The sequence below is a fragment of the Balaenoptera ricei genome, chromosome 10 (assembly GCF_028023285.1).
Source record: "Balaenoptera ricei isolate mBalRic1 chromosome 10, mBalRic1.hap2, whole genome shotgun sequence".
NCBI lineage: Eukaryota > Metazoa > Chordata > Mammalia > Artiodactyla > Balaenopteridae > Balaenoptera > Balaenoptera ricei.
The window spans coordinates 45,330,569-45,554,338 of record NC_082648.1 but is presented as its reverse complement, the minus strand read 5'-3'; the positions used below and the strand labels follow the sequence as shown (position 1 = coordinate 45,554,338).

General features: G+C 44.7%; 2 protein-coding genes, 1 long non-coding RNA gene and 1 pseudogene across 3 annotated transcripts; 2 read left to right on the top strand and 2 right to left on the bottom strand.

The window, feature by feature from the left end:
* Positions 1-33,327: 33,327 nt before the first annotated feature.
* LOC132372550 (sorting nexin-6-like) lies at positions 33,328-34,557 on the bottom strand (annotated as a pseudogene).
* Positions 34,558-93,216: 58,659 nt separating this feature from the next.
* LOC132373249 (uncharacterized) lies at positions 93,217-201,347 on the bottom strand. The gene is made up of 3 exons (XR_009505381.1): positions 201,261-201,347; positions 97,286-97,356; positions 93,217-93,338 (listed from the first exon to the last, which is right to left on the bottom strand). It is a non-coding gene; the product is annotated as an uncharacterized LOC132373249 (long non-coding RNA).
* Positions 201,348-201,653: 306 nt separating this feature from the next.
* On the top strand, positions 201,654-216,700 carry CALCOCO1 (calcium binding and coiled-coil domain 1). Its single transcript, XM_059935995.1, has 15 exons — positions 201,654-201,728; positions 203,942-204,121; positions 204,443-204,545; positions 205,293-205,483; positions 207,058-207,216; positions 207,624-207,772; positions 209,454-209,544; positions 211,456-211,611; positions 211,814-212,068; positions 212,529-212,654; positions 213,164-213,259; positions 213,628-213,736; positions 213,970-214,172; positions 214,564-214,670; positions 215,633-216,700. Exons 2-15 carry the CDS (start codon positions 203,966-203,968, stop codon positions 215,808-215,810), a joined length of 2,079 nt encoding a protein of 692 aa, XP_059791978.1. The 5' UTR covers positions 201,654-201,728; positions 203,942-203,965; the 3' UTR covers positions 215,811-216,700.
* A 6,012-nt stretch (positions 216,701-222,712) lies between these two features.
* LOC132373245 (nucleolar protein 56-like) lies at positions 222,713-223,332 on the top strand. The gene has a single exon (XM_059936040.1). It carries the CDS (start codon positions 222,744-222,746, stop codon positions 223,269-223,271), a length of 528 nt encoding a protein of 175 aa, XP_059792023.1. The 5' UTR covers positions 222,713-222,743; the 3' UTR covers positions 223,272-223,332.
* The last annotated feature ends 438 nt before the right edge of the window (positions 223,333-223,770 follow it).

The window sequence follows — 223,770 nt, the reverse complement described above, 5'->3', positions numbered from 1 at the left end:
TCACTTTCATTCGTTTCCTCCATCTTTTAAAGTTTAAATTTGCAGCTCCTAGAAATGAGACAGATCAATCTCTTCTCTTGTCTTCCCTTCTCTTCCTTTCCCTTTCCTTCTCTTCCCTTCCCTTCCCTTGCCTTCCCTTCCTTCCTTTCTCTCTCTCCCTCTCCCTCTCTCTCTCTCTCTCTCTCTCTCCCCCTCTCTCTTTCTGTGTGTCTCTTTAGGATTTCCAGTTACTTTAAAAGAAGATAATGGAAAATAACATTTTTCTCAGAAGGGGTTGTGGACCTCAATACAGCATTCTTCTGGATCAAAATGGACTGTTTATCTTACATATCATTTTATATAAGAATGACTAAATATAAAAGACATAGCTGAAGCACTGGACATTTCATCTCTAACTAGGTGAAATACTGCCCTCAATTCCACCATGATGCTGAGACCTGGAGTTTAGTGGGTCCTAAGAGGCAGATGGTAGAGGATGTAAGTATATTTCATTATGAGGAAGGAGAAAAATTATACCCTAAATGGATTACAGCCTAGTTCTCCCCATGACCAGATACCCTCAGAAGTCACAGCAGAAGATACATTCTAATCATTCTAATTTGAAAATAATCGAGCTGGACACCAGAAATAAAAGGACCTTCAAAAGATGCCTTACCAAAAGAAAGAAAATTTAATTTTCTTATCTCCAAAAAAGAGGGAAATGAAAACCTAAGACTCAACTAAAGGGCGAGAACCCCTCTTTGCTAAAATAGCCAATCTTGCTTGGGATCTATGGAGCAAAAATGCAGGAAGGAGCTTGAATGTCTGGGTACTTGGGACAAGATTCCTGCTGGTGGCAATTAATTCCACCTTCCTAAAAAGATATAATTTGGTGAAGTATTAGTTACTGGAGGGAAACTATCCCTATGATATCCTTAGGGAGGGGGCTGCTAGATTTTCTCTCCCTCACTGTCTCTTCCCTCTCACTCAAATTTATCCTTCTCTAGGGAGTATTTAGAAGAATTTTTTCTCTTAGTTGTGGTGTTGTTTTATACATACATGCAGCAAAGTCGATGAAATCTAAAGAACTAGAAAGGAAGATGGGGACATCCATTTTCTCTCTTCCCAAAGATTGCTGCACTCACTTGCATAGTCAGAGAAAATTTAACTCAGATAAGAAGAAATATCTTTCAAGGTATAGAGACGACCTCAGACTTCTTGCACTTGATGGCCTTCAGCATTTTGGGGGAGCATGACTGTTGAGTCCTGGTGTTTGAACACTACTGGATAGTACACAGGCTGGGGGAACATGTATTGTGATGGATGTGCATTGTGCTAGCATGGAGACATTTATAGGTTGGTCATGACAGGGGTGCTGGTGAGGGCAGGCTGATGATGGTGAAAGAAAAGGAAATACAGTGAGGATTTGAGCTTGGGGAAGACCCCTCGAATCCTCCAACTCCAGCTCTCTGCAGTGGGGGCCTTCTCTCCTTCAGCTGAGCCACTATAAGCAAAATGGGAAAAAAAGACCATCCTCACGTTTTTGCAGAGATGCTATTCCTAAGGCATTAAGGAAACCTTGTGCAATTCCTCTCCTACTCTGAGGCCTTAGGAAAACCCTTTTCTGCTAGAATCTGCATGTGTGATTTGAAGCACTTGTAACTCTCTTTTCAGTGCTTGGTTTATTAATGAATATCTCTCCAAAGAAGTAATGCAGATTTATTTCTCTCATCTATTATAGACCTATCATCTCTAGACAAATAAATATATAATATATGCTTTGTTCGGTGTTAAGGGAACTTTAGATAAATATTAACATAAGATATGTGCCCTCAGATACCCATCTCCATCTAATTAGGTAATCTTTGTAAAAAATTTAAAAATATTTCCCTTGAATATGAAACATAGTCATGTTTAAATTAAAAAAATTTAAAGCCTTTAATTGTCTTTATGCGATTGCTGAGATGTGTGTGTGGGGTTTGGTGGACCTATGGTTTTGTGGGTAAAGATATATGTTTACACAGACACACAGGTTTGTTAATCCAACTCCACCAGTGTTTTCTCTGATGCAGAAAGCTATTAAGCAGACATGGTATTCAGACATATGTAAGGCAGAAATTCTTTTTTGTTAACGATTTTGTTAACAATCTTATATTTAAGAGAGAATAAAGACACCATGTCTGAGGATATCCAGGAACAACTTTGCAGTATATAATTCTCAGACCCATTTCCCCCCCAGCCATAATTAGTAGAATTATGCGCCTGCCAGAAACCAAATTGCTATCTCGCCAAATCTGGCAGAATCCTGGCGTTGGCACTGTTCTTTCAGCGCAATTTTTTTCTCTGCACAGATTTTTAGGAGATTCGGGTCACTTCCGGAGCCTGGATGGCGGGTCCCTTCAGCCAAAGCAGTCAACGCCGCCTGGCTCCGCCGGGAACACGGCGCCAGCATCTAATTCCTTTCTCTTTTCTTTCTGGATTGATCCCAGGACTTCGAGAGTTCTTTCGTTAATTACAACAGGCTGATTTTTAGGGTTTGTTTGTTGTTTTGTGTTTTTTTTTTTGGTTGTGGTTTGTTTGTTTGTTTTTCCATGTAGTAATTATTTAGTATTGGATTTCACTAACTCCGACTAAACTGAAGCTTGGCGAGAGCCGCTTCCACACAGGACAACCAATGGCCGACACGGGAGGACCGCGGGACGAGGGCCCGCGCTGGGAAGCGCCTGCTCCGCTCCCGCGGCGCCAGAGCAGAACCGGCGAGCCAGGCACAATCACACCCGTAATCCTGACTGATGCACTTGCGTGCGCTCTATGGGCACTGAGAGCTGAGCACACAGGTGGGTACTTTTCTTTGTGGGGCAGAGCAGACTCTAATGAGATCCCGGAGAGCCCTGGGCATGTGGGGAGGCGCGAGCCGGCGCGGGTGCCCGGGCATTCAAGGACGTGCCGCTGCGAACCGATCTGGAGGTTTTGGAAGTTAGTACCCTGTGCCTCCAGGGGTTCCGGTGCTTATCTACAGGGACACATCCTAACTGCGGAATTTTTGTTGCTAACCACCACTGCCAAGACCAAGAATCAGCCAGCTTTCCCTTCCTTCTCTGCCTGTTTGCTTGTTCCTGTGGAAAGGGTACCTCCCAAATGGGGAAAGAAACCCTCCCCCTATTTTCTGTTCCTTATGCCCAGTCTTGGGATAGAGAAGTGGGTTGTGTGTGTGTGTGTGTGTGTGTTTAATCATACACTGACAAAGATTTCTCCAAAAAAAGTTGAGAGGATCCCTGGTTCCAAAAAAAAAAAAAAAGTGCGGAGAAGTGGATGGGTAGATGGGTGGGTTGAAGGGCTGCAGGCCAGAGGCAGGGAAGCCGTGAGAACAAACTTCCGCAAACCTGGCTAAATCTTAGTTGGCGTAAGTGTAAAGGAGGAAAGCAAATTATTCAGATGTTAGGGATCTCAGTATTAAATTCTGGGTGGCTATGTTTTTGTTGCCATTTGCTCATATAGTACACATGAAGTGGCATAGTCATGTTTCATGTAGAGACTCATGATGACAATATCCCCATACAGCTGGGTATGCTTCAGTTGTACTTCTAAACATGGTGCATTGTAGGTCTACAAATTTCCTATATTAAGTTTTTCCTTTAGAATACTTCGTACTTTAAATAGCAGGGACAGGCTCATAAACAGTGGTGAATTTCTCTTTTCAAACATTGCAAGAAAATCAGGCTCACTACCTTTTAAAGCTTAGCCCCACTCTTGAAAAAAAAAGTTTCCCAAATGTGATTTGTCCTAGGAAGAAGAAAGCCCAATTCCATCCCTTCTCCCGTCAAGATGACTGGCTCACTTAGTCTCGGGGTTCTGGCCCTCTGGGTGCAAACAGAACAGTGCCTCTTGCAAGGTCCAGAGACATCCCTCCTGTCTCCATGTTGGCCTCTCAAGGCTCACTCCTTAGGATCTGAACCCGGCAGGGATCTTTCAGATGCTCTGCCCAGCTCGGAATATGGATCTGAATGTGCCAGTTGAAGTCAAGTGGAGTGATGCCCCAAATTCACTCTGCAAGTGCATATTCAGCCTAAGAATTAGGTGGAAGGGGCTGGTCCTACCCCAGCTTTGATCATCCTGGAAAAAATACCTGGAGGGCCAGGAAATATGTTTTCCATTGACATAAGGAGAAAACCCATGTTTTCTTTCACTCTAGCTCACCCTCTCTCTCTCTCCATATATATGCATTTTGCTAACTATATCTAGTTCTATGCCTTTTATTGCCACAGAAGCAATATCCTTTGAGGAACTGATGCCCCGGAAAGACAGACTCTGTCCTTTTAAACCAGGAAAAATGCACAGAGGACCCATTCCAACATCTTGGAGCACACTGCACCGGTCTCTATTAGATTTTCCTTTTTTTTTCCTCTGTCTTTTTCCTCGCCAGGGGTGATGAACCTCCACAAGCAATCAGAATTCTCCTCTTCCTGCATCACACAAATAATCAAAAGTTGAGAGGAAGAGTTGTGGGAATGTTTTCACAATCTCGCTGTGATGGTGTTTTCTAGTACTGTCCCCCCACTCCCACTGACAACCTTCAGGCTGTGACCCGCCCCAAACAGTGAACCTGGAGAATGAGGTCCACACTATTTGAACAGGAAACCTATCTGTAACAACTTCAAAATCTGCCTTGGTTAGAAGGTAGCTTCAGTTTCAAGAATCTAAAGCCGCGGGGGAGAGTCCCCCATCTCAAGGCCTAAAAGGCCCCTTTTTCTGCCCTCGGGGACAGAGCCAACTCGGAAGTACACGCTAATAGGAGGGGATTCTCAGCGGAAAATCCAGTGGGGTCATAATCTTGCTCCCGATCTTTATTTTAGACTTCAGTCCAATTATTTAATTTTCTTCTCTCCCAGGGCCTTTCAAATTGCTCGGGAATATTGCCTTGCGATCTGCCCTCGAAAACTGATGACCTCCTCCGGCCGAAATCAGGTGGAGGAAATGGCAGAAGCTGAGCGGGGAGCTCTGGGCTGAGAACTCGCCCTCCCCTTCCCGCCCCGCAGCCGCGTGCTTTGGCCCGCGCTTTCGGGGCCGCGACTTCGAGGGGTGCGGGCTGTGGTGCTTTGGGTTTTCTTTCCGTCCCACCCCTCCGGTGATCTGGGGTCCAGCGGTCCCGACGCCGCCTCCATGGAACCTTCCGAGGCTTTGGGCGGCTGGGGTAGAGCACGTCCCTCTCCGAAGGCGCCCCAGACGGTTTGCACAGCTCCAGACAGACGTCAGGTTCTTTTCTCAACCTGAACCAAACGAAATCTTCACGAGTCACAAGCTCATTTCCCAGACCAGGTGGCGTCTGCCCGTTCACATCTTTGCTTTTTTGAAGGGAATAGATTTAAAGGAAAAAAACAAAACAAAACAAAACAAAACACCTCGAATGGGGAGAAACGTATTTTCAAACATTCCTAGCGGACCTTCCCAGAAGCGGGGTCCCGCTGCAACGTCTCCACTTTAGGGGACCGAGTCACTTTCCCGCATTCGCCCTTCCAGGACCGATCGCTCCCCAAAGCCGTTTTTCCAGAAGTTCGGCCCCCCTGTCCAGGCAGCGTCGGAACTTTGGCCGCCTACGGCGGGTACCGGTCTCCCGCCCCCGTGGGACGCAGCACCAGAGTCACCAGATCTTCAAAGCCTTTGGACCCAGCTTTCGCGTGGATGGGCAAGAAGGAGCGGAGGGAGTGAACTGAGGGATTACTGACTCCCGACGCCTCCAAAGACCGCACTTCGCAGCTTTGGAACCCCCAGAGCTGCACACGCTGACGTCCTGCTCCTTTATGCCATTGCGGGCATGGGGGAGTAAATTCAACCCCTAAGTGTCTACACTAACGGATTCTGTCCTCCTTAAGTCTCTTTCATTTTACTTAGCAAGGCTCGGCTGCTCTTTGCTTTGGGATTTGACAGACCTCCCCGCTCCCCCAGTGTGTTTTTCCAGCGTGCGTTCCAGATCATCTCAAGAAACCCAGCAGGGAAGGGTGCTTAAATGTAAAACTCCAGGGCAACTAGGGGGACAGGAAAACACTCACTTCACACATACATGAATAAGGTAGTGAGTGTCGCTGCAGAATGGTACGTCTGGGGGAGAATGGAGATGCCCTTTTATTTTTAATAGCGGGCTAGAGGCTCGAAATATAGGTAACAGAGGGGATCAGGTTGCTGGAAACTTTACCTTCGGTGACGGGTCCTAAAAGCTGCTCCCACCAGGGGTGAGACTTTGAGAGAAGCGAGTGGGTTTTGTTTTGTTTTGTTTTGTTTGTTTTTAATTGTAAATATTCAAACTCTTCTTAAGATGACCTCGTCCCTGTCAGATGTGTCTTCTGATCCTACCAGAATGAAACAATTAAAAATAATTAAATCCAGTTTCGAATTAATTGAGTGTAAAATATGATTTTGTCTAGGGTTGAAAGACCAGACAATTCTTCTGCTTTCACTGAATTTTTTCTGGCCTCTGTGTCCAGTGGTAAGTTTTACTAGATTCTTTTCAATAACAAAACATTTTTTAGAGTTGTGTCCACTTCCAGGCTCCCCAAGACCCAGGGGTTTCAGGCACATCTTCATTACACAAGAGGCCAGAAGTTCCATGGGAGAAGAAACCAGTCTCTTGAGAGTGGAAGGTCTAGGTAGGCAAGCTACAGGATCCTGTCTATCTTCATGGCCACGTGATGGCGGTCACCTCTGTTCTTTCACAGGAGTCCTCTCTTTTCCTCCTCATCTTTTCTCTCCCCCATTCATCAACACACACCATCTGGAGAAAAGTCTCTTTGGGCAGTGATGAGCTTCCTTTTGAAGAAAGAAGTATTCTCACAAAGGTGCTCTCTATAGTAGTTGAACCATTGGTTCTTCTTGAGAATTTTCCAGGTTGGTCTCTATAGCAACTATTTTCCCAAAATCTGGTAGCTCTTCACAGCTGGACTACATTCCCCAGCTTCCTTTGCAGTTTGATGTGGCCATGTGACTAAGTTTTAGTCAATGGAATGTATATGCCATTTCCTGGCCAAAGCTTTTAACAAGTGGATGTGTCCCCATCCCCTCTCCCAATGCTTTCTGTCCCCTTCCTCCATTTGATGCTGACCTTGAGGCCCTAAGGAATAGTGGAGACTCACATGGGAAGAGCCTGGATCACTGAATCACATGTGGAGGAGAACTGCCCACTGACAGGAATCATTTGCCTAAGACTTTACCCAAGGGAGAAATAACCTTCTTTTGTGTTTGTTCCACTGTACATTTTGGATTTTATTCTTGACTAACATGCTCTTTACAGACAAAATACAACTTGATTTTTGTCTTCCATCATCCCTTATAAGTGTCAACAGATGGTAGGTAATCTTTCTTGGGATTAAAACACTAAGAGGCTCTAAGACTCTTCTGCCTCTTCTTATGTAACAGTCCAAAAACAGCTTCAAGTCATATACACAATTTCAGATCTGTAGTTAGATTGTCCAGTCCAGTGTATCTTCAAGACCCTGAGTTTGATTTAATGTGAAATCTTCTCCTCTCCCGAATTCAGGATTGCTTCAGCCTAGATGCCTATAGAGGGAAGGAGGGGGTGATTTTGGCTTATTTCTTAACCTTGGGTTTTTTTCCCACCCCCATCCCCACCCCCCATCTTCAGCTGCTGTTTCAGATCAACTAGTGGTTCAAGAGGTGGAGAGAGTAGGGGATTGGTTTGAACAATGTTTAGTGATTTTGAGTTGTGGAGATAAACTAACTAGATCAGGGCTACTGTAGTGGAAACTACATAGCACCAAATGAAGCAGAACTTTGGCGATTAGTTACTTAATTTGACATATAGACAAGAGAGTGTAGATCTAGACAATTTAGGATTTTTAAGTAGATTTTCTGAATTATTGGTTTGATATATTTCCAGATCTGAGTAAAGAATCACCATTCATTCACTAGGTTGTGTAGAAATGGCCCAAACTGGTCCCCTGCAAAAGTGGCTGGTATGAAAGCATTTCTCCAAAGGTAATGAGGATACATTGCCTTGAACTGGTTCACCCAAATTACCCCCATCATCTTCCCTAGATTGTAGACTAGACTCACTCTCAGGAAATGAGTTCCTATTTTTTTGGCCCTTTCCAATACTAGGAACTGGGCCCACTCTGTCCTGAAGTTCTGTTATGCGTTCCACTTCTCTTATGGAAATCAAAGCAGCTAAGTCAGATAGTTAGAAAGCCTGCCAGACTCTCTGGCATTTTTGAGACACTGGCATCCCCCTTTATAACCAGTGCCAAGACATTCAGGCCAAACTTGGGGTCACCAGGTGGGGAGAAAGCCTGTCCGACCACAGCATGCCAAATGCAGAAGTGTTAATGATGCAGTTAACTTTGTCTGTGGATACTGCTCGACTATAAGATTTTAGGCCTGTGTACATGCTGATAAAGGAAAAACTTCAATCCTTCATCGGGTTATTTCCAAATATCTAGATATATGGTAGTGAGTGGATCAGTTAGCCAGATGACATCTTCCTGCTTACAAACAGTTGCTTGGCATTACACAGACCTAATTAAGTGTGCATGTTATTGAGTGGCATTCTCTGAGCAAAGAGCTATAGCACAGGATGTGGGTAGAAAAAAAGCATTGAAATCTAAGTGAGACTCATCTAAACTTGGAAACCTGCTTACCATTGTGAGCCAGGAGGGATTTCAGATGTCCACAGATAACAAACAAATCAGTCTGGAAATTAGCCTGGTTTTTGGAAAGAATGGTAGATTGGGTTAAATATTGAATTATCCCTCATGGATGACCACTTGATCCACTTTCTCTAGATTGTGTCCAATCTTCTAATTCGCTTTTTCAAGTATACAGTTGGTTATATTCGTCATCATGCACTTTCTGGGAACAGTCGAAGTGGAAAGGGACTTAACATTCAAAAGAAGAGGTAGTGGGTCTCTTTAATGAAACATATTATTCTGACAGTGAGGGCTGTTAGACAATGGAGTGGGAATAGAAGAGTGTGATATACAGTTCCCTTGTGTAGCACTTTGAATACTAGATCTTTTCTAATTTACCTGAGCAGAAATGGATGAGTACTAGACTAGAGAGAGGGGCATGTCCAAGATGACCTCTCAAGACCCCTTTTTTTCCTTCTTTTTTGCTTTTGGCTTCTATACTTTTCTGACAACAGCTGTACCTGTAAAATGTGTCAGATTCAGTAGCAGGGTCAGGGGCTGCTGTCACTTGGCAGACTTCAACAACATGACCCTGGCAAAGACTTTGGAATAAAAACATCAGGAAAATAAACACTCAATGCTCCATCGCCAGAGGACCGGCTGGGAGCTGTCAGGTTGAAATACTAGTCTATTTGGGAAGGGAAAGAACAGGAGCAAGGCCTCCAACACTCCTCTCCTCCTAGAAAATACCCCTCAAGCAGCAGAACTGATGCCAAACACATCAAATTAATTAAGAAAAGAGATAGGAGAGGTATTAAGGCTGAGCTTCTACCCTAGCCAGTCTGTCAGTCAACACCCCTATCAGGAACAAGGCACTTCCCGCAATGGGAGAGGAGACACCACAAAACAAGAGGTGAGGCTGCTCCCGTCACACAGGGAGCCTTATTCCTTCTGTGCGGGGGGATGGAACATAGGCTTAGGACCCAGAAAAAAAGATGAGAAGACTGAGAGACAGGAGAAGTGATGGACATCAGTGCAGGGGGAGGAGGAGCGGGAGCTGCAGCTGGAGAAATCGGACAAGAGAGTAATCCCCAAGGAGGGTCGATCCCTCAGAGTTGGGGAGGAGAAATGAAAAGGGGCTGAGGGCAGAAGTGGGAAAAGACTTGTGTCCCAGATTGGGCCATGGCTTGTGCAGTTTAGAGACTGGAGAGGACAAGGTATGTGTTGGTGTGGGCAGTACAGGAGCCTAGTTGAGCAGAAATTCTGCAACACGAAGTCACGGGAGAAGAGGCTGGACACTGTTGAATTATAAATCTGGCAGGATAAGATGAATCAAACATGAATTTCTGGGTAAAGGTGTTTGTGACAATAATGCTGACAAGGGGAGAAGCTTTTGTTCTGGCTACCTTTTAGAAGTAAAATCCAAGCATATGAGGGGGATGCAGTCATCTCTTGTCAGAAACAAGGCCAACAGAAAAAGCAGATTGCTTCACCAGGTCCAGCGTGAAGTAGCAATAATATCTTCCAGCTATAGCAGGAGTATCCAGGGAAGAGCCAAGAAATGTGTGGTAGCGTGTGACTCTTTATATGTCTCCATGTGTGTGTTTAAGGTTGCAGGTACATGTCTCTGTATGTTCTGGTTGTGTTTCTTCTTGAACACTTTAGAAAAGTATACAAAAGATGCACCAACAAATAGACTAGTGCATTAAATTATTAGGTAGATAGATGATAAAGTTTGAGAAATATATATCCATGGAGGAAAATGTAATACTAACCCCTCAGTATACACGCACACACACTGAATAACATTCATATATATATTAGAAATGCACATATACGAAGATACACCATTTCAGGTCTGTATAGAGACATAAGTGCTATTAATTGCTATCCATTTCTCAGACTAAGAGAAAAACAGACTTTAAATGGTGTTTAAATCATCCTATCTATTACGTTGTCTATAAGAAAGAATACACCTAACCAACTACTTCAAGCACCATAGTGCCTGTTTAAAGAACTACAAAAAATTAGTCCGATATGTAACCTGCATTAGTATGTATGCTGTAGAGGAAAGTGCACTGAATCCTGTAGGAATCAAAAGATATGAATTATTAATCCACATCTATCACTTAATACAGAGTATGCTTTTTTTTTTTTAAGAAAGATAAATTAAAAAAAAAAATTTTATTTATTTATTCGGTTGTGCTGGGTCTTCATTGCAGCATGCAGGCTCCTTAGTTGAGGCATGCGAACTCTTAGTTGCAGCATGCATGCGGGATCTAGTTCCCTGACCAGGGATCTAACCCCGGCCCCCTGCATTGGGAGCGTGGAGTCTTAACTACTGCATCACCAGGGAAATCCCCAGAGTATCCTTTGGTAAGCCACTTTCTCTCTGACCCTGTTTCTTCATCCATTAAGTGTGAAAGTTGCTTATAAAATCTAAGCTTCCTTCTAACTATAGTCTTAGAATATATTTATATATTTTAGCTATAGTCTTAGAATATATATATATATATATATATATCACACAATGTTATCCAGGTGCCCAGAAAATTTGGTGGAAAAGAAAATTAGAAGATGACCATAGTTGTCCACAAAATGCCCAAATAATTTTTCAGTTCTGTTTTCTAATGACAAAATTCCAAACTTTTTTGATATTGTGAGGACTGAGGGGTTAATGACAGAAATTTTCACCTTTCAAGAGCTGAGCTGGTGTCGTATGGACAATGAACCTGAGAATGAATAGGTCTATAGTCACTTGTTCTACACAAATGTTGGAGATTATGGTGGTAGATTACACAATGGAATGCTTTAGTTAAGTCAGTGAAAAAATCAGTTACGTTGGCCATTTGGCATTGGGTAGTCAAAACAATTTTTTTTTAAACATTTTAAGCAGATTGTTTTTCTGGGTTATGGATGTGTGCCCATTTCCTCCAGAATTAGTGCTCGGACCCTCTTCTCTCTAGATCTCTCTCTACCCTCATCCCAATACCCAACACAGAGACTTTGCTCTGGTCTCCCAGAGCAGCCACGTTCTGAAAACCTATTAGTATGCCGTAATGTTCCACATATGTATGCATGTTGAACATACAAACCGTCGAATAATAGCATGCTCTTTTTTGAGGGCTCCTAGTAGAGCACTGGCACTTGCCATAATATTCCATTGCAAAAAAAGAAAAAAAAAAAAAGTCTGCAGCTGGTAAACTTCATCCTGAATGTCAACAGGGGGCTGATCCCATAACACAACAGTCTGAGATAACCTGCATCACAAAGCTAAGACTGGCTGTGATTACTTAGCATTTATATAGCACTTTATCTGGGCTCTGTATGTCAGCATCATTAATGGGAGATAACTCACCAGGAGTTACAGCTGAGAAAAAAATTCATGACAAAAAAGGAAGAAAGAAGGGAAAGCTTAAAGGATTTGAGTGATTCCATAGGGGCTTGCGGTTACTCAGAAATGGGGAGAGGGCAAAGATGTTATTTAAAGAGGACAAGGAAAGCTCTTTTGTCTCTCCCCTGTGAACAGGAGTGACTGAAGGTGCAGGAGAGAATGAGTTCAGACAAGGAAGAAAAACCATGCCAGTGAGACTTGCTAAGCCTGAGTTTGACTAAAAGAATTTATAGTTTGTCTTCTATAGCACCTTAGATCCCAGGGAAATTATCATCTAGCAAAGACTGTGATTAATGGTTGGAGGGTGGTTCTGTCTGGAAGCAAGGGGATGGACAAGATACTTTTTTAAATTGGCTTCCAAGCCCAGAAGTCTATTGTCTATTTTAAAAACTAGAATATTAAAAAATTCATCAAAGTTTCATTGTGGCTTATTTGTTTGTTCTACAAATTTTTTTAAATTGAAGTATAGTTGATTTACAATATTGTGTTAGTTTCTGGTATATAGCAAAGTGATTCAGTTTTTTGTTTTTTGTTTTTTAATAAATGTATTTATTTATTTATTTTTGGCTGCGTTGGGCCTTCGTTGCTGCATGCGGGTGTTCTCTAGTTACAGTGAGCAGGGGCTACTCTTCATTGCGGTGCGCGGGCTTCTCATTGCAGTGGCTTCTCTTGTTGCGGAGCACAGGCTCTAGGCACACAGGCTTCAGTAGTTGTGACACGCAGGCTCAGTAGTTGTGGCGCACGGGCTTAGTTGCTCCGTGGCATGTGGGATCTTCCCAGACCAGGGCTCGAACCCGTGTCCCCTGCATTGACAGGAGGATTCTTAGCCCCTGCACCACCAGGGAAGTCCTGATTCAGTTTTATATATATATATATACATATATATATATATATATGTATATATGTATATATATATACACATATATACATATATATATTCTTTTTCATATTCTTTTCCATTATGGTTTATTATAAGATACTGAATAGAGTTCCCTATGCTATACAGTAGGACCTTGTTGTTTATCCATTTTATACATAGTAATATGTATCTGCTAATCCCAAACTCCTAATTTATCCCTCCCCCACCGCCTTTCCCCTTTGGTAACCATAAGTTTGTTTTCTATGTCTGTGAGTCTGTTTCTGTTTTGTAAATAAGTTTATTTGTGCAATATTTTAGATTCCACATATAAGTGATATAATATGGTATTTGTCTTTCTCTTTCTGACTTACTTCACTTGGTATGATAATCTCTAGGTCCATCCATGTTGCTGCAAACGACATTATTTCAATCTTTTTTGCGGCTGAGTACTATTCAGTTGTGTATACGTACCACATCTTCTTTATCCATTCATTTGTCAATGGACATTTAGGTTACTCCCATGTCTTGGCTGTTGTAAATAGTGCTGCTATGAACATTGGAGTGAATGTATCTTTTTGAATTAGGTTTTCTCCAGATATATGCCCAGGAGTGGGATTGCTGGATCATATGGCAACTCTATTTTTAGATTTTTAAGGAACTTCTATACTGTTCTCCATAGTGGCTGCACCAATTTACATTCCCACAAACAGTGTAGGAGGGTTCCCTTTGCTCCACACCCTCTCCAGCATTTGTTATTTGTAGACTTTTTAGTGATGGCCATCCTGACCAGTGTGAGGTGGTACCTTATTGTAGTTTTGATTTGCATTTCTCTAATATCAATAATTAGCAATGTTGAGCATCTTTTCATGTGCCTATTGGCCATCTGTATGTCTTCTTTGGAGAAATGACTTCTGCCCATTTTTTGATTGGGTTGTTTGGTTTTTTTGATATTGAGTTGTATGAATTGTTTATATATTTTGGAAATTAAGCCCTGTTGGTTGCATCGTTTGCAAATATTTTCCCCCAGTCCGTAGGTTGTCTTTTTGTTTTGTTGATGGTTTCCTTTGCTGTGAAAAAGCTTATAAGTTTGATTAGGTCCCATTTGTTTATTCTTGCTTTTATTTCTATTGCCTTGGGAGACTAACCTAAGAAAACATTGTTATGACACCTAGAGGGGTGGGATAGGGAGGGTGGGACGGAGGGAGATGCAAAAGGGAAGAGATATGGGGATATATGTATATATATAGCTGATTCACTTTGTTATAAAGCAGAAAATAACACACCATTGTATGTCAGAGAATGTTTTGCCTATATTCTCTTCTAGGAATTTTCTTGTGTCATGTCTTATACTTAAGTCTTTAAGCCATTTTGAGTTTATTTTTGTGTATGGTGTGAGGATGTGTTTTAACTTCATTGATTTACATGCGGCTGAGCAGCTTTCCCAATACCACTTACGGAAGCATTGTGGCATTTTTATTAAGTACAAATTAACTCTGTTATAATGCATAAGAATGTAATCATTCAATTAGCTGGAAGTATGGAAATGATCACTGGAGTATTAGCAGATTGAAAATTGCAAGGCTGTCTAGCTGTGGTTCAATGCTAAGAGCGTGGGTTTAAAGACAAAAGACCAGTTTTAAACTTGGTTCCACCACTTGTTACCTGTGTAAACTTCGGGAAATGATTTAATCTCCTTGAGACTTAATTTTCTCATTTATTAAACAGAAATTTTGTAGAACATATTAATAAAATGGGCTTTTGTTTCCAGCATTATAGCAAGTAAAAATGCTTTACTATAAAACACTTAGAAATACGGGATAAAATATAAAATATTTTTAAATGTATAGCTGAGCTTCTTATAAAGAAAGAAAGGTCTCCTAAGGGACCAAAAATAAGAAGAGAACTGAAAACTTGAACTGTAAATGAGAGAGCTGATCCTGGAGGTTCCCTACGGCATATTTAGGAATGGTTGCTGATCTTGGTAACCAAAAGGATTGGGGTTTTTTGTTTTGTTTTGTTCTGTTTTAAAGTGAAACACTAATCAGAATGTTAATTTTTAAATATTATAAATACAGGAATACAAACTTTAGATTTATTTGGGTTTATTTATTTCTTCCAATTTGATATGTTTAACTAGATTAAGTAATTTGTATTCCATTTCTCCAGTCAATACCCACTATTTTTTTAAGGTTTTAATGATCATATCAGATTAGGAATCAAAATTTGGCCCAAAGAAAAAGGAAGAGTAGGAAAAATACCTGCTGCCTGGTAAAGGGAAAGGACAAAGAAGTTTATCTACCTTGGTCTGGGCTCTGGGCAGGAAAATAATTCCAACATATCAAAACACATTCTCCTCAGATATTTTTTTTTTTTTTTTTTTTTTTGCCTCCCTTCATGCCAGTTTGGGGTTCAAATTTTTTATCATGTGCATGGTGTAGGAATTCTTTAGCTGAGAAATTAATATTAAAAGTGATGCCAGGCTTGGGACGTCCCTGGTGGCACAGTGGTTAAGGATCCTCCTGCCAGTGCAGGGGAAAATGGGTTTGATCCCTGGTCCAGGAAGATCCCACATGCTGCGGAGCAACTAAGCCAGTGTGCTGCAACTACTGAGCCTGCGCTCTAGAGCCCGCGAGCCACAACTACTGAACCCGCGCGCCGCACCTACTGATGCCCACACACCTAGAGCCCGTGCTCTGCAACAAGAGAAGCCACCGCAATGAGAAGCCCGCGCTCCGCAACGAAGAGTAGCCCCCGCTCCCCGCAACTAGAGAAAGCCCACGCACAGCAATGAAGACCCAATGCAGCCAAAAATTAATAAATAAAAAATAAAATAAATAAACTCATATTAAAAAAATGTGATCCCAGGCTTGATTGCTTGGCAGGAGCAAACATATAAAACCTCAACCAGGCTATACAGTATTCCTACAGATAAAGTCTTGCTTAAGATAAACTCATAAATCAAAATTGCGAAGGCACAAAGAAACCACCAGAAAGAACAAATGTCAGCAGACACGTCAAATAGATTTGGACTCCTAAGAACTTAAGATAATACATCATCAGATCCAGATAATAAAATAAGTATGTTTATATGATTAATGATACAAAGGAATAATTTTTAATAAGAAAAAAATATTATCAAAAAGACCAGACAAATTTGAAAAAGAATCTAGTAGAAATTTTAGATATGAAAAACATACCATATTTTATCAGTTCTAAGATGAGCTTTGTTCACATCTTAACATTTCTGAAATCAGGATATTTCCTACAATTACTGTGGACTAGGCAGCTCTTTTGATGTAGTTGTCACTGCCTGTTCATATGCATCAAAATTTGCAGAAGATATAACAGTGACTTTGAACAAATTCTGGAGGCTATATATATGGAGCACTCTTGTGAAATGCTCTTGATGTCACAGAGGATGCCATTATATGGACATGCATGGAATTTAAAAGACATTCAGAAGATATGGACTCTGAATGTAAAGAAGTTTCAGGAGTGCCCTAACACATTTATTTTCCTTATATTTACTTTTCTTTTTTTTTTCCACACCACATGGCTTGTGGGATCTTAGTCCCCTGACCAGGAATCAAATCCAGGCCCTAGTCAGTGAAAGTTCGGAGTCCTAACCACTGGACCACCAGAGAATTCCCTATTTTCTTTTCTAATGAGCACACAAGAGTAATAAATAAATTATAAAATCTATGTCCAAAGTCTGAACTGGCTCTTTAAGCAGCAAAAAATTCTAAGTGTAAAGAAACTATTTGTTGGGACTTGCCTGGTGGTGCAGTGGTTAAGAATCTGCCTGCCAATGCAGAGGACACGGGTTCGAGCTCTGGTCTGGGAAGCAACTAAGCAACTAATGCCTCGGAGCAACTAAGCCTGTGTGCCACAACTACTGAGCCTGCGCTCTAGAGCCCATGAGCTACAACTACTGAAGCCTGCGTACCACAACTACTGAAGCCTGCGTGCCACAACTACTGAAGCCCGCGTGCCACAATTACAGAAGCCCGCGCACCTAGAGTCTGTGCTCTGCAACAAGAGAAGCCACCGCAATGAGAAGCCTGTGCACTGCAAGGAAGAGTAGCCCCTGCTCACTGCAACTAGAGAAAGCTCACACGCAGCAACAAAGACCCAACACAGCCAAAAATCAATTAATTAATTAAAAAAAAGAAACAATTTGTCTTAGTTTAATTGCAGTAATGGCTTTTTTTAAAGTATTTATTTATTTATTTATTTATTTATGGCTGTGCTGGGTCTTCGTTTCTGTGCGAGGGCTTTCTCTAGTTGCGGCAAGCGGGGGCCACTCTTCATCGCGGTGCGCGGGCCTCTCATTATCGCGGCCTCTCTTGTTGCGGAGCACAGGCTCCAGACGCGCAGGCTCAGTAATTGTGGCTCACGAACCTAGTTGCTCCGCGGCATGTGGGATCTTCCCAGACCAGGGCTCGAACCCGTGTCCCCTGCATTGGCAGGCAGATTCTCAACCACTGCGCCACCAGGGAAGCCCAGTAATGGCTTTCTTTTTTTTTTGGTCTTCGTCCAAATTTTTTTTTTTAAATTAATTAATTTATTTATTTTTTATTTTATAGCTGTGTTGGGTCTTCGTTTCTGTGCGAGGGCTTTCTCTAGTTGTGGCAAGCGGGGGCCACTCTTCATCACGGTGCACGGGCCTCTCACTATCGCGGCCTCTCTTGTTGCGGAGCACAGGGTCCAGATGCGCAGGCTCAGTAATTGTGGCTCACGGGCCCAGTTGCTCCGCGGCATGTGGGATCTTCCCAGACCAACGCTCGAACCTGTGTCCCCTGCATTGGCAGGCAGACTCTCAACCACTGCGCCACCAGGGAAGCCCAGTAATGGCTTTTTTAATGTCAGTAAAATAATGGTGCTTCTTACCTTTGATATCATCTTAGGTTATGTGAAGTACAATAGTCATTGTATGAGTCAGGATTCAGGACTGAAAAGAAATCTCTCTAGGTATTTTAAACAGGAAGAAATCAGGGAACTAAATGCTTACAAATCATTGAATGGGCTAGAGGAGTGGAAGCCTGAGTCAACTCATTGTCTTTATCACACCTGCCTTTCACATTGACGAAAATAAAAGCAGCAGGAAAAGTACCAGGAGGGTGGACTCTACTTTGTTTCTGCCTTCTAAATCTCTCATGAATACATCTCTTGGCAGAACCTAATTTGTATCCAGAACCTGGGAAATGTAGGTAGGTGTTTGTTTTGCTTTCTAGATCCTCTTATATGAAAAGATAAGATAATGAAAATGGATGGTCAGAACAAATAGACCATATCTATGAGGGTAGCTAAATATAAAAATAAATAGAAGTGTATCATTTAATTAGTAACTATTGAAATTACTAGTTACAAATTAAGGCCACAATGAGATACTATTATATACCCACCATATTGGCTCAAATTATTCTCATAATACCAAGTATTGGTGAGGTTGCTAAGCAGTGGGGATACTCATACAGTGCTGATAGGAGTATAATTTAGTACATCTTGAAGAACAGTTTGGCATTATCTGATAAGATTGAAGGTATGTATACCTTAGGACTCAGCAATTCTAAGTATATAACCTTCCAAAAAATGCACATCTATATGTACCAGTATACATGAACCATAATGTCCATAGCAACATTGCTCATAATAGCACCAAACTGAAAACAACAAAATGTTCATAGCAGTAGAATGGTTAAACATTTGGTATATTAGACAGTGGAATATTGTATAAACACACACAAAAATGAGTGAGCCATGGATAAACACAATAATATAGGTGGATATTTAATATATAATACTGGTCTAGAGATAAGGACACAAAAATTCATGTACAGTATTTATTTTATAAAGTTTCAAAACATGAAACTAACCTATATTGTTTAGGAATGCAAACTTAGGTAGTAGAACTTTTTTTTTTTTTTTAAATACAAGAAAGGGATTACCATGAAAATCAGGATTGTGGTTACCTCTAGTGGAGAGGAAAACAGTTGTGATTGGGAAGGGGCACATGTAGGGCACCTGGGGTCTGGCAACATTCTATTTCTTGATCTGTAACTACAGTACTTAATTCAACAATACTTTTTAATGCACTTTTATGTATGTGTGTTACACTTCATTTTTTTTTTAAGTTTAAAAAGAAAATAAATGGATGAATAAAAAGAAACCTAGGCATAAGGAAAGAGAATTATAGAGGTAGAGGAGAGATCTGAGGAAATTGTTCAGAAGATAATACAAGGAGATAAAGAGTTAGAAAGTATTAGAGACTAAAAGATGGGTTGGAGAATGAGAAGGTCCAACTTATATTAGTTCTGGAGGAGAGAATAAAGAGAATTGGAGGAGGCAACATTCAAAGATTATGGCTGAGAATTTACCAGAATTAATAGAAGACATGAATCCTCAGGTTCAGATTACACAAATCTTCAGCAGGATCGATTAAACTAAATCCGTACTCATATACGTTGCTGTGAATTGAACAATTCCAAGTACAATGAGAAAAGATTAAAAAGCGAACAGAGAGAAAAACACATTACCTTCAAAGTAACAACAATTATATTCACAGCAGACTTTCTGAAAGCAACAACAGAGACTAGATAACAGTGAATAATATATTCAAAGTACTGAGTTTTAAAATTTTTTCATCATGAATTCTTTACTCAGCTATATTATCATTCAAGAGTAAGGAGGGGGGCTTCCCTGGTGGCGCAGTGGTTGAGAGTCTGCCTGCCGATGCAGGGGACACGGGTTCGAGCCCTGGTCTGGGAGGATCCCACATGCCGCGGAGCGGCTGGGCCCGTGAGCCACAGCTACTGAGCCTGCGCATCTGGAGCCTGTGCTCCACAACAAGAGAGGCCACGATGGTGAGAGGCCCGCGCACCGCGATGAAGAGTGGCCCCCGCTTGCTGCAACTGGAGAAAGCTCTCACGCAGAAATGAAGACCCAACACAGCCAAAAATAAATATAAATAAATAAATAATTAAAAAAAAAAAAAAAAAAGAGTTCCTAAAGCACTCTCTACCCAGAAGGAATTCATTTAAAAAAAAAAAAAAAAAAAAGAGTAAGGAGGAAATAGATAAATTTCCAGACAAACACAACAGGTTTCTTAACACAAACAGACCTCCCACTAAAGACATTTTCTTTAGGGAATTTCCTAAAGAAAATTTCAACCCAGAAGGATGAAGTGAGATAAAAATAAGAATAGTGAGAATAGTTTTGATGAGTAAAGAAACTGGAAAACATGTGGGTATTAAGCATTGACTAGGGAAACAATAGTAACAGTGACTAATTTGGGGATATAAAAATAAGGTGGTATTATAATACTGGACAACAATAACATATAAAATGAGTGAGATACAATCAGAATTAAAGTATTCCAATGTTCTTGCATTATTCGGGATGATAATAGGGATATTGTTTAAGCCAGTAAGATTATTTTTTAAAAATTAGAGTAATCATGAAAAGAATAGAAATAGAACATACAACTTGCAAATTAGTAAAGAAAAAAGGAATTAAAAAAAAAACTTTCATCAATTTAATAGAAAGCAGGAAGAGAGATGCATGGAAAAAATATAAGCACAAAATAATATGGTACATATAAAACAAAAATTATCAGTAAACTCATTAAATATAAATGGACTAAACTTGCCAGTTAACAGATTGAAATTGTCAGACTGGATTTTAAAATTTAGTTATGTGCTGTTATATGTCATAATGACATAGAATGCTTGAAACTAAAAGAATAGAAAAAATACCAAATAAGCTGGTACTACTATATTAAGATGAGACAAGATAAACTTTAAGATACATAGAAAAGTGGTTATCGTGGGCTGGAGAGAGAGGATAATAGGAAGTTATTGGTTAATAGGTACAAAGTTTCAGTTTGTGATGGATGATGAAAAAGTTCTGGAGATGGATAGTGGTAATGACTGCACAACAATGTGAATGTACTTAATGCCACTGAACTTTTCACTTAAAAATGGTTAAAATGGTAAATCTTATGGTATTTATATTTTACCACAATTAAAAAATTAGACCTTAAGATTTTAAAAATGGAATCACTACATAATCATAAAGGCAACAGTTTACCAGGAAGATATAGCAACTATTTACTTTTGTGTGGTCACTTCAAGTACATAAAACAAAGCTATAAGAAGAAATTTATAAATTCACCATAATAGTTGGAGATTTAAAAAATTATAACTCTCTAGTAATTGGCATATTGGTAGACAAAAACTAGTAAAGACATAGGAGATTTGAATAACACAATTAGCAAGCATTCTCTAATGAATATACGTAGAATGTTTTATGCAACTATTAGAGAATACACATTTGTTTTAAGAATATACAGAACATTTCAAAAACTGACCAAACACTGGGCCACAAAACAAATCTCAACAAATAAAAAGAATCAGGGTTACACAAGACCACATTTCTCTGCACACAAGCAATTAATTTAGATAGCGATAACAAAAAGATTAAATTCCCAGATAGTTGGAAATTTAAGAAAAAATTTTAAAGCATAACTAATAATGGAAATTAGATAATATTTAGATTGAACAATAAAGAAAATACACAATCAGAATATGTGAGATATAGCTAAAGTAGCATTAGAAAGGGCTTTATAGCCTTAATACATTACAAAAGAGGAAAGAGAAAAAAAAGCTAAGTTCCAACTCAAGAAATTACCAAAAAAAAAAAAAAAGTCACAGAACCTCCCCCCAATCAAAGCAGATGGAAAGAAATAATAATTGTAAAAGTAAAAATTAGAAAACAAGGATACAATAGGGATAATCAACAAAACTACAAATTGGTAAATACTCACTCACCAAAGGGCACCGTGAGGTCTCAATAATCAGGTAGACAAAATCACCTGGGTCTGTAAATGTCAGTCACTCTCTATTGAACCACTCAGGGCTTGCCAAGAGAGCTCATTAACACAGTAGCTATGAGGACAAGGTTGGAAATTATGCAACAAATTTTTCTCTCACCAAGGTAGATCTGGCTACTGTACACCTCCTGAGGATAATCTGCCAATAGCACAGACCAATAATGAGCCATATGATACTGTACCTGAGGGAACCAGCTAAGGCAGGCTGATTATAGTGGATCCCTTCCATCATGCAAGAGGCAGTGTTTTGTCCTCATTGGAATAGATACTTTTTCTGGCTTTGGATTTGCCTTCTCTGCCCACAATGCTTCTGTCAGCCCCATCATCCGAACTTACTAGTGTGTTCTTCACCATTATGATAGCCCACACTGTATCTCTCCCATCCAGAAGAAGTGAGGCAGTGGGCTCATGCTCACAAGATTCAACAGTCTTAACATGTATTCCCATCATCCATAGACAGCAGACTTTATGGAATGGTAGAAGGGCCCAATGAAGACTCTACTACAGAGCCAGATGGGAGAAAACACTTTGTGATTTTGGGGTGCTGTCTAATATGACTGACTGGGAGAGCCATATTTGGAGATATTTCTCCCATAGCCAGAATATATGGGTCTAGGTACCAAGGAATGTATGTAGGGCTGACCTCTCTCACTGTTACACGTAATGACCTACTTAAACATTCTTCTTGCCTCTCATTCCTCTGACTTTGGATTCTGCTGATTTAGAGGTATTAATTCCTAGGAGACTTTTATGGCCTTCTGGCCATTTTATATTCATGCCACGGAACTAACAGGCAAAGGAGCTCCTCTAACAGCTGGGGTGAAACAGAGTGGTTGCCTTGCAATGAGAGCAGGGAAGAGTGTGCTTAAAACCCAGGGGATCCTCTGGGGTGCCTCACAGTACCGCCATGACCAGGGTAGAGCTAATGGAGGATTAGAACACCTCCAATGCAGGCAGAATCACTACAAGCTAGCTTTTTCAGGAATAAAGGTTTGGACCTCTCCACTAGGAACCCGAAGCAGCTAGGTGCTGATCGAAGGCAAAAGAACATGGAATGGGTAGTTGATTAAGAAAGTTATAAATAGCAACTACAGCTCTGTTCTGAAGCTTTGGTGCATATATGGGTGGTGCTGGCAGCTATGATGGTGGGAGCAGCAGCTTCCTGGCCTCTTGATCACAACCACGGCGGTATGTTCTTCAACTAACAAGTTTAGTGGTACCTTCTGACTCCTGTTCTTTCAGCCCTTCCAACAATTTTGTAAGCATCGAATTTCTTTAAATCGTTGTAGTAAATTCCTTTCTGCTTAGAATATCTACAGTTATTTCTGTTCTTGCATTAAGCCCTGACTAAATCAGATAATGATTAAGATAGTGTGGTATTTGCATAGGGATGGTCAGATTGGCCAATTTAAAAGAATAGAGAACTCAGAAACAGACCTGTGCTGTTTAAATCTGGTACCTGGTATTTCAAACCAGTAGAGAAAAGGCTGGACTATGTACTAAATGCTGCTGGGGACAATGGGCACCCTTAGGGGGGAAATTAAATCCTTTTCTCTCACCAAACAAAAAAATTAATTCCAACCGGATTAAAGATGTAAATGTGAAATGCAAAAGTGCAACACCTTTAGAGGAAAATATGTGGGAATTTAAAGTAAGAAACAGTATTATCCTAATGACTTTTAAATTACATCTCTAGCTTATACCTGTCCCCTAAACACCACACTCATATATCCAACTTTCAATTCAAAATTTCCACTTGGGTGTTTAATAAGCATCTCAAAATTAACATCTTCAAAACCAAGTATTCATCTCCCCCCAGCAAACCTTCTCCTGCAACAATCCCCCATTTAAGAAAATAGCACTATCACTCATCCATTTCCTCAGGCAAAAAACTTGGAGTTATTCTTGATTTCTCTCTCTTATAATCCTTACCAAATCCACTGGAAAATCTTGTTAGGTCTAACTTCAAAAAATATTCTGAATCTGACCACTTCTCACCATTTTCTCTGCTACTATCACTATCTAAGTCATCACCACCTCTCATTTAGACTATAGCAATAAACTCTTACCCAGTCTTCTCGCTTCTACTTTTACCTCTTGGATATTATGATAGTAGCCATAATGATCTTTTAAAAAATAAATCACTCCCTTGCTCAACATTCTCCAGTCGTTTCCCATCACAGAATAAAATTCTCAGCTACTTCTCTGAAGTAATCACATACCACTCTTCCCCACACTTATGACACTTAGCCACCCTTGCCATGTCCTCAATAAAAGTTGGTTGACTAAATTGAATAACACGTTTGTAATAGCAAAGATTTGGACGCATCCTCAAGGTATCCCAAAGGAGAATGGCTAATAAACTGTGGCAATTCTTTACACTGGAATACTCTACAGCAGTTAAAATGAATAAATTAGTCTCGTGTGGCCACACGGATAAACATCAAAAACAATATTGAAAAAAAAAACAAACAATATTGAACAACAAAAGCTAGTTGAAGGATAAATATGGTATGAAAATTAAGGAACATATAAAACAACACTGTATATAGCTTATGTTACATACATATGTAGTAAAAGTATTAAAAAACTTCCATGGTGGGAATTCCCTGGTGGCCTAGTAGTTAGGATTCCGGACTTTCACTGCTGTGGCCTGGGTTCAATCCCTGGTCAGGGAACTGAGATCCTGCAGGCTGCACAGTGTGGTATAAATAAATAAATAAATAAATAAATAAATAAATAAATAAATAAATAAATAACAAAATCTGCTTAAACTAATTAATTCATTAATTAAAAAGAAAAAACTTCCATGGTAACGATAAGCATCAAATTCAGGACGGAGGATACCTCTGAGAAAGGGGAAGACGAATATGATAGGGGAAGTGTCCCCATGGGGTTTCCTTATATTTGTGTTAATAATTTATTTCTAAGCTGAAAGGTTGGCACATAAGTGCTAATTTTCTTATATATATTTTTTGTATGCCTGAACTATTTAATAATAAAACTAAATGAGATAATAGGGACTACTGTGTAATAATAGTTGATATTTATAGAGAGCCTGGTTTGAGTTAGGCACTGTTCTAAGTGCTTTATATGTGACAGCTCATTTAAGTTCTCACAACAAGTCTTTGAAGTAACTAATATTATTATCTCCATTCTAAGGATGAGAAAATGGAAACACAGAAAAGTTAAGTAATGTATCAAGATTAGATGGTGGAGCTGATCTGGGAGAAGAAAAGCAGTTTGGCTCTGATTTTTAACCATTACACCAAATTGCCTCCTAGTCCTATTAAACACACAGTAGGTTCTTAATACTCAGTTGAAACCTATGAGATTGTTTTTGTAGGCCAAAATGGTCAAATACGTCAGCAATTGCATATGGTTCAACCAATAAATGGCAAAGAAATACAAATACAATTAAAATGATCATATGAAAAGGCTCTATGATGACTCTGCCATTGCTTTTAAACATATGAAAGACTTCTGCATGCACATCCTAAGATGCTGTTACCACTGAAGCACGAATGCTTGGAAATCCCTTCCCAACCTTTAACATTGAAATCAAGTGAAGAAAGCAAGGCTTTTTAGGAAAGAGTGGTCATGATCAATGTAGGGTGGTGTGCGGCCACCGTGGGGTTGCAGGGGGGAATGGCTGAGTTGCCCTCTCAGCACCTTAAGTCTCTCTTCCTTTTTGCCTTTCTCAGTTTGTCCAAGAGGCTGCTTCACATCAGCCAGGACGTCGCCATAGGTTTGGCTCAGAAGCCCTTGTTTGCAGGCCTCTGAGTGAGCTCCTGAGAAACCCAGACAGGGCGGCAGCCTTTCTCGTTAGAGCACGCAAGGGCATGAGATCAAAAATCCTTCTCCCCCAGCTCCTGGCTGCACCCTGACTCCCAGGAGTTTGGAAATAGAAAGAAGGAGACAGGAGACGGGTACGCGTTACCCCAGGTTCAGTCTGTCTGGTCTTCGTAGTTACAGTCCTAATTTTTCATCTGAAATTTCCGAGACTCGTCTTTTGCATCTGTTCAGTGGCGTTGTCTCCTTCTCAGTCTCCGTTTCTAGTGAATCAAAATGTAACTCCCTCTTTTTTTTTTATAAATTTATTTATTTTATTTTATTTATTTTATTTTTGGCTGCATTGGGTCCTTGTTGCTGCACGCGGGCTTTTTCTCTGGTTGTGGCGGGGGTGGGCTACTCTCCGTTGCGGTGCACAGGCTTCTCATCGTGGTGGCTTCTCGTTGCGGGGCACGGGCTCTAGGTGTGCGGGCTTTGGTAGTTGTGGCACATGGGCTCAGTAGTTGTGGCTCATGGGCTCAAGAGTGCAGGCTCAATAGTTGCGGTGCATGGGCTTAGTTGCTCCATGGCATGTGGGATCTTCCCGGACCAGGGATCGAACCTGTGTCCCCTGCATTGGCAGGTGGATTCTTAACCACTGCGCCACCAGGGAAGCCTTAACTCCCTCTTATGTATAGTTAACAAAATAACCTGCATGAAACACTGCTTTCCTCATGTCCTTCCTCAAGAACAATCATTTACTGTATTCAATTCAAAATCCTTAGTGCAGATTTCTGCAACTCCTCATCACCTTTACAGGTGCCCCTCTCAACCATGTCAACCAGAACAAAACCCACATCAGTGGTTGGATCTAGCCTGGATCCTGTGTGGAAACCCAAGAATGGATAGGGTTGTATCTGCAAAGTGTAGTGAAATTATGTTGCACACTGTTGCATACATGCTTATTCTATGGGCATGAATTTCTATGTATGCACATGGAGGGGATCCATGCACGAGTGCACAAACATAGTTGATATATGTGCCTGAAGGTGGTGTGAGCATTTTCTAGAACCCTATGCTCGAAGTTTCACTCCATAAATCTCTTTTACTGGCAGTACTCTGAAAGCCAAGGGCTGTGTAATAATTTACACTGCATTGTCCTTCCTCTCTCACTCCCCTTCACTTGCCTAGGATGAAAACCTAAAGATTGATGGTGATGTCTCTTTGGAGGAGCCAGGAGTGTCGTTCATCTCCTCTCTGTCAGTCTACCCCTCTAGAGCATTTCTTCTCACTCCACTCCTTCTGCGCTGCTCTAGAGGACAGTCTTTCTGTCTCCTCTTCTTCCCCACACCTTGTCCACTAACCCCTGAAATGTTTTTCTTGCTGGGGCAGCCACCCTGGGTTAAGTATAAGGAGAAGGACTTTTCAGATGATCCAATCACGAGACCCCGCTCCCGCCAAATAACAGTCCTCCGTGGGATCCGAATAGTTCCAGAGTTTTCCTCCTTCCTCCACTCAAAGCTATTTTAGTCTAACTTTCAAAGGTTCCAGGGAAGATGATTCCACATTTCTGTTGGTCCTAAGAAGAGTATTTCTAACTCTCAAAGCTTTACCTTTTATCCTCTCCACTGTGGTTTTATTTATTTATTTATCTTTGGTTGCGTTGGGTGTTTGTTGCTGCGCGCGGGCTTTCTCTAGTTGCGGCAAGCGGGGGCTGCTCTTCACTGCAGTGCGTGGGCTTCTCATTGCGGTGACTTCTCCTGTTGCTGAGCACGGGCTCTAGGCACGCAGGCTCAGAAGTTGTGGCACATGGGCTTAGTTGCTCCATGGCATGTGGGATCTTCGCGGACCAGGGCTCGAACCCGTGTCCCCTGCATTGGCAGGCGGATTCTCAACCACTGCGCCACCAGGGAAGTCCCTCTACTGTGGTTTTGACCATATTCTCTTGAGATTGTTTTATTTTCACTAGACAGAAAGTTCCAGGTGAAGGATAAGGGGTAAGTATGGCAGAAGTGACAGAGAGAGCTGAATGGAGAGGTACATACTTGTTTTCAGTTTGTGCCTTGCAGCCTGCAAGTGATATATTTAGGCTCATCGAGAGCTGGAGAATCATTTTGTCTGTCCCTTGACACTTCCCCTCTCCTCTCCGGTTGAATTTTCATCTCTCTAGTGTTCGACAACCCCCAAGCAACTGCTCTCTGCTACCAAACAAAGTGACATAGACTCCGTTGCTTCAATAAGCCAATGAAACTGCAAACCGTCGTAGACAGGAAACCCTTCCTGCGGTTAGACCAGCCCTCTCTGCAGCAGCTTCATCTCTAGTTCTGTGTCGATAGACCACCTTTGGCATCTGCCTTCTATGTAAAGAAAAAATACTTCTTTTGATGGTTTCCCATTCCAAGTTTTCACACCTCTTCAAAAATCAATTCCACCACAACCTTACTTTTTTAAGAGAAAATATAGAATGTCTTTATGTCCTCAGAGTAAAGAAAGATTTCTTAAAACAAGATATGGAGTAAATCATAATGGAAGAGATGGATAAATTTGACTACGATAAAAACGTGTTTTCTTTAGAGGCCTCCACGTAAAAAGTGACAAGCCAAGCCATAAACTGGGAGATATTTTCTATTAAATGACTTGTAAAGGATTTGTGCACAAAATATATATAAAGAACTGATAAAAATCATTAAGAAAAAGACAAACAGAACAATAAAAAATGGGCAAAAGACATGAATAGGTCATTCACTTAAGTGGAAAAGATGTTCAAACTCTATAGTGATCAATAAAATGCAAATTAAAATTATCCATAGATTGGCAAAATTTTAAAAGCGTGACAATACCAAATGTTGGTGAAGATATGGAGCAAAATTCTGATATACTGCTAGTGAGAGTATAATTCGCACAGCCATTTTGGAAACAACTTAGCTTTATCTTCTAAAGTTGAAGATATTCACACCCCATCAGATAGAAATTCTATTCATTGTGTGTGTGTGTGGTCAAAAACAAAGCATAAAATTTACCATCTTAACCTTAAGTGTGCAGTACAGTAGTGTTAACTCTATGCACACAACACATCTCTAAAACTTTTTCATCTTGCAGAACTGAAACTCTATACCTACTGAACAATTCTTCTTTTCCCCCTCTCCCAGTCCCTGGAAACTACCATCCTACTTTCTGTTTCTAAGAGTTTGACTATTTTAGATATCTCATAAAAGTGGAATCACGCAGTATTTGTTTCTTTGTTACTGAATTATTTTACTTAACATGATATCCTTGAAGTTCATCCATTTTGTAGCATAAGACAAGATTTCCTTTTTTTTTTTTTTCCAGAGAAGGAAGGATTTATTACTTGCAGCAAGTAAGGAGAACATTTGCTTTCCCAAAGCAGTGTCTCTCTTTTTTTTAAGATTGAATAATATTCCATTGTATGTGTATTCTACATTTTCTTTATCCATTCATCTGTTGATGAACATCTAGATTGTTTCTATATCTTGACTGTTATGAATAGTGCTGCAATGAACATGGGTGCGCAAATATCTCTATGAGGTCTTGTTTTCACCTCTTTTGGATAAAAATACCCAGAAGTGGGATTGCTAGATCATGATAGTTCTATTTTTAATTTTTTTGAGGAACCTCCATATTATTTTCCATAGTGGCTGTACATTCCCACCAACCAGGCACAAGAGTTCCAATTTCTCCACATCCTCACCAACACTTGTTATTTTCTGTTGTAGTTGTTGTTGTTATTGTTTTTATTTTTTAATTTTATTTGTTTACTTAGGCTGTGCCGGGTCTCAGTTTTGGCACACGGGATCTTTGTTGCGGCATGTGGGATCTAGTTCCCTGACCAGAGATCGAACCCAGGCCCCCTGCCTTGGGAGCACAGAGTGTTACCCACTGGACCACCAGGGAAGTCCTGTTGTTATTGTTTTGATAGTGGCCTTCCTAATAGGTGTCAAGTGATAGTTCATTGTGGTTTTTATTTATATTTCCCTAATGATTATGATGCTTAGCATCTTTCCATATGATTTTTGGCCATATGTAAATCTTCTTTGAAGAAATATCTATTAAAGCTCTTTGTTATATGTATAACATATCTGAGAATAATAAACATGCATTCACTCATTCAACAAATATTTATCAAACACCTACTATGTGCCAGTCACTGTTCCAAGTGCTTGAGACATAGGAGTGAACAAAACAGAAAGGAAAAAAAAAGGGATTTTGGAATTAGAAGGTGAAAACAGCAAACATTTAAAATAAATCTTTCAGCCAGGAAAAACATAAGTAAACCTGTTTCCAGTTCTGCCATGTATGACTCACAATAGGCCAGGAAAGAGCACCCAAATCTGCTATCCCAGAAAGAGGCAGGATTTATAACTAACTTCCAATTATTTATCCTGGGCAAGAGGTACAGTGGTGTGGATAATCTAAGAAAAGGATTTATACACTCAAGTAGATCAACATTACAGGAAGGACGTAGAGGTAGAGTTCATCCAAAATAGTAGTTAATCTAAAACATCAATTAGTCCAAATAACAGAAAAAGAGCAAATATCATTTGCATTTGTCTTTGGGGTGTATTACCCTGCAGTTATAGCATATCCACTCAATGCACTTCCTCTTGCACATTTTAAGAAGTAGTGTTGTTAACTTTACACCAGCTGCCTGGGACTGCCCAATAGAAAAATGCTGCTGGCTCAGTCATTCACTCAACAAATGTTTATTGGCCTCTACTAGATGTCAGTTATTGCTCTGGGCACAGCAGATACAAGACAAATAAAATTTGATTCCTGTCCTGAATGAGTTTAGTTTATAAAGAGGTGGTAGAGGAAAAGAGATTTCTCAAAAAACCTTAAAACAACATTATAAATGTTAAAATGGAAATATAAACAAAATGCTATGGGCACACAGAGGAGGGAACATCCAGCTCTTCAGAGGGGAATGCAGCCCTCTCAGAAGTCATGTTATTTAAGCTGCATTGAAGGACAAGTAGAAATTTTCCAGGAGAAAGTCATTTCAGGCAGAAGGACCAACATATGAAGAAGTGTGGCTTCACAGCATGGGACAATAGGAAGGTCAATGCGGCAGCAGCCTGGGGTAAGTAATGGGGAGTTTGATTGATGGACAGTTAGTACCACACCCAAGTGCTTGGCCTCTGTCCCTTAGGCAAAGCAGAGTCAAAGTTTTAGCAGAGGAGTGACCCAATTGGATTCATATTTCAGAAAGATAATTCTGGTGGTGGCAGTGGTGGTGGGGTAGAAGTTGGGCTGGAGAATGTAAGATGCCTGGTGGAAAAAAGATATGGTGGTTGTTGCCGTAGTTAAGGGTAATGATGATCAGAGTCTGAACCAAAACAGGGTAGAGAGGAGACAGAGGAGGAATGTATTCAACAGATATTTCTGGGGCTTCCTTGGTGGTGCAGTGGTTGAGAATCTGCCTGCCGATGCGGGGGACATGGGTTCGGGCCCTGGTCCGGGAAGATCCCACATGCCGCAGAGCAACTAGGCCCGTGAGCCACAACTACTGAGCCTGTGCGTCTGGAGCCTGTGCTCTGTGACAAGAGAGGCCGTGATAGTGAGAGGCCCGTGCACCGCGATGAAGAGTGACCCCCGCTTGCCACAACTAGAGAAAGCCCTCGCGCAGAAACGAAGACCCAACACAGCCGAAACTAAATTAATTAATTAATTAATTAATTTTAAAAAAAAGATATTTCTGAAATGCATTTCAACTGGTCACAGGCCTGGATGATCAACTTGATATGGAAGAGAGGGACTTAAGGATAATTGCAAACTTTTTAGCTTGAGAGACTGAGTAGACTGTGACTCCATAAACTGAGAAAGAAAAAGCCAGAGAAGGAAGCTTTGGAAAGATGATGGGTTGAAGAGTGAAAGGGGATTGAGGTTTTAGGGGAAAGAGATTCAAGGAAAGTTTTATTTGGGGTGAGGAAAATGAGAACATGGGTCAAGGACAGGTGAAGGAGGAAGGAGATGGGGTGAGAACAGAAGTGAAGTTGATCTAAAAGTAGTAAGGCCATATCATATATTCCTGTAATTAATATAAGAGAGTTGGAAAGGCTATGTGGTTATAATAAAGTTTAGAGGCCAAAGGGAGGGAAGTTGTGGGTGTTCGCATTAGATGGTTTTAATTGGGGGTGGGGGAGTAGGAGGGAAGCTCATCTCTTGCGGGTGAATAGGAGATGTGAGATGTGAGAATACACTATTACATGTACTCTCCCATCTGTATATTTTAATGAGATCACGATACTAAGCCCACGGCTACCATCTGCTGCTTAAGCGGTTGCTGTTCTCATAGATGTTCTTGTTATCAGTCTTCAGTTCTCTTAGAAGTTCTTTCTTCCAAGCACTACTCACAAAGTTGGTTGACATGCTACTCACAAAGTTGGTTGATATCAGAGCAACTTCATTTAGCAAATCCGTGTCATTCCTTCACGTTTTTATGGTTAAATATAAAATTGGAACCACTGAGAACTGACTTCTACACAAGCTTCTTTTTTTTTCTTCTTTCTTTTTTTTTTTTAACTTAAGCTTCTTGACAGGGCTCTTCCACTTTGGGCAATCTGATAAATGTTTAACAAGCTGCTTAAACATTTGAATTCTATGGGAATTCCCGAAGTGTAAATTCCTGAAGAAATACCTAGTTCTGTTCACTATTTATTGAGAACTTATATCCCAGGCACTGTACTAGATGCTAGGGATTGAAAACAAGAAAGACACAGCCTTTGCCCCTGGGCAACTGACAGCCACGTGGAGCAGCTCTGCTCTAGCGTGTAGAAGGCAATATGCTTGTTTTTTTTCACTGTTATCACTGTTTATTTGACAATAGGTGGTTTAGTCTACAAGTTTAAGGAAAGCGTACTAATGCATTTGCTTTTCTACAGAAATCATACTTACAAAGATTACATAAAGTCTGTCCCAAAACGTCTAAGAAATGTTCATTAATTTAAAATGTCTGGGGACTTCCCTGGTGGCGCAGTGGTTAAAAATCCGCCTGCCAATGCAGGGGACACGGGTTCGAGCCCTGCTCTGGGAAGATCCCACATGCTGCGGATCAACTAAGCTCACAGGCCACAACTACTGAGTCTGCGCTCTAGATCCTGCGAGCCACAACTACTGAGCCCGCATGCTGCAACTACTGAAGCCCGAGGGCCTAGAGCCCGTGCTTAACAACAAAGAGAAGCCACCACAATGAGAAGCCTGCGCACTGCAACAAGGAGTAGCCCTAGCTCGCTGCAACTAGAGAAAACCTGCTTGCAGCAATGAAGACCCAACGCAGTCAGAAAATAAATCAAAAATCAAAAAAAAAAAGTCTGATTAAGATGCTTTACCAGGATACAAGAGTGAACTAAGGTGGTGTACAGTGTTTTTTAAAACAAAATTCAAAAAAATGTAACTGCAATCCTTATCTTGTTTGAACAACATATTTTGAAAGGGTTAAACGTCAAAAATTACTTAAAGATAAATAAGATTGGCCGCCATAAGGAATACTATTTATAAAATAAACACAGTTATAGAGGCTACTTTAAAAAAGACAGAACTTTGGGCTTCTAAAGAGGAGGAGGGCACAATGATCGGCAACTGTCTGGGGCGCAGGCACAGGAGCGCAGGTCCGCAGCACCTGTGGGCGACAACACTCCATTGTTTCTCAGAAAAAGAGAGAGTAGATGCACTTCATCATCATTTTCTTTTTTTTTCCGGTGAGCAGTAAGTGCCTAACATCATTAAGAAAAAAAGTCAAATCTGAAGGAAGGCAACCCTTTATAACTGGAAGGTGGAGTGTGGCTTATGTGTCTCCATTTAACCCTGCCAGGCAGTTCTGCAGCCACTGCACGTGACCCTTTGCATGCTTCACTTCTAACTCTGCCAGTTCCACTAAATTTTTTCTGAATGCAGCAACTCTTCTTGTCTTAAAATCTGTAAGTTCTTGTTTTGCAGATTCAGATATTTTTTCAGATTTCTGACAACATAATTGTTGGGACATTTCAGCCTGCAGAACATCTTTATTTTTCGCTCTTGCTTTATCCAGTGCTTTATCAGCATTTTCATAATCCACTAGTGACCTAGATCTTTGATAGAAGAGATCCTTAGCAGCTTGAGATTGTCTTAAGTAATATTTTAAAGATCAGAAAGTTTGAAGTCCTCATCAGCTGACATTCATGCTTCTATTGAATATTTTTCTTGTTTTATCAAATAGTTCTGAAACTTTAAGAAAAACTTGCATATATCTGTAGAATCCTGAGTTTCTAAAGCATATAATGAAGTACCAGTTCTATTGTAATTGTCTGCGGCATTTTTGTGGAATCTTGTCATCCTATCAGATTTAGGAGATGCGTCCTTAACTCGATTATGTTCTAAAAGGAATGTTCTTTCATGCTCAAAGAAATCATCTACATCATTTACCTCAGAAACAATTACTCCATCTGCTGATTTAACCATATTTTTTTAAAGCAATCTTCAAGTTTCTCTTTTTTATTTTTTTCCTCACACACTCAAATCTTGATTATATTCCAAGAAGACGTGGAAATTTAAATCTTTCCTCAAGATAGGATGTGCTGACACACGACACAGGAACACTTCTTGCGTTGCAATGGTCTTCTTGAATATTTCCAAATTCTCAGCTTCCAGCTCCTGTTTCATCTTTGCGAATTCTTCCTTTGTCATAGACCCTTCTCCTTCTCCAAGTTTCTGTAGTTTTTCCCTTGAAGCATCAAAATCAGGTTTTGGTGGTGCTGGAGGGATAATATAACCTGCATAGTCTTCATTTTCAGTGAAGGAATCATGAAGCCAGATAAATTCCTAATGTTGTCGAACAACAGAAAACTCATTTTGTTCAAAATTTGGCAATTAACTCTTTATGTGAACAGTGAATTTTACATTATCACTCTCACTAAGAGCATCAGAAACATCCATCCACTTGTAGAACAGCATCACTTTGAAAATCTACATTTATTGCTTGACGTCCGCAGTCCCCCTCTGAGAATAAGTTGGGACCATTGTCCAGGCCTTCCGTCATGGCTGTTCCAAGGTGAGGAGGGGCAATATGTTTTAAGTGAGATGTAGGGAAATTGGTGCTCTGTTTTTACTTTTAATGCAGCATTACTTCTGCGTATAAATTATTAATATACAGTCAGCTTTTCTAAATTTTCATAAAATTTGACATAAGTTTACATTTGTAAAATCAGCATCAAGACAATAAACATATTTGTCCCCCTCAGAAGTTTCTTTTTTTTTTTTAATTGGGGTATAGTTGCTTTACAATGTTGCCCCTTTGCCATCTACCCTGCCCAGGCAACCACTGACCTAACTTCTGTCACTGTAGAATAGCTTGCATTTTCTAGAGTTTACAGAAATAGAATCATATAATATGTTCTCATTATTACCTGGCAACAGTCATCTTTTGACAGACTAGACTAATGGAAGGAAATGTGGATAATTTCTTAAAGAGGATATATATCTATTTTAAATCATAAGGGGAAATACTTTAAAACTAAATTAATACTCAAGATCATGTGAACTGATTGATCAAGTTCTTCTGGAATTTGTGTGGGAAACTTAAACGCACATAGATTTGACCATTGACAAAATCAGAATACTCCTTTGAGTGTGATGTAGTAGAAAATGGATTGGTTTGGGAGCCAGAATTATATGCACATTTAGGCTCTGTCATCCCTGGAAGAGTGGCTTTGAATGAATTATTTAACCTCTCTGAGTTTCAGTTGTTTAACCCATAAAATGGGAATAATAAGGACCTCTTTATTGGGTGACTGGGAGGATTCAACTAGACTTGGACATGGAAGGTGTCTCACATTCAGATATTAGCTTCTCTTCCCTTAACAGTGATTCTTGTTTCTATGAGAATATTACTTCAGAATCATAAAGTTATCTAAAAATTACTCAACATAAAGATAGCCACTTACTATCCTTTATGAGAACATATCTAGTATGTGGAGCTGTGTTAATCTATGTAATCTTTTTTACAGCAGCTGGTTAACCTTCCTAATTCTGCTTTGTCCTAAATGACATGAAAAAGAATTTGGTATTAGTGTTCCCTGACTTCTCATTGATTAAGGATGGGAGAAGATAGCCAAGAGACCAGGGAGACCATCAGAAATTGATCAAAGAAAGGACCATGGGTAAACTCCAAAGTGGATAACCCATACAGAGAAAAGAGTGAGGCCATGATGGCAGTTAAAATGAACCAAGTGCTTACTACATGCTAGGCTTTGTGCTAAGGCTTTACCTGAATTGTTGCATTTAACCCTCATAACAAACCTTTGCGTTAAGAACTATTATTGGGCCCATTCTACAGATGAGTAAATCAAGGCTTAGAGAAGTTAAGTAACTAATTCAAGTTCAAACAGATGGAAGTGACAAAGATGGATTCAGACCTAGATCTCTGCCTTCAGAGCTCAAAATACTTTTAGAGAAGCACAGAAGAATCCCAGGCTCGAGAGGTTTTCTGCTCTTAGAAAGGGAAGAAAGGAAACTACTACCAAAATTCTGTCCTGAATTTTAGGAAAGCAACCATCCACAAAGAGTGACTGAGTGGGATTCAATCACTTCTTGATGATCTTTTCTGGACCGTCTGACCATGTGTCACCTATTTTAGGCCTTCCTCACCCCCCAGCGTCACCTGCAACACAGGCCCTTGATTTCCCTCACTGTTGGAAAAATTCTCCTATTGTTGAATCTCAGTCATCCCACTGAAGTGGAGGCCCTCCAGTTCTGGCTAACACCCACTTCCCTCCAGGGCTATTTGTCGAGGAGGGGGTGAGTATGGACTTAATGACATGCTTTCCTTAACAATTTTCCAAACCTATCATCTAGGATAGGGTTTATTAGCATTCACCAACAACACCCCAGCAAAGTAGTTTTATAGGATGAGCCCACTACCTGTTTAGGAATCTGGAAGGCTAAGGAATTTGTACCAAGACTTGGAATTCAGGGATTTTTAACCCCAGTCCCTCCTGTACCACATGGCCTTCAGTAAGCTGTATGGTTTCTTTGGTTGTCCATCCTCTCCTTGTCTTCCCTCCATGTCCACCACCATCATCTCTGCTGGCAGAGTGAAGGCTTGAGTTTTGCCTTACTTCCCACGGAACTAATTAAAGTCTATAAAGTACTTTGAGAATATTCAGCGTGGGGTTCTTGCCAAGACAGAATTACAGGTGGGAATGGCAAGGAATGGGAATAGGCTAAAACTAGGATAGTTGAGTTGCTCTAAGGAAGGCTCAGATAAGCCTCTTTCCACTATGAATCTTAAGGCTCTTTCTCTATGCTTGCTCAGCCATCGCAGGGAAGAGTTCACTTCTTTTCCCCTTTCCCAGGCTCAGATATAAGGCAAAGTGGGACCTGAGTTCTGTTGTTCCGTCTGCCCTTTCCCCTCAAAATCACACACACAACCCTTCAGACAATACTTGTCTTATGAAAAGGAAATGGTTGGATTACATATTAGTCTGGAACAAAGTTCTCAGATGCAGGATGTTGATTGTTGTATCTTCTGTGCTTTCAACTGTGGTTGGTTAATCACAGCTCTTGAACTTCTGCTCTAGCACAGCCTTGACATGGGCACCTCTGGTGGGGGGGGACTCTTCTGAAGAGTCAGGTCCTGTCCAGGAGGAGTTTACCTATAAAGGCAAAACACACACAATAAAAGCAACCTGAGAACAATTACAAAGCAACACATTAATACAGGCAAAATAAAATAGCACAACGGATGTTGTGGATTCTGCTTTGCTTGATAGGTTTAGGAATATCCCTATTTGAAAGCAGGAACCTTTTGGCCTTAATACTCATCACTCATGCTACAAAAGCCTCAGTCTTTGGGGTCTTTTAAATATGTCCTGCTTTTAAGCAGGTCAGCTGTACTTTGGGTATTTCTCCCTTTCTTCTCTCACCATCTCATGAAACACTTTCTGGCTCCATTTCCCCCACTCCCATATCCTGAATAACAAAGGCTTTCTACTGTCCAAATCAACCTGTCCCCTTGGAACATATCATGGAACCAGCCAATAAGCTGCCAGGTGAAGGGAAACAGGGTTGTTAAATATTCTTTAGTACAAGTCTCAAATGTGCGAATGCTGATGTTGTGGAGTAAGGAGGATGACGGTTGGAAGAGACATCTACCCCCCATAAATTCTCAGAGATTAAGCTCCACGTCCTTTGAACCAAAGGCTTCCAAGACCTTTTACCTTTTTAGGAAGGGGTCTCTGTCATCTCAATTGTCCACATTACTGGTAGCAAACTATGACACTGATAGCCAAAAGAGGAGATTTCTGATGCAGTTGGGAAGGTGTTCTCTGAGGGGTCTGATCCAGCAAGAAGGGTTTCTCTAGGAGGAGTGGCTATCAGCAGTGTTTCATTCTGCTCTCACCAAATGATAGAGTAAGGAGATGGCCAAGCCCAAGGATGCAGGGTAACAGGAACAAGCTGGGTCAAGACAAAACATTTGCTGCAAATGATTCCAAAACGTTCACAAACAGAGATAATGGCAAAATGAACAGACAATAAGTGGGAAAAGATCAACTCTCACCAAAATTATATTCTCATTGGAAGAAGAAATAAGAGGAACGGGAACTCTAGTTTTGGGAAGGGAAGGAGATCATGGAGATGACCCCTAGCACCAACATCACCCTGCAGCTGTGGTTTCAGGCCAGGGGGTTATGTTTTCAGACTTGCAAGGTTGATGACTACAGTCCTGGAAGAGAAGGTTCTCTTCAGTGTGTGGGTTCAGCCAAGTCTAACAGGCCCAATTTTCTCAACCAGTTCTACTCTACACTGCAGGTTTTCTCTTCTTCCCTACCACCTTCAGTGTGCACCTATGTTCCTGATCTCCTTTTTTCTTCAAACCACATATAAGGCTTTTTGGAATCCACTGGATGCACTCAAGGAAAGTGGATGAACTATATCTTAATACAGAGCAAGCTCCTCTGACACAGATCAAATAATACATTTTATGAACTTGAAATGGCAGAAGGGCCAATCATAATTATTTGATGCCTGCCCCAAAATCTTCTATGGTTTTGGCCAGGTATCAAATATTCAATAATATCAAGGAATAATATCAAAGAATACCTGGCCCGGCCCAGAGGACCTTACAGTTTAAGTGGAGAAACAAAACACAAAGACACATGAGAACAATCACAAAGCTCACATAAATCTAGGCGAAATTACACAGCACGTTTTGAAAGAGGAGGGATTGAAGCTAGATTTAGTTCTGTTCTTCTATTTATTTATTTGTCTATTTATTTGTCTGTTTGTTTATTTATTTATTTATTTATTTATTTATTTTGGTTATGCTGGGTCTTAGTTGTGGCACACGGGATCTTCGTTGTGGCATGCGGACTCAGTCGCAGCATGTGGACTCTTAGTTGCGGCATGTGGACTCTTAGTTGTGGCATGTGGACTCTTAGTTGTGGCATGCATGTGGGATCTAGTTCCCCAACCAGGGATTGAACGCGGGCCCCCTGCATTGGCAGCACGGAGTCTTACCCACTGGGCCACCAGGAAAGTTCCAGTTCTGTTCTTCTTAACAACCATTTCTGAGCATTCACTGTCAGCCTGGCACAATGCTAGGAGGTACTTTATATCCTTCTTTTCTTCTAATCCTCACAAACCTTCGTGGTAGGAATTGTTACCACCGTTTCAGAGACAAGATTAAGTAACTTGCCCTACTAAGCAAGAGAATGGGTTGTAACCCAGACCTATGTGACTCAAAACTTGTGCCTTTAACTATCACCTCATATTGTATCCTTCTGCAGAAGAACTTTCTACCTGGAAAGAAGTTTAAACTCTTTCTTTGCTTTAGAGGAGGTTGTACAACTTAGAGGCAGTATTGTGAAAATAGAGGAATGAATTACATGAACTTCTATCTTTGCCTGATTGGCTCACTCAGCTCTAATCCTTGGGCCAAGGGGGAAAAAAAACAAAAGCAAAACACTACAAGCCCAAGAGATGCTAAGGTTGCACATCTAAGAGCCTTGGGCTGAAAGGCATTTTGAGAGGTCATTCTCCTGCTTCCCCATAGAAGGCCCTTTAGATTCCATGGAATTCACTTTGGGAAAGTGGATGAACAATATCTTAATACAGAGCTAGCTCCCTTGCCATAGAAGATCACATAAAGCATTTCATGAACTTCTAGATTGATTAGTCCTCAGTGTAGCTTTTGTTGTTTCACTGGACTCAGTGAAATTAATAGAAAGGGATATTCTGGGGATCTCTCTTTTGACTTTCTGGCATGGCAGTTTTTCCATACCTCTAGCCTCAATTCTTGCTGCTACGAGATAAGCATGAGAGCTTTACTGGGGCTTGGAAATACGCCACATACACTCTGTGCAACATAAAGCTATGTACAATGGTCAGTATCCTCTAAGAACTTATGCCGTCATATATAGGTAATTACAATAAAAGCAGGATTCAATATGGGAGGAGTATGAAAAGAGCCTATAGTTCTTAGTACCAAGAGCCCCTTCAGTCAATGATATTTACCCAAATGCTAATGGAGCCACAGTCTATTTGAGAAAGTCTTGAGCAAGAAGGCAGGACCCTTGGGTCCTATGCTCAGTTTGTGCTACCAGCCCACCCTCTCCCAGCGCTCATGGAACATTTATTGGGCACTGACGCTGTACAAGCACTGGGTATACAGAGATGACTGTGATGTGACCCTGCCAGCAAAGCTCTCACATACACCGTGGATCCGTGTCCCATCCAACATCAGCATGGAGTTTAATTTGGGAGTGTTGGGGAGAGCACAGGGATTAATGCTAAGAGTGCTGAGTCAACAGTTTCTCCACCCCCACCCCCCACCCCTGCTTCCTCAGAAAGTGGGAAAGTTGTAGGAAACCACATGAGTTTCACTAATCCCCCATCAATAGCACCCACTGCATTACTGGCCTCATTATTTCTTTTTTATTTTAACATCTTTATTGGAGTATAATTGCTTTACAATTGTGTGTTAGTTTCTGCTGCGTAACAAAGTGAATCAGCTATACATATACATATATCCCCATATCCCCTCCCTCTTGTGTCTCCCTCTCCCCATCCCTCTCCCACCCCTCTAGGTGGTCACAGTGCCCCGAGCTGACCCCCTGGTGCCGTGCGGCTGCTTCCATTCATTGATCACAGACTTGCTTAGTTACGGTGACAGACTCCTCCTGGTTGGTGGGGGTGGGAGGACTGGGGCAAGAAATAAGTGTGAGAAGGTACGGGGGGACTGTGAATGCAGGCCACCCAGCCCCACCCTCACGGTCCAGGACAGGAGCTAAGGTGAGAAAGAAATCTCTGATCAGTGATATTGACCCTCTCGCTACTGCCTTCCCCACAAATAATAAAACCTCTAGGAATAAAGGGGAAAAATCAACTTCCTTTGATAGCTATTTTCTTAGTATAACTTCCTTCTTTAGGCTTTTTTTTTTTTTTTTAATTATTAGCACCTTTAATTATTATTTATTTATTATTATTATTATTTTTTGGCTGTGTTGGGTCTTCGTTTCTGTGCGAGGGCTTCCTCTAGTTGCGGCAAGCGGGGGCCACTCTTCATTGCGGTGCGCGGGCCTCTCACTATCGTGGCCTCTCTTGTTGCGGAGCACAGGCTCCAGACGCGCAGGCTCAGTAGTTGTGGCTCACGGGCCTAGTTGCTCCACAGCATGTGGGATCTTCCCAGACGAGGGCTCGAACCCATGTCCCCTCCATTAGCAGGCAGATTCTCAACCACTGCGCCACCAGGGAAGCCCAGGCTTTTAAAATATCTGGTAATTAGAGAGAAACAGCAATATCGTGTCAGTATTAAACCACAAATATAATTCTTGGTACACAGTAAGTACCGAATATTTGTTGAATACATGAAAGGTTACAGAGAGACAAAATAATAGGGACAAAGGCATACAGAGAAAGCAATCTGATGGTGTATCTACGTTGGGCTACCTGAATCAAAGCACTGTTTCCTTTCCACTAAAATCACCAATCACATGACAGAGTTGACAACACCAGAAGGCACTTTTAGCATTATACGCATGTATCTAGCGACCAAATGAGAGGAATAAAGAAGGGAGGAGGAAGAGAGCTTTTTTTCTGTGTGAGTAGTTACGTGCAGCAGTCGCAAAAAGGCTGAGGTGGAAAAGCAGAAAATAGGCAAGGCAAGGTCAGAAAGACTGAACCAGCTACGTGTCAGAAGAAAAGGTGTGGAACAGAATGGGCATTTCAGGCTGTAGACAGGGAAGGTTTGGGGCTGATCCAGAGAGCCACATCTTCAAGTAACATGATTTAGTTCTTTTGTGGCCTTGAACTGACCTCACCTTGCCACTCCTGCCATACCTATCCCAGGTACTCAATAAATACTCTTGGTTTAATCTCAGGAAACTCTTGATCAATTGTGCTAATAAAAATGAAGTAGACAATGAAAAATTTTTTTATTTGGTTTTGCCTAAGGAGTTATACCTTAGCAATTACAATTTATATAAGCACTCATTTGAAAGAGTTTGCAATGCCGATTTGGGAATGACTGGGGTAGGGCAGCCACGATGCATGTTGACAGGCAAGAAACAGTCAAGTTAGGTGTTTTTTTTTTTTAATCTATTTTTGGCTGCATTGGGTCTTTGTTACTGCATGCAGGCTTTCTCTAGTTGCGGAGAGCGGGGGCTACTCTTCATTGCGGTGCACGGGCTTCTCACTGCGGTGGCTTCTCTTGTTGCAGAGCACAGGCCCTAGGTGCGAGGTTTCAGTAGTTGTGGCTCGCGGGCTCAGTAGTTGTGGCTCACGAGCTCTAGAGCACAGGCTCAGTAGTTGTGGCACATGGGCTTAGTTGCTCCGTGGCATGTGGGATCTTCCTGGACCAGGGCTCAAACCCTTGTCCCCTGCATTAGCAGGCGGATTCTTAACCACTGAGCCCCAGGGAAGTCCCAAGTTAGGTTTTTAAATTTCCTGAAGATAATTGACATGCCAGTGTTTAAGGGTTGACTATTTGTACCCACATTCTGAACTATATAATTTATGGAAATTTCTTTAATGTCCCCATCTTTCATTTGTCATAGTCATCATCAGATATAGATATATCTCAGGGTTGTTTCTCTCTTCTTTTATATAAACTAGCTATGCCTTATTCTAGTAGAGTATTAAACAGCCTATAAAGCTCCCTAAATTAATCACCCAATAGTTTAAGCATAATAAACATGTGAACTGTCTCAGTTAATTGGCCCAAGAAATTGTGTTCATCACCAGAATCATATTTTTCTTCTTCCTCACACTTCCCCTGTCACCCTGAGTTAATGTCAGAAGCAAGAAAAAGTTATTCTTGACAAATGCTGGCTTCATATCCAGAATTAGAGCAAGACCTTAAGTAGGAATTTAAGAAATAATTCACTGACTTGAAGGATCATCAGAAGATGTGTAGGTCAGTGACTCCTGAGATGACCACCTTGCGTTCAGGGGGCCGAGGGAAAATCCAGGGGCAGGAGGAGATCCCCTTCTTAAAGGTGGAGTCCAGTCCCATGGAGGAGATGGGACAGCACTCATGACACAGGGACCAAGGCAAAGAGAGACAAGGACAGACCAGGAGGCACTTTATTGAGCTGCAGAGGTAAATGCTGGAAAGACGTGAAGAAACAAAATAGAGAAAAATTAAGTCAGGAAGTAAAGGATTAACATGAAGGGATAGCTTTTCTGGTAAGTGGCCTGAAGTGACCTCTAAAAATGGTTTGCTATTCACTAGATGCAGAGAACCCCACAAAATCGTGCAAATCAAGAGGTTCAAACCTTCGTGTTCACTTTAAGAACACTCCTGAAATTTCCCAGGCTATTAAGGGTATGCTTATCCAAAAAGCCACCAAGTTATCTGAAGGATGTCACTTTACAGAGCAATGTATGCCATTCCGTCGTTACAGTGGTGGAGTTGGTAGGTGGGCCCAGGCCAAAGAGTGGGGCTGGATGCAGGGTTGGTGGCCCAAAATGAGTGCTGAATTTTTACTGCACATGCTCAGAAATGCAGAGAGTAGTGCTGACCTTAAGGGCTTAGATGTAGATTCTCTGGTCATTGAGCACATCCAGGTGAACAAAGCCCCCAGGATGCGGCGCAGGACTTACAGAGCTCATGGTCGGATCAACCCATACATGAGCTCTCCCTGCCACAATGAGATGATCCCTACTGAAAAAGCACAGATTGTTCCTAAACCAGAAGAGGAGGTTTCACAGAAGAAAAAGATATCCCAGAAGAAACTGAAGAAACAAAAACTTACGGACTGGGAATAAATGCTGCAAAAAAATAAATACAAATAAAAGTTTTTAAAAAATGAAGGGATATATACAAGACACCATGTGTGCATCTCCATGTGTGTTTTGCAAGAAGCAGCAGGAAAGGGTGGTGGAAAAGGAGTGGACCTAGATCTGTGGAGAGAAGCAAGGAGAGGGCCTCAAGTCTGGGGAAGAAGGCCAGAGGGTGAAAGACAGGGAGGCGTGATGAAAACCAGGTCACCAGCCTTCTGTCCTCCTGGTCTATTCAGAGCCACAGCCCCCCATTGTGGGCAAGCCAGTAGCTTCTTGTAAGGCCTCTTGACCCATGAAATACATCTTCAGGGTCCAGAGAGTGAAAAGAGTGATCTTACTTACATACGGCTCTGAGCCTCTACTGAGGAACACTCAGAGTTAAGTCCACTCTAACATGAAAAGATGGGGACTGGGAGAGAACCATCTTCAACAGCATAATGGGCTTCAAATCTCTGAAGAGTTATTATTCGCAGGGCTACTGGCAGCAGTTCTTCATTCTTTCTAGGGAAATAAAAACCACAAGGAAATAGAATGAAACTACAGAAGCAAGGATTGAGTTAGACAGAGGAAACATTTCCTGACTGAAACAACCCCCCTCTTTGGTATTCTTTAGGGCAGGCTTTGTGATACCCACGCATCAGGATGACTTAGATGCCAATTAGTTGACCTTGTTGGAAAATAGTGCTAAATGCAATGTTTCATTGTAGAACTCAAATATTTCCTCATGTGTAAGATGGGCAAAATAATACTATTTCACAGAGATGGCATGTGAGAAAATGCATAGAGGCCCCTAGTAGGTGGTGTGTTTTTGTTGTGTGTGTGTGTGTGTGTACGAGAGAGAGAAATCATTTCCTCAGTAAATACTGACACATTTTTTTTGCTCCCCCTCAGTTTTCTTAAATATAAAATGAGTATGGACTGCATCCTTCAGAGGGCTTAGTGTGAATATCAAAGGGATTCAATAGATGGGAAATATTTAGATACTGTAAACTACCACACACAAAGATATATGTTATTGTTAGAATCTCTGTGAAAGTATTTTACCAGCTGCCAATATATGGAGACCCCTTTTATCACAGGTCAGTTTCTTTGCATCACAAACAAAGGCTATATCCATAACTCTTGCCCTTGGCTGAGAATAACACCCCTACACTGCTGGAAAAAAATCCAAAAAACTCTAAAAACTCAAACTTCCCTGACTTCAGGTCAGTCCTAGCACATGAGAAGAAAGATAATAAGCAAGATCATAAGTTGGTCAGGCCTGAGTTCAAATCCCAATATCACTATTACTTAATATCTTTGAACCTTGGTTTTCTTGTTCACAAAATGGAGATAAGTACTATCATTTGGATTGTTTTAAGGTTTTAATGAAATCAAATATATAAAAGGCCTGGCCTATTGAGGATGGCCTTTGAGTATTAGTTCTCTTCCCATGAGACGCATTGCATCCTATTACTGGTCAGGGTTCTGCTTGGAGATGGTAGCGTGAACACATTGATGTCTAACAATTTAAGATTTGGAGCAATGTGTAAAGGGAAGGGAGAACGACAGAGAACATCTAAAACAGGACTGCTGCGCCTTGAACAGAATGGCCATCGTTTCCCTAATCTCTTCCTCCCTTTCCGTGTCCTTCTCCAATAGATATCCCTCATTTTTACCTGTAGGCTGATGTGCCACTTTAAATGGTTTCCAGCCTCAAATTAGTCTCCGGGTCCTGCTTTGTCCAGGAGAATGGGGCAAGGCGACCAGCAATTAAGAGAAGATACTTTCACCCAATTGGGTGAAAAATTGGGCTTGCCCAATTTTGAAAATTGGTCCAATATATGTACATGATAGTTTTCAAAGACCTTCTGCTCCTGACGAAATGGAGCATGTTTCCACATCCCACACCTTGCTAGGGAAGAAGGAAGGAGCGTTCAGGGAAAGCTGAGGTCTACAGGTGTGTTTGTGCACCTCCACAGGCACACTCATTAGAACATGTGTCTGAATGGATATGTATTAGTGGAGGGGAAGGTGGCGTACTCTGTGTCTTGGGAGGCTTGCTATTTAGGCGAATGTATGATTAGTGAGTGTACACGTTGGATTACTACTGAAGTGCAGTGTATGTATACAGGTGCTAATGTCTATCTAGCATGGCATAGGTGCTAAGGACAGGTGTGTGTATTGTATATGTCGGTGTTTGTGCCTGAGAAATATGATGGCAAAAAGCCACATGCAGATAGAACTCAATTACCAAATTAAAGTGGAAAGACAAAGTCATATACATATGGCTTTGAACTGAATTTCTCAGGCAAAAACTTACTTTTCTATTCTCAGTGTCTCTCAGTCCAGTCTTCAGACTAAACCACTAAAATATAAGCATCATGAGGGCAGGAATTTTGACTGTCTTGTTAACTGATGTATCCTCAGCACCTAAAACAAAGAGTATGTGGCACATAGTAGATGTGAGATAAATATCAAGATAAATATTGGAAGAAATATCTTATAAATGAAGAAGTGATTTATTTAAACCACCCTGGGCCCATTCTGGCTTGGCCAATTAATGGGGGAGTTGGGTTGTTGGCAAAGAAAGACTAGGGACCAGCTGGACACTGATACTCGAGGAAGAGGAAGCATATGAAGAATGAAGCCAGAAGAATTCATCCAGGAAGGCTCCTTGGATGGATGGAGATGTGGAACAGAGAACTGTCAACATTCTATGCAAGAAGTTATCCATTAAGTATTTGTTCTCTAACATTTTATGAATATCTAGTGTGTGGAAGATTCAGTGTTTGGTGGTGTGGTTATAAAGATGAGCAAGCTGTGGTCTTGAGGTATGCATTTTGGTGAAGACCAATGTGAAAACAGACAACCATTATAAAATGGGCATGGGCCTCAGTAAAGGTTTGTAAAAAGTGCTCTCGGAGTAGGTAGGATGGGAGAGGAGCTAGGTTTTGAAGCCTGAGTTCTTCCTCACTTGCCAAGCACAGAAGGGGACAGGGTTTTCCAAGCAGAGTAGGGCGAAGTCCATTATGTTTTGTAGGAGCGGGAAGGGGTAGGGCTTATTGTGCACAGTGGCAATGACACAGAGGATGCACAAGGAATCCAGGCTTTTAGATGCAAAGATTTCCTAGAGATGTTGTCTTAAAGTAGATCATCCATAAAGCAAAAACCTAATGGCACGTGTACTATATCCTGACTGCACATGTAGCATTGATTTCATACTTGTAGTCAAACAGCAAAAAGAGGGCAAGGTGTGGATAAAGGTATTAAGAAGATACATGGAGATTCTTATTAGACAATATCAAATGAACAGAGTTGTAAGATGCAAAAGAAAGGAAAAGGGAAAATAGCTACTGAAGAGACATTTTTCATAAATCCACTTAAGGGAACATGGCACACATATAGAAAAATGGCTCAAAAACACAAAGCAACGTATAAATAGTGCAAATAAATACAGTATAGACTGAGTCCCCTGGTGCTATGTAAACACAGAATAAACAAGAAGCCAATATTGGGCGAGGAGAACTAGGGAATGCTTCCTGGAGGATGGAGATTTAATTATCAGCAATGCTGGGATAAGTGTATGTTAAATAGAGTTACTTGGTAATGCATCAAGCCACATTCAAAAAATAAGCAGAGTGAGAAAATTCTCAGAGCCCCCCGGCTCACTCCCATCCTGGGTTGTTTTTTTTTGGCCTGCCCCAATGAGCACATTGCTCATTTGCCACTTTGAACAATCTGTTTTCATTTCCTGTGCTGGCAGATACCCCTTCAGACACCCCATTCAGTTTCTCACAGACAGTTATGACTTTCAGATTTCCTGTGGCTCCAGGAGTATGGGGTCAGGTAGCCCTAGACCACGAGGAGGCAATTATCCAGGTAATTTAGGAGCCAGACTACTTTATTTGAATATCAAGTTCATCCTACCAATTTTCTGCTCCCCAAAGCCCTGGCAGCTGACTATCCCAAGACCAACGCATGCAACACCAAATCTTGGAGAACTTAACCCATTCTGGCTTGGCCAATTAATGGGGGAGTTGGGTTGTCCAGTAAAATGCAGCTGTACTGACATCGTTCAGGGTCCTTGGGCCTCAACCACCTTTTCTATCTGCCATGTGGTTTGATATACATGGTAATCTTTAAGAGCCTGTGTTAATTTCCTGTAGATGGAAGGGTACAGACTAGCTTCAGGTTTTGTTAGGTTTGAAAGTCACTGTATGTCACTTATATAAAAAAGGAATGTGAGTCTGAAAGGACTCCTCACCACGGGGATCTCTAAACTGGAAGACTGGGAATTCCCTGGCGGTCCAGTGGTTAGAACTCTTGTGCTTTCACTGCCCAGGTTCAATCCCTGGCTGGGGAATTAAGATCCCACAAGCCGCGCAGCGCGGCCAAAAAAAAAATGTGTTGAATAATGGAATGAATAAATTCTGTCATCACTTATACAAAAATAAATAAATAAACTGGAAGACTGTTAGCCTAGAGTCCCGTCAATACAGACTGCCTGCCCTAGAGGTAGGTTTGAGAAGTATTTAAGAGTGAAAAGGAGGGGCTTCCCTGGTGGCGCAGTGGTTGAGAATCTGCCTGCCAATGCAGGGGACACGGGTTCGAGCCCTGGTCTGGGAAGATCCCACATGCCGCGGAGCAACTAAGCCCGTGAGCCACAATTGCTGAGCCTGCGCGTCTGGAGCCTGTGCTCCGCAACAAGAGAGGCCACGATAGTGAGAGGCCCGCGCACCGTGATGAAGAGTGGCCCCCGCTTGCCACAACTAGAGAAAAGCCCTCGCACAGAAACGAAGACCCAACACAGCCATAAATTAAATAAATAAATTAATTAAAAAAAAAAAAAGAGTGAAAAGGAGAAGATTTGGTAATTTAAACAATGGTGGAGAGGGAGAGGAAGGAGTCAAGAATGATGACCAGGTTCCCGGCATAGGCAACTGGATGCCCCCAACTGAAGTGGGGTCTACAAAAGAAAGAGCAGGTTTAGGGCTTTCCTGGTGGCGCGGTGGTTGAGAATCTGCCTGCCAATGCAGGGGACACGGGTTCGAGCCCGGGTCTGGGAAGATCCCACATGCCGTGGAGCAACTAGGCCCATGAGCCACAACTACTGAGCCTGTGCGTCTGGAGCCTGTGCTCCGCAACAAGAGAGGCCGCGATAGTGAGAGGCCCGCGCACCGCGATGAAGAGTTGCCCCCGCTCACCACAACTAGAGAAAGCCCTCACACAGAAACGAAGACCCAACACAGCCAAAAATAAATAAATAAATAAATAAATAAATAAAATTAAAAAAAAAAAAAAAAAAGAAAGAGCAGGTTTAGAGGAAGTAGGTGAGTTCTACTTTTGGGCACGTTAAATCTGAGCTACATGGGAGTGGACAGCGGCTGGATACATCAGTCTGCTCTAGACTTGCTTGCTCTGTGTAAGTATTCGGGTTTATTTCATGCTCACGTGGCCTGTACCTCCTGCCGTATTTCATGTCCTCCAATGATGCTTGATGCCTAATGTTTCTTTAGTATCCACCTGCAGAGAACCTCATATGGGGTCCACACACAATTGAGTCTAATACTTGTTGTTGATTAATGAGCTGGGGAAAAAAGATATTTGAATGCCCTTCAAGAGAAACTTCCTCCCTCACAACTTGCTTGTTTGGGGGAGGGTGTTTCTTTGGACCCAGTATAGCCCAGTTTAGACAAACAGCTTTGCTGCTTCAGTCTGCTCTTTTTCTTTCTTGAAATGGTCCTGTTGTGTCTATTCATTAGGTTTTTAAGTTGTTAAACTATATTAAACTGAAGTTAGGGTAGATGATTTCATACGTCTGTCATCCTGACTGCATTCCTTTCTATTATTTTATTCTATTACTTTATACCATAAGAAGGATTGAGAGCTAAACTCAACTTGTCCCAACCCCGTTGCAAATGTACACACATCAAATAATGATAAGAGGACACAGGGAGAGGACTCGACGTGGGAGACCAGACACTTTTTTCTTCTTTTTTTTTTAACATCTTTATTGGAGTATAATTGCTTTACAACGGTGTGTTAGTTTCTGCTGTATAACAAAGTGAATCAGCTATACATATACATATATTCCCACTTCCCCGCCATCTTGCATCTCCCTCCCACCCTCCCTATCCCACCCCTCTAGGTGGTCACAAAGCACCGAGCTGATCTCCCTGTGCCATGAGGCTGCTTCCCACTAGCTATTGATTTTACATTTGGTAGTGTATATATGTCCATGCCACTCTCTCACTTTGTCCCAGCTTACCCTTCTCCCTCTCCATGTCCTCAAGTCCATTCTCTAGTAGGTCTGGTCTTTATTCCCGTCCTGCCCCTAGGTTCTTCATAACCATTTTTTTTTTTTTTTAGATTCCATATATATGTGTTAGTATACGCTATTTGTTTTTCTCTTTCTGACTTACTTCACTCTGTATGACAGACTCTAGGTCCATCCACCTCACTATAAATAACTCAATTTAATTTCTTTTTATGGCTGAGTAATATTCCATTGTATAAATGTGCCACATCTTCTTTATCCATTCATCTGTCGATGGACGCTTAGGTTGCTTCCATGTCCTGGCTATTGTAAATAGAGCTGCAATGAACATTGTGGTACGTGACTCTTTTTGAATTATGGTTTTCTCAGGGTATATGCCCAGTAGTGGGATTGCTGGGTCCTATGGTAGTTCTATTTTTAGTTTTTTAAGGGACCTCCATACTGTTCTCCATAGTGGCTGTATCAATTTACATTCCCACCAACAGTGCAAGAGGGTTCCCTTTTCTCCACACCCTCTCCAGCATTGTAGATTTTTTGATGATGGCCATTCTGACTGGTGTGAGGTGATACCTCATTGTACTTTTGATTTGCATTTCTCTAATGATTAGTGATGTTGAGCATCCTTTCATGTGTTGGTTGGCAATCTGTATATCTTCTTTGGAGAAATGTCTATTTAGGTCTTCTGCCCATTTTTGGATTGGGTTGTTTGTTTTTTTGATATTGAGCTGCATGAGCTGCTTGTATATTTTGGAGATTAATCCTTTGTCAGTTGCTTCATTTGCAAATATTTTCTCCCATTCTGAGGGTTGCCTTTTCGTCTTGTTTATGGTTTCCTTTGCTGTGCAAAAGCTTTTAAGTTTCATTAGGTCCCATTTGTTTATTTTTGTTTTTAGTTCCATTTCTCTAGGAGGTGGGTCAAAAAGGATCTTGCTGTGGTTTATGTCATAGAGTGTTCTGCCTATGTTTTCCTCTAAGAGTTTTATAGTGTCTGAGACCAGAGACTTTTGAACCATCTATTTGTGATAGAGACACCTTATGCTCCCCCATACGAAGAAGCAGTAGTGTTGACTCTTTTTTCCCCATTTTCTCAATGCTATGAAGAGTACTCCATCCCCAGGCCTCCAGTTTATGGAAACTGGGAGCTTATTTTTAAATTCCCCCTAATCTTTACCTTATACAGTCAAGCCATTACCAAACCCTTCACATTCTTCCACCTTATTATCTCTCAGATTCTACTCTTCTCTCTTCTGAGTTCTTGGCTCTAGAAATCAGAGCCTGAAGCAGAAGTTTATGTGATAATACTTTATTGAGGGGTACAATCCCAGGGAAGCAAGAGTGAAGGATGAGGAAAGCAAAGCAGGAAAAAGGAGCAAATCAAAAAGATTGTGTTACATAGCTTGCCATGGCTTCTTGAAAAGTTGTTGCTTCACATGGGAGGACGTCTTCAAATGGGCCAAGTGAAGCAACTGTATCCCCAGTCTCTCTAGGGGAAAGAAGGAAAACATTTAACTGCTAACTCCCATTATTCAATTTTTGTCCCTTGAGGTGTTAACTGCCTCAGGTATGTGTGTATACATGTTTATATATGTGTGTGTGTGTGTGTGTGTGTGTGTGTGTGTGTGTGTGTGTGTATGCTGTGTACAATCTTCTTAAGCATCAATAGCAACAGGGAAGCCCCAGGGTGAGGGACAAAAGATGCACAGCATAGGTGTAAGGTGAGGCCAATCTCTTTGTGCCCACAAGTTACATGAGGGCCCTTGTTCAGCTGTAACTGAGCTCCTCGACCTCCCAGCAACAACAGACACCCCAGCCAGAGGCTGAATCTGGCATACCTCCTTTATCATTTTTATAGTCCTAAACCTGGTCTAGAACCAAACTGGTTATGTCTGAATTATCTCAACAGACTCCTAACCCTCCTTCATGCTTTCATATGTCTAGTCTTTCCCTTCTTTATTTTTTAAAATTTGTGTTGAAATATAGTTGATTTACAATATTGTGTTAGTTTCAGGTGTACAGCAAAGTGATTCAGTTATACATATATACATTCTTTTTTAGATTCTTTCCCATTATAAGCTATCACAAGATACTTAGCACAGTTCCCTGTGCTATACAGAAGGTCCTTGTTGGTTATCTATTTTATACATAGTAGTGTGTATATTTTAATCCCAAACTCCTAATTTATCCCTCCCCCCCATCCCCTTTGGTAACCATAAGTTTGTTTTCTATGTCTGTGAGTCTATTTCTGTTTTTTTTTTTTTTTTTTAATTTTTTTTTTTTATTTCTGTTTTGTAGATAAGTTCATTTGTACTTTTATATCTCTGTCATCAGAGGGCAGGGCTCTGCTCTTCGGCACTGGGAGCACAAGAATACTAGAATGCTTACAGGGCAGTGTTCAGATGTGATTTTGTACAAAACAATGGCGTAGCCACACATAGGATAAGAACCCACTCCTAGATTCTCCTCCCTAAGACAAAATGAAGTCAGGGATGGCCCAGGGAAGAGATGAGGGGCTGACTTATGACAATTGTGATCTTTATATGCAAAGATAAAATTTGGAGGGTAGGATACGATGAAAATTTTTAAGTCAAGAAGGATATGATTGTAGGTGAATATAATATTTACCAAATCCTGAAATAATGGGTCAAGGGAGGCACATTTTGAAACATAAAAGAATAAACACCTGGGGATCTTGCTAAAATGTGGGTCCGATTCAGTAGGTTTGGTGCAGGACTGACATTCGGCATTTCTTACAAGCTCCAGGTAATGCCAGTACTGCTGATCATGAAGCACCCCCTGAGTAGCATCTATATAGACTGTGCAAGAGACTCCTGCAAATAAATAAGAAAAACATAACAACTCTAGTAGAATAATGTGAGGAAACTCAAATATGAAAACATGCTCTCCAGTATTCGGAAGTTGCATGTATTGATGGTTCATTCCTTCTTGTTGCTGAGAAGTATCTCATTGTGTACATACCACAACTTGTTATCCATTCACCAGGTGATGGACATTTGAGTTGTTCCCAGTTTTTAGCTATTATGAATAAAGCTGCTGTGAACATTTGTGCACAAGTCCTTGTGAGAACATACATGGACTGTTAGGGATGAGTCTGGGCTAGTTTAGCCTTAATACTAAGGCATCATCCTTCTGGAGTTTCTACTCATTACTCCAGGTGTTCAGTGATGTCTCTACTCTGGGTGGACAGAATCTGAATGTTTCCCAGCCCTGTGTAAACTCTAGAATTGTTCAACTTACACTTATCTGCTGTTGTTCTTTGTTCAGCATCATGGAGTTTTACCCTACCCAGGCACAAATTAGTATTCATCCAAAAATCCTAGGAGATTGTAGGCAGACTTCTGGAGCTCTTTCTCTGCATAGCTCCCTCCTCTAAAGTATTCTGACCCACCAGTTCTAGCTGCCTCAGCTTCCCTGAACTCCAATTTCTATCTCAACTTAGCATGACCACCACACTCTGCTTGATGCCCACTCTCTCTGTTGCTGCTGTTTCAAACTTGCCTCCAGATTGGAATCCAGGGTGATTATAGGGTTCACCTTGTTTGTTTCCCTCTCTCAGGGATCACAATCCTTCATTGCTTCTTGTCTCAGTATTTGAAAATAGCTTTTCATATGTATTTTCTAGTTGTTTACAGTGGGGGATTAAGTTCCAAGTCAGCTAGTTCTTTGTGGCCAGAAGCAGGCCTCTTACAAGGCTTATTTTTTTTTTCTCTTCATTTTTCATGTTCTGCAGTTTCACTGACACTTGTTAAGTGTGGATTTCTTTATTTAACTTGCTTAGAACTCATTGGGCTTCTTAGTGACTAATCAGTTTTAGAAAATTCTGTAATTAACTTTTCAAATATTTCCTCTGCCCTGTTCTTTCTCTCCTTTTGTTTTGGAACTTTAATTAACATATGATAGGTCTTCTCACTCTATCTTCCACATCTCTCAACCCTCTTCCATATTTTCATATTTTTGTCTCTCTGTGCTGCATTCTAGATTTCTTCTGACTTATCTTCTTTTTTTTTAAATAAAGATTTTTCTTTTGATGGGGACCATGTTTTTTAAGTCTTTATTGAATTTGTTACAATATTGCTTCTGTTCTATGTTTTGGTTTTTTGGCCGCAAGGCATGTGGGATCTTAGCTCCCTGACCAGGGATCAAACCTGCACCCCCTGCATTGGAAGGCAAAGTCTTAACCACTGGACCTCCAGGGAACTCCCTGACTTATCTTCTAGTGTGCCAATTCTCTCTTCAACTGGATCCAATCTGCTGTTAGATTCATTCTACCTGGTCGTTTCAGATCCACTAGATTACTTTTCATATTTTCCCTGTAACTATTTTCAAGCTGGTTTTATAATATATTGCTGAGAGTTTCAATGTCTGAATTTGTCATGAATCTGTTTCTGTCTATTGTTTTTGCTGATTCTCATTCAAGGTGCCTTCCCTCCCTGTATGTTTGCTTATTCATTGCCTTTGAAGAATTACTTGTGGGCATTTTTGAAGGTTAGGATTAAGGTGCCTTCACTGAGGGAGGATTTGCATTTACCTTTGCCAGGTGCCTAGGGAAATACTTGCCTGGCATCATTTTAAACTAAATTCAAGGTCTGAGGTTTTCCTTGGTTACCAGAGTAATGTAAATTTGGCTACAAATCAGGCTGGCTGGGAATTTTCCCCTCTGCTCTGCTCAGCACCAGGGACACTTTCATGCAGTCCTTCAGGAGTGAGAAGAAAAATTAGGTTTACTTCTGTTTCACCCTTACCTTGAGGCTGTAACCCTTTGATTCTTCACTGTAATGTGAAAAGGGTCTCCTGTTAGACTCCCCACTTTAGCCAACCCTGAGTTTTAACTTCTGAGACCAGCCATCAAAACCAGAGTTCAAGTTTGCCTTAATCAGCAAATACCTTCTGGTCAAAACTGGCCTCTTTTTTCCACTTACTGCTTTGAATTTTCACTTTCCATTAGATTTGGCCTGATATTTCCTTACTATCTTGTCAGCTCTTTGATGCTTTTAAGATGTTTTCAGTATTTTATCCAGCATTTTTAGTTGTTTTCAGCAGGAAAGTTGATTCAAATAACCTAGACTGTCATGTTCCCAGAAATTGAAGTGGTTTTTGTTTTGCTTTAACAAATTCCATCAAATAGCCTCTATAAGCAATTCAAACTAGCATCGATTCTGTTTTTTGTTTTGGGGTTTTTTGTTTGTTTGTTGTTTTGTCAGCTAATGTGTCTTCCCAAAAAAGAACCTAATTTTTCAAAATCAAGTAATTGAAAACATATTCTACAATATGACACTTTGCAAGGATTCAAATATAAACCAAATTCTTTTCTGAGAACTTATTTTGAGAAGATAAAACTTCACCTTATATTTAGGCAAATATGGTATATAGTCTTTTACAATACCCAGCATAGAATCAGTATTTAATAAATATTCATCTCCCCCACTCCTTTAGCTCTTCAGGGATCCCCTTTAAAAAAAATCCTTTAAAAAAAATCTAAGTGCTCCAGTTGTTTAAACTAATGTGGATCTGTCCCTGCTTAGGGTAAGTGATGTGGTCAGCATGACATTTTCTAAGTCTCTTCTAGTCCACAGTGGTAATCACATAAATTACACACACACACACACACAGCCACATAACCTTATAAATTACTGGGTTTTATGGCCTTTTATTTTACAGGGATTGTTATGAAGCATAACAACCAATATATCATAGAAGAAGCTTGAGTTCCATTTAGAAAATGAAGATTTTTTTTTTAGTTCCAGATGGAAATAATCTTCTTTTTTACTCACATAGGACTTGGGAGTTTCTAAGGAAGAAATGAGTAAGAACTTAATGTAGTGTCTTTTTTAATGACTCTAGGGAGGGTGGACCCACCTTCCCACAGTAGAATAAACATATTCCTAGGATACAGGGTCACTGTGCAAAGGATGTAAGGCTTAGGCCATAGCCACTTCCCTACCCTCTAAAACATATCACAGCAATTTTTGTAAGATTGCAAGAGGATAAGAAGGCACAGGTGCCCTCTCTCATCCTTGCTACAAATTTTCAATCATTACCAACAGCACTACCTACATATTAAAATGGCTTTCCCCCCCTACTAGTTAGGTTGTTTTTTTTTTTCTTAAACAGAAATTTGTTTCTTGGTTCTGGAGGCTAGAAGTCCAAGATCAAGGTGTTGGCAGGTTTGGCTTCTTGTGAGGCCTCTCTCCTTGGCTTGTAGGTGGCCATCTTCTCCCTGGTCTTCACATGGTTCTTTCTCTGTGAGTTCCAATTATGTCTTTTAATTCATTCTTCTATTCTGTGGTTTTCCTGCTTGTAGAGTTCTGTCCATAATTTTGGAGGAGACCAAAAAAGAAAGGAAAACACAAATTCATAATATTTCAAGTTTAAAGCATTCTTAGAGGTGGCCTAATATAACACTTCCTTGTCCGAATAATTAACTGAAAGTCCAGAGAGGTTATGAGTCGCCCAAGGTTAAGACCCACACTAGAACTCTGGGGTTCTTGACTTCTGTGCTATTATACAACCCTCTACACTCTGATGCTGATCCCCTGTATGCTCCTCAGGGCTTTTCTCATCTGGAATTCGTATTTGAAGACAATGAGGTGAAGGCAGACCTTGAGGCCAGCTGAACGAAGTTCTTTACATTGCTGCTAGGGGAATTGGAAGGATTGGGAACACAAAGGAAATGCAGAGTTAGGAAAGGCAGTCGAGAGGGAGAGAGAGAGAAAACAGAACAGGGCCTGGAGGTAACAGAAGGTCAGGACTGATGAGAGAGGTAAAGGCATCCCAGGTAGCGAAAACTACATTTGAAGTCTCAGTCCAAAGAAAGGCCATTGGAATGGAGGCACAATAATAATAGTGACAAAAATATGGACAACTAGCTCAGGTCAACACTGCTCAGATAACGAGGCAAATTTCAAATAACACTAACTTTCCTCTTCTGGTACAAGGAAGATAGACATGAGACCAAACTAACATTTGAGAAGCTTTATGAAAGAACTGAGCACTTTTAGCTGGAAAGTTATGAGACATGGATCTCTCTCTTTTGTGTGTGTGTGTGTGTGTGTGTGTGTGTGTGTGTCCATGTCTCATGGCTTGCGGGATCTTAGTTCCCCCACCAGGGATAGAATTCAGGCCCCTGGCAGTGGAAGCTCAGAGTCCTAACCACTAGACTGCCAGGGAACACCCTGCCTGGATCTCCCTTTTCACAATGAGAAGTAATGGGTTGGAATCGCCAAAGGAAATTAAGATTCGACAACAGGGGCAAAGAGCTGTGCGTGTTCAACCAAAAGATGCCAAAGATTCAGGAAATCTTGAAACAAGGTCTACAGGAGACAGCCTTCAGCCTGGGATGAGTTAAATTCAGTCCTGCCTGGAGGCAGAGGGAGGGTTGAAATGTCTTGTCACAGAGTCTGAAAGTCTGGATCAGGGCCGATTCACTCACGGAAACAAAGCATCTCATTATGGAGAGAGGTGGAGAACAGCAGGAAAAATCCCCAACCTATTTGCCTGGAGCTTCAAAGCAGTGTAGAAGCTTTCTGGCTTGATCAATTTTAGACTCTGATTATAACAAAAAAGATTTCAACTAAATCACAATGAAAGAACATCCCATGATACTACCATGGAGCTTAGATCTCACCTACTGGGGATTTAGCAACTGGGAATAACTTGCAAGAACAATTTAGGCACAACTGGGAATGGAAACAGAGAGAGGGATGAAATTATGGCTTGGTTTGGGGATTTAGGATTCAGCTCTGAGGCCCTGGAGCTTGTCAGAGACGGTTGGTTAAGTGAGGGTCCTCCCAGCCTGGTGCCTGTGCAGGAACCCACTCCTGGGAACCCACAGTGAAGGCTGGGTGTGTCTTAGTGTGTGCTGAATTCCTGGCTTCAATTACAGACTAGCAGGCAGCTGAAGAGTCTGTCATTGCCGACGTCATCACATTTACAAGACTCATAGGTCCCCTCTCCAGTAAGAACCAAGAATGAGGGCCTCTCCACACCTGCAGCTACGTCCCACCACTGCGTGCTATGTGAAGAAGCAGAGCATTGAGGGAAGTAGACGTAAAGATCTCTCTGGTGTGTCCACTCAGTCCCACCAGGGGAATGAGGAAATGGGAGCTTGGAGAATTTACACTGAGCTTCTACTGCCCTGGTATGGCCTCCATCTTATAGGTCAGAAAAATCTTCAAGGGGAGGGATTTTTATTTACCTGGAATGAAGGCAGAAGTATGGATAAGATGATCTCTCAAACTTCCTTTCACTTGAGACACACTATGATACTTTGCTGGTCTATGGATTGTCCTCTGCCCGTTAAAATCCATTTAAATTCTTCTCCTGCCAACATCCTAGGGGATTCAGAAGAGCATGGGTGCTCAGTTTGTCTTCTTCAACTGAATGTTTCTAAGCTCTGCCCTGGAGACGCCATTAGAGAACTAAGAGGCATGGGGAACCGGCTTCTCTTCACAGAGTGAAACTCCCAAACAACCAGCCCCGCATTCCTCTCTGACTCATGCCACCAACCCCCCACAGTGCCCTGCACGTCAGTGGGCTTGGAACCCTGTCACATCTGGAACCACTGCAGCTGGAATAAGATGTCTATTCTGATATCCAGGACTCACCTCCTCCCAGCCCCAGCCCTGGATCACTCCCTGGCCTGTGCCCTAGGTATTACAATAAGATGCAGCCAGTGATAGGCAGGGGATGTGAACGAGGGATCTGCCCTAGAGCTGCTAGCCTCATCTGGGGAGATCTGATCACAGTTTCTGTGGCTCATCTCTGATTCCTCCACTTGCCATAGTATAGAATCCTCCCAGCCCCTGGAAAGTAGGCACTTCTCATTATCCAGGTCAGTGGATGAGAGCAGAGACACATATAATTCTTTCATTTGTTGACTGGCTACTATGTGCTATGTCCTACACTAAATGTTGAGTGTAAAATGGTGCACAAAATAAACATAAGCCTTGCATGTAGCTTACTATCTAGTGGTAGAGGCCACCATTAAACAGATTCCCAAATAAATATATAAGCTCAAAATGTAATTAGTGTTACCAAAAAAAGTGGTACATCACTTTACCTACACAAAGTCACTCATACACACACACAGGCAAACACACCATCTGTGTCTATCCCTGATGCTCTTCCTGACACATCGTTTCTGCCAGACCCAAGGCAGTGGAAGTATGGACTCTGCAAAAATCCACCAAGTAGATAATCCACAAATCAGGAATAAAGAGTTGACCCAATGTCAGTATGAAATTTCACCTTGGCTATTCATCCAGATATAAGAATCATATCAGAATTGATCACAAAATTCCATGTGCACATCTAGGTTGAATAAACTTCATTTTCACTTCCTCAAAGTCTTCTATCTCTGAACTAGAAAGGCAAAAAAATATTTTTTTGAGGAAGCAGAAGGGCATGGGGCCATGGGGAAGAGAGGTGTGAAAAGACGGTTTCAGGTCACTCTGCCTTCCTCTCTCTATGTCCTGTTCTGAAATCACTGAGTCTTAGGCCTGAAGACAGAACTTTGGAGGTCTCCAAATTCGTTGCATTGCCTCCAAAATCATGCAGACAGTTGGTAACTGATCCAGTTCTTCTAGCTCCTCAGATAAAGGAACTACACAATTTCCTTCAATCACCTCAATAATCATCTTCAATAATCCACTCTGTTGGGAAGTTCTTCTTTCTTTGGTAATTCTATTCTTTCTTTCTCTACAAAATTTAATTCCTTTCTTGGTATTTTGTCTTTTAAACCTAAATATACCAAAGGGAAGAGGTAGACACATTATAGTATCTCTTCCCTCTCATTCATGTTTAAGCATTATATGGAAAGTGACCACCCCTTCCTTCTGCTTCAGAGGAAATTCCAGCAGCAGTCCAAGGTGAAAATATAATAAAAGGCCTGGAAGCTAGAGCTGGGACTCTCCTCCCCTGTGGTAGTTAACATAACCCAGATTTAAAAGACCTCCCTCTAACAGGCTGGCAAAATTCAAAGGCAGTTTCTCTGTGAATATTTCCTCCCCTCAAGGAGGGTGAATCCAGAAAGGTAAAGGTCAATGGACAGATACCATGTGTGAAAGTTTCTTTGCTTTACCCTGAAACCTTGTTATACAGGAAACAACGGGTAGACTGAAGGATGCCAGAAGTATTTGACTGGGTAAGTTAATTTCTGTAGGGTCATTTTATGATTCCAGAATAGAACCAAGCAAAGTGAAGTGCAGAGTTCCTGTGAATAAATAATTACAGCTGAAATTTAAGCAATATTTTGAAAATAACCAGACCCTTTGCCTTATATTATAATTGGTCTTTGTTCCTTCCCTCATGTTAGCAGAGCCCTTAAGTCAGATAGTAGTCAGAGTTCCAAAAGCCTTAATCCCTTTCTCTCAAAATCTAGGGAGAAGAATGAAAATTTTAGTCCTTCTAAAGTTATTTTATTTATTCCCCTGCCTCCAGCTAGGAAGACACATCAACCTAGTCTGGCCATCTAGGTCCTCCACCAATTCTCCCCTAATCTCTCATTGAATCTATTTCTTTTTATTTCTCCTACTTAGACCTTGTGTTTCAGCCAAGATAACCCATTCACCAACTCCCACCCCCCTACTCATTCCTACATCTAAGCCTGTGATTGAATATCGTCTCCTATCCCCTAGAATGTTGTCTTCACGGCCTCTACTTCCCACAGTCTCCCATCAAAACCCAGCTGCTTAAAATCCTTTCCTCCAAAGAGCCTTTCTTTGTTAACTCCAACTAACTGAGATGACTTCTTTGCTCCATTTCACCTAACCATTTAGTTTTTCAACAATATTTAATTGCATAACCCAGCACATGTGTGTGTTTACATATGACAGTGGGAGGAATGATGCTTTCTGTCTCGTTCGTTAAAGTTTAAGTTCTGTGAAGGCAAGAACCATGGCTTCTGTTTTTGAGGGGAGTATCTAGTATCCCCACTCCCACCCTTTGAGTTCTTCAGTGAATGCTAAAATTATGGTTGAGATGGACTAACTGCTCATCACAGGATGAGACACAAAACAACTTTTCTATATCAAGTTCTGAGAGATGGACCAATGATGAATAAAAATACCAAGAATGGGGAGAGTGGCTAACAAAGAAGAGAAATCCTAACTCTGTACTCAATCAGAGACTTCCATACTTTTGACATTGTCTGGGAACATTTGATTAAGTAATTTCCCATAGCAAACCAATATCTAAACTACCACTCAGAAAGAGCATTGAGTATAAGCTGTATACAGGGAGAAGCATAGCAACTTAGAGCAGTGCCTAGTACATAGCAGATGCTCAGCCAGCATTTGGGGACAGAAGGAACAGTGGAAAGGAAGGATTGGGGGTGGAAGAACGGGATCAGGAAAGTCAACAGCTTCTAAATCTCTCTATATTGTCCCCTGTTAATGTTGGTTGACTTTCCAAGCAAAAGAAAGCCAGTCAATGACTTCTCTGGCTGGAGAAACTGGAGGCCGCATGGGTGCGTACAGAGTTAAAAAGAAAAGTAATGTCCGTATGGGGAAGTTCCCTGGATGATGGAAAACAAGACACAGAGAAACAGGAACATCACTAAGAGATCTGGGCTGAGATCTAGCCACCCATGCTGGGGAGGATGAGGAAAGGTTAAGGACATTTCCGGAAGTTAGTCAGAGAAGACTTTCTAGAGGAGGAAAAGGAGATAGATAATAAACCAGAGTTCGGCAAGAAAGAAGCTACAGAATTGAGCACAGAGGACTAGGACTGAAGAAATTACCCACGTGGACCATCAGAAATAAGAGAGGGTAACAAGGGAAACAATCTAACAGTTTATCTTAGAATGCAAAGGACTTGTTGGAAGTCAGGAGACCTGAGATGATGGGCAAGTGAATGGTTGATGGGAGGAATTGGTAAGAGACCTGGGAGGCTTAGATTTGTATTGTCTTAAGCATATGGAGCAGTCAAAAAAACATCTCATTCTTCTCCTCCTACCAAGAAGCACATGGGAGCAGAGCCGTCAGCCCTTCCTCGGCACCGGACAGGAAGAGTGCTGTCAGCGACATTATTGTAGCATAAGAAAACAAGCTTGGTGCCAAGAGTGAAATGAATACCTCTAAGCAAGTACATTGCCTTTTTTGCTGACATACAAAATCCTTAAACTGATCCCTTTCCCAGAAATCAGTTTCTTCTAATCTTCAGGTGCCTCTCCCCTGATCCTGGTTTCTCCCTAAGTGGCTCATCATGGACATTCCTTCAGATGCCCTTTGTCATGCAGGAAAGCTAACCTCAAACCAGTCCAGAAACTTTCCAAGGATGATTCTGCTTTCAGGGTCTTCTTAAACCTGTCAGTTCTACCCACACTAGATTATTTTAGAGGATCTGCTCTTACAGTAGACAGAGGTGGAGAACACCCAAAGACCGATTTGGCCAGTATAAAATGGTGACATGGTTAGAGAAGAAATGTAAGAGCAAAATAAACATAAAAACAAGCCATGTTTTCCAGATAATTGATATTTCTTGAACACCTACTGTCCAAAGCATTATGCTAAGTTTATATATATATATATTATTCCAGTACAAAACAGTGCTATCACAGAGGCTCAAATAATGTGACACCTTAGTTGGAGGAGAGACAGAAATAATTGTCACTAGAGAGATCTAGGAAGTATTCCTGGAGAAGATTTTTAAGTTGGGCTTAAATGAAGGATAGGACCTTGATAGGTCGATGAGGAAAGGAATGGCATTCCAGACAGAAAGAATTGTATGTGCCAAAGTCTGGAAGCAGAAGAGTATAGAACGAGTTCCAGAACCTAAAGTAGACCCATGAGGTTGTAGTCTAGGTTATGTGAGGGGATATAGAGATAAATGTAGTGTCACTATGGAGGGCTCTGAAGACCAAGCAATGGAATTTGGATTTTATTCTGTATGTAATGGAGAACCAGGTAATCATGATAGATGCCCCATATTTCTTTGAAATTTCCAGATAAATGACTCAATTTCTGAAGTTTGAGAAAATACAATCTGCACGTTATCATATGGAAAATGACATTTCACCTGGATTCCACCATAGAAGCTACTGTCTTTATCAAGTTCATCTGCATCTATACAACTCCACTGGACATAAAAATTGGAGGCCAAGGAAGCGTGTAAAACCTCCCTCTTTGGAAGGCCTTTAACAGAAGAGAGATTTTTATCCACCTAAGAAGCTGGTGGTAATAGTTTTGCTTTCAGTCAGGAGGCTCATTCAGATGGCCACGAAAAGTCCTTTCATGGACGTAGGCAGACAATAGAACAGAGAGATATGTGCAAATAATAAAATGTTGAGGAACTGTAAAACAATGGAGTCCTAGGGTCAGGTAAGGCCAATTAAGGCAGCTTTATGGTGGAAGAGAATTTTAGGACCAAGTATGCAAAGAAGAAAGGGACAGGGTTGAACAGGGAGGACAGAGAAACAGTACCTAAGGTTGAAGAAGGAGGGAACTGGCCTGTAAAAATCGTTGGAGGCAAGTACCAGCAAGCACATGTGGTGAGTGTCATGTGTGGGAAAGAGAGAACAAATGAACTCAGCTGGAATGGACAGTCTGTAACAAGAGCCGACCAGGACTCAGTCCATAGGTAGACACCAGCTTCTAGCATAGTACCTAAGTCAACATTGGATGTTATGCTGGCCTTTCCAGAAAGAGAGGTAGGAATTTCAGTCTCCATTTTCCCCTTATACTTTCACGAGACATGGGTTACATTCTTAGTTGTTCTCGACATTGACTCATCCTCCTGTAATGAATCTGAGTACCCTAGAGTTTGATGCTTTGTATTACACTGAGGGACAAAGTTAGGCCAGGGCAAAGAAGACTTTTGGGCCCAAATTCAAATTATACTTAAGAACGAAGTTCTGCTTGGGCTAAACTTATATTCTTAGGACTTCACTACTCATCCTCTGTTCCCCCTGGTCACCCCTTAGGGGATGCTGAATTTTACCTAAACCAGGTGAACGAGTGGTCAGATGTGGGAGTTACGGGTTACTACAGAATGACTTCAGAAGGAGGGCATTGTTTTGGGTCAACTGTCTCTTACAGCCCAGACTCCCTAGGTTAGGGTGCAACATTCTCGCTTCTAAGCCCATCTGAATTCACAGATGTAAGTAGCCACAGTGGAAATTTCCTGAAGAGTCTATCAGAGTAGAAACTGCTCTTTGACCATTCTGCACAACCAGTGAAGCCATGTTGACCTAAGCCATGAAGAAAAATTTTGCTGAGTGGAGCAAAACTTTCATACAGCCCAACTGCAATTAGAAGTTGGGGACCAAGGCGTCCCTGAAACCCAGCAGGGGAATCCCTCCCTCATGTTCTCTCTAAGCTCCATAGTCTACCACAGAAGACAGTTAAAAGGGGGTTGTCTCACACCCTTACGCAGGAAAAAGGTACATTTTGGGATGGTTTGGAGGCATCAAAATGGTAAGCAATTTTAGGGTACAGTTAAGACCTGGCTGCTCAACCCGACAATAAATTACCATCAAAGGCACTCACACGTCAATAGGGAAACAAAACACAAGTGCTTGCAAGACGATGTGTGTTTGATGCTCATAAAAAGGATAAAAATATGGGTCATCATAACGTAATGAGCTTGTAGGTGTCAGAACGTGTGCTGTTGGGGGAAGTAGGGAAGGGAAATGGAGAGGGATCAGCAAACCGAAAAGGAGCTGGAAATCAGACTCTATCCCCAAGTTCTTCCCTTAGGTCGAAGAACTACGGGTGGGCGATGGGGGACACAAAAGGACCCCTCTCCCATTTTTTATTTCTCAGGACATCCCCTTCCCTGCTCGCCCCAGCTGGATTTCCAACATATTAATCACCTCTCCCATTTTGAAATCATCTGGTCAGGCTATTATTCAAGCATTGTAATGACACCATCAGCCAAGGTATCAATTAGGCAAGTTGGGATAAGAAGAGCAGAGAATAGGTCTGGTCAGAGAGCAGAACACACGTCTGTTTTGGTGTAGGGAACCTACACCACAGCAAGGGCTCCCAACTCTCCTTCTCTGCTTCCCTTAAAGGCAAATGCACTGAATTCCCCAGTCAAGACCTAAACCAAAGCTACTTCAAAAGACCCCCTACCTTGCCCCCTCAGTCGGCCCTTAACTAGACTTCCGCCAGTCACTCAGAATATGCAGGTCAAGGGCCACAGTTAACCAGCTCTGAGGGGAGCTATTTCTATGGTTGGGGCCCAGCATCAAGGGAGAGAATGCTTCCTCAATCCACACTCTGAACTTCCTTTAAAATCTCACTCAACATTTTCTCATCCAGAAAGCTTTTTTTTCCCCCAAATAACGAAGTTCTTCCTATTTGTTGATTCTTTATTTCTTAAATCCAAGAGCTGAGTATCATTTTCCTCATCAGACTGTTTCTTAAAGACCAGCACTAACTCCTTTTTTTCCCCCTGCCAGATCCCTCTGCTTCCCACACCTACCCAAACCCCTTCTCTTTGTCAAGACGGCTCTGTTCAAAGGCTCTTGTTTAGAACAAATGGGTGTGAAGGTATTCACCTAATTGAAATTGGGATTCTGGAAAAAGGAAGGAAACCAAGACTACAATCAAAACTACAGCATAGTAGGAGTCAATTTAGTCATCAAGATGTCCAAGATCCTTCCCATTATATGCTTAGGGAGGTTTTCCGAGTCTTTTGTTCCTAGACTCCAATCTCCTTGAGTCATTACCCAGCTCTTTCTTGCCTTGCCACTCTCCAGATGGATACAAGTTCCCCATGGCTTTCTTTCCACACCCACCAATTATCCAGATCTTCAGACAGATGTGAGAGACTAGAGAAGGATAGGAGGTGGATATTTTTAGTGTCATTTGCACCCGAAGAAGGTGGCTGAGACAACTCAGTTCCAAACACCACCACCAAAACTGGAACTCCCAATCAAAAATATTCGCGTTTGTAGTTAAACCCACATGTTATTATCTGTCTGGCCTCTTAATAGAACGTACTTATTTGCACAATAAGTTCTCTGTACGGTTGTTTATTTCTTGGCCCAGCTGTAGATTAATTATAATGCCCACGTTTACATTCCTATGGGTGCTGTTCTAAAAGCATTTTTAAGTCAGTTATTAAAAATGTTAGATGATATATATATTAAAAAAAGAAGATATTCATGTTTGGAATCTTGAAGACACAGTTCTTACCTATTAGATTGGCTAGGAGAGTGAACAGGCCTCTTCCCAAAGACTTAGCTCCTTGGGTTCCCTTTTGCCCTTGTTCTCTGCCATTTTTTCTCTAATGTCTTTCCTGCAACTTTACCCTAAACTCCAAAGCACTAAGTTATAGTAGTCAATAGAAAATAAATAAACAAATAAACTTTCAAAATGGAGTATCCAGGATTTTTAAGATGGAGAACCAAAAAAAAAAAAAAATTCAATTAGCTTGTAGGCTCCCTAAGGGCAGGCACTGTATTATAATTTTCTTTTTTCAATAAAAGCTTTATTGAGGTATAATTCACATACCATATGATTCACCTATTTAAAGTGTACCATTCAATGTTTTTAATATATTCACTGGGTTGTGCAACCATCATCGCAATCAATTTCAGGATATTTTCATCACCCCAAAAGGAAATCCTACATCTATGGGCTCCCATCTCCCACCCCAACACTCCTAGCTCTGGGAAATCACCAATCTACTCTCTCACTTCATGGATTTACCTACTTTGAACACTTCATATAAATGGAATCATGTGATATGTGGTCTTTTGTGATTGGCTGCTTTCTGTTAGCATAATATTTTCAAGATTCATCCGTATCATGGCATGTATCAGTACTTCGTTCCTTTTTTATTGCCGAATAATTCCATTTTGTGAATATTCCACATTTTATTTATCCAGTCGATGGACATTTGGGTTGTTTCCAATTTTCAGCTATTATGAGTAACACTGCTATGAACATTCATATACACATTTTACGTGAACATATGTTTTCATTTCTCTTGGGTATATACTTAAAGAGTGGAGCTACTGGGTCATACGGTAATTCTAGGTTTAACATTTTGAGAAACTACCAGAATGTTTCCTAAGCAGATGTATCATTTTATATTCCTACCAGCAATGTATGAGGGCTAAAATTTTTCCAGTCTTCACCAACAGTTATTATTATCTTGTTTTTATTATTATTATAGCCATCCTAGTGGTTTTGATTCGCATTTCTTTGATAGCTAACGGTACTGAACATATTTTCATGTGCTTATTGGCATGTATTTCTTCTTTGGAGAAATGTCTATTCAGATCCTTTGCCCATATGGGCTACTTGTCTTCTTATTATTGAGTTATAAGGGTTCTTTATATATTCTAGATAGAAGTCTCTTATCAGATATATGAATAACAAAGATTTTCTCCTATTCTGTGGATTATCTTTTCACTTTCTTGATGGTGTCCTTTGAAGCAAGAAGTTTTTAATTTTGATGAAGTCCATGTATCTATTTTTCTTATGGTGCCTTTATCTAAGAAACCATTACTTAATCCAAAGTCATGAAGATTTACATCTATGTTTTTTTCTAAGAGTTTCATATTTTTAGCTCTTACATTTAAGTCTTTGATCCATTTTGAGTTAATTTTTGTATATAGTGTGAAGTAGGGGTCCAATTTAATTTTTTTGCATGTGGCTGTCCGGTTGTCCCAGCACCACTTGAAAAGAGTACTCTTCTTCCACTGAATTTTCTAGGCTCTCATGTTGAAAATCAATTGACTGTAAATGTGAGAGTTTATTCCTGGACTCTCATTCTATTCCATTGATCTATATGTTTATCTTTATGCCAGTACCATACTCTCTTGATTACTGTACCATTGCAGTAAGTTTAAAAATCAGTAAATGTGAGTCTTCCAACCTTGTTCTTCTTGTTCAAGATTGTTTTGGCTATTTTGGGGCCCTTTAGTTTCTATATGAATTCTGGGATTAGCTTGTCAGTTTCTACAAAGAAGCCAAATGGGATTCTGATATAAGTATTGTGTTGAATCTGTATATCAATTTGGGAAGTATTGCCATGAACATAGGATGTTTTTACATTTACTTAGGTTTTCTTTAATTTAATTAGGTTTCAACAGTGTTTTGTAGTTTTCAGAGTATAAGATTTTTACTTTTTTATTAAATTTATTCCTAAGTATTTTATTACTTTAATGCTATTATAAATGAAACTGTTTTTCTTAAATTCACTTTTGGATTGTTTATTGCAACTATTATAATTTTCTTTTAAATACTCTAGTGATGAGCATAATTATTTACAGAGCACCTACTATGCGGAGAGTACTCTGCTAGGTTGAATGGGAAATAAAGAGTATAAGATTTGGTTTCTAAACTCAAGGAATTTACAATCTAGTTAACTAAAAACAATGCTTTACACACATTTCACCTGTACAATTTTTCAAAAGTATTTTAAATACTTCATCTTACTTGATCCTGACAATACCATTCATTCATTTATTCAAAAGTATTTATTGAGTGACTGGCCGGTAGCACTGTACTAGATGCTGGGAATTAAATGGAGAAGAAAACAAACAGTTCTTGTCTTCCTGAATATCTCTGTCAAGTTAGGAAGACAGATATTAATCAACTACAAGTTACAAATCATGAAACATATCATAAAAGTGAAGGACATTGAATAGTAAGTAGGACAGGAATTACCATACCCATTTTGCAGAAGAGAAAACTAAGGTAAGCGAGCACTTGAGTGTTCTAGAGGCAAAGAGCAATGAATTCTGTGAGCAGGGTTAGGCCTTTCAGATTTAACACTGAGTTGTTTGGTTAGAACAGAACACTTAGGTTTTATTTCCTCCCTTCAGCTTGAGGAAAGGGGAAGGAAGAGGCAAGTTGATCAGCAGCGATGCGAGGCCTCCTGTTCCAATCAGGTCAGGACACTTCAGCCACCAGTCTTCCTCTCTGCTGGACTCAAGCAGAGAAACAAACAGCATTCTTTGTAGAGAACACGATACAGTCCCTGGGCCCTGCCCGTCGTCCCATTGTTCTAAGTATAGGGTGGTTTTATTTCTTTTATTTCTTTAATTTTTATTTATGTTTTTTGGCCACGCCACTGCAGGCTCTTAGTTCCCTGACCAGGGATTGAACCTGGGCCTTTGGCAGTGAGAGCGCAGAGTCCCAACCACGGCACCACCAGGGAATTCCCTAGAGTGGTTTTAAACTGTTGGTCAGCACTGGCCAAAGTAAGCCAAATGGCTTCTTTCATATTACTTCTCTTTCTCCGGGTTCCAGCCTCCTCAGTGCTAGTCAACCTGTCCTAACTTTTGTGAAAAACAGTCTGGAGTTATAAATACTCTCCCAAATAACTTTAAAATACTTTTTTAAAGATTCACAGAAAATTGGGAAAGGACAGGGTTAGAGAGAGCTGACCACTATTTTATGAATGGATTATAGAAAGAAAACTTTGGTTTTATTTCTTATGTGTTACACATATACAGGGACAAGGGACGGTATACTTAACTAACCAGGGAAGTGGAGGTCCGGCACTGGCCCAGGATCTTCCCCTAATTCCATCTTGACAAGCAGTGGCAGGACCAAGTCACAAACTGCAATCATGGAGCCTGGTCCAGAACGCAGACCTCCTGACTCATATTACAGTGCTACTGCCACTGCACTTCCAGAGACTTAATACATCCTTGATGAATTCTTTCAACAAGCATGGTATCATAGTTAGGACGAGGAGGTACAAAAATAAATAAAATAAAGTTCTGGCTCTCATCATCTGCTCCTCCTCAAGAGTTCACCCCCACCCCGAAGAGTAGGTTAGATTCCACTGCTCCTTTGTGCTTTTATAATGCTCGTGTGTTATTTCTTTTTTTTTTTAAATTAAATGTTCTTTTTTTGTCTTTTTTATTTATTTTATTTTTTGGCTGCGTTGGGTCTTCGTTGCTACATGCGGACTTTCTGTAGTTGCTGCGAGAGGGGGCTACTCTTCATTGCGGTGCACAGGCTTCTCATTGCGGTGGCTTCTCTTGTGGAGCACGGGCTCTAGGCGCGTGGGCTTCAGTAGCTGTGGCGCACGGGCTTAGTTGCCCCGCAGCATGTGGGATCTCCCTGGATCAGGGATCGAACCCATGTCCCCTGCATTGGCAGGCGGATTCTTAACCACTGCACCACCAGGGAAGTCCCGTGTGTTATTTCTTTCACGACATTTTACGCATTGTATTATACCTGTTTCTTAATATGTCCATTTCTTCCACACACATGTACCGTGAGGACCTCATAGACAGGATCTTGTTCTCGCCACCCCAGAACCTCACACAGTGCCTGGCACATAGAAGGGGCTCAGTAAATCTTTGCTGAATGAGTAGATGAGTAGCTGGTCCTGTGCTCCTTGGCCCCCTTCATTCTGCTGGCACAAACTTATGTAGTATGTGACCACATATATCCCAAGTTAAATCTGGAAAGCTGGTATGTCCACACTGTGATTAATGGCATCACTGGGAGTGTGGATGAAATAGAACAGCATCCAGGAACCTAAGAGAGCAATTCCATTCCCTCTTCCTACAGACCCATACCAAAGTGGAGATTTGATTCAAGTAAAACAACAAAAGTTGGTTTCATGTTGAATGTATTTAATAAAGCGGGATGTTTAAAACTGAACAATTTAGGGACTTCCCTGGTGGCGCGGTGGTTAAGAATCCACCTGCCAATGCAGGGGACATGGGTTCAAGCCCTGGTCCGGGAAGATCCCACAAGCTGCAGAGCAACTAAGCCCGTGTACTGCAACTACTGAGCCTGCGCTCTGGAGTCCGCGAGCCACAACTACTGAGACGGCGTGCCTCGACTACTGAAGCCCAGGCGCCTAGAGCCCGTGCTCCACAACAAGAGAAGCCACCGCAATGAGAAGCCCGTGCACTGCAACGAAGAGTAGCCCCAGCTCGCCGCAACTAGAGAAAAGCCTGCCCACAGCAACGAAGACCCAACACAGCCAAAAATAAATACATTAATTAATAGAAATAAATAAATAAACTGAACAATTCAGAAAACTCTCTTTTACTTTATTTCATCCACAAGTAGCCAATCTTGGGTTTAAACAGTGTGGTCTTTTTCCAAGGCCAGGTTGTTTTCTTCTCATATGCTTCATTTTGGTTTTGCCAACAAGATAAAAGAAGCAGTTAGGAGAATGAGGTGCATATTTAAAGCTAAGTTGTTGCTGAACCAACCCAGAGACAGAGGAATCTTAATAAAACTCATCTATGTTCTTTTTCATTAAAAAATCATCACAATGGACCTGTAAAGCAGAGTCTTGGGAGTCTCCGTAGTCAGCTCAGCCTGGGCTATGCACAGGGGACAGGAAGATGATAGCAGACAGCTCTCCTCCCACCCCCATTGTCCACTGTGTGACTCTGAGTCCCAGCTCTTGGATGCAGCTTGGGGAGACGCAGTTCCAATATCTGTTCCAGTTTCAAATACAGAGCCAAACTGGGAGATAAGCAGAAATGTCATAGAGAGGCTCGGAATCAAGATGGCGGAGTAGAAGGACGTGGAGCTCACCTCCTTTCACAAATACATCAAAAATACATCTACATGTGGGACAGTTCTCACAGAATACCTATTGAATGATGGCAGAAGACCCCAGACACCTGAAAAGCCAAGAAAGATCTCCATGTAACAGGGTAGGATAACAGAAATGTCCCAGAAATCTGATAAGGATTTTGTAGTGGTTTGCAAACAATTCCTTAGTCAAGCCCTTTTGGGTCAAAAGCATATCTCCACGTATGTGGATCATATGTGCTAGTCTATTCTTGTCTCTGGAGATTGCTTATGTTTGTTTCATCCCCTCCGTGGACATTCAACCTGCTGTCAGTCCAGCCCAGAAAGAAATTAGGGTCAGTTTGATAAAAGAGTGAGTGTGTATATGTATGTATGCATGCGTGCTCCTGCATGTGCGTGCGTCCGTGCCTGTGTGTGAGAGAGCAGGACAAACAGTGAGAGAGAAAATTCTGACTTCATCACAAAGCCAAATTGAAATTCTTTCTCTTAGCTATTTCTTGGATAGTTTTCCACTCTTCCTGCCTTCAAGAGGGTGGATAATTCAAAGTGGACCCAATAGTTCCTCCTAACTGTTCACCACACACCTGCATTCTCAAGGGCAAAATGAAGTGCATTCAACTGGTTCAAATTTGTAGGGGCCATATGTAGTACCAAATAAGTGAAGATTTTAGAACTGGATTCACATAATGAGTAAATGCAGATTATCTAAGCCCCGAAGTAGATTATTTGAGTCTGAATTGCCCACTTCGGCTATCTACACAGATTCAGCACCTTCCCTCTGAAAAACAGCAAATATATATATATAAAATACCTATTTTATATATATATATATAATGTATACAAACATCTGTATACAAACTAGAAAATATATACATAATTTATAAATCTAAATACATGGGAGCATCAGGATATCAGTGAAATTTTCAGTCAAATATGAAAATGGCTACAATTTTCAAAAAACATGCCTGTGCTATCTGCATAATTACCCCCATGTTCCACAAGACTGGTGTAGTTATATAAATATATTTATATACCACTCTATATAAATCTACAAACACATATACACATTACGTATGCCACTAATATATAGAAACCTATGTATGTTTATATGCTGAGATATATGGGGATTCATAGGCACATTTATATTATTTAGTTTATTAATTCATTTATTAGATTTGTATTAGACGTGTCTATTTTGGTTTATTATATGGTGAGAGTCTGACCTCACATAGCCCTGCCCTCCCTCTTTCCATATTCCTGGCTGCCAGGAGGGCTTGTGCCCTAAGGCCTGGGAATACTTAGCTCCTTCTGTAAACTGGGGGAAAGGTCAATCGTGGCCTGAATGAACCCATAAATACTGCCCCATCTCCTGGAATGCTCATACTAGGGCTGTCATCTATACACTATCTTCCCTAATACTTTTTAAAATAAATTTATTTATTTATATATTTATTTTGGCTGCATTGGGTCTTCATCGTTGCACATGGGCTTTCTCTAGTTGCGGCGAGCGGGGGCTACTCTTCATTGCAGTGTGCAGGCTTCTCACTGGGGTGGCTTCTCTTGTCACGGAGCATGGGCTTTAGGTGCGCGGGCTTCAGTAGTTGTGACACGCGGGCTCAGTAGTTGTGGCTAGTGGGCTTAGTTGCTCCACGGCATGTGGGATCTTCCCAGGCCAGGGCTCGAACCCGTGTCCCCTGCATTGGCAGGCGGATTCTTAACCACTACGCCACCAGGGAAGTCCCTCCCTAATAATTTTTTTATGTAAACGGGGACAGTCCTATAATAGACCTGCCCTCTCTCTTGTGATGAGGAAAGAGACGATGGTGGGGGGAACTATGGATTCCTGTTTCTACCCAGTTTAAATATAACTGAGAGTCTGGATACAAGTGACAGGTAACCACTCTGCCCCTATGCTTACACTATTTGAACTAACCACATAGTGAGCTGAACAGTGTAGGCAATCAAATTTGGGCCCCATGACCCTGTTTGGGTGTCTTTACTAATCACCAAATCCCCACATCACCCATGCCACCCAGTGGTTCTTATCCCTGGAGACACATTAGCACCTGAGGAGCTTTTAAAAAATACCAGTGCCTGGGGCCCACTCCACATCAGCTGAATATATACATCTGGGTGTAGACATCATTACTGTTTAACAGTTCCCACGGGTGGTTCTGATCCACAGTGAGGGTTGAGAGCCACTTATTCACACTGACCTGATTCAGTATAAACCAGAGACGTATCCCAGGAATTGGGGACTAGTAGACAAACAGGGTGATTCTAAACAAACCAACAAACAAAAAACAAAGTAAGGCTCCTTTCACAGAGCCCTTCTCATCGTGTTAAAATATAGGCTCACATAGATACAGCCAAAGAAATTGGGCTGGGAGCGTGGGGATGCTTGTCTTTTAGGAACCTCACATTTGGGAACCCATTCCCAAAGTACTTACAAGGAAAACTGGGGCATGTGTGTGCGCGTGTGCGCGTGCGCATACACACTCATCCACACATACGTGCCATGTGACCGCAAGCAACTTAAAACAAAAAAATTTTAATTGAATTTCGGGGCCTGGGGAAGATCTGAACCTATAATTATTCCTTAGCAAACTTGCTGAACACAGGGTTTCCTTCCTCTGGGACGAGATGAGACGGGTAGCATAATGAACCCTCTTTCATTAAAAAATAAAATGTTTTAGGATAATCATATTCTTCCAAGTTACATTATTTTCTTTTTAAAGAAAGGAAGGATGGTGAGAAAATGTCAATTTTCAAATGCCCAGCGTTAGGCTGCCACAAATGGCCTCATTTCTCATTCAACCCTCTAGATTCAAATTTAGATCCTTAAGGGAGAACTCGAGTCCCTGCATTATTCCCAGTAGGAAGCTAACTTTTTCACCCCAGCTCTATTCTCAGTTCTCTTAAAAGCAACAGACAGATTCAATGTCAATTGATTCCAGCCAAGCAAAGCTGCAGGAGGGGAGCGGAAGGTGAGGCACCAAAACAGAGACTCTTTGCCCAGCAGCTCTCTGACCTAATTTGATTGGATTCTCCAGGAAAGAAGTGCACTGTTCATGTTGCCCACCATACAGTTCTTCCCCGGTTCCTTAGGAGACATTTGGGTTGTGGATATAGAGGCAGAGGTGGGGAAATAGCCACCTGGATCCTAGGACTATGGAGGGGGATGGGGGAAATGCAGAGGGAGGCACATGCTCTAATGCACAGAAAATGTCTCTCTTCAGAAAGGGGAACAGGGCTTCCCTGGTGGCGCAGTGGTTAAGAATCCGCCTGCCAATGCAGGGGACACGGGTTCGAGCCCTGGTCCGGGAAGATCCCACATGCCACTGAGCAACTAAGCCTGTGTGCCACAACTACTGAGCCTGTGCTCTAGAGCCCCCGAGCCACAACTACTGAGCCTGCGTGCCACAGCTGCTGAAGCCCGTGAGCCTAGAGCCCGTGCTCCGCAACAAGAGAAACCACCGCAAGGAAAAGCCCACGCACTGCAACGAAGAGTAGCCCCCGCTCGCCACAACTAGAGAAAGCCTGCGTGCAACACCAAAGACCCAACACAGCCAAAAAACAAACAAATAAATAAATAAATATTTTTTAAAAAGAAAGGGGAACAAAACAAAGATGTCCATGAAACTAGGGGGACCTGAGTTCTACTTCTCAATGGGATCTGCATGTATTGGTGGCCCTGGGGGACAGTCAGTGATCAACCACCAGGGTAAATATGAGACATCCAACTCAGGACGTTTCTTTTTAATTTTGTTATTTTCATTTTCTTTGAATCCTATTTTCTCTGCTACTGCTTCTGGGTCCAACACCCCTAATGCTCAAATTTCTGCATTTAATGGAGATCTCTTTATTCAAGGGAATGAGTAATATATTGGAAAATCTAAATGTAAATTCTATTTTTCTCAACCTTTTCCTACCCATTTCCCTGACGAAAAAGTAAAGATATAAAGCAGCTAAAACCTATTACTGTTGTTGATTTCACACCAAAAATGACCTGTGATGGGATGTGTCTGTACTCCCAAGTGCAGGTATAGTGGCTACTTGTACAGCTTCTTTAGCCACTTAAAATACATTACAGCCCTTTCCCTAGGCCGTGTAAACCTATGTTCTCACAGCTAAAAGGGAAACATCTACACTTCAAGCTACACGTAGACACACACACACACACGCGCACACAAACTGCTGCACCAGAACATTCACCCGCCGTGGCTGAACGAAAAACTGGAGCCTGGAAGTCTACCAGTGGGGAGGGAGCTCTCAGTCAACAGCCTAGAGAGCTTTGCCCTGGCCAGGTCTACACCTGCCTGGGGAGAATTTTGGTAATTTTAATAAAACCAAATTAAATCCTAAAGTAAGACTAGTTGGTGATTCAGTAGGAATGGCCCCAGACCATTATGGAGTGGCTATAAAATAAAAATTATAGATGGATAAGAATAGGAGCAAAGCAAATAAAATCATTTTAATGGAGGAGAGAGGGAACATGGCAGAGAAGAGGAAAAATTACCAAGTATGGAGAAGGAGGTTGTTGACAGGATTCTCCAGGGGAAGAAGTTTTTGAGATGGGGGCCTGCAGAGGACAGAAAAGAAGATTGGCACTGATTCTGAGACCTGTGCTTTTATGAGCAAAGAGGAGGGGATGCTTGAGTAAAAACGCCTCCCGACCCAAGCAGGGCAGAGGCAGAGGCCTGTGGTGTTGCAGAAGGTGGAGGGATGTGGTGGCAGAGGGGAGCAAGCCAGGGAAATCCTGGCTCTCAAGGAACTTTTCTTTTAATCAGGGGAACAAGTTTCACTGTAAGACACTCTGCTGGGCACTTGATGTGCACGTTTTGCTCTGTTCTCATGACATCCGGTGAGATAAATAGTCTATTACTCAATTCAGATTTGGAAGCTAAAACTCAAAGGGTTAAGTAACTTGCCCAAGGTCAAAAAGCTAGAATGTTGAGGATCTAGGATTTGAACCCATGTCTGGCTCACTCCAAAGCTCACATCACCGTGTTCTTTCTAACACTGTGCAAGAGACTGAATATAATGTCGATGTTTCCCAAAAAGATACGGATCTGGAAGGATGCTCAGCATCAGTCCGTCCAGCCAACTGCTCCTTATGCTAAATCCCTGCCCTCCTCCTTGGAGCCTCTTCCCTCACCTGAGAACTACCGTGGGCAGGGCCTCTCTGGCTGCGATTGGCTTCTCTCTCCCCCACCACCCATTCAGGAGGAGAAGACATCAAAGATTGTGGCAGGACCATAAAGAGAGGGAGGGGGTTAGAAGGGAGCCACCCTGGGCTTGTAAACTGGGCGGGGGTGGGGACCCACCCATTTGTCAGGTGATGCTGCATCTCACTTTCCCCAAAAACTGAGATCTCAGCTTTTGCTTCAGGGCATGGCACTTAAGCAAAGTTCGGGTGGCCCGGGCGAGAGGCAGGGTGGTGGTGGTGGGCAGGGGGTGCCGTGGGGGGTGGGTGATTGGAGTCATTCTGACATAGAAACAGTGCCACCTCTCCACTCCTACCTTGTGAGGCCAAGACACTCAGGTGGGTTCATTTGAGACCTTGGTTGTAGTTTCAGTTCTGCTGCCCCATGGCCGTGAGGAACTTCTTCCTGTCTCCTCAGCCTCTTTACCTTGTTCTGGGGTAAATCATCACTGGCACCCCCTTTACCTTGCCGAGTGGTTCACTGGAGACCACATGGTGGAGGCAATGCACACGGCCCAGCAGAATTCCCTGGGCCACAGCCAGGCTACAGTTCTTGAAGGACAGCTAGACACCAAGAGTACCTGTGGTCTCCCAGTCACCATCTCCTTCTACCATCACAGCAAACCAGAGCCTCCAAACTCTTTTTGGGTGATGCCTGAACCTGCAACAGTCCTACAAATTCAGTAAAAATGCCTGTGTCTTAGATCTGCGTGCAGCCACTTCCATTAGCCTGGGAGCTTCTCTAGGACAGAAATCAAGTCTTGTCCCCAGAGGATTCCTCCACTGAACGGAGAGCTCTGCATGCAACTGGGGCTCTTGAAATGGAGTCAGCAAAGTCCACATGGGTCAAGAAGTCCACGTTCTCCTAGGCAAACTGGAGAATCACAATTAAAACTCTCTCTTCCTCCCAATCATATTCACCATAGAACTGCTTTTTTCTGCATCGCTGTAATTATCAACAAGCATTTATTAAAGATTGTTAAATAGGGTGCTGTGCTTGGTGCTTGATATGACAGATATCACAGGTCCTGCCATCAGGAGACATGATATAGACATTTAAAAATATACAGAGTATTAGGAGAGCATGGGCTCTGGGTCACAAGTGCCTGGGTTCAAAGCTCAGCTCTGCCTCTTTCCAGTCATGAGACATTGAACAAATCCTATAACTACTCTGTACCTCTCTTTCCTCATCTTTTTTTTTAATATATAAATTTATTTATTTATTTATTTTTGGCTGCATTGGGTCTTCATTGCTGCGCACGGGCTTCTCATTGCAGTGGCTTCTCTTTTGTTGTGGAGCACGGGCTCTAGGCACGCAGGCTTCAGTAGTTGTGGCACGCGGGCTCAGTAGTTGTGGTTCACGAGCTCAGTAGTTGTGGCTCACGAGCTTTAGAACACAGGCTCAGTAGTTGTGGCACACTGGCTTAGTTGCTCCGCAGCACGTGGGATCTTCCCAGACCAGAGCTTGAACTCGTGTCCCCTGCATTGGCAGGCGGATTCCTAACCATTGCGCCACCAGGGAAGTTCCTCTTTCCTCATCTTTGAACGGAGAAGACAAAAGGCCCTACCACACAGGGTTGATGTGGTGAGTAACTTAGAGGATGCACACACAGCACTTAGTATAGTATCTGACACATAGCAAGCACTCAACAAGGTAGCCATGGGAACCAGCAAAGTTTCTGAGTGGAAAAGTGGCATGATTAGGGCCATGTTTTAGGAAGACAAATCTTGCAACAGTGTTTAGGATGGTTACAAGGGAGAGAATTGAAGGAGAGGAGTTCTTTTACAACAGATGAAGCTTTTACAACAGATAAAGCAAAAAGGCAAGGACAGCCTGAATCAGAGCAGAAGGAAACAATAGCTGTTCATACTCTTGGAGCCTTGACCTCTCAGAGAGACCGTGAGCAACCAGTATTATTCAAAAGCTGACGTGAGAAGAAAAGGCCAGTGAAGTCGGTGCTATTTAGGCTGAAGAAGCCTGAAAATCATGAATTCTGTTTATAAACTCGTGAATGGATATTACACTGGAAGCTTCTAGACAGCTCTCCAAATCCCATATAGATATAAGTATAGATATAGATAGCCCTACCCCCACTCCCACTAACACAAAACTAGTTGGGACAGTAGCAAAAGAGATTATATTGGGCCTAAGATAAAATTAACAACAGACAGGTGGATGGAACACTGCCTTGGGCTCCTGTTGCTCTGATATCTTTAAGGACTGGGCATCCAAGTACATGCTGACAGTACGGCCTACAGGTGGGGACCTGGACATAGTAGCTGCTGGAGTTTCCTTCTAAATCAGACTGCTTAGAACATCCAAAATTTCGTGAACAAAATATTATCAAGCTTGCAGATGATGGCATGTCTTTCCCAGTTTTCTTAATATTTTCTTGACCTTGCAGTTAGATACAGTTTTTTAGACCTCATTTCTTTTGGGGCCCATGCCAAGACCATCTTACCCTGACCCTCTGAGCTAGAGACACTTCTGTGACTTCATTAGAAACTTTGTATTCCCCACCTTGGAAATCCTTCAGAAAGGGCTCCCTCACTCTTTTTTTCCTTGTTGGACACAGATCTTCAGCCCCCTTGCAACCATCACTAGACTTTAATCAGGTGCCAACTGTGTCACTGACTAGTTCTATAACCTTGAGGAAATCACATTAAGTGCTCTGGACCTCAGTTTCCTCGTCTGTCAAATGAGGGTAAGAATTTCAAGCACACAAGGCTATTGTATGATTAGAAATGAAAGCACGCTGGAACTGTAAAATGCCATTTAAATATTCATTATTATTACTACAATATTTCAGCATTACGAGAAAGAAAAAGGAGGGAGCTGGCAGGAACTCTGACCCCAACCCTCTTTGACTTACACGTTTTGACATTTTTCTAAATCAAACTGCATTTTTTAAATCCTCAGCAAGCTGAAACACTGGTCTTTTCCAAGTGGGTAACACCTGGGCATCTGGTAGGCTGGGCTGAAGTGAGTATTGCGTGTCACCCAAAGGATGGAGATTTAGGGATCTTTCATACATCTGTATGTTAGGTCCTGCCACTGTCACTTCCTAGTTGATTTTAGAGGACTTTTAGCCTCTACCTTCTGAGGAGGAGGCTGGGACAGGACCTAAATCTGGGATGGGAGGGAGTGTAAACTCTGCTCCAGGACGTGCAAATGAGGCCTAGAGGGAATATATCAGAAAACCAGGCACCATCCTTTCCCCTCAGTCCTACCCGTAGTAGTTACAGTAGGATTGGCAGATGTGGGCTAAGGACAGAGGGGGAAGGAGTAGAGCTTCCGTGAGCCATAAGGGCAGTGACTGTGTTGAACTAACTGCGTTTAGAGTCAGGCTGATGGTTGTCTGGCTTCCCCAAGGAATAAACAGTAATACCCCTGATCATCCCTCAACATCAGAAAGCAATCATTAGTGTCCGGCTCCTTCTCTCCCTTCCTCAAGAGTAAGGGTCCAGGCTGGTCCCATTTTGTAGGTAGAAAACTGACTCATTGTGACTGAAGTTAGCTGGGGAGAGGTACCAGGTTTGGAGAAAAGTTCCAGGTGTTTCCAGCTGTTATTTCATTCACAAGCACAGGTTTACCCCATAAAGATCTCTATCCAGCCACAGTGGATGCCTATCTGGATTTTAGCAATGACAACAGTGGCAGGGAGGTGGGATAGCGCGTGGGCCCTGTCATAAGAGGGCACAGGGCAGAGCGGAGCAGCTCGGCATCCCTGAGGTGGGTGACGCTCAGGGGACTGGACTAGGTCACCTCTCCCATTTGGAAGCTTCAAGGTTCTGCATTTCCAGTGATTTATCTCTCCACGATTTCCTTGCAACCAATGACAAAGTGCCAAGTCTTTCCCCTTGCTTAGCTTGAGTCTCATGAAATCTAAAAGGAAAGAAAGAAGAACCCTCAGGATGGAAGACTTCTCCCTTCTCCTCCAAATGAGGGAGAGGGGCAGAGGGGAAGCACCCCATTCAAAGCAAGCCTGTTTACCAGCTGCCAGCCCACACCTCCAACAAAATGCCATGGAGAATGATGTCGTGACTCATGGCTTGGCAAGTACCTGGATCATGCCCCAGGCTTCCAGATCCCACACTGGCTCCTCCAGGTCGCTCTGGCTGGATCTCCTTCTCCTCCTCCTTTTCCCCAGAGGCATTCCTCATCTTGCCCTCTCTTCCCCAGCCCCTCCTCCCCTCAAATCATTCTATGCAGTGAAAGGTGGGGGTGGGGAAGCAGAGGTAGAATTGGGATTTGATTTAGGGTTAATTTCAGGATCAGGATTAAGGATAGAATTAGGGACAGAGCTACTCTGAGATTGGGTTTAGTCAGTGGACTTTTAGTTGGCAGAGACAACAGAACTCTACTAACTTACATGCATTAAAATCCTAGGGTCAGCCTAGGGTTAGATGTCGTGGTCAGAGGTCCACTTTTTTTTTTTTTTTAAGTATTTCTTTCTTTATTTATTTTTGGCTGCCCTGGGTCTTCTTTGCTGTGCGCAGGCTTTCTCTACTTGTGGCGAGCAGGGGTTACTCTTCGTTGCAGTGTGCGGGCTTCTCATTGCGGTGGCTTCTCTTGTTGTGGAGCACGGGCTTTAGGCGCACGGGCTTCAGTAGTTGTGGCACGAGGGCTCAGTAGTTGTGGCGCACGGGCTTAGTTGCTCCACGGCATGTGGGATCTTCCCAGACCAGGGCTCGAACCCATGTCTCCTGCATTGGCAGGCAGATTCTTTTTTTTTTTTTTTTTTTTAATTTTTTAAATTTATTTATGGCTGTGTTGGGTCTTCGTTTCTGTGCGAGGGCTTTCTCTAGTTGTGGCAAGCGGGGGCCACTCTTCATCGCGGTGCGTGGGCCTCTCACTATCGCGGCCTCTCTTGTTGCGGAGCACAGGCTCCAGACGCGCAGGCTCAGTAATTGTGGCTCACGGGCCCAGTTGCTCCGCGGCATGTGGGAGCTTCCCAGACCAGGGCTCAAACCCGTGTCCCCTGCATTGGCAGGCAGATTCTCAACCACTGCGCCACCAGGGAAGCCCCGGCAGGCGGATTCTTAACCACTGAGGCACCAGGGAAGTCCCAGAGGTCCACTTTTTTTGAAGTCAGATTAGAAGAGTTAGAATCCGGTTTAGAAAATAGGAAATGTCAACATTTAAACAAAGATATACTCAAGAACCACGTCCTAGGAATCTGAGCAAAGTTTTCTGGGAATCAACTACATTCCTAAGGATTGTAGATACCGTAGAACCATTATACCTGTTCCCCAGGCACTGTGCAGTATTGTCTGACTTTACATCGACCTCAGACTTAGAATTTTCTAGTACACCCAAGAGTATTTCTTGGATTTCTTCTCCTAATCCCCTCCTGGTCTTATCAAAGGAATTGTTCCTCTGTCCCATCAGCATTGGGAAATGGCTGGGGAAGTAGCTGAAGCACCGGGGCCCTGACATTTGGGTACCTCAGGTGCCATCTTGGCAACGAGGCACAAGCAAAGCATGATGGGGCTTCCCAGACTGAGACATCTGTCAGCAAGCCTCAGGAGACATCTTGTCACCTCAGGCGAAGGACAAGACACATTGCAAGTTCTGAGCTCAATTTCCAAGGACAGGAAAAAAATAAAAGTAGGAGCAACTAGTAGGCCGTAGCAGGGCATGGAGCAGGAAGCTTCCCGGGAAGTCCTGGGGGTCCTCCAGGAGAATTTGGTACATAAACCGAAGTGAGGCCATTGGGTTTCATTCCTAGAAACACACACACACACACACACACACACACCCCAGCACCTCCTTACGTAAGTTACTCAACCCAGAAAGCTGAAATAGCTGCAGCCCACCAGTACTTTGCAAGCAAAATCTCCTCCATTTGATATGGGCCTCAGTTTCTCTTCTTTCTCTCATGCTTGGAGATCTTCCGGCAGAGGGGCGAGAGGGTTCGAAGCTGGCACAAACCCCACCTCAGCCCTGCCCTCACCACGAGCAGCAGCAAGAGAGTGATTATCTGCTCTCCCCAAGGCTCAGAGGTAAGGGATTTTTTTTTTTCTTTTAAACATGTCACATCTGGCACATCTGCTTTCCTAGCAATGATGCATCCCAAGGGGTATAATCAACAGTTGGGGCGGGGCCAGGATGCAGGTCTGTACTGACAGAAACCTGAGCCAGAGACGCCGAGAGCAAAACTTAAGAACTCCAACAACTCCCACTCCCATTCTACCGCCAGGGCTGAAGATGAGCTCTCTCCCCGCGCACCTTCCTGCCATACAAGCAGCTGCCCTCCTCACATGCCAGACCTATTTTAGGGCAGGGAGATCGTGAACTCAATGGTGTATTTTGCTTTGGGAAATTATATAATCCTTTCTCTTGTCCAAACTTAAACTTTCCTACTGGAATAAGAAGGGAAGCGGGAAAGATCTGGTCACCCTTCCCCCTGTCACAAATTCAGAAGCCCTGCTAGTGACTTCCCCAGTCTTTCTCCCCTACTCCTAGTAGCTGCCTTCATCTCCCCATTGCCCTAACCCCTTATTCTTTCCAAGCCCAATTCCTCACTGCAGGGAAAAATCTTCCCATCCTGGACCTAGTATTTCAAAGGACTACCTAATGCCTCCCAGCAGCCGTTTGATGAAACACCACCAGCACTTCGATCCCTCTGCCCATTGGAACAGCCCTCTCCCTGCCCCCTGCCCCCTGACTATGACTTCTTCACTCAGACACTGCCTTTCAGCTAGGCAAAACTGCTTCCTTCCCTGCAAATGTCTCCCCTTCTACCTTAAAGGTCATTCTTTTCTCTCATCAAAGATACCGTCCTTCAGGAATGAAGACACAGATGTAGAGAATGGACTTGAGGACCTGGGGAGGGGGAAGGGTAAGTTGGGATGAAGTGAGAGAGTGGCATGGACATATATATACTATCAAATGTAACATAGATAGCTAGTGGGAAGCAGCCGCATAGCACAGGGAGATCAGCTCGGTGCTTTGTGACCACCTAGGGGGATGGGATAGGGAGGCTGGGAGGGAGATGCAAGAGGGAAGAGATATGGGGACATATGTATACGTATAGCTGATTCACTTTGTTATACAGCAGAAACTAACACAACATTGTAAAGCAATTATACTCCAATAAAGATGCTTAAAAAAAAAAAAAAAGATATCATCCTTTCCTTCTCTCTGGTCCTAATCCGCCTCTTCCAAACACTCTCCCACAACCTCTCCTGAAGGAAGTCCTCCGTGGATAAGTCACCCATTTTGCGTCTAGTGGTGTCTCTCCATCCTCCATCACTACCTAGACCTCTGCCCTTATCTCATTATGTCTGCATGTTTGTCATTATCCTGGGTATCACATCGTTCCCATCACACTGTGAGCCTCCCTCTCCTGCTCTGCACACTCCAGTTTCTTGATTCAATAAAGGAAAGTAACTGAGTGAGAGAAAGGCATAGGGTCTAATACCCACTCTGCTCCCGCAAAAAAACATAACCAACATACATATACACACGCGCGCACACACACACACACACACACACACACAGATACACAAACACACATACACACCCCAAGTCATCCCAAAGGTGACTGAGCTTGTCAGATATAAGTCATGTTTGTCTTTCAAATGCAACAGTAATTACACGGTATCTTAACTATCTGTGCAAACTGTCAGAGAAAATATATTGGCAATTCAGAGGAAAGAGGAGGGGAAGGTTGGAGCATCCATTGAACACCACCCTCACCTTCTCCGAAGTCATCCAGAGATAGGACAGCACAGAAGGGCAAAGGCGTGCCGGGGCCAGTCCCAACACTTTCAGAGCCTAATGGTTTTTTAGGTGAGATGTGCTATCACAAGCTCCCAGGGAGGAGGGGACATTCAAGATGAATTGCAGGCATCACCAGTCTCATAAGGTGTTGGAAGCAGCAGCAGGAGGGGTTTAGGTTAAATTTTCTGAAGACAGCCTGACAAAACAGAGGCCCCAGAAAGATTGAGTCCTTCCTCTGTGAGTCTGGGAATCATTTGGTCTAACTTTTGGCTTCCAAGCAGAACTACATCCAGACTATTCCAGAAGGCGAGTGATATTTAGAACACCCAATTTTAAATTTAAAACATATTCGTATATTCAAATAAGTCTCTGTGTCTGAGATTAGGATTATGTTACTTCTTCTTACTTATAGCTACAATTCGGGGTGCTCCCCCCCCAGTTGCTACTCTCTCCTAATATTCCTCCCACCCCAGACTGACATTTGCTTTGGCTCCCCTTTTCCTAGAAGCACTGCTTACCCATTTCCAGGCTATTTTTCATACACATCTTTCTGCCAGTGGTTTTGGAGAAAGCGGACTGATGGGTTTCAGAAGGAGGAGCTGTATGTAGGGAGGGGGAGGGTCCGGGGAGGGGGACATGAGAGATGGGAGTCAGACTAAGGAGGGAGAGAAGAACAGATGGAGGGCAGGAGCGCGGGCCTGGGGTTGAAAAGTTCATCTCTGCAGGGCAGAGGGGGTGAAGAGAGCAGGCAGAGAGTGAAAGAAGCAGATTTCTCATGGCTCCTCTGGCCCATTTCTTGCCTCCGTGCAGATTCCATATACACATACTTGGTTCCTCACCGACACCAAGCCAGGAAACATGTTGTCTAAAGCTGAGAAAAGAATAGTGTATTTATCAAGAGATGGCTTATGAACATTTCTAATGTGTGCATGTGTAAGTATTCTGGTGACTTTGTGGACAAGAGGAAAAAGAAATCTGCCTGTACAAAAGGTTGTCACACATGGCAGCAGAGGGCAGGGTCTCCTTCATTAGAGGTGTAGGAAATGCAGATGGAATGTATCTTTCCACAATGATTCTGGATAGTTTATCTTTATATATTCCCAGACCTTCATGACCAAATCAACTAACAAAATAACACACACACACACACACACACACACACATTGTATTCTTACAAACTTGCATAAACAGTAACCCCCAATTCCCTAGTTAGCATCTGGATGAACCCTGTTTGGTTCAACACCCCAACTGTTCCACTAGGCCCACAATTTCCTCTGTCAAAGGAATAAGATACTCTCAATTTTTCTCACTTGGGGACCTCAAGCTCACAAGCCCTATTTTAGTGTCAACCCTACCATCAGTATCTCATTCCTCTAGAATGGACGTTTAGGAGGCTTCTAACTATCCTATAAGTGGCCACTCTATTTATGGATCAAAAGTAGTATGACCGTCACACGAGCAACAGAGATTCAGGACAGACCCTAATGGTGGCACAGCATTCACACTTCTGCAACAGGGTTATTCATATGCTGTGGGATGGGCAACTAGAAAAGAGAGAAGTGACACTTTTTTAGTTTGTGGAAGATGGATCTCCAATTCAGATCATTACCAAAATTCCTAGGTTCCTAAATATCCAGCATTCCTGAACTCCAAACACCGCGGGGCTGAGATCTCCTGACCTGTCCCCACAGAGCTGTGAAATTCAGTTATAAGGCAAACAAGGCCATGTTTGTCCCATAAAACCACCGTGTGTGAGCTAATTAAATGACATCATAAAACAAGGAGATAAATGCAGGCAGCAGGGAGCCCGCCTAGAGATGGCAATGGGATCAGATGGGTGGCTGAAATAAAGACAGGCCAGGAGAAGAGTTGAGGGTGAATATCCCCAACCCCAACCTCAAGATTCCTCAGGAGCTTCCAACGAGCATCATGTGATGGGTGAGGGGAAGGAGGGTCTGAAGACAGAGAAGAGCTACACGTAGTCTAAAGGAAAAGACGCTAACAAAGGAAGCAAAGCAGCCTACGCAAATGTGGACCTCCCCACCCTGACACACGGAGAGATTCTTACATATTACTGTTAAACCTATTTGCATATATACATGGAGTCATATGTAGAGATATACATAAGGAGTCGCAAAAACAAACATTCTAAACAAGATAATTCTCCTCCAGTTCACTGAGTTAGGCAACTTCCACTGCAGCAGAGGGATGTGTAAGCCACGACCTCAAGAATTTCCTCCAGCCCTAAAGGATTCTTTGATTTTGTGATCTCTGAGCATACTTAGAGCATTTTAAAGTGACATATGTTCGCTGCTTCCCCTAAACAGTAACCCATTGATAATGTCACTAAAATGATGGGTACCTGGAGCAAATAAAATTCACATTCATATCTGGTCATGTGGCCCAGAGCTCTGCTGTTTGCAGCGGAATGGATGAAGGCTATAACTGGCCAAGGTACCTGTCCCAGAGGAATACTCTGGCAGGTGAGGGGCAGGAACTCACAGAATACCTGAAATAAGCTTAAAATTTAGTTTCCTTTATAGATCTTCTTGGGCAAAGTAAGACTGAGTCTCAGGAACTCCTCCCCCTCCCCTCTTCCATTCCCAGCCTTCAACCTAAGGCACCTTTCCTCACTGCTCCACTCAGGCACACATCTCATCCAGAGAAGTTCGACTTCCTCATGCCCATGCCCCTTCCCAAAGATGTTCATGTTAGAAGGAAAAATTGGGAGTGAGGAGGATGCCCAGATCAGTAAAACAAATTCAGGCATCCTGTCATTTATTTGTTCACACCTTCACTCAGCAAACAGTTATTAAGGGCCTTCTATGTACGAAGCACAACTGAAGTTGCAAAAATAAATGACCCTAAAGAAGTAAAGCTGTCACTATTTGCAGATGACATGATAACCCTAAAGTCTCCACCAAAAAACTATTAGAACTAATAAGTGAATATGGTAAAGCTGCAGGATACAAGATCAATATACAGAAATCTGTTGCTTTTCTATACACTAATAATGAACAATCAGAAAGAGAAAGCAAGAAAAGAATCCCTTTTAAAATTGCATCAAAATGAATAAAATACCTAGGAATAAACTTAACCGAGGAGGTGAAAGACCTATACTCTGAAAATTTTTAAACGGTGATGAAGAAAATTGAAGCTGATACAAAGAAATGGAAAGATATCCCATGTTCTTGTATTGGAAGAATTATCATACTACCCAAAGAAATCTACAGGTTTAATACAATCCTTATCAAAACACCCATGACATTTTTCACACAACTAGAACAAATAATCCTAAAATTTATATGGAACCACAAAAGGCCCCAAAATGCCAAAGCAATCTGGAGGGGAAAGAACAAAGCTGGAGGTATCATGCTCTCTGACTTTAGAATATACTACAAAGCTATAGTAATCAAAACAGCATGATTCTGGCTCAAAAATAGACACATAGATCAATGGAAGAGAGTAGAGAGACCAGAAATAAACCCACACGCTTATGGTCAATAAATCTACAACAAAGGAAGCAAGAATAGACAGTGGAGAAAAGACAGTCTCTTCAATAAGTGATGCTGGGAAAACTAGACAACTACATGTAAAAGAATGAGATTAGAACATTTCCTCACATCATATACAAAAATAAACTCAAAATGGATTAAAGACCTAAATGTAAGACCGGAAACCATAAAACTCCTAGGTGAGAACATAGGCAGAATGTTCTTTGACATAAATCATAGCAATATTTTTTTGATCTGTCTCCTACGGCAAAAGAAATAAAAGCAAAAATAAACAAATGGGACATAATTAAACTCAAAAGTATTGCCCAGTAAAGGAAACCATCAACAAAATGAAAAGACAACCTACTGAACGGGAAAATTTTTTTGCAAATAATATGACCAATAAGGAGTTAATATCCAAAATATATAAACAGCTCATACAATACAACCCAATATCAAAAATCAAAAAAAACCTGATTGAAAAATGGGCAGAAGACCTGAATAGACATTTTTCCATAGAAGACATACAGATGGGTAACAGGCACATGAAAAGATGCTCAAAATCACTAATCATTAGAGAAATGCAAATTAAAACCACAATGAGATGTCACCTCACACCTGCTGGAATGGCTATCATCAAAAAGTCTACAAATAACATATGTTGGCAAGGATGTGGAGAAAAGGGAACCCTGTATACTGTTGGTAGAAATGCAAATTGGTGCAACCACTGTGGAAAACAGTATGGGGGTTCCTCAAAAAACTGAAAATAGAACCACCATGTGATCCAGAAATTCCACTCCTGGGTATATATCTGAAGAACAGAAAAGCTCTAATTCGAAAAGATACACACACCCTAACGTTCACAGCAACATTATTTACAATAGCCAAGATATGGAAGCAACCCAAGTATTCATCAACAGATGAATGGATGAAGAAGATGTGGCACATATATACAATGGAATATTACTCAGCCATAAAAAAGAATGAAATTCTGCCATTTGCCACAACATGGATGGACCTAGAGAGTATTATGTTTAGTAAAATAAGTCAGACAGAGAAAGAAAAATACTGTGTGATATCAGTTACATGTGGAATATAAAAAATAAAACAAACAAATGTATATAACAAAACAGAAACAGACTCACAGATACAGAAAACAAACTAGTGGTTACCAGTGGGAAGAGGGAAGTGGGGAGGGGCAAGATAGGGGTATGGAATTAAGAGGTACAAATTATGCATAAAATAGATAAGCAACAAGGAAATATTGTACAGCACAGGGAAATATAGCCATTATTTGGTAATAACTTTATTTTTGGGCTTTTTTTTTAAACATCTTTATTGGAGTATAATTGCTTTACAATGGTGTGTTAGTTTCTGCTGTATAACAAAGTGAATCAGCTATACATATACATATATCCCCATATCTCTTCCCTCTTGCATCTCCCTCCCTCCCACCCTCCCTATCCCACCCCTCTAGGTGGTCACAAAGCACCAAGTTGATCTCCCTGTGCTGTGCGGCTGCTTCCCACTAGCTATTGATTTTACATTTGGTAGTGTATATATGTCCATGCCACTCTCTCACTTTGTCCCAGCTTACCCTTCTCCCTCTCCATGTCCTCAAGTCCATTCTCTAGTAGGTCTGGTCTTTATTCCCGTCCTGCCCCTAGGTTCTTCATAACCTTTTTTTTTTTTTTTTAGATTCCATATATATGTGTTAGCATACACTATTTGTTTTTCTCTTTCTGACTTACTTCACTCTGTATGACAGTCTCTAGGTCCATCCACCTCACTATAAATAACTCAATTTAATTTCTTTTTATGGCTGAGTAATATTCCATTGTATAAATGTGCCACATCTTCTTTATCCATTCATCTGTCGATGGACGCTTAGGTTGCTTCCATGTCCTGGCTACTGTAAATAGAGCTGCAATGAACATTGTGGTACGTGACTCTTTTTGAATTATGGTTTTCTCAGGGTATATGCCCAGTAGTGGGATTGCTGGGTCATACGGTCATTCTATTTTTAGTTTTTTAAGGGACCTCCATACTGTTCTCCATAGTGGCTGTATCAATTTACATTCCCACCAACAGTGCAAGAGGGTTCCCTTTCCTCCACACACTCTCCAGCATTTATTGTTTGTAGATTTTTTGATGATGGCCATTCTGACTGGTGTGAGGTGATACCTCATTGTACTTTTGATTTGCATTTCTCTAATGATTAGTGATGTTGAGCATCCTTTCATGTGTTGGTTGGCAATCTGTATATCTTCTTTGGAGAAATGTCTATTTAGGTCTTCTGCCCATTTTTGGATTGGGTTGTTTGTTTTTTTGATATTGAGCTGCATGAGCTGCTTGTATATTTTGGAGATTAATCCTTTGTCAGTTGCTTCATTTGCAAATATTTTCTCCCATTCTGAGGGTTGCCTTTTCGTCTTGTTTATGGTTTCCTTTGCTGTGCAAAAGCTTTTAAGTTTCATTAGGTCCCATTTGTTTATTTTTGTTTTTAGTTCCATTTCTCTAGGAGGTGGGTCAAAAAGGATCTTGCTGTGATTTATGTCATAGAGTGTTCTGCTTATGTTTTCCTCTAAGAGTTTTATAGTGTCTAGCCTTACATTTAGGTCTTTAATCCATTTTGAATTTTTTTGTGTGTATGGTGTTAGGGAGTGTTCTACTTTCATTCTTTTACATGTAGCTGTCCAGTTTTCCCAGCACCACTTATTGAAGAGGCTGTCTTTTCTCCATTGTATATTTTTGCCTCCTTTATCAAAAATAAGGTGATCATAGGTGCGTGGGTTTATCTCTGGGCTTTCTATCCTGTTCCATTGATCTATATTTCTGTTTTTGTGCCAGTACCATACTGTCTTGATCACTGTAGCTTTGTAGTATAGTCTGAAGTCAGGGAGCCTGATTCCTCCAGCTCCGTTTTTCTTTCTCAAGATTGCTTTGGCTATTCAGGGTCTTTTGTGCTTCCATACAAATTGTGAAAGTTTTTTGTTCTAGTTCTGTGAAAAATGCCATTGGTAATTTGATAGGGATTGCATTGAATCTGTAGATTGCTTGGGTAGTATATTCATTTTCACAATGTTGATTCTTCCAATCCAAGAACGTGGTATATCTCTCCATCTGTTTGTATCATCTTTAATTTCTTTCATCAGTGTCTTAGTTTTCTGCATACAGGTCTTTTGTCTCCTTAGGTAGGTTTATTCCTAGGTATTTAATTCTTTTTGTTGCAGTGGTAAGTGGGAGTGTTTCCTTAATTTCTCTTTCAGATTTTTCATCATTAGTGTATAGGAATGCAAGAGATTTCTGTGCATTAATTTTGTATCCTGCTACTTTACCAAATTCATTGATTAGCTCTAGTAGTTTTCTGGTAGCATATTTAGGATTGGTAATAACTTAAATGGAGTATAATCTATGAAAATGTTGAATCATTATGCTGTACACCTGAAACTAATATAATATCGTAAATCAACTATACTCCAATTAAAAAAAAAAAAAAAAGAATTACTCCAGCCCCAGTATTGAAGTATGCACATCTCCTTGGGCAAGGCTGTCTTTGTCAGCAATCCAAAAAGGAGTCCAATATTCTGAAATACTAGCCTCATCTTTCACCATTCTCTAGTGAGTTCTTTTTTGTGCTGAATGTGCAAAAAACTGGAGCCCTGAATCACTGGCAGTGGAGGAGATGGTCTCCCTGGACCCTTAGGTTCCTTTCCTGGCTCCACCCTGACTCCCTGGGCAGTTCTGGACAAGTCGTGGACTCAGTTTCTCTACCTGGGAAGCGGGGGAGGCCCCCACTGACTAGTTCTCAACTTCACAGAGCAGCTTGGTGATTAATGGGCTAATGTCCGTGGGAGGCTTTGAGCTCTTGGGATGAAAGACATTCTAAAGCCCTGACTCTGTTGGAAACTCTGCCCAGCCAGCAAGATACCCTGAAACCAGAAAGGGGGCCTTTGATCATATATTAAGGGTTGTCTTTGGAAGGATGAACTAGAGGGGATGAGTTAAAACAGTAGCAGAAATTAAAGTAGCATGAAAAAAAGGACTTTCGGGCTCCTGGGCGGAGTCCTTTGCCCTGGAGGTGTTTTCAGATCTTTCGCTAGCCTATAGAGGGGTGTGGTCTGGATCACTTCTGGAAGCTTCTTCTGGACATCCTACAGCCAGCTCCATGTTAGCTGCTCTCTAACAGATCTTTAATATTTAAGGTTAAATATTTAACCTTAATGTCTTCCCCCACCCCACATATGAAACCAGCCACCTTCTCCACTGCACAAGTTGGTAGCAAGCATAAAGGATGGTCCATTTTATATATTGTTATATATAACAAAAATTTTTAATTGGTTTAAAAAGTTAAATGTGCAGGAGAGCTTTGTTATAGAATTTATCCAAAATCTCAAAGTATTCATTATCAAGATAGAGTGCAAATATTGAGATTTCAAGCTCGGGTATGGGGTCAGGCTTAAGTTCAAATACTGGTCTGCCATTTGCCAGTTATACAACTCTGAGCAAGTTGCTTAAACACACTAAGCCTCAGTTTAATCATCTGTAAAATGGCAATAATAAAAATTCCAACTTCATATGATATTGTAAGGATTAAACTGGAAAATTCTGAAACTACCAAGAGCTGGCAAGGATGGTAGAACAACAGGAACTCTCAGATACTCTAGAGTGAAAATTGGTACAGATACTTTGGGAAACAATTTGGTATTACTGAGCAAACTTGAATGTTCACACACCCTATAACCCAGAAATTCTACTGCCAGGTACAGACCCTACAAAATGTGGGCACAATCGCACTAGGATACATGTTTAAGTATGTTCAAAGCAACATTGTTTTCAATTGATAAAAACTGGAGGAACTTCCCTGGTGGTCCAGTGGGTAAGACTCCACGCTCCCAATGCAGGGGGGCTGGGTTTGATCCCTGGTCGGGGAGCTAGATCCCACATGCCACAACTAAAGATCCCGCATGCCGCAACTAAATGATCCCATGTGCCGCAACTAAGATGCGGCGCAGCCAAAATTAATTAATTAATAATTAATTTAAAAAAAAACTAGAAAGGATGTGATGTCCACCAACAGTAGAATGGATAAAATACCGTATATTCACACACAGTGAAATATGTATAGCAATGACAATTAGTAATCTACAGCTACAAGCAGCAACATGAATGAATCTCACAGATAAAATGCTGAGTAAAAAATGTAAGACAAAAGAATACTCACAATTTGAGTGTATCAACATAAAATTCAGAAAAGGGCAAAACTGGGACTTCCTTGGCGGTCCAGTGGTTAAGACTTCGCCTTCCAATGTAGGGGGTGCAGGTTTGATCCCTGGTCGGGTAGCTAAGATCCCACATGCCTTGGGGCCAAAAAATCAAAACATAAAACAGAAGCAATATTGTAACAAATTCAATGAAGACTTTAAAAATGGTCCACATCAAAAAATCTTAAAAAAAAAAGGCAAAACTATACTGTTTAAGGACACATACATTGATACTAAGACTATTATGAAAAGCCAGAAAATTATTATCACAAAATACAGGATAGTTACCTTTGGGAAAGGGAAGCAATTGTGATCAGAAAGGGACGCCCAGGGAGCTTCTGGGGTGCTGGCAAAGCTCTTTCTTTTTAGGAGTGGCGGTTACATGGGTGTTTCTAGGTGCCACATTATTCATTAAAATGCACGTATATCCTTTATACATTTTAATGAATATGTGTCATATTTTACAATTTAAACATAAAAAAGATTTAATTAGGTTACATATGTAAAGTGATTAATAAAATGTCTAGTGAATACTAAGCTCTCAGTGAATGTTAACTATTATACCCATTATTTATCCACCACTAGTTCAGAAATTATCTGTACCATTCTTTCCCCCCTTTTATCATGGTAGATATGTGGATTTGTGTTAATAAACAGTTAGTTGACTGCCTACTATGTGCTACACACCGTACTAGGGAGAGAAGAACCAGATATCATCCCCATCCAAGGTGCTCACCTCACTCACCTGAAGGAACCAAGACAGCTCCTGCTTCCCAAACTATCAACTTCTCTTTCCACCTATGTGGGTTAAATGTCAACTTCTCAATAATGATGAAATCACAAACAGGGATTTGTGTCCAGAAAGAAGCCTCCACTTCAAATCACCCCTCCCCCATCCTAACCAATTGTACTGTTGCCCCAGACCATGGGTATCTACTCATCCCGCTACACACATACCAGATGCAGCCCACATGACGTCTGCCACACCCTCAACCGTGGCAGAGAAAAAAAGAGCTGTGATCAAAAAAATCTCCCCAGTGTCTGCACTAGCCTCCTACTCATCCCTTCCCACCTCAACCCCACCATCCCAGCTTCAGGACACGAAATACATTATGACCCTGGGCCTTCGTTTACATGTAACAAACAGAGGTCAATTTATTTCTAAATCACTTTTTTTACGGCTCTATTGAACTATTTGCCACATTATTTATACGTTAATGGGCCAGGCCCCTCTGGGAAGCTCCCCATCTAATAAATAACGTGCCAAATCATTAAGCAAGGTGATAAAATCAAAGCCATTTAAAAATACATCAACCTGCGTTCCCTTCCAGTGAAATAAGCTCCAGGGGACCAGAGAAGAGAAGCGGGGAGGGGGAACCACTTTCTATTACTGAGTTTGGTCAGGTGTAGGGTTCCCCCCCTCCCCCTGGGCTGGAGATAAAACTCAGAGCTGGGAGATCTAGATAACCTGGCTGCTTATCCATATCCCCGGCAGCTAGGGCGAGAGGAAGCAGATAGGAATTACAGTAGGGATCACCGAGAGGAAGCTTCAGGCGAGAGGAAGCTGGGGCATAAGATTCTACCTCCCACCTACCCTGTAGGGCTACTGGGGGCAGACAGAGAAGCCCAACTGAGCAAAGGAAGTTACATCCTCTGGCTGCGAACTGGGGGTTAAAAAGAATATCCACTGGAGGCCTTTACCTTTCTACCTGTTTCCCATCACTGTAATTCTCTCTTCTGAATCTCAGTATTTACAATTAATCTGAGTCACAGAGAAGAACACTAGTAATAACAATTACTCTGGCTACCCGCCCCCATTCTTCACCTCTCACCCCAAAGGGCCTACCACATCCTTCTTTATCATCAACTCTCTCAGAAAACCTGTGCAGAGCTAGCATAGCAGTGGCAAGAAGACCTAGGCTGGAAGACTTACTCTTGAGCACCCTGAGGATTTGACCTTGAGCTCCCTAGGGACTTGACCTTGAGGTTCTTCCAAGTAGTCCAGAGAAAAAAGGCACATGGAAACCCATCAATCTATCCCTACCCTGAGGCTCCCTGTGGGTAGACCCCTGCCTTAGGTACTATAAGGAATGATTCAGCTAGATACTCCCCTGGTTGATGAGAAAGACAAGACCCCCTCCCCAGGACTCTGACCCAGACTGAAAACCTAAACAGCAATACAACTGAAGGAAGTACAAGTTGAATATCTTAGCAGAGAGGGCAGGCAAAGCAGAGACATTATCTTTTGGATAGGAGAGGTTTAAATAAATATGTAAGTCCTAAGCAAACAAACTAAACATTGTTTACTTTAATTCTAATAAGAGCCTTGAAAAGTAATGTATAGATTCAAAGAAATGAAGAGATTTAATCAAGGTCACACCACAGGTAAGTGGAGGGCCAGGACTTGAATCCAAGTGTGATTGTCTACAAAAGGCTATGTTCAGGCTTCCCTGGTGGAACAGTGGTTAAGAATCCGCCTGCCAACGCAGGGGACACAGGTTCGAGCCCTGGTCCGGGAAGATCCCACATGTCGCGGAGCAACTAAGCCTGTGCGTCACAACTACTGAGCCTGCGCTCTAGAGCCCGAGAGCCAGTACTACTGAGCCCGTGTGCCACAACTACTGAAACCCGAGTGCCTAGAGCCTGTGCCCCACAACAAGAGAAGCCCCTGCAGTAAGAAGCCCACGCACCGCAACAAAGAGTAGCCCCCGCTTACCGCAACTAGAGAAAGCCCGTGTGCAGCAATGAAGACCCAACGCAGCCAAAAATAAATAAATAAAATAAATAAATTATAAAAAAAGAAGAAATAGCTGTGATTAAAAAAAAAAAAAGGCTATATTCTTTTTATTAAATCATCATGCCAAGGAGTAGAGATGAGCTTTGAGTTGAGTTCTAAATGAAGAGACCCATACGGATAAACTAAGAGAACAGGGGCGGTAGGGTTGCCAAATAAAATGCAGGATGCCTGTGCCCAAATATTTCATGGGACACACACTAAAAATTGTTCGTTGTTTATCTGAAATTCAAATTTAATTGGCATCCTGCATTTTCATTTGCTAAATCTGTCAACCCTTAAAGCAAGCAACTCTTAAACCTTAACGCAAAGCAAATGGCCTGAGTGAAAGCTCTCAAATGAAGGGAAATAAGGCTTGCAGGGAGGAGGAGAAATAGGTTTGCTTAGATGGTACAGACAGTGCCATACTGGGAAGTCAAAAACTAGGAAGATGATGGTCACAGCTGCTAGAAAGGTCTTGAAGAATGAAAAGTTTATACTTCATAGGGAATAGAACATTGTTGGTTCTAAATTGTAAACTTTGAGGAAAGGACAAAAATAGTTTCACCGAATTTAGAACTGGAAGTTAATTAATTTATAATAACTCAACACCTTTTATTTGTAGATTACTTTATAGTTTTCAAAGCACTGTCACCTACGTTTAATTTGACCCTCATATACCCGTGGCATGGTAGACAAAATGGATGTTATCTGCTTCTGTTGACTCTGTTCCCCCTCAGCCTAGCTGGTCTCCATCCTTCCCTCTACCACCAACATCCTGAAAGGCACTCCACTGCTTCCTACCCCCACTTTACCACCCTCCTGAAACTGTCCTCACAGGGTCACCTGTAACATAGCCAATGGCTTCTTTTCATTCTCCATCCCACTTTACCTCTCTTTGGCACTAACACTGTTGACAACCTCCTTTTTCTGTGATACTATTGACCTCTTATCTCCTCCTACCTCTTGGATCACTTTTTCCCGGTCTCCTTCACTCTTTCCGTGTCCTTCCATCCTCCGCTTAATGTAGATATTCCCAAATTTCCATCCTTGGTCTTTTCGTTGGGTGATTTCATCCATTCTATTTTCAGTCACTGAATGTGCACTGATGACTCCCAAATCTACACGTCCCACTGGTTTTCTAGATGCTAGATTTGGATTTTAAATTGCCTCCTAGAATTTCTACTTACTACCCCCATTCTATTCATCCTCCTACTGCCACCAAATCTAGCCATCTTTTTCACTTAATGAATAACTCCCAATTACTTACAGGATAGGCTTGTCCATGGTCATACAGTTATGGTAAAATTCGGTCTAGATCAGGAGGTTGGCAGACTTTTTCTGTAAAGGACCAAACAGCAGACATTTCAGGTTTTGCAAGCTGCATATGGTCTCTATTGTACATTCTTTTTTTTTTTTTTTTAATCAGTCATCAATTTTATACACATCACTGTATACATGTCAATCCCAATTGCCCAATTCAGCACACCACCATCCCCACCCCACCGCAGTTTTCCCCACTTGGTGTCCATACGTTTGTTCTCTACATCTGTCTCAACTTCTGCCCTGCAACCCGCTTCATCTGTACCATTTTTCTAGGTTCCACATACATGCGTTAATATACGATATTTGTTTTTCTCTTTCTGACTTACTTCAGTCTGTATTGTACATTCTTCTTGGGTGTTTTTTTAAAAATACAACCCTTTAAAAATGTTAAAAAAAAAAATTCTTAGCTTGAGGGTTGTACAGAAACAGGTTTAGGGTCACAGTCTGCCAACCCCTGATCTAGGACCAGGCCTCCAAACTTATTCTCTTTTTCTTGTTTTTGGAAGTTTAAAAACTTATATGTATGCAGTATTCACAGCTTTAAAAATTCCTCTTGTACACATCATTTTATTTGCTCTCTGTTTTTTGGACCCCCATTCTGTACCTCCCTCATGGTACGTACTCAGGTTCACAACTTATAACTCTACTAGGCTATTTGTGAAAATAATGATTATCTCTCATTCACTTTTTTTTTAAAGGCACGAGGGGATTTATTTATTTATTTATTTATTTTTGGCTGCGTTGGGTCTTCGTTTCTGCACCCATGCTTTCTCTAGCTGTCGCGAGCGGGGGCCGCTCTTTGTTGCGGTGCACGGGCTTCTCATTGTGGTGGCTTCTCTTGTTGCAGAGCATGGGCTCTAGGCACACGGGCTTCAGTAGTTGTGGCACACAGGCTCAGTAGTTGTGGCTCGCGGGCTGTAGAGCGCAGACCCAGTAGCTGTGGCTCACAGGCTTAGTTGCTTCGCGGCAGGCAGGATCTTCCCGGACCAGGGCTCGAACCCATGTCCCCTGCATTGGCAGGCGGATTCTTAACCACTGCGCCACCAGGGAATTCCCTCTCATTCATTTTTTATAGTCCATAGCAACCAGCCCAATGTGTTATTGATAATAGGCACTTTAAAATGTTTGTTTAAAGAACTAGTAACCTAGTTTTAAATTTTTATTTAAATAGGAAAAGTTGAAGAAGGGTCTGAAAGCTGAACAATCAGTTAGATGGCTGGTGCTCTTCTGGACTGTAAGGAGAGCCATGGGGACAGGAAGGAATGGAAAGAATGGGAGAAATCCCTCAACACTACGATCTCTGCTTCCCCCTCTGGGAGTTCCAACTCTCCAAGAGCTGAGTGGCCTAAGGTTTTTCCAAGAGAAAACCTACCTGGAGTTAATATTGCCTGTGGGGGTCTTAACTGCTTCACTGGAGCATCAGAGGCCCCCAAGGCTGATTGGAATGAAATCAGAGAATCTTAAAGTTATAGGAGAGGGCTTCCCTGGTGGCGCAGTGGTTGAGAATCTGCCTGCCAATGCAGGGGACACGGGTTTGAGCCCTGGTCTGGGAAGATCCCACATGCCGCAGAGCAACTAGGCCCGTGAGCCACAACTACTGAGCCTGCGCGTCTGGAACCTGTGCTCCGCAACAAGAGAGGCCGCGACAGTGAGAGGCCCGCACACCGCGATGAAGAGTGGCCCACGCTTGCCGCAACTAGAGAAAGCCCTCGCACAGAAACGAAGACCCAACACAGCCAAAAATAAATAAATTAATTTAAAAAAAAAAGTTATAGGAGAACTTAGGGGTCCAGCTTCCCACCTAAATGGCTATAGTCAACTCCCAGTTACCTGGGCTAAGGCAGAAGAGCTGTAACATGGCTCTCACCAAGTCAACAGAAAAATTAAATAATGTCTTTTGGACTTCTTAATGCAACATTTTTTTTTAATCTTCCAAAAATGTGTCTCTGTTTTCAGAATTGTCTTAGGAAGTGTGTCTCATAAGTACACCTTGCTGGGAAATAAAGGAGAAGGTGGCCTTGATTAGGAAAAGATATTGAATGAGAGTTGACAACACTATTCCTGCAGCTAATCTGAGGCCTGGGGGGTTAGGGCAAAATCACCGCTTTTTAATATCAGGGCCTCAATAAATACTTGTTAATAAATTTATTGATCTACTCTTTTCTCCCATACCTTCTTGCCTTCTCTTATTAAATTCTGCATTTGGAAGGGGCTAACAAGGAAGAATTCTAGACATCTGGGCTTGGGTTCTTCTAGAGACACAGCTAGTCAACAGACTACAGCAGAAGCCTTGAGTCTGGGTCACGTTCACCGTAAACCCTCGGTCTAATTCAACTATTGGCCGCAATGGAATAGGGATGGAGATGACTCCACCAGTGGCCATCAGTCAGTAGACATGCCCAGAGCCTACAGTAAGCAGGGTCTGCACCCAGGAAGTCTAAAGCCACCCTCTCGTCACTTAGGCTCAGTTCTTGGCACAAGCATCAATCACCAAGACGTGTCAATACAATCAGCCAAGTGCCAACTCTCCTTTTTTTTCCAGGACGAAGCTGACTCGTATGGTTCACAGAACTGTTTTAAACAAATGTCCTGTCTGTTCAGGAAACAACTCTGACAGCTCGTGACAATGTGAGTCTGAAAATGGTTGACATGGAGACGCAGTGAACAAAGTGTAGAGCCTTACTCCTCGCCCTGTGGTCCATGAACCAACAGCATCAGCATCACTTGGGAGCTTATTAAAGAATGTTGCAGAATGTTGGACCCCATCATTAGATTCACTGCATCAGAATGAGTATTTTAATAAGGCCCCAGGTGGTCTGTAGGCTAATTAAGGTTTTCGAGGTACTGGTGTATTGGATGAGGTTACGCTACTTAATAGCTGTGCGATCTTGGGCAAGTTATTTGACTTCCTCATAGCTCAGTTTCCTCATCTATACAGTTGGGATAATAACAGTATCTCCTCATAGTTGGTGTGAGACCTTAGTCAACACGTGTAAAGTGCTTAGGGTTCTGCCTCGCACCCGGTAAGCATGCGATCAATGTTAGCCATCATTATTATCCTCTTTGATGTACTCGTCAAACTCCACTAAGGGGAACTGGCTGAACTTACGGGGACAGGTTAGGAGAAGGTGGAGGAATACATGTCTGTGTGTGTGATGGGGTGAAGAGAGGGCACTGATAATAGGAGGAATAACTTTTTTGATTAATAATAAAAAAAATTCAATTGTGGGAGCGTTAGGCCAAGCTTGAGGTACCCAGAGCTCCAGAAGAGTGAAAAATCATCCACATGATGGATTTATCAGTATATATTATTGCCAGGCCCTCTGCTGGGTACTAGAGATAGTGGTGAACAAGACAGACAAGGCCCCAGCCCCCAAATTAGGGAAATTCGAAATTTCTACTAACACTGATGGAAGTGAAGGCCTATAGATATTATATACTGCGGCCCATTTAGACAACCCAATTATGAGGGCTTGGAAATTTGGTTTGGCTCTCTCCCCAGATCTTATTAACCTGAGAGTTTCCCCCACTCTTTTTTCTTCCATGTCCCGCAGTCAACTAAAGCAGTAGTGCAGCTCTCGTTGGCTGTATCAGCTGCTGAGCAGAACACACTGAGACTAAGGACTAGCCTTCTCAGATGCCAGTTGTCCACATTGTCCCAGTTTTCTGGAATTGTCTTTCTTTCTTTTTTCTTTTAAAGACTGTTTTTTTTCTTAATTTTTATTTTATATGTGAGTATAGTTGATTAACAATGTTGTGTTAGGGACTTCCCTGATTGTCCAGTGGGTAAGACTCCGAGCTCCCAATGCAGGGGGCTTGGGTTTGATCCCTGGTCGGGGAACTAGATCCCACATGCATGCCACAACTAAGAAGTCTGCACACCGCAGCTAAGAAGCCTGCATGTCACAACCAAGAGTCCACATGCTGCAACGAAGATCTCTCATGCCACAATTAGGACCCGGCACAGCCTAAATAAAAAATAATAATAATAATAAATGAATAATAAATAAATATTTTTTAAAAAACAATGTTGTGTTAGTTTCAGGTGTACAGCAAAGTGATTCAGTTATACATATACATGTATCTATTCTTTTTCAAGTTCTTTTCCCATTTAGGTTATTAAAATTGCTATGATTTTGATCAACACTCTTTTTTAAAAATTTATTTTATTTACTTATTTATTTTTGGCTGTGTTGGGTCTTTGTTGCTGCACGCTGGCTTTCTCTAGTTGCAGCGAACAGAGGCTACTCTTCGTTGCGGTGGCTTCTCTTGTTGCAGAGCACGGGCTCTAGGCGCACGGGCTTCAGTAGTTGTGGCACGTGGGCTCAGTAGTTGTGGCTCGCGGGCTCTAGAGTGCAGGCTCAGTAGTTGTGGCGCACTGGCTTAGTTGCTCCGCGTCATGCGAGATCTTCCCAGAGCAGGGCTCGAACCCGTGTCCCCTGCATTGGCAGGCAGATTCTTAACCACTGCGTCACCAGGGAAGCCCTTGATCAACACTCTTAAGGACTTCCTCCTTAGAGTAAGTGCCCCCAGAAGCAGATATTTGCCAGGCAGGAGCAAAGGTGAGTTTCATAGGTGTGGTAGCAGGAATCGGGATGTTCTTAAAGAGATCTTTGGAGCCTTGGTTGTGTTTCTTGGTTTTGTTTGGAGAAACTGGGCCTCTTGGTAGGGACCAGCAGCTAGGATTGCTCTCAAAAATGGTTCTGGAATTGTCTTTCTAAAACACAGATCTGGGGACTTCCCTGGTGGCGCAGTGGTTAAGAATCCGTCTGCTAATGCAGGGGACACGGGTTCGAGCCCTGGTCTGGGAAGATCCCACATGCCGTGGAACAACTAAACCCGTGCACCACAACTACTGAGCCTGCACTCTAGAGCCCGTGAGCCACAACTACTGAAGCCCGCGCACCTAGAGCCCATGCTCTGCAACAAGAGAAGCCACCGCAATGAGAAACCCGTGCACCGCAATGAAGAGTAGCCCCCGCTCACCGCAACTAGAGAAAGCCTGTGCACAGCAACGAAGACCCAACGCAGCCAAAAATAAATAAATTAAATAAATAAATAAATAAAACACAGCTCTGATCTTGTTACTCCTCTGTTTGGAAACCCCTAATGGTACATAAGACTACTCACACTTTAGCCCCAAACTATTTGGCAGTTTCATTACAAATTATCACCTCTCTCTAGTGTGTACCCTACACCTTAATTACAAGAGTGGTTGAAGACTGGGACTCTATTCAGTACTGAGTTTCAAACCCATGCTTTATTGCTCACTATATATGTGAAATTGGGCAAGTTACTCTACCCAAGCCTCAGTTTTTGCATCTGTTAAATAGGAATAGCAATAATGAGACAAGAATAAAAATAGCTAATATGACTCCATATTAAGTACTATTCTAAGCACTTGCCATCTATTGGTTCACTTCATCTTCACAACAGTCCTACCTCATAGCCTTGTTGTAAAGATTAAATGAATCAAAACATGCAAATGCGTGTGCCTGATATGAAGTAATATTAACCACTATTATTATTGATACTAATACTACAAAACAAACAGGCTTCATCATGAGTTTATACTTTTAATAGTTCCCTGTCCCTGGAATGACCAACTCCCCCTCTCTGTGCCGCAAACTCCTAGCATTCCTCCAGAAACCTCAGCTTTTTGAGCTTCCATACACATAGCACTTTAAATACGCTTCCCTATAGCTCACTTATCCCAGTGCATTGAGAACAGTCTTTGCCTGCCAGTCTGCACCACTGGACTCTGAGCTTCTCAGCAGTAAAGATCCTGTCTTATTTACTTTATACCACTAGGTTCGACTCTAACATAAGAAACATAGCAGGTACTACATGAATGTTTGTTGAGTGAATAAATGAAAGTCTGACTGAATAATTAAATACTTATAAGAAAGGGCCTAAAATGGGAAGTTCCAAAGAGAAGTTGGGGAGTAAAACAATCTAGCTATCTTCTGCCTGCCTCCCCCAGCCCCTGAGCAGCAAAGCCATTCACCAGCCCAAGCTGCTTCGCTGTCACTGGATTGCTTGCACCTCCTCACCAATCCCCTCTTGCTGTAGACACACCACTCGCCCCTGGCAGCAACAGAAATAAAGAGGATTACATCATTTGTTACAACGAAATGGTTATTATAGTAATAAGTATAATTAGCATCAATTACAATAATAACATATTTCCTTGCTGCAGAGGTACTTCTTTAAAAAACAGGTTTATTTAATACCCCCACCTACCCACCCACCCCCAAGAGAAAACAACTCTTTTCAGGAAGAGCCGAGGCTTCTTTCATTCTACGGAGATTCTATCTTAATGAAGGAACATTATTGACAAACCCCATAATATGGGAGCAGATTCCCTTGGAGCAAAATCTCTTTTGCTCTGGTTTCTCGGGAGGAAAAGAAAATCTTGTGCCTCTCTTTCAAGGGATTAGGAGAACTGGTTGAAGGATAGAAAAAATGAGGCCAGGGAGAAGGACAAGGAAAAGAAAAAAATCTTCTCAAATAGCTAGAGCTTAATACCTGTTGTTGACTAACTGCTATCTTTTTTTCCTGGTTCGACAGACCAGGAAGGGAAAACAGCCTACTTATTCATAGTGGTGGATGAGTGTTTTAGGTAGTTTCCCAAGCTTTATAGGAGCAAGAAGTGCCTAGTGTGAGATGGCACAAAGGCCCAGGAGGAGATCTCAGATGGATGATGAACAAGGCATAATGTCACTCCATGTGGGCATACCCATGTGAAATGCTTATGCTACATCGAGTTAGTTATCTCCTGCTTTTTCCAAAAAGATTTGGGGGAGCTTACAAGAATCTGCAAGGCAAGATTTAAAAATTAGATAGATGAGAAAATTAGGATACACATAGACATTTCAAACTCGTGACATATACCTAAGTGCATGTGCACTTTCCATACATACCCACAAAAGGAGGCACACCCCATATATATATACATAGACATGTACCTTGTACATAGCAGGCTCTCAATAAATACTTAGTGAATTACTAAAACAAACCCACCCCCAAAGACAAAGAAATGTAAAAATAAGTAACTCAAAAAGATACAGCCTAAGATACAGACATACAAATACATATAAATGTTCATATATAAAATATATATGTGAATATATGTCTCATATATAAAACAGACCACTCTCCAAATACACATGTAGTGTATATACCATTTTACACACTTATAAAATTGTACTGTAAAATCCTTTTACAACAGACACAGCCATAGATAGGCATATAAACACTTTGCAAACTGACATATACACATAAAACATGGCCATGTTTCCACAAACATGGGCAAGTGCACACTTACTCATATAAACATACATTCGTACACATAGGTGCATACAGACTACACACACACACAAACAGAATATAAGTCAAATAAGAAAAGCTATAAAGATAAGCGTCTCCCTCATCACTCTTCTCTTCTCTGAGTGACAGTGCCCAGAGGAACACACTTAAGCTAGGGCTCAAGCTCATCACACCCAATGCAAGAGAAAGCAAAAGGTTTGGGCCACCCACTAGGGAATCTGTCTGTCTCCAAGGCCATCCACATATGTGCGTGTCGTGTCCAAGCACCCTGGGATTTCAACCTCCCCAGTGAAATGAGTGTTGACCTACTTTTCCAGATGCTCCAGATAAAGCTCTTCTTCTCCCTCATTGACTCTCAGCACCAGGTCCATCCCATCACACTTCCCAGATCAGCGTTCTTCTATTCTCCTTGAATTTTCAGCCAAGTAGGTTGCCCCATAAACCAGGGATACCTGCTCTCTGCAACCACCCCATCAGCAGAGAATATCCTCTTTCCTCGCTTGATATCAGTGCTCCTCTCTTCCAAGGAGTCTTCTCAGAGCTTTCCCTTAAGACATTCAGCTGCTTATGGAACAACCATGTTTTCTTTCCATAAATAGCTTTCCTTTCCTCTAATGTCTAAAATGCATTTATTCCAGCTCTCTTTAGTCACCTACTGGTTTAATGTCTTATTCCATTATTTGTGTGTCCTTTATGGGTATATCAGGATATCTATCTTAGATTCTGAGGTTTTGATTCTTGGGAGATTGGGCCTACCTGTGGATGTCTTTGTACAGTGGCCAGCACTTGTAAGGCATTTTCATTCTATCCCCCCTTTATCTTCGGATGGACTCTGTCTTAGATGTTTCAGGAAGATACACAGAATAAGAGATGTAACACCGATCTTAGGCATTCACAGACTAATGGTAGAAACAAACATTAAAAAAGAAACAGAATAATAAGGGAAAAATTATATAATGTCAGAGCCAGGAGAGGACTGAGGAATCATTTAATTCAGATTCCTCATTTTCCCAGTAAAGGAGAGGGGAAGTGACTTACCCAGAATCACCTAGAAAGAGGTGCAATGCCAGGTTCCTGTCGCTTAGTCCAATATTCCTTCCACTACATCAGCATTTCCCAAACTGAAGTTCATGAAACATTAACGTCCCCCAAATTGACAAAACATTGTTCTTTGAAAAGGGTTCTGTGGTCTAATAATATTGCATATTATGTCCCCTCTTAGAAATTCAAAATGAATATCAATACGTTAAAGGTTCTGAGAAGTCCTGCAGTTTAAGAATTTTGCCCAGTGTTTCATACACTGACCTGATCATGTAATACTTTTAAAATAAATTCCTATTAACATCACGTGGGACTGTTTTGGTGATTACACAGTTTAGGAAACACAGCACTCCCCTAAACACAACAATGGGGAGGGTCTGAGTTGAGTTCCTTCTAAAAAAGAGAGAATTGAGCACAAATATGAGCATAAGACTGCCTCCTCCTCTATGGAGGAAAATGTGAAGCAGGGTTCAATGAAAAGCACGGTGGTAAAACCAAGCAGGACCCTGTGGAGCTCCTGGGCACAGAAGCCTTTCCGTGTCTCCCGTTCCTTGTTTGTAAGGAACAGACTCCAGCCTCCATGACCTTCCCTGAGTCCCAAAGGGCAGATTTTAAAAACTGCTAATCAGGGAAGGGAGGGTATGCAGAGACAAGGGAGGAGCAGCAAGAAACAATAGTGCAGCCTTGGGGCAGGGTCCTGGTTCTGCCTCAGGAGATACACATAACAGTATTTTTAAGTTCTTTACAGGACTAAAACCCTCAACAAATGGAAGACATCAGCATTCTTCATTCCAGAGAAGACAATCTGAGACCAGATTAAAGGGACCAGAGAAGCTCATCAAGAGATTACCTGAGACCAGATTAAAGGAAAGCAGGCCCTGCACACACCCTAACCTTATGAGCAACACTGCCCTTGAACCATTGCTATAAAACTCCTTACCAAATCCTCCTGGTGGGACACACAGCTTTTGAGGGCAGGAACCGGCTGTGTCCCCCTGCACCTGGCAAAGCAGGAAAGCTATTCTTTTCTACTTCACCCAAAACTCTGTCTCCGAGATTCGATTTGGCACCGGTGCACAGAGGCCAAGTTTTCAGCATCAGTGGAAGGATATTCCAAGAGATAGGAATAATCCATCAAAGACTTAATGAAAGGAGATAGTTAGGGTTCAGAAACAAAGTTCTTCCAATGGTGGAAAAGGAGAAAAACATGCGTTATTATTATTATTATTAGATGCTATAAAAGGGGAATTTCAAATCATTTAGTTACAAGATGGAAGTATCAGCATCCTCCAGAGCAAAAATCAGCAAGCCCGCATCAGGAGAAGCAAGAGCCACACACATAGCAGGCATTCAATAAATATCTGCTGAGTGGATAAATCAGGGAAGCAAGCTGATTTGCCTCAAGCAATGGAGAGAGCCCAAGCCAAGTGAATTCGAAGTTACTGCTTGTCTTCTGCACCTCCAGAGAAGATTAATGTTCTACGGGAAAGAGGAGTAGGAATCTATAACCAGACACCCATAACCATTGGCTCCCTTATTTCCATAGGGTCTGAGGGATTTTTCCTGGCAAACCCCAGCAATGAACTGAGTACAGTTGGTGGAGGGAATGAGTCAGGTTGAGCTGTTTGTTCTCCAGGGCAGGGACACGCAAGAGTCAATAAACACACTGGAGCCTCTTTGACTGGGCCTTGGAGCAAGAGATCAGCTTGTGTGTTCTAGGGAATTTGAACTTGGGTCAAAATGGCTCTCAGGGCCTCCCTTCCCTGGGGTAGAGACCTCCAGGCAGCAACCAAGGTCATCCACTGGGCAGCCAGGTGCTCCGCCTAACAATGCATTCCACAGAGGAAAGTCCTTTCGCCAGCTATTTTTTTTTTCATAACATGCAGTGCATATGCCAATCTTTCACCTACTACTTGCAGGGTGCTGTCTCATTTAACACAGGCTACAAATTGGTGACAGCATCAGGTTAAGGCTATAGCACATCCAAGTTGGTTCACACGGTTACAGAATCCCAGGACTGGAAATAATCTTAAGAAATCATTTCAGGGCTTCCCTGGTGGCGCAGTGGTTGAGAATCTGCCTGCTAATGCAGGGGACACGGGTTCGAGCCCTGGTCTGGGAAGATCCCACATGTCGCGGAACAACTAGGCCCGTGAGCCACAACCACTGAGCCTGCGCGTCTGGAGCCTGTGCTCCGCAACAAGAGAGGCCGCGATAGTGAGGGGCCCGCGCACCGCGATGAGGAGTGGCCCCCGCTTGCCGCAACTAGAGAAAGCCCTAGCACAGAAACGAAGACCCAACACAGCCAAAAATAAATAAGTAAATAAATAAACAAATTTTTTTTTAAAAAAGAAAACTTTAAAAAAAAAAGAAAAAGAAAAACACTTAAGTATATAAATAAAAAAAAAAAAAAGAGAAATCATTTCAAATGTGCCCCAGGCTCAAAGCAGGATAACCATACCCACCTATCTCTAAGTCAGTCTTCTTTTCTTCTTTCCTTTCCCCAATTACAGAAGCGACTTTAACTTCCTTAGCCTATCCAAACCCAGGTAGTAAGGCAGCAATGTAAAATTCCCCTATGTGTTCCAGGTCTTGCTATTAGGAAGCTCCTAATCTAAGTAAATTGACAGAACCTAAATATCTAGAAGCTGACTTCAGAATGCTTATTAAGCAACAAAGCAGCAAGCGCAAAGCAAACAACTGGGCTAAAAAGATGGAGCGCCAAGAAGCATTCAAAGACAGAAGAGGTGGACTTCCCTGGCGGTCCAGTGGTTAAGACTCTATGCTTCCAATGCAGGGGGCGTGGGTTCGATCCCTGGTCAGGGAACTAAGATCCCACATGCCGCGCGGTGTGGCCAAAAAATAAAATAAAATAAAAATTTTTTAAAAGACAGAAGAGGTGACTTCGGGAAGGCTTCCTGGAAGAGGAAGTGTGAAGCTTGGTTGGAGAAGAAGAAGGGAACAGAGGGGAGAGAAAAGTGAAGGTATCCCAGTCTAGGGATGGAAGTGCTTAAGGGACGTTTCAGAAGCCAGAAAACATGTAGTGTGGGTAGGAGGCCAGGAAGCAGCTGGGTTTGGCTAAAGTTGACAATAGGGAGGGACAGAAAAGAACCGAGTGGAAGGACGTTGATAGGGGAGTCTTTCTAGTAAGGCTAGAGTTTGAATGTGACACGAAGTAGCAAAGTGTAGTATTAAATGTCTTGAAGTGTGACTCAAGAGACATGAGTTCCAGTCCTGGATCTGTTACCATCTCACGTACCATAAGTCTTAGTCTTCTCATCTGTAAAATAAGGACACTGGATTAAAGGGTCCCTTGCAGTTCTGAAACTCGGGATGCTAAGGTACAAGAAACAATGAGGACAACCATGTAAGTTCCTGGACAAATCCATTTAATATTTTTCCCTTATACAATACAAGTCTAAGTTCTCTTTATCCCTGCTACTGAATTACAACTTGAGCATATTTACTACGTCAAAGATTAATCCTCTAAACCCGGCAAGCTTGCTGGTTGAGCAGCAAGGAAATATCTCTATAAAAAGAATAGACTCTATAAATTATTGGTCACTTACCTAGGGTTGTTACTAAATTATTTTAAAAGGATATATATTCTGCTCCTACACTCTCTCTTCTGTCTCTCTCAGACTAATTGCTTCCTGAACTAAAAAGGGTGCCCAGACAGAGACCTGGGAAGTTTGATATATTCCGGATCCTTCAACTGCTGGGATTCCAGATGATAAATAAACTGCACAGTGCAGTTTGAATCAACCTATTCACAGACTTCAAAGGAGTAAGAGAGTAAGTCATTGAGGGTAAGTCCTTTTTTTCCCTTCTAAGCATTCTAAACAGCATAACATTTCCACTGGCTTTCACTGAGGAATTGTCAGCTTTCCCATGCTTCTACCTCAGGCCTTATCACATTGTATTTTAAATGTTTCTCTTTCTGTCCACCACTCTAAACTGCAATTCCTGATGGCAGGAATTTAACCTTATTCATCTTTATTTATTTATTTTTTAAATAAATTTGTTTATTTATTTTTGGCTGTGTTGGGTCTCCGTTGCTGCGCGCGGGCTTTCTCTAGTTGTGGTGAGCAGGGGCTACTCTTCGTTGTGGTGCGCGGGCTTCTCACTGCAGTGGCTTCTCTCGTTGTGGAGCACGGGCTCTAGGTGCGCAGGCTTCAGTAGTTGTGGCACGCGGGCTTCAGTAGTTGTGGCTCGCGGGCTCTAGAGCGCAGGCTCAGTAGTTGTGGCGCACGGGATTAGTTGCTCCGCAACGTGTGGGATCTTCCAGGACCAGGGCTCGAACCCGTGTCCCCTGCATTGGCAGGTGGATTCTTAACCACTGCACAACCAGGGAAGCCTCAATCTTACTCATCTTTAAATAAGACTTAGCATAGTGACTAGCACATAATTGGTCCTTGTTCAAGCATGAGTGCATAGATGACAAAATCATTATCTAATTGAGAAAGACTGTCCAGTGTCTAGGCTTAGTCTTCTGCCACCACAACCACTCACCCCCTTCTGCCAACAGGGCCAGTAAATGACACCTCCTTGCCTCTGAGTTAGATGTCTAGCCCTCACCTGGTATCCTGTGCACAACTCCATCGCAGCTCTGGTCACATTTTATTGTAAATGCTGGTTTACTTGTCTATCTTCCCACCAACCTGAAAGCACCTAAAAGGTAGACACCTTGTCTTATTCATTTTGTACCCTTGTCCAGAGTATCAGCTATCACAAGTAAGGCAATTTGTTGATGAATCAAAGAAACACAGTAGTTTATCTTTTCCGTGTTATGACCAAAGAAAGAATCCTTTAGGAGTATATTAGAGATCAATCTCTATGATAAAAGATACACCCATCTCATTGTGTTTACTTGACCAAAGGTGAGGCTTGTAGAGGCAATCATATGGATATTTTAATTATCTAAACATGCTTCATAAAAACAAAAGATGTCTATAGAGTTCAAATTATCTAGGTAACTGTTCACCTCTAGTACCTTGGAGTATTATTAATTCAGTCTCTAAATTGCACTATGAGGGGTGTGGAATGGAGCAGAAAATGCAAACACAGGCCCTGTTGTCAGGGATGCACAGACTAAAACACATTAATGAGGATGAATATAAGAAAGCTGAAGACCGTCAATGTTATACAATTAGCCAAAGAAAGACATCAGACAGAGTAAGGTTCTGGGGGTACTTGGCTTGGGAAATGGGCAGAGATGGCTAATCATTCACATTTTGACAAGCTGTCCTCTTATTGGCCCAGGAGAGCTTCTTAGGTGTAGTGAGGAAAGCACAGAGTGCTGGAAGGATGAGAAAAAGACTATCTAATAGTTTGAGGGAAATCAAGGTCAGAAGTAAAATATGAATGCTCAGTATTCTTACCTATACCTTACAGAGGAAGAGGAAATAGACCCAAAAGTCATAAACAAGGCAGGCCAAGGAGAGTGGTGGTGAAATAGAAAAATAGGCCTGTTTCGAAGGGTGTCATGAGTTCTTATAAAAGCTAGTGGGAAGCAGCCACATAGCACAGGGAGATCAGCTCGGTGCTTTGTGACCACCTAGAGGGGTGGGATAGGGAGGGTGGGAGGGAGACACAAGAGGGAGGAGATATGGGGATATATGTATATGTATAGATGATTCAATTTGTTGTACAGCAGACACTAACACACCATTGTAAAGCAATTATACTCCAATAAAGATGTTAAAAAAAAAAAAAAAAGCTGTAGGGGAGCTCTAGGAGAGATTGATGGGGATTTGAGCTAATTAATCAACTGGAAAACTGTGATGTCCAGACTCTTGATGATGCATAATGGAATCTATGCTCCCAAGTTGTTCAACATCTCCTACTTACCCACCTCTACACAAGGGCCATTTGTTCGAAGAATGATCTCCTCCTTTTCAGCTCCATGTTTGCCTCCTCCAGGAAGCCTTCCATAGTTAATGACCCCCAAAATGCCCTTCTCCGCACACAGCTATTTGGAGCTTGGCCAGGCTATGTACTACTCATTCATTTCCTGACATTTCGTCACTCACTGTGTACCTTTGGAGATTGCAGTCTGTCTCATCTCTTTAGAGGGGTGCCCAGAATAGAAAGCATCTTATCCTCCTTTGTGAATTTTGCTCCCCAAAGTTGTTCATGGTAAGAAAGCACAGACCACCCAAGGAAGACAGCCATCAGATGGCTCCATTCCCCGCATCACAGAGTCTGTGATGGGCTCTTCTCTCACACTGGAGTTATGGAGCAGGAGTTATGGCTCTCCCTGTAAAAAGTCATTATAATTATGAAAAATGTCTACGGCTCTTTCCACCATTTAGGCAAAGCCTCTGGCTGTCCCAATGAGCGGAGATTTAAGATCCTGTTCTCCATAAAGATGGCTAGATAGCCCCAGAGATAGATGTGTTAATGCCTAATTGGCCATTGTTGAGTCATCAAATCTGCTTCAGACAGCGGGATTGGACAGTCCTGACTGATAAGGGAGGGCAGAAGACAGCTCAGGAGGGGTGGCAAGGGATTCTTTCAGTCATTCTCTCTTTCTGCACTAGCTCCCCCCTCCCGCTTCCGATGTTTCTTTGCTTGGGATTTCTAAGAACAGTAGGTTCCACAGTCTTTCTCAGAAGTATTCAATTTCCCAGTACGGTAGTGCTTTCTTTAATCTAATCCTAATCTTTCATGTTGAAAGTCCCAGTTGTTTCTGCTCTGGCCTCCGGAAAGTCTGGTATTCTCTTTTTCTTGAGTTTTCAATACTTTAAATCACTGGTCAGCATCTTCTCTTCTCCCTACTTCCTCTATCCTCCCCCTCCAGTCCTGACCTTTCTCTTCTCCATATTAATCACAACTTTCTTAGTGATATCCTTTTTTCAAAGCCATGAGACGTTTTAAAAACACTTTTCTAGAACCCCTAATAACTGTAATGAATATCACTTGATTCAGAGTGGGTAAAATATATTATTCAAACAAAAGTCACTTTTGGCAGCAAACAATGCAGAGGTATAGGCCAAAGCCCAGGGGCCTCTCACTAGGAGGGTTATAACTGATCCAGTGTAGACGTGAGTGAAGAAGATGGCACTGTTCACAATTTGCAGCTTTAAAAGCAAGGGAAAGAGGACAATCTACGGTTAGGGTAAGACTTTTAAAATGTTAGAGTGTGTGAAATCTTCATTTCAGGTTTTAAACACAAAAAACCATCCACCTGCCTGAGTCTGAAAATATCTCAAGAGGTAAAAATAACTTCCTGGGTGGATGGGACAAAATGACTTTTCAAGGAAAATCTGTGACTCTTCTTCCTTCCCAAGGAAGATTGGGTTCGTGGAAATGGTAAAGGAATGGTGTTTGTCCCACAGTAAAGGTGCAGAAGCCAAGGGCAAGATGGGAAATAAGGGCTGGTTCCCTTTGCCAGTGGTGGTCCCCCCATCTACCCACCCCATCCAGGTAGATGCAACTGAGCAGCAACTCCATTTGTGTTACCCCGCAAAACACCCTGCCATCATCCACCCTTATTAACAACTAAAGCCCGGAACAACAACCCCACCCCTCCCAGGCAGAAAAGTAGAACATGGCTATGGCCTGTGGATTTATTCACTTAGGAGCAAATATTCCTTAAGGTTATCCCCAGTATCCTTCCATCTCTGGAATGTTCCTCCACCTCAACTACCCAAGTCAGAGATGAAAATTCTCTTCATTTAAAATCCGTCAGAGGGACTTCCCTGGTGTCCAGTGGTTAAGAATCCACCTTCCATTGCTGGGGACACGGGTTCAATCCCTGGTCAGGGAACTAAGATCCCACATGCCGCAGGGCAGCTAAGCCCGTGCGCTCTAGAGCCTGCACGCCGCAACTACTGAGCCCACGCACCACAACTAGAGAGAAGCCCATGCGCTGCAGTGAAGAGCCCGTGTGCTGCAACTAAGACCAGATGCGGCCAAATAAATAAATAAAATATTTTTTTTTAAAAAACAATAAAACCCATCAGAGAAGGTGCCTCTGTTACTTTCCTTGTGTGACATCTTTCCCCTCTCTCCTATAAACCTAACATCACTCCTGGGCAGCTGTAGTCAAAACCCATTTCCTTTTCTTCTTCTGCCTACCCACAGAGTTGGTTATCTCAGCTCCCTTGCACCAATCACTCCCCTCCCCTTTCAGTCCTAGAGACGAGGTCAGAGAGGTGGGTATCCTCCATCCCTAAAGTCTGACTTCTCCACATCCAGGCCCTCTTGAGACACAGAAGCTGGAAAGGAGTCGTCTGGATTCCGTCACTCTACACTCCTCGGAACTGCTTCACCTCCCGGAAAATGAGCATTTCAGAGTTTACTGAGCTCGTGCAGTATTACCTGTCCAGCTCCAGAGGGAAGATGGCAGGTGGTAAAAGGAACCTAGCTGATACCCATCAGAATCCAAGGCAGATAAAGCAAGGCAGTTTGCCATTCCTCCGAGAGCCTGGCACTCCCTTGAGGGACAAGGGAACTGGATGTCCTGATCATCTCAAGTAATTGCTGCCGCCACCACCCAGGCAATAATAACCCCCTAACCACCGGCAGCCCTTTCCATCCGAAAGATCTCAAAGCTCTTAGCTGCCAGGTGCTCATTAAGCCCTCTTGGATGAGGTTGGCCCGACGGGTCTGAGCCCTTGCTACAGACGGTCAGGGTCAGGGGGTGACTCAGAGAACCTAGGGAGCCAAATGATGCAGAGGAGGGGGGCCCACCGGCTTCCTACACGTGGGAAAATGAGTCTCCTTGGCCCAGGTCTGAGTCCCAACTCCAGGGGAATGAAAAGGAGGCTAGCTCCTCCCCCAGCTGTCTACAAGCCGGGTCATGCAGAATGAAGCCAACACAGAGCTCATCTACCCCAAATATCAGACAGGACTGTTTATACCCCAAGAACTGGTGGGAGGCACAGGGGAGTGGGCATGGGCGAGGGTAGTTTTGGAAGAGAGAAGCAGAAATGAAGGAAACATCTCTTAAAAGAAACACTCCCTGAATCAAGAGGGGCCCTGAAGAGGATGGTTCTGGGAAACTCAAGTCTTTGGTGGGACACTGGGTGGCAAAGCAGGGAAGGGTTAGTCTTCATTTCCCTGGTATCAAAGGAGGTAAAATGCATTTTTCTATAGAAGTGCCCTATACACAAAGCCCGAATTCAGACTTTGAAGGGGGAGTTGTCATCCACTGAACTCGACACCCATAATGTGTAGATCAGAATGTGATTTCTGTTTACCACCAATCCTGCTATCCTGCCCCACTTGAGAGCCTCCATGATACCATGCCAAGAGCTACATGGATCAGGTAAATGAAAACATCCCAACCTGCCTCCTCAGTTCCACAGAGATTACTATACGGAAGTGAATCCAAAATCATTTTGAATGGCTGTTTCTGATACAGACCGCAAAACCTGCCTTTAGAAAAATGGACCACAAAGTAATACCATGGACCATTTGGACAGACAACCTCAGAAAATCATATCCTTCACTCACTCCCTTTTTCTATTACAACTACCACAACAAAAGTTTAAAGGGCTTCTACCTGATGACATATGTGGTTTTGAATAGAGTCAAATCTAATCCAAAAATATACTTCAAAATAATGGCATTTTTGGTAACAACTTGAAAACGCACAAATGAGCAAGATTGCAAGCCTGTCTTGCTCTCTTGAGATGACCCAAAGCCAAATCACCACGGATTCACCTGGTGGCAACTGTTGGAATTTCAGGCATAGGTGCCTTCAAGACAACCGCTTTTAGTGTGCTAACTTTCATACTCCAAAATGAAAAGAAAGTAGATGCAGTCAGTGGCCTAACCTATGGACTTGGAAGAAGATGACTTCCTGAGTATCAAACTTAAAGAACCAAGGACTTAGGATCCTAACATTCCTTGAGGGAAGAGATGGGGTCAGGTAAGTTCCAGCTTGCCTCTGGAAACCAAAGCCCAGAAGACCCCAAGAAATCCAAAGAGCCCCAGATATGTTGTCCTGTTCCTAAAGGTTTCCATCTCTCCAAAACTCTACAGTCAGAATAAATACTAGAAGTATCCTCTGTTTTTATTTAGTATATTCCTCAAGGTCATTTCTGTATCCTTTCGCCCCTAAAAAGGACCTGCCCCCACCCTCCAACCTCAACTCTCCCAAGCAAGAAAAAGGAGAAAGCATCCATTTGCCCAGAAATCAGGGGTTCCCAGCCCCAACTTCCAAGAGGTGAGGGAGGCAGGGGAAAGACACTCATTAGCAAGTTGCAGGTGGTGTTACCAGGGTATTATTTATTATTTGTTGGCTGCCAAGGCTTCCCTGAGCCTGCAAAGACAGAGCCATTGCCTCAGGGGCTGCAAAGTCTGAGACAGACAAACAACACACAACCCAGGCATGAAATCCACCCCACTAAGGAGCTGGGGGTAACCTCAGGGATCAGAGCCACCCTCCTCTCTGGGGAGTCGTCTGCTTCCTGAACGTCTTGGGGAAAGTACAAATGTTCAGGGCCGACCCTGGATCAGAGAGGAGAGGGCTGTCCATAGGAATGAGAGGGGCTCCAAAGAAAGGAGCCCAAGCACAGGTTGAGGCAAGAGGTCTTACTTAGAATGGTGTGAGAGGTAGAAGGAAATGAGGTCAGGGTTACAGGCTGGGACAGCAGGCAGAGGAGGCAGGGTGCGGGGGAGAGGCATTGCTGAATGGATGCGGGAGGCCAAGAGATGTCATCAGCTGTTGCGTGGAGGAGCTCTGATGCCAGAACTCAAGTTGTGGCAAGAATGGACCGCCAGAGGCACCAAACGATGGGGAGTTTAACCAGAGGCGAAGAGGGGCTTGGTCATCGGTAATACCTTCTGTGGAGGATGCTATTACTCCATGATAACTGGTCCATTCCCAGTACAAAGCAGACCACAAAAGAAAAGGCTAGCATCTGGCATGGTAGGACTCTTCAAGACAACATCTGGCCATGTATCCCTTTGCTGGGAGAAGCCCAACCATCTCAGAGTGGTGAAAGCTGTAAGTGTCACCCATAACCTCTTTCCCTGGGAAAGTCATTTGAGCGCTCACCATCCCCTAAGAGTTCCACTCCCTGGAAACTTTGCTCTATAGTCCATCTTCTTGGTCTGGCCTCACCCCCTGTGCAGACCTCACTAAAACAAGGGAGCTTGTTAGGAGGTTTAGCAGGGAAGACTGCTGTTGTCTAACCAAAGATAGAACTTCTAACTAAAGAAAAGCACTTCCTGACTTCATTTTTTTTAATATGCAGCTTCAAGAGGGACGTGCATGAAAAGGAGAGGAAAACAGGGACTCCCATCCAGTCAACCCTGGAAATTGATGAGGTGAGAGATGTCAAAACCACACTTGGCCCCCGCGCCCGACACAGGGCGGCAGAAAACAAGGTCTGGGAGGAGGACAGAAGGGACTCAAAACTAAATGAGTCAGTCATGTCGTGCTTACTCTCAGGAAGTCCTGGGCTCAGGTTAACCTCAACTCCTCCAACGTTAAAAAATCTCTTTTCTTCTTATTCGGAAATGGAGAAGAGCAAGCACCCTTCTCCTTCATTTAGGTAACCCAGAAACCGGTTATAAAAGCCCCAAGCCAAGTTATCACATCCTTGAGCCCCTTCTAAATTCAGCATCCTTGAGTATTCTTTGCTGGTCTCTTCACAAGAATACTAGGCTGCACCAAGTGAGGAACCTGAAGACAAGAAACCTGCCTGAGTTTATTTGTTTCTCTTCTTCAAAACATGCACCCCTTACTCAATAACCTTGGAGGGCTTGCCCCATAAAAACAACTTAATAGGAGCAAACACTGCAAGACAGCTCTCTCCTGCTATTTGTGCCCAAGCAGAGAGGCCAAGTGCCAGCCTTTTGCTTTAGATTCACAAAAACCACCTGCAACAGGATGGAAACTTCCTAACAGCCTGGTCTAAAATGGCCCTAGGAGACGTAAGCCAGGACATCTCTCCTGTAGGGACAATTACGGGGTCACTGCAGACAGCGGGTCTGACCTCCTCCAGTGTGTCCCCAAATAGCAGTGAATGGAAACATCTTCTATCCCCAGCTTCCTCCAAACTGTCAAACCCCCTAAATGAGATAAGAAAGAGCCAAGACTATAAGGCAGGATAAATCTCTCTGTAAGTTCCCATGTTCACCCCAAATTGTGAATTCCTATACCCTATGAACCCTGGGAATGGAGAACAACGGCCCAGACAATCCAAAAATGTTTAATAAACTTTCCAAAATCCATTTGGCTCTGAAATGTTTTATACAAAGTTTTTGCACAACACGTATTTATCTGTGTTATTTAAGCAGACATTAGATTGCTCTTCCCTAGCACATGCTTACTTCGAGCTGTGGGAGGGAAGCAAGCCTAAGGTCACAAATTCCCTGCAAAGATGTCCTAAAATGGAAACTAAATAATTGTTCATATTTAAATGGTCTGTTTCCTACCAAATCCTCACAATCACTGTACACAGAGAAATCCAGAACTACCTTGCATCCACAAGGGGGCTAGCCAGCCAGCAATCCTTCCCTACAGCAAACACAGGGGCTGAGGGAAAATGAGATATTATTACTAGTCACTGCAGGCTCTGAGGGCACCAGAGGGTCTACTCTCATATGTTAGTGGTGGAATCAATTCTATCCTTCAACTGGTTTTCAATTTGACTAATTTATTGAAGGGGGGGCAAGGCAATCAGGCCAGGCACAGTGGCAAACTTCCTAATAGAAATGTGGGCCTATTAACCTCTAGGATCTCTTAGACTGGTTAGCTTTAAAAGCATAGACTCCGTCCTCGTTTTCAAGCTAGATTATAAGAGAGCCTGTCCTGTGGCAGCAAGATTGGTAAAATGACGTTCCTGCTCACTCAGAGTCTTGAATCTTCTCTCTTAGGGGAAGCCAGATCCAATATCCAGAAGGTAAGGGCTGCAGTGTTATTTTACAAACAAGCCCTCCCTATATCAACGCCACTTACTGTACTGGAAGCCAGTATTAAGTGAACTGCTAGTGTAGTGCATCAAGGGCTTATTGAATATTGATTCCCATTTACGTGACAGCAAAATGGCCTAAGAAATCTTCTCTGGATGCCTCAGCCCCTTGATAAAGAGGGTGTTAGTTTTTTGTTTTATGAAGCTGGGATCCAGGCCAGTCACATCTTATAGCTCCACTTACTTTTATTTAATAAAAACAAAGGATGGTATGAATGAGGAGGGGCAGTGTGTTGTGTCATGTTGTTTTTCAAGAGGATTCGATCTGTTAGAAAAGCAAGAGGAACAGGAGTTAGACTTCAGGAAGGATTTAGCCATGTGCCCAAGAATGGAACAGAGAAATCCTAAAATGAGCAACCCCAAAGGCAGATGCAGACCCTTCTTCCAAGAAAATAACCCTACCTGGGTGAGATAGGGAAGGGATTTTGCTAGCTTGCAAGTCCCATACCAGCAAACGATGGAAGAGACTGTTTTGGCAGCAAGAGCAGAATCATAGAGTCTGTATTTTTTTTTTTTAAGGTTCCTTCTTTTCTTTTTTTTAATGTTTATTTATTTAGTTATTTGGCTGCATTGGGTCTTTGTTGCTGCATGAGGGCTTTTTCTAATTGCAACGAGCGGGGGCTACTCTTCATTGTGGTGCGCAGTCTTCTCATTACAGCGGCTTCTCTTGTTGCGGAGCACAGGCTCTAGGCACACAGGCTTCAGTAGTTGTAGCACACAGGCTCAGTAGTTGTGGCACACGGGCTTAGTTGCTCTGTGGCATGTGGGATCTTCCTGGACCATGGCTCAAACCCGTGTCCCCTGCATTGGCAGGCGGACTCCCAACCACTGCGCCACCAGGGAAGTCCATAGAGTCTGTCTTCAGGGAAGCAGGGATACAAAGCTTTCTATATCCCTTCCCTATATGCCAGGTCTCCCCAACTCAGCCCTTAACAGGAACTCCTACTAGTCTCTAAATTTTCCAGAAAAAGAGATTACACTTAGCTTTCCTACCCACAGCTTCTAGCAGAGAACAATTCCTTAACGTTAAACCTTAGTTCTTTTTTTATATATATAAATTTATTATTTTATTTTTGGCCGCGTTGGGTCTTCGTTGCTGTGCGCGGGCTTCTCATTGCCGTGGCATCTCTTGTTGCGGAGCATGGGCTCTAGGCACGAGGCTTCAGTAGTTGTGGCTCGCGGCTCAGCAGTTGTGGCTCGCAGGCTTAGTTGCTCCACGGCATGTGGGATCTTCCCGGACCAGAGCTCGAACCTGTGTCCCCTGCATCGGCTGGCAGATTCTTAACCACCACGCCACCAGGGAAGCCCAAACCTTAGTTCTATTCACCCATTTTTTAAAGTTTTCCCTCCCGGAAAATAAGCTACACTACTTCCGTGGAAAGGAACTGACAGCTCCATCCCAGAACAACATGGGGGTGGGGCAGGGGGCGTGGAGAACAGGGGTCAGCTTAGAAGGTGAATCCTCTCTTGGATCCCCACCATCACCCCACTCAACCTCAACTCCTAAGGTTAGACAGCTGACAAAGCTTCTCAGTATGGAAGACCACAGGAGCCACTTCCTCTGGCATCTCTAATTCGATGGGGTACAGAGGCAGAGGGATGCCAAGATTGGAGATAGAGCAACAGAGGGAGGGTGAACAGAGGAGCTGGGGAATGACCACAAATCGGTCAGCCTGCCAAAAGCCATTGACCCTGCTTTAATATCCCAGAGGTTGGAGGCGAGAGTAAAAATCACAGACTCCAGGAAAAACAATCTTTGAAAGAAAATTGCCTGTCTCAGCCAGAGATATATGAAAGTGCTGTTACCGTCGGGGGGAGCGACCGTAAAACTACACCTGGTTATTGCACTGACTGGCTGACACCATGATGCTTCTGCACTGCAAACAGTTTTGTTTGAAGTGAAAAATCCCTGTGGACTTGGGTAACTAAGGTGGTGCTGGACAAGGTAAGCAGAGAGAAGAGAAGCAGGCAGGGCTGCTCTAGCTTCAGGGTAGAGGCAGATCCGTGATGACTGGGTTGGGACTGGGATGACCAGATTGGAGGGAGGAACGGGAGGTGGGACCAGGACTTGGAATTCAAGTCCCACTGTAGCGAGGGGCAAGAAGAAAGCAGGAAAGTTCTTGCCCCAGGACCCTTATGCCAACTTCCACAAGTGAAGTCTCCATCTCTGTCCCCTGACAGTCTTTGGCTTGCACTTGTGTCCCCCTGCCTTTCCATCTGACTTTCTGACCTTATCTCTCTTCTTTTTTCACTTATCTTTCACTCTTCCCCTCTCCCTTGTCCATCTTTATATCTTTCACTTTCTCTCTGCTTCTGCCTGGTTTTTACTATCCGGTCCTCTAACTACAACTATTTTTGTGTCTCTGTCTCCATGGCGTCTCTGGCTTTTGTTATCCCTCCATTTTTCTTACAGTCAACTTCTTGTGTCCATCTACTTGGACATCACCCTTTCTCTCCCTGATTCTTTCTACTCTTCCAAAAAGTGACCAGGGAGTGGAGAAAGGGAATTCTAAAGAAAACCGTTAACTACCTTTTTACTAAGCACTTGCTTAACGTTCTTTTATTTAATCCTTACAACTAGTCTGAGAGATAGGTCTTACTAACCCCATTTTACAAGAAAACAAGAGCAAGGAGTCTTAGTAATACAAGCCAGGATTCAAACCCAGCCTGCTGGCTTCAAATATCCAACCCTTAACAATTAATGGGCGGACTTCCCTGGTGGTCCAGTGGTCAAGATTCCATGCTTCCACTGCTGGGGGCGCAGGTTTGATCCCTGCTGGGGAAGTTCTGTGTGCTGTGTGGCGTGCCAAAAAAAAAAAAAAATTAAATTAAATTAATGGGCAAGAAAAACCAGACAAAAAGTGACAAGAGGGTAAGTAGATGCCCTGGAGAAAACCATGGAGGCAGGAGCAGGTAAATATTCCAGACTAATCGGTAGGAGCAACTCAGTGTAAATCCTTAACCTGCCTGCCTTCAGGCCTGATGGACCAATTACCAGATCTGTCAAGGAGATCATCAGCTCTGTCCAGATTCAAAAGAGAATCACTAGCCCCAAAAGGAGCATCCTCCCCCTAGTCTGGGCCTAGTCTCTCCTAAACCTTTCTAATTGAACTCCGAAATTCTTTGTGGGAAAAGACTGGCTCCTTTTGGCTTGGGATGGCGCTATCTCCATAGCCAGACATCTGTTCATTTGTTATATGTAGATAACATAATCAGAAGCTATGTTGGATCACAAAATTCTCAGGCTGGAAGACAAGTTTTTTATCTATACCCAATAAATCTCTTTTGTTTTAAAACTACAGTTCTCTCCACGTTCCCCATCCAGCACCTGACACCCTTCCTGTTCACAAAGTTTTCCTTAGCACTCCTGTTATCTTTCCTGCTAGAACTGAATCTCGGTCGCAAGACTTCAGCCATCCAATTCTTATGTAAGTGACGGCGTCTCCTAGCTCCCATGAGTGCCTGGCGTGTGCCACGGAGCGTGAGATGGGATCTCTGTTATCTCAGCGTCATTACAAATGGAATAATTGGTCATAAAAATTATGCAGCCTGTTGGAAAAGAAAGAACAACACACACACTCATTACACAGATTCCTGAGATAGCTTCTCCCAGCTAAAATTTCATGTTTTCTCCATATCCCAGTCACCACCAATATTCCCCTACTTCCTAGTGCCCAAAACATTGAGTCTCTCCAGAAAGAAGCCCAAGACAGAATACAGACTCAACGCGACAGCCTCGTCAGTAGTTTTGCTCAGCTGAACCAACACAACCTGACTAGAAGTTGAAGTGTTTTTTTTTTAAATTCCTGTTACTTCTCTCATAAATCATATCTTAGATACTTTCTGAAGTGGAAAGGTAGGATCTCCTTAAATTCTCTCCTCATCAGCCAGTCTGTACTGACATTGGTGTGAAGTGAGATCCAGAGAAAGGAGATGTCGATCCTTGCCGGTAGGGAAACTTCAGCCTGATGGGGAAAATGGGCATGTTTAGGACACAGAAATACTGAACCCAAAGCTAGAGCAGTGGTTCTGAGGTCCCAGAGCTGGTTTAAAATACAAGAGGGAGATATCCTGGTAACAGATGAAATGACCAACCCCATGCCACCCCCCAGAGAAGGGAGAAGTGAGGGCTGTTATTATTTATTCTGAATGCCTGAAATGCTGGAAACTATCTATATTCTGAAAGGCCTGGCATGCACCCTCCCTTCCTGGTCCTGACTACCAGGCCCCAGTGCCTCACCCTGCCACTTCCAGGCACGCATAACACTCAAGGATTAAATTACAGCACGTGGTAAAATTCTAAGAGCACTGCTCCAAAAGATAAACGCTTTTTTAAATTTTTTTTATTAGAGTAGAGTTGATTTACAATGTTGCATTAGTTTCTGCTGTACAGCAAAGTGTATCATTTATATATCTACATATAGCCACTCTTTTTTAGATTCTTTTCCCATATAGGTCATTACAGAGTATTGAGAACAGTTCCCTGTGCTATACAGTAGGCCTTTATTAGTTATCTATTTTATATACAGTAGTGTGTATTTCCAATCCCAGTCTCCCAGTTTATCCCTCCTCCCTCCCTTGCTTTCCCCCCTGATAACCATAAGTTTGTTTTCTACATCTGTGACTCTATTTCTGTTTTATAAATAAGTTCATTTGTACCATTCTTTTAGATTCCACATATAAGCAATATCATACGATATTTGTCTTTCTCTGTCTGACTTATTTCACTCAGTATGACAATCTCTAGGTCCATTCATGTTGCTGCAAATGGCATTATTTCATTCTTTTTTATGGCTGAGTAATACTCCTGTGTGTGTGTGTGTCTGTGTGTGTATATACCACATATTCTTTTTTTGAATGTTTTTATATTTCTTTTCTAAATGATTTCACATTTGTTTATGCCATTCTCTTTTTATTTTTTATTTATTTATTTATTTTTGGCTGCATTGGGTCTTCGTTGCTGCATGCGGGCTTTCTCTAGTTGCAGCGAGCGGGGGCTACTCTTCGTTGTGGTGCACGGGCTTCTCATTGCGGTGGCTTCTCTTTGTTGCGGAGCACAGGCTCTAGGTGCTTGGGCTTCAGTAGTCGTGGCATGCGGCCTTAGTTGCTCCACGGCATGTGGGATCTTCCAGGACCAGGGATTGAACCTGTGTCCCCTGCATTGGCAGATGGATTCTTCACCACTGCGCCACCAGGGAAGTCCTATTTTTTTTTTTTTTTTTACTTTATGAACAGAAATATACTTCACGAAAACCCCATGAAATATCTATCTGTATCCATAGAGTTATATATAAGCACTTTCCTACTTACTTAAGTAAATAAATTTAAATGTAATTATACCACATATTCTTTATCCAATCCTCTGTCGATGGGATAAATGCTTTTGGAGATGACAAGAGATACACATGAGGTCTTTTGCTCAGGCTGTGATCTGAAGGCCTCTGCTCTCGAAATCACCACTAGGAAAAGACTGAAAACACATTTCTCCACCAATGGAGCAACATTCAGAGACCCAGGGGCCCAGAAAAACATCAGAAAGACTCAGAGTAATCTCTTCCCATGACTCTGGGGGAACACTCCTCGTTTACATTGTTTTCCCTCTCAGCAGACCACCTCTTCTTCCCGGTTTACCCCAAACTCCTTGCTCTCTAGTTACTTTATAATTCCATTCAAGACCTAAAAAGCAGCAAGGCCAGTAGTTCCCGGCATCCTCTTCTGGAGATGACCAAGCAGGGCAAGGCACTGGCCTAAAGAATTTCACACTCCCACCTCAGCCTGTGCTTCCAGACATCACAGTTCTCCTATACCCGGACCTAGGAGAGCAGGGTGAGATGTTACCTACTCTCTCTGATTCCCAAAGGGAGAAGAAACAAAAAAAGAGGGAGGCTGGCTACGAGCCAAGCAGACTCAGAGACTGGCTCCTAGTTTTCCCAGCTGTGGACTCAACTCCTTGGAGTCAGAGTAAAGAGCGAGACGAGACGATTGCTATGTGAAGAACAGGTTTGACTCCCACACCCTGTCTCCGCTCTCCGGGCCTCTCCTCACTCCCTCTCCGTGTCGTGAGGAGGAAGGGGGGAATTACACCAGCTCCTCAGCCATTCCCAGCCACAGTCAACCCTCTTACAAAATATGAATCAGCACCGGCCGTGGAGACAGAAACCAGGAGGTTATTTTGAGACCTATAAGTTCTGCTTCTCCTTAGGACTTCAGTGACAAATGTCTGCTTGGGGACAACGTGCTTAATTCCGGGGCAAACACCATCAGTCGACCCCCAAGTGAAGTTTAGGGAGCTTGACCCCTGTTCTGCACAACTGCGAGACAGCCTGGGAGGTCCCCGCGCCTTCCCCTCAAGAACATTGACTCCTGTGCCCTCTCAGCTTCAGAGAGACGGTTCCCAGCTTTCTGAGCAACTCTGATAGAAACTCATAAATTCAAAGAACACGAAATATCCTTTTTCCCCCTCTTCATAAACGTCCACACAGTTTGAATCTAGTCTAGAGGTGTTACTTAGGTAGCTCTTACTCGTGCCCACCTACAAGATAAATTATGTGATAACCCCTCCTTCAGTTGTGCTTCTCTCGCTTTAATGTACCTGTCAGTAATCTTGGGAGCCTGTTCAAATGCAGATTCTGATTCCGTAGGTCTGAGGTGGAGCCTGAGATTCTGCATTTCTAGCAAGCTTCAGAGTGAGGCTGATGCCCCCGGACCCCAGGCCACACTGTGAGTATCGAGGATCTAGGATAGAGTACATGAACCCAGGAGGGATTTCAGTGAGAGGCTCCTGACTTGAGGTGGCCACCAGTGTGAGGGGAAACTAAAACACAGAGAAAAAGGCAAGAACAAGCTAAGAGCAGCCAGGCAGAACGCTGCAGAGTTCGGGAGGGGTGGGCTGTGTATTAAAGGCTGGGACATCTCAGGACATCAGGGAGGATGTCCAAAAGCAGAAGTATGCAACAGAATATGAAAGTAAGGGCTTCCCTGGTGGCGCAGTGGCTGAGAATCTGCCTGCCAATGCAGGGGACACGGGTTCAAGCCCTGGTCTGGTAAGATCCCACATGCCGCGGAGCAACTAGGCCCGTGTGCCACAACTACTGAGCCTGCGCGTCTGGAGCCTGTGCTCCGCAACAAGAGAGGCCGCGATAGTGAGAGGCCCGCGCACCGCGATGAAGAGGGGCCCCCGCTTGCCGCAACTAGAGAAAGCCCTCGCACAGAAATGAAGACCCAACGCAGCCAAAAATAAATAAGTAAATAAATAAACAGGGGAAAAAAAAAAAAAGAATATGAAAGTAAAGGCCAACTGCACGAGGGGAAGGGAGAAGGGGCAACACATGCACAGGATCAGGTGGGAAAGAAGGACCCTCGCACAAGGTCATGGACCCAGGATTGCCTCTCAGATCAGGACTCTGAGCTAAGAAATGATAGGAGCTCGCTGGAGGGAGTCTGTGGGGGCCAGTGGGGAAGGGTCTAGAAATTCAGCCTAAGGAGCTGAAATTTAACAGAAGAAATAGAGCCTCTGTGGTCAGAACGGTGCTTTAAGAAGCTAGGTCAAACAGTAGTGGAGGCATGCCTGGGGCTGCGGGCAGGGAGAGGGGGAGTTAGTGTTTAATGGGCACGGAGTTTCAATCTGAAAAGGTGAAAAAGTTCTGGAGGTGGATGGCGGTGATAGTTGCGCAACAATGTGAATGTACTTAATGCCACCGAACCGCACACCTAAAAATGGTTTAAATGGTCAATTTTATGTTATATCTATTTTACCACAATAAAAAAAAATCATAGTGGAGGCAGAGGCCATAAGAAGATTGCAACACTATGTAAATATGACTGAAAATCTAAATATGACTAAGATCCAAGCCCATCCCAGCCTGAGGAGATGCTGGAAAATGGGCCTCCTAAAGTCAAAATAAAATCTGGAACTCTCTCAACCCCAAACCCCATGCCCCCTCCACTTTACTCTTCTGCCATAATACAGGATGCTTACGTTCTTAAGGATTTGAAAGAAAACAACCACATTACAAATGGGTTTCTGTTGCACCTTTGAGCTCGACCTGCTCATCCTGAGTCACTAGGAGCTGCTCCACGGGCCGTGCACGGATCTCCTTGCTCAGCAGCCAGCAGATGAAAGAATAGGCCAACGATGAGGAAAGGCCAGCTCTTAAAATGCCCAGGCTCAGAGTCCTTGGGAACACGCAGCTGTTTTCTGGCTCCGCAAGGCAATTAGGGAGAAAACAGATGAGCTGAACTGGTAGAGAATAAAAACAAATTGTGAAAAGAACCTACCAACCATCCAAGTTGGAAACCTTCCCAAGAAGAAAATAGTGGCCACCCTAAGAGGCCAGAGGAGCAAAGAGACAGCTCTGTCTACAGTCAGAGGCATGGACATGTTTGGGCTAGAGAAGGCGCTGCACACTACAGAATGCCAGCACGCTGTGTAAATGTTCCTACCAGGCGCGGGCTGTGAAGTGGGCTTGCCAGAAAATAAAGGATGAGCCTCAAGCCAGACAACTGGAAGAAATCCCTGACAGGATTATGGGCTTGAGGAGGCGCTGAGGAGGGAGTTCGGGAAACCAAACACATTTCTTCGGGTCAGTGTGGAGGCAAGTAGAGAAGAAAGGAAACCTTAGAAAAGTGAGGCAGTTGCCCTGAAACCCGTTATGCTGACCCATCCAATGGGGAAACTCCAGAGCAATACTCCATTGCAACCCATCCATCAGGGTGAGCTCAAACAGCAAGGGTTCCAGGGAGCTGGGAAGATCCCGGGATCCAGGCAAGTTCTCTGCCCCTGAGCAGCTTCTGCCCCTGCTTTCTGCCTCCACCCTCTGTAGGTAATGGGGTGAATCCAGCAGCTGCTCTTAAGTCATTAACAGGAACAGAGCTTGATGATATTTTCTGACTCAGGGCAGCCTAGTCAGACTCTTAATTTCTCTTTGGAAATCCATCATCTGGGATCAAAGCATCACTACCACTCTCCCATGTAATCCTCGGGCTCCTCCCGGATCATCATAGAAATTCCCCGGTCTCCAGTTATAACGCCAAGGAACTGCAACATGATTGGAGTGGGGGGCGGGAGGGGAGTTGTTGGATTTCTCCTATTACTTATGTCCTCATGCCTAAGTGGTTAAGGGCTCCTTTCTGAAGTCAGCCCTCAGTCCCTATTACTACAACAAAAAGCATTTGTTTTCTTCAAGAAAAAATTTTAAAGGGACATGGATCTCATTGGCAAGAAGGATCAAAGAACTGCCATCTACAAATAATGAGTAAATACAACAAAGACTAAAGGTTGATGCAATTGTTAATTGTTTAAAATTCCCTTTTTAGCTATACTATTTATAGGAGAAAAGGGCTCTCCTCCATTTCCACTGAGAAGTTAAGAGGGAGTCATTATCTAACATTCACAAAGTTTTTAGAGAACTATTACACCCATCATTTCAACCAATCTTCACAAACATCCCAGGATATGGGAAAGTAGGTATTATTATTATGATGCTCATTTTTAAATATTTATTTATTGAATACTGAAGCACAGGGAATGATCTTAACTGCAGGAGTAACTAAAGTTATAGGCATTGAGAATTTACCATCTGTAGGAATTATCAAACATTAGAATGCAGTACTTGGACTTCCCTGGTGGTCCAGTGGGTAAGACTCAGTGCTCCCAATGCAGGGAGCCCGGGTTCGATCCCTGGTCAGGGAACTAGATCCCGAATGCATGCCACAACTAAAGATCCCACATGCCACAACGAAGATCCCGCATGACGCAACTAAGACTCGGCGCAGACAAAAAATAAATAAATAAATAAATATTAAAAAAGAATGCGGAACTAAGGGATAGGAGTCGTCAATACAACTTGCCACAGCTACTTCGGAAAAAGATGGCCAAGGGGCTTCACTTGTCACATTACAACAAAATTGCTCAAGTACTTTGTGCTTCCTCAAATTTCTCAGAGCCCGTGTGCCCCTCAGAGCTAACTAGAAGGCCTGGCACTTACCAGGTACTCAGTAAGTATTTGGTGAAGGAAGAGGGAGGGAGAGAGGGAAAAGGAGGGTAGGCAGGGCTGAGGGACATGGGGAGACAAGGACAGGTTGAGAGGAAGCTTGGGGAAGGAGACAAGAGCTAAGGGGGAGAGGGGGGAAAGCCCAGGAGCTACCATATATTGCAGGAAGAGAAACAGGCTTTGGGGGGCACAGGAGCAAGAGAACTAGGGGCCACCAGGATACCAGTGGAACCAGATGGGAGCAGGGTCACAGGGAAAAAAGCAGGGCACGGGGAAATTTCTGTGCAAGAGGCACAGTTGGTGCCTCCTATTGGAGAAGTACCTTCTCGGGGATCCTGTAAGTCAGGGACTGTGTTAGGTGCTAAGGATAGGATGGCTAAGAAGAACGGAGTACAGGACAGACAAGCAGGAGACAGATATTTTTTCAGCAAACATCCCACAGCAAATCTGCAAGGATGGAGGAGCCGGCTTCGGGAGCTGCCCTACTCTGAAGTCGCTAGACAAGTCAGGCTGGTGGAAGGAATTTGGGGAGCACATAGAAGCTCCTGTGCCTAAGACATGATCTCATTATGCTGGGCATCTAGGTACCCACTTCAAGTCAGAGCTGATTACAAAGTGGGTATGACTGGGGCAAAAGTCAGGGGACTCTGGGACAGGAAGCAGGGTGGAATCTTCAATATGCTAGGTGTCTTTCGGTGAGTCACTCAAGCTCTCTGGCCCTCGCTGGGAAAATGGATAGAACTTTCCTGTACAAGGAAAAGTCCTTGTACAGCCAGGACTTTTACCATATCCAGGCCTTACACATTTGACACTTGAGCCGTAGAAGCAATAGCTTCTTTTTTTTTTGTGGCTGTGTTAGGTCTTCGTTGCTGCGTGCGGGCTTTCTCTAGCTGCAGCGAGCTGGGGCTACTCTTCGTTGCGGTGCGCGGGCTTCTCATTGCGGTGGCTTCTCTTGTTGCAGAGCATGGGCTCTAGGCGCACGGGCTTCAGTAGTTGTGGCACGTGGGCTTAGTTGCTCTGTGGCATGTGGGATCTTCCCGGACCAGGGCTCGAACCCGTGTCCCCTGCATTGGCAGGCAGATTCTTAACCACTGCGCCACCAGGGAAGCCCCAGAAGCAATAGCTTCTTCACTGGCTTTATGTACCCACTCCCCATCATCAACTTCTTCTCCCCTGATTTAATGTCCTGTGCTCAACAGCAGACAGGCTACACTGAGGTTCCTTGAAGAGCTGGAGAGACACAGTGTGTGAGAAATATGTTCCTATTGCTGTGAGGAAATTTTCAGAAAGGACCATTGGACTGTGGGTACCCAAATTAGTCTCTGGTTTCAGAGGAGAGGCCCATCTCTCTATACTCAGATAAGGACGGCACCGCTCAAAGGATTCCCCAAAACCCCAGACCACCCCACTGGTAAGAAGGGACTCTGGGGCTTCCCTGGTAGCGCAGTGGTTGCGAATCTGCCCGCCAATGCAGGGGACACGGGTTCGAACCCTGGTCTGGGAAGATCCCACATGCCGTGGAGCAACTGGGCCTGTGAGCCACAATTACTGAGCCTGCACGTCTGGAGCCTGTGCTCCGCAACAAGAGAGGCCGCGATAGTGAGAGGCCCGCGCACTGCGATGAAGAGTGGCCCCCGCTTGCCGCAACTAGAGAAAGCCCTTGCACAGAAACGAGGACCCAACGCAGCCAAAAATTAATTAATTAATTAATTAATTAAAAAAAAAAAAAAAAAAAAAGAAGGGACTCTGGCTTCTGCTGCATCTTTCCATCCACAGAATTCCTGAATGTACTTAGAAATATCAGAGTAGTTACTTCAATTAATTTTGTAACTAGACTCTCCCCCATCAAAGACCCCTACTCTCACCCACCTCCCCATCCCAGATCTTGATTCTTTTGAGGAGATGAAAAGGTAGCAGTTCTCCCTTACAGCATCTCCTGACCTGCTGCGGGAATCAGAATAGAAATGAAGATTTCGGCCATCACCATGGAAACCAGCAGTCTCCACGGCTCCCCCTCTCACACGCTCCCCCCATCAACTCTTTCCCTTCCACCTCTAAGTCATATCAGCTAGCAAGATTTCTCTTTGTGGCCAATACACTAATTCATCTGGAAAAAAGAACAGAAAAATACCTGGTTTGGGGTGGGGAGGGGAAGACTGACCCTTGGCTTTCTAACCATTCACCTCAGCTGAGATGCCCTCCCAAACCATCATACCTCTTCTCTCACACAGATGTTCCTCCTAACCCCCACTATCCAATCTCACCAACCCTCTGAGTCCCCCCTCTTCTCACACAGTTGCCCCTATCCAGAACCCCTTTTCTACTGGTCCCCAAATACAGAACCTGTAGCTTCATAAGCCCCAGTTCACACCTGCTCACCCTCAGACTGCCGTCCTCCTAACCCAGGCACCTTCACCCCCATTCTTCATGCCACCCCATGCACACCCACTATTTTCACAGTCCCAGAGCCTCTCATCCCCACCCAGTTACCCTCCATTCTTAATGTTCTCCAATTCAGGGTCCTCATCACTTATCCTACCCCCAGAATCTCAAGCACTCCTTAATAAAAATGGGCCTTACAAAATATCAGTATTTCCCATGATCCATTCCCCTTTCCCTGCTCAGTCTTAATTCATCCAAATTGGATCTCTGAACCCCTGGGCCCCTTGAGAAAAGAGGAGAGAAGGGAAATCTCTCTCGATGCTCCTTTCTCCTAACTTGGTCCTGCCCTGGTCCAGTCATGTCCCCACTGGGGGCTGTGAGACTTAATTAGCCTTTTCCAGATTACTCTGAGATTCTTGAGACAGGCTCCAAAGACTATTCTGAGCTGGGAGGAATTTTATCGGCGTCTTTTATGGCTTTGTTTGTTCTTCAGTTTCTCCAGCTCGGACTCTTTAGCTGAGTCTCTTCAGTCATAAAACAGCCTCAAAAGGACGAGCTGAAACCGAACTACGTAGAGCCACCTTGACGCCTGCCCCTTGCCCCACCCCGTGATGGGGAAGGGGTGCCTGGATCCCTACAGCTGTCACCACCTCCCCACCCACCCCAAGCACCCATCTCCAAACATGGTATCCCATTGCCCCCCCCCCCATCTGGGAAAATGGAAGCAGAAGATGACTCAGGGGGTCAGGGAGGATCAAGGCTTGTTTAGAGCTTTGAGATCGCTAGATGAAAAGTAAGAAGGGTGGGGAGTCATGAAAAATCAGCGTCTGGGGCTCAAGAGCAAATCACTGTCCGCCCTACCCACCCACTTCCCAGACTGAGGCTCTTAGTCTTTCATAAATAGGTGCAAAACAGGTTTGCATCAAAGCATGAGCACTTTAAGCTAGCCCGAACAGAACTGCCCGAGTATTTACTTCTTCCCTAAGGAGCTGAAAATTGAGAAGACACACATACCTATGTAGGATAGGCTCCATCTGTTTCAGCCAGATGAGCTAAAAATTTTCCGTGAATGCCCAGCCTATTACTGTACTGGTCAAGATCCAGACTTCAATGGAGAAGAGACTTACAGAGGGCTGAGCATAGGGTCTCTTATGTTTCCAGAGTTATTTAACCTCAGCTCTCAAGAACAAGACAAGTAAAAAGCTGGTAACAACGCCAGAAGACATTAAAGGTGGCCCTATAATGTACTCTCTCCTTCCCAAAGAAACCTCCAGCTTTCTGATTTTCCCTCTAGGTACTTTCTTTCTCAATTATCTCATCCATTTTCACAGCTTCAATTATTATGTCTATGTAGGTGAGTTCTCAATCTATCCTTCCTTACCTGACCACATTCTCTCCAGTCTTCTACTTCCAATGTATGATGAATTTACTTAGCGGGGGTTCTACCAGCAACTTAATCTAAAATGTAATTCATATTCTCTCCAAAACCAGTCTCTTCTAACTTGCTCTTTTTATTTAGAGAGGTACCACTATTCTATCAATCACCAAAGCTGAGAACCTCCAGCTTCATCTTTGAGTCCCCTTTTTTCTTTTTCCCTCTTCTCCCATCTTACCTACACTCCCCACCATCAAAGTCCATCAGTGACCAGGTTCTGTTTACCATGCTTTCACAATGTTGGTATCTCCATCCTTTCGTGTCTATTCCCATGCCATTGTCCTAGCTTAGTCTTTTAGCATCTCTCATCTCAACTTCCACACCAGCATCTTAACTAGCATCTCTGCCTCTGTCTTTTTTCCAAGTTATCTTCCCACTGCCTCAAGCATAATCTCATTTAAACAGTTTTTGCATGTCATTTCATCCCCTCCATTAGAGTGTACATTTATATTCATATCTCTTTCAAGGTTCTCATATGAACTCTCAGTGCTGGATAAATGGGTCATTCATTCATTTATTCAACAAATATTTACATTTACCTTCTACATCTTTGGCATGTTTAACATTTAACATTTACCTTCTACATCTTTGGCATGTTGAGAAAGCAAATGTGAATATATATCATCCTTGACCTTAAGAAGTTCAGAGAAAGCTCTGTTGGGTATCCCTAAAATAAATCTTTTGCTTCTTGCTTCCATGACTTTGTGCATTCCAACCATGTAGAATGTTCTCCTGTCTAATCTTAGCTTTTTCCTTAAAATCCTACCACTTCCATGAAGCTTTTCCTAGCCATCCCATCACAAATATCCCTTCTTTCTCAGAATTCCAATAGCACTTAATTGTCTGTATCACTTGCTGGGCATGTCTTACTGCCTTCACTTACAGTTTCCCATGGCTACACTTAAATATACTAATATTTCCCCAAATGACTTCAAGCATCTGGAGGGTAGGGACTCTGACTTTCTTTTTATCACCCCAAAAACATTTAGCACTGTTCCTTACACACACGATTATGCCTGTAATATGACTGGAGACACCATACTGGCCAACGGAAGAAGTGAATTTCCAGAATGGAAATACAGTGTGGTGTCATTGAAAAAAGCAATGGTTCTGAAGTCAGAAGAAGTGAGTTTGCCTGCCAGATCTACCAGTTATTAGCTGACACCTTAAATTCTGAGCACAGTGCACAGGGTTTCATGAGGATTTGACTTCATGAGAAAACATATGGAAAGAGTACACCAGTGCCTAGCACCTAATAAATGCGCAATAAATATTCATTTCCTTCATCTCAGTTTGGTTCTGGTAAGAAGGTAGGTTGGATAGAATAACCTCCTTTAGGGGCCTTCCAGCTTCAGCTTGTACAGGTCACGGGAACACAACCAAGAGGGAAGCACTAACCTACTCAATCACTGCTAGCTTTCTAGCCATCTTTATTCTTGAAATCCTCAGCACTTAGTCTACTTTTCATTATCACATTTGTCATATCCCACCCTCCCTTCTCTAGGGAGCTTCCCACCCAAATTTCACCCAGGATTCCCCAATCTAGGATATTAGTCCCCAAACTCCAAGCCTGGAGAATTTATTTTCTCCATCCCCCCATTTCCTAGACTCAACATCATCTTATAACCCTTTCTGAAAATGCTCAAGCCTTCGAGGGTGTTATGTCTCAGGGCCTCAACATCCCTTCAAGGAGCCCATTCTCATCAACCTCAACTACCACCTTTCCCAGCATCTCCCAGATATTGTGAAAAAGCTTGGGACAGTGGCCTGAGCAATGAAGTGACCAACAAGGCTCAGGAAAGTCTAGCACCTCCCTGTTCAACTGAAATAAGTCAAGGGTCATCCATCCTGGAAGGAGGGAAAGTGATTAAAATGTTCTTTCAAGTTTTCTTTAGATTCAGGTGAGGGTCTAAAAATAGACAAATAAAGAAACACAAAAGTCCTGGCCCAGTGGAGTCATCCTCTCCTGTCACTGTCACCACTAGCAGCAGCAGCAGGTCTCCACCAGGGCTGTGAGAGCTCCTCTAACGGGGAGATAGGGGAAAGGGAGGGATGAGTCAGCGGGAGCTGGAAACAGAGGGTTTTGTTCAAGGGAAGAAGTCTGTGATGCAAGCTCTAGGGAAACAATGTGCTCCCTGTATCTTCACCCCCTCCCCTCCACCTCCCTCTTCTCCCCACACCCCAGCCAGATCACTGACCAGGTCTCTGGTCAGAACAGAAGCTTCCTAAGCCTCTGGTTTCCATCTAGCCCTTCCCAACTCAACAACCTTTACCTTCACCATCATCCTGACTTTTCCCCTTCTCAGAGACCAGTAGTGGCTCACAATTATCCCAAATTTCAAATGATTAGTCCTCAGCTTAAGCTCTAAGCTTAAGCTTCATGCTGCAGTTCCACAGTGCTCACTCACTGCTTTAAGCAAAGAAAACCTATTTCTAGTCTCTCTGCCTCCAAACCCTTACACTGACCTCTATCTGGCATGTCCTTTTCTCTTTCTTACCTAGGTCTGTCCTTTCCTTTCTGCCAAGCCTTGCTCAGTATTCTCCTCCTCCAGGAAGCCTTCCCTAGGTAAGCCAGATTTCCAAGTCCAAGCCCCCTTTTACACTATGAACTCTTAGTATCTGGTACCCAGTTTACCATTTCTTGTGTATGTGTCTGTCAGAGTCTAACTTGTGTAGGTGATGCGTCTCCTCCCCTTCAATAATTTTTTGAGAGTTTTATGTTCAGAACCAAGCATAAAAAGAGTTCAAGTTACAAAGGAATGAAAAATGGAGTGGGCGACCTGGGGAGGGAGGACATAGGCAGTGATGGTAGAAGATCACAAAGTTGGGAACGTGAGATGCAGAATTGATGTAAGAGGCAGCAAGTCATAAGAGTACGATCATTAAGCTTTTCCTCACCATCTAACTGCACAGACTTCTGGGCAGGGTTACAAAGAAAGAAATTACACAGATGGGCTTCCTACACATTAAGGTCTCATAATATAGTCATAATTGTATAATAAATAAAGGACAAATGAACCCCAAAAATCAAAAAGAAAAATCAGAAGACTAGAGGCTGAAATATTAAATAAGAATATCCCACAGAAGTCAGAAATAAGTCTAATTGAGAAGCGAGAACAAGATGTGTGTGAAATGAGAGAGGAGGACAGGGTTTGAAAAATGGAGTTGGGGAGGGATATTGGATGAGGCTGGGGTGGGGTGGGTCCAAGTCCAGTCAAAGTGAGACCAAAGAAGTCACCAGCTGTCCTCTAATCCAGGAAGGCATCCTTGAAATGAAGGAACTTCTGGAATGCTTTGAAAGGTAGGAAAGAGATGGCTTGCTAAAGAGCATATCCCCTGTTTGAGAGAAAGTAGAAAGCAAACAAGTAGAAGGGGATCATAGCAGATAAGCCCGAGCCAGGTGGGAGAAGAGTTCCCTCCAATCTCAATCCTCCACCAGTTAGCCTTGTAATCCCAGGCCAGCATAGCTCCCTGGAGCAGAGAACTGTTCCCAACAGGACTGGCCACTTTGAATGCGTTCCACCTCCCCCCACCCCTACCCAGGACCCCTTCCACTCCCTACTGGAGTGCAGAACTTCATATCCTGAAATAAATCTCCTCATCAATAGCCCTTACAACTGTGGCTTATTTTACAATTTTCAAAGCACTCTCATATATCGGTTCTCATCTGAGACCCCCACTTCCTACTGAATTTCTATTCCACTCTGTGCACAATACTTGAACCCTGTGTCACAGTTAGACATAATGCTCCTAGTATCTATTTCACAGTGCCTGGAACATAGCTGGGGCTCAGTAAACACCAAGAAATAAAGGGTTGATTAACTGATCAAATGTTTTAGTTTCAACAGAATGGGATGACATTTGATATCAGAGAGGACTTCCTGACCACAGTGTGGATGGAAAATTAGTAAGAGCAAAAACCATTAGTAGTCACAGAATTGTTCCACAAATTCTCTGGCCAACATGGACCTCTAAAATGTCTTTCCCTCCAACCCTAGCTTCTAAGAAAGAAATGGAAGTGGTACTTGTTATATCTCTACTATGTGTCGGTAGTAGGTATTTATACATATATTATCTAATTAATCAAGCCATATTCCAACCCAGCCCTTCCAGAAAGATTGCTTATGCATTTTTCTTTAATAGCCTGCAGAGAGGTTAACTTCACACATTTCACATGGGGCTTTCCTACTTCCACTTTTAAGGTTTTTATTTTGACTAAGGGCATTACTTTATGGTGCAATTTAAACTCATTTCCATTCAAAGCGTCTCTCTTATAATCCCTACCTTATCCCTCTCTCTCTCTTACTCAGCACCCCTACATACACCCCACACATATTCTGATTTCTTCTCCTCTGGGTTCCTTGCTCCCTTTTTCCACCCCAAATGCAAACAACCTTCCCTAAACCCGTAAAAGGTAGATGGAAAGAAGGAAGCAGAGGACACTGGGCTAAGATGGAAGCCTTGAGCCCAGAGAGACTAACAAGGAGAGAGCCACCCGCCCTCCGCCAAGGTGGCTTTGCCTGCAGTTTTTATTATGCATCGATTTTCTTATCCATCTTCTTTAGAGCCTCTTAGATCTTCAGGCTGTGGCTGTTTCTCCAAATTGTCATTCACTCCAAGCTCTCTAGCTCTTTGCAGCAGCTAAGAGAGGGTGGCGGGAACTGAGGTGGTGGGGTGGGGGGTGTGGAGAGGAGGGAGAAGGCAGCCAAGAGAGGTGAATGAGGGTTGCTAAGTAACCGTTGCCAAGGAGCCAGTACCAAGGAGCATCCCAAGCTGCCTGCTTATTCCAACCTACCCTCCTTCCACATCTTCCCCTCCCTTAAGTTCACTCAGGTCTATAAAGCAGCTTGATTCTGTCACCTTCAGCAGCTGCAGAGCTATTTCTTCAGCTCTTCAGGTGAAGGGGTGCAGATTCCACTGACTGAAAATCTCACATTCTTAGGCCTGGGCTGGTCATCATGGGCACCCATCTCTCCCTCAGATGGCACAGTTTAAAACAAATTACTAATGTGTTTTCATTTAATTAACAAAAAGAAAGATTCTGTCTGCATAGGCAGGTTATTTGTAGTTGTCTGAACTGAGAGGGTGGACATGCAGGCCAGATGGAGAGCCAGACTGTGTCCATCACCCTAAGAGGATTTCGACCCCCTCAGGGAAGCTCCATTATTTGATCTAAAATTTTGTGAATCCCAAGAACAGAAGATATATCCTGTTCTTACATCAGGATCAATTCCAGACTAAGATGACATTTTGATTGTTTAAAGTTTGAATTATCCACTAATTAGGATTATCCATGTCTGCCCCCTCATTAATGCAGAGATTCCAGAAATTACTACATAATATTTTATAACAAATTTACCGTATCAATTCCATTTGACTCAAATAAATATTAGAAGTTCACATCCCTCCACAGGTAGTAGGGGGAGTATATAGCAGAAAAAAAAAAAAAAAACTGAAGGGGGTGGGGCAGGGAGAGTGTCACTGAGGAAAGCCAGTCGAGAATTCAAACTCTGCCAATAAGTAATCCAGAAAGCAGATAAACATTCTTCTGCCAATAACCCCAGATAACGCCAGAGCCACCATCTCGCCAAGGCTAGTTTATAGGAGGTGAGGTATTACCTTGAGCTCTCCCAGCATCCCCATTCCTAAACTGACTAAGTGCATTCTCCTCACTAGACCCACAGTTCCTATTATATGCCAGATATTGTTCTCAGTACAGCCAAAAGGGACCCCGTCTTTGGTCCTAAGTGTCTCTCAGCCATCCTCCTGTCACTACTAAGAAAAAAATATTCCACAGCCTCCTTCAGAATCTACCGGAGTTTTCCACTCTTGAGAGTCAATACATCTTAGATTTTCCTGATGCTACTTCAGACCAAACAGCAGCACCTTTTTATCTAAAGGTCTCCAAAAAGTAGTCATGCAATGTAGCACAGCAGTAGGTAAAAGCAAGGCTTTAGAGTCAGACAGACATAACTCGTTGAGCAAGGAACACCACCTCTCTAAGCTTCAGTTTCTCATCTGTAAAATGAGAATAAAACCACCTATTCCACAGAATCCTTGTAGGACTGAAGTAGGTACCATGTTATCGTGGTGCTCGATAAACAGTTGCTTCTGTTATCATCATTATTATCCCTGGTCTACTCAGGATGGGGTGAATGGATAAATCAAAACAAGGAAATGCTCATCCAAAACCCCCATGTTTTGGGACTTCCCTGTGGCTCAGTGGTTAAGAATCCGCTTGCCAATGGAGGGGACACAGGTTCGAGCCCTGGTCCGGGAAGATCCCACATGCCACAGAGCAACTAAGCCCATGTGCCACAACTACTGAGCCTGTGCTCTAGAACCCGTGAGCCACAACTACTGAGCCCACGCGCCGCAAATATACTGAAGCCCGTGCCCCTAGAGCCCGTGCTCCACAGCAAGAGAAACCACCGCAATGAGAAGCCCACGCACCGCAACGAAGAGTAGCCCCCGCTCACCACAACTAGAGAAAGCCCACACGAAGCAACGAAGACCCAGTGCAGGCAAAAATAAAACATAAAAAAACAAACAAACATGTTTTTATGGCCACCCAACTTCCAAACGTGAGCTAATTATCAATGAAGCGAAGCCAGAAAGCTGAAGCTATTGTTCTAATGAACAACATGGACTAAAGAAGGAAACCTTCACTGAAGCTGGGTTAGAGCTGGGGTCCAGACCATAACCATGGTCCATACTGACTTATAAGCCCACAAAACATTATGAGAAAAATGAAAAAAAATAAAAAAATAAAACATTATGAGCCCACAAACCAAAGCCTGAATTAAGAAATGGATAGAGAAGAATGGGTAAAGGAATATTGTTTTATAGCACCAAGGAGTTCCCTTTGCCCTGACCCCTTAATCTAACCACATTTTATTTAAATCTCTGTCACCTGCACCTCAGCCCCGTCCGTTAGGGAGGATGGGTCAGGAGACAACTGCCACCCATGCCGGTGCCTATTAGGTTCTTCCTGATGTCTGACCACCATGCCTCTTGCTGTGCCCAAAGCCCTCTCCCTCACAGATGCTGTCTCTAAAACTTATCTTCCCATCTCCTCAAAGTTGGAGTCATAGGTGAAGAAGGCAAGAAGAACTGACCAGGCGGTGGGTGAAGAGGAGTTAAGAGGACGGGGTAGAGAGGGAGACGTCGCGGGGAAGAATCAAAAGACGGACGATCCATGAGTAGAGCAAACAGCATGTGCAGAACATTCTCCCCAACTCCACTAAGTGGCTATAGAAAGAAACAGACCTGGTGAAGAGGGAGAAGAGGAAGAGAGGAATAGGGAGATAGGCAGACAGCCTTTCTGTCGGAAAAGGAAATGAGCTCTAGTCTAAGGTAAGCATTCCCAATACACATGCTGCTTTGGTGTTGCAGAGCCTTTTCTGGAAGGGACTTGGGACTTCAAGATATTCCCCTGAACTAAAAGGGTCATAGGAGATTGGACTGTAGATCAGGAGATAGGACTGCCGTTGAAAAAGTATAAAATATGAAAGTAAAGCAGTTAATGGAGGCCATGACCTTGACTAAAGTTCCCCCTTTTCTCTCATCCCCTAATCCAATGAACCCGGAGAGGATCATTGGACCCTCTCTCTTCCTCTATCTCCCATCCTCTGCTCCTCCCCCTACCATCTTTCGAACAAAGCTCCTTGGGAAAATCTGCCCATATTCACCTGCATTAATGTCAGCCCTGGCACCAGAATCTGCCCTGGCTTGCCCTAAGCTACATGCCCTATCCTGTCTGCCTAAGAAAGGAACCAATAATGCTGCTGCCCACTGAAGGACAGACTCCAGAAAGGACCTCAAGCTAAGAACTAGAATATTGGTACATCTCAGAAATTATTAACTGTGTCCCCAGTGTAAATCTGGGCTCCCTGCGTTCAGGAGTCGGCTTAACCATTTCCCCTGCCCCCATGTTATGTTCTTGCCCCACTCTTCCTTTTCCTCTTCCAAGCAGTGTTATTTCTGTTCCACCTCGTTTACTCTGCACCCATAGCATGAAGTCCCTTATCAGATCTAAAACCAACCTCAGCTCATCTCAGGTTCCAGCCCTAGTGCAGATGGAAGAAGATATACGACTATCCTGCATGCCTCCTGCTCCAGACATAGCAAGTGGCCCAGCTTGGACAAGGACTTAGCTGTTTGACTTCAAGGGCTATGTAAGTACCACTACTCTACTGTCTACTATCTCTGATGATCAGAAATCTGTCTTATGCATGCCCTGAGCAGCTAAAGGGAAATGTAGTTCTTCCTCCTCCAACAAGTATCTCTTCAAAACAAAGCAATCTGAGTCCTCTAGGTATATTTCTGTATTATGGAGCAGAGTAGAGTTCATCTTGAACTATGCAGGAATACAGGATCCATCCTTGTGCAGGATGCCATTTGCAGTTAAGCTAGTCCCCATGGGGTGGGAGAAGGCTGCAGAGAGGCAAGAGCTGCAACTTCAATTAGAGAAACTTACGTTAATCTAGATAAGACCCTCTCAATGGTCTGAGGTGTCCTTCAACATGACCAAGGAAGTCATGCCATTTGTGAGAAGGGGAACCATTATTCTTGAGCGAGCAACTGAAACGTGTCATCCCAAAAGGAAGGAGGGGTCAGGAAAGGATTAGTGGATGTAAAATCTCTGGGTACCAGTATCAGATTCTTATCCTCTCCCAAGCCTTTCTTAATGTGGCCAATCCTCTATGAGAATCAGAAACTAACGCTACCAACTTGTGCCAGGAGTAGGGAGGAAAGAAACTGGTCACAGGAGGACCCTGGTAATGAAAGAACTACCAGAAGCTGCTGGGAGATTGGCAGACTGCATACTCCTCACAGCCTTTGATTGTCTTCAACCTTGGAGCTGGGATCCAGGAATGACCAAGAGGGGATCTAGTCACTCGGGGGACATCTTTCCTCTCCTCAAAAGCCCAAAGGCCTTGACCAACTCCCCCTGGAAGTATAGATCCCAGAACCCACTGAGACTGAGGTGAGAGGTAAAAGAGAGTCTCTGTGACAGCAATTTGCCTCTCTCTTCTCTTTGTCTACCTCTGTCTCCATCTCTTCCCCAGCTTCTCACATCCTGGGGCATTACTTCAGAGGCCTCTACCTTGATCTGTCTCCACGTCTCTAGCAAGATCAAAGCTCTTAACACCTGTTTTGCTTGTCAACTCTTAGGCTGGAAAGAGGGGGTGGGGTCCATCCTGAGGCAAGGGGAAGGCCCTGACTTCCTCTCTTCCCAAGGCAGGTTGGGAGGTTGGGAGGTTAAGAGCTTGGACCAAGGAAGGAACCGAACTTGAGGTTGGGCTAACAAAAACGCCCCCTGGTAGGAAGGCTGAATGAGAAAACAGTTTCTCATTCTGTTATTGATTTTATTATTATTGTTATTCAGGTTGTAAACTGAATTAACTCATCATTGTAGTAGGGTAAACATATGACAGTGACCAGAAAGGTCTTTCCTAACTTCCCTATCTAAAGAAGACTCCCTGCTATTCTTTATCACAAGACCCTGTTTATTTCCTTCAGGTATTTACCACAATCTATAATTATTAGAAGATTTGTTTTCTTGCTTATTGTCTATTTTCCACTAGGAAAATTTCTATATTTGAATGAGAGAAAGAGAATGATGAATAAATAGATTAGATGGGAATAAGTCTACCAGTGGGATAAAAATTCCTTAATAATATGATTTATACCTGAAAGTATCGTAGCCAGACTTTTATCAACAATAATATCCTTAATCAATATCCATAATACCCCTACTTCTACATCTCTACCGATGACCTCTTTTCCTGCAACTGTATGCCACTCATTAATGTTATTTAACAATTCTAAAGCACTATGGAGAGAATATAAAAATATACAGGGCACAGTCTGTCCGCTCCAGAAGCTTACAGTTGAGGAAGGGAAGATACACAATAAACACAGCTGAAGACAGTGTACCGTAAGACAGTGTATGATAAGGCTGATACTCAAACGAGTGTAGGAATTCAAAGGAAATAAATTGCTTCTGGCTGAGGTTATCCAGGAAGGCTCAGGCAGGAGGTAATATTTGAGCTCGCCCATGATGATTGTGTAGGAGCTTAGTAGTCAGAGATTGGGAGGAGGGAATTCCAAGCTAAAGACATTGTTACTGGGAAGGATTTCTTGACTTTGGGCATCATCTGACATTGAACTTCTGTTCATCATTAGAGAGTGAAGTGCAAGGACCAGTGAAATTCAAGATAAAACTGCAGAAGCTTGAGGCTTTAAACAGGGAAGACAGGAACCAGTACCCAGGTTCCATTTATCCCCAAATCTCTTGTATCTGGTCTTATTCGGGGGATACAAGGTTCAAATAGGACAGGGTACCAGTTATGTTTCCATTTAAATGTCTCTCATCTTCCCTCTCTCCACACCGAGTTCTTTATTAACAATGAAATGATTTCTTAATCTCATCACTAAGAAGAGCACAAAGCACAGAAAAACATAGGCTACACAAATTAAGTTAGATAATTTGCATACCTGGGGAAGGAAAGAAACCCCTCCTCCTTCCATCTCCAGAGTCAATTTTCCTCGATCTTCTGAAACTATATGTCAATAAATATCTGTATTTCCTCCTTCCCTGGATAAGAGATGCTGTTAAACGTCAAAGTGAAGTTTGTCATAAAAATTCCTCTTAAAAAAATCTCCCAAGTACAGCATTGGAAGATAGAGGAGAGGAGTTCCTATCTTTAGGAACATAGGAGTAGCGATGTCTTTACCTTGGAATTCCCTCCTCCCAATCTCTGACTACTAAGCTCCTACACAATCATCATGGTCGAGCTGTGTTTTCCTCCTAATAATGTTCAGGTCATCCCACCTCCTGCTTCCAGGAGCATCTCAGACAACCTCTTCTTAAAGTTTTCTATAGTAAACAGAGACACGCAACTCCCCTTACCACCCCTGCTTCTGTGAAAGTTCATTCTGGTTTTTTTATGAAATCAGTTTCACAGGTGACCAGTTTCTCACAATCTCAACTCTAGATTTCCTAATTAGTATAATTTTTAATCCTTCTTTCTGGGATGGCTAAAGTATAGAGTCCCAGTTGGAAGCAAAGAAGTAAATAAAATGGCTTCTCTTAGCACCTTCTATCAAGGGGGTTCTAGGGGAGTGGAGGTGATTATGTGGGTGGTGTGCATACAAGGGTGACTGTGTATTAGGCTAGAAAGTAAAAGACAGGAGGGTATTGCCTTGCAGCTGCTGTTTCTCTTTCTCTGCAAACCTCCTCTGATTATAGCAGATTTATAGGCGCCCCAGAGCAGCCCAGCATCTCAGCCATAAACTTCCCAGAAAGAAAACTCATTGAGGTTCCCTTGAGAGGTGATGAAAAATAAATATCAGGGTTTGGTACAAACACATCAACCAGGGCCAGGGGTGGAAGGCAGCCAGTTCCCTATAGCTGGTTTAACTCCTTCAGGATTTATGTACACACACACACACACACACACACCCCACACCCATACTCTGAAAGTCTAACAAATACACTCATGTTTATAGACCTACTGAGATAAGCATACCCCACTCCTTGGTGCCTATTTCCAGTCAAGTGCAAACACGTATGTCCATGTAGTATACATACACACATGACTTTCATTGAGTTGCTTTATGAATATAATACACCCAGCCTCTCCCCCTTCCCAAGGTCCTGACTACAGGGTGGAGCCCAGTGAAGATGAATGAGGGAATGTCTGAGTATAAACGTGCATGTGTCACTAAGTGTCTCTGATGACATTCCAAAAAACAAATAGAAATTGTTTTTTCACTATTCACTATTTGGGATTATTCACTGTCTTTCAACTACCTCTCAATGTGCCATCAGGTTTCAGTGATCAACTCTCCCTTACTGAGCCGCTGCTCTGTGCAGAGCACAGCCCAGGGGTCAGCAGCACGAGCTTTGCACAAACTTGATACAAATCCTAGCTTCACGACTTGCATTGTGCAAACCACTTAACCTCTCTGAGCCTTAGTTTCAACTTCTGTAAAATGAGAATAACAGTACTCGCCTCATAACTGTTATATTAAATTCGAGGATTGTGTAAAGTGCTTAGAACGAAGTATAGGGCACAGTACTCCCCAAATGGTAGCTATTATTATCATTGTCATGTTTTAGGCATTGGCGCTACAAAGAAGTAATAAACAAAAGAGATGTTCTTTTCCCTTAGGAGTTTTAAAAATCTTGTTGATGAGACAAGATAAATACATGGAGAGTGAAAGGACATTAGGTTTCCATAACCTAAAACTCTTATTTGAGCCCAAAAACGCAACTTATTCTCCTTAATCCAAGCCCTGTTTTGAAATTTTCAGCAATGATTTCAATGTTCTAATGAGACTGGTTTTTTCTTCAATCGTTCATTGTCCCCATGCCTCATCACCTTACATACACCACACACCCACCCCAGTTTTTCATTTAAGGAGTTGGGATAGAAATGAGTATGAGAGGGAATTCCCTGGCAGTCCAGTGCTTAGGACTCCATGCTCTCACTGCCGGGGCCTGGGTTCAGTCCTTGGTCAGGGAACTAAGATCCCGCAAGCAGCACAGTGCAGCCAAAAAGAAAAGAAAAAGAGTATGAGAGTTCATTTTGTGCATTTCCTTCTTTCCAGGCAGAATTCTTCTGAGGCATCCCAAACCAAACTGATACAGCCATGTGCATGGCCAAAGAGCCCCTTCCTCCGGTCTCCCTCAATCACCCTTCTAACATCAGAAAATGCTTCCTTATTTTCCATCTCAATCTGTTTCCCTTCAACATTGACCTCTCCTTGTCACTCATTCTTATTGGGGATGAAATACACAACTCTTCAAAAGCTTAAGTTGTCAAACGCCTACTTGATAACTTTTTTCCATTGCCTATCACCCCAGGTCTCTTGAATTATATGCCACAAATATTTTGTCATTGACCCATCAAAAATCATCAAAAGAGCCTTTAAAAAGCATTGATTTGGCCCTTGCCAGGGTGTAGCCCCTTATCCAGTCATCTAGTCTCTCTTTAAAGTCTTCGAAAGATGAAAATATTTTCATTTCCATGACAGATAGTTAAGAACTTCTATTTCAATCCCTCCAACCCACCTAACCTCCTCAGTTAGGATAATCAGATTGTCACTCATTTGATTAAGGGACAGCACAACCCTGAGGCAGGGGCATGACTAATATGACGTCCCCAGTCTCTTTCAGTCCATCCATATGAAATAGGGGAAGCAAAATTGGCGGCAGTCCCAGCCCACGCAATGCTCGCCTCAGGGGAGCCCCTGAGGACCAGGCAGACTCCAGCGTGGGCACAGCAGACATTTTCCCAAAGTAGGCAAAGTGCCAAACCCTGGCATAGTGACTGGTGTGGGAGGCCTGGAGACAAGGAGGTGAGCCAGGGTCCACACTCCCCCCTCTTCCCCAAATTCATTTTCCCCAGCCCAGGCCACTCCTCTTGAGCTCCCAATTCCAAAGTTCTCAGACCCTTCTATAGTGTTCACCTAAGGCCAGACACCTATCATTGATCATCTAAGGCCAGTGCTTCTCAAACTTGAAAGAGCATACAAATCACTTGGGAGCTGGTTAAAAATGCAGTAGGTCTGGGTTGGGGCCTAAGAGTCTACGTTTCTAACAAGCTCCCAGCTGACACCCATGCTGCTGGTCCACAGACCATACTTTGAAGAGCAAGGATCCAGATGACTGTAGCAGTTTCTACAAGAGTTTCCCAGGAAGAGTCCATCCATCCATCTCCATCTGTCTATCTATCCTCCAGACGGCAATGAGAATCATATCTCATACATTTCTGATTCAGGAATCTCCCTCCATGGCACAACACACAATACAAGCCTGGCTCGTAAATTCCACTTCGAAGGTGACAAAACATCCCTCACAAGAGTCTCATTCTTTCGTCACTCTTAAGGTCCATGTAGCCTAGAATTGCTGTCTCATTTCTTTTCCAACTCACCTATCCCTCTTTTATTTCCCACATTGCTCTATAGGCATCCTCCTCCAGGAAGCATCTCTTGACCAACATCTCTTTCTCAGTTTCTACTCATACCTTCCACTTCCACAGTAATGATGTCTCAATCCCCAACTAGTTATTAATTCCTACTATTTTAGTCCCAGTCTTTCTCCCCAGAGAATCTTAGATGCTCTCACAATGTTTTTACACCTGTCTCTCAAAAAAGCATCTAAAGGAGTTGGCAAGTATTTGGGTAACCCTGCCTTGAGCAGGTTTCCCTGGTGTCACCTACTCCTTGTTGGGAGTATCAGAAATCCCACAAGTAAGAGAGTCACTTCCCATATCTCCCTCTGGGGGCAGGCCCCATACATACATATAATACAATAGGAAAACACTGGCCCTTCTATGCCAAAGCATAAAACTCTGACTGCTTCAGGAAAGATGCCTATTGTGCCCACGCTGGAGCCAGTCTAGTCTTCAGGGATTCTCTGAAGTCAAGTAGGGTGGGTTAGGTCTTCTATCAATTTTGCTACTTCCTGCTCCTCCCCAAATTCCATGGGATTAGATGGAGGGGAACCAAGGGAGGTCTTTCAGGCATTCTCCTGCCCCAGGGTTGGATTATACCTTGTCACTCTTCGAATGAACACTATTCTCACTGTTGGGTCTAAAGGAAGGAGAGAACCTAGTCCCTGCCCTGAACAAGATTCCACTATGATGGAATAGACAGGAGAGTCACCAGGACTCGGGCATAACCGGACAAAAGCAAAATTAGAAGCAGCTGAGTACAGTTCTAGACGCCAGAAGGATGGGGAGAAATACTGTTTGTTAAAGAAGTCTCCTAGAAGATCTTTGTAAAGGAGTTTTAAAGGCTAGGGTAGCCTGAAAGGAAAGAGAATCTTCTATACCAAAGAAGTGTATAAGATTCAATTCAGTTAAAGAGGTATTTATTAAATGTTCATTATGCGCTGGGCACCTAGCTGGATGCTGTGGGAGAATGAACAAGATACACTCCTTACCTATGATCTACAATCTAGGGACAAAATTAAGAAAAGAAAGACACACAGATAACTATTGCATTTTCATTGAGGTGCTTTAGTAAGTGAAGCTAAGTGTTTGAAGGGAGGCTTTGTTTCTCTCGCTTCATCTTTACATGTGGAGGGGCTTCAGCGGGAGCTTTGGTTTTCAAAGTGTGATCCCTAGACCAGCAGCTTCAGCATACCTGGGAACTTGCTAGGAATTCAAATTCTGGGCCCCATCCAGACCCTGGGGGTGGGGCCCAGCCATCTGTGCTTTAACAAGCCCTTCAGGTGACGCTGATAACACTCTAAGTTTGAGAACCATTGAGCAGAGTAATATTCCTAGCCTCTCTCCCCGCTACCCCCCAGGGACCTCTTTGATTTGAAGAGACAGCACTGAGCATGCCCAGCTCAGCCTCTTCTAGGCTTCTTGTTGGTTTCTTTTTTTTTTTTTTTCCAGAGCCAGTCTGCCCACAGAACACATGCACTCCAACCTGTTCATACACAAGAAAATCTAATGAAAGGAGGCTCTAGCCTGTGGTGGGAGGCGGGTGCTTGCTCAGCACTACCTGTGATGAGGTATAAGTCTGCCTAATTTAGTGATGCCCTATTAGCAAGTGGATTCAGCTGCAGATCTAAAGCTTACTGTTTAACCATCTGTCTGTGTCTTCCTCTTGATTATCAATTGGTTCCAAATATGGGAGGGGGGAAATGGGTGTTATTTATTGTACCCCTCAAACTCGGACAATGGGTTATAGTGAAAAGTGGGCAGGATGCAGGTTCCGATTGCTTGTAGTAGAGAGACCTAGTTAAGAGAGTAAGGGCAGAAGAACCAGAGGAAATCCACCACCCATCTCTTACGTTAGAGATAAAGTAGCAAGGCACTGAAGGAATTGAGTGGCTTGTTCAAGGTCATATTACTAGTTAGCAGAAACAAGACTAGAACCCAGCACACTTGGCTCTCAGCTGTGCACTTTCTGAGCGGGTGGGCCAAAGCAGAATATGAGAGAGAAACTTTAATGTCCAAGAATACAGATATCACCAAGCAAAAGAACCAACCCCAGAATTTTCAGCATGAGTAGTGGGTTCAAAGTCAAAATGCTTTGTGCTCATAGGAAAACTCTGGCTCCAATGCATCTGTGCACGTTGCCCCTTCACTCAGCCAAGACTCAAGCTGCACAGCCTGCTCAGTGTGTTCTGAACACTGCTTTGCTCTCCTGTGCTTTTCCTCGTGTTATTCTCTCTGCCTAGAATTGTCTCCCTGCCCCCGTGTGTGGCAAAATCTTATCCATCCTTGAAGAGAGCCAACTCAAGAGCCATTCCTCTACAGAGACTTCTCTGATCACACCAATCAGCCCTCTCCACTGTGCCAGCCAAAAATTATCATTCTCCACTCTGAATTCCCAAGACGCTTTATTTGTATATAACTTATGACACTTATCACTTTCTACTTTGTGTTGCAACTATGCTTCATCTCTTGCATCAAAATAAAAGCTCCTTAAGGGCAGGGGTCATATTTCGTCTTATATGTGTTATCCTTCCATAATGCCTAAGAGGTGGTGCACAATAAATATTTACTGAACCTATTATTCAATCAACCAACCAAAACTCAGAAGTCACATGTCACCTGTTGCAGCCCAAATATCACAGAAACTGACACCAAAGGACGCCATAGAAAAATCAACACTGCCTTCCCCCCCAGAAAAAGTGCCAAATACTTCCCAACATTCTGCTTTTTTACGCACCACATGACATAATCCCATTTGGGTTCGTCTAACTCATGTAGCTTCATGTACTAATTAAGCTGTAAGACACAACAGGGCATGAATTTATTGCGCAATAATTCACATGCGGGATGTTTGCGCAGTGCTTGGGCGTGAGTTATGACACATTAATTCACGGCCTAGAGGGCCTCATTGCAATTACAGAACCATTTTTTAAATATCATCTGGATTTAAAATATAAATATTGGTCCCCTCAGTCTTAAAACCCTTAGCCCCAAAAATGCAGCTAGCCGAGGTCAGATGTCACATTGGCCCCCTTTCCCCTCATTCTGCATTACACATTTAGCTGTACTGATGGCAAAGAATGCACAGTCCAACCGTGCACCTCACTCACCTAGGAGCACAGGGGCACTGGGAAAAGAGAGGTAGAGGGAGAAAGGGGCAGGGACTTCATAACTACCTGCAGGAACAAGAGGAACTGGCTGTTGGGTAAGAAAACACAGAAGAAATGGATGCAACAGCCAACTAGGGGTCCATTACTGAGAAAGGAGAAGAGCCAGAAAGGACATTTTATAAATTCTGACCTTCAATAAACCTCATCCAAAGCAACCGGGCAAAATTCACTACCGTTTTTTATGTCCACAGTTAGGAGAGTGTGATGGGTAGGTAGAGAAGAAATAAGTCACCTGGCTCAGTAACTCACAGCCAAAAACAATTCCTTCTGTCTGCACTCTCCCCAGGGTTCTGGGAGAGAAGGTGAGCTCACTTCTGCAGATGACTCCCCTCGCCGGCCACGCTGTGTACCATAAACACCCTGTGCCATCTGTGATGTCAGCCGCCAGCCACCTGGAGAACCTGCCCTGCTCTGTGAGCTTGTATTAAAACACTCACTTATAACTCCCTATTAATTTTTCACGAGGAGTTATTTTTAACTCGCTCAGACCATTGTCTGAATATGCCAAATAGATTTTCTTAATGAACGGAGCCCGGCGTGTGGTTCCTCTTTCCCTCTACTCCCCTGCTGCTATTCAAATGGTCCCCTCCTCCCAGGGAGCGGGGCTTCAGATGAACAATTCACAGCAGTGCCCCGGAAATTAGGAGCAGAGAACACCCTGTCGGGCAGCCCACACTCTCCTCCCTACTCAGGCTTTGGTTTTGAGAGAATTTCAAGAAATGTTGTCAGAGGTTTTTAAAGACAGAAAGATCAAGTCACCATTGAAAAGTCTTGTCTATAGATCATCAAAAGGGACCGTCGGGTTATTGGGTCAGGCCTTCCATCTAGAAATCCAGCTAGACTCCCTTATTTGCCGTTCACCAGTCCCAATATTATGATTAACTCGCAAACATGAGAGATAGGTAAAGAGAGTCGATTCTTAACTCAGGGAACCTTTCTAAACTATAAATTTGATTGAGTTGCCCCACCATCACCAATACCAACAACAATAATAATAACAGCAGCTTAAAACACTTCAGTGGTTCCCCACTGCCCTCAGGATAAAACCCAAACTTCTTAGCACGGTGCTTCCTTTCTTCTCAGTCTGACCCACGCTTACTCCTCTAGCCTCAGCCCCTTCCAGTGGCCACTCCAGCAGCCCACTTCTAGGCTCACCCTGTTTCCTTGCTTCTAAAGCTTCCTTGGCTCCCTCCGTTTAGTTAACTCCTACTTATCTGTCAATTCCCAGCTCAGAAACTGCTTCCCCAGGAAGCCTCCCCGGACTCTTGGGCTGGAATAAGTTGCCCTTCCTTCGTACTCTCACAGCACCTGTGCTTATCCCATTTGCCATTTATAATAAGGTATCAAAATTCCAGTTTAGCGATCTGTGTCCTCCACTAGACTGTGAGTTAAGCACTCAATAAATATTTGTTGAGCAAATATACAAACAGAGAAGAGAGAAAATGGTAATCCAGAATTCCTATTTACTTGACTTTGAGATACATACTTTGTAGCCAAGCAACCTTTGTAAATCTGACACGAGTAAATTATAGATGGTATTACATTCCTGGTAGAAGGCAATCAAAATGAAAAGTGTGAAGGGAAAACCAACTGTGATAAAACCTTGACCGCAGATAATTCATGGCATGTATAAGCCACACATAGGTGATAAAGAATTGTTTGCCTTTGGGGATACTCATTTTAGAAATATCAGGCTGCTCTGGGTTACAGGGAACCAACGACCCACGCCCGATTAGAGAATTTCCACTTTTCTGAAGATATCATGCTCAACCCCTATAATCTAGGTAGGACACCCCCTAAGGCAGAAGTTCTCACTTTGGGAGACAGAAGGAAGCATAATGAAGACACCTGGGGACCATTTTCAAACTTTATATCCTCATCCTCTGGACATTCTTTTCAAACTAGCCCCTCACTTCCCATGACTACTCTAAACCATCCCAACTGACAAGGAACTGTCCTAAATTTAAATAGGAAGAGACTCTAAAATCATCCTTCACAGGAAGGCAACACAGTTAAGAGTAAAAGCTCTGCAGGTAGACCGCTTAAGTTCAAATCTCAACTCAGCCTCATAGCTGGGTGACTCTGGACAAATTATTTAAATATCTCTGTGCTTTAGCTTCCACAACTGTCAAATGGGAGTAAAAGTAAATACCTCCTAGGGTTATTGTGAGGATTAAGTGAAATAATGCTTGCAAAGTACTTAGCTCAGTGCCTAGCAAACAATATGTACTTAATATAATCTACCTAATATTTAATATTAAAATCTGATCCAAAGTCTCCAAACTCTGAAAATCAGTTAGTCTTTATAAATGTCTAGCCTCAGAATCATCTTCTAAAACTTGAGCTTCTTCGCTAGCCCTCATGAGAAAATGAAAGCAGTCTTATTCCATATAATTTGTCTTGAAGCTCTAAGGACTAGAATTAGACACCCTCACACATATTGGTGCTAAACACCTCAGGGGTTCCTAGGTTTACCAAGTTAGACCTCATTGAAAAATGCAAGGTTCAAATGTAATAATAACAACAACAACAATAATAATAATGGCTGATATTTATGAACATTTACTATGTGCACTATATTAAGTATTTTACCTCTACTTCCTCACAACATTCCTAAGATACAAGTCTTGTTATTGCCTCCATTTCACATGTTAGGAAACTGAGGCTTAGATGAGTTAAAAAAAAAAACTGTGCAAATCACAGAGACGGTAAATGATGGAGCCAGGATTTGAACAAAAATTATCTGATGCCAAAACTCAAGGTGAACAACTCTGCCATCCTGCCCTCCTTCCCTATGGCTACTGTGCACAGCTTGCATTCAACATCCCAGTCTCTAAAATGGGCAGAGATTGAGAGAAAGGCCACAGTTCCCTTCTTGTGGCTCCTTGAACCTCAAGAATTTTGTCTTCTGTCCAACTAGCCCAAAAGAGGAATATAGCATGAATAGTGATAATAACAATAATAATAATGATAATCATAATAGTAGTATCTTTGCCTATGGATGCCTCATCTTATTTCTAGACGAGGCAATACTGGGTACTATAGTAGTAAGAGCAAAGAACATTATGTCAAAAATTCTGGATGTGGGCCCTGGCTCTTCTGTTTGAATATAAACTTGGATAACTTGCTTAATCTCTCTAAGCCTCAGATTCCTTATCCATAAAGTGGGAATAATAATAATCCTTACTGGATCCACATGAGAATTAAATGAGAAGATACAAACTATCACACACTGTTTGTGGGAGTGTAACTGGGACCGCCATGCTGAAGCACAATCTTAGTGGAATTAAGTAGGCACACACCCTGTGACCCGACAATCCTGCTCTGAGGTATACACCCAAGGAAACTCTCTCCTGGGTCCATAAGAGGCCCACATGTGGACATTCATCACAGCACTGCTTGCGGTAGGAAGAAGTTGGAGGCAACCCAAGCATCTATTACTAGAGGAACATATAAGTAAAATGTGCTGTATGGACACGATGGAATATTACACAGCAAACAGAGATAATGAAGCAGATTTACATATAGCAGCATGGGGAGATTTTAGAAACAATGTTAAAGGGGAAAAGTAAAAAGCAGGATGAGGTATATAGCACAATGTCATTTATGTAAATTTTAAAAAGCCAAAACGGAACTTCCCTGGTGGCGCAGTGGTTAAGAATCCTTCTGCCAGTGCAGGGGACAAGGGTTCGAGCCCTGCTCCGGGAAGATCCCACATGCCACAGAGCAGCTAAGCCCGTGCGCCACAACTACTGAGCCTGCGCTCTAGAGCCCATGAGCCACAACCACTGAAGCCCGCGCGTCTAGAGCCCATGCTCTGCAACAAGAGAAACCACAGCAATGAGAAGCCCACGCACCGCAATGAAGAGTAGCCCCCGCTCCCTGCAACTAGAGGCCACAACTAGAGAAAGCCCTCACACAGCAACGAAGACCCAACGCAGTCAAAAATAAATAAGTAAATAAATTTTTTTAAAAAATAAATAAAATAAATTTAAAAATAAAAAGGCCAAAATAACACTGTATATTTTTAAGAATACACATGTATCTGCTAAAAAATGTACAGAACATGTCATTCCTCTGCTCAAAACCTTCCACTGGTTTCTCTTTATATTCAGAGTATAAGCTAAAGTCTGTGTTTTCAATGGCCTAAAAAGTCCTACCTGACCTGCCACTGACCCAGCTACCTCTCAGCCTTGTTTCTCTCTCTTCTCACTCATTTTGCTCTAGCCCCTAGCCTCCTAACATTCTGGCCCCATAACATACCAAGCAAGACTCTACCTCATGGCCTTTGCACTTGCTGTCTCCTGTACCAGGACCACTCCTAACCTAGGTATCCAAGTGGTTGGTACCTTACCTGCATTTGGTGAAATAGCACCTTTTTAGTAAGTCCTTTCTTAATCACCCCACAAAAAACTTCAATCCACTCCCAACCACCCACAACCCACTTTATCCCCCTGCCCTTTTTTTCCATAGCACTTATCACTATTTAAGTTACTATATGTTTGTTCATGATTTGTCTGACTCCACTAGAATGTAAGCTCCATGAAGGTAGGAATTTTGTATTGTTTTGTTCACGGCTGTATTCCCAGCACCTACAACTGCCTGACACATAGTCGGCACTGTACATTTGTAGAATGGATGAATATATCTAAATAAACATATAGAGCATGGATTGGAAGGGCATTTATTAAATACACTAAAGCAGGTGCCTCCAGTAAGGAGGGAAAATGAGAATAGAGATGAGGGTTGAAACGGAAAAACAGAATGAATTGGAAAGGGGCCTGACACAAACCAATGATGCTAATGTGCCATGAACTGGGGAGGTGACTGACTCAATTCTGTGCCCTTGAGGGTCAATAAAGGAATTGAATGAGATGATGTAGTGAGAGTACCTGGTGCAGAGCCTGATGAATGGCAGATACTCAATTGATTTAAACTGAAGAGGACTCAGAATCCTGTAGTTGTCAGGATGTGGAGTATACAAAGAAGGAATACCAGCTAGAAAGAAGGTGAAGAACAAGGGAAGATGGGCACCCCTCCTACTAGTTCCCTGGGCACCCCTTTCCCTTCTCCCAGTTCCTCTTCCTCCTTCCAGCTCCTTCAACTGTCTTTGGAGGCCCCTGTAACTGTCACTAAGGACGCTTATACCTCATTTCTGTCTGGGAAACTGTGCTCAGGCACCTACCTCTCAACAAAGAATAGAACAGTGGTTCTTAACAATTTTTGGCTTACAGACCCCTTTGAGGCCACTCAACTCAGAAAGATGTCACACACTCCTCTGAAGTCCACCGTGGATGCTGAGCAACAATTCCAGATGAGGAACCTCTGAATGGCAGGGTCAGAGACGGGCAAGATTTTGATAATTTCTGTTTCCCTCAACTTTGTTACACAGAGCCGTCCTTGGGCCCCTCCCTCTTTTACTGAAGAGGAGTGAAAGTGGACCTACAGACGAAGTATGAAGGTAACAGGAAAGGGACTTCCCTGGTGGTCCAGTGGTTAAGACTCCACGCTCCCAATGCAGGGGGCCCGGGTTCAATCCCTGGTTGGGGAACTAATATCCCATATACCGCAACTAAGCCCGTGCGCCGCAACTGCTGAGCCCGCGCGCTCTAGAGCCCGCGCGCCAAAACTAGAGAAGCCCACTCGCGCAACTAGAGAAGGCTGCATGCTGCAATGGAGACCCAGCGCAGCCTTAATTAATTAATTTATTTATTAATTAACAAATAGGGTGATGTAAAAAAAAAAAAAAAGAAGAAGATACCAGGAAAACAAACTGAAGAACAAAACAAATGGGAATTACAAAATATTATGTATACAATAAGCTACAAGGATATATTGTACAACACAGGGAATATAGCCAATATTTTATAATAACTATAAATGGAGTATAATCTTTAAAAATTGTGAATCACTATATTGTACACTTGTAACTTACATAATATAATACAGCAACTATACTTCAGTAAAAAAATGGGAATTAAACAATCATATTTTATCACTCAAACAGAAGCTGCTTCAAACAGAAGCAGGCAGAACAAACAAACAACCAACCTTACAGAAGAAAAAACAAACACCTGATGGGGAATCCTGAGAAAGTCTACCTTCAACCCAGCCTATAACAATAAACAGAAACATCTTCCTCAAATGCAATGTTCAGAAACGCCCTTTCCCTGTGCAATAATCTGTGAATAGTCCAATTATTCCAAATATTCCAATAATCTGGAATTCAGTCCAGACTCTTCAACCCAGCTGTCAGAGTCCTTCCCTAATTCTACCTCCTCCCCAGCCTCAGGCCCATCACCTCATTCCTAACTCAGCTCCTCACATCTTGACTTACCCTCCATGCAATGAGCCTTTGTTCTGTATGAGTTACTTGCCCTGCCAGCTATGACCTCCTCACTCCTCTCTGTCAGCCTTGACCCTATAGCTCTGCTTAATCCTATTCTACTACCCTCCCCCCCACTCCTAGAAAGCCTTTCTTAAACCATCTCCCAATCTCCAACATTCCTCCCCATCCCACCAGCACTTATAGCTAGCCCTGATTCTCAGCTGAAATAAATATTCCCTTTCCGTCTGGTGGTGCCCTTGGTGTGTCCCTTAAACTCCTTTACAGTCTAAAAGCTCCCAGAGGGCAGGGTCAGGATGCATGTACCTCCTCCTTCTGAATTCCACACTCCCACCCCTCAATCCTCTCTACCCAGGGCATGGATCTGCTCATAATTGTACCAGGCAACCAAAAGAGGCATTTAGGACAGAGAAATGAACATATAGATGTACTGATTGACTACTAAATCTTAAGATTCCTAGAAGTAGGAAAAAAAATATTTTAAGAGAGAAAGGGCCAGAGAGAGGTGGAAACAGGAGTCTAAAACATGCACAATCATCTATTTCAAGAGCATTTCCTAAGGACATTTCCTAATGAGGGCCCTGGGCCTGTGAATCTCAGTTTAATTAGGAAACAGTCTCTCCCAGAGGAGATGCTTCACGCAAGGGAGGTGCTTAAAGAAATGCAGAGAGAGGCCAGGGAACAGGAAGCTAGCTTGTGTGAATTCCATAATGCCTCCTGCTCCCTCCTTCCCTCCCTCCTCCTCCCTGTGTTTCTCTCAGCTCTGAGCTCATTCCAAACTCCAAAACAAAAGTTCCATCCCAAGTAGCCAAGAAAACCCATGTCAAATCCACAATCCACACACTAAATTGCAGGCTGTCCTGCTTTCCCAGCCAACCCCACCTACTTTCCTTCACCCTGGAGGTCATTGTGTTCACTCCTCTGTCTCTAAGAAGGGCACTGCCCTCCCTCTGGGCCTTTCCTTTTCAGAACATTTGTCCAAGGCAGTAAGTTCCACTGGTTCCCTTCTTTGGGTGTTAAGAAACCTGCCAATCAAGAAGTTTGGCCTCATGGCTCCTGCTGAATAGGTTCAAATATAGTTTGGATCCAAGTTGCTTTGCTAGAAGTTTGATAAAGACTTGAGAGAGGAAGGCTAATGAGGCTATTAATTATTTTTAGGTCTCAGCGTTTCAGAGAAGTGGACTTTAAATGTCACATTTCCAGAGATTATATCAATCCTCTGTATGCAAGTACAGCTCCTTTTCTGACCCCAAACTCTATGAGTTTTCTCATCCTCCTTAAAATTTCCAGAGAATGAAAGCTCCCAGAACCAATCAAACCAGTGTCTCCCAAACAAACAAGTATAAAGTTTCTGGGTATCTGAGCTTCCCCAGAGTTTCCAAAGTCCTAACTCAAGCACCCTTGCAACTCTGGTAGGGGCAGTCAGGAATCCAAGAGCACAGGCTTCAAGTTCAAGGAGAAAGGTTTAAATAATCATTAGTGTGGTGTATGTAGTAGACCAACACTTCCAATTGGGAACAGTTGACAATACATATGAGAAGGTAAATAGAGCAAAAGCCACCATGAAAACTGGTCCAAATCTCATATCCAAGGTTAGAAGAAATTAGTAAATCAAGGCAAATGAAAAACGGAATCTTCCCATTTCTTTTCTGTTTGTGCCTGCTCTGTCTCTAGTTGTGGTCATTCATTCATTCAACAAATATTTACTGGCCCCCAACTATTTAGCACTGAGGATACAGCAAAGAAAAAAACACAAAATCCTTCCACTCAAGTTGTTTATATTCCTGCAGGAGGAAGCAGACAGTAAACAAATAAGTAAAAAGAATACATATTGTGTTGGATTGCAATCAGTGCTGCAGAGAAAAGTAAAGCAAGAAAAAGTTAGGGTGGGAGTTGCAATGTTAAAATGGGTGGTCCAAGAAGGCCTCACTGAGAAGATGACATTTCACCAAAGATCAGAAGCAGGTGAGACAACAAGCTACGATGCAGATCTCAGAGAAGAGCAAGTACAAAGACCTTGGCCATTTTTTAAATGAATTTTTTTATTATGGTAAAATATACATAACATAAAATTTACCATTTGAGCCATTTTTCAGTGTACAGTTCTGTGGCATTAAGTCCATTCACACTGGTGTGCAACCATTACCACCACCTATCTCCAGAACTTTTTCATCTTCCTCAACTGAAATTCTGTCCATTAAACGGTAATTCCCCATCCCTTCCTCCACCCAGCCCCTGGCAACCGCCATTCTATTTTCTGTCTCTATGAATTTGATCCCTCTAGGGACCTCATACAAGAGGAATCATCCAATATTGTCCTTTTGTGATCAGCTTCTTTCACTTAGCATAACATCCTCAGGGTTCATCCATGTTGTAGCATGTATCAGAATATCCTTCCTTTTTAAGGCCGAATAATATTCCACTGTATGTATATACCACATTTTTTTGTTTATCCGTTTATCAGTTGAAGGGCATTTGGGTTGTTTCACCTTTTGACTGTCATGAATAGTGCTGCTATGAACATGGGTGTACAAATAGCTTCTTGAGTCCCTGCTTTCAGTTCTTTCGAATACATACCCAAAAGTGGGAATGCTGGATCATATGCTAATTGTATGTTTAATTTTTTGAGAAATCATCATACCATTTTTCCACAGTGGCTGCCCCATTTCACATTTTCATCAGCAGAGCAGCACAAGGGCTCCAATTTCTCCACATCTTCACCAACACTTGTTATTTTCTGGGTTTTTTAATAACAGCCATCCATCCCAATGGCAGTACTGCCCATTTTTGAGGAGTAACAAGGAGGCCCGTGGGGCTGGTACAGAGTGGGTGAGGGGGAAGCAGCAGGGGATGAGGTCAGAGAGAAAGCAGGAGGCCAGAGCCTTCTCAGGCTCAGTAGGGCCTGAGAGTCACTGTGAAGATTGTGGCTTTTACTCTGGGTGTGATGAGAACCCTAGATAAAGTGATAGTTTTGTGTGTTGGCTTTGAACTAAGTATTTGGTTCTGAGACTAAAGAATACTCCTCCAGAGTTTGAAAACGAGGCATGGAGAGAAGTTAGATGTCCGGTGTTTCTGACAGCACAATGAGGGCTGCACAAGCTGAGATTCTCCCATCTGCCTCTCTCTCTAGGTACAAAAGAAGAGATGCCATACATCCTTCATGGGAGATTAACATGATGGATCGCTCTCATCAAAGTTGTTTTCTTTATGGATTATCTTTAGCCAGGATTCCATCTCTTAAAAATCAAACAAAAGTCATCTTGGTGTCGTTCACTCCTTTAGATTAACCCCTCCATGATTGTGGATAATCAAGCGCTGACATGGAGAGAAAGGGTGCTTTTTCTGGAAACTGGTAAAATTGAGGGCTGCAAAGACAGGGGTAGGTGGATTCTCAGAAAAGGGGCAGGAACAATGTGAATCAGGCACTCACAAGCCTTTCAGAATTAAATGGATGAATTCAGTCCCAAGCCCCAGATGCCTCAGGAAGGATTGTCAGAAATGTCTGAGATGATAAGAGCTAGGGAGAGAAAAGGCCCCAAAGGGAAGGCTGAAAACACATTTTTGAGAGGCAAAGAGTACCTCTCATAACCTCGCTTCCCCCAGGCGACAGGGATGAAAGCTTCTACATCAAAATGAGAAGTCCAAGGAGTTATAGATTTTCTCAACAATAAATAACCTGGAGAGAATGGCCGCCCAACCACCGTTTATAAATGTTAGAAAATACACACTTGTGCTGGGGCGGGGGGGTGGTGGAAGGTAGAGAAGGAGAGAATTATGGGGTTGTCCCCTCTGGGAAAGGAGGAGGGACAGAAATCAATTTTCACTATGGCATTCTTAGGATTCAAATGGGGAGGGAAGTATGGTAAAATCTGGAAACCTAAATAATTTCTCTCCACAAGAAAGCAGGCCATGGACTCCTAGGTTCTGTGTGTTTTTCTTTCCATTGGAAACCAACTTATTCACCCTCTTCTCTGAACACAGTGTGATCACCAACCCCCAACCCGGGGTAGAGAAGCCGCAGCTCGCCTCACGTCACAGTACCCAGCTCATTTCCCTTCTCTGTGGTCTCATCACAGAGGTCTTGGGTTACCTTTTTTAAGCTCCCAAACATTTATAATAAAAGTGGGACTACGATAGAGGAGAAGGCTGCTCTTCCCCCTCTCCTCAGGTAGAAAAATAATGGACCTAAAGGGCAGTGAAAGTATTAGGTCACTCATTCATTCATTCAGTAACTATTAAGACCTTCTAATCGCCAGTCATTGTGCTTGGTATGATGGACACAGCAGGGAGGAAAAAGATGTTCCTTGCCTACATGGTACTCACTGTCTTTAAGAATGTTTCTATAACAGACTTGTGGTGGCCAAGGGGGAGGGGGGGCTGGGGGAGGGATGGAGTGGGAGTTTGGGATTAGCAGATGCAACTATTATATATAGGATGGATAAACAGCAAGGTCCCACTGTATAGCACAGGGAACTATATTCAATATCCTGTGATAAACCATAATGGAAAAGAATATGAAAAAGAATGTATATGTATGTATAACTGAATCACTGTGCTGTACAGCAGAAACTAACACAACATTGTAAATCAACTATACTTCAATAAAATTTTAAAAAGAATGTTCTTGTATAATATCCTGCCCAAAATGCGTAACCTGAATCTAACAATGAAAACAATCAGTCTACAAAACAACTTTCTACAGAAAGTTGACTTTCTACAGAACAACTGACCTATAATCTTCAAAACTGTCAATGTCAGAAATGACGGGCTGAAGGACTATTCCAGATTAAAGGTGAATAAAGAGACATGACAATGAAAAGCAATGCATAACCCTGGATTGGACCTGGATTGGGGAAAAACATTTTACAAGAAAAAACATTATTGGGCAATTAGCAAAATTTGAATATAGAGTGTATTTCATATATATGTATGTATATATGAGAGAGAGCATGCAAGTGTAACAAAATATGAACAATTGGTCAATTGTGGTTAAAGATAAGTGGGTGTTAATTATACTATTCTTGAAACTTTTCTGTACATTTGATATTTTTCAAACTAAAGAGTTGGGAGGAAATCAAGAATGTCCCAGTAGTAAAGGTTATGAAGTCTTCCCTGAATGACCTTTATAAACAAGCTGGCCATCACTTTTGTTTGAAAGAAAATCTCACCCAGAACAATCTAGCCCCAAATCAGGAACTTTAGATCAGAGGGGTGGGTAGGAAGATAGAACTCCTTTGCCTTTGATTTACAACCAAAATTGTCAGCAAGTAAAAATGCCTGGAAAGAAACCACAACCTTGGCTCGTGTTGGTATGGTTATAAAAACTACATACTGTTATTGTCATTTTGTGGGACTAACACAAATTAATAAATCAGGGCCCTAGACTTGAACTCTGTGAGGCATTGGGGAAGATTTGCAGAGGCTGGAGGCAGAGAAAAATGGTATCTGGAAAAGAGGGATAGCAGGTGTATGTGTAAGAATTACAGAAACCTGGAGAGGGAGGTGAAAGAGAACCAGAATTTTGTTGAGCCACAGGTAATGCACATATGTTATTTCATTTAACTCCATAACAACCCAATGAAATAAGTATGATTATTCCACTTTACAGACCGAGAGATTAAATAACTTTCCCAAGATCATATAGCCAATAAAAAGAAGAGTTGGAATTTGAACTTGGTTCTTTGTGACTTCAAAGCCCATGTTCTTTCTACTGCAGCACTCTGCCTCCACAAACATTAAAATTAATGGCTATTAATGGAGAATTTGAGCCAATTCTTATCATAGTGTCCAAGTCAGCCCCTGTCAATGACTTCCCTTTCTTCCCTAACAGATGCTGATGGACCTGGGCCAGAAGTAGTTGGATCATTAAATCTAAAGCCTCCATCTAAACCATGTCCTGCTAAAATCCTAATCCAATTTAGAGCCAAAATGTCTCCAGATTTTCCTTTTAGATGCTAAGAAAGGAGATTCCAAAGCATCCCTGTGGCCATTCCAATAGTTCCCAGATATAATTTTACATCTAATTATAACTCTTACCCACAACTTTAACCCATCTCCTTTTGCTTGGCTTTTAATGGAAATATAGGCTAATATATCTAGATGTCTATAGGTCACCCTTCTGAGACTCCTTTCCTCATGCTATTCCAAATCTTTCCTATTCACTACGTCATTCTTGAGAAGAATAAAACCATATTCAGTTCAGGTTAGAAAGTGCTAGAGAAGGAAATGAAATCTTGATTCTCCTTGGCTAAAGGAAGATGGGGGTGGGGGAGCAAACAATTTTTTAAATGGGAGCCTAGTGGCAGGAAGATGGTTGAAATTTCCCTGACAATCTAAATACCTCCAGATTTGGCCTTCCCAAACTTCAGCCATCACCCAAGGCTTCCAGATGTTGCCGGCACACACTGTCAGGAAACATCTGTCACAAAGGACAGCCCCAACTGGGACAAAGGAGAGTGGGAAGGCAGACGGTGCCAGTTTAATGAGGATAGTTTAACAAAGCATCTTTTAAGCTTCCTAATTCACTTGGCCATTTGCTCCCCAGACTTGGCAGCCAATCAGGAGCAGACGGGGAATGTTTGCCAGAGAACAGCAATCTCCTCCAGAAGAACCCAGTACCAGAAAAATGTCAGTATGTCAGTCACTCTAAAACATGATTAACCCCATTCCAGAGCTAAAAATTCATGATGATTCTGGGAGAAAGGAATTCAGCTACATCAGGTCGATCAGTGTGGTTAGATTGTTGTTGACAACCAGAGACCAGACTTAGTAGAATATAAAAAATGGGCATTAGGACTTCCCGGCTGGCGCGGTGGTTAAGAATCCGCCTGCCAATGCAGGGGACACATGTTCGAGCCCTGGTCCGGGAAGATCCCATATGCCACGGACTAACTAAGCCCATGCGCCACAACTACTGAGACTGCGTGCCACAACTACTGAAGCCCGCGTGCCTAGAGCCCATGCTCCACAAGGGAAGCCACCGCAAGGAGACACCCATGCACCGCAATGAAGAGTAGCCCCCACTCGCCACATCTAGAGAAAGCCCGCACGCAGCAACGAAGACCCAATGCAGCCAAAAATTAATTCATTTATTTAATTAATTTTTTAAAAAATGGGCATTAGTGTTCCCTTTGTAACCTGTCTGTGACCAGCTCTGAGCTCATAACACCTAGAACATTCTTAATATTTATTAATCATCCATGGAAATAAGCACAAAGACCAATGGACATCAGGCATCAACACAGACCTCTTAGTCTTTATTGGGGATCTCCTCGTTATTTTGTAAAGGTTATTATGGAATATGGACTCCAGATAAGAAATAATGGGTATTCTGGAAACGCTGTGAGTATAGGAAGATCAACAGAGAAGATAAAGGATTGCCTTTCCATTTTCGTTTCAAAAGGAAGAAAGCTCCAGATGTGTCCAAAGACGGGGCATTGGCAAAGCAGCTTCTAAGGATCCTGATTTTATTCAGGGAAATTGCATTAAAATGTAGATTAAACCTAAGGAATTTCAACTGAAATCATTGGTTTCAGATATTTGGGGATCACTCTCCTAGCCCTCAATTCAATTCAGCTGACATGAAGTCACTTAAACACTCAGCACCTTGTCCCCACTAGACTTCTATCTAGTAGGTTCCTACAGCTTGCAAATACTGAATATCCAGGGCCAGCCTGCAGCCATACTCTCTGGTCCACCCTCCTGGTCCATAAAATTGGTAACTCTAGACAATGAGATGCTCTCAGATCCCACTCTGATTCACTCAGCAGCCATCAGAGAGTGCTGTCCTTCCTTGAACCAGGCTACAGCCCTAAATCACATTCACCCTGACTGCTGCATTGCAGTAGATAACTGAAGTGTGAGTGCCCTCTACCCTCCTTCTAGAAAATGACACGTTCCTCAAGTCTTAAAATGACACACACACACACACACACACACACACACACACACACACACACACATACTCTTTCTCCCAACCAGACCTGCAGTTTCCAGCTCTCTGTTAAATCCAAACTTCTAAAACTGTATTTCCAGGACTTTCTTTTCACTGTTCTTCTACCTCGTACCCCTACTATTAACCTTTTCTATGGCTCTGTGCTTGAACAGGACAAATCTTTCCCCACACGTGAACATCTTGCAGTCATTCACCTCAGCCCTCACACAGACTGTCCCTCTCTGCCTAGAACACCCTCTTTCCAAATCTTTTTCAGCATGACCCTCCTTCGGGAAGCTTCTCCAGCCACACTTACAGATATCTGATCTATCCAGTATGCTCTCCTTGCCCCCTGCTCTCCCCTCCTTAGTGTCCAGTGGTAAACTCACTGGCCTAGAACTTGGCACTGGGAGAATGCCCTGTTGGGGGAAACAGCAGGGTAGTGGATGGTGACATGGAGCCGAGGAAGCTTTCAGCTGACCACTCCTTCCCACTGAAGCCCGAGGTACAAAGAGTCAACTGGCCACAGCCAGGGAAATATAAGTTCCCATAACGAAGTGAAAGTACAAAGGGAATAACCCAAATTGTCTGAGACAAAGCACATTATCTGTGACATTTATCATTTGCCCCAGGGTCATTCCCTTGATGTCCAATGACTGAACAGACAGACAACGGAGTTTTATTACTTTCATTGCTTTACTTAATTTGGAAAATAAGTCATCTAATGCTTTGCCATTAGGCAACATGATATGATACTCAAACTGCAATAACTAAGTTTAAGATTACACTACAGAAGGGAGAAGTGGTCCAATAGTCAAATGGTTGGATATTGTTTAGAAAAGGATTTTACTTGTTTCGGGAAGATAGGGAGATATGCACGAAATGTCCTTATGTTGTAAACTCCCAGAGAAGAGAATTTTCTGAATGTGCTATCATTTATTCCATGCTGTCTGTAAATTAGTACACAGATAGATTCTGTTTCGTTTGGGTTGGGTCTAAAGTGAGAAACTGGATAATCCCTATGTGGGTTTGGGTTTCTCGTGGAAACCACGAAAAGTTTCCATGTGAGAAAGACTGTATTCAAACTATTAAAAATCACATGTCAACTAAATGTAAATGCATACAAAGACAAATTCCAAATTAGAAAATTCAGACACCAAAATGATTCTTTGTGCAAAAGAATTCAAGCAAAACCAATGTCTTTTTCCCCCTAAATCATTAACATCACCACCATCACCTCCAAATCACTACACACTCGTTTATATGCAGTGCAAGACAATGGTGACAAACAGAGAATTCCCCTCTCTGGGAACTTACAATTAGGGGCACTTACAATTAGGGGCATTTTGTGAATTCTTCCCCACCTCCCAAAAAAAGTAAAAGATACATAAACCAGGAACCGGAAAGGGTATCCCTAAATCAGAAATGAAAAGTATGATATTTACATCAGAGGGCATGTCAAGATCCCAGATGACTTCACAGTTGACAGAAGAAAAGAGTAGTGGGCTTCATTTTCCAGTGCTGGCAAGATTAGAGCGTGTCTTCTGGGCACCATGGGAAGTCTGAGAAGGCTGCATGTAAGAGGGGGGAATTGCTCCACCTTGGCGTTTTGTCTAAGTGTTTCCCAGGGAAACATCAGTTCAAGCTATGTCTTCATGACAGTGTGAGGCTTGGGCTATGATTCAATAAATCCAGCCTTACTGTGGGCTTCCTCCCAGCCCCCCACCAAAAACACAAAACAAAACAAGCCCTACCACACTTTGAACCAGTAAATCCGGTTTGCCCAACTCTACAGATCCAGCTAAATATTTGCTACAGATACAAATACAGATCTCGATACTAAAATACAATAATAATAAAAATTCTCAGTCCTGGTCTGTGCAGAAAAGTAAAAGAGTCTGTCAGAAAGAAACCATTTTAGTGCAGTAAGTCTGTTACCTCTCCCCTGGGGAGAGAAAAGAAAAGCTCAGAAAGCTTCCGTGAAAGGTTGGAAAGAAAGCTGAAGTAACCAAATTCAGCCCATACCAAAGAAAATAAATATACAAGCTGATATCCCAATAGTCTTCCAAAAAACCGACCTCACCAAATGGATCGCTTACAAGGCATCTTCCCTCCACCTAAGATTTTACTTTGTACTGCATTCTGTTTGAATGGTACTTGGGAGAATACTTTGTCTCCCTTTCTAAAATAAAAATTCCTTAGGGTAGAAGCTGCTTCATGTTCTCTCACTGAGGCTAGAAACCATAATTCTGCAAGTAAATATTGCCAATTGCAACCAAGACTTGAACTTGAAAGCTGTGGCAGCCCCCAAAAGGCTACCTCATCCAACTAAACTACCTACCCTACAACCCCAGCACAACACCTCTCAAATACCATCCCAGTCTGACAGAGGCTGAATTCCAAGTGAGTGAAAACCCATCCTGATATAGACCAAAACACTCCAGACCAAATTTACATCAATATGGTGTTGACAAAATCCACCCACCCAAATGTAGACCAAAATCCATGTAGATGTAGACCAGAACATTTTTGCTTCTTTCCCTCAATATTCATGGAGTCTGTACTATAGGCAGACACTACACTAGTATCATTACACCATTATTTGGGTAAACAATCAGAGAGCCAGAGCCTCTGATGTTAAATCCAACACACCTCATTCATGATCTGACACATTCGCAGGTTTAATTTCAGTCAGAACCCAGTTTTGGAAATTCTTAACCTTTCTATCACACCAAACAAGATCACCAACAAATCCAAAGGCAGAAGTAGAAGCCTCTGCTTATAGAGCTCTTCAGTAACTAGATGGGCTACTAGAAAGAATCAGAATTAGATTTTCCAAACAGGATTCAGAAAGAGAGCTGCAAAAAGCCAAGAAGGGTGTGAAATTAAAGGATTAGAAAATGATGTGGTATGTTGACGTCAAAAGTGAAAGTCAGTTCCTTCTCTCCTTCCCCCTATGATTCTCTACTCCCCTTTTCTCAACCCTGCATCCTATCAACCCAGAATTTCTAAATAAAGACCTCAGGAGAAAACAGTAAAAGGAAATCCATCTGCCTATCCACCTTATTTTCCAATCTACAACTGTAATACAGGATGGCCTTTGTCTCAGTGAGCACTAATCCACACTCACTTTTTTCCAAGAAGCCTTGCTAAATAGCTTTAGTTCTGTTTCCCCCTCCCCAAACCTTCCTTTCCTTGTACACATAGAATCTAGAAATCCATCCAGTGGTCCCATGTATCACTATATCCTGTCTCTACCTTTAGACTAGCAGTTGTGAGCAGCCAGAGTCCACGGCGCCTTCTTCCGTGGACGTCCTCCCAGCACCCACAATAACGCACTGCACACAAGATGGCTCAGGAAACACCAACTATCTCTCTGGCTATCTTCCTTCCTATCTTTAAAGGTATCCTTCCATCCCCCCATGTAACTAGATGACCATCTCTCTGTCCTCTCTCACCAGAGTTCGCTTGGTTCCTCTTACAGCCCTAGGTTGCTGCTCCACACCCCCACCATCTCCTTTAGAAAGTTAATTTGTTTTGTTTTGTTTTGTTTTGTTTTAGGAAAGACACCAGATCATCTGTCATATGAAAGTTGTATCATGCCTCAGAGTCCTGAGGTCTTATCCAAATAGAGATCAATATGACTTCTCCACCAAGACCCACCCAGCTCATGCATCATAATCTACAGCAAAGAAACTTCACCACCATGCTGTTTAGGAGACACTCTCTATCCTTTTTCCCTGGTTCTTTCTTTCTTTCTTTTTTTTTTTTTTTAGACAAGCCCCCTGCAGTGGAAGCACGGACTCCTAACCTCTGGACTTCCAGGGGTTCTTTCTGTTCTTCAGTCTGCCTTGTGATTTCTGTGATAATAAGAGGGGGGAAAAAAGGACAAATAGAATAGAATCCAAAAATAATTTTTATTAATTTGGAATATACTGTTTAAAGGAAATTAACCTTTCCACATGATTTTGCTTAAACTAAAGTTAAAATGAGTCTGCCTTCTGGAAGCATACATCACATGTCAATTGGTAACAGAGAGAAGCTGCCCAAGAGCTGCTGGAGGGCAAGAGAAGACAACTTAGAAATAAACACTTGCCACATACAATCAATAAAAAGGTGTCATGCACGGATAAGTGTTGTCTGGGCTCCTGGTGTTGGGGTATTAACCAAAGTGTATGGGGTCGGGGGGGATAAGGAGAACAGTTTAAGACTTCAAGTGCCTGAGAAATCAGAGTTGCAAACATGTTTTGTGATAGCAGCAAACTGCCTCTTGGAGACCCAAGAAGCCAGTCCTATTTCAGGCTTCTCCTCCAATGCTTTATCAATCAATAAATATGCCTATCATGTACATAAAATTGATAGATTCCGAGAGAGAACAGAGCCATCAAGTTTCAAGGTTTCTTTAGCACTGGATCATTTATAATATACTTGGAACCTCAGACAAGCCTTCATACAATGTTTTAAAGACCAGTAGGCGGGGCTTCCCTGGTGGCGCAGTGGTTAAGAATCTTCCTGCCAATGCAGGGGACACAGGTTTGATCCCTGGTCCGGGAGGATCCCACACGCCGCAGAGCAACTAAGCCCGTGCGCCACAACTACTGAGCCCGCGTGCCACAACTACTGAAGCCCACACGTCAAGAGCCTGTGCTCCACAACAAGAGAAGCCCGCGCACCTCAACGAAGAGTAGTCCCCGCTCGCCACAACCAGAGAAAAGCCCATGCGCAGCAACAAAGACCCAACGCAGCCATAAATAAAATAAATAAATTTTTTTTAAATAAATAAATAAAGGCCACTAGGCAGCCACACCCCCAATGGAATTTGGTAATCTTTCCTCCCACAATCCAACCTAGTCTATAGTCCCCACCTCAGTTTTTTAAAAATAAATGAGAAAGGCAAGGAGACTACCTTCAGCATATGTAAAAATACATATCTAGCTCCTTGAGCATCCAGGAAGAAGCCCCTCCAAACCTCTCTCATTGGTGTGGACCGCCTTATCAACCTGGACTGATGTTCTGCAGAGTCCATATCAATGTCCTCCCTAAGAAGATTAGATACAGATACTTTCAGAACCTCAAGTGAGAAAGGGTGGCAAAACATGAAGGAGACAGCAGACCCAGGAGGAAGAATCTTCATTCATTCAAAGGTCATGTCTAAGCACACTATGTGCTAGGCCGTGTGGGACAGAAAGATGAATAAAGCAAGCCCCACACCAGTCCAGAAAGGAAAGGGCAGGACGGAGGGTATGGCAGAAGAGGGAAGGACGCTGGAGAAGAAGGGCCAAGGCATAACCTCCCCTAACTCATATTTTTCTAGGACCCACTCTGCTGAGGACTTTTCTGGTTTGGAGGAGAATGTACTGTAGGCCTCCAAATCACTCTAGCTCCAGCAAACCTGCCCGCCCCGCCCCACCCCCCAAGCTCACGAGGCCTCTCGTCTGCGCTCTCCAACCCAAAGTTCTGCCCTGGCACCGTGGAGTACCCTCTGCGCAAACCCCACAGGACTTCTATAGCCAGCAGCCCTCCGGGCCCAGCCTTCTTCCTCTCTGGCCCTGTCTATTTTCTTACCAAGTCTATAACCACAAGAAACCACTTACTGATGGTCTTTTTCTACCTCAGAGGAGAAAGACCTGAGGAGAAGAAAACGAGCCGAATCTAGGGAGAGGTAAGGAAGGGACTTGGCCAAGCAGCTCGGGGAAGAAGGTCAGGGCACCCGGGGAGGGGGGCTTTGGGAAGCTGGGCGGGGCTTTGGGAAGGGGTGGGAAAGTGTGAAAGAGGTGGTTTAGCCTGGAATCCAGCAGGAGCTGGAGGTGGGCAATGGAAGCCAAGCGGGGCCCCATATGGATGAGGAGGTAGAATGAGGGTTTAAATGGAGCTTGGTTGGAGACCGAGCAGGAGGCTATGAATTGATAAGTAAACACGCTTTCCAGGGTCCTGGGTATGAGGGAGGGTTCGAGGAGAGTCTGGGGAGGTGGTGGAGCCCTACACGTGGAGATTTGGGGGCCAGTCCCAGATTCAGTTAAAGGACCTCCACTCAAGAGTCCTTTAAACAAGGATAGAAGCAAAACCCCCCACCAGCCTCTTCCAGAATCCTCCTACCAGGTCGCTCTACCCTCACCACCCAGCTGAGCCGCCCTCACCCACATTTCCCATCACTCCAGAGATAAAATAATTAATAAAAGAGACCTGGTTTAAGCTTCACCACAAGGTGAAGACTGAGACAGTCGTTCAGCTTCACAGCGTCTTCTAAGTGAATATGCACTGAGTATTGTGCTAGAGGAAATAAAGCTGAAGGCTACAGTCCCTGCCTAGAGAGCTTCCTGCTCGAGACCTTCAAAAAGTAGGGTTTCCAAGACTCTGAAATAGTGACCAAAGGAAGGTGCCTGCTCCTTCCCAAAATGTTAATCTTCAAACAGAGGCAAGTCTGTGAACTGGCAACGGTGGAGAAGGTAAGGCAACTTAGGAACTGAGGGCTGGATGGACAAGTGAGCAGCCCAAGAAGCCATCGGTCTCAAGGAAAAGGGGTGCTCCTGCCTTTACTTGATAGTGCTGCTATTCTTCTAAACCCTAAGTTAGGTGCAGTAAAGACTGGGGTGGAGATGGGAGGAAGGGGAGGAGACGGTCAAGGCAGGACCCTGAAGAGTTGGAGTCTATCCTAACTATATCAAAACAGATATTGACATTGGAGTAGAAAGAATTGCTCCAGATCTCAGAAAGAACCTCCAACTGAGGAAAACCGAAAAGTCATTGACTCTGCCCTAACGTGTCTCCATTGGGCATAGAGCATTAATTGAGCGTCTCCTTTGTTCCAGGCACTATGCTGGATACTGGATGAGTGGCCCCAGCCAAGGGTAGAGAACCAAAATTCCTAGAGGCAAAGGAGACAGGCAGGAATTGGAAGGATGTCTGTAATGACAGAACAGTAGGGGAGGGGCATCTGCGCGTTTGATTTATGTCTGTTCCAACAGTCCTAGGCTGTCTTCCCCTGCCTCAAGCTGGGATTTTCCCAGATGTGCATCTGCTGGAGGGAAAGAAGGGCGGGTGCAGGGGGAGGGTCTCCACGTCCTTGCATCTGGTCCCAAGAGTAATCCCTTCCCCTTTCTCCCCGTGCTCTCCACTGCCTGCTGGGTAGAAGGTGGAGGCTGGGGGAAATGCCAGGGCCCCCAGATAATCACCAGGTAATGAAAAGAACTGGCCCAGGGCTGGGGGGAATGCAGAGGATGCAGAGTTGGGGCCATAAATCTCCCTCGGAGGAGGGGGTACAGAATGGGGGGACCTGACAGTTGGAGCCCATCCAGGTGATTTCACGTGAAGTAGCTGAACCTTGAGGGGTGGGAGGAGGGAAGAAGAGAGGCGGGCAGGGGTAGGAGCCAGAGACAGGGGAAGAGGCCGAAAGAGACACAGATAAGAGAAGCAAAAAAGAGAGATGGAAGGGCAGGCAAGAGATGGGAACAGTGATGGGGGAGGCAGCAAAAGGAGACAGATGGGAGGAGGTGGGGATGGAGAGACTAAAAGGCACACACGGTGAAACTCATAAAGATGTGATGGTCTGAGAGACCCTCAGAGAGAGGGAGGGAAGGGAGGAGGGAGAGAGAGAGAGAGAGGAGCTGATGGCAGACAGAGTCCTAGAAAGACTCAGACCAAAAAATATCTGGAGTCAGAGAGACAGACAGATAGACCCGGACAGACAGATCTGCCTGACAGAGATGAAGGTGAAGGAGGCAAAGAAGAAACAAAGAAAACAGGGATGCGGTGAGGAGAGGGGAGGGAGCGAGACAAAGAGAGAGCAGGAGGCAAGTGCAGAGCAGGAGGAGGGAGCGAGGCCGGGGAGGAGGATATATATTTTCTTTATGATCCTCTTCAATCTCACTCGGCTCACTGCTGAGCGGTTCCCCTCTCAGGTGCTGCTCGGTGGTGGATGTGCCCAGAAAGCTGATAGGTTGAAGCTGCTGCCATAGCTGCCCCCAGGCTCTCTCCCAGTGCCCACTGGGGGATCCCAGAGACCCCTGCGTGAATATGAAAACCCAGCCCGCCTCCCTTACTTCCTCCCCCAAAATGCTGCAACCAAAAGAGGCCTGAAGCTTGGCCCGAAATTTTGCAGAGTTAATGGAGCCTGGCACAAACAGTGCGAGGTGGAGCGGGGCAGAGGAGAGAGAGAAATAGAGGCAGGCAGGCAAGCAAGGCGGGCAAGTCCTAGAGGAAGTGTTGGGGACACACTTTGCTTAGGGATCACTTGGAGAAGAGCGAGGAGAGGGAAGGACTGGGAAGATGTCTGTCTTTGAGAGCTAAATAAGCAGCATGCAAAGGATAAGTGAAATAAGATACTAGTGAGTGTCCATTAATTGGGGGTCAACAAGTTAGACACATTCTGAGCCATCGTGATCAATGCCTTCAAGCAACTCTCCACTATAAAAGGCCCCCACGAATATACACATGAAATATGAAACCCACAAAAAGGAGAAACTGAGGCACAGAATAGAGATCCTGAGGCCAGTGTACTTGCGTGAATCTAGGTTTTAAGGGACCAGTGATGGAGCAACCAGCCAAGTTTCTGAAGACCTAAGACTTAGCATGGCAAGCTGGACCCTGCCTTCTTTCTCCAGGCTTTCTTGAGCTTAGCTCTGCAAAGACTAGCTCCCCCAGCTCCTCTCAGGGCAACAACTCATGCAGTCTGAAGGGGACTTGTTCTCCCCACCTCTTTCTCTGCCAGCTGCATTGGAAGGTCCCAGAGGCCAGATGTCTGATTATAGCTAGAGCCCAAAGAGTCTCTTTAGCAGCAGGAAGAATCTTAACGCAGTGGGTTTGGGCCTCCCAGAGGTAAATTTGGAGGCTGCCCGACAATAACTGAGGTCACCTACCTCTTCCTACAGCCATCTCAAAGGGGTGTGGGTGGATGGCCACTAGAGGACGGGAAAGGAGGTACATCACGAACCAGTGAAAAGGAAGACCCGATACCCAGGGTCCCTGTCAACAGCTAGGTAGGTCAGTACTTCTGGTATAGGGACCAAGGTTGGGCAGCCCAGGTTCCAGGCCAGCTGATGGACCTTGCGAGGCAGCTCTAGATCTGTTTCTTGGCTGCATCAAGCAAAGCTGCAACTGGGGAGCTCTGCAATACTAGAGGGGATCGCTAGGGAGTGCTCACCAACAGCCAGGCTCCGGAGAGGCAGGAGCGGGCTGACTTGGAGGAGACCGGAAGGCAATCGATCAGAGTCGCCCTGGCAACCAGGCTGAGCCTGAGAAAGACAGCACGTCGATAATGAAATCATCGTTAAATGACTTCAAGCCCTAATTAATAATCTGGGCCAATCGAGGCCATGCCTGACTGGGGTCGGGAGGAGGGGATGTCATTGTTGGGGGAGCTCTGGAAGCTTCTGGACAATTAATCAATTAATCCACTCACTCAATAATTGGCTCCTTTGTCCTGTGCCGTGCCCCCCTCCCCCACCCCATCCACCTCTGACTGCGAGAGGGCAAGAAGAGATGTGGGGCTAATCATTTCCAAGGGTCACGTGCCTCCTTCTCTCCTTTTTATTCACAAGTCTGTTTCCTGGACCAACTCCCAGAAACCTTCCCCAAGGTTGGACTTTCCTATGCTCTTCTGCAAGACCTACCAAAGGGCGAATATTTCAGGACCTGGACCACTAGCTATCCAGACACCTCCCCGTAACCCCCTACTCCTTATCCCATCGCATCCCCCAAGCGCACGCACACACAGGCACGTACACAGACTAATCACCGACCCACAGCCCACCCTGACTGAGGAAAGAGCACTGAACTCCAAGCCCAGAGGGTCAGGTAAATCCCAGTCACACCAGCCCACCACTAAATATGTGACCTTGGGCAGATAACATCTCCTCTCCAAAGACCTCATTTTCCCCATCTGTTACCTGAGGGGATCCAACTGATTTGTAAGATTTTCTAAGATTCCTTCCTGTCCTATATATAGTATCCTATTATGCTAATAATTGCAGCACCTGGATCATCTCCCACTCCTCTCTACTCAGTTTCTTTACCTTAGGGAGGTAAGAGGGGGATTGGAAGGAGCGCCAGGCACTGATTTATCAAGTTCCCCATCCCCAAAGAATTCACCTTGAGACCTGGAAAAGGGGAGATGGCAGAAGAGTGTATGGAAGGACCCTTCCCCCAGCCCATCCCCCACCTGCAGAACCCATCTGGTCCTTGCCACCCACCTTGCTTATTGCTCTCCACAACCCCCAGCAGGAAATGAAAAAGGTACAGGAAATTGCACTTTAAATCCCCCAGCTCCTGGCTCCCTCCACCAAGCCAGGGAGCTGGGGACAGACTAACCTCACAAACCAGGCTTTCTCTGTTTGTAATTAGTAAGCCACTTAGGAAGGGAGGGGGCTCCCTGCAGAAAGAGACCCTCCCTCCAAAACAGACAAATGGGCTATCCAAAAAAGGAGTGTTGGGGAGAGCATGTGGGTTTGGAGAGAAGGAACCAGAAGATCTTGGAAAGATAAAGAGAGTCAGTGAGACACCTGGACTGGACAGGTGATAGCCTCATTTCTGGGAGAGCTGATTTATACTGCCACCTGTAGCTGGGTGAGATGGGGTGTAGCCAAAGGCTAGGATGGGGAGGGAGGGTGGAGAGGAAACCCTCCAGAGAAACCCTGCAGAGAAGACAACGGAACAGAACCCACCAGGTCCATCCCACTCCCATGGACACTTAGTAGTTTAATAAAGTTCAGAATGTCCAGGGCTTATGTGTAATTAAAGCCAGGAGCTGGGTAATTACATTTCTTCTCCAAGTTCTACCCTTTACTCTTCCTCGCCCTCATACACACATCTTTTATGAAAGACATTGAACTTTAGAAAATATCTCCACTAAAGAGATGAGCTTCATTTCAGCAAAAGAAATTTAAAGTACACTTTGAAAAGTATTTATTTAGAGTTAGGGTTGGTAAATGCTAGAACAAATAAGAAGAGAAGCACATGCACACACAGGAACACACACACACACACACACACAAGTACATACCCCAAAGAGGAAAAGGAAAACACACTCTTGACTGCCATTTCTTTTCATGTGGGATTGACCTCCAGATGATGTGTCCCACATCATGGGGCAAAATACAGTCTCTCTAAACATGAGGAAAGTAATTTCCCCCTAACCCTAAGCTCCAGGAGGGAGATGATTGTTTCCCTCCAGGGTCATGGCAAACATGCTGCAGAAGGACTACACAGCCCATAGGTAAGAGCCCCACATGCAGGTGCCTAGCCTGGTGTCCTGTCCCCCAAGCCCTCCCTCTTCTGTTTTATCTCAACCTCTCTGTACCTCTCAGTGTCCTTCCTTTGAACTCACCCTGTGGACCCAGTCCTGGGGAAGGGAAAGGGTCCAAAGAGAGGAGAAGACAGGGCCCTGATCTCTGGAATGTGAGAAGAGAGACACACAAGACAGGAGATCCAGGCAGAAAAAAAAAAATGTACGTCATTTAATAGAGTGTAGCCAGATCCTTCAAGTACTGAGAGGCCTATGGAAAGGAGAGTAGAAATAAAGATTGAGAGTATAAAGCAATATCAGAGAGGAGTAAATGCCAGGATTAGAGGCTAGAAGGTACAAAGGACTTGTGAGGCAAGAGGCTGAACTGTCCAGCAGGTATGGAGAGAATAAGCTGGGAAGATAGCAAAGATGAGGATGAGGATGATTTTAAATGCCTAATACCTTTAGATTTATAAATCTTTACAACTGTACACAGTTCTTTGGCATAAATCTCATTTTATCCTCAATCACAAGCCACAGAAGCAGGTACTGGTATCGCTAGTTTATAGATAATGAAATTAAGGCACAGAGAGGTTGAGTAACTTGCTTTGGTTCACAGAGCTGGTAAGTGGCAGAGCAAGGAATCAAGTTGTGTGTGTGGTGCCAACTCCTGCAGGTTCTGTTTCTTGAGAAGCAGCCAGGCTCGGGGTCTAGTTCTGTAAAGGAGAGACTAATCCCCAGAGGGCAAAAAACCTGCCTCCTGGTGCCTTTTTCAGCATCTTCTGCTCAGGAGACCCCTGTTAGTTAGTCAACTTGTCTAGGCCTCATCTGTGAAATGGGGAAGTAATATCTTAACCTCTGAAGATGGAAGGCTAAACCAGGTAATTGATTGAAGATTTTTAGCTTTAAAATGCATAACTCAATCCATGAAAGGGGTGAGTAGCCAGGATAAAGGTCTCAAAGCCTTCGGTCTTCCCATTACCCCTCCCCATCCCCATCTCCCTCTCCCTCTTTCTGTCTACTGACCCCAGGAGGCCTCTTCCCCACATTTCACAGTCTGAGCAGCTGTCTCCACCCAGCCGCGTCTCACTAGCCCATGAAATCCAGCCTCATTTATCCTCACGCTGTGAGAGGCCACAGCAAGGCCAGGAAAGTCAGCCTGGCTTCCCAGCATCTCGTCCACCCAGCCCAGGGTCACTGTGGAGCTACAACGTGGGACACTTATATTGCTCCACAGCATCACCACCACCGCCACCCCATCACGTCCCATCCCCGGAGGGATGGTCCTCTGGGACATCTCAGCCCAAGCTCCTCCCTCCAGCAATGCTGCCCTCCCAAACCCTGCCTCCTCCATCCCCCTGCCTCCCCAGCACACATTCCCCAAACGGAGAACACAGGCGCGTCTACATTCGGATCTACGTGTTTCTTCCTCATCTGCTGCCTCCAAGGTTCACATTGCCTACCCCAAGATAATGCACTTACTGAGAGCTCAAACTCTGTCCCTCTCCTCTCAATTTTCCTGCTCCCAGCTAACTTAATGGGTGTCATTTTCCTTGTCTTCTAAGAAGTCTTCTAGACCTCCTCCTCGTCTTCCTCCACCTTCCCTCCTTCAGTCATTCCCAGTCTCCTGTCATCAGAGTCATGTTGGCATGACTGTTGACAGTCACGTCGTTGGCCCAGTTGCTTTTGACCAACTCAACTCACAAGCATTTGATGGGGGAGTGCCCAGAGTGCCGCTAGGTCTTGGCTATTAGCCTCATCTTACCCTCAGCCTATGAGCTCTCCCAAGGCAGGGTCCGTGCTCCTCCCTCTGGATCTCCCCTCACTCTACTCGGGCAGAGTGTGTGACTCACTGATTCTGCTCCCTAGGAGAGAGGAGGGAAGTGAGAAAGAACCCAAGCAGGGATAGAATTCTGAGCCCACACTTTGCCCGGTAAGGTTTAGTGTCCAGGCAGCTGGAGGGAGTTGCTCTCCAGCACGGTACTGCTTTCCTTTAGAATTCCAGGGCACCTTTGGATGTGTATATGTGTGTGTGTGTGTGTGTGTGTGTGTGTGCGCGCGCTTGTGTGACCCGCATGGAGGGGAGAGGAAGATGTGGATCCGAGGCTCTAGGAGTCTAGTTCCCGTCTGTGGTTGGAGTACTGGGGAAACTGGACTCCTAGACACACTGCAGCCTCCCAGCAGATCCAGTCCCATGCCTGCATCTACAGAGAGCAGCCGCTGCAGGACTGACACAGCTTGGACTCTGGGCATGCCCCATACTCCCTGGGTTTGAATCTGCTCAGTCCAGTGCACCAATCCACGTGGTTTCCTATGTTCTGCGGTTCAATGCAATCCCCATCCTCCCTTCTTGTCCACACTCAGGGTTCAGAGCTTAGAGCATTTGTTAGGTTGAACCATATAAAATTCCTGATATTCAATTGGTTTGGGGCCTATAGAGTCTATTACTTTGGTTCTTCTCTCCTCGAAACATTTTTTAACTCCAGGCTAAGGAAACGGGGGTAGCAAATTGAGGAAGGGTGAGGAATAATAATGGTCTAATATTTATTGAGTACATTCTATGTGTCAAGTGTGTTACATCTATAATCGCAGTGCTAATCGCACCTAAGATTATTTCCCACATTTTACAGGTGAGTAAGCCCAGGTTAAGAGGCTACACGGTGAGGAACTAGGGCTGGGATTCAAACTTAGCCCAAGACCCACTGCTTAACAACTGCTACCCACAACCAGGGAAGTCCTGGCAGAGACTGGGAGCCAGCAATCCATGCCTGCAGCTTCACAAAAGGAAGGCAGAGGAAAAAAACAGACCAAACTCAAACTCTGGCTCAGACCAAAAGAGCCCGAATCAGGATGGGGTGGGGGCAAAGCCCAGGGACCACACCTGAAACCTAGGGGTAGACAGGTCAGAGAAAGAGCCCCGGGCAGAAACAGAGGGCCCGGTCGGGGGCTGGGAGGTCGCGGCCCCCGCGGGCGGAGCGCGCGAGAGAGGAAGGAGAACGTGGAGGAGGAGGCCAAGGCGCGTGTAGACAGAGCTGAAGGACAACGGCGCGGAGGAAGCGGGCTACGTCGTCTACGAGGCGAAGGAGAGATCGATGGCGGCGGCAGGCGGAGGAAAGATAAAGTTCAAGGGAAAGTGTGAATCGGGGGAGGGAGGGAGAGACCCTGTGGAAGAAACACGGAGACTGGAACAAAACGAGGACCCGAGGGTTAGAGGCAGAGCGCGGAGAGGGGGAGCTGAAGTCAGCCGCAGTGAGGGAGAGTGGGAGGGAAGGACGGAGAGAGAAGCGAGGAAGAGATAGACCCGAAAAAAAAGCCAGAAGCTCACTCTGGCCGTCTGGTGGGGGAAGGGACCTTCATCTCAAGGACACTGAGGAAAGCAGATGAATGGTGGAGAAACGGGGGAGCCGCGACCCCGGCGGGGCGGGCATCGGCCCAGCCGGCCGCCCCCGCTCCGCGCCCTGTGGACCCCGAGCGCGCCCGCACTCCCTGCCCACCCCTGCCTGGCCCAGCCCGTGCTCGGCGCTGGCATGAAATTGGCTGCAGCTGTAATGAGTCCGCGCCGCGCGGAGGAGGCTGAGGGCCCGCCAGGGAGCCCTGCGCGCCTCGTTTAGCTTGTTTATTGTTCAGGCCTAATTAAAACGTTCCACCGCGCTGCGTTTACATCCGCCCCCCGCTAATGAATTCTCAGCCGCCGTGAGATTTTCGGAAACTGCGGCGGGCCGGAAGGGGAGTAGGAGGTGGCGGGACTGGGGAAGGAGTGAAGGAGGGGGTGCGCACAAACACACACCCTTACACAGCCAAAGGAGCAATTAAACATCCGATGATCGGCTCCGAGGTCCGAGCGAGCGCCCCCAGCCCCGTCGCCCCAAACCCCGGCAGGCAGGCAGGCGTTTGGAGGGGATGGAAGGCAGGGCTCGGAGGAGGGGTGGGGAGAGGGAGGTCACGAGTGAGTGCGTGTGTCCTGTGCGTGGCAGGCCTGCGTGTGACTGAGTACGTGTGCGTGTGAGTGCACCTGCTACCGGGAGCGCGACCGCGGAGCGGCCTGTGCGTGGGGACTGTGTGTCTGTCGGTCTGTCCTGGCTGTTCAAGCCGGTTTCTCCTCCGCAGGGGGAGTCTCGCTTGGCTTAACAATGTTTCTGGTCGCTCTGGGCGTAGCATTTTGCCGTTTTGCTGTTTGCCTCCTTGTCACGACCTCAGAGAGGGCAGATGGAGCCAGTGGAGGGAGAGAGACAGACGGTGATGCTTGGGCAGCCAGGGCTCCCTGCCGGCCCCATTTCTCCTGTAGACACGCGCGCGCGCGCACACACACACACACGCACACGCTCCCGCGCACATACACTGCCCTCCACTGCATGTGGCCAAATAAAACACACAAAAACAACCGAGATGCCATTCACACGTAGACCACATGGAAACACACAAATGAACAAACGCTCTCAGACACAGCAACTTGCCAATCACACATGCAGATGGAAAGACGAGAGCCTGGGGCACAAAGCCAGCTGGATCACGCCCCCCCACACACACACACACAGAAGACATGTAAACTTGGGTACACGCTTCTCCAGACAGTCGTGCGTGAACGTGTCACTGCCTGACACATCAGTGTACCATCCAGTGGGCCCCAATGCCTCTCACAGCAAATTCAGATCACCCAGCCCCACCTTCAAAATGTGCCCCTCTCAATTCCCCTTCATGCTGGTTCCCCACCCCAACTTTTTATTCCAGGCCAGCAAAGCTATCCCCTGCCTGGGTGATGGTTTGCTCCTGCTCCAGAACCATCAGAGAGGTGTTCTTCCTCTTTTCCTACTCCATTCCATGCCTTGTTGGGTTTCTCCCTCCACAGCCTACATATAATTCTCCTCCAGGCAGCCTTCCCTGATGAACTAATTGACTCTGAATCTGCCCTGGTCGTTTGCACTTGTTGATCTGTGCAGTGGTGAGCGTCACCAGGTTACTTTGACTATTACATTGACAGGGAGAGGGACTGTAAGCTCCCCAAGGGCAGGACCACTTGACCAAATATTTCAGGCCAATGTCAGGCTTCAGTGCCAGGCTTCAGTGCCAGGCTGGAATGTTCCTGGGAGTACTATTACCTGGTTTTAACAGACAGAAAAATGAAACTGGTCCTCAAGAAGCCATCAGGAAAGTCTCCTTCTGTCACATCCTGCAAGTATCTCCTTCAGAATGACCTTTCAGAGCCACTTTGGAGAACATACCCACCACTGGGTCTTCCCACATTCACCTTGTTCTTAAGTGGAAATACTGCTTCCCACAATTGCTTCCCAACTGGGTGCTACCTCATTCTGCACCCTTGGAGAAAATTTGGCTCTTTTCAAAAATTAGATCCACCCTAAAGAATAAAAATTTGCCTCTGGTGAGGATGCTCAGAGCTGTACAGCAGGCTCTAAAGGTGATCCCCAAAGAGGAATGCCAGGAATGACCAGGCAACTGCAGTAGCAGCAGCCGAAAGTGCTACTTTGAAGAAGATGGCATGCATTGGAATAGGTTCTTGTATTTAAAAAAAAAAAAAGACAAGGTCACCCCAAAACTCCACTCGTGGACTGCCTCCCCAACTCACCCAAAGAGTTGTTTCATCCCAGCCCAACCTCTTTGGAGAGACAGGTGCCCTGCCTGCTACCCGCCCCCCCTTAGTCTGCCTTCTTCTCAACAGCCAAGTCTCTCTCCATGTCCCTCTCCCTCCTGCAGTTAGAGGCTCCCTCCCTCTCCGTGTCTTTCATCTACAAACGCCTCGTCATATTTCTTTCTCCACCTCTGTCTGTCTCTGTGTTCTGTCAATTTCTCTACTCCCTTTTTCAATATCAGTTTCTCTCCCCTGATCTCTACTGAGGCTCTGCCATTCCTTTTTCAGTCTCAGTCTTTCTCTAACTTCCATCTTTTTTCTGTTCTCTCCTCCATGCTGTACCTCAACTGCTCAGAGCAGTCGCTGCGGAGGCAGGGTGTGTGGAAGTCTAGTTCACCACCAGATGATTCTGGCGTTTTGACTAGAGCTCTAATGGCTGTGTTCCTGCACACACACACACACACACACACACACACACACTAAGCCTCTCCTCCCAACAGAGTCCCAGGTTCTAAGAAGCCAGCAGAGCCCCCGACTCAGGGTCTCCATCCCATCCTCTGCAACCTCGACCTGCCCCTTCTCACTGCCTCCCCACCCCCTCCTCTGGCTCCCATCTCTTCTCTTCCCTTCTCTATCTCCCTCTCTCTTCGCCCTGGCCCCAGGTGGATCTGCCTTTGGCTCTGGGTCCATGACTTTCGGTTTCCCCGTGGCTTGGGTCCAGTTCCTGTCTCTGAGTCCCTGTCTGTCTCTGGCCTCTGGGTGTCTCTGTTTTTCTGTCTGTCTTCCATCTTTCTCTCTGCTCTCCGGATGCTCCTCTCTCTTTGCTCTCTCCTGTCTCTGGGTCTCTCTCCTGTCTCTTAATTTCCACTCTGCCAGTGTCTGTCTCCGTTCCCTCTGTGTCTCGATCTCTTTTAATCTCCAGGGTGCTGTGACCGACTCTGCCATGTTGGTCCCACAGTGTCGATCTTGGCTTGAATTTACTGGGCCTTTCTGTCCCTGTCTGTGTGTCTGTCTCCCTCTTCTTTGCCTCTCCGCCCTGCCCCGCAGTCATGGGTGGGCTGCCGCGCAGGGCTTCGAGGGGACGGGGGCGGGCGGGCGGCCCTTTGTGTGGAAGATTGACGGCCGCGCGGCGCAGCCTCCGCAGCGCTGATTAGGATGCAGCGCTGGCTCCGACTGCAGCCTTCTCCTCCTCGCCCAACATTCTCCACGACTCCAAACGCCTGCCCCTCCCTGCCCGCTACCCCGCCGCTCAGGGTCGTGTGGCTCACCCCTCCCCCGCCCCAGTTCGTCTACTGGGAGCCACTGGAAATTCTGGGAGGGGACCCGAGGGCCCCTTCTCTCACTCTGGTATCCACACGTCTTACGCATTTTAAGAGAAAAGGAATGAGGAGAGGTGGGAGGTCGCCTGGAGGTGCTTTGTCCGAGGGAGGCAGGTGTCGGGGGGGTGTGAAGACCAGAAACGCGCCCGGGGGCTTTGTCTCAGCATCATCCCGGGTCGAGAATAGCCTAGCAGCTCCTTGCACCTCTCAGACAGGCACACGTGAAGCAACAAGTCCAGGGAGGAGAGAGAGATGAGTGGCCCTCTTTCATCCCCCCACATAGCACCTATAACCCTTCCTTGTGCATAGGAAGCTCCCAACAAAATTATTGACTCATATTTCACCAGTTCTCTCAAAATTAGCACCTAAATCTGTGGAGCTCAATTCCCTTAAATATACCTCCCCATTCCCTCTCCTCACTCACCCCCAGCAACTGCTCCCTTGACAATTTCCCCTGCGAAGCCTTCCAAGCACCCCAGAGATCATCAGACCCCAGCTCCAAATCTCAGTCATTCCAACCACTCCATCCCATCATCTACCTGGTGTTCCTCCCGCCTCCTCTCCCTCCCCAATGCAGCCTGGCCCACGAGGTTTCTCCCCAAAGATAGTCAGTCACTAAAGAGCTCTGAGTGCTAGAAGGGGAGGACCAAGGGCAGCCTGGTGGGTGGGAGGGGATTCCAGAGCTAGCAAATAACGAGCCCTGTCAGCATCTGTCAAATATGCCATCTCCCTCCATCATCCCTGTCTCCTGCCTCCTGGTTCCTGCCAATCCATCTCCCTGCTGACGACTGAGCTCAAGTGCAAATTCACGGAAGCCCAGACGCATAATGCCTGGTCCGCTCCAGACCCATTTTCTCCAGGAATGTCACTAGACCCTGATATCTTTCTTTGAGAACTCCCGACGATCCTAGGAAACTGGGGTTGTAGACGGAACCCAAGGAGGGAGAGAAATTGCTCTCTCTGGCCCATATCTTGGTCTCAGCCCCTTGTCTCCACCGCACATCCCCAAAAGAAAAACTTAAAATGTCAGGCAATGGTATGGAGGGTCGAATGTCAGGAAGACCTTCCCAGCTTTAAGGAAGTCATGAAGGCCTCCAGAAACTAGGAAGCTAGTTGGGGGGGAAGATGCTGTTGAACAACCGAAGATCGCTTCTTGTAATATACGCAATTTCCACCAGGGGGCGAGGGACGTAGCTCTGCGGACTTAGGTGGAACCTTCTCAGCGGCGACCTGCAAAGGGCTCGGCGGCCACAGGAGGGCGGCAGAGAATAGCGCTCCCTGCAGAGCCAGACCTTGGCCCTGTGTGCTGAGATGGGGCTGGACTGCCCAGGCTGGGGGGAGTCTTGCTCCAGCAAGAACCCATGAATTTCCGAATTCAGGAAATCCCTCTTGCATCCCTCTCCACCAGCATCTCTTCTCTGGTTCTCAGGCCCCTGAAAGGCCATCACCTACCAACCACCCCAAACCCCTTCCATTTTCTGGCCCCCCAGCACTGGGTCTGCTGGCACAGAAGGGCCCTGTGGCTTTTCCATCACGATTGTACAGCAAATGACACCCAAGCTCAAAGAAGGGACATTTCATAGGGTCCCAGCTGATAACTGAAGGCAGACCTAGAACCCAAGTTTTCTTGATTCTCAATACAAGGGTCTTCCCATTATGCTGGTTGCCTTTCCTGAAAGAAAAGCATACTTCCGCGATGAAGAGTGGCCCCCACTTGCCGCAACTAGAGAAAGCCCTTGCACAGAAACGAAGACCCAACACAGCCAAAAATAAATAAATAATTAATTAATTTTAAAAAAAAGTTGTAAAAAAAAAATAAAATAAATAAATAAATAAACACCAGCTTAGATTTAAAAAAAAAAAAGAAAGAAAAAAGAAAAGCATACTTTACAGGCCCCAATGGAAAACCAGCTTACAACCTTTGGTTTAAAAAAAAATCAATGTCAGAAATTCCCTGGCGGTCCAGTGGTTGGGACTCAACACTTTAATTGCCGTGGGCCTGGGTTCAATCCCTGGTCGGGGAACTAAGATCCTGCAAGCCACATGACGCGGCCAAAAAAAAAAAAATCAATGTCAAAGCTACACTCTTCCCCATGTTTACATATATAACTGGTGCATGTGGGACTGTTAACCACAGAGCACAGCGTTGCACCCCCCTCATCCTTAGGCGCACACACCCCTCCACCCCTCTCTTCCTACTTCCTGAACTGCAAGAGGAATTTCTCTTCATTTATAATTTGCGATTTTCACTGCATTTGCAGAGGCTCCTCAAAGCTGAGACAGAGATGCACTTTCCCAGTTGTAACCTTGGTGCCTCCTACCAGTGCCCTGTTCAGATGGAGGAGAGGGGCCACTCAGGGTCTTCCACTCTCCCTTCCCAGCAATCCTCTCTCCCAGGCCCTTCACTGCTCCTTGCCTCTCCCATCCTCTGCTGACCGGCCTCCTCCTCCTCCAGATCCTTCTTGCCACTAGCCCTCCTTTAACCTCAAAAGCTGAGTCACCTGGAGAGGTGAGCACGGAAAAGAGAGAGAAGGAAAGGTGGGAGGGACAAGGAAGAAAACCTAGTTGCAAGCCAGGTAAGGGCTCTGTCCTATTCCCTTCACACTCAGCGGGGAAGTTCTACTGAGTGTAACCTCAGTCTTCTACTGAGTATGACCCCAGTCTTCTGGCCGGTCCTCACTCCTTCTACTCTCCTTGGGGCTAAAGAGCTGACAAAGGTGAGAGTGAGTGAGGAGGGATGGAGCCTGCAGCGGGGGGGGGGGGTGGTGGAAATGCATGCAAACTCCAAACTCACTTGTGAGTACGTGCATACAGGGCTGCCACATCCCACGCCTTCCGCATAGCCCCCCACATGTGTACTCCACGCCATTCCCCCATCCAGGACTCCTTCCCTATAAAACAAGAGGAGAAAAATATCCCAGCCTCTCAAACACCTTATTCCAACTTTCATCCTCCAGGGGAGATCTGAAAAGACAAAACCCTCCCCCTGTCTCCCCCCCCCTCCCCATGTGCCTCTTTGTCCACTCTGGCTTTTGAGATGTCCCCCTAGACCCTCGGGGGCAGCACCCGCACCCTCCCCAGTATTGAGGAGGCACCAGCCAGAGCCTCCTCCCTGCAAAGTACTGAGACAAATGCCAATCACGTTGGGGCCTCTCACGGTGCCCATTCTGCTATGAATTCCCAAGGTCAAAACCATTCTGGTGTTATTAAAAACATAAATGTTGCATACCAGGCAGCGGGGGAAAAAATTATAAGGCAGCCAGACGAGAGGGAGATGGAGGGGCCGGTAATTGTGTTCGTCTTCCCTGAGTCAAGCTCCACGGGGCTGGAGCCGCACACAGAACATTGCTTTTTAATTTAACTCAGTAAGGTCAGCGGCAGCAAATGAGGCAGGGGAGGAATGGCACCTCAGAGGGATGGTGCCGGGGCATAGCCCCGATCCGGAGCCTGCAGAGCCAGAGCTCCTGGCCAAGATCTCCAAGCAGTGCCACCAGGAGCAGAGGGAAGATGGTGGGGAGGATTCATTGACTCTCAGCCTGCCAAGGAGTGGGGCTGGACTGGGGGGGTGGAGGAGGAGGGATCATTGTGAGGGCTTCTGAGGAACCGGGATTTGGGTACAGGGAAAGAAGAAGCCTTCACAGGGACCCTAGGTGAAAGCAGAAAGACTCAGGCTGATGAAGACAAAACCCTGCCCCCATCTTCCCTCCCCACAATACCTGTTCTACAGAAGAGAATAACGAGGGCCATGACTGGAACTCAGGGGTTCGCCTTCCCCCAGCACCTGTGAATCCTGAGGTCCGAGCAGAGAGAGTTCTCCCATGAAGTGGACCACTCTGTCCCATCCCCTTTCATTTCCAAGGATCCAGTAGGACAGGGGAGCAAAGAATGAAGGAGAAACTGAGGCAGCACTGCCCTCCCTCAGAATCTTCCTCACAGGTTCCTTTCTCTGGCCACCTTCCCCTCTGCAGATCTGCTAGCTGTATGGTGGTTCTCTCCATTTCCAGTGCTATAGGAAGGACTGGAGTTAGACCACAGAAGGGACTTCCCAGGTTAGCATCTTGGTCATAGCCACAGCACAGGCTGGGGTAGGGGAGGCTAAGGAACTTGGGCTTTTCTGAATAGGCCCAATGAGCTGAGCATGATGAGATCAGGGAACCTGGAGAAGGTGGGCCATTTACTGGGTATGGGGGGAGGGGGTGGCTTTGAAAAAGCTGTGCAACTATCAGAAGCAGTGACATCCAAATACACTTTGGGATTTATTAGGAAGTTCTTCTGCAGGTCATACCTCAACTCCTCCTGCTTTCGTTTCAGGCTGTTTCCCTTTTAGGACTCTTTTGGGGAGGGAGAATTTGAATAGTAGGTTTGAGACTTGAGGACAGAGTTTCAATTATCTCTCTCCATGTAGAAGTGTCCTTGCCACTTGGCTTTCCTCCCAGGTTTCTACTCCCCTGTCAATTAAGAATTCAAAAGCTCCCTGAAGAAACCACCAATGTCAATTAGGAATTCTGAGGCCTGCTACCCTCACAGTGCACACCCCTACGGGCCTTCCCAGCTCTCTTGCCAGGAGGTCCCACTCTTAGCACTAGGCCCCCGTCCCTGCAGTTCTCAGTGCCTGCCACAAGGTGGCGGCCAATACACCAATTGGTCCAGAGCTAGAGCTGATGCCTCACCAGCGCCAGGACCTTCTCCTCCACCCAGATCTCCACTCATCCCACCCCCTCCTCCCCAGGCAGGATGCCAACCCTGTGGCATCATAGTGGAGCTGCCTGTTACTCCCCACACCGGGCCCAGAATCCCAGAGTTACTAGGGCAGTAGTCTAGAGGGACCTGTTAACTGGGCCAGAGGCAACCAAGAACAGGAAGAGGAACAGGAGCTGGGGGTGAGGTCTAACCAAGAATAAACACCGGGAAGGTGTTTATTCTGCACTGCCACCTCCCTCCTTAGGAGGAGACCCAGTTGGACGCCATTATCTCTGACATTCTCAGAACACAGAAAACAGGGCAGGGTTCAGTCAGTTCTCCACAGCAGTCCTGACCTTCCTGGTGTGTAGAGAGGAGTCCTGGGAGGGAGGAGAAAACAGCCCTGCCCACAGAAGCACCTTCCATTCAGAGGTGGGAGTGGGAAACAGAGACAAGGTACACAGCTGGAAAGAGGAGACAAAAGAATGAGGAGAGACTTGCAGCTACCCTGGCAGTGGTTTAGAAAGAGAACGTTTGGGATCCAGAAACAGGAGGATTAATCAAGGAAGATTTCCCAGAGAAGGAGAGTATGGGGCAATATTGCAAAGGGTCAAGAGGCTAGTCTGCAGAAAGAGGAGGAGAGGAAATGGTTCAGACTGGGGATAGACCATGAGGCTAGGAGAGGGTAGGGGAGGACCAAATGCTGGGACGGCTGCCCAGGTGCATCTAAGAGAGCAGATGGCGGGGTCCTGTGAGGGGGATGGGAAATTGAAGGAACAGGTGTTGGTGGGTGAGAGGCCTCAAAGGCCAGCTGGGAAGGCTGGGAAGGAGTCGCTGGAGGCTTCAGCAAGAAGAAGGGAGACAGCCCCCCAATTAGCTGAAGTATTCCTCCCTCTCTCCCCGCCCCCTTAAAACCAAGAGAATAGAAGCAGAGTCTAGGGTTCTCCAAATGGGACACAAGAAGGATTCCTAGACCAGGAGTCAGGGGCCTGGGTTTTCCAGAGGTGGCCACCATGGAGCAGGGGACACTGAGTATTCCCACCTCTGAGGCTCTGTCTGTAAAGTAAGAGAGTTGGAACCCACAGTCTCTGAACTCCCGTCTCTAAAATTGTCCTGTTATCATTGCCCTCCTCCCCAAGAATGGTCCGACCTATCTGTGATCCGCCAGGCTTTAGCCCCCCATTCTCTCAGTGTCCCTAAACTCCAGACCCACTCCCCTATTCAGAGGAAACTGTTTCCATGCCAAGGGGCAGGAGGTGCTAGGTTCCAAGTTCACAAACTCGGCCTGGGCTTACTGGGCACAGGGTGCAGCAAGAGGATTTGAGGTTAGACTCAGGAAGAACTTCCCAGCACAAGGGGTCTGAAAGCCTCAGCTTGTACGTCTCCAAGAGACAAGGACATTTATTTTGGACCTGTCTGGGTAGTGCTGACTAGAGAGAGGAGTTTTCACTGTGGTTATGGTCCCCCCAGAGTCAGAAGGCTTCACACAAAGCCTTTCAGGGACTCTACCACCCTAAGGCGGAATGGGTGGAGCCTAGAGCTAGGAATTGCAGCCTGCTTAGAAGACATTCCTAAAACCTGGTGGGGGAAGAGGTGCAGAGTAGGCCTCACTCCTCCACTGTCTGGGCTCCACCTCCTCATCTCCCTCCCTGGTCAGAGCAGGGCCTCTGAGCACATCCAATACAAGCCCTGAGTGAAGACCTCAGGGCCCAGTCTTCACCCAGCCTCAGAACCGGGACCCCGACGCACGCCTGGCAGGGCAGAGGCACCCAATGGTCAGGCTACCCAATCCCCCACGCCCCAAGCAGAAACAGCCTTCCTCTCCTGGCCTCTCACCTCAGCCCCACCACACACCACATCCTGGAACATGCTAGAGATCTGGGCAAATGAAAGACATCTTCAGCTGTGAGGCTCCCCCCGGGGCACCACACACATCATACACACACTCACCTGCACACACGCAGATACACACCGAGGCACACACTCATACATACCCATAGACACATACCTTCAAAATACACACATATCCACAAGCAAACATCACAAACATTCTCACACGTATGCAACACAAAGACACATGCTCATAAACTCATACACTTACAGACAAGCATATACACACAAACTTACACACACTCCTACATTCATCAAACACACATGTATACATACATACATGTGTCTCTACTCCTTTCTTCTGACTAAGGATGAAGAGCCTAGCCCTCTAGATTCTAGAGGTCTAGAATGCCCCGGGAGGGGGTGGGGGGAAGCATGGAAATCCACAGGAAACCTATTTCCAGTTTCATGACCCAAACTGAAACTCCTTTGCTGTGTTCCCTTTCCTGCCTCCAGAGTCTCTGGGACTCTCGCCCACACCATGGAAGTGGAACCTGCAAAGCTCATTCATTCATTGATACAACAAACATTTTGGAGCACCTATCTGTCACAGACACACACACACACACACACACACCCCTAAGTGCCTGAAGCTGAGGTGGACACATAAAAGAGTGAGACCTTCTGCCCAGTGGTGCGGTGGAAAGAGCAAGAGCCCAGGGATCAAGGACCCGAGTTCAAATCCTGCCTTTGCCTCTTAATAAACTGTTACTTAGGACACCTTACATAACCTCTCTGAGCCTCAGTTTCATCACCTGTAAGATGGGGTTAAATAAAGTTTACCCAATAATTCTGTGAGGATTAAAAGACAGGGAAAGCCTCCATCAGCAACGTGTCCACCGTGGAAAGCCACCTCCTCCCCTTCCCCAGTCCCCCGTGGTGAGCGTCTCCCCAACACCCTCCCAGTCCTGCAGTCCTTGAAACAGAAACCCAGTCTCCCTCAGCCTCAGACCCTCAGGTGCGCGCACCTCGGAAAACTTGATCTCGGACTTGGCCGGCTCCATCCGACTCCCCCGCCCCCGCCCCTCCTGGTCCATCATGCCTCTCGCCCGTTTGCAGGTCGCGTTTTCCGTAATAACCTTTAATGCGGCTGGCCACGGCCCAAATGTTCGCAATGGAGCGCTGGGCCCCGCGCATCAGATGGACGATGAAGTGTTAATCATCCCCCAGGGAGCAGTCCCGCGGAAAGTCGTCATTAATTTCTCTGAATTACACCAATTCCGAGACATTCTTTATGGACAGACAGTGCGGGAGACAGTTATATGACAGGACTTGCTGTGCTAAGCAGATGTGGGAGAGATTGCGTCGCCCCATGAATACTAAACAATCGCTCGGAAGAAACCCCACTAGCTTCTGCTCTCGGAGCTGGGAAGCCGCCCAACACACCCCCATCCCCATGGGCACACCCACCCCAGCTTCTTAAGTGGCCTCCTCAACTCCCCTCCAGAGTCGCGCCTCTGCCTCAGAGTGGGAAGTGCCTCTGGGGTCTTACCCTCACCTTCCTGGGACCCTCCAAGGACCCACAAACGCCCTTGCTTTCTCTGCCACAGCCTTTGCTCCCTACATTCCTTCCAGAGCCTGACCTGCTTTCTGAACTCCTGTCTGTCCTCCCCACCCTGATCCTCCTCCAGCTCTCCTTCTAGAAGACTCATCACCCTGACCATCTCTGAGTTTCCATCTGGCATCGCCCCATCCTTGTTCTTCCAACTCCCCACCCCACCCCATCTCTCTACCACTCCATCCTCCTCCACCTGCTGCATCACTCCACCTCCCCACCCCGTCCCACCCCCATCTCTCTGACCCCCTCATTCTGCCCATCTCCCACTCTGCTCCCCTCCCCTCCTGGCTCACCTCCCCAGCCTGACCACCTGCTTCTCTTAGCCATCTCCCAGCAGGTTCTGCTTTCCCATTACCTCCATCTCTCCAACCTGCTGCATTCTACCATTTTGCCCCATTTCAAGTCATTGCCCCTACATCTGCTTTCACAGCTCTGCTACTCTTCAGACTCTAGAGGGGAAGGGCGAGGTTCAGAGCAGAATGAAAGGAAGGTTTGACCCCCTTTCCTCTCTCCTCAAGCCCTCTGCCTGCCCTCCTCCCTCCCTTCTGGCAGACAGGACAAGCGTAAACGAGAGCTGGAGACTTCTCCCCACAAGCAAAGCAGTGGGCGGGAGGTGGGGGAGGTAGAGGGTGACCAGGGAAAAACCTGCCGAGGCAACTCGGTCACACCTGAGAGAAGCCCCGCCCACTAAGGCGCGCCCCGCCCCCTCCTAAGTGGCCTCGCGAGGCCCTCCCAGGCCAGCCCACAGCTCGCCCCGCCCCAAGTCCGAAAGGACTCTTGGCAGCGCTGGGACCTCGGTCACCCCAAAGCCGCTCCCTCTCGGGAGAAGGCAGAGGCAAAGGGTGACTGTTCCCCCATCAGGTGGTCCCACCACCCTCGCCTCCACTCGGGCTGGAGGGAAGAGCACCCCCTCTGCTCCTAGCTGGGTTTGGGGGAGAGAAAGGAAAGTGCGCAGCCTCTGCGCCTTTTCCCCTCGCAGATAATTTATGTCTGAGAGCCGAGCAGATGGCGGGTAATTTAGCAATTACCGTGTGCAGGAATGGGACTCGCGCCTCCACACGGAAGCCAAAGATTCCCTGCCGCAGTCTCGTCTTCTTTTCTGCCCGTTTTCTCTATTTTGTCTCCCCTTCCCCACTCCCGCCCCGCCTTGCTGAATCCCACCGCTCAAGGGGAGAGGATCTCCTTCTATGGGTCCCTTTTCCTTCTGATCCCTTCCTGTATCGGCGGAGGATTTCTGCCTCAGGAAACGAGTAGAGCTGCCTGCTCACTGGAAGTTCTTCCTCTCCTCTCACCTTAATCCATCTTGCTGCTGTAAGTGACCACTCCCCTGTTGTGAGGCTCTCTCCCAACCTTCTCCCCTCCCCCTGTTTCTTCAGGTTTTCCATATTTCTCCCAGATATCTAGGTTCCACATCCCAGGCTTCAGAAGAGGCTTCTGGGCTCTTAAGATAGACCCAGGAGCTGAGGAGTTTGGGTCTCTATCTGCAAGGGCGGCAAGGGGGAAGGCAGTGGTTATTATGGTAAGAACGGTGAGAGAGCCTTTTGGAGCTCTGTGCACACAGTGAGTGTGTAATAAGTGTGAAATGGCTGATTGAGAAGCTGGGCTTAGTGAGGTGAGGGAGGGTAGAGGGGACAGGAATAAGGCTGGAAGGGTCTGGAATGCCTCCTCCCTGTTCCACTCCCTTCCTCTCTGGGCCACCTGGAGAAAGGATGCTCTAAGACAGGCCCTGAGCCTGGAAACCTCCCTAAGCGGAGGAGGCTGTCCTCCCCTCCATCCACCTCCACCAGCCCAGCCCAGGACACCCACCACCAACAGCCCAGTACCCCACACTCCCTCTCTTCAGCTAGGGCTCCCAAGTCTCTGACCCCTAACTCCTGCACACCAGCCTGATGCCCCCATTCCGGCAGAACCTTAGGTGACCTCTGGGCTCTGAAGAGCTGGGCTCTTGGGCTTTAAGACACCCCCACCATCACCTCCCCCAGATCCTCCTCATTCCTCAACACCAAAGGAGCACTAATTAATTAGCGTGTGCAACCAGCCATGGGCACGATCTCGTTACTCACCACAGGGACCCGCTGTTAACACACCAGACCCCTGGGACGCGGGCACACACTAATTACACAGCCAGCAGCTCAGCTAATCACAGCTCCTGGTGACACTGTGGCTCACAGAGGAATCCCCAGCTTCCCTCTCCTCTCCCCAACACCCACCCCTCCATGCTCCTGCCTCCTAGAACAGAAGGCTGGAAAGGAGGGGGTAAAGACTGGTTAGGAAAAATTGAAACTTGCTGGGAAACAGGAGGCCAGTCATGGAGTAGCTGAGGGGAGAGTGGGGATGAAAAATTAGAAAGAAAAGAAAATTTTCCTACTAATCACTTTGGGCTATAAACAGTCACTCTGAAATTAGTAACTGCAGCAAGAGGGAGTGCTGGTTAGACTACGAGAAGGACTTCCCGGGGAAGTGCTAGGATCGGATTGGGCCTGGGAAAGAGCAGCTTTTCTCCCTATAAGCAGGAGGCAAGAGACGATGGCCACTGAGTTGGAGGAGGAAGGGAGAGAGGGGCAGTTTCAGGAACTCAGGTATCTGGTTCCATCCTGTCCCCAGCTGTAGTTCAAGGGTACAGAAAGGAGGCAGCCTCACTGCAGACACAGATAGACGGCTTCCCCCCACACACGTCCCATTGACTTTGCCATTCCGCTGTCACTCCACAGCTTCTCCAAGATTTAACATATTGACTCTTCGAGCTGCAGAAAATTGAATTTTCTTCATTACGACTGTCTCCCGACAAAAGCAGCTCATAAATTCTCCCATCTTTTTCAGGCTTCCCACCCCCTCACCACCCAACATCTCTCGAGGGGATTCACATATTTGAACATACAATTCACATAGGTGTAAAGGCAAGGCATGACCAGCACTCTCCAGGGACATACCACCCACCAAGACCATCCCTCGCTGCCCACACCCAGATACAGTCTACACCCGGACCAGGCCGCTGCTTTCAGGAATGAGGGTGCATGTCTTCTACAACCAGGGTTCGTGTATATGGTACTCATGTGCCCCATAGAGCAGATACAGTTGGTCCATACCAGGGGACTAAAAGGCCCGATGCCTCAGCCATACGTGTACTTCTCCTGTACCCTAACAGCACTCTCACAGATGTCATTCCCGCATGGGACAGATTCATATATCCTGACATGCAATATTCACTGCAGGTTCACCTCTGCGCTGCCTGGGCAGAGCTAAAGGCCCCTCCCCACAGCATCAGAGCTCTGTGCACGGTCCCACCAGGGGATAAGCCCACAAGTAGGAAACAGGCACAAGTTCACATGATTTGTACAGACACAGAGAGAAGAAGGGAAACATCTCCTAGGACCTAGTAAGGAGTCTGCCTTCACACCATAGCAACTGATGCTGTCTCCTCCCAACACTACCCCCAGCCTATACACAGACTAAGGTGGTCCTCCATGGACTGCAGCCTAGCACCTCAGCAGTCCTCCCCAAGGCCCAGACACCCTCTTCCACCATGGGGGGTGGGTGTTGGGATTGGTTCCCCACCCAAGAGTGTGCTCTCTCCATCTGACTCTCCTTCACTTTGGCCCCAGGAACAGAATTGGGGGAGGTCAGGGCCTAGTAGAAGTTCCTTTTGATACCTGTGCCAGTCTGGCAGCTGAGGCTATAATGGATGGGCAAGAGGCCAGGCTGATGGCCAGCACCATGTGGCTCGTGCCCAGGGCCAGATTGGGGCGGGATGTAGTGGGCTGAGTGCCCAGGCACTCCACCCTCCAAAATGCCATACAATCTGTGAGTGGAAAGAGACAGAAAAGGGACCCAGATAGATACAGACAAGGACACCCACTGAGACCAGACTAAGCCAGTCTCTGCCCCCATCCTGGCCCCTCAACAGCTGCTCCCTCCCCCATAACTCTGACGCAGGCACAAAGGGAAGTTACCCTGAAATGGCAGGAGGGAGGCCGACCAGTTTTTTCAAGTATGAAGAGCCCAAACTTACACAACAGGAATTAGGGGTTTGGCGGTGCAACCAGAAAAGAGAAGGATGATTCCTCAATTAGGAGAGGGGTTGAGACTTGGGGGGGTCTTTTTCAATGCATTTTTATGTGCGCTAATTAACATGCCAATGTTATGCACGGGGCAGATGAACATCTATTGTCTTTGTAATCCCAACCTGCTGTAATGGTATTTATACACAAATACACACACATACCCCCACACACACACTCTTTATTTTATCTATGATTGGCTCCTCTGTTTCTCCCAATGCCTGAATTTCTGAATCTTCTCCTTTAAGAGCAAGTCTGGAGCAACAGAAAGATGGCCAGGAAGGCCTAGCTCCACAGTACAAGGAATGGCTTTCTGGAAACTGGGAAGTATTTCGGACCATGTATGTCCAGAAGCAGAACAACTTCCTCCACCCAGCCTCACCCCCACACCTGCTCCTTCCACTAAGGTCCCCATCTCAAGGGGGAACTACCCTCCACCAAGCCAGGAACCTGGGATCAGCCATGACTCTTCCTTCTCCCTGGGTTAGGGATAGGACTAGGGAGTCTGTTGCACTCATTGATTTAAGTGACAATTCTTTTAAGCTAAAAGTTTAACTTTTTTAGAGTCACACGTCCATAGGCATCAAAATGACTTGCCTCCCTCTGCTTCACTCCCACAACCTGCCCATGCCACCTCCTAAATAACTCTTGAGCCTACCCACTTGGCTCCATTCTCTCTAGCAGATGAGAAGCAGCTCTCAGCAAGATGACTGAGCTGCCTCCTTACTGCTTTCCCAGGCTCCAGGGTTACCCTCTCTATTCTCATGGCACTGGGGAGGCCTGCGAAGCTTAGGGGACGTGCCCACCCACATAATTTCCCAGGGAGAAGTATTTTGAAACTGCTAGAAAGGTGATAGAACTGTCAAGTGCATAAAATCAACAACTAAATTTATGACTATAACACAGCTTTGTTTATTTTGTAATAATGTGAAAATGTTCAAACTTTTCAGTAGAGTATAAAAATAATAAAAACTATAGGAATAACACACTATTGAGGGGAAAAGACCACTTCTATCACCAGTCACCTTGGGGCCTGAGGCTCCACCAACATTTGAAGGTCTTTCCAGAGGTATCTTTTCTCCCAGGACAACTCTATCAAATCTAGAATGTTGACTCAACCCCATGTTGATGGAAAGTGGAATTGGCACATGGCTAAATTCGATCTCCAGCCCCTTTGCAGTGAGGTGAGGCCATATAACTGGTTATCACCAGTGGGATATAAGCAAAAGTGATGTGTTACTTCTGGACTGAGGAGGTTAACAATGGTTATGGGGACTACCCTGGTGGCACAGTGGTTAAGAACTCGCCTGCCAATGCAGGGGACACGGGTTCAAGCCCTGGTCTGGGAAGATCCCACATGCCGCGGAGCAACTAGGCCCGTGAGCCACAATTACTGAGCCTGCACGTCTGGAGCCTGTGCTCCGCAACAAGAGAGGCCGCGATAGTGAGAGGCCCGCACACTGCGATGAAGAGTGGCCCCCACTTGCCACAACTAGAGAAAGCCCTCACACAGAAACGAAGACCCAACACAGCCATAAATAAATAAATAAATAAATAAATAAAAAGAACCCGCCTGCCAATGCAGGGGACACGGGTTCGAGCCCTGGTCCGGGAAGATCCCACATGCCGCTGAGCAACTGAGCCTGTGCGCCACAACTACCAAGCCTGCACTCTAGAGCCAGTGAGCCACAACTACTGAAGCCCGCGCGACTAGAGCCCGTGCCCCGCAACAAAGAGAAGCCACCGCAATGAGAAGCCCTCGCACCACAACGAAGAGTAGCCCCTGCTCGCTGCAACTAGAGAAAGCCTGCGCGCAGCAACAAAGACCCAAAGCAGCCATAAATAAATAAATAAATAAACAAATAAAAATTTATATTAATAAAAAATAGTGGTTATGGCTTCTCCACATGCTTGCTCTTCTCCATCTGCTGGCAGGATGACACCTGGGCAACCCGAGGCCATGTGGTTAAGATGGCAGATCCACAGCATGAACAGATCCAGATTCCCAAGTTACTTAACTACAAATATTCACATTAGATTATGTGATACATAAGTGTTTATCATGTTAAGATGCTGAGATCTGGGGGTTGTCTGTTGCAGCTGTTATATCTACTCTAATATACGAATCAAGGTAATGAGGCCAAAATGGCAAGAAACCAGGCTTAAGGCACCATAGAATTTGGACTGTAAGGGAATGTAGAGGGCAGAGGGAAGCACTTGGGATTCAGAAATTCTTTTTTTTTTCTTTTGGCCTCGCCGCCTGGCATGCAGGATCTTAGTTCCCTGACCAGGGATGGAACCCATGCCCCCTGTAGTGGAAGCACAGGATCCTAATCACTGGACCACCAGGGAATTCCCAGGATTCTGAAATTCTTTTTTTTTTTTTAAAGACAAGACCGCTTTTTAGGTTTATTTTTTATTTTATTTTATTGGCTGCATGGCATGGCATGTGGGATCATAGCTCCCCAACCAGGGATCAAACCCGCACCCCCTGCACTAGAAGTGCAGGGACTTAAGTGCTGGACCACCAGGGAAGTCCCAGAAATTCTTGATTTGAATATGATACTAGTTCTGTGACTCTGGTCAAGTTATTTAGTACTTCTGAGCCTTGGTTTCGTCATTAATAAAAATTACATAGTATCAATAATAATAAAAGCCATTTCATAGTACTGGTTGTGAGGATCAAATCAGTCCAAGAAGGTTAAAAGGCCTTTGAAACCAGAAAGCTACATTGTCATTGGCTGTTATTCCAGCAGTTGACACATAATGCTTATTTAAAATCTGTTGAATAAATAACTATAAATGAATGAGAATAAATAGATGGATGAGTTCTCAGAGCCACATCTTCTCGTCACTAATAAAGGAAGGACTAAGGTGATCTGAACACTTTGAGATTAGAGTGGGTCTGTGAGTCCATGGAGTGAAGGAGGAGCTCCAGGACCTGAGTATTATTAAGAACCCTATACTATACCACCCTTCCACCTAGCCTGAAGAAATAAAGCCAAAGAACTAAGAGGACAAAAGAAAATGGGTTAGGAGCCCTAAAGAGAAATCCGAAAGAATCCAACTTTGCCCTAAAATAATGTTAATGTTTTTCCTACTGGTATGGACTGAATGTGTTCACTCAAAATTCATATATTGAAACCCTAAACAGCAATGTGATAGTAGTTGGGGATGGGGCCTTTGGGAGGTAATTCGGGTTAGATGAGGTCATGAGGGTGGGGCCCTCATGATGGGATTAGTGGCCTTATAAGAAGAGATCAGAGAGCTTGTCTTTTCTCATTCTCTTCCATGTGAGGACACAGTGAGAACTCAGCTGTCTACAAGCCAGGAAGAGAGTCCTCACCAGGAGCCAAATCAGCCAGCACCATGATCTTGGACTTTCCAGCCTTCAGAAACATGAGAAATAAATTCCTGTTGTTTGTGCCACTCATTCTATGGTATTTTATTATGGCAGTCTGAGCAGACTAAGCAGCAGAGTAAGCAGACTAAGACACCTACTTCCCATAGAGTACACAGTTTGGATACACTAGTAACAGCCTACAATGTCTGATGCACCAGCTGCTTCTGTATGTTTGTAAAGCACCCAGCAGAGTGCCTGGCACATGGCAGGCACTCAGCAAATACTAGCCATTATGATTTTCTGCGAAAGCATCTTATTATATTGGAAAAGGTATGGGTTTCAGAATAAGATTGTTCTGAGAGATCTTGGGCAAGTTACTCTTAGAGTTTCAGATTCTTCATCTGTAAAATTTGATAGCATCTTGCAGGGTTATTGTGATGATTCAGTGGGGGAAACAGTAGGCACTCAACAAGTGGTAGCTCCTCAAAACATTCCAAGAGTCCAAGACCACCTTCCATTCAACATTTATTATGTATCAGGCACTGGGCTAGACGAAGCAATACCAGAGTTAGGGCTTTTACAAAAGATAAAAGAGACTTTAAACTTCAGGAAGATAGGATTCATTTTGTAGCACCTTCTTCCACAGCCCCTAGAAAGCTTTCCAAAGATCATGTCAATCTTCCCCCAGCCCCATCAGGAGTCAGCCTGTATTCTGAAAACAGCAACAGTCCCAAGATCTCACAACCTCACTCTGAAGGATTCTTTTTTTTTTTTAATATTTATTTATTTATTTGGTTATGCTGGGTCTTAGTTGCGGCTCGTGGGCTCCTTAGTTGTGGTTTGCTGGCTCCTTAGTTGTGGCATGCAAACTCTTAGTTGCAGCATGAATGTGGGATCTAGTTCTCTGACCAGGTATTGAACCTGGGCCCCCTGCATTGGGAGCATGGATTCTTAACCACTGAGCCACCAGGGAAGTCCCAAAAGGATTCTTTAATCCCTACAGCTGTCACTTCCACCAGTCTTCACAACATTACTCTCCTTGTTAAAAAATTCTCAGTGACTAACTTCCTACTCCTAATGAGAATCAAGTCCAAATCTTTTAATCTGATGGAAAACACTAGCTACTATAAAACATAAAGCCCCAAATTTCAGTGATTTAACAAAATAGAAATTGATTTTTTGGTCAAGTGAAGTCCAAAACACATGTTCCTGATTAGCAGGCAGTTCTCTGCCAAGTAGTGATTCAGGGTGTTAGGTTCCTTCCAACCTGTGGCTCCACGATCTTTAACATTTAGCCTTCAAGTCCACTGTACTTAAGGTCCTATGCATCAAGCCAAAAAGGAAAGAACATGAAGGATCTCCCTTGGGAGGTTTCACGGGCCAGGCATGGAACTGCGTCACTTAGAGGGAAACCGAAAAATGTGGTCCAGCTGTGTGTCCAAGAAAAAGAAGGAAAGAGATTCTGATAAACACATAGCAGGCCCTGCCTCACCTGGCATTCAAGATTCTTCACACGCTGACTTAAACTTACCTTTCACACTTGATACTATTTACCTTTCAAACTTTATACCATTACCCAGGTATGGCTATTAGTCAGCTTTGCTGCCAGAACAACCAATCCCAAAATCTCAGTGGCTTGCAGCAACAAAGATTGATCTCTGACTTACGTATATGCAGACCATGGGCAGCACTTCTCATTCGGGGACACAGGCAGAAGGAGCAACCCTCATGTGGAATATGCCCATTTAAGTGGCAGAGAGAAACAAGAAAGTGTAAATTCACATGCTCAAACATGACATGAGTCACATCTGTTCACAACCCATTGGCCAAAACACGAAAAATGATCGAGTCCAAAATCAATGAAATGAGACATATACTCCGTCCACAGGAGATACTGCAAGTCACGTGGCAATGGGCAGAGAAGGAGAAAGTAAATAATTTCAAACAATAAGTCAATCTAATACAACGGCCATCTTCCATCTGGAGTACATGACAGACATTACTGATTAATCCTCGCACTCTTTCCTCAGAATCCTCCTCAACACAACATTTCAGGCAGTCATTATCAATAATCTGAGTTTGGGGAAAAAAAGTTGAGATTGATGTGCTGTTCTTATATGACTTCCTAGGCTCCAGTAAATGTTATTCATTCCCACCGCTGCATCTTTGCTTCAGCCTGGCATAAGCTTATCCTTCCCAGACCCTGTCCTGTTAAACTATCCAATCCCTCCCTCAAATATCTATACTGTATACTCATTCTTTCAACAAAATTTATCGAATACCTAGCATAGTACCTGACACATCTACTTGTTGAATTAATCTGTTTAACATCACCTTGCACATAAATGTTCAGTGAACACTTGTCCCCTGAAAAACAGCATTGTTCCTTAGAACAAAGGGTGTTAGTATTCCATAACAGGAGTTTCTGGGGTGGTAATATGGTGTACTGACTAGCTGTGCTTGAATCCTGATTCTACCACTTACTAGTTGGATGACCCCAGGTAACTCTCTTAATTGTCTGTGCCTCAATTTTCATCATATGTAAAATGGGGTTGATAATAAGGCCTACTATACAAGACTGTTATGTTAAATGGAAAAAGCCTTAGCATAGTTTAAACACATGGTAAACACCCAGTAAATGTTATTATTTTTAGCTCCAGCTGAGACTGAGTAGGGGGAGCAGGATGCCCAAGCCTTTATTCTGGGTGGAAGACAAAAACCAAGAACAGTTGAGACTTGGGTCCCTGAACAGGCCTCACTCTGAACCCACCCCAGGACCTTGAGCCATCTCTGCAACCACCAGCTTGTTCCGTAACTCATAAATCCTGACTAATGACACAGACATGTCACCTTAATGTTTGTGAAGCCCAATGACTTATTGTTAAGTGCTTGGAGATCTTCAGATGAAAGGCACCCAAGGGCAGGCACCAGCCACCCTATTCAGTCATAAAAGCAAAATACTACCCCAAAACTTGGAAAAGGCGGAGGCTCCGTAACAATGCAGCAGAGAATTAAAGCAGGCACCCAGGAAGATCAAATCAATCTTTAGACGGTAATCCTTAATACGGAGACAGAGAGAGAGATCATTTTGAATGCCTCAGACTACTTGGAGGGTCCAGAGCAGGTTGGGGGAGGAGGATGCCCAAGTCTTTAATGTGACTCGGGGGGGGGGGGTGTGTGGGAGGAGTGTGAATCTTTCACCTCTTCTAAACAAAAGCACATGGATTGTTATCCTAATTAATTTAAACCAGTTAAGAGGCTTGGGTAAACTAGCCCCACAAGTGTCTTGTTTCTGAATTGTGACCCGTCCTGAATTATGCCAGGCTCCCTTTTCAACTTGATTCTTCTCACTTCAGCTTCCCCCCTCTCCCCACACCACCACGTCAGACAATGGATCCTCCTCCTGGACCTAGAGGCCATTCCAGGGATGCCCAGGCCAGACCTGTGAGTATTGGCAAGCCCCTGGCAGTGAAACCTTCAAGTTGGAAAAAAACGGTCAGCGGTGCACACAACACAGTATTTACAGGGGCTGTCCCTGAGGTTGAAGCAAAGGAGAACCTGCTACCACAGCTGTTATACAGTTTCCTATCCCCTAAATGGTAGGTAGCTGTGATGTAGTGGCGAGAGCACTTGGAGTCGTGCAATCCTACCATCTCATAGCTTTGATACTTTAGACCGGTTCCGTAACCGTTCTGGGCTTTAGTTTCTTCGTCTGTAAAGGGTGGATAACAAAACTGCCTACCTCGCAGGTTGGTGTTAAAAGTAAACGGGAGTGCGCACCCGAACTCGTTCGGCCCTCTCTGAAGCATTACACAGGGGTCGTTAGAGCCGTAACTCCTCCCCACCACCCCAACCACGCAGGGCACCAACCAGCAGTAGCCACTCATATAGCCTGCCCCCTCGCAAGGAATCTTGGTCCGCGAAGTCCTTTGCTGGCCACACCCTCATTTGCTGCCGCGGAAGTGAGAACTACGCCTCCCAGGATGCGGCGGTGACGCCGCTACCACGGCCGCCCTCTACTCCGCCCTCCTTGCGCACCGCCTCCTGGCACATGTAGTCCCAGATCCGCTCAAACTCACTGAAAGAAAACGCGCGGAGGAACCACAAACCCCAGAAGCCTTCGCGCCCACCCGTGTCCCTCCCCCTCTCGGAGCCGAGTGCTGTTTTTGTTGTTGGTGAAAGGTGAGGGGACAGCTGATCCGTCTGTGGGGTAAGAAACTTGAACTAATTTGGGGGCGATCTTATGGGGGATCCCCCCACTTTCCAGTCTGTGAAAGGATAATCTAAGGGAACCGTAGAAGGGGGAAGCAGGAGCGTTTGGGTGCTAACACTTTCCGTACTGGAGAAGCCACCCCCCTGTTTCGGGAGTTCTTGGTCTCAAGGGGGCCCTGATCAGGGGCTGCCCCCTGACTGTTCTCGCCTCCCTCTCAGTCCTTCTCTATAAAGCTTGATAGGCCTAAGGGAGTTGTGAGGGAGGCTGAAGTCTGCTCGTCCTCGGCCCGGCAAGACTTGACCCCACAATCCTTCCCTTACCCCTAATCCCCCAAACCGCCAACCCCCGCGCCCCGCCACCAATCCAAAGGCCTTTACCACGCTGAATCCCTTGGCGGGGGGGGGGAAACCTTCCAAGGTGTAGAGTGTCAAAGAACTCTAGAGCCCTACAGCGTGGGGGGGATGGGGACACCCCCCTCCCCGCCCCATGCAAACACCTGAATCTGGCTACACATATACACCTTAGTTGCCCAGAGCTCTCATTCAGGCCTGGGGGATATTTCCAGCTTTTTTGAATTTTGTTTGTGGGGAATAGTTGGGGTCCCCAGGACAATGTCTTTGAGGACAGTTCACCCCCTCTTAGAAAGCCAGAAGAATTGTATTTGGAAAAAAACATGGACTAGTTTTAACTAGGGATTTTTCAGAGAGATGAAAATTCAGAGAAACTTCTTGTCGTCAATTCAGTCTCTATCTTGGAGGGAGAAGTAGCTCCTTTTTGTAGAGCTGGCCCACCTTCCCTTCTTTACTGATTTTCTGTCCTCTTTTAAAGTCCCTACCCACCTGGCTTCAGCCTGGTGTGGGTTTGTGATGTTTGGGGGCGTGCACATGACTAGGGGCCATGGTTGATTGGACGTGCATTACTGTGACTGACACAGGACAAAGCTCAGTGGGCTGGAGATGAGAGATGACAAGGGCCATCTCACAGCCCTGGGCTTAGGAGTTCTCTTGACTGTTGTTATCTTTCCTCACTCTAGCCTCATATTTTCCATTGAACTCTCCCCACCTAACTTGGAACACTTCGTCTTAATCCCATCCTATAACATGCCTCCAACTACCAATCCAAGCAGATGGAAGGGTTCAGGCACTTAGAATTGAGGCTAAGGGGAGCAGAGAAAATGGGGGGTGGGGGGAGGGGAATACTAGCGATGGGTTAACGAACCGTCAAACCAGTAGGTTTCTAGCCCTGCTCCTGGCAAGACCTGAAGAGAAAAATATGAGGTTCTTTTTAAACTATTTCTCCTTCTCTCAACATTATGTGTACATTTCCCTTCCCAGGGCCCCTTACTTCCAGGCTGTCCCTACCCGGGGGTGGGGCTTTCCTGGCTCCAGGCCCCCACATTCCATCTCCCCGCAGCACCATGTTCCTGCTGAGTGTTTCACTCCACCCTTGAAGCAGCCGCCTCCAGAATTCTTGACTTCCTGGAGGAATGAGTGAGGGACAGAAGCTATCTTTCCTTTTATCCTCCCTTTCCCTTTGTCTCTTGGATGAGAGTGCGGGCTTTTTTTTTTTTTGCTCATGGCGGAAGACAGCTGAGAGCCGGGGACAGAGGGTGAGAGTTCAGGGGCTTGAAGATTGGTCTCTTCGCACCCCCAGCCATATTCCAGCTCCAAAGACTCACTTGTTACTTTCAGAGAGAGTTGCTGTTTTCAGGTGTCCTAAGTCATTCCTGGGTATAGCTGGAGTGGGCAAGGAGGCCTGCTCAGAATGAGGGGGCCCCCCGCCTCAGTTGGATGTTGAATTCAAGAGCCAGAAGATGTAGGGGATGGGGTGGGGAGATGGAGGCTGAAGAATTTGGAATGGTCAAGGCTATTAAGAGATGGAAAAGGAGGGACTGCAGGAGGCCGAGCCTGGGAGACTGAGGCTTGGTCAATGGAGCTGTGAAAAGGGAGCAGAAATTAGAGAGCTCTTACCTCTAGGGAGAGTCTGTGACTCAGAGGGTACAGTGTGAGACAGGATGGGTACTGACCCAGAAGGCCAGACCTATGCCCTAGAGACTAAGATTGATACCTTTAAAGGGTCCTATAATCCTCAGGGGCTGGAAACCAGATACGCCTTCATCTCCAGGAGTAGGGGCTATGGGTGGGGACAGAGTTGGGGGGCAGAGAGGCAGAGGGGGAGAGACTTCAGGATATTCAATCTTCGTTTCATAGGAAGGCAGCCATCTCAGGGCCAGAATGGAAGAATCATCGCTAAGCCGGGCACCATCCCGGGGTGGAGTCAACTTTCTGAATGTAGCCCGGACCTACATCCCCAACACCAAGGTGGAGTGTCACTACACGCTCCCCCCAGGCACTGTGCCCAGTGCCAGCGACTGGATTGGCATCTTCAAGGTATCCCTGGACCCCCTTTTGGCTCAGGCTTACGGGCCATGGGTTGTCTGGAATAAGGGGAATGATTTGGTTTCTGAACCAAAGGAGAAAGGGAGAAAGATGTCACAGATGACAAGGCCATGTGTGTAAGCAAAGCCCATCTTCCCATCTTAGCCTTGCTCTCTCCTGACACACTAGCATCCCTCCACTTTCCCTGTCTCTCAACATCCTTGCCACTGCAACACCATCCTACCCACCCCTGGTTCAATCCCTCAGCCTTTTCCACCTTCCGGAGCTGGTAGTTGCATCACTATACCCCTCTCCCACCGTGGGCTTTGACAGGTGGAGGCTGCCTGTGTCCGGGATTACCACACGTTTGTGTGGTCTTCGGTGCCTGAAAGTGCAACTGATGGTTCCCCCATCCATGCCAGTGTCCAGTTCCAAGGTACAAGGGAAGAGGGAAAACTGGGAAGGAGGAGTCAAGGGGATGGAGGTTTGGAAGAGGGTAGTGGTCTCAGCAGATACAGAATCATGGGATTTTCAAAGAATCAGGGATTCAGACAAGAAAGGAACTGTAAAAGGGCCGCTAGTCCTGCCTCTTACCAAAAAAGGAGGAACTCTTCTTGTGGGACTGGGGGGTAGGGAAGAGGGAAAAGTGGCTTCATATATTAACAAGAAGATGGTCATTAGATTTTGAAAGACCCGGGTTCAAATCTCAGCTCTAATTACTTACAAGCTGTTTGACCTTGGGCAAATTATTTACCCTCTCTGTGTCTGTTATCTTAACAGTAAAAGGGGATGCCTGGCTTACAGGGACAATATGAAAATTTTAAATGATACAGATAAAGCTGTTAGCAAAGTGCCTGGTACATAATGGGTACTCAAAAAATGGTAACTAGCATTGTTGTTGTTGTTGTTATTATTATTATTATTATTATTATTATTAGGGAGGGTAGGTTTGGGAAAGAGAGGAAAGAGAAGGCTAGGCAGAAAGGAGGGAGAAGAGTATCCCAGGGATCAGAAATAGCCTGTGGGAGGTGGAGAGGAGAGAAAACAGTCTATAGAACAGGTAACAAGGGGCTGGGGCCAAAGACAATGGATAATAAGACACATCAAGGGGAAGGGGGACCTGCTGAGCACTTGAGGGCCTGGGATCATATTGGGGTCCTGGGTCTGTACTTCTTCCCCACAGCCAGCTACCTGCCCAAACCCGGAGCCCAGCTCTACCAGTTCCGGTACGTGAACCGCCAGGGCCGGGTGTGTGGGCAGAGCCCCCCTTTCCAGTTCCGAGAGCCACGGCCCATGGATGAACTGGTGACCCTGGAGGAGACTGACGGCGGCTCTGACATCCTGCTGGTTGTTCCCAAGGCAACTGTGCTGCAGGTGAGAGCAGAGCAACAGAGCTGCTCCTGGGCGAGGGCGCCGGAGGATAGCATTGCAAGGGGCCCTTTCCCGCTTCACCCTCCCCTCGCTGTAGCCTCAACTACAGACCTCACTGGGAGTTATACAAAGCCTTGCCTACAGGAAAGTCTCAATCTGACACAGACAGACACGGACACATAGGGTAGGAAAGCAAGCCACCCACAGGCCAACGTCACTCAAGATTTCCTAAGAATTTTTTGAGCCTTCCTTCTCCAGGAGCCTTCCCTAGGCACTAGAGGAACATGCAAAGCGTAGAGGGAGGCCATGTGGGGAAGGAACATTGCAAGGAAGGGGAGGATGAGACCCACTTCCAGGGCAAGTGAGGAGTGAGAGCAGATCAGTAGGGCCCCAGACCTGTGCAGCCACTACCCACATGTGGCTCTTGAGCACTTGAAATGTGAGTGGTCTAAACTGAGGTGTTCTGTATGGATAAAATACACACCGGATTTGAAGACTTAGTAGTTAAAAAATGAATGTAGGGAATTCCCTGGCGGTGTACTGGTTAGGACTCTCTCACTGCCAAGGACCTGGGTTCACACAAGCTGCATGGCGCAGCCAAAACACACACACACACATACAAACACACACACAAAGAATGTAAAAGATCTCAATAATTGTTTATATTGATTACATGTTGAAATGATAACATTTTGGATTGACTGGGTTAGATAAATGAATTCCATCTGTTTCTTACTACTTTTCTTAAGTGTCTACTAGAAAATTTTAAATTATTTATGTAGCTTGTATTATTTTTCTGTTGGACCAAATAGAGAAGAATTAGGGAGTGGAGGCAGATGTTAGCAAAGAAGACTTCCTGAAGGAAGGTGAAGGACAGGACCAGGTGGGGAGGAAGTACATTCCCCAGACAAGAGGACAGGCCTGAGGAAAGCTCAACAGGTGGGAATGAGTAGTTTGTGATTTACACAAACTCCTGCCCTGTGGAACCCTCTAAACATATGGAATCAATACAAGAATAGGAAGATGTTTATATCTTACATAAGTCGGAGGTGGGTGATCTCCTACCCGTGTTCTGTTTTTACATTCATTGTTCTCATTTAAACCTTAAAACAACCCTGGCTAAGGGATCACATTACAGATGAGGAGAGAGACTCAGAGAAGTTAAGTAACTTGTTCAAAGTCACCTAGCTAGTAAAAACTGTATTGGAGATTTAAACCCACATCTGTCTGACTCCAGAACAGATAGGGTAAAATTAGGGGAACCATCCCCTTTGTCCGTGTGGATTGAGAAAGACTTCTGCCAGACAAGGGGTTCCTGCAATTGCTGGGCAAAGGAGAGACCAGGCCTCAGCGGGGAAAAGATAAGAGGGGTGGGCAGTTAAGAGTGCCTGGAGCTGGTGTGTCTGATGGGTGATGGGCAGGGTTCAGTAGCACACCAAGCCTCCCCTGACTTGCCTCTTTATAGCCTGTACTGATGTAACTTCCCAGCCCTGACATGCCTCTGCAGAGCGGTGGGGATGGGACCTTGGAATGGGCGCTTCACAGGCAGACTCCCCTTCTCATCCCGTCCCCTGTAGAACCAGCTGGATGAGAGCCAGCAAGAGAGGAATGACCTGATGCAGCTGAAGCTGCAGCTGGAGGGGCAGGTGACAGAGCTGAGGAGCCGAGTACGGGAGCTCGAGAAGGCTCTGGCAACCGCCAGGCGGGAGCACGTGGAGCTGGAGGAGCAGTACAAGGTGGGAGTAGGGCTGCTGCGGGGAGGGGCCTGCCTGCTTCGCCTGGGGTCCAAAATCTGAACCCAGTGAAGACAGTAAAGGGGAGACGTTAATGGGCTATTAAGATGGTTCTGGCATCTAAGATACAGGTTTAGGGGGTCACAAGTAGTATTAAACTGGATATGATGGGAGACACGTCCCAAATTTGTAGTGAGCCTCAGTTCTCTGAACACAGGAGTGCTGAGTTAGGGTGGAGGTGGCCGTCTTCACCGGGAAGGGGATGTTCCCTTACAGTTTCTTCGTCAAGGAAGGTGACCGGGTAGAAGGGTGGATAGTCAAACTTAGGAATTCTCCTCCTAAGCCTTTACTGCACTCTTTGAGAGATGAATCTCAGCTTCCCTCTTCTTCTTGGGGAACCTTAATTCCAGGGGCTTTCCCGGTCCCACGGGGAGCTCACAGAAGAGAGGGACATCCTGAGCCGGCAACAGGGAGACCACGTGGCCCGCATCCTGGAGCTGGAAGATGACATCCAGACTATCAGTGAGAAGGTGCTGACGAAAGAGGTGGAGCTGGACAGGTGAGGGGACCCCTCTACCCCCATTACTTCCCTTTGCTTCCTGTGACCCTCGAACCCCAGCCTCCCGTGTCAGGTAGGCAAGACCTGCTCTCCATCTCACATGGTTTCTCTTTCCCTTCTCAGCCTCACTCAGGGTATTCCAATTACTGGGGGTAATTTTTCTGCCAAGCTCGCTTCCATCTTTCCTATTCCTCCTATTCCTTTCTGTATTCCTCACCTTCGGAAATAATCATCATTACCATTTATTGTGCAGCAAAGGCAAAGCAGGAGCTAGGAGTGTAGGCTTTGGAAGAAGAGAATGGATAGGAGGGTCCAGGCAAGATAAGAGAGGATGGATTTCAGATTTTACCTCAGCAAAGCATAAGATTAGACTCTGTTCTCACTATTAGGATATGTTAGAACTGGTGATCCAGAAATGTTATGGGATCTCTGCCCTGAAAAAAAGGTACAATCATAGAATCTTAGCATTGGGAGGAATGTAAAGTATTTCAGAGGGTATGTGAGGGAAGATCACTACCTCAGAAGGCAGCCTCTTTCAGTATCAGACAGCTGTCATTTTTGTATCTCTTGTGTTGTATTTACCCTCCTATAACTTTCATTCCTTGGTCCTGGTTTAGACCTCTGGAGCCACATAGAATAAATTTCTTTCTTCTGCCAGACAACTATTCTTTCTACCAAATAGCACGAATATTGACCACCTCCCATGCCTGTCCTTCAGATTTTCACCAGGAGAAACACTTCTTTCATCAAATGACATAATTAAGTTTCTTTCATTCAGTACTGGTAGGTTTGATATTTTTAGAAAAACTCTTTAAAGGGAAGAGGCATGCTATCCAAGACCCAGAGTAAAAAGTGAGTTGATCACTAAGGCTTCTTCAGTCCAGGATATGTTAGTCTTGCCCTAGGGAGATACTAAATGTCTAGGTTCTAAATCATGGGATAGAAAAATTGGGATCAAACCAAGCATCTGGAAAAGATCAGGGACTGTGTAGACCAGGGGTCAGCAAACTGTGGCCCACATGCCAAATCCAGCCTGCCACGCACGTGGTTTTGTACAGCCCACAAGGTAAGAATGGTTTTGACAATTTTTAATGGTTGAAAAACAAAAGAAGAGTAATATTTTGTGACATGTGAAAATCATATGAAATTCAAATTCCAGTGTTCATAAATAAAGTTTTACTGCCATACTCATTCATTTACATATTGTCCATGGCTGCTTCCACACTCCAGTGGCAGCGTTGAGAGGTTGCCACAGAAGTCCACATGGCCTGCAGAGCCTAAAATATTTACTGTCAGGCCCTTTACAGATAACATCTGCCGACTTCTGACCTAGATCAAAAGTTTATCGTCAATAATGACTGCCCCTTGTCTAGAAAAGACTGAATTCCGGTCTCTTGATTCAGTGCAAACAACTGGGAAGCCATCAGCAGAACATCCCTTAAAGTGATACATAAAGAGAAAAGAACAACTGTTTATTTCCATATTGTGCTCTAAAACTAGGAATCTTGGGTACTTGGGGCTTAGAACTGGATCATCTTGGTTTGGGGATTTGGGCATCCCAGAGAGAAGTGGAGGTCTGGGGTAGAGGAGCCCCAGCAGAAGGGCTCAAGACAGAAGTCTGAGTCTTTGTTCCTTCTCTGGTGACCAGTCGGTCTTCTGACATTGCATCCACCACTCACAGGGTTAGAGACACGGTGAAGGCCCTGACTCGGGAACAAGAGAAGCTCCTTGGGCAGCTGAAGGAAGTGCAGGCAGACAAGGAGCAAAGCGAGGTAAGGGCTCAGAGTTGGTTTGCTTTCTCAATTATCCATCCAGTGCTGTACTATAAATTTACTTTTATAAATTCAAATGTATAACATTTACTTATAAAGCAATGAAAGCAATTAGATATTTTGATGGATACCAAACTTGGAAATTGGAGGTTATGGATGACTGTTTTGTCAGCCTCAGCAGCTAATATGTTTCTGTATTGTGTCGTGGTTGTACAGTATTGAGAACACCTTGAGTCTCACGCACAAGCAGGTGCAAATGATAATTTTTAAGCTTCTACCTTACAATCTCAGTTTGCTCTCCACGTCAATAGAAAATACAATTGAAACTTTCTTCTGAGCTTTGCACAAAAATGAATTAACCTGGAAGCACATATCAGTGCTTGATGATCTCCAGTGTGCTAACTTGTGAGTTTGTGCATTGTTTTTCAACATAATTTTTCATAATTTGGCAGAAGTTGAAATCAAATATTTCAGCTTCTAAATGGCTTCATCAGAACCCTAGGCTTCTATGGGAGATGGTCTGAAAACCATTTGCTCAGCAGTGAAGAGTAGGTAGAATTTGAGTGGACAGAGATGAGAGGGAGGCCATTCTAGGAACAGAGGAACACATGAGGGGCTTCCCTGGTGGCACAGTGGTTAAGAATCCGCCTGCCAATGCAGGGGACACAGGTTCGAGACCTGGTCTGGGAAGATCCAACGTGCCGCGGAGCATCTCAGCCCGTGTGCCACAACTACTGAGCCTGCGCTCTAGAGCCCGCAAACCACAACTACTGAGCCCTCGCGCCACAGCTACTGAAGCCCAAGCACCTAGAGCCCGTGCTCTGCAACAAGAGAAGCCACCGCAATGAGAAGCCCACGCACCACAACGAAGAGTAGCCCCCCGCTCACTGCAACTAGAGAAAGCCCACGCACAGCAACGAAGACCCAATGCAGCCGTAAATAAATACATAAGTAAACACATAAATAAAAAATAAATAAATTCTAAAAAAAAAACCCAAAAAAACATGAGCAAAGGCTTAGAGTCCGGGACACTCAGAGCAGTTGAATGTGTGGGTAAAGAGTTTGAGGTAAGGCCTAGGTCAGATTGTAGAGGTTCTTGAGTTTAGTCTTTATTCTGTAAGCAGTGAGAGGCATTGATGATTTTCAAGTGGGGGACACGTACTTAAAGAATGTTCTTAAAGAAGATTAATCTGGGAATTCCGGTCCAGTGCAGTCCAGTGGTTAGGACTCTGAGCTTTCCCTGCTGAGGGCCTGGGTTCAACCCCTGGTCAGGGAACTAAGATCCCACAAGCCACGTGGCGTGGCCGGGGGAAAAAAAAAAAAAAAGATTATTAATCTGATTGCCTTGTGGAAAATGAGCTAGTTGTGAGATTATTCAGTAGTCCAAGCAAGAAATGACCAGAGCCTGAGCTAATGTGGTCGTGGTAACAGTAGAAAAGAGAAAATGGCTGTGAACAAGATGGAGGATGGAGAAGCATCCATCCTGTGGGCCACTAGGGAGAGAACAGAACCACGCGTGGCACTGAGGTATCCAGCCCAAGTGACTTGAGAAGTAGTTAGTGCCATGGACAGAAACAAGAGTGGCAAGTACGGGGGTGGAGTGGGAGGTAGAATATGCCGAGTGTGAGAGGCCTGCAGGACATCCAGATTGAGTTTTGATCGAAAAGGAAGAGCGGAGAAGCAGACATGGGGCAGGGGAAGACCCCAGGCCGTGCCACTGGAGACGGGTTGCTCAGGATTGAGACGCTTTGCACTGAGAACCCAGGAAGGGCTGGGGCTGGCCGGGGTTGAATGCTTGAGTTTGTGTTAAATCTGAGGGGTGGAACCTTGGCTTCTCTCATCACAGAGGTCCACCTCCATGGCCACCCCAATATGTATCCCCTTTCCTTACGTGCTCTCTGCCGCCATCAGGCTGAGCTCCAGGCGGCACAGCAGGAGAACTGTCGCTTGAATTTGGAGCTGCAGGAGGCCAGGGGCCGGCAGGAGGAGCAGAGTGCTCAGGCCCAGCGACTGAAGGACAGGGTGGCCCAGATGAAGGGCACCCTCGGCCAGGCCCAGCAGCGGGTGGTGAGTGAAGCCCCTCGGCAACAGGGGGTGGAAAATGTTCCAGGGCTGGTTGTAGACAAGTAGGGGGGAAAGACATGGCTCAAGACTGAACAACCCAATCCTGAGTCCTGATGCGGTGGGGGAGTGGAGGGAGCCTAGTTACCTTCTGGGCTCACAAATGACTCACTGGGAGCCCTGATTCCATCTCCTCCTTTCTCCTGAGGCTGAGCTGGAGCCCCTGAAGGAGCAGCTTCGAGGGGCCCAGGAGCTTGCAGCCTCGAGCCAGCAGAAAGCCGCCCTTCTTGGGGAGGAGCTGGCCAGCACGGCGGGAGCCAGGGACCGCACCATAGCCGAGCTGCACCGCAGCCGCCTGGAAGTGGCCGGAGTCAACGGCAGGCTGGCTGAGCTCAGTCTGCACTTGAAGGAGGAAAAAAGCCAGTGGAGCAAGGAGCGGGCGGGGCTGCTGCAGAGTGTGGAGGTAGAGGGATGGGGGGACCTGCAGGCTCCTGGCTGCTACTGCCCGCACCTCTGTGTGGTCAGATCCCCTGGGAGGAGAGAGACGGGGGTGAGAACCTTAGAGGACTTACGGGTGGGGAGGGGCTGTGGGGGAGGTACAGTCGCTGGCCAGGTGTGGCCCCTCCCTCAGCAGAGTGTCTAGATCCGGATCTCTGTAGCACCTGTCTTGGTTACCATCTTGATTCAGAAACATTTACCGTCCTAGGCGCCGGCCCTGCCGTGATACCCATCCCTGATCAGCAAGGCGCCGTGCTGTCAGGGACCTTCCTCCATTCGGGGGTACAGGGGATGAGGAAGGCAAGAAGAGGAAATCACTCCAAAATATTCAGTTAAATAAGGAAGAGACACAGTGAGGAATGGTGCTGTTGCCAGTGGCATCCCATTTCCTTTACCCTCCCGTTTTCCTTTTCGGCGTCTCCCAGGCCGAGAAGGACAAGATCCTAAAGCTGAGTGCAGAGATACTTCGACTGGAAAAGGCAGTACAGGAGGAGAAGACCCAGAACCAAGTGTTCAAGACTGAACTGGCCCAGGAAAAGGACTCTAGCCTGGTGAGGCGCCCGGCCATCCGAGAGTCCCGGGCCCGGGCCTCCGGAGGCATCAGTGCCCCTTCCCTCGGTCTTGGCTGTGGGCTCAAAAGTTCTAGGCACTCACTTCTCCGTTGGGCAGCATCCCACTTGCACGCCCCCCAGCCCTCGTTGGTTTGAAGCATGCCATGTCCCTTTCTGCTCTCGGCACACATTCTGGGCCCAGTAGGGATGACTTAGGAGAATTCTAGAGTGCCCCCTGCTATGACCAAGCCCTCTGCACCCCAGCCCAGAGGCAGTCATCCAGGTCCCCACTTGGGAGAGAGAGACTAGGACTCAGGTGAGTCTCCTGCGGCCAAGACAAGGGACTCGTGGAAGAAGAGTGTCAGAGTGTCGGGGCCTCCTGTGTGTCAGGGCAAGAGAGGAGTGAAGGCACGGAGAGTCGTGGTTCTAGATTGTTGTGTCCAGGTCAGAGCCCAGGTTCTGGGAGGTACCTTCTAGGCTCCAGATTCCCTCTGGCCCTTTCTGCTCAGGTACAGTTGTCAGAGAGTAGGCGGGAGCTGGCGGAGCTGCGGTCAGCCCTGCGCGTGCTCCAGAAGGAAAAGGAGCAGCTCCAGGAGGAGAAGCAGGTGAGAAGCCATAAGCCAGCCCCCTGGAGGCCCCAGCGGAGGACTTGAGGGCTGGAAACTTTGTATCCTCTTGTCACTTCTTGGCTTAGAAACTGGCATCTGTGAAGAGGGCCCTGAGGCTAAAAATGGGACCATGGCTCCTCTTATTAGCCGCCTTGGCAGGACAGGGGAGGGTTGCTGGGAGAAGAAGGGGTGAAGGAGGGCTGGGGCCTGTGGGGGGAGGATCTGCCTTAAACTGCCCCCCGCTTTGGCAAAAGCGTCTAATCCTGAGGCGCTCAGAGTTCGTCCTGGACGCAAGGGAAGGCTGTGCAGGGCTGCACGGTTCGCATCTTCCCAGCCTCTCACACGTCTTTCCTCCCCACGTCCAGGAACTGTTAGAGTACATGAGAAAGCTGGAGGCCCGCCTGGAGAAGGTGGCAGATGAGAAGTGGAATGAGGACCCTGCCACAGAGGACGAGGAGGCCGCTGCAGGGCTGCGTCTGTACACCCCCAGTCTTGGGACACCTCTTCCCTGCTCTCCCTCCCTGTGTTGGGAAAGCTCCACGTGACCCCTCTGGGAGCTGCCTCTGCCCTCTGTGTTTTGCATTTTTCCTTCCCAGACCCTGGCCCCTGATTAGCTTAACTGTATCCCTCATCCAGAGAAGCCAGAGCTGATCTGACCCTCTAACAATGCTTCCTTCTTTCTTCTCCGCCCGCTCCCTCACCTGCAGGCTGCCCAGCGGCTCTGACAGACTCAGAGGATGAGTCTCCAGAAGACATGAGGCTCCCGCCCTATGGTCTGTGTGAGCGTGGAGACCTGGGCTCCTCCCCTGCCACAGGGCCACGAGAGGCTTCTCCCCTAGTTGTCATCAGCCAGCCGGCTCCCATCGCTCCCCACCTCTCAGGCCCAGCTGAGGACAGTAGCTCTGACTCTGTGAGCACAGAGGGGAGATGGGGCAGGGTCAGGGACAAGAGGAGGACCAACCCCAAGTGGCCCAGCCTCCAGAGCAGGGAGCCTTAGCCATACAGGGCTCTCTTTTCTCTTGGGGGAGAGCAGGCAGGCCCAGGCTCTCTTCAGGGCCACCAGGTGGACACCACCCCAAAACCCAGTCTGACCCAGTAGCCTCAGTAGCCTGCCGGCCCCTCCTCCCCACACCCGTTCTCTTCCTGTGCACCAGCCCTCATCAAAACACTTCTCCTGCTCCACTCTTTCGACAACTCTCTGTTAACAGTCCCGGCCTAGACTTCCCTTACCTGTCCCAGTGTGCTGCTTCCCCGTCTGGGGACACTACCCCAAAAGTCAACCCTATCCCTTTGGTGCCCAGGAGGCTGAAGATGAGAAGTCAGTCCTGATGGCAGCTGTGCAGAGTGGTGGTGAGGAGGCCAACCTGCTACTTCCAGAACTGGGCAATGCCTTCTATGACATGGCCAGGTGAGTGCCAAAGGGGGAGGACAGGAGGGAGGTGGGAGGATGCCCGTGGATAGGGCATCCAGGTGAACAGTCCTCATGCCCTTCCCCCAACCTCCCTCTTCTTGGCCCCAACCAAGAAAAGGAGGTATAGTTGTACTGACACAGAAAATGACCCACCACTCCAAATCACTGGTGCCTATCAATGCATGTGCGCACTCAGAGGCCCTGCCTTTAACTGGCTTCTGTGTTGTTCTAGCAGCACCATCTTCCGTGGAGCCCAAATTGCCCTGCATCCCCTCTCTCCTGCCCCTACCCCTTCCCCAACCACCAGGTAAGTACCTAGGCTCTGTCAGGGATTGAAGAGAGGTGACCAAGGCCCCTTGGGACAGGAACAGAAAGAAGACTGGGGTCCAGCATCCATCTGGTCACCTCTTAGATGCTATCCCTCTTCCCTGACTTCCCTGGGGGACCCTTTGGGTGGGGAATTCAAGTATCAGATTGCCCCCCTACCTTCCCTTTTCTTCCACAGTTCAAGAGGGGAAGGCAGGGGGAAAGAGAGATCTTATCATCCAGCCCCCCGCTTTGCCTGGATGTGAGATGGGCTCAGGGCAGGGAGCGGGTGATGCTGTCATCCTTCCAGGCTGGAGCAGGAAGATGAAGGACGATGTCAGACTCATTTTCAGCCTCATTAGGCAGCAGACGGAGATGGAGGGAGGAGAGCAGGAGGTTGGGGGATGGGCTCTGTACTAGAGAAACCAGCAGGGACTAAAGAAAAGAGGGCATGGGGAGCTGGGAAACTAAGGCTTCCAGTATTGTGGGGAGAGGGATACTATGAGAGGCTAGCAGAGGGAACTACCAGGGTGCTGCATTAGGAACAGGGTCATCTGGGAGCCCACATGTGTGGGTCCCTCTCCCTGAGGTCCAAAAGCCAAGAAGGCAGTGGAGCACACTGACCTTCTCCTTTCTCCTCTGTCTCTCTTTAGTGGCTTTGCGGTGGGTCCCTTGTCAGAGGCCAGCACTGGGGGCCCTACCACCCCCCCATGGAAGGAGTGTCCTATTTGTAAGGAGCGCTTCCCAGCCGAGAGCGATAAGGATGCCCTGGAGGACCACGTGGATGGACACTTCTTTTTCAGCACCCAGGACCCCTTCACCTTTGAATGATCCCACCCCCGCACCCCCAGTACACACACAAATACACACTTACACACATGCACACACTCATGCATAGACGTACACTTAGGTTTCATGCCTCTTTTCCAACACACTCGGCTCCATGATATTCTGTTGCCTGAGACCCGCTCCCGTGTGATTCCATCCCAAGCTCTCCGTCTTCATCCTCTCCTACCTGGCTCTACTGTCCAGGCAGGGGTTCCTTCTTGGAAGCAGTGGCTGAATTTACTCCCTGAAAGTGGTTTTGGAGGAACCCGGATGGAGGAGGCCTTCTCCAGGGGGAATCAAATCACCCCCTCCTGGCCCTGGTTGCTTCTGTCACTCACACCAGCCACTACACCACCACCACCACACACACACACACACACACTCACACACTCACACTCTGATGCCCCGAAGCCAATTCCTGGGGCACCCCACCCTCTCTTGTTTGGGGTCTGTGTTTGTTTACCTGAGTTTTCCCTGGGGCCTGGATTGACATCATGACCCCTTTAGGTCTCTACCAGTTCTGAACTTCCCTGGTTCCTCCTTTTGCCCCACTGCCTTCCATACCCGAGCCCAGCCTTTTCTATACCATTAGATATTAAGTTTGGATGTTTCTTTTGTATTTTTGAGGTTTTCTGTACTCTTATCTCCTGTCCCTCCCTACCACCACCCCCCAGGGTCCTCACATGGAAAGAAATGATGCGTTTGTGCCTTCTGTGAGGGATGGGAGAACAAATGGTCCCAGGTGTCCCCACTTGCCAGCCCTCCCTCCCTCTCCAGGTCCCCCCTCAGCAATAAGAGCTTCCCCCACCCATATCCCTCTCCCTAGCTGTAGCTGGACAAATATATTTATATGATATGTATAACTATTCTAATAAAATGTGTTCTTATCATGAGGTGTGGCTAGATGAGAGAAGGTCAAGACCTCTGCTTCTTAGACCTTAGTGGAGGGAAGAGGGAGGGAGGGAGGAAGGGACCCCCCCGCTGCCTTGGGGAGGAGCCTGTGGGTATTTTCCCATCTTGCCCCCTGGTGTGCTGGCCACCAGTGGGAAGAGAGGAGGGAGGAACCTTTGTCTCAGGTGGGGTCTGGCTCGGGGAACACTGCAGTGCGGGAGGGAGCAAACTGAGGGGGAGGGAAGGGTTTAGTCCCAGGGGTAGGGCAGTGAGGGACCTCAGATGGGCCAAGGTGAGTGCCTTGGGAGTGGGGGGAGGTTTCCACCGCTGAGACCTTCACTCTCCAAAACAGCCTTCACTGTACTTTGAGCCAAAGGACAGGCATTACTCCTATGAAGAGTGCACACCTTTGAGTATCCACTTTGTAAAAAATGTCCTAAACCTCCTACCTCTAGAGATTATTTGAATTCCTGCCAGCCCTGCCTCCCTCTCTCCCTCTTTTGCCATCCTCACACACCCATATGCACACGCAGACTCCACAATCACAAAAACACATTCATCCACTCTAACCAGCTTCACAGGCTAGACACACACACACACACAGCATCACAAAGCATGTATAAAGGACCCACGTGCTCACCAAGACTCTCAGCAATGCCTGGCATTAACCGTGCCTACAGTCCCCTGGTCTCCATCCCAATAGCTCCCTTATCAGCCACCCCCATTACCTTCAGGGCCTGTGGGTGGGCCACCCCCACCGTCCCCTGTCTCCATCCACCTGAAACCCTCCTGCCCACCCGCCTTCCAGCCCCACCTGGGTGACATCTTACATCCTTCCTTCTTCCCTCACGTTGCTGTCTCCTAGCAACCCCATCACGTTCCCTGAATCCCTTCCAAGGAAATTAGAGATAATGGATCTCTCCTCTCTCCATCTCAACTCCTCTTTATTGATCCTACTTTAATGAAAGTTAATTATAACAATGATTTAATTAATAGAATCCCTCTCTTCCTTTATTGCTTCCCGTATTAAGACTATTAATAAATACGAGCCGGGCTGACAGAGGCATCCATCACCGGCCTGGGATTCCCCCCATCCCTCCTTTTTCCCTCCCCCTTATCCCCTCCCTCTCTTGGCCTGTAAACTTGCCGGGGTAGTGGGGGTTAATCAGAGAGGAATTATGAGCCAACATCCCCAGCAGGAGGTGCATTTAATGAAATCGCTTGTGATTTATGTCTGGGGGAGGTTGGGGAGGGAAGAATCTGGAACCCAGACATCCTGCTTCTAGAAGGGTGCCCCCCCTAGCACAGAAGAGGAGGAAGGGCGACAGAAAGAGGGACCCAGGGCCTTTACTGCCATCCCACAGCCCCTGCAAAGCCACACACACACCGGCAGGAGCCACATGGGTAGCTGCACAAGGCCATTGACACAGACACTGCCAGACTCAAAGCACTTACGACGACTACAGCATAAGTTTTGTTCTTTCCCACCTCCAAAACTGCATGGGTCATTTTCACCTCCTTCCTTTCCCCCCAGCCCAGTTCTGCCTCACTTTCCCAAACCTGTTCCACACTCCCCTCCTCCACGAAGTCCCCCAGTCCCTCATGGGACCCCTTAACCTGGGTATCTAGAGTTTACAGCCCCTCCTTTCTCTGCCTTTTGTATGTCTTCAGGTGTGCAGTCGGCACCTTCAGACTAGGAGTTCCCCAGAAATGTAGAGGCATTTCTCTTCGTCACTTACGATTTGTCTACCCCAGGGTCCAGTGCATGGCCCCAACACGGGGAGCTCAAGGGAGAGTAACTGACTGCATGAGCAGGGAGGGAAGATAGCTGGGTTCCAATTTGAGTTCTTTCTCCTACTCACCATGCGGTATTTGGCAACTCAGCCTTCCTACTGTATCCCTCCTGTAAGGGATCGTCTCTCTCCCTCTGCTTCCCAGTATTCTTGCAGAAAGTGATGGACCTGAATGGGCTCAGACCAAGTAGCAACAGATAGGAACTCAGGTGTCAGTATTTGGTGAGAGATGAATGAATCCAAACATCACTCCCCACTTACAGAACCACAATGGCTGCCTATTACCTACAGGAATGCGATGTGCAGATCGTTCAGTGTGCCCGTCGGGGTCTTCACCAACTTGCCTTTCCATTTCCCATCCTACCCTAAGGAACCCTGGAGTCCAGTTTTACAGAACCACTCCACAGAAATAGGCACTGCTCTTGCATGCCTCTGGACACATGCTTTCACCTCAGCTCAAAAGATAGCTCCTCCGTGAAGCCTTTCATGATTTTCTCCATTATCCTCTGTGATACTACACATAGCACTTTGTAAAAACTCACTATATCATGTTCACCAGTTTTTCTTCTCTCTCGAATATAAGCAGCTTGAGGGTAGGTTCTGTGTTTGTACATCTCTTGTCCCTGAAGTCCAGTACAGAAACTGGTATAGGGCCAGTCCTCCAAAAATAATTTTTTTAGTTATTTTAATAAAATACTCCATACATACGAAAGAAGATATATATGTCCATATACAAGGGATAAAGAATAATAAAGTGCACATTATTGGACTTACTAACCAGCTTTAAAAACATTACCAGTACCGGACTTCCGTGGTGACGCAGTGGTTGAGAATCTGCCTGCCAATGCAGGGGACACGGGGTCGAGCCCTGGTCTGGGAAGATCCCACATGCCGCGGAGCAACTAGGCCCGTGAGCCACAACTACTGAGCCTGAACGTCTGGAGCCTGTGCTCCGCAACAAGACAGGCCGCGACAGTGAGAGGCCCGTGCACCGCGTTGAAGAGTGGCCCCCACTTGCCACAACTAGAGAAAGCCCTCGTACAGAAACGAAGACCCAACACAGCCAAAAATAAATAATTAAATACAAACATGTCAATTCATTAAATATTAAAAAAAAAAAAAAAATTAGCAGTACCTTTGAAGTGCCCTGTGTGGCCCGAAAGAACAAGATGTGATGTCAGTTGGGATACAGAGATTCCATGCAAGCAACTATACTCCAATAAAAACTAATTTAAAAAAAGAAAACAGAAAAAGAATGAGCAAAATACTCTACATTTTAAAAAATTAAAAAATAAAATCTTGGGGCTTCCCTGGTGGCGCAGTTGTTGAGAATCTGCCTGCCAATGCAGGGGACATGGGTTTGAGCTCTGGTCTGGGAAGATTCCCACATTCCGCGGAGCGACTAAGCCCACGAGCCACAATTGCTGAACCTGCGCGTCTGGAGACTGTGCTCCGCAACAAGAGAGGCTGCGATAGTGAGAGGCCCACGCACCGCAATGAAGAGTGGCCCCCACTTGCCGCAACTAGAGAAGGCCCTCGCACAGAAACAAAGACCCAACACAGCCCTAAATAAATAAATAAATAAATAAATAAATAAAATTTTAAAAAATAAAATCTTTACAGGAAAAAAAGAGACTTCATGCATTCATTAAAAAAACCTTTATGGAGTGTTCTTTATGGGTCAGTTGCTGGGAATAGAGATGGAACAATCAAAAACCCTGCCCTCAAAGAGCTCACAGTCAACATAAACCAACAAATAGAAGAAAACAAGGTAAGCTCTACTTTAGAGATATGCACGGTATGCTGTGGGACCACAGAGAACAGGTACTTAATTAACCAAGACTCGGGAGACAAAGCTTCCCGTGGGTGACGATATGGGGGCTGAGTCTTAAACAGTGTGTACATGGGAGCCCAGCGTGTGCAGGCAGATGGGACAAGACGGCAAAGACCTAACTCACTCAGAAATCTCAACACTCAGGGCTGCCGAGTGAGGATTGGACACGATGTGGGAAGGGAGGCTGGAACGACGGATAACAGACCTTTACTCATACATTTCCTCAACAAATACTCACTGAATGCCCACTATATGCCAGGTGCTGTCCTAGGCACTGGGAATCTACATGAACAGATAGGAATGCCTGCCCTCAAGGAGCTTACACTCTATTGCCGGATCATGAAAGTCCAAAGAAACCAGTTAGGAACCCACTGTAATAACCCAGGCCAGGACAGTGAGCACTGAACTAGGGAATTCTCTGGCAGTCCAATGGTTAGGACTTGGCACTTTCCCTGGCCCGGGTTCAATCCCTGGTCAGAGAACTAAGATCCTGCAAACGGCATGGCAAGGCCAAAAATAAAATAAAATAAAATAAACAGTGAGCACTGAACTTAAGTAGTGTCAGGAGGAAAAGAAGCAGAATTCTTCAGGATGCAGAATTAATGGGACTTGATAATCAGATATGGGAATTGAACAGAAGGAGTCCTGTTGATCCCAGGTTTCTGGTTTCAATGACCAGATAACCAGTGATGCCATTCACCAAATTAATAATACAAATGGAGAAATCATACATTGAGGGAAAAGATGATTCGTGCCGTTTTGTCTTGTTGAATTCCCAATGTCTTTGGGATCGTTCAAAGGAGAGAACTCCAGTAGACAATTGGATAGATATTTAAGTCCGGAGCTCAGGAGGGTTTAGAGCTGGAGATAGAGACTTAAGATCTTTGTAAATAAAGGTGATACAAGTGAAGATAGATTACCCAGGTCTCCCTGCATGTAGAGTGAGAGGTAAGAGGACCAAGGGCAGCACCCAGAAGACCATCAACATGGAAGGGAAGGATGGAGAGTGCCAAGTCACGGAGAAGATAGAAGGATCGATCAGAGAGATAGGAAGCAACTCAGGACAGATGAGTCAAGGAGAAAGGCCAGCGGCGGCAGGTGTAGCAGAGAAGCCAGGGAAAGTACCCCTGGAAACGGCTGGTTTAGCAGCCAGGAGGTCACTGGCAGCTCAGCAAGAGGCGTTTAAGGAGAGTGTTGCAGGTGGAAGTTATTGTGCAGCTGGACTTCACAGAGCCTGCAATAGATACCCTGCAATAGATACACAATTCTTCTGACCCGTGGGAATTGGGAATATGTCTCCATACTCATAGAAGAACAAGGACTCCTAAGTCAAGGTGTAAGAAGAATCAAGGGTGGGAACCAAGATGTCTGGATCCAACATCAAAGCTGCCTGTGACCAACCAGGTTTGAGGCACACTCTAAGCCTGCACTCCACTATGGTGGCCACCAGCCACATGCCACTACTGAACACTTGATTTTTTTTTTTTTTGGCCACATGGCATTCGGGATCTAAGTTCCCCGACCAGGGATCAAACACATGTCGTCTGCAGTGGAAGTGCAGTCCTAACGACTGGACCACCAGGGAATTCCCCACTACTAAACTAGAAATGTGGCTAGTACAGATTGAGATTTGTCAACTGCAAACTGAATAACAAATTTCAGACTTAACACCAAAAAAAAAAAAAGAATTGAAAATAATGTTATATTGATTGCATGTTGAAGGGATATAATATTTTGGATACATTGGGTTAAATAAAATATATTATTAAAGTTAGTTTCACCTAGTTCTTTTTTACTTTTTTAAATGTGGCTACTAGAAGACTTTATGTATGTGACCCATATTAAATTTCTACTGTACAGGGACTTCCGTGGTGGTCCAGTGGTAAAGAATCCACCTTCTAATGCAGTGGATGCAGGTTCGATCCCTGGTCAGGGAACGAAGATCCCGCATGCTGCAAGGCAACTAAGCCCACACGCCACAACTACTGAGCCTGAGCGCCTCAACTAGAGAGCCCATGAGGTCTGGAGCCCTCACGCCACAACTAGAGAGAAGCCCACACGCTGCAACAAAAAAGATCCCGCATGCCGCAGCTAAGACCCGACACAGTGATGGCCAGTCCTGGTGTCTGAATGATTCCCTGGGCCCAGCACAGGGACCAACTTTCCAGAGCCCTGAAGACAAGGGGTAACACCCCAAAATATGGACTCATTTTCCACTCTACCTTCATTGGCCGAGCAGCTGCCAAGAACAAAGGCCACATCTCCCGATACCTGGCAAACAAATGCAGTATTGCCTCATGAATTGATAGCTTCTCTGAGGTACCTACCAGTGTATTTGGGGAGAAGCTTTGAGAACAAGTTGAGGAGCGGCTGTCCTTCTCTGAGACTGGAGAGATTCCACGAAAGAATCTGGATGTCATGAAGGAGGCAATGTTTCAGGCAGAGGAAGCGGCTGCTGAGATTACTAGGAAGCTGGAGAAACAGGAGAAGAAACGCTTGAAGAAGGAAAAGAAAAGGCTGGCTGCGATTGCCCTGGTGTCTTCAGAAAACAGCAGTAGTACCCCGGAGGAATGTGAGGAGACAAGTGAAAGACCCAAAAAGAAGAAAAAGCAAAAGCCCCAGGAGGCTCCTCAGGGGAATGGAATGGAAGACCCATCTGTCTCCTCCAAACCCCCAAAAAAATCTTTTTCCAAGGAGGAGCTGGTCAGTAGTGATCTTGAAGAGACAGCTGGCAGTGGAAGTCTTACCAAGAGGAAGAAATCTTTCCCCAAAGAGGAACCAGATAGTGACCCTGAAGAGTCAGGAAACAAGAGGGTCCCCAAGAAAAAGAGGAAATTCTCTTCCAAGGAGGAGCCACTCAGCAGTGGACCTGAAGAGGCTGCTGCCAGCAAGAGCCACAGCTCCAAGAAAAAGAAAAAGCTCCGAAAGCTATCCCAGGAAAATTAGAATGGACATTTCCCTAGTAGGGCATAACTTACAGAGATATTTCCCAACCCATCCCCTATAGCCCAATAAAAATTTAAAAAAATAAAAAATAAATAAAAAAAGACCCGACGCAGCCAAAATAAATAAATAAATATAAATAAATAAATAAAAAGACATCCTTCTATTAAAAAAAAAAAAAGAATTTCTACTACACAGCACTAACACTGAATAGGACACCCACAACCTGGACATCCCTAGACTCCCAACAACCCTCCTAGCAGAAAGAGAAATGCCTGGAATTCCCAAGACTGCATTCTATAGGCACCCGTATGTCTCAAGCTCCCAACGCCACAACCTATGGCAAGAGATTCCAGTGCTCAATACCCGACCTCTGGGTTTCTCTGTCCCTGTCCCTCCTTCTCCAGGTCTGTTGATAATCAGGTAAGAGCAGAAATGTCCTGTCCTAACTCTCATAAAAGTGGATTTTTTTCCCCAGCTTAGAGTTCCGAATCTCTCTCCC

Bases quoted from the DNA above. Each gene is read 5' to 3' on its own strand.
- CALCOCO1 (XM_059935995.1), top strand. From the start codon at position 203,966: ATGGAAGAATCATCGCTAAGCCGGGCACCATCCCGGGGTGGAGTCAAC. The intron at 212,655-213,163 runs GTGAGGCGCCCG...CTTTCTGCTCAG, and splicing joins AGGAAAAGGACTCTAGCCTG to GTACAGTTGTCAGAGAGTAG. The intron at 213,260-213,627 runs GTGAGAAGCCAT...CCCCACGTCCAG, and splicing joins AGCTCCAGGAGGAGAAGCAG to GAACTGTTAGAGTACATGAG.
- LOC132373245 (XM_059936040.1), top strand. From the start codon at position 222,744: ATGAAGGAGGCAATGTTTCAGGCAGAGGAAGCGGCTGCTGAGATTACT.